General features: G+C 36.2%; 5 protein-coding genes and 2 long non-coding RNA genes across 11 annotated transcripts; 4 read left to right on the top strand and 3 right to left on the bottom strand.

Moving 5' to 3' along the window:
• The first annotated feature begins 73,622 nt into the window (after positions 1 to 73,622).
• Positions 73,623 to 147,823, top strand: lactbl1b (lactamase, beta-like 1b). 3 transcript variants are annotated; one of them, XM_030134444.1, is made up of 8 exons: positions 73,623 to 73,807; positions 90,031 to 90,113; positions 95,343 to 95,514; positions 99,698 to 99,804; positions 116,805 to 116,962; positions 126,876 to 127,123; positions 140,560 to 140,665; positions 146,478 to 147,823. In XM_030134444.1, the coding sequence occupies exons 2-8, from the start codon at positions 90,054 to 90,056 to the stop codon at positions 147,454 to 147,456; spliced, it is 1,830 nt and encodes a 609-aa protein (XP_029990304.1). In that variant the 5' UTR covers positions 73,623 to 73,807; positions 90,031 to 90,053; the 3' UTR covers positions 147,457 to 147,823. The 3 variants fall into 3 exon arrangements, with proteins under 3 accessions (XP_029990304.1, XP_029990303.1, XP_029990305.1); XM_030134443.1 differs by having other exon boundaries at positions 73,623 to 73,808; positions 90,038 to 90,113; XM_030134445.1 differs by lacking the exons at positions 73,623 to 73,807; positions 90,031 to 90,113 and adding an exon at positions 94,606 to 95,171.
• A 4,596-nt stretch (positions 147,824 to 152,419) lies between these two features.
• LOC115419574 (uncharacterized) lies at positions 152,420 to 155,680 on the top strand. The gene is made up of 3 exons (XR_003935441.1): positions 152,420 to 152,921; positions 153,100 to 154,478; positions 155,592 to 155,680. It is a non-coding gene; the product is annotated as an uncharacterized LOC115419574 (long non-coding RNA).
• nmur3 (neuromedin U receptor 3) lies at positions 153,816 to 173,627 on the bottom strand. Its single transcript, XM_030134446.1, has 3 exons — positions 173,472 to 173,627; positions 171,336 to 172,266; positions 153,816 to 154,408 (listed from the first exon to the last, which is right to left on the bottom strand). Exons 2-3 carry the CDS (start codon positions 172,219 to 172,221, stop codon positions 153,981 to 153,983), a joined length of 1,314 nt encoding a protein of 437 aa, XP_029990306.1. The 5' UTR covers positions 172,222 to 172,266; positions 173,472 to 173,627; the 3' UTR covers positions 153,816 to 153,980.
• On the bottom strand, positions 165,242 to 166,946 carry LOC115419575 (uncharacterized). The gene is made up of 2 exons (XR_003935442.1): positions 166,894 to 166,946; positions 165,242 to 165,355 (listed from the first exon to the last, which is right to left on the bottom strand). It is a non-coding gene; the product is annotated as an uncharacterized LOC115419575 (long non-coding RNA).
• Positions 173,628 to 242,477: 68,850 nt separating the features above from the next.
• LOC115420001 (guanylin-like) lies at positions 242,478 to 243,105 on the top strand. The gene is made up of 3 exons (XM_030135102.1): positions 242,478 to 242,552; positions 242,743 to 242,935; positions 243,047 to 243,105. The coding sequence occupies exons 1-3, from the start codon at positions 242,478 to 242,480 to the stop codon at positions 243,103 to 243,105; spliced, it is 327 nt and encodes a 108-aa protein (XP_029990962.1).
• Positions 243,106 to 263,333: 20,228 nt separating this feature from the next.
• On the top strand, positions 263,334 to 269,286 carry LOC115419799 (guanylin-like). 2 transcript variants are annotated; one of them, XM_030134821.1, is made up of 3 exons: positions 263,334 to 263,441; positions 267,213 to 267,399; positions 268,925 to 269,286. In XM_030134821.1, exons 1-3 carry the CDS (start codon positions 263,370 to 263,372, stop codon positions 268,993 to 268,995), a joined length of 330 nt encoding a protein of 109 aa, XP_029990681.1. In that variant the 5' UTR covers positions 263,334 to 263,369; the 3' UTR covers positions 268,996 to 269,286. The 2 variants fall into 2 exon arrangements, with proteins under 2 accessions (XP_029990681.1, XP_029990682.1); XM_030134822.1 differs by having other exon boundaries at positions 263,337 to 263,438; positions 267,210 to 267,399.
• Positions 269,287 to 279,607: 10,321 nt separating this feature from the next.
• Positions 279,608 to 284,805, bottom strand: LOC115420028 (guanylin-like). 2 transcript variants are annotated; one of them, XM_030135175.1, is made up of 3 exons: positions 284,698 to 284,805; positions 281,493 to 281,679; positions 279,608 to 279,973 (listed from the first exon to the last, which is right to left on the bottom strand). In XM_030135175.1, the coding sequence occupies exons 1-3, from the start codon at positions 284,767 to 284,769 to the stop codon at positions 279,903 to 279,905; spliced, it is 330 nt and encodes a 109-aa protein (XP_029991035.1). In that variant the 5' UTR covers positions 284,770 to 284,805; the 3' UTR covers positions 279,608 to 279,902. The 2 variants fall into 2 exon arrangements, with proteins under 2 accessions (XP_029991035.1, XP_029991036.1); XM_030135176.1 differs by having other exon boundaries at positions 281,493 to 281,682; positions 284,701 to 284,802.
• Positions 284,806 to 288,358: the final 3,553 nt, after the last annotated feature.

Raw genomic sequence — 288,358 nt, 5'->3', positions numbered from 1 at the left:
TCAATGGGACAGTCATAGTCACGGTGGGGGGGAAGAGAGGAAGCCCGAGACTTACTAAACACTTCCCTCAAGTGGTGATAGTGGGCAGGTACATTAGGTAAATCTGAACTCTCGGATTTCCCCTGATTCTGTGTGGTCATGGGTCTCTGGGAAAAGGAGGCAGTGGCTACATTGTGTTTGCTGCTGACGCAGTTATCCTTACAGTCTTTTCCCCAGGCCTCGATCCTGCCTGTGGCCCAGTCTATGGAGGGAGAATGTCTTTTAAGCCAGGGAAAGCCTAGCACAATGGGGTGAGCGAGTGATCTTACAATTTGAAAATCCACCAGTTCATTGTGGTCATCTATGTTCATCTGCAGGGGTTCTGTGTGATGAGAGACCTGAAAAAGTTCCACCCCAGTAATACCCCGAGCCGTGACCTTAGAAGGAAGCTCACACACCTTTAAATTCAAGCTTTTCACTAGAGCTTCGTCCATCAGGTTCTCATCTGCCCCTGAATCTATGAAAGCCCTCAACTCTACCCTGCTATTACGTAAAGTAAAAGTCACTGGAGTCAGAATGCGTCTGGGTGAGCTAGGAAGGGGATGTATGGTTGTGAGTTCTTGAAGTTCTGGAGAGAAACGAGGTTTTCTTACCCGACAGGCAGCCCTCAGATGTCCCTGCTGTCCGCAGTAAAAACAGCTCCCCTCCTGTCGACGGCGCTGCCGTTCTGCTGGGGATATGTGTGTGCGACCCAACTGCATGGGTTCCTCCTCTCCAGCAGGGGGCACCGAAGGAACGTAGGGTCTTGACGCAGATGTGGTTGAGTGTGGAGGAGCTGATTGGAACGAGCGCCTGCTGTCCTCGAAGCGTCGCTCCTGGTCTCTCTCCCGATTTCGGATGTCCAGGCGGGTTGCCATGGTGATCAAGGTATCCAGGTCTGGAGGCTCCTCCAGCGGCGCAAGTTGATCCTTTAGGACTCCCGACAGCCCCCGGCGGAATGCGTCCTTCAAAGCCGCATCGTTCCAATCAGTGTTGTCTGCTGCTGAGCGGAAACGGATGGAATATTCTCCCACACTGAGGTTCCCCTGCCGTAGGTTCTCGAGCCTCCGGACCGCTTCACGAGTTGGAGCGACGTGGTCGAATACCCGCCGGAGAGCAGCGAAGAATGCCTCAGCAGACTGGCAGGAGGCGGCTCCCCGGTCCCACTCGCTGGTAGCCCACTCCGCTGCCCGTCCGGTGAGGTGGGATATGATGAACGCCAGCTTGGTATACTCAGATTCATAGATTACGGGAAACAGTTTAAAGTGTAGGTCACATTGAAAAATAAATGTTCTGCAGTCACCTGATTGTCCTGAGAATTTGTCGGGAGGGGCGAGCTGTGGCGAGGACCGGGGAGAATATATAAGGGAGGCAGGGATCACAAACAGGTGTGGACAATTATGAGGAGACAGCAGGTGCAGGCAATGATGGGACAGGGAAGACAAAGACAAGACTGACAGAGTGCAGACAGAACAGGAAGGAAACCACCATCACCAAAATAAAACAGGAAAAGACAAAAACCCAAAACTAAATCAACATAAACGTCGACGCATGACATTCAAGGCTCGTTCACAGAGGTAACGCCAGCGCTACGGCTTCTTTTAGATCGCATTTGTAAGTGACGTGCATCAGAAAAGTCCGATAAAGCAGGGGTGTCAAACTCATTTTAGTTCAGGGGCCATATTCGGCTAAATTTGATCTAAAAAGGGCCGGACCAGAAAAATAATAACATAATAACCTATAAAGAAGATTTTTTTTTTTTGCAGAATTTGACTTTTTTTTTTTAGCTTAATTGAAGATTTTTTTACTTAATTGAAGATTTATTTTGGCTTAATTGAAGGTTGTTGTTTTTTTACTTAATTGAAGGGTTTTTTTTTTTTTTGCTTAATTCAAGACTTTTTTTTACTTAATTCAAGATTTTTTTGGCTTAATTCAAGATTTTTTTTTTTTAACTTATTGGAAGATTTTTTTGCTTAATTGAAGATTTTTTGCAAAATTTGACTTTTTTTTTTTTAGCTTAATTGAAGATTGTTTTACTTAGTTGCAGATTTATTTTGGCTTAATTGAAGTTTTTTTTACTTAATTGAAGATTTTTTTTTGGCTTAATTCAAGATTTTTTTCTTAATTCAATTCAAGACTGTGGAATTTTTGCACTTGGCAAAAACATCCCAGGGGCCGAACTGGAACCTTTGGCCGCATTTGGCCCCCGGGCCGCATGTTTGACACCACTGCTGTACATCAACTTTCCTTCAAGCATGCTCAAGGGAAAAACTACAACCACCTTCAAGGCTCGTTCACAGAGGTAACGCCAGCGCTACGGCTTCTTTTAGTTCGCATTTGTAAGTGACGTGCATCAGAAAAGTCCGATAAAGCAGGGGTGTCAAACTCATTTTAGTTCAGGGGCCATATTCGGCTAAATTTGATCTGAAAAGAGCCGGACCAGAAAAATAATAACATAATAACCTATAAAGAAGATTTTTTTTTGCAGAATTTGACTCTTTTTTTTAGCTTAATTGAAGATTTTTTTTACTTAATTGAAGATTTATTTTGGCTTAATTGAAGTTTTTTTTTTTTTTTACTTAATTGAAGGTTTTTTTTTTTTTTTTGCTTAATTCAAGACTTTTTTTTACTTAATTCAAGATTTTTTGTCTTAATTTAAGATTTTTTTTTTTTTTAACTTATTGGAAGATTTTTTTGCTTAATTGAAGATTTTTTGCAAAATTTGACTTTTTTTTTTTTTAGCTTAATTGAAGATTGTTTTACTTAGTTGAAGATTTATTTTGTCTTAATTGAAGTTTTTTTTACTTCATTGAAGATTTTTTTTGGCTTAATTCAAGATTTTTTTCTTAATTCAATTCAAGACTGTGGAATTTTTGCACTTGGCAAAAACATCCCAGGGGCCGAACTGAAACCTTTGGCCGCATTTGGCCCCCGGGCCGCATGTTTGACACCGCTGCTGTACATCAACTTTCCTTCAAGCATGCTCAAGGGAAAAACTACAACCACCTTCAAGGCTCGTTCACAGAGGTAACGCCAGCGCTACGGCTTCTTTTAGATCGCATTTGTAAGTGACGTGCATCAGAAAAGTCCGATAAAGCAGGGGTGTCAAACTCATTTTAGTTCAGGGGCCATATTCGGCTAAATTTGATCTGAAAAGAGCCGGACCAGAAAAATAATAACATAATAACCTATAAAGAAGATTTTTTTTTTTTGCAGAATTTGACTTTTTTTTTAGCTTAATTGAAGATTTTTTTACTTAATTGAAGATTTATTTTGGCTTAATTGAAGTTTTTTTTTACTTAATTGAAGGTTTTTTTTTTTGCTTAATTCAAGACTTTTTTTTACTTAATTCAAGATTTTTTTGGCATAATTCAAGATTTTTTTTTTAACTTATTGGAAGATTTTTTTGCTTAATTGAAGATTTTTTGCAAAATTTGACTTTTTTTTTTTTAGCTTAATTGAAGATTGTTTTACTTAGTTGAAGATTTATTTTGTCTTAATTGAAGTTTTTTTTACTTAATTGAAGATTTTTTTTGGCTAAATTCAAGATTTTTTTCTTAATTCAATTCAAGACTGTGGAATTTTTGCACTTGGCAAAAACATCCCAGGGGCCGAACTGGAACCTTTGGCCGCATTTGGCCCCCGGGCCGCATGTTTGACACCGCTGCTGTACATCAACTTTCCTTCAAGCATGCTCAAGGGAAAAACTACAACCACCTTCAAGGCTCGTTCACAGAGGTAACGCCAGCGCTACGGCTTCTTTTAGATCGCATTTGTAAGTGACGTGCATCAGAAAAGTCCGATAAAGCAGGGGTGTCAAACTCATTTTAGTTCAGGGGCCATATTCAGCTAAATTTGATCTGAAAAGAGCCGGACCAGAAAAATAATAACATACTAACCTATAAAGAAGATTTTTTTTTGCAGAATTTGACTTTTTTTTTAGCTTAATTGAAGATTTTTTTTACTTAATTGAAGATTTATTTTGGCCTAATTGAAGTTTGTTTTTTTTTCACTTAATTGAAGGTTTTTTTTTTTTTTGCTTAATTCAAGACTTTTTTTTTACTTAATTCAAGATTTTTTTGTCTTAATTCAAGATTTTTTTTTTTTTTTACTTATTGGAAGAATTTTTTGCTTAATTGAAGATTTTTTGCAAAATTTGACTTTTTTTTTTTTAGCTTAATTGAAGATTGTTTTACTTAGTTGAAGATTTATTTTGGCTTAATTGAAATTTTTTTTACTTCATTGAAGATTTTTTTTGGCTTAATTCAAGATTTTTTTCTTAATTCAATTCAAGACTGTGGAATTTTTGCACTTAAATAATGACAATTCCAAATTTTTGTCTTTGTTTTAGTGTAAAAAACCCCCATTAAATTATGAAAATACTTACTTTTATAAACTATCCGAAAAAAGAAAAAAAAAAAACCCTGAAAAAACTGAAATTTATATTAAAAAACATAAGAAATTTTAGTGCAATTTTAACAATATTGTCCCTCAACTTCTCATTTGTCCATTTGCCTTATGGATCACATCTACAAAGACACTAAATACTGAGGAACAGGCAAAAAATAAGTTCAAATTGTGCTGAATTTTCTTTAGACATTTCAGGTTGTTCATATTCGTTCAGGTTATTCACATTTTATTGTTAAAGGATAGTTTGTAAATGTAAATGTTTTCATAATTTGATGTAATTTTTTGCACTAAAACAAAGAAAAAAAATTAAGTTGTTAATCCAAGATTTTTTTTTGGCTTAATTCAGTTTTTTCTTTTACTTAATTGGAGATTTTTTTTTGTGTGTGTGCTTAATTTAAGATTTTTTTGTAAAATTTGACTTTTTTTTTTTAGCTTAACTGAAGATTTTTTTAACTTAATTGAATATTTATTTTGGCTTAATTGAAGATTTTTTTTTACTTAATTGAAGATTTTTTTTTTTTTTTTTGGCTTAATTGAAGATTTTTTTCTTAATTCAAGCTAATTTTTTTTTTCTTAATTCAATTCAAGACTGTGGAGTTTCTGCACTTGGCAAAGACATCCTAGGGGCTGAACTGAAACCAGGCCGCATTTGGCCCCTGGGCCACATGTTTGACACCGCTGCTGTACATCAACTTTCCTTCAAGCATGCTCAAGGGAAAAACTACAACCACCTTCAAGGCTTGTTCACAGAGGTAACGCCAGCGCTACGGCTTCTTTTAGTTCGCATTTGTAAGTGACGTGCATCAGAAAAGTCCGATAAAGCAGGGGTGTCAAACTCATTTTAGTTCAGGGGCCATATTCAGCTAAATTTGATCTGAAAAGGGCTGGACCTGAAAAATAATAACATAACAACCCATAAATAATGACAATTCCAAATTTTTGTCTTTTAGTGTAAAAAACCCCCATTAAATTATGAAAATACTTACTTTTATAAACTATCTGAAAAAAAAAAAACCTGAAAAAACTGAAATTTATATTAAAAAACATAAGAAAATTTCGTGCAATTTTAACAATATTGTCCCTCAACTTATCATTTGTCCATGTGTATTATGGATCAGATCTACAAAGACACTAAACACTGAGGAACAGGCAGAAAAATAGTTCAAATTGGGCTGAATTTTCTTTAGACATTTCAGGTTGTTCATATTTGTTCAGGTTATTCACATTTTATTGTTACAGGATAGTTTGTAAATGTAAATATTTTCATAATTTGATGTTATTTTTTGCACTAAAACAAAGAAAAAAAATTAAGTCGCTAATTTTAGATTTTTTTTGGCTTAATTGAATTTTTTTTTTACTTAATTGAATTTTTTTTTTGGCTTAATTCAAGATTTTTTTTTAACTTAATTGAAGATTTTTTTTGGCTTGATTGAAGATTTTTTTTACTGAATTGAAGATTTTTTTTGGCTTAATTCAACTGCCATCAAAGAAGCGCTGGGTCTTTATAGGTTAAATATTAATCACATTTTATTTCCTTGCCTTTATATTCACTCATGCAGATATTATGCAGGTACTGTTACAGAAGTTTAGGTTAAATTACATTGTAGAATAGCTGTCCACTGTAGTGACCACTATGCAGGAAAGGGTTAAATAAAGGTTATGAATGAATGAATGAATGAATGAATGAAAGTCTAATAACATTAATAATGGCTATAATTCATTACAATGTGTTGCAGTAAAACAGGAAACTGGTTCACATTCACTTATATCCAATGGTATTTATGGTCCTTTTCTGCACAAGGACATGTGAATATGCTTGTGTTGAAGACAAGACAAAGAAAGAAGCATTTGTGCATCACTAATCCAATCTCCAGTTTAGAAAAAAAAAAAAAAAAAAAAATGTAGCTCTGATTTTGGCTGTTCACTCCAATCAACCGAAATGTGAAAACAAAGCTTTTTTTTTGTGCCCACTGGGTTGAGTGTTTCATTCCTCCAAACAAAAACAATCCATGCTGTTTGTTCGATCTCAGCATATTTAGTAGATCAGACATGTACAGGATTAGTTTGCAAAGTTCAGATGATTCAAAAAACTACATAAAATGTCATTTTCCTGCAACTTCAACCTCCTGTTCAGCCTACAGGTGAGAATTTAGTTGGAAAAATATAGTTCTATATAACACCAAATCAACAGTTTTGTAGAAACTTAAATGCTTGTACATGCTGGAGGGGTTGAGGGGACACAGAGGTAAACCACATCCACATTTTTGATCCTGTATAAAAATTACAACTCGTCGGAAAGATGTTGGAATAAAAATAGAACAGATATTTGGGTTTTAAATGACAGCAACCCACTTTGTTACTATTGTTAGGAGATCTTCCTGATAATTTGTCAGTAAGTGACAAATACCTTCTACAAATCTATGGTACTAATTAACCCGATTTGAAATTATATGGGGAAAACTGATAGATAGATAGATAGATAGATAGATAGATAGATAGATAGATAGATAGATAGATAGATAGATAGATAGATAGATAGATAGATAGACAGACAGACACACAGACACACAGACAGACAGACAGACAGACAGACAGACAGACAGATAGATAGATAGATAGATAGATAGATAGATAGATAGATAGATAGATAGATAGATAGATGTTTTTTATTGATCCCAAAGGAAATTCTGTGAGCTCCGTTCCTCTCATACATACATACATGACACAGTGAACAAACATATGTACAATAGCGCAAATCAGAATAGAACAGTAGTGCAAAAAAAAAAAAAAGTAATAAGAATAATAAGAATAAGAATAAAAGTGACATAGCCTATAATAAAAAGCCACAAACAGAAAAATAAATAGCTAGCCTATACAATAAAAAGCACACAATAAAAATACGATAAAAACACGGCACTAAAGTAAATGTAAAAGGAAAAGAAGTCCAAGTATGAGGATGTGGAGGATGAGCAAGTTTGTGGGTGAGGGTTAATTTGTGTTGTGTGTATGTGTGTGTGTGTATATATATATATATATATATATATATATATATAAAATAATGAAAGAGTTGCAGCATCTGAAACTGACCACAATGAACATTTGACAGATAAACAGAACCACAGTGCTTCAGTTTCAGCTTCACTGTGAGAATACATCTACTGATGCCTCTGGACACATCTTCAGTGATGTTCCTGGAATCACTGGGTGTTTCGGGTCTTTCAACATCATACACCCTCATCCAGGTGACCCAGCCAGGGCTGATCAGACCCCGGCTTGTGTCCAGATGGCAACTAGCTACCATGGCTCCATGGTTTTCCTCTCTTGAGCCACAGCCATCTTGAGGCTCTCTCTGCCGCTTCGGTGGCATTGCGGATGGCTCTCCTCCTACTTTCTCCCTCGATGCCCAGGTTACTGAAGGCTCTGGCCAAGGATTGAGCCGCAAAACCCCTGCATCCCACCTCCACTGGGAAGCACCTTGCCTTCCAACCAGCCTGTTGACAGTCGCTGATCAGTCCTGTGTACTTCGAGAGCTTCCTCTCAAAGGCTTCTTCTATCTGATCTTCCCACGGGACTGTCAGCTCCAGCAGCACGGCTTGCTTAGTGGTCTCTGATAGAAGGACGATGTTCATGTCATGTCTTTTATTGATTGGGATTGTCTCTCTCAACTCACCATCCATCCATCCATCCATCCATCCATCCATCCATTTTCCTCCGTTTATCCGGGGCCGGGTCACGGGGGCAACAGTCTTAGCAGGGATGCCCAGACTTCCCTCTCCCCAGACACCATATATTTTTTTATTAGTAAGTTGTTTTTTTTTTTTTTTTATCAGTTACTAAATATTCCAGTGGACCCCTCGTGGGGTCCTGACCCCAAGGCTGAAAAACACTGCCATAGCTATTGATGTGAGAACTGAAGTAATTTTGGTTATTATCAAGAAAACATGGAAAATAGATAGATATCAGCTCTGAAATTAAATTATTATGAGCTATTTTTGTTGTTATCATTATATTTGTCCAAACAAATGTACCTTTAGTTGTACCAGGCATTAAAATGAAGAAGAAACTGAAGAAAACAAGGGGTGGTCTAATAATTTTTTCCGCGACTGTAAAGGAAATGGATTTCATTACACAGAGGACCAAGAGAACATCCTGTAAAATGTAACAAGGTTGACAGCACCTAGAAATCTGCGAGTCAGAAATGCAAATAAAAATAGATAAACGTGATAAAGACAAATATATTTTTCCAAACGTGGAAGTCCAAATGACTGCATGTAAGCGTCTAAACCTCGGGGTGGTCCAGGCTTCATGTAGTGTTAAACACAGCTGAATGAGCAGCCTGTTGGGTTACAGATACGTCTGTTTTAAACGGAACATTGACATGTTTCCTCCTGTGTCTTGGGATCTGTGCAACTCTTAATAATACATGAGTTTATCTGAGTGTGTGTTTTTGTGGGTTTGTGAGGCTACAGGAACAGATGCTGCTCCAGGTTTGGATCCCACTGAGAACCCAGCGGTGAAAAACATCACCCTCTTGTCACTGTGTTACTCCTTTTACAGACACTTTTAATCTACCAGTGATGCTTCCACTCTGTATGTTGGTGTTTTTTAAACCGTAAAGACCAAAACAACAGCCGGTGACCAAAAGCATCTACTGGTCTAGAACATTTAATAACTTGTGAACCATTAATCCTGTTAATATATGTAAATATTTCAGATTAAATGCAGTTTGTCGTCTTTTCATGGTCATCACATATGATCTATTTGGACGTTCAGACCTCGGTAAGTGAACATGAAAACACTGTTGTCTTCACCAGTAAAACCCATGGAGTTTAACAAAAGACAACGGTTGTTTTTATGTTCAACTAATGATATAATTTGCAGAAAAAGTCCCATTTTCATCAGTTTTCTCTGTTTTGATATAATAACCTGAGCTTTTATGAACATCTACCTGATCAGTGAATTAAATACATCAAAATAAATGATTTACACTGAAAAATGCAAAATAGAAAATTATAATATTACAATAAATGGTGATAGATCACTTACATAAGGTTAAATGTAAAGAAAAATGTATATTATCAGTGCTTATGGGTTAAAGGTGTTGGGATGTGAGGTCTGAATGAATCCTCCAACAGACAGGATTATTTCAGTATTAGACCTGGACTTGCTTCTGTCTTGGTATCACACACTCATATCAATTTTTCATGTGAATCCTTGACATACATGTGTGTTCATGTATAAATAAATACAAATGCCCTGTGCTTTGTGGAATATTTTACAGTCTTCCTCAGATGTCGACTGCTATCTCACAACATTCTCTATGGATCTTCTGTATTGACGACGTTCCCTCAATCAATACTGACTGAAATACATTACACTATGTCTGTGGAGGAATCAACACTGTCACTGCAATCTACATTTAAAACAAAAACCACAGCTCTAATCAGTAAAGACTTATGGATGTCACTGTAATGCATATCAACTGGTCGAATTCAATAATATTTTGATCACTCAGTCCTCACTATTGACTACATCATTGTGTGTTTTTTTAAAAATTATTATTATTTTTTATATCTAATGCAATAATACACTACGTTAGTGTTTTTCAACCTTGGGATTGAGACTCCACGTGGGGTCGCCTGGAATTCAAATGGGGTCGCCTGAAATTTCTAATAAATGATAAAAATTTAAAAAAAAAACAACAATTTACCAATAAAAAATATACGGTGAGTTGAGAGAGACAATCCCAATACATAAAAGACATGACAAACTATGAAGCTGAAACTGAAGCACTGTGGTTCTGTTTATCTGTCAAATGTTCATTGTGGTCGGTTTCAGATGCTGCAGCTCTTTCATAATTAATATTTTGAATTATTTTTTGTTCAGTATTAATTGTCAGCCTTGTAAATCCAAGCTGGACGGACTGTACATATCCTGACCAAGGAAAATTAAATTCTCAATTTGTGCAGTAATGTACACCTGGCTATACTGCCTCCGTCCATAATAATATACATTATATAGACGAAATATCGTCTAAAATTAACGTTTATTTGCAACATAGTATAGCAAACTATTAAATGATCAAAAACTAATTAATTTTAGCAAAAAAAGTCTGTTTTAAATGTCTGGGGTCACCAGAAATGTGTGATGTTTAAATGGGGTCACGAGCCAAAAAAGGCTGGAAGCCACTGAGCTATAGCATTGTACTGACAAAAACAATGCTTTTAGATGTTCCATGTTTTCTTTTCTGTCTGTTTTAGTCACATGATCCACACAGGAGTTAGTACTTGATTGCATGACCATTGTTTTTGATGACTTTTGATGCTCTAATAATTTTTTCCACGACTCTATAGGATATACTATTCTAGAATGGTACAAATATTTATACTGGTGATGTGCACATCAATACTAAAATATTGATATCTCTGATACCAGATCTTTACACTCTAAAATCAATTCACAAATCAAAATATCGATACTTTTGATACTTCAGTCATTTGAGGTAATGTACATCAAGAACACAGTGGAGAGCAGCTCAACAACTGGGATCTTATCCAAATGATGCGCAACTGGTGGGAACTACTTCTTCTTCCGCCTGGGTAAGTGTGTACTGCGTCACACTTCTCAGTCAGTCAACTCTGACTCATGACTCAGGAATCATGTGTGGAGCTATTTTAGCTCCACAAACAGCCAAGAAGGTGATTAGTATGAAAGTTTTCATTTTTATGATAGTTCTTAATCAAACAATAATTACTGTCATGTCTCAAGGTGCAAGGTTCAAGGTGACTTTATTAATACCTGTAGGTGACTTTATTAATACTTGTAGGTGACTCTAATAATACCTGTAGGTGACTTTATCAATACCTGTAGGTGACTTTATTAATACCCGTAGGTGACTTTATTAATACCCGTAGGTGACTTTAATAATACTTGTAGGTGACTTTATTAATACTTGTAGGTGACTTTATTAATACCCGTAGTTGACTTTATTAATACCCGTAGGTGACTCTAATAATACCTGTAGGTGACTTTATTAATACTTGTAGGTGACTTTAATAATACCCGTGGGTGACTTTATTAATACTTGTAGGTGACTCTAATAATACCTGTAGGTGACTTTATTAATACTTGTAGGTGACTTTATTAATACCCGTAGTTGACTTTATTAATACCCGTAGGTGACTTTATTAATACTTGTAGGTGACTCTAATAATACCTGTAGGTGACTTTATTAATACTTGTAGGTGACTTTAACAATACCCGTGGGTGACTTTATTAATACCGGTAGGTAGATTTGTTCTGCAGCCTGGAGAGGGAATCTCAAACATTACACAACAAATATCAAAACCACAGGACATGTACAGGGGACAAAAGACAGACGAAAGACATGGACACGTACTCCCAGCAGCTCGATGATCATGGTTAAAACAGACTAGAAACTAGAAAAGCCCTCAGAGAGCGCAGACCACCACCCAGGCAGACCAGTGTGTGCATCATGGCCCCCCGCCCCCATCACCACCAAAATTTAATTATTTGTTCCTTGTGTCAGTATCAACATTTCTGAAAATTTCATCAAAATCCTTCCATAACTTTCTGAGTTATCTTGCTAACAGACAGACAAACAAACAAAACAAACAAACCCTGATGAAAACATTACCTCATTGGCGGAGGTAATAAACAGATAAAAAACAGACTAAAATAAATGAAAGTCATCAGATATCACTAAAAATGTTAATATAAAATCTATAAAAAAGCATGATAAAAACATCATAATATGATGATATCATACAAGGGACAATAAATGAATAAATAAACAAATAAATAAATGATAAATAAGTTAAGATCACGTTAAAATAAGCCAGAACCCACGGGTTATGTATGTGGGTATGTCTTGCATTCTTTATGAAGTTCGACATCGGTATCAGATCGGTATCGCCGATACCAGCCTGAATTTTACTCGGCATCGGATCGGAAAGGAAATCTGTGGTATCAAACATGACTAACACTGGGTTACAAAAAAAATGTTTTTTGCAAGTTGTCTAGGTTTTTTCAACTGAATTTTGCACCGCTAAATCCAAAAATGACATCTGTTTTTCTCAATCAGGTCAGGGTTTTTTTGCTAATTTGATTTTGAAAAATTTGATCTTCTCACAAAATATAATAATTAATACCAGAATAAGATTGGTAAGCACACTTTATGAAACTTGTGACTTGATTCCTGTTAGGTACAATGGTGTATTCATCGCAAATGTAGCAGAATACGTCAGGCTTATTTTTGCAAGATCTTCTAGTCGAAGCCATTTCATTCACCTGTAATATTAAAAAAAAAACATTAATCATAAATTGGCAAAAGTAAAATCTTCAGAACTCGTTTATTGTTAGAAATATGAAAGAATTTTGTATCATATGATGTGAAAATGCCCATAAATGTTAGCAAAAATGTTAAAAAGCCAATATGTAGCATAGTTCAGAAAGTTGACCTGATTGAGCAAAATTAATGTGATTTTTGGATTCAGCACACCAAAATTATCCTAAATCAGCTCAAAAAACTTAAACAATAAATTTGTTGTTGACCAGTGTAATTTATACCAAAAAGTTATGTGCATGCACGAAGGGTAATTTAGTAGTTTTATCATGGGCAGAAAATAACCTTTGCAATATTAACAAAGTTGACTTGTATACTCACATGCAAACCAATACACTGTACTTTTATCATTAATACAAATGCAATGAAGTGATGTTTTATTTATTTATTTTACAGCTGTCTTCATTTGAATGCATGCAAGTTGTTCAATAAAAGCATATTCCAAATGCGTTTCATGTCTTTATTCCATGGGGTATATTCAGAACTGGGGCTCTGTGTTATCAGATCTAATGAAACACAAGGACATGATCTGATTTTTAATTGCCATGTTAATATTAGTGCGAGACAATTGTCCATGGTGTAAATGACTTTAATAGCATTCATGCATTAGAATAATGTGGGAGATGAAATCAGCAGTATGATGTAATTTGGGGTTAATGCAATAAATCTTAAGTGATGATTAAGATCAAGATTATTAGAGGTCAGAACCATTAATTTAAGACGATATACGATCAGTCAGAAGAGTGAGTAAAGTGGAAGAAATGTTTGACAGTCGCTGTGGCTGCTTTCATTCCATTCCATGCTGTGATAATAAGGTCTGTACCATCTCTGAGTATACTTTCTGCAGCAGCGAAAACACCCTGTGATCATGGTTTGTCATGGTTTGATGCTTCTGAATTGACCAGTGTATGAAAATGATACCGTAGAGCTTGTAATTAAGTAAAGAGAAGGAGAGTCAGCTGAGTTCAACCCTCACATCTAGAAACGATTAGGAATAGGAAAGTCTGACCTGTTTGGAGGGTGTTATTTCAGCCCCATTTTATATCAACCAATAAAATAACAGCCTATAAATAATGACAACGTCACTTTGTTTTAGTGCAAAATAGTAACTTATAAATTATGCAAATATTTACATTTACTTTTCCTTTCACAAAATAAATGAAAAATTACCTGGAAAAACTGAAATTTCTTTTTTTTTTTTTTTTTTTTTTAAAGTGCAATTTTAACAATTTTATGCCTTAACTTATCATTTATACATGTGCGTTACGGATCAGATCTACGAAGGCACAAAACATTTAGTAACAGGTAAAATTTTGTTAAAATTACACTTCATTTTCTTTACATTTCAGTTTGTTCGTATTTGTTCAGGTTATTCACATTTTATTGCTAAAGAATAGTTTGTAAATGTGAATATTTACATAAAGTAATATAAGTAAGTAAGTAATATGATATAAGTAGGATTTGGAGTTGTCATTATTTATAGGTTATTATAATATTATTGTACTTGAGGTTATATTGAATATCTGGGTTCAACACTCTTGATTGTTAATATCTTCAGTGTAGTTTTTGTAAATAAAAAAACCCTAACCCTAACCCTGGCCCCCTGCACTAACACCTTGTCTCTAACAGGCTCAGAAAACGTTATAAATATGTTAATTCCATCCACTTAAAGTGAGTCTGATCAGCAGTCGATGGGCTGATAGGGTAAGTGGAGACAAACATCTGTCCTGATAAAGGTCCTTGACTTCTCAGCTCAGATTAGAGCTTTTCTCTCTTCACTAAGTGGCTCCGAGCCTGTGATTCCTCACAGATGATGTCTTTTTCTTCCTGAAGACGTGTTGTGAAGCTGCTGACATTGGAATCGATCGCTGTCAACATGCTGCCATTCCCCGTACCACAGGGGAGGCTGACGAGTGAGCGGTGTGAAGACCATGTGCACCACAACACAGGTCTGTGGTGTTATGGAGGACACTGTAAGAGAATTTCAGGTCTTTATGGATTAAACTGTCACTTCACGGACCGAGGTGGTTCCTGATGTGACTTATATGGACGCAGATGCTTTTAACACGGTGACAGAAACTGGAAAAGCTAAACAAACATATTTAATGTGTGTAGAAAATACAAATACTTCTCACTTTTCTGCTGAAATATATGGTTTTCAATAAATATTTTTTGTTTGTTCATGTCATTTATTTTTTCTTCTTTTACATTTACATTTATGCATTTGGCAGATGCTTTTTTCCAGGGGAAGATTAACAAGTAAGCTCTCTCTCTCTACTTTTTTTGTAAAGCACTTTAAAATGACCACAGTGGACCAAAGTGCTGTACAGAAGAATAGATAAAAACCAAAATAAAAGAATAAAATACAATATATATATATATATATATATATATATATATATATATATATATATATATACACACACTACCAGGCAAAAGTTTGGACTCACCTTCTTATTTAAATGGCATAAGATGGACCACAGATGGCCAACAAGTGCTCAGCATCATTTGGAACTCCTTCCAGACTTTTGGAAAACATTTCAGGTGACTACCTCATGAAGCTCATCGACAGAATGCCAAGAATGCACAAAGCAGTAATAAAAGCAAAATGTTGCTATTTTGAAGAATCTAAAATATAAAACATGCTTTGAGTTTTGTCACATCTTTTTAAACTACATAATTCCATATGTGTTCATTCATAGTTTTGATGCCTTCAGTGACAATCTACAATGGAAATAGTCATGAAAATAAAGAAAAACCAGGTGAGTCCAAACTTTTGCCTGGTAGTGTAGTTCAAAAATGAAGTGATCATTTCTGATTCTTTACATATTTGCTAGGGTTTGGGGTTCAATAATGAATACTTCCTGTGTTTGTTACTGTTGGATTCTGTTAGGTTTCTGTAAATTGGCTTAGAGTCTGATTTGGACCAACTCTAGATGTAAAGTGTCATGAGGTAACTTTTGTTATGATTTGGCGCTATATAAATAAAATTTGATTTGATTTGTTTGTCAGTCTTTTAACTCTCAGGGGTCTGAGCCTAGTATGGCCGCTTTTGAGTACTTTTGATTTTGTAAAATTAGCCTTCTCTTAATAAGTAATGGTTCATTAGTAACACTGAAGATTTATTAATAAGTAAATAGATGAACATATTTCTATTAATAATTAACTTTGTATTACTCACTTTTTATGAGTAATTTGTTGTGTAATTGGTGGAGTTCACCTCATTTCTTTTAGTGTGTTATAGCCATTAAATTTAGCTACATTTTATTCCAGATATGGGGTAAAATCTACTCAGCAAAAATGAATGCAAATTGTAACCTGACTTTTATTGAGTAGATTTGAAAGGTTTGTTTTTACAGTGTACACCTACATATAAATAGAATAGAGTAGAGTAGAGTAGAGTAGAATAGAATAGAATAGAATAGAATAGAATAGAATAGAATAGAACTAAAAGGTTTTCATTCATTTATTTATTGTGTTATCCTGATACACAAATGAAAGAAACTCCAGCTGGCACATATCCAAATAAATAAATTAAAAAAAAAAAAAAACACAGTATTTCTCTATCCTGGCAGGTGTTTAAGCCAAGTGTGTGTGCATCTTTGTGAGTGTTGATGTGTTTCTAAGACATGTTGACAGCCTCCTCTGCAGAGCTTGTGCTTCTTCAGCTCCCAGCCTCACCATAAGCCATGGCTGGCTGAATCAGGAGTGTCACTCAGAGGTCACAGGGAGCTTGGTCCTCTGAACCGGCGGGTGTTAGCTAAAGCATCAATGCTCCCACCCCGCGAGGCTCCGCTGCCTGCTGAATCTGTGTCAAACTGCATGAACCCAATATATATCCTCTGAGGTGCAAATGAACAGAGACATCAGCTGACTGCCTGTGTTGGCCGGGGCTAATCAATGGGCCTCACACAGCTATTAAGCAGTGTAAATGACAATCGATACACATCGAGTGACCTCCTTATTGTCTGATCTGACCTTTAAGCTGCTCTTGTGTGCCCCACAGTACTTTATAATGTGACGTTAAATCATCGTTATGTGGTCAAACCTTCATATCAGCTCTGAGTCAAATGGAAGTGTAAGCTCCCAGGTCAGAGACGATCTGCAGGAAATTAGCAGAACTAAGACCCTGTACTGCAAGAAAAAGAATTGATTCCATGCTTTAGCAGAGCTGAACTGAACACAACTGAAATACTAAAACACAGAAATGTGTCCTTGGCTTGGATAGATAATATAAAAAGAAACACATTACAGACAAACTCCTAATATTAAAAAAAGAACGTATCAGAAGCATAATTAAAATACCTGCATTTAAGTAAAAGTAGAAATACTACAGTGCACAAATATTCCACTGAAGGAAAAAAAATAGTATTATAAGTACTGGCGGCATTGTACCCGTGGTGCCATTGTACGATAGCATGAGAGGTTAAAATCGCCTAGCATACCTCACAACATTTGAATACGGACATAAAATTGTGCCTAGTAGATACTCAGGTAATGTTTCTATTCATTTGGGGAGTTTGGTGGCAATCAGGCCTGTGGAGGCTGAGGAAAATCTGTACAAACGCCCTCATGTGCTGCAACATCGATCGATCGGACGGATAATGTGCATTAAGTAGTAGGATAGGATTATTGCAAAATACTACAGGAGAGGATTAGGGCCAATGGAAAAAAATATATAAAAATTTAAGGTCTAATATATTTTTTAAAATTATTATTCTGAGAAAAATGTCAGAATTCTGAGAAAAATGTCAGAATTCCGAGATTAAAGACAGAATTTTGAGATTAAAGACAGAATTCTGAGATTAAAGACAGAATTCTGAGATTAAAGTCAGAATTCTAAGTTTTTTCTGAGTATTGTATCTTTGCATGTACTTTTTTGCAAAGACTGATAAGTGCATTTGTGTGGTAATAAATTTACTAAAAAACACAAGCTAAGACCTGGTAGCTGAAGGCTGGAACTGTCCACAGTACGGAGTATGAATCAGCATGAACTGGAAATGCAGAAACATACTGTATTCCTTTATTTTATGGATTCTGTTAAATACTGATTCAGTTTACTGTGCTGCAGTATGTGGAAGGTTCTCATTCTGCTGTTATAAACCAGTTTGAAACAACAGGCGGAGAAAAGTAAGTATTTAAGAAAAAACACAAATACACATCTGTCAACAGCTGATGGATGATGATTGGAAGTTTAATGATTTTACATGTAAATTATCATTATGTTCAGTTTTGTTCTCCATTCATACTTTCATTACACTGGTCTACAAGTAAATACCTCTAGAATAAAAAGTAGTGAAGTCTGAGTTTAAGTTTGAGTCACTAATAAAGAAAAATTAGGTCACAAATGCTGATTGGCTGTAGTTTCCGAGAAAATAATGTGAAATTCTGAGAATTTTACTCCAAAGGAACATTTGCCTCAGAGTTACCAGATCTACTTTAATACACTGTCTGCACATTACAATACATTCATTTTACTGGTTCAGTTCATCTTATTTAAGTCTGGAAGATTTAGTTATTTTAACCTCGGAGGCAAATAATGTGTAAAAAGTTGTAGTGGAGTGTTATCCTCTGCTTTAACCCTTTAATGTTGGTCCTATTTTCAATATATACAGGAACAGAAAGGCAGTGGAGCAGGTCATTTATAAGAATTATACACTGTAAAAAAAAATAAATTAAAAAAAAAAAAAAAATATATATATATAATTATAATTATTATTATAATACAGAAAATAACCATCTCACAAAAATACGGTAATTTTCCATTACTAAAATAAATATTTTTGCCCTAACTTTACGTGAGATTTTGCATATTTTTTAACTTTTTAATGTTTAATAAAGAATATTTTCATGTTTTAAAACAATCAAATTACACACACACACACACACACACATATATATATATATATATATACACACACACACATACATACATATATATATATATATATATATATATATATATATATATATATATATATATATATATATATATATATATATATATATATATGTATATAATTTTCAATGAGACTAAGTTGTACAATCCACTGATAAAAACTGTATTTGGACAGTTCATCAGTGCTTATACATGTTATACATTCACAAAAACACATTTATTCAACATTTTTGTTGTGAAACCTCCTGTAATTACACAAGATATTTGTCAATTAACAAACAAGTCTTGTTAAACTTACAGAACAAATACTTCTTTTACAGTTAATTGTCGGTAATGTTAGCTAGTTTTATCTTTTTTTTTTTTTTTTTTTACAGTATTAAACTTTAAATTAACAGTTTAATCTCATAAGAAATATTTGTGAAATTACGATACATTTGCAAATGTATTTTAACTGTATTTTTCTGTGAAAAAAGAAAAAAATTCTTTTAAAAAATGGAAATTTTATGGTTATTCACAGTTACAATTTTTTCGTGTTATTTTACATTTGACATGTATAATCACAATCTATTTTTGTCATTTCATTGATATTTTCCTGTATCTTAAAAATACAGAAAGAATCTGTAAAATAAACGGTAAAAATTCTGTTAAATTACAGATTTTTTTTTTTTACAGTGTAAGGAAACATGGACTCAGCTTGTGTATTTGTGCCATACTGAGAACTAAACCCCACCTTCTTTTTCCTCATCATTAAAAGCTGAACAGGTTAAACTGATTTACATCGTCCGTTAATTGGAAGCAGATGTTTAAAAATAGGAGTTTTCCATGTTCTGACTTCAAGGAGCTCTGAAGTATAAACCAAAGGGCTTTAACGTAATATAAAAGGCTTTATTAGCATGAACATCATGTAACGCACATCAAAAACAAATAATTATTTAAACCAGATGAAGGGCCAAATAAGCATGAAGCATGAAAAGTGCAGGAATCGGATGGATTTTCCCTCCGTGCGGTGACGTCCCGTGAAATGCACATCAACCCTGCAATTAGTTAGTTACACTCCTGAACCACACACGTGCATCCTCGATCTGGTCATGGCTCTAAAGTGACACTGAGGGCCTTATGCTGACCTACATAGACTGCCATGTTTGAGTGGGAACGCTGTGTCCAGATGCCCTGAAGTCTGCTCCGGAGTGAAAAGAGGTCAGGGGTCAGGAGGAATCCATTGGGGGAAAAAAAGGGCGGTTTCACACAATCAGCCGCTGCCTCTGTGGATAAGAACAAAAAAGCAGACCTAGTTGTTTATACCATGTTTGCAGTGAGTTTGCACACACATGGGACACCGCAGGGGTGAACCGAGGGGTCCGGATCCATACGTGCAGGATGTTGTTGGCGCGAGTGTCCAACAGGGGTGACGGTGTTTGAGTGAATGGAACTGTTCATTAGGAAATAATGTGAAGACCTGACCCTGAGCACACTGCACATGTCTGATAACACTGGGTTACAAAAAAATGTTTTTTGCAAGTTGTCTAGGTTTTTTCAACTGAATTAGGACCATTTTGCACCGCTAAATCCAAAAATGACATCTGTTTTTCTCAATCAGGTCAGGTTTTTTGGCTAATTTGATTTTGAAAAATTTGATCTTGTCACAAAATTGATTACATTTTTGTGACTGTATCAGTTGATTTTTTATATAGTTCTCACCCAAAATAGGTTTTAAGAGAAAAAAAATCATTTTCTAACAGGATTCCTGTTAGGTACAATGGTGTATTCACCGCAGATGTAGCAGAATACGTCAGGCTTATTTTTGCAAGATCTTCTAGTCGAAGCCATTTCATTCACCTGTAATATTAAAAAAAACATTAATCATAAATTGGCAAAAGTAAAATGTTCAGAACTCGTTTATTGCAAGAAATATGAAAGGATTTTGTATCATATGATGTGAAAATGCCCATAAATGTAAGCAAAAATGTTAAAAAGCCAATATGTAGCATAGTTCAGAAAGTTGACCTGATTGAGCAAAATTAATGTGATTTTTGGATTCAGCACACCAAAATTATCCTAAATCAGCTCAAAAAACTTAATAAATTTATTGTTGACCAGTGTAATACACTTTAACATGAAGCCCAGTTAACGGTAGAAACATCACTATCACAACATGCACTTTAGTTTGTCTTCAGACTTTTTTTTTTTTTTTACATTCTCAGCTAAAATGTTGCAATGCTTTGTCATTTTCTTAATTACCCCGCCCCCCGAAGGGAAGACAAAGGGTATTGTTTTTGGTTTGGTTTCTTTGTTTGTTTGTTTGGTAACCCTCTAACAGCAAAACTATTGGCTGAATTCATACCGAATTTGGTTTATAGATTGCCAGTGACCCAAAATAGATCTCATTAGGAACAATAGGTCAAAGTTAAACTTTTTTATGAGTTTTTTAAATCTTTTTTTCCTCCCATATACTTATAATGGGGAAATTTTCAAATGTCTGTAGCAGCAAAACTACTGCTTGAATTCATACCAAATTGGGTTTACATATTGTCAGTGACCTGGAATAGATGCCATTACTTTTTTGGAAAAGTAGGTCAAAGTTTCAATTTTTTTAATGATTTTTTTAAATATATTTTTTCCCCCATTTACTTACAATGGGCAAAAATTCACATGTCCGTAGCAACAAAACTATTGGCTGAATTCATACCAAATTTGGGTTATGGATTGCCAGTGACCCAGAATAGATTTGATTACATTTTAGGACAAGTTGGTCAAAGTTAAAATTTTTTATCATATTTTTAAATATTTTTTTTTTCCCCATTTACTTACAACGGGCCAGGATTCACATGTCCATAGCAACAAAACTATTGGTTGAATTCACCAAATTAGGTTTATACATTGCCAGTGATCCAGAATAGATGCCGTTACATTTTGGGAAATGTAGGTCAAAATTTTAATTTTTTACGTTTGTTTTTTTTTTTTTTTATATATATGAATTATTTTCCCCCCATTTACTTATAATGGGCAAAGTCTCACATGTCCATAGCAACAAAAATATTGGTTGAAGTCATACCAAATTGGGGTTATACATTGCCAGTGATCCAGAATAGATGCCATTACCTTTTGGGAAATGTAGGTCAAAGTTTCAATTTTTTATGATTTTTTTAATATATTTTTTTCCCCATTTACTTATACTGGGCAAAGTTTCACATGTCTGTAGCAACAAAACTATTGGTTGAATTCATGCCAAATTTGGGTTATAGATTGCCAGTGACCAAGAATAGATTTGATTACATTTTGGGAAAAGCTGGTCAAAGTTCCAATATTTTACGAATTTTTAAAATCTTTTTCTTCTCCTATGTATTTATAATGGGCGGAATTCCTAATTTCTATAAAAACAACCATTTTGTTTCAATTTACTTTGAACTTGGCACAACTACAGAGGCAATTGATATGCTGACATCAGCACATGTATAGATATAATAAGCTACATTACGTCCAAGGGGCGGGGTTTGTTGTGTGTGGCACCACTTGTTTTTATTTAGCATATTTTGACATTGTACGCAATCATTTTAATCTTCTGCCTCTAATGAAGAAGAGCTTGCACTAATTCTATCAACACATGTAAATAATTGGTGTAAAATGCAGTTTGATAAGACCCAGATAAGTCCCGTTTGGACGTTCAGAGGCTCCGTAGTTACCGTGGAAACACCGTTATCTTCTACAACACTGATTCTCCAGTAAAACCCATGGAGTTTGGCAAGTGACAGTGAATGGACACACTTGTTTTTACATTCAGTTAATGATATAATTTAATGAGAAGGTCACTGTTTCATAAGTTTTCTGTTTTTGATATAATAACCCTCAAATGTAATCTTACCATGATGATTAAAATACACGATTATTAAATTACATAAAGGAAACTACCTGATTTTCACAGAGAAAATGGAAAATACACAGGATAATATTATGATAAATGGAACTAAAGGGGCTATGGGGCTTATTGTTAATTGCTGGGCTGTTCCATCCTTGGCTCTTTCTTTTCTTTGTTGGTATGTGCTTGTTGTTGGTACATAATTATTGTTGAAATATATTGTATTATAAATTATGCAGACTATCATTTAGATAGCTCCTCTGTGCAATATACACCAGTTTTCCTAATGTGTTTACTATTGGTTATTTACATTATTAGGACTCTAAACAGATGTAACTTTATCATTAAGGAAGCAGAAGTAATGTGCTATGTTGTATAAATATAAGATGGGGGTGGGATTTAATAAGTTTTCTTCTTCCCACTTCTTTTTGAGCAGTACATATTGAATTTATTTCGTTACTACTAGTGTACATGGCAATTGCTATATTGTCTTGATCACCTTCATATATTAACCCATAAAGACCCAGTGCTACTTTTGCAGCAGTTCCCAAATGAATTTTACGCTCTATTTAACCTTTCTTAAGTGATTTATCACCATTTATTATAATATTATCCCTTGTCTTTTGCGTTTCTTCAACAAAAATCTGGTATTTTCCCATATTTAATTCACTGATCATGTAGAGGTTTATAAAAGCTCAGATTAAAGTTAATTGTCATAATATGAGAAACAGACAAAAATGAAGAAAATGTGACTTTTTCATCAAAATCTATCATTAACTGAACATAAACCAAGTGTGTCCATCCACTGTCATTGATCCAACTCCATGGGTTTTACTGGTGAATTAATGTTGTAGAAGATGACAGTGTTTCCATGGTAACTACAAAGCCTCTGAACGTCCAAATGGGTCATATCTGATGACCATGAAAAGATGACAAACTGTATTTTACACCAATTATTTACATGTATTGATAGGATAAATGGATCAGTAGTTATTAAACAGTTTAGATCAGTCGATGATTTTGGTGACTAATGGGTGTTTGGGTCGTTATGGGTTAATGCAGGGGTGTCAAACTCATTTTAGTTCTGGGGCCACATACAGCCTAATATGATATAAAGTGGGCCGGACCAGTAAAATAATATAAATAACAGGATAAGAACTTATAAATAATGTCAACTCCAAAGTTTTCTCTATGTTTTTGAGTGAAAAAAGTAAAATTCCATTATGGAAGTATTTACACCTACGAACCGTACTTGAACATAACATGAACAAATATGAACAACCTGAAAATTCTTAAGAAAAAAAGTGCAATGTTAACAATAATAGGGCTAAGTTGATCATTTATACATATACATCACAACTTACAGATCCCAGTGGATCTACAAATACACAAAACATTTAGTAAGAGGCAGAATATTGGTAAAATTCCACGTTTCTCTTAAGAAATTTCAGGTTATTCACATTTTTTGTAAAAGGCTAGTTTGTAAATGTAAATATTTTTGTGTAATTTTACTCTTCTTACACTACAACAAAGAGAAAAATTTGTAGTTTTCAGTATTTATAAGTTATTCTGATAGTACTTTAACTGGTTCTGACCCACTTGAGATTGAATTGACCTAAAATGATTCTAACATCCTTGATTGTTAATATCATCAGTGTAATTTTTGCATTTTTGCATCTGGTTTTGGCCGCTGGGCTGCATGTTTGACACCTGTGGTGTAAAAGCACTGGGGGTTGGATTAAATAAGTTTACACTTCTTCCTACTCCTTTTCGACCATGCAAAATTCCGACTTGTATGTGCTTGAAGATTCTTCTGTCCATTTAAATGTTTTATTTTGTTTTGTTTTATTTTGTTTCTTTGCATGTTCAAAATAAATAAATAAATCAAAATCAAATCAATATATTAGTTCCTTGTAAGCATAAAATGTTTAGTTTTTTTTTTTTTTGCTTCTGCTCAAAACAAATAAATCAACGGAATACAGAGAGAAAAACTGATTTGGGGACTGACACAAAAGTAGCTCTGGGTCTTTATGGGTTAAGCTGGGGTGTTCTGGTCTAAATAAAACTATTATAAAAGTGGTCGTCTGTGGCGGATTCTTCTGCGTCTGTCTGCTGAACATTTGTCCAAAAACATCCATGCTCTATTTTTACGTTTTTCAGATGTTTCAGTGAGAATCTCCCCCCCCCCAGCCTTTAATAACAGCCTTGCAACACTCTGTAATTGTTCTATTATACTATCTGACCTTCAGCGGATAGTTTACATAGTTTATGCGATTCTAAAAAAAGCCAAGAACTAAAACTCTGAGGATCTGTATGATACGGTAATTTAGTGTCACATGTCTGCACATTTGTGGGAATGTTCTTCATGCTAAACCGTCCTCGCAGTCGCTCCCAATGCATCTCAATCACGTGAATGTTCTGGCAGTTGGCACCGGTTAATTTTCCACTTTCTCCTCTCCAAAGCCCCTGGCCTGACGTGCTGGCAGCCTGCACAGCCGTTGGTAACCATCCACAGAATATTACAAACTGAGATGCTGCACCCTGGCTTCCCCCTGGGGACCTAACTTGATTGCAATTTTCTATCAGCGATGGAAAAGTCTTGTGGGTTTTTGTGTTGGTGGCAAATATTGGCCAGACTGCAGAGACTTGGCACAGAAATATCAAATAAAAAAAATGGGTTGGAGGCCAAGATGCAACACAAGCCACCAGTGTTATTTATTTTAATGGTGTTTTCCTCTGTGCTGGAAAACAGATGACAGCTAACGGTACACAATGGGAGATTACCGGCATATTTTTCAAACAGTCTCAACATAATTTATTTGTTACTGTCACACAGTTTTTTTTTCATATCTTCTTGACCAAAAGGATGGTGATTTCAGCACATCTGAGGAATCTGGTCTGTGAAAACTCCTCAGACATGAACTGTGCTTCATCTGAGTCCCATTAAAGAAAACTAACCCAGATACTGTCAGTACCTGAATGCAGCACTACTGCCATCTACTGGCATATAGAGGCATACAATATGACATCAAGAGAAGAGAGGAACAAGATTTGACTCATTTTTATTAACCCATAAAGACCCAAATATCCACCGATGAGCAAAAACATCTACTGATCTAAACTGTTGATCCACTAATCCTATCAATACATGTAAATAATTGGTGCAAAATATAGTTTGTCGTCTTTTCATGGTCATCAGATACGACCCATTTGGACGTTCAGAGGCTCCATAGTTACCGTGGCAACACCTTTGTCTTCTACAACATTGATTTACCAGTAAAACCCATAGATTTTGATCAGTGACAGAGGATGGACACTGGGTTTGCAGGGTAGGGAAGCAAAATTTACAATGAACATTTAGTTGTTTTTTCTCAGCAGGCACTACATCAATTGTTTTGAAACCAAACATATATTGATGTCATAATCATACCTAACACTATTATCCATACCTTTTCAGAAACTTTTGCCCATATGAGTAATCAGGAAAGCAAACGTCAAAGAGTGTGTGGTTTTCTGAATGCACTCGTCACACCAAAGGAGATTTCAAAAATAGTTGGAGTGTCCATAAAGACTGTTTATAATGGAAAGAAGAGAATGACTATGAGCAAAACTATTACGACAAAGTCTGGAAGATACTATTAAAGAAGAATGGGAGAAGTTGTCACCCCAATATTTGAGGAACATTTGCGCAAGTTTCAGGAAGCGTGTGAAGGCAGTTATTGAGAAAGAAGGAGGACACATAGAATAAAAACATTTTCTATTATGTCAATTTTCTTGTGGCAAATAAATTCTCATGACTTTCAATAAACTAATTGGTCATACACTGTCTTTCAATCCCTGCCTCAAAATATTGTAAATTTTGCTTCCCCACTCTGTATGTTCAGTTAATGATAAATTTCATTTTAAAAAGTCATGTTTTCTTCAGATTTCTCTGTTTCTGATATAGTAAACCTCAACATTAATATGAGCTTTTATGGATATTTACATGATCAGTAAAATAAAAGGAAAATACCTGATTTATACTTTTAAATGTCAAAAGACAGAGAATAATATTAGAATAAATGGTGATAAATCAGTTAAGGATGGACAAACTTGTTTTAACATTCAGTTATTGATACAGTATATTTGCTGGAAAAGTCACTTTTTCTTCAGTTTTCTCTGTTTCTGATATAATAACCCATAACTTTATACTGGTCTATTTATGAAAATCTACAATAAATTAATTAAATATAGAAAAATACATGATTTTCACCAAACACACAAAAAAACAAACACAAAATACAGAGGATAATATCATAATGAATGATGATAAATCACTTAAGAAAAGTTACATATAGAGAAAAATACATTTGGGAACTACACAAAAGTAGGACTGGGTTTTTATGGATTAAATGTTTTGCAAAAAAATATGTTATTTGAGGCTTTTTCTGGGCTGACTTTCTAAAATTCGTCAACAGTGGTGCTACATTGGTACAGGAAAAGTCACTCTAAAAGCAAACAAATGGGAGAATTATAGCACTGAAAACATAACTTATATATATAGATAAAGCAAAAGGGCAAAAAGGGACTGTAAAACTGTAACTGTAACTACTGCTATTCAAAAGGCAAAGCAGAAAGAAAAGTGAATAAAGAAAATATGGAATATGGAAATTTAAAATGTATGTATTTGTATATTTTAGTCCCAGTTTTTTCTTTTATTTGTAAGTGAAAATGGTAAATTAATCTTTATCATCATCTGTTTTATTCTCTTTATACTGTTTTAGAACAGATTTTATTCGTTATATCTGTGTGTGTGTCTGTCCTCATAGCCCTGTACTACCTTATCATACTTTGAGATCTTATGTCTTATCATTTTTTATATTTTATCTGATAATTCAAAGGTGCAGGAATTCATTTTTTGCAGTCAAAGCCAAGGTAGTCTGGAATGATCTGCAGAAGGAACTGAGCAAGTCATCTCCATTAACTCCCCTTTTAAAACATACTTCTATCACACAGCTTCCACTTAGATCTGAGGTCTTTTATCTCATATCATCGAATATTTAATGTGTTGCCTTTGTGAAGTACTGGATCTTGAAAATGGGCTCTGTAGATAAAGATTATTATCATTGAAAAGATGAACAGAAGTCCAATCCAATTCTGAACTTTTTTCCTTTTTAATCAGTTTTCTTTTACAACCTGAGCATGTTGTGACTTGTGCATTTATATAAAAGTAAAAGGCTTTATTAGCAATGAACATCAAATTATACATATCAATGATAAATAATGAGTAAATAAAGCTAAAAATCATTGGTAACCTTATTCAACTCTAGTTTTCAACTTTGTTGCTCTATTAACCCTTTCATGTATAGTGGTCACTACAGTGGACAGTTATTCTACAGCTTTACTCTTGTATATTCATGGCTTTTGATGTTTTAGTTCCATATCAACCAACACAGTGGACACTTATGCATCATCTCATAAACTGCAATTCATACCATTATTGTAACTTTGCTGTTCTTGATTGGTTCTTGAGTGGAAATCAGTTGTTAATATTAATTTTTTGCATATTATCTCCATGAAGTGAGTAATAACTAGTATTAGAATGTTAAAATGTGAGAAAACATCAGATTAGCTGCATTAAATATAGTTTCATTTCACTGTTTTCATATCACTTGATGATATTGGGTTTTAAATACATGTTTCTTTGCTTCAAGAATAAAATTCATGGTGTAGCTGAGTTTTGTCATGCCTAAAGAGGAATAAAAACACTCAGGAAAAAAAAAATCTTGATCAAGGTTCTCATAATCATGCATGAAAGGGTTAAATCCCACATAAACATGTTTGTGGATCCTTGCTCTGTTTACGGTTTTCACTGACACTAGGGGCTGTTTTCTGACCCACATAGACACGTAGACATGTTGGAGAATAAACGCGGCATCCAAATGCCCTGTCCTAGAGAGGTCAAAGGTCAGAAAAAACAGGAAGCACAACAAATATGACTGAAAAACTGTAAGGCCTAAAGCACAGGTGTCAAACATGCGGCCCGGGGGCCAAATCTGGCTCGCCAAAGGGTCTAGTCCGGCCCTTGGGATAAATTTGTGAAATGCAAAAAGAAGACTAAAATAATAACAATCCTTTTAGTTCAGGTTCCACATTCAGAACAATTCAATCTAAAGTGGGCAGGACCAGTCAAATACTATTACAATAACATATAAATAATGACAACGTCAAATGTTTCTCTTTGTAAATGTCAATATTTTCATGTATTTACACTAAAATAAAGCATAATTTTGCAAAAAAAAATGTGAATAACCTGAAATGTCTTAAGAGAAGTAAGTACGATTATAACAATATTCTGCCTGTTACTCAATGACTGAATCATTGGCGTATTTTAATTTACAAGTCTATTCTAGGTCTGCTCCCATCCTACCGTCAGACCTACATCAGTCGGAGAACCAAAGGTGCTTATAATCTGCGTTCTCAGGATCTTTTCTTGTTGTCTGTTCCTAAAGTTAGAACTGAACGGGGGAAAAAGGCCTTCAGGTATGCGGCCCCATTCACCTGGAATGAACTACAAAAAGACCTGAAACTGAAGGATCTGGTTTCGTTGGACACTTTTAAGAGGATGCTGTGTGACTTAGAGAGGGAGACATCTGGCTGCAGATGTTTTACCTGACGCACTTTTGTCTACATTTCATGAGCACTTATTGAGTAGACTTTGGAAGGTTTGACTTGTCTATGTGCTTTTTATGTATTCGTTTTATGTACGGAAGTCTGTCTGTAACTATTTAATGTACTGCTGCCCGTCTTGGCCAGGACACTCTTGAAAAAGAGATTCTTAATCTCAATGAGGTTTTCCTGGTTAAATAAAAGGTAAAATAAATAAATAAAATAAAAAAATAAAAAAAAACGTTTTGTGTTTGTAGATCCACTGTGATCCATAAGTTATAATGAACATATGTAAATGATAAACTGAGGCAGAATATTGTTAAAATTATACTTATTTTTTCAGTTTGTTCATGTTATCACATCTGTTGAAAGGATAGTTTGTAGATGTAAACATTTTCATAATATAAATCTATTTTTTTCCCTCTAAAACATAGAGAAAAGTTTGGAGTTACCATTATTTCTATATTATTATGTTATTATTTTACTGGTTCGGCCCACTGCAGATTAAATTTAGCTGAATGTGGCCCGTGAACTAAAATGACTTCGACACCCCTGGCCTAAAGAAAAAGTGTCACATATTGACTGCAGCTTAGTGACTTTAAAGGTTCACTATGTTATATTCACATGTTTGTGTGATTGCATGTAGTTTGTTGGTTAATTTCTTGATCTTAGCTGAGCTCTGACGACAGACTGATGAACTTAGGACGGAGGATTTTAGCAAAAACAATCTGAATTTTCTACATGGAAATCAGCTTATGGGCTGTTATTATAGATGCTGGCAAATGAGACAGTGTTTGAAAATGGAGTTAGCTCATTGATCCTTTAAGTAAAATATTCAAGTTTCTAGTTTTGATTTTCAACACTAGGCTTACAGATACAAATACAAATCCACCATGAGCATGTCAGAACACAACAGAGCTCCCAGTTTGGGATGGTGGTGGACAATAGCAACTACAGGGTGACCCAAAAAAACGGGAACTTTTTAACAATCCAATAAAACCAAGAGTGATGGAAGAAAAATATTTTATTCATAGTAATTGAAACCTTAAAACATTCCATTTAAGGAACAATGATGGAATTTTCATTTTTTTAAAATTACAGGGTGACCCAAAAAAACGGGAATTTTTAAGTGCGTATTGGCAGACATGAGCAAGTGGCAGCACTGCGAGACAGTGACCTTGAGCAAGTAAACACACCCCCATTTTAGTAACCATCGGCGGCTGTGCGAGAATTGTTCGGTAACCGTGTGATCTCAAGATTTGGTAACGTTCCCTGGCCCCCCTAGATCGCCAGATTTGTCCGTTTGTGATTTTTTCTTGTGGGGCTATCTCAAGAGTAAAGTGTACACGACTCGACCGAGAACTCTGGATGAGTTAAAACAGAGAATTCAGGATGAAATTCACAGTATCCCAGCTGAGATGTTGCAGCGGTCAATGAGGAATCTCAACAGCAGATTTCAAGAATGCATTCGTACAGGAGGACGCCATCTACAGGAAGTAATTTTTAAAAAATGAAAATTACATCATTGTTTCGTAAATGGCATGTTTTAAGGTTTCAATTACTATGAATAAAATATTTTTCTTCCATCACTCTTTGTTCTATTGGATTGTTAAAAAGTTCCCATTTTTTTGTGTCACCCTGTACTAGTAACTTCTTTTTTTTCCTCAAAAAGGACCTGGTGACAAATTTATCTACTTCTAAAATTGGTTTGGAAACTTTGAGCAACTTTTGAAAAGTGACTGAAACATTAAAACATATGAATTTTCCCTCTAAATGACATAAAATTATCATCTGTCATACAGTCAGAAAAAGACACGGTCGGTCTGCTGAGCTGCAAAAGTCAGCGTTAACAATTTAGCCACTTTGTTGGTATTTTTAGTGATTTTTCAGACCCCTCTAGTGACTATTAACACTTTCATGCATGAATTGTGAGAACCTTAGTCAAGATTTTTTTCATCAGTGTTTTTATTCCTCCTTAGGCATGAAAAAAATACAATGCAATCCAGTTTTTTTTTTCCTGTGGAGTTACAAAAATATCCATGCATTTAATTTTTGAAGTAAAGAAACATATGTTTAAAACCCAATATCAGAAAGTGATATGAAAACAATGAAATAAAAACATTTTTAATGCTGCTAATCTGATGTCCTCTCACATTTTAACATATTCTAATGCTAGTAATTACTCACTTCATGGAGATAATATGCAAAAAAAAACCTTCTCATCTAACAAATAATAATTGATTTACACTCAAACATGTTAGTGCAGATCAAGTTTATCAAGAACAGCAAAGTTACAGTACTGGTCTGAATGTCAGTGTATGGGATGGTGCGTAAGTGTCCACTGTGTTGGCTGATATGGAACTAAAACATCAAAACCCATGAATATACAAGAGAACAGCTGGAGAAGAACTGTCCACTGGAGTGACCACTATGCATGAAAGGGTTAAAGAACCTTGCGACAAATCAATCAACTTTTTCTGGTGTCTTCAGAGACTTTTGGAGACTGATATGAAAGCACATGTTCTTTGTCTAAAACAAATCACTGCACTGAATATAAGTCACTGCCATTGTCATTAACAGTTTTCTCTAATTGGCTCTTTTTGGTCAATTTAACCCTTTCATGCACAGATTATGAGAACCTTAATCAAATTTTTTTTTCCTGAGTGTTTATATTCCTATTTAGGCATGAAAAAAAAAAACACAATGCGATTGAAAATTTTCTTCTGAAAAATAAAAAAAATAAAAAAATAAATAAAATGAGAATAATTAAAAAAAAATAATAATGAAAAAAATTCTTATGAGTGTATTTTTCATGAAGTTGCAAAAATGTCCACCCAGCTGGACACCACACGTTTAATTTTTGACACATAGAACCATGTATTTACTGATAAATTGTGTGAAAACTATGGGGAGGGCTTGTGATTCTGGGGGTTTATGCTCAGGAGAGATCTACATAATGTTACCAATTAATGCCAGAAAAGATATGTAGTGTCTTAAAACTTTAATAAAGATATGTGTAAAAAAAAAAAAGAAAAAAGAAAAAAAAAAGAACAACAAAATCCATGAATATACAAGAGAACAGCTGTAGAATAGCTGTCCACTGGAGTGACCACTATGCATGAAAGGGTTAAATAGTTAATGCAGACTGAAAATGAAAAATATTCATGTTTTACTGTGACATCTTCTAGGCTCCTAAGTGGACCGTAAGGTTAAAAACTAAACCAAACTGAAGAAAATGAAGTTAAAAACTCAACAAATGCATACATAACCTAAGTAACTCCTCCAGAGTGTCTCTTTAGGGTCACTTTAGCCCAAATAAAGGAGGAGGTTTAGAAATGTGACATTAAAATAAACAAAATTTGACAAGAGTGTATTTCATTTGTAATTCTACACAAATTTAGGGTGTTTTTAAACTCACTCTTTGTCTCTCCAACAATGTTATTCCTCTCTCCTACATCATTCATTACAATTATAAGCATATTTCTAATTACGCAAATTAGGTGATGAGATCATTTAGCAACTTTTAGTGAGTTTTAGGACAAACAACAGCTGCTTTCCTTACTGAGGAGTTGGCAACACTGATTCTCACACAGCAAAAATCTTACCAAGTGTGTTTTTCTCATTTCTAGTCCAAATATCTCATCACACATAAAATAAGACATAATTACTGAAAGAATAACTTTCCAGTGGGATATAAGAACTTATTTTTAGACAACAGATCTGGAAAATCTTATTTCAAGAAATCGTAAGATAATTTTCACTTGTTCCGTTGGCAGATTTTTTTTGCTTAATTCAAGGTGGAGATATACAGTCATGGAAAAAATGATTAAAACACACCTCGTTTTCTTCAGTTTCTTGTTCATTTTAATGCCTGGTACAACTGAAGGTACATTTGTTTGGACAAATATAATGAGAACAACATAAATAGCTCATAGTAGTTTAATTTCAGAGCTGATATCTATCCATTTTCCATGTTTTCTTGATAAAAACCAAAATCACTTCAGTTCTTACATCAATATCTGTGGCATTGTACTGACAAAAACAGTGCTTTTAGACATTCCATGTTTTCTTTTCTGTCTGTTTTAGTCACATGATACACACAGGAGTTAGTACTGGATTGCATAACCATTGTTTTTGATGACTTTTGATGGTCTAATAATTTTTTCTGCGACTGTAGATACTAGGGTTTAAAAAGACTTCTGTAGAAGTTGAAGTATCAGCTCAAGGTTTTTACTCCAGTAAAAGTGTAAAAGTACTGGTTTCAAAACTACTTAAAGTATAAAAGTAAATGTAAGGGGGAAAAATGCCATTAGGATAAAAGCTTAGGCTGTGCCATACTAGGAATGGTACATGTTTATACTTATATATACACATATATATGTATACACACACACTTGCTGACTGGTCCTGTAAATTACTGTATGTTGTAACCGTATAATGTAACTGTATGTTGTAACTATGTGTTGTGCTGCCTCTTGGCCAGGACTCCCTTGGAAAAGAGGTTCTTAATCTCAATGGGATTTTCTTCCTGGTTAAATAAAGGTTAAATAAAATAGAATACAAATAAAATATATGTGTTTATACTTCTCATCCAACCACAATCAAATTCACTCTATCCGGATAGTACGATTTATCTGCATAGTTTTTTTTATTTGAGCGATGACAAGCCGGAATGAAATAGGAGTAACAAGGCTATTTTTAAAATGTAAGGAGTAGAAGTAAAAAGTTGGCTGAAAAATAATTACTCCAGTAAATTATAGATAACCAAAATTTCTACTTAAGTAAGGTAACAAAGTATTTGTAATAACTGCGTAGTAGCTTACTGGGTAAAATTCTGAGATAAAATTTCCTGACAAAGACAACAAAGTAAGTTATCCTTTTTACCTTTAACTATTTTTCTACTTAGTGGACGTCCTAGCGTACCAAACATTACCGGATGAACATAAACAGTGGAAACACAGAATCATTTAAGCAGACCAATGACATTCAACATTTATATTCATATTCAATGCACTACATTCACTGTCACTACTGTGCCTTGAAATGATGTTTTTATACTGAATAAACACTAAACTGGATTCCTGTCAAATACTCCCTCTGATGGTAATAATCTGTGTCTGAATAGTGCACAGACAGCAAAACATAAAGTCAAGTCAAATGGCTCAATTTGTGCAAGGCATGCTCGCTTTCACACAGATTATAGTTCTCTGCTTCTGACATTTACTTTGAAGTTCATCAAAGAAACCAGCGGCTCATTAACCCCCCCCCCCCCCCCCCTTCCCCCCTCTGTCTGCCGTTTTAACACTTTAGGACCTGAAATTAAAATGAATCACGAGATATGAGACCACGCTGTCGTCCACATTAGTCAACATTGTACTGCTGACCCTTTTCCACACAGCAAGTCTCACCTTTAATTATGAGGAGACCTTTGCTTCTTTGATCTCAGGTTCCTCTTAGTGTCTTTGGTGCATGTAGTACTGCACATTGTCCGCTAGAGAGCAGCAGACTGACAGTTTAAAAACAGTGATGGAGTAAGGCAGTGGTGCTCAACCTTTTTTGGCTCGTGACCCCATTTTAACAGATTTCTGGTGACCTCAGACATTTTTTTTTTTTTTTGCTAAAATTAATTTGTTTTTGATTGTGTAATAGTTTGCTATACTATGTTGCAAATGAACGTTAATTTTAGAGGACATTTAGTCTACAGGGTGGGGAAGCAAAATTTACAATGAACATTTAGTTGTTTTTTCTCAGCAGGCACTACGTCAATTGTTTTGAAACCAAACATATATTGATGTCATAATCATACCTAACACTATTATCCATACCTTTTCAGAAACTTTTGCCCATATGAGTAATCAGGAAAGCAAACGTCAAAGAGTGTGTGATTTGCTGAATGCACTCGTCACACCAAAGGAGATTTCAAAAATAGTTGGAGTGTCCATAAAGACTGTTTATAATGGAAAGAAGAGAATGACTATGAGCAAAACTATTATGAGAAAGTCTGGAAGTGGAGGAAGCAACAAAAAACGTACCAAATCTTTTATTAAAGCTCTCAAATCCAAAATCCTAAAGGATCCAACCAAATCCATGAGAAAAATTGCAATTGAACTTGAGGTAGACAACAAGACCGTTAGAAATGCAGTAAAATATGATTTGAAGTTAAAATCTTACACAAGAACACCAAAACACTTGTTGACAACAGCAACAAATCCAACTTTAGCAATTTTTGGGAATCATGTTTATGTCCGCCTTCTAGCCCAGATCTAAACCCTCTGGATTCTGCTATTTGGGACGTTTTAGAACATGCTACCAATAGAACATCACACAGCAATGTCGACTTTCTTAAAGATACTATTAAAGAAGAATGGGAGAAGTTGTCACCCGAATATTTGAGGAACACTTGCGCAAGTTTCAGGAAGCGTGTGAAGGCAGTTATTGAGAAAGAAGGAGGACACATAGAATAAAAACATTTTCTATTATGTCAATTTTCTTGTGGCAAATAAATTCTCATGACTTTCAATAAACTAATTGGTCATACACTGTCTTTCAATCCCTGCCTCAAAATATTGTAAATTTTGCTTCCCCACCCTGTATATAATGTATATTATTATGAACGGAGGCAGAAAAACCAGGTGTAAATTACAGCACAAAGTGAGAATTTGATTTTCCTTAGTCAGGATATGTACAGTCAGTCCAGCTTGGATTTACAAGGCTGAGAATTAATACTGAACAAACAAGAACTCAAACTATGAATTATGAAAGAGCTGCAGCATCTGAAACTGACCACAATGAACATTTGACAGATAAACAGAACCACAGTGCGGCAGTTTCAGCTTCACAGTTTGTCTTTTATGTATTATGACTGTCTTTCTCAACTCAACATACATTTTTCATCAGTAAGTTTTTTGTCAAGGGAGGGTTGTAGTTGAATATTCCAGTCCCCACCACAGATGATAGTGCCATGGTTCTCTTCAGCTATTATATTAAATATTTTTTTGAGGAATGTCTTATCATTACCTGGGGGTCTATATATATTTAACAACGTAACTGGTTTATGATCAATGTGTCCTGTTACCAAAATGTATCGCCCCTCTGTATCGCTCATGTTTGGAGAACTGGAACATTATGTTATTTGAGATTAAAATCGCTACATGTCTTGCTTGTCTGTGACTGTATGATGAATAATAGGTATTTTTAAAGCCAAATATCTTCAACTTTTCGTACTCTTTATCATTTAGATGAGTCTCCTGCCAAAAAATGATTTGCTTTTTTTCCCATTTCATTTTACTAATTAATTTCTTTCTTTTGATGGGATTTTGCAGTCCATTTACATTTAAAGTAATAACTTTATAAACCTGGTTTTGCATCTTATCTTTTTGGTTTGGTGTTTAGTTTATGATACTTCACTGACCTGAACATATAACTCAAAGGTGTCTGTGCAAAACAGTGAAATGAACAAACATACATGACCTCCAAAAGGGAAGTATGAAAATAACTTCTGAACAACGATGGGAAGCCTCCCACTGAAGGGCCCCTCCAGATAAGTCATTTCTCCTTTAACAAATTACTTGAGTTCTATTACCAGGTTAACACAGTTGTCGTCAACATTAGTAAATTTTTTATTGATTGATTGATTGATGTATTTATTTCGAACATGAATGTCAAACAGAAGAAAATAAATAAACAAGACACTTAAACATAAGACATATAATACATATTCGAAAAGGAGTGAGAAGAACTACAACTTATAAACTCCCACCCCTTCTCCTTATATAATTAACAACAATAATAACCTTCCTCGTCTAATCATATCTATACACTATGCCATAATATGACTGATACTTAATAGTAAATAATTAGGTTTCTGGCTTTATACTATTATGAACAAATATAATATGATTTACATAAACACATAATACAATAACAAATATGTCAATACATATTCATACACAGATCTATACACACATATACACCTACATATATACACACACATATATATATATATATATATACACACTTGCCACATACTTGTACATCTTTAGAACACCTAGTGATCCCCAAGCCCTCCCTCCTCCCTGTACCTCTGAAAAATTGTGTCTTTACCTCTTTTTAAATTCTTTCATGCTTGGACGTTGCTTTAACTCTATATTAAATCTGTTCCACAGTCTCACCCCGCTGACAGAAACACAAAAACCCTTCCTAGTCGTGCACATTAAGGGAATTTTAAAGTTAATTTACCCCCTTAAATCATAAACCCCCCCATGAATACTGAATAATTTCTGTATATTTGTTGGTAAAAGATTATTTTTAGCTTTGTACATTATTTGAGCTGTTTGATAGTCCACAATGTCTATGAACTTGAGTAATTTTGACTGTAAGAATGAGTTTGTGTGTTCCTGATAGCCAACATTATGAATGATCCAAATCGCTCTTTTTTGAATAATAGTTAGTGGCTGTAGTGAGGTCTTGTAGTTGTTGCCCCAGATCTCAGCACAGTACTGTAATTATGGTGAAACTAGGGAACACTATATTATTTATTATACAGTATATTATTATTATTTTTTTTTTTTTATCAGTTACTAAAAATTTCAGGCGACCCCATTTGAATTCCAGGCGACCCCACGTGGGGTCCCGACCCCAAGGCTGAAAAACACTAGATTAAGAAAATCCCTGTAGAAAGCACAACATAGTAACGCAGAAAAACCTGAACTTCAACTCATATAAATCATGGTTGATAAATTAAAGGAAAAACTGACTTTATGAAAGGACAAATACAACCTGCTGTATTTGCAGGACTGTGAAAAAGTTCTTGGCCAATATTAGGTTTAAAGATTTCCTTTTCTTTTTTGTCAGACAGACAGAAAATTATTTTTACCTTGACATGTTTCAATTACAACCTGTAGTCTTCCTCAGAATGTTACTGTGACATGTCATTATCAGCTGTTTTATCCAAGTTTACCAGACAACAAGGGATGATTATGCCCCCTGCTGTCCGGCATCCCATGGAGGACAGTATCCCAGGTGTGGGATCAGGTGTAGGACCCCTCATCCCTGTTCATATTCAGGCAGCAGGGGACATAATCATCTCCTGTTTGTCTGGTAAACCTGGATAAAACAGCTGATAATGACACAGTAACATCCTGAGGAAGGCTACAGGTTGTAATTGAAACATGTCAAGGTAAAAATCTAATTTTCTGTCTGTCTGACAAAAAAAGAGAAGGAAATCTTTATATTTTCAGTAGACAGCATGAAACTAATCAGACAACATTCAGTTTGTTGGTTTATTAAAGTTATAACAAACACACATAATATGTGTTTCTCAGTCTCTGCATTAAAATATAATCTGAACATATGTGAAGTTTGTACAGGATTAAAATCAAAAGTTTCAAAATATGGGAGCCTCTTTTACGCTGCGTGAATATGTTATCTGGCTGTTATGACCCTGGGTCATAATTTGCCTATTTATATGTATATATGTTTCTGTTTAGTGTGTGTGTTCTCCCCCGTCCTGTAGGTGTGCTGTGCCCTTTTTGTGTCTGTTTGTGTTAGAGGAAGCTGGTTGGTAGAGCATGATTGCCCGGCCCCTTTAAAAATGGCCCTAGATCTTCAGTTCGTCCTCTCTCTTGCCTCCTGCCAGCTTCCAACCGTGTGTTCGTCAGTCGTTGTGTGTGCTCGTGTGAAACTTCGTTTGTATATAATTGTAAATAGTGTTTTTGTAAATTTGACCCTTTTTCTGGTAGGGGAGGTCAGCTCTTTTTTTTCCCCATTTTCTCCTGTTTTTTGGTTAGGGAGTTTAGGTGAGTTTTCTTTTTTTCTTTTTTTTTTTTTAATTTCTTCCATTTATTTTGAGTAGGTTATTTAGTTTGAACTAGAAGATATTCTGTTTGTTGTTTTAGCCGTACCCTCCCCTAACCCTTCTTTAGTTGATTTAAAAATAAACACTGTGAACTTTAGGTTTTCTTGACTGACGTGTGTGCTTGGGAGCTGGGAGGGGAAAAAAATGAGCAAAATTATGTTCGCCCTGGTAAACCCCTAGGCCACTGGCCTGGAACTGTAAATATATTTTAGTTGTTTATATTATTGTTATTGACCTGTTTTGTTTATTTATTTATTTTCTTTCCTGAAATGTACCAGAATGCACTGTCTTGTTATGTGTGTTCTGTTTGTATTATCTTTTTTTCTTTTTCCTCCATGGGTTCTGTTTGTTTATCATGTCCGGTGTCAATCTCTGTATTATGAGCACATTACCTGAAATCGTAAATGTTATATTTGTTCAATGAAAAGTTCTATAAATGTTGAAAAGTTCTATAAATAAAGTGTAAGTGCAGTTTCTTAAAACTCTGTTTTGTGTCCAGTTCTTGAGCTAGAGTCATTGATGCAAAACTTCTTTGAAAGTTTGAACTATTTACTTAAGAAAACTGTAAAAAACTATGAAGGCTGATATTGAAGGGCTGATTTGTGTTGGAATAATTAAAACCTCTGCATTGGAATACGGTCAGATATGAAAACTGGTCAGGGATTCCGTTTAAGGCTTTTATTTTCTCTTCAGGCAGATTATTTACAGGTGAAATAGTTCAGGTGACGACATGGATAGGATGATTTGAATCTTAAACAAAGGCAAACAATAACTCTATTACTAAAACAATTCCAAACATATTCAACTAACAGTAACACAAATATAACTCACTCAGGTATGCATCCATCCAGTCTGTGCATTTAAGTCTTTGCTGCTTCTCAGGCCGTATGCTCCATGTCAAACAAAGGGGAAAGAAGATGGACTGGGCCTGGTCCTTCCTCTTAAAGGGTTGGGTGTGGCCTGATACGTGAGGGTTAGGTCCTGACCCTCCCCACCAGGAAGTGGAGTTTTTAACAAAACGATTCACATTACAACAAAAACATTACAAAAAATAAAGAATCTTTCATCCATTACAGGAGATCAATCAAGCCATGTAGTCATGGTCAAAGACTGTTACGCTCTGACCCCCAACTGGCTGATGCAGCTTACTGTTTTAACAAGTAATACAATACAGATGTTCATAACCAAGCATATTAAACAAAATTAACGCTACAAATTACATTTACGTTTATGCATTTGGCAGACGCTTTTTTCCAAAGCAACTTACAGGGCAAAACCAATCAAATCAATCAATCAATCAAATTTTATTTACAGTACAGGCCAAAAGTTTGGACACACCTTCTCATTCTTTGCATTTTCTTTATTTTCATGACTATTTACATTGTAGATTCTCACTGAAGGCATCAAAACTATGAATGAACACATGTGGAATTATGTACTTAACAAAAAAGTGTGAAATAACTGAAAACATCTCTTATATTCTAGTTTCTTCAAAGTAGCCACCCTTAGCTCTGATGACTGTTTTGCACACTCTTGGCATTCTCTTGATGAGCTTCCAGAGGTAGTCACCTGAAATGGTTTCCTAACAGTCTTGAAGAAGTTCCCAGAGATGCTTAGCATTTGTTGGTCCTTTTGCCTTCACTCTGCGGTCCAGCTCACCCCAAACCATCTCGATTGGGTTCAGGTCCAGTGACTGTGGAGGCCAGGTCATCTGGCACAGCACTCCATCACTCTCCTTCTTGGTCAAATATCCCTCACACAGCCTGGAGGTGTGTTTGGGGTCATTGTCCTGTTGAAACATAAATGATGGTCCAACTAAACGCAGACCGGATGGAATGGCATGTCACTTCAGGATGCTGTGGTAGCCATGCTGATTCAGGTTGCCTTCAATCTTGAATAAATCCCCAACAGCTTCACCAGCAAAGCACCCCCACACCATCACACCTCCCCCTCCATGCTTCACGGTGGGAACCAGGCATGTAGCATCCATCCGTTCACCTTTTCTGCGTCGCACAAAGACACGGCGGTTGGATCCAAAGATCTCAAATTTGGACTCATCAGACCAAAGCACAGATTTCCAGTGGTCTAATGTCCATTCCTTGGGTTTCTTGGCCCAAATAAATCTCTTGTGTTTGTTGCCTCTCCTGAGCAGTGGTTTCCTAGCAGCTGTTTGACCATGAAGGCCTGATTCACGCAGTCTCCTCTTAACAGTTGTTGTAGAGATGTGTCTGCTGCTAGAGCTCTGTGTGGTATTCATCTGGTCTCTAATCTGAGCTGCTGTTAATTTGCGATTTCTGAGGCTGGTGACCCAGATGAACTTATCTTCAGCATCAGAGGTGACTCTTGGTCTTCCTTTCCTGGGGCGGTCCTCATGTGAGCCAGTTTCGTTGGAGCGCTTGATGGTTTTTGCGACTGCACTTGGGGACACATTCAAAGTTTTTGAAATTTTCTAGACTGACTGACCTTCATTTCTTAAAGTAATGATGGCCACTCGTTTGTCTTTACTTAGCTGATTGGTTCTCACCATAATATGCATTCTAACAGTTGTCCAATAGGGCTGTCAGCTGTGCATCAACCTGACTTCTGCACAACACAACTGATGGTCCCAACCCCATCAATAAGGCAAGAAATTCCACTAAGTAACCCTGACAAGGCACAGCTATGAAGTGGAAACCATTTCAGGTGACTACCTCTGGAAGCTCATCAAGAGAATGCCAAGGGTGTGCAAGGCAGTCATCAGAGCTAAGGATGGCTACTTTGAAGAAACTAGAATATAAGAGATGTTTTCAGTTATTTCACACTTTTTTGTTAAGTACATAATTCCACATGTGTTCATTCATAGTTTTGATGCCTTCAGTGAGAATCTACAATGTAAATAGTCATGAAAATAAAGAAAATGTGAAGAATGAGAAGGTGTGTCCAAACTTTTGGCCTGTACTGTATATAGCGCCAAATCACAACAAAAGTTATCTCATGACACTTTACATATAGAGTTGGTCAAAACCAGACTCTAAGCCAAATTACAGAAACCCAACAGAATCCTAGGTACCACTTATTTCTTTTCAACATTCAACTTAAACATTGTACCTTACAAATTTAAATTATTTCACACTAATTTGTATTATGGCTCTAACATAAAGTAAAAAAAAAAAGACAAAAACAAAAGTTTCAGGGAAAAAGCAGTTTCTATAAACCACAGTGGTAGTATTTAATGTGACCTTCCTTTGCACTTAGCATGTTTAACCCTTAAAGGCGTTTATTTCATTCATTTTCTGGTGTTTTAGACCAGGTTTCATTCAGCACATGTCAGATGTATGGAACTGTTTGTACTGTTTCTTGTCATGAGGTCAGTGGTCACAATAAATAGTGACTTTAACCTTTAGAACCCACTTAGTTCTGTTTTTTTTTTTTTTTTATGTGTGTGTTTTTATATAGGAATAGGAACAATGATTACACTGGCGTTTAGATCTATGGGAAAGTGAAAAAGAAGGATAAAGTCAATAAAGATGGAAATTGTGCCCATCCAATGACAGCACTATAGTCCAATACGTAAGGAAAAAAAGAATAACTCTGTCTCAGCTCAGGGGATGTTATACAGTAAAGATCTCACTACAAACATGAATAAATATATGAGAGTTCACTGATGTGTTGTGGGAAATAATGGTGACATTATGTTTGTTCATGAGGAAGATCTAGATCAGCCATGGGAGACCTTTGGTGATATGGGGCAGGTGTCGTTTTGTTTTTAAAGGAGTGATATTTAGCTTTTTTTAAATGGAATTATGCATTTCAAAGCATTTCCCTGTGATCTGCATAAACTGTAAATGCTCTGCTTGGCTCTGAATTCTTCATTAATTCAACTCCACAGGTCCATCTTCGACAGTATTTCTGAGTAATGACACCAGAAAGGTGCTTTGGAGCGCTGGCCCTTTAAATGCTCATGACTCCACCCCCTTCAGGTTGTCAGCTGTGCGTTCATTAATACAACCAACAACTGAACATTTTAGGTAATCGGCTCGACGTTTGGACATATTTTCAGTTTTTACTACAACCACTGCTGCTGATAAACGGTTATGTCGTACTCGGAGAAATGTTTTTCGGAAGTCTTGACCTTATATGTGCAAATGTTGTGATGTAACTAGTCATAAAATGCAACAAATTAAGAAGGAATTAAAACGGGTTGTAGAAATCCACTCCATGTTTGAATGAATATAAAGATAGCTTTGCAGCACCTGGAGGGTTCAAATTCAAACTGCATGAACGGTTAGGGTCCAAATACACAAATAAATGAACCAAAGACTAATAAAAGTGGGTTTAGCACAACCTTTAAAGTACAGGGTTGCCACAATCATGTCAAGAACTTACTCCCATGTGATGAGACAATGTCCTCATCGAGGTGTCGCTGCTCGGTCTGATGAGTGTGAAAATGTCATGAACTGTACACCGAGGCTGACACCATCACCACACCTCATGTCTCTCAAGTCAAGTCTACCATTTCAAGTTGAGTTTAAGTATTTCTGTGTTCAGTCCTATTTAAACTTATGCCCACGTGTGTAGATGTATTGATTGTCTGTCATTGGTTCGCACTTTAAAGTTTGCATTTCAACTGCCACATAAAAGCAGATTTAACCTTTGAAGACCCAGAGCTACTTGTGTGTCAGTTCCCCAAGGACTTTTTCTCTAGATTTAACCTTTCTTAAGTAATTTATTACCATTTATTTTAATATTATCCTCTGTAGTTTGCATGTTTCAGTGAAAATCATGTATTTTTCATATATAATGCACTAATTATGTTGATGTTCATAAAATCTCAGATTAAAATTATTATTATTCTCAGTTGTATTATTATTATTATTATTATTATTATTATTATTATTATTATTATTATTATTATATCAAAAACAGAGAAAACTGAATTAAAAGGGATTTTTTCAGCCAAGATATCATTGACCGAAAATAAACCTTATTTCTCCATCCACTGTCATTGATCTAACTTCATGGGTTTTACTGGTGAATCAATGTTGTAGAAGATGACGGTGTTTCCACGGTAACTACTGAGCCTCTGAATGTCCAAATGGGTAGACTGATCTCATGAAATCGTGTTGAATGTCACGCCAGTCGTTGGCATGCTACACATACGCATTTTCATCCTTTCACGTATTATTGAACGCCATTTGATCGTGTGTCAATGTACGCTAAGATCTCTGGTTTACATATCCGTAACCGCTAACCCTAAACCAAGAGTGCCCAACCCTGGTCCTTGAGAGCTACTACCCTGCATGTTTTAGATGTTTCCCTCTTCCAACACACCTGACAGTCATTTTCAGGCTTCTGCAGCGCTTGATGATAGGCTTATCATTTGAATCAGGTGTGTTGGAAGAGGGATACATCTAAAACATCCAGGATAGTAGATCTCGAGGACCAGGATTGGGCGCCCCTGCCCTAAACCTAACCGCTAACCCTAACCCTAACTTTAACCCTAAACCTAACCGCTAACCCTAACCCTAACCGCTAACCCTAAACCTAACTTTAACCCTAAACCTAACCCTAACTCTAACCCGAAACCTAACCCTAACTCTAACCCTAAACTTAACCCTAACCCTAACCCTAACTCTTACCCTAAACCTAACCCTAACCGCTAACCCTAACTCTAACCCTAAACTTAACCCTAACCCTAACTCTAAACCTAACCCTAACTCTTACCCTAAACCTAACCCTAACTGCTAACCCTAACCCTAAACCTAACCGCTAACCCTAAACCTAATTTTAATCCTAAACCTAACCCTAACTCTAACCCGAAACCTAACCCTAATCACTAACCCTAAACCTAACTCTAACCCTAAACTTAACCCTAACTCTAAACCTAACCCTAACCCTAACCCTAACCCTAACCCTAAACCTAACCCTAACTCTAAACCTAATCTAACCCTAAACCTAACCCTATCCCTATCAGTAACCCTAACCCTTAAACCTACCCCTGTCCGCTAATCGCGTGGTATTTGACGCGGCGTGAACATACACACAGAAAGATTACAATGCGTATAGATAACACACCCATTAAAAGTGCTGTGTTATCTGTAAGCAGTTCATGATATAACGTCCAAATGGGTCATATCTGATGACCATAAAAAGATGACAAAGTGTATTTTACACCAACTATTTACATGTATTGATAGGAATAGTGGATCAACAGGTATTAAACATATTAGATCGGTAGATGAGAGTAGTGATTTTGATTGTCAGTGACTATGTGGGTCTTTATGGGGTCACTTTCCAGGCCCTTCATAACCCATCTTATACCTTCTTGAGCTCCTTCAGATTCACATACCTTCCCATTAGCCTCTTCCTTCCTGTCCACCACCACATCTGCTGCTTAACTTCTACAAAGTTTAGAGCCTTCAGCTGTTCTGACCCTTGACCCTCAGTATTCTCTCCTACATGATATTCCTGACATTTACTCTGTTTCCACCTTTAGTCGTGCCATCCACCCAGGCCGTCTGCAACAGAAAATGAATACACCAGAAAAGCCCTGAGCAGCTTCTACCGCTCACATCCACCTCACCCTTCAACCCTGTGGTAGGAGTTACAGGAGAATGTGTGCTGCTTCCACCAAACTGTGCAACAGCTTTATCCCTCAGGCTGAGAAACTCTCCAACAAACAACATCTTACATGTATTTGGTACAAACTGCCACTTCATTCTGTACCACTGATGAACTCCACTGAGCCTGTGCTATGGTTACAATGGACTGAATTTGTAGATTTTAAGCAGGGAGTGCAGCTGCTTATATTTGGTAGAACTCCTTGACATATGAAATGGACTCAAATGCACAACTCACATAAATGTAAGATTTCAACAAAAGTATTTTAACAATAAAAAAGTGATTCACAAAAAGTGCTCACAAGGAAGATATAAAAAACTACAATAAATCTCTATGAAAAACTCTTAACTAGTGATGTTGTGGGATGTGCCGAGGCTTCGAAGTGCGTGTCGAGTAATGGAGGGTGTGTTTCCGCGAAGCGCGTATCGAGGCTTGCTTCATTTAGGGGCGGAGCTCAAAATTATGACGTCCGAATATGGGGCCATTATTGTAGCAATATTATTTGCAAATGCGCGTGGAGAGTTGAGTGTCCGTATTTCAATCTGTCTGTGCGCAGTCGGATTTGCAAATGTGTAAATGAATCTGTAAATGCATGATGAGATTTGTGTGTCCGCATTTCAATCTGTGTGTGTGGAGTGTTGTGTGTCCGCATCTCAATCTGTCTGTGCGCAGTCGGATTTGCAAATGTGTAAATGTATCTGTAAATGCGTGATGAGATTTGTGTGTCTGTTCAACAATCTGCAAATGTGTAAAACAACTTGTGTGTGTGTAATCAGATTTGAAAAGTCAAAGTATTTTCACCACAAGACCCAGAAATACGGACAAATCATTGGTTACAAGTCAAGCGGCTTCTCGATTGGCTCTCTTTACACACATGAATTTTGCTACACTTCTGCTGTGAGAAATCCACAAATGCGCAGCGGGATTTGTCTGTAAAACCAGGGTTTGTGTGCCTGGGCTCAGGCTGCCCTGGGCTCAGGCTCACAGGCTCCCTCATTCCGGCTGCGTTCGGCTTTGCTCGTTCTTGTACCTGACGTGAGTTTACGCAAGTTGTGCTTGCAAGGTTCACCAACTGCCACTAAAAATCGAAGAAGAAGAAGCATTTACACGCATTTACAGGTTCATTTGCAAATCTGACTGTGCACAGACAGATTGAAATACGGACACTCAACTCTCCACACGCATTTGCAAATAATATTGCAACAATAATGGCCCCATATCCGAAGCCTCGCTGCCTGGCTGTACCACGTGACTGCTTCACACAGTGGTTCTGAGGTGGTTCTATGTGATTCAGGTTTGACAGCAGTACAAACCCCTCAGGCTCTGTTCCAAATATGGGTTTTTGATTGAGGGTTACGGTCAGTGCAGAGTTTGAACAGAGTTTGGATACTAGAGTTTGGATAGCATTTATATAGTTTGGAGATAGTTTGAAGAGTTTAGAGAGAGAGATCATTTGAAGATTTAGGAGAGTGAGAAGAGAAGAATGAGTAAGAGGATGGAGCCAGTGAAGAAGAGGAGGATTTCCCCTATGTGGGAATATTTTAGTTTGATAACTCCTAATAAGGTAAACTAAATCTAACATTATTTCAGACACATAAGGTTTGCTTGTCTGGAGTACTGGGAGGGACAAAAAATGACTGTACCCAAATTTATATAATGTTTCTCTTGCGTTTTCGTGCATGCCAACATCTTCTGTACCATGTGACAGGGTGTTTTCAAACGCTGAAGAGGTTGTGTCAAAAAAAAAAAAAAAAAGAATCACTTCAAACCAAAAACTGTTGAGAAACTGTTATTCCTGAATAAAAATAAATAAAATCTCCACTGTTCTGTACATCATTGTTCAAGTTCCACAAGCATGTTCAGCGCCCTCTTTCTAGTTTCACAAGCACTTTCACTGTCTTCTGCCTGTTTAAGTCATGACATTATCCTAAAGTGACAAAAAAAAAAAAAAAAAACAAAACAAAACATGACACAACCTCCCACATATGATACCACCACCATTTGGGGGAGATTTACACACAGAGAATATGCTAAACTAGAAGCACTCGGAGAGCGCAGACCTCCGCCAAGGCTGATCAGTGGCCCCCCCCGTGGGCCCCCCCACCCCCGATCACCACCAAAATTTAATCATTTCTTCCTTATCCCATTTCCAACAAACCCTGAAAATTTCATCCAAATCTGTCCATAACTTTTTGAGTTATGTTGCACACTAACGGACAGACAAACAAACAAACAGACAAACAAACAAACAAACCCTGGCAAAAACATAACCTCCTTGGCGGAGGTAAAAATTCAATGCATCACACATTTTGAGGTTCAGATACAACTGCCTGTAATTATACACATGGCCAGTAGGTGGTTTCGTGCACACATGAAGCTTCGAGAAATGAACCCTTTCTCGAACCAATTGACTCAAGCGGTTCGATGCCTCATGAGGCTTCATCTCACCATCACTACTCTCAACAGAAAAACTTGAAACATGAAACTTGACAAACATGGAAAAACCTGGTAGACAGCTTGACTTGAAACACCATGACAGAATCAGATGAACTGGCACAAGACAAAGGGAGACAGGACTATTTATACATGAGGTAGGGGGAACACAGGTGACAACAATCAGGGGTGGGGTTAATGATCACACTGGCGGGAAAACACACAAAGGGAGAAAGTCAGAGTCTGAAACAAGAGGGAAGAGATTTGCACAAAATAAAACAGGAAATGCAAGACAGGACCAAATGTGAATGACTCTAATTTAACATAAAGTGATAAACCAAACAAAGACAAAACACTGAAGACCAAAGACGAGACATGAAACACTAAACATTAACATAATTAACAAATCTGACGAAACATGACAATATTAACATTTTTAGAATCTTTTACATCTAGTGTAATTTTAAGTATTTATATATTGGTGTTATTCTTTTAACACTTGGTATTCTTTTATTGCAGTATTTCTCATGTGGTGTTTTCTTTTTGTATGGTCTCCAGTAAAACACAAGTATGTGTACGTGCACATACTTAAATACATTAAAGTTATACCTGACTTACATCCCATTTCAAAATCCATGTTTTCTTATTAGTATATCAAGTCTTATTTTAGTTCTTTTCCACCCTCTCTATAGTAATTACCTATTAATTATCATTAGACTGTTAAAAATAAAGGGTTCTGAAGTCCTGCCAGTGATGCCAATGTATTGGATAATAGAAATGTGCTCTGAATATATTAATACTGACAGCCGGGCAGTTTTATGTGACCACTAGAGGGAGTAGTGAGTCACTCTGCTGGTCTCCCATGAAGAGGAAAACTAACACCACTGGGCCTTTGACCAAAGTGTCAGAAAGAAAGGCTGACAAACAACTTTAAATGTCAAAGAAAGTGTCAAAGTGATAAAACATAAAGTTCTGTTGTTTTCACCCTGGACACAACTCTAAATGAGAAGAATGGTGTTTGATGATGAAATCACAGTGTTTGTTTGAACAAGTGAGTTTGATTTTGAGGCTTAAGAGGGTGTAAAAGTGGCTACTGACACAGAACTGTGGCACAAAATATCGGTTTATCTATAATGTCACAGAGCCAATCAGCACCCTCGTTAAATCATGTGTAGACTGGTAAACTGTCACCCTGCTGCCACAGTACTGTGGACACAAAGCCGGCAATCAGATAGCAAATAGATTGGATCTAGAAACAGCTGAGAACAAGCTCAGTAGGTAATGCTTTGGACTGCATCGCAGCAGACTGGGGCTCAATTCCCCATCAAAGCAACAGTTTTTTCTGCAGATTTTCAAAGGGGGGGGGGGGGGGGGGGGGGGGGGGGGCAGTAGGTAAATCCATCATTGATATAAATCAGCCACTGGGACAATGTCCAGAGTGCAGAATTCGGAGCACAGCACTGAATACACTGAACTGACACTGAACTGAGAAGTAACATGACACACTGCTGTTCTAACATGTAGCTCCGCCCACCTTCTCCAGCCTCACTGACTGAACAGAGCAAAGAACACCATAAAACAACAACATATAGAGCTTTTACAACATTAATCCCCATTCTGTACTATATACTATCACTAATTTGTTGTTTCTTCCATCAATTGCCACAGTAGTGTGGTAGAAAAATGCACAAAAGAATGAATTGAAGTTTACACCATATATCACCACAGTAAAGAGGTTAATGAGTTCATGGAACAGTATCCAGGATTGGTTCTAGTACAAATGCTGACATTTGATTGGCTCTGTGGCAACAGACAAACCCATATTTTGTGCCACAGTACTGTGGCAGTAGACAATGCCATACAATTTTTAAGTGATGTTATTACGTTTACTAAGTACATTGTTTGTTGATTTACATCTGTAGTCCCTAGGCAGGTCTAAAATGACAAGATTCAATCCCATTCGTACCAATCAACACAAATGCATCTGAAGAATACACATTGCACAACGTCTCTTGTTAAAAGTGATCACTGTGTGTTTAAGGCATTGTTTGACATTGGTTATAGAAGTGGGGGTGTAAAGTGGAGGATTTTTCCAATATTTACTGACACCACAGTTTGTCCAACCCCCCCGGGTGTATCTATTAACCCACTATTTAATGAGGTTGTTTAGAGGGGGTGGGACAAACCCACGCTACTTGCAGTTTATGCATATATTTTTCATTCTTAAAGCTCTGTGAATTATGTTTTTTCAAAATGTACAGTAAGGAAATGAGAGTGTTTTCTATCAAAAGTGTTGATGGTTTTCTCAAAAGGTGACCCCATTGAAGTAAATGATCAGCTCCTAAAAGGCAGTCAGCACTTTTCAGTGTAGACACTTTGGGTTATTAAAAGCAGGAAAAGCACAGGTGTTTGTGAAATGATGAACTATAGCTCTATTCCATTTTAGTGGCACAGAAAAGAGTTCCTTACAGCCCAACAGCTCATGCATGTAAAAATAGGATGCAGTCATTTTTAATGATACCAACTACATGTCTGTTTTCAGCCTTAAAAAGTCAAAATGTCTGCTGTGAAAAGGGCACGTTAACTGTTTTTAGCCACACTAGTTCACTCTCGGACAAAACTTTCAGGCACCAAGATGTAGAGTTAAAGCTGCACTGCTTTAAGTAGATGATTACAAATTAAAATCCTATAACCATACGACAATATTCAAAGAATACAAAAGACTAGCATAACCATTATAATGTTTCTTCAAACCACACAGGCAGCAAACATGACAAAGTAACAAATGTTGTCATTAGGATAAAAGATTATATAAACCCAGAACTAAACAGCTGTCTTTAAAAGTCTGTGTAGACTAACATGTGCACATTGTTTGTTGTGTTGTGACATTTCATAACTGCAGCAGAAGTACTTTGCTCAGTTCATTCACCAGCTCTGCATGAAAATGTATATCCATTACTGCCACCCAGTCACAAATGTATTTTCTTGCAGTTGCAATGGATTGTGGGTTACGCCCTAATACCTAGAGTCAATCTCACCATCTTCACTCCAGTTTTTCAGATTGGAACAAACCTACACCAGCGGTGGAGATTCCCTTGTAAGTGACGATGTAAACTTAAACCACCATTGGACTACAGAAGACATGTGAAAAGAATGTAGAGAACAGTTATGAGAAGTGACACTCTAATAATAATAACAATAATAATAATAATAATAATAATGGATTAGATTTCTATCGTCGAAAAGTGACCACCCCTTCTCCATCAGGGCCCCTCGACTTTGGAACAGCCTGTCCAAGGAGATAAGGCTGCGGAATCAGTAAGATCTTTTAAATCACTTCTTAAAACACATTTTTATAGAATTGCCTTTATGTGATGTTGTCTCTTTTTCATGTTGAATATTGAATTTTACCCTGTTTTGGTTATTCATTTCTATTGACATACATGAGGTTTCATTCCATTCCTTCATTTTTGCATTGATTTGACAGCATCATGTTATTTCTGCCCTCTCTACTTCGATACACTCCAATTTATTCAGAGTGTCATGTTTTCGTGTTTGCTGTACATATCTTTTATTGTGTTGTGTTGGTTTCAATGTTTTAGTGTCTGTGCTTGCATCTTGTTTATTTCAATTGTATTCTGCTGTTGTGCCCTTCTGCTTTGTCTGTCAAAGCACTTTGTAAATTCAGTTTTTAAAGGTGCTATAGAAATAAAATTATTATTATTATTACCTCTGCCAAGTGAAACGGCAGAGGTTATGTTTTCATCGGGGCTTGTCTGTCTTTTTGTCTGTCTGTCTGTTAGCAAGATAACTCAAAAAGTTATGGATGGATTTTCATGAAATTTTCAGGAAATGTTGATACTGGAACAAGGAACAAATGATGAAATTTTGGTGGTGATCGGGCAGGGGGTGGGGGGGTGGTCTGCCTTGACGGAGGTCTATTATTATTATCATTATAGCACTTTTCAAAGTACTCACAGCGCTTTACATTATTGATCCATTATTCATTCACTCTCATGTGGTGGTAAACGGCCAGTGGTGGCTGCTCATCTTTCAGAGAGGAGAAGCTCATTGTCAGTTTACATCAAAAAAATTATCAAGTTATTTAAACATAAATTCGACCCTCCATTCCTTTTTAAGAAAACGGTCAGTGACCTTATCGTACCAGTAGGCGTCTTTTCCAGGGACCTGATAGCTAGTTCACTCCGACCTAGCCAACAGTATGATTGATTTTATTATCTACAAAACGATATTAAACTCGAACAAGAAATGATTAAATTACATAACTGAAACAAGAAAACGTTGATATTATGTTACATTGAAACAAGGAAGTACAATGAGTGTGATTTATTTACAGTGCAAGAAATGAACAAGTAATTTCGTTGTAGTTTCTCTCTCGATATCACAGCAGAATGTGTGACGGTATTAAACTGAACTGTGTCAGTGAAGGAGGAGATCTCAAAATAGCTGTCAATCAAATGGGATTCAGCCTTTTGACTGATCCTCCAATCAGCACATGGAAGCCAAGCATCCAGCCCGGTCAAGCTCCGCCCACAGCTCCATTCACTGCCAGAGATGCCTAGTGTCTGGGGGCGGGACAACATTGTGGCATTTATCCAATTACTGTCCAGTTTTGAGGCAATGAAAAAAACTGTTCCACTCAGTCCCATTGAAGTGCATGGACGCTGAGCGTCTACGGACAAATGCACTGAGCAGAGATCGAATGAGAAAACAGAGACACGAGAATGGAGGAGAAGTGAACAACATTGAGTCTGTTGATTTGTGATAAAGCTGATTCTGAACGAACTCGTCTGTGAGATGAACGTGTTCTAACACATTTGGAGTCAATGAAATGTCAACAAAACCGTACATATTTAACCATTTAATTTTTGTAATTTTAGGGGAAGCTGAGCTTCCCTTGCCTCTCTAAACTACGTTTGTATCCACAGCTGCCCTGGGGCCGGCTGACGGAAGCGTGGCAGCCAATGCACGGCAAAGGGCCAGTCCAACCACCACCAAACATTCATACGCATTCATACACCAGTGTGAGGGACACTGGAGACAAGGAGGGTGAAGCGACTTACCCAAGGACACAACAGCACAACTAGGACAGAGCGGGATTTGAACCGCCAACCCTTTGGTTATTGGTCGACCCGCTCTACCTCCTGAGCCAAATTTTGCATGTTTTAACAAATTTTTTAAAGATTAATGTAGAGTTAATTCAGCTCCTTTAAAATGTCAAACTCCTTCTTTCCCATTAGACCACAGGTGTCAAACATGTGGCCCAGGGGCCAAATCTGGCCTGTAGGATGAATTTGTGAAATGCAAAAATTACACTGAAGATATTAACAATCAGTGGTGTAAAAATCCTTTTAATTCAGTTTCCACATACAGAACAATTACATCTCAATTGGGTCAGACCAGTAACATATTGTCACAATAACCTATTTATACAAACTGCAGATTTGATCTTTGTTTCAGTGTAAAAAAAAAAAAAAGTACAGTTACATGAAAATGTTTATATCAACAAACTATCCTCTTACAAGAAATGTGAATAATCTGAACAAATATGAACAACTTGTAATGTCTTAAGAGAAATAAATGCAATTTTACCAACATTTTGCCTGTTACTAAATGTTTTGTGTATTTGTAATTGTAATGTAATTTTTAATGCACATGTGTAAATGATAAACTGAGGCAGAATATTGTTAAAATTGCACTTTAGACATTTAAAGTTGTTCATGTTATTCAGATTTTTAAGGAAACGTTGTAGATGTAAACATTATCATAATGCAATTTTACTTTTTTCACTGTTATTTTATTGGCCCGGCCCATTTGAGATCATATTGGGCTGAATGTGGAACTGAACTAAAATGAGTTTGACACCCCTGCATTAGACAGTTTTACACAGTCAAACAGACAGATGAATTAGTCAGTGCATGTGTTTGACAGTACTCTGGCATTATCAGACTACTGCAGAACACATAGTGTCACTGTTCACAGCCCGCCAACTGTGAATGTAGTCAACAGTAGGAGGATCCAATGCAATTGAACTGCCCTGTCAGGAGAGACAGAAGCCTCTGTAATTTAGAATCAGCGTTGAAGATAAGCTTCAGGCACAAATCTGAGGATAAAACGACAGAAGGTGATCCTGCAGCTCTCTCCTCTCCACCCAAATCAGAAGGCTGAATGTAAAGAGACATGATGGCATTTGATCCTGCAGTGGAAAAATGAAGCCTAAATATCACCTATCACATTTACAGAAGTTGGCACAAAGGAGAGCAGAGTCAGAGTTGGCAGAATTTTCACAGCGGTCCATAATCAAAGCTGAAAACCCACAGGAATAGCTGTAATATTCAGACAGTTCTGCAGACTTTCTACAGCTAGAGGAGTTTCATTTTCTTTACAGCCCCTGGAAAAACATTATGCTAAAAGGCAGGTATTGGTGATAGAAGGAAGGACATTGTTTCCCATAAAGTTGGAATAATTTTGTTTTCAGACACATTTCCTCTTTTTATTCCTATATATACACACACATCAATTATCACCTTTGACCTGGTGTGACGATTACAAACTGAGTTCCAATTACACTTTATCAAGAATTAACCCATAAGGACCCAGTGTTACTTTTCTGGCAGTTCCCAAATTAATTTTTTCTCTATCTGAGGGGAACGTTAACGAGCCGGGTAACAGTAAGAACCTGACTCTCACCTTGTTAGTGGTAAGTGTGTGATCACAGCTGGACCCAGTTCTCCTGTCATGTCCTGGTGGTTCCATTGGTCTGGATCCAGGAACAGGAGCATATTGTTTTGTTTTGTTTTTTCTCGCAAATTTTTTTTTTCTCGCAATTTTTCACACTACACCACCAGCATCTTGGAATTTTTGGAAAGCCAATCAGTGAAAACCTTGTACCATGACCGTCAGCTTCAGCACCCTTTGTCGATTGTATGCGGACAGCATTGTGTTTTTTATCTCTGTTATAAGGCTTGCGGATTGTCTTATTGAGACATTATCTCTGTACTACAATGATGTATTAAAAAATGATTGTATGGCAACTCATTATGTAAATAATTATCAGCGGTGCATTGCTCAACATTGCGGTCACAAATTTCATCAAGGTGCATGTTCTTTACAGATAATGAAAGATGCGTTTGAAAAACTTGTGTAAGAAATGAATCAATGAACAATAAAGGTTTTTGTCAAAAGTTTTATTTATTTTCCTGTGTGTTTGTGTGTATATATATGTTTGTTTGTGTGAGTGTGTGTATGTGTGTGAATAAAAACATGAGGGAGTAAAACATAATAATAATAAAAATAAAAATGAATACGTCGTCCAACTCAGGGATAAGATTACTTTCTTTTTCTTGGATTGCGACGGCAGCAGCGTCCAACTCGGTGACATGATTATTTTCCTCATATGTTTGCTGGGTGTTTTTTCCTCAAATTCCTCTTCATTTTCATCTTCAACCAATTTGAGACTACAATTTGAGTATTGATCAGGTGCAAAGCGGTTTGTCACCAAAGAAAATGGAATGTTAACTTTGGCCAGACTATTTAAAAAACTTATCCAACCTTTCGGTGGAGTCAGTGATAAGTTTTTAAATAAATCCATGATGTGAGAACGTTTAGTTACATTTCTGTGCTAAACAAATTCATCCCTTGTGGTCCAGTCCCTGTCGTTTCTGATAATTTCTACATAATGTAACGGATGTTTTTTATGGGAGCGCGGGGGTAAGTTTTTTACTATTTCGCTCACCACATCTCGCGATGATTCTGATATGGGTTCGGACACCTGGGTAGACACAGGCACAGACGTGGCCTGTTCAGATGCGGTTGTAGATTCAGGAGGCGGACGCTGTCGTTCATCATTCTGACCTTGTTTTATGAGGGTGAGATATCTGGGCAGCAAAGCTTCGTATCTCTTCACTCTTTCATAGGAACTCAAAGTCTTCTCGCTGAGAGTCTCTCGCATTCTTTCCTCTAAATCAGGGGTGTCAAACTCAGATCCTCGAGGGCCGGTATCCTGCATGTTTTAGATGTCTCCCTCTTCCATCACACCTGGAAGCCATTACATCATTATCAGGCTTCTGCAGAGCATGATGATGAGCTGATCATTAATTGAACCAGGTGTGGCTGGAAGAGGGAAACATCTAAAACATGCAGGATACCGGCCCTCGAGGACCGGAGTTTGACACCTGTGCTCTAAATCATCTTCAGCCGTCTGTCTGATAGGACTCAGCTCGAGTTAGCTTGTTCATCTCACTGGGTGTAATGAGAGACATTTTGTTCATCTTGGCCATGTTTTCCGTCTACCTGCTCGGAACCAAATTTCCTAAAAGATTTCCGATGAGAGGTGCTGCTGCTGCCAGCAGAGGCAAAAGAAAAGCCCCGGTTTGTTTTTCCAAAACTACGTTTCAAACTAGTCTTCTTATTGGCCAGCAGTCTGATGGTCTTTTTTTGACACGTCAGTTTTGTATTGCAAGGTAGTTAGAGGAATGTTTCCCTTAAAAAGATTTAGAACTATTTTACACAGCGCATGCAGAAAGTCTGGTGAGGATATCTTTACATTTCCGAGGTGTGGCGCGGTACAGAGCTTTTTATAAGATGGCATTCCTCTTTATACGCTTGATATTTTTTTTTAAACATACTTGGCTTTAGGGACATAGATGATGTGGCGCTGAACAGGAAGTAATCTGCTCCTCAATCTGTATCTTTCTGGACACGATGGTGTGAGACCCAGTATTAAATACCTGTAAGGGTCTTTTACAGCATCTTCAAAACTTTCCAAGAAAAACGTTTTATGTGAGGGACAAGTCTGACCGGCTAAAATATTCATCTGTAATCTGTCTCTGGGGTTTTTAAACAACACCATATAATTGCTGTTTAAACTGATTGTACGGCTATATTTACCCTGATGAAATATATTCTGCGTCAACATCACAACCGACATATTTTTATGATGTCTGTATTGTGTGAAAATTTTAACCACCTCAGGAGGATGCGATGCTTGAAAGATGACATCGTCCAGGATGATCAGCGTATTCTCAAAATCTTCAAAAGAATCAGGCAGCCTGTCGATAAATGTAATCTTTTTAGTTATTTTCTTCAGCTCATCATACATAGGCTGATATGATGTGTAAATCCAAACAATATTTTCAGGTACAACATCCATCACACTTTCACAGTTTTCCAATAATGATTTAACAAAAACAGTTTTATTACGCCCACTGGGTCCGACTATTAAACACGAAAAGGCAGTTTTCAGTCTAGGGTCAAATGAATCTCCTCCATCATAGCAAGGTGTGACATTTTTGTGTGAATGTTGCAGAAAATCTAATAACCAAAAGGTAGAGTTGTGCCATCAGCGAAAAGGCGTCTTTTGTCAAACACCACTCAAAACTTTTTCTGAAATGAAGTGTTTTTCAACACAAGCCCTCTTTTAATAATATTATTCTGAGGGGTCACAAGAGACGTCTTCTTCATACCGTCAAGGTACCCCTCTACCAGTCCTTTCATGCTGTCAAGTTAATTTTTTTCACAACACTCACGGGTTTGAGTAATGTCCTTCATTTTTAGTACTGTTTTTTTCTGCAACTTTGTCTGGTATGTGTAACTCTTTGGACCCGCAGCAGCAAATTCTTGTATGCTATCACTGTCCAACTCGTCCGTCAAGTCCCCTAAATAATTTCCCAATTCCAGAGGGGTCTCTCCATGTTTGAGGATGTAAATGAGGCCGTCTGTGTCTGTGTAAAGAACACTGTGCTGCAACTTGTCTAAATACTTGTACAGCTTTAGACGTCCGTAGGCTGTGGTAAATGCAGCTACAAAGATATTATCAGACCTAGCAGGGGGAACTAAGGCGCGCTCGTTATAACTCCACTGAATCGGAGCCGTATTGTCAGGTTTTTTGGTCAGCAGGAAAGAAATGTTTTTCAGATTGTACTGGTCTGAAAACACAAAGTTAAAAAACTGGTTAGGGCTAGTGACTAGGCTAGTTTGTTTCTGATTTGTTCGCTGCGCACACTTACCCCAGAAACTGTTGAGACATAGTTTAGACACCTGTCTCTTGGCCGGATTCACCAGTATGTTTTTTGGATCTAATCAGATGCCCTGATGCTTCTCATACTCCTCTATGTACCGGGTTTTCCTCCCCTCATCGTACCCTATGTCAGAAGGATATCCCGACGCTTCCTGTTTACCTTTTAGAAATGTGTATATGTAGTCGGTAAACACGTGGCCGCTACGATGCTCAAAATACCGGACTTCTGTGATTTTACCTACCCAGTAGCCCAGCTCTAAGGCTTTGTTTAACTCTTCTGTCACCCACACGCCTGTCAGAGCTCTGGCCCCATCGTCATGAGGGCAAGAACCGCTCTGATGATTAATTTCTGCGCAGGTGCGGCAGAGAGTAAACAATGTAGAGGAAGTTACATGTATTCTATATATATATTTGCATGCATTCTATTTGTCACATAGGCTTTTACATCTATTCCCTTTGTCTTCGCATAGACCACATAAGAGTGGATGACTTTCTTTGTAGTTTATGACACCTGTAAATTCTTAACCTTACGACCTTACTTATCTGTTGTGTTTAGGCCACAGACCAGTGTGACACTTGGGGGGGGGGGGGGTAAAATTGAGATCTCACAGACTCTCAGAGAGGCCTTATCTCTGAGTTCTGGGTCTCTCTGGCTCTGGTATAAGACACAGAAACGCAGATGATTCTTGGGACTTTTCAGACAGACAGCCTCAGCCTCTTTCTGATCTGTACCCCTTTACTGGAGCTCCAATAAAGTTTCTTCCTTGAAGACACTGATCGCTTGAACTGACCCTTCTTTATTTTAGACGAATTAGTAGAGTATTATTTTTTCCATAACAACAATAATTTACCTTGAGCCGTTTTAAATGGTAAAATGGGGAAAAACAGCCCGTGAGGTGGATACACCGTGGTTCTAATCAATCTTTCGCGGGTCATCAAAGTCCTTGCGGGTGATGATGGGGTGCTGTAATGGATAAGAGCGATGAGCATCAACGTACAGATAAAGGGAAGTGACATCTATGTAATAGACTTTTTCATCGGCAGGGGTACTATATCGCAACCTCACAGCCGATGTCCTACCTCCATAAAGTGCATAGCAAAGGGAGAGAGGTACGGGAGAAACCTACCAATTTAAGAATGTGTTTGCCTCCTCGTTTGATTTCTTACATGGCTGTCCAATCGTGCTCCCTCATTACTATCGTTCGGACATTGTAAACGTTCTGTAACTCCTGCAATCTCCTCTCGCTAGCAGCGTGCATCTCCCTGTAGGGAGCATGCTTCAGAGGACAGACATCATCGTACCTGAAGCATGTGGGACAGCCGTGAAAAAAGCACCCCTGAAACTCCCACACATACTGCTGGTTATCAATTACGGCATACCCGTCTACAAAGTAAGGTCCTGTCTGAGTTTCTCCCTCATTTAACGCATGAGCGATGCAAAGTTTATGGTAAAAATACATCCTCTGATGAGCAGTGGCGGCTGCTCGTCTTTCAGACAGGGGAAGCTCATTGTCGGCTTACATCAAAAAAAAAAAAAAAGTCAAGTTATTTAAACATACATTCGGCCCTCCGTTCCTTTTTAAGAAATGGTCAGTAACCTTATCGTACCAAGTAGGCGTCTTTTCCAGGGACTGGACTAGTGTCCTCTCTGCTTAGATTGCCTTGGCCCAGTGTGTTGTGGGTGTCAGACTTCAGCCTTTTTAAACTACAGATGCTCCTTTCACTCCGGCCTAGCCGACAGTTTGATTGATTTAACCATCTACAAAATGATATTAAACTCGAACAGGAAATGATTAAATTATGTAACTGAAACAAGAAAACAGTGAAATTATGTTAAATTGAAACAAGGAAGTACAATGAGTGTGTTTTATTTACAGTGCAAGAAATGAACGAGTAATTTTGTAGTAGTTTCTCTCTTGATTTCACAGCAGAATGTGCGACGGTATTGGAGTGAAGGAGTAGATCTGAAAACAGCTGTCAATCAAACGGGATTCAGCCTTTCGACTGATCCTCCAATCAGCACGTGGGATTCTGGTGTCCAGCCCGGCCGAGTTCCGCCCACAGCTCCATTCACCCCCAGAGACGCCCGGCGTCTGGGGGCGGGACAACATCGTGGCATTTATCCAATTACCGTCCAGTTTTGAGGCAATGAAAAAAACTGTTCCACTCAGTCCCATTGAAGCCCAGAGACGCCCGCAGTCTACGGACAAATGCACTGAGCAGAGATGGAGGAGAAAACAGCACAACGGAAATGAATGAGAAGTGAACAACATCGCGTCCGTTGATTTGTGATAAAGCTGATTCTGAACGAACTCATCTTTAAGATGAACGTGTTCTAACACATTTGTAGTCAATAAAATGTCAACACAACCGAACAAATTTAACCATTTAATTTTCGTAATTTTAGGGGAAGCCGGGCTTCCCTTGCAGTCAATGAGAAATCGCCACTGCTGATGAGCCTTTTTACGTACAGCATCCACCTGAGACTCAAAAGTTAGCCTGTGGTCCAGCACCATTCCAAGATATTTCTACTACTGAACCACCTCAACAGCCTGGCCATTAATGATGACAGGAGAGAAGACTGTAGGATTCTTCCTAAAATCTACAATCATCTCTTTGTTTTTGGACACATTCACATTTAAAAAGGACGTGCTACACCAGTCCGTGAATTCAGACACTACAGGGCCATGATCAGGGTCATCATCCCTAAGACGAGACACAATCACTGAGTTGTCTGCAAACTTGAGGACATACTGCCCCCGGTACTGAGTTTGGCACTCATTGATGAACAACACAAATAAAAGAGGGAAGAGGACGCACCCCTGTGGCGACCCAGTGGAAGATAAAAGAACATTCGATAAAACACTGTTTACTCTCACACGTTGCGACCTCGCAGATAAAAAGTTCATCAACCAAGATATGAGGCCGGGCTCGATGTTGTGGATGCTCTTCAGTCTTTCTGCTAAAAAATATGGTTGGATGCAATTAAAAGCTGAGGAGAAGTCAATAAAAACTAGGTGCACAAAAGTCTTTGCACCTTCCAGATGTGTCAGGATCAGATGACGCATGGTACCTGTGGAATCATCAACCCCCCTGCCAGACCTATAAGCAAACTGAAATGGATCCAGATTGGCCTGAACAGCATTCAAAAGCTCCCCCTTCACAATTTTCTCAAATGTTTTCATCACCAAAGAAGTGAGAGCCACAGGTCTGTAATCATTAAGAGCTTTAGGACAGTTCATTTTTGGCACAGGAACAATAATAGAATCCTTCCAAACACAAGGAACCTTTTTAAGTTGGAGAGACAACCTGGAAATAAAAGTGAAAATACAAACAAGACACGCATAAAGACAGTCAAGACAGCGCATTCTGGTACCATTAACCCTCTGGTGTCCCGTCCACTAAGGCCCTTACTAAGCACCAAGTGTGCCTTTTTGGCACACTTGTGGAATAATGTCAAAAAAAATTTCATACAATTTGTTTTTAATTCTTTTACACTTTTTTCTGTTTCCTCAACTTGAGCCGTAAACAAAAATACCAAATACTCAATAATTGTCACATTTTTTAACCCTTTAAATGCTGTGTTTGTAATGTAAACAAACCTTTTTTTTTTGGATGCAAAAAACACAAATTAATTTTTTCCAATAGACTACATAAAAAGTGGATCACATATTATTTGATTTTTGCAGCCTGGCATATGTCAGTGATTAACAGCAACATCGGTTAATTTGCATTATTATTTTTGGCGCTAGGTCAAATGTTCAAAAATACTAGCATCTATCACCAAGTGTGCGTAAAATGCACACCTATAAACACTGGTCTACAATTTTTTAGAAATGATTTGCTTCAGACGTTAAATGTGCTAAATGTTATGTATTTTAATAAGATTAATTGGAAAATAAATGACAAAAGTGCCGGTTTGCTGATGTTCTCAAGGTATATGATAGTGTTATTACACATATATATTGGTTTATGTACATTTATATAATAGTTTTATAAATCTTCCACTAAATAGAACCTGTAAAGTGAATGTATTCTAATGTGCAGACTGTGTTTTGAAGTAGATCTTGTAGCTCTGAGACAAATATTCCTTTTGAGTCAAACCCATTCTCTCGTTAATTCCTGAATTTCACATTTTGACCCAAGGCTGTATCTTAGAAAGTTCAGCCAACCAGCATTTTTGACTTGACTTTTCTTTATCAGTGACTCTCATGTGGTAAAATTTCATTACTTTTATTCTAGAAGCATTTTCCTTTTAGACCAGTGAAATCAAAATATTAAATATTATATATTGATTTCTTTTTCTGCTCTAATTTGATTTTATTTTTGTAAATCAAAGTCAGCCCTAATCATACATATCAAATGGAAGAATTAGTGCATTTTAGGCACACTTGGCAGACAGATGCTAGTCTTGTAATTTTCTTTTGTTTACAATGTGCAAATTTTAGTTGGTGGCCAGAATTTTAAAGATCATGCAAAAATGAGCAACTTTTGAATTCTAACCTTATTTAAATTGTGAAAAAAAATTTCAAGTTTTTTAACATGAAGCGCAAAGTGTGCCTAAAAGGCACACCTGGATACCGGAGGGTTAAAGGAGGAAATAAAATAAATAAATAAACAAAACAGGTCAATAACAATATAAACACCTAAAATGCTTTTAAAGTTCCAGGCCAGGCAACATATTCACGCATTAAAAAAGAGGCTCCAATATTTAGTAAAATTTATTGATAGTTAGTTAGGATGCACCTAAGTTTTTCTAACTTTATGTTAAGCATGATGTCTCTAATCCATTGATCGTGTGTTGGAGGTGATGAGTCCTTCCATTTGAAGAGAATAGTACGCTTTGCTAGTAAAGATGCAAAGGACACAACTTTTAGTCAGTTAACTGAAGGAACTGAGTCATCCGTGCATGAAATGAGACCAAAAACAGCAGTAAGGGGACATGGCTGAATACAGCACCCATATGTCTTGGAAATGAAATCAACAAAAGAGTTCCAGAAGGGGATAAGTTTGGAGCAGGACCATAGCATGTGGTATATTGAATGCAACAGTTTTTTAACCTCCAGATTTATTAATTAATTAATTTATTTAATTGAATGTCCTTCACAGCGTACAGCACACTTGGTTCCCTCATTCTACTCATATCCTCCTGAGATCCAGGAAAGTAAAAGTTTACGCTTTTTTACTCTAAATAATTGTCTTGATTGGAAACAGCATAATTCAACAGTTTTTTCAGATACATTTTTAATGAATATAGTTTGTGTACTGGTAATGAGTTGAATTTGTGCTAAGAATGAAACGCTCTTGCTTCAGCCTACTCCATTTCAAACAGACTACAGAAATTATAGGAATGTTTTTCTATTTGTGTTGCTCTACATGTTCAAAATAAAGATTCATTCATTCACACATTATTCAACATGACTGGACTTGATGAAGTTCATGTCTTTTAACGTTGTTTCACATCCTCCTCAAAGAACAAGGTCAAATGTCACACAAAAACAGGTACTATGTTACTATATTTATAACAAACTGCAACTCTCTCAACTCATAAAACATCAATGATGATACAGTTCCAAAGGGTCATCTCACCTCAAACCACTGATCATTCCTTCCTCATATCCTTTATTTATTTATTTTATGAAATTATTCTTGTTATTTTATTGCACCCATTTTATGTACAGCACTTTGTGATGTTTACCTGTGAAAAGTGCCTTATAAATAAACTTTACTTATTTACTTTCTTTCTTTATTTTTTTCTTATGTTACTTCAGTGCTTTAAGTTGATTGTTCCTTTTAGGCACAGGTGTCAAACATGTGGCCCAGGGGCCAAATCCGGCCCACCAAAGGATCCAGTCTGGCCCTTGGGATGAATTTGTGAAATGCGAAAATTACACTAACGATATTAACAATCATTTTAGTTCAGGTTCCACATTCAGACCAATTCAATCTCATAATAACCTATAAACACAACTCCAAATTTTTCTCTTTGTAAATGTATTTACACTAAAACAAACTATAATTTTGCAAAAAATCCAAATAACCTAAACATATATGAACAACCTGAAATGTCTTAAGAGAAGTGCAATTTTAATAATATTCTACATGTTACTAAATATTTTGTGTATCTGTAGATCCACTGTGATCTGGAAGTTATAATGTACTTATAAACTAAAGCGTAATAGTGTTAAAATTAAAAAAAAAAAAAAAAAATCAGTTTGTTCATGTTATTCACACTAGTCGCTTTTCCTGAAACTGGAGCCTTTATTAATCCTTCTGAACAACCACAATCAAATATCAATTCCCATGTATGAGTTTCAATTTTGTATCATATTTGATACATCAGGTCTCAATGCTCAAATATAATTATTTTTGAACAAATAAAAGCCTATTATAACACAAACATGTCTAACAAATTGGTAATTCCTTTTCAAAATTGTCTCTTTCAAAAGTTCTTCCTCCTTCCTCGTCACTTTTCCATTGGACATCTGCGCAAAACTTTAGCAATATTTACTAAATGTGGAAAAAACAGAAGTGCATAATGTCGGTTTTTCCATTAAATCACAAATGTGATGCTTTTTTTATTTATTATCGTGAGATGACATGAGAAGTCATTCTATAAACATGGTGATGAACGTAAATATGGTGTTGATTTACAGATATGTTCATTATTATTATTATTATTATTATTATTATTATTATTATTATTAAATATTACCCCTCCATCTCGTACTAAATTAAAAAATGATTTGATTTCCTGATGTGTCCACACATAACACAACATGTTTCTTCTTCTTCGCTTGTTGTAATGTACATCAACATCCAGTTTTTTAATTCACCTGACTTGAAAAAAGGTCTTTCCATTGCAGTTTTGCGTGATATACCATTTGCGTGTGCTACGCCCGAAAAACCGCCTCTTGCCAGCGCAAAAACTTTTAATCAAAAAATGAGACTTTTGGCGAAATTGTCATGTTTCCATTAGGTACATTTTTATGCTCAAGTTATATTTGCGCAATTTGAGGGTCAATGGGAAAGGGACTGCTGTTTGAAATGATAGTTTGTAGATGTAAACATTTTCATAATGTAATTTTACTTTTTTTTAAAACTGTAAAACATAAAGAAAAGTTTGGAGTTGACATTATTTATATATTATTATGTTATTCTTTTACTGGTCTGGCCCACTTCAGATCAAATTTAGCTGAATGTGGCCCCTGAACTAAAATGAGTTTGACACCCCAGCTTTAAGGACATGTTCTGGTCCCCTATCTGTTTTGCCCACTTTGGATTTATTTTATAAATAGGTGTGTCTGGCTCAGTAAATGCGTAACTATGTGTAGAAAATAATTTTGGACAATGTTCAGTGATGCATCACTCAGTTGCTGAAACAAAACAGTAACATCAAGCATCTCCAAAATGGATCCCTTTTATCCTGATAATGTTTGTAATACTAAGAAATAAGACCATGTATGAGAACAAAAAGAAGATGTTACATTTATTATGCAAAAAACCTTTTTTTTTTTTTTCATATTTCTCTAAGGCATGTTTAGGTGATCAGTCAGGATGGAATGTATAATTTTTTTTAACCTTCTTAGTTTGCCTTATAATTGAACATCTTGCCCTCCTCATAGATTCTAAAGCTTGATATATTTTATGTATAAATGTAGTGTGTTTAACATATTTCAAGCAATAGAATCTACAAGGTGGGCAAGAATGTTATTTTAGATTTTAAAAGTCAAACCTAATGAATTTGCTGTATTTTCCAACATGACATTGAAATGAGTTCAGGTCAAAGGTCATGTTTGGTCATTATATGAAGCTGGATACACATTAAAGGCATTATTTAAATATTATATACATGAATGATATAGAAGTTAATAAAATTACATAAGAGCTTTTATGTGATTTTCAGGAAATATTGCTGGTGCAAGATCATTTTTAAACCTTCTTAGTTTGCCTTATAATTGAACATCTTGCCCTCCTTGTAGATTCTAAAGCTTGATATATTTTATGTATAAATGTAGTGTGTTTAACATATTCCGAGCAATAGAATCTACAAGGTGGGCAAGAATGTTATTTTAGATTTTAAAAGTCAAACCTAATGAATTTGCTGTATTTTCCAACATGACATTGAAATGATTTCAGGTCAAAGGTCATGTTTGGTCATTATATGAAGCTGGATACACATTAAATGCACTATTTAAATGTTATATGCATGAATTATATAGAAGTTAATAAAATTGCATAAGAGCTTTGATGTGATTTTCAGGAAATATTGCTGGTGCAAGGTGATGGTAAATGGGGGCGAGTTCAGCTGCATCTGGAGGCTTAGATAGTTGGAGAATATCAATATATGGCATTATAAGATGGATCCTTCCAGGAATGAAAAATTAAACTATTTCTGAGTAAGTCTATGAAAGTGGGCCAGGTAGGTACAGAGAGGAGACAAACCCTTTGTCCCGTCGGATTCTTTAGTAACAGGAGACAGTTTGAGTAACAGTAGCTTGGTTTGATCTGAAAATGAGACTTAAAGGAGTGATATTTAGCTTTTTGCAATGGAATTATGCATTTTAAAAGAAGTTTTTTGGTGGTTTCTGACACTGGATTGGTATCATACAAAGTGCTTGTTCAAAAAAAAAAAAAAAAATCACATATTAATATAGTTTATAAACCTCAAAGGAGTGATATTTTGCTTTTTTAAATGGAATTATGAATTTTCAAACATTTCCCTGTGGTCTGCATAAACTGTAAATGCTCTGCTTGGGTCTGAATTCTTCATTAATTCAACTCCACAGGTCCATCTTCAACCCTATTTCTGACTAATGACACCAGAAAGGTGGTTTTGAGCACTGGCCCTTTAAATGCACATGAGCCACTTGATGCCCCGCCCCCTCCAGGTTGTTGATCGTACCGCTTTATCCTGTTCAATCACTTGTGTTTGTTAGTACAACCAACAACTGAACATTTTAGGTAATCACCTTGATGTTTGGACATATTTCAGTATGGACTACAACCGCTGCTGCCGACAAACAGTTATGTCGTACTGGAGAAATGTTTGTCGGATGTCTGGACCTTATATGTGCAAATGTCGTGACATAACTGGTAGGCCTGTAACAGTATACAAAATTTTCGATTTGGTACGTTTTCGGTTTTGAAAGCCACGGTTGTTTTTTTTCAGTTCGGGACGGGAAGAAAGAAAACCCCTCAAAATGTCTTTAATGCATTTATGAATTTTTGAACATTTTTTCCCCAATTTTTGGAGACAACAGAATGTACAAAAACAGGAATAATATAATTCTGCTGCTATAAATCAAATAGAAAATAAAATAAATAAAATATTACTAAATGTATTTAAACATTAGTATTGCACTTTTCCCTGACAGGTAGTTTTGAACAAACAACAAAATCAAATCACAGTTTTGTCGGTTCACATTCTGCATTAGAATAACAAAAAAAATTCCACATGAAGTGCAACATTAAGAAGAGGGTAAACTCGTATTGTCTTTTAACAAACTGAAGACCAAAATTGACTGTAATGGTCTGAGTACAGAAACTGAACCCAATTGCAACACCCGGATACAGATGTAAAAGTTCACTGTGTTTATTAAACACAATAATAAAAGACAATTCACAGGCAATATTGATGAGCAGATCCTTGAAGACGATGTGTCTTCGCAGGATCCAGAGACAGGACCGAAGATTGGGCTTCACAGCCCGGACCGGTAACACGCGTCGGTAACCCGACTAGGGAAAAGCAGTGAATAGTCAGAGTCCAAACCAGGTCATACATTGGAAAGCAAGCAGATGGGCAGCAGGATATTAGGAACAGGCAGGCTCACCTACCAGTTAATCAGGCAGAAGGTCGAAGGTGTACAGGTGTAGCAAATCAGGGTGGGGAAAGGTAATCACACAGGTGGGAGTAATGGGAACAGGAAGCAAAGACACCAGACATGACACATGAGGAGGACTTAACAAAATAAAACAGGAAATGACAGACAAACCAGACAAAACCAGACTAGTGTCTGGAGGCTGATGTGACATTGACAACAAAATTAACCAAATTATTTATTTTGGGACAGAGAACAAATTGTTTAGGCCACTTTGTGTATTTGTGTGTGTGTGTGTGTGCAGGGTGCGATTTGTCAAAAACACAGAGGAGGGGGTGATTTATTTACTTTTTTTGGCGGGGGGGGGGGGGGGGGGTTCAGTTACACACTACTGGTCAAAGTTTTAGAACACCCCAATTTTTCCAGTTTTGTATTGAAATTCAAGCAGCTCATGTCCAATGAACAGCTTGAAATGGTACAAAGGTAAGCGGTGAACTGCCAGAGGTAAAAAAAAAAAAAAAAGCTAAGGTTAAACAAAACTGAAAAATAATGTAAATATTATATAAAAAGGCGAATGAGAAATTGGTAAACAACTTAAAGCAGTTCTGCAGCAATGGAGGTTGATCAAGCCTCAAAAGTTGGTGCTACCAATTCCTCCAGGTGTCCCAACGTTTGTGAATTCCTTCCAACCCCCTCTGTCTGCATGAAAGTAGTGTTGGAACACACTTTGGTACCATATCGTTGTGAGCATTATTTGAACAGTATTGTTCGCCTTTTTGTATAATTCTGAAATGTACATTATTTTTCAGTTTTGTTTAACCTTACCTTTTTTTTTTTTTTTTTTTTTTACCTCTGGCAATTCACTGCTTACCTTTGTACCATTTCACACTGTTCATTGGACTGGAACTGCTTGAATTTCAATACAAAACTGGAAAAAATTGGGGTGTTCTAAAACTTTTGACCAGTAGTGTATATATGCGGGGGTGCAGTCCATAATTAACGTAACTAATGCTGGTGTGAAATGAAAGTGAAACTACATACTACGTCCAACTCCTGGGTTCTATTACTCTATTATACAGTGTGTGTGTGTGTGTGTGTGTGTGTGTGTGTGTGAGAGAGAGAGACAGGCAGACAGAGCTGGTGTTAGTGTTTTAGAACTACCGTAGTTCATAGGTGGCAAACCACATTCATCTTATCTTGTCTCTTTCCTCATTGTCTTTCACCTGAATCCACTCGATTTTTACCCAGATGAATATAAAGATAGCTTTGCAGCACCTGGAAGGTTCAAATTCAAACTTTTTTTTTCAGCCTAAATCAACTGCTATTTGTGTTATTCATCTTATTTTCATGTTATTTTCAGTCATGCAATCACCTGCACTTCTTCAAAAGCAGTACTCCATTTACAAACACAAATCACTACCAAAAGCCTTTAATCCACGTGTATGTGCTGATATCCTAAATGATCCGTCTGTGACCTAAACCCACTGCTACATCTATATAATCAAAAGGCTAATACATGAACTGAGGAGCTAAAATGGTTTCATATCAGTTCCTTACCATGACTCTAAGATAAAAAGTAACTTCCGCAGTCTGTATAGCTGTAACCGTTGGTCAAACATGTTTTAGTTCGTATGTTACATAAGTCAAATCCAGCATCAACTGTCCCTGACTGTTGATGGAAAACAAAGGATTGCATTTTCCATTTGTAGCTTTAGTCTTAATGCTGGTGTCTGAGGATTACTGATGTCAAAGGCACTGGATGGTAATCATATTTTATATATAGGCTGACATTTAATGAATATACAATTAATTAAATGGAGTACAGAGCAGAGGTCGGGGGAAATGTTTTAGCAAATAATGCACGAAAAGAGAAACGGGTTATATATGGCATTTTGCCTGATAGGTCAATTATTTTCTAAAATCAATTAATAAAAAAAAAAAAAATAGAAAGTCCTTTTTTTTTTTATTAAATTCTTATGGAGTTAAAGGTGGGGTAGGAGATCCTGGAAAAACAGTTCAAGCAAGCTACATTTTAAAAATACACAATTCAAAAGTCCAAACCCTTTTCTTCAGACTTCCCTCCGAAGCCACGCCTCCAGAGTACAGAAACGTGCAATGCTTGTTCCCGAGGGTTCATGACAGGGACGTGCACAGAATTATAGAGGGGCAGGGGCTCAAAGTCACAAAAGGGCAGTATGTGTGTGCCAAATTTTTTTCAGGCCTTAATAACACAATATGTGGCTTAATGTAAAATTAATAAAGTAACCATAGATAACAACAACAACATAGCTGTGTATATTGTGTAGCTGTGGGTGATGCAACTGCTGTTTCTCTTGTGTCATCAAATTATTGTCAAAATGTATCATAATACTGAGGTTTGGAGGACACGCGATTCAGCTGCAGTTCTAAAAAGCAATAAAACATTGGCTTATTATCAGGCTATGTATTGTTGAAGATAAAGATTGTAACACATGAACGTTCAACTGTGAAACATTGAACATTGACTAAAATATAGAAATAAATACTAGAAAAACAGTCCTGTTTAGTCCGTAGAGAAAGCCTGCATGCCTACAGGACTGCAGTCAACATGTTGATCTCAGTGATTTGTTGTCTGACAGTCTGAGACCTGAGATTAGCTAAACAATAAACTAGAACAATTTCCCGACTCCCCAAAATCGAGTCATAACTTCCAAACTGATGAGCTAAGGCTAATATATTTTTTCCCAAGGTGCACATTAACGCAGCTTTCATTTAAAAAAAAAAAAAAAAAGTCCAGGCTCCACATAAACCAGTCCCACTGTGACTGCTGTTGGAGTTTCCTGTTCCTACTGTAGAAACATTCACAGTAGCAAAGGCACAATAAAGTCAATATCTGGAAACAAATGTAAATTGTCAGTAAAATCAAGCGGAGTGAAGGATTCCTTCTGTTTCCGCTGTGATTCAATACATTCAAGTAATGTTGGTGGGGGGAGGATGGCTGATAGGCCACAAAGGTTGAAGTCAATCCACTGTCACGTCTCATCTGTACAGTAAGTACACAGTGGAGATGTGACCACGGCTTATACTTCTCTCTCTCTGTGCATGCATGTGAGCGTGCAGCATGGGGAAGCCCCGTCTCTCAGTGACAGACAGCGGACAGAGAAGCGCATCAGACTCAACACACGTGTTATGATCTGAGTACGAGGACTGAACCCAAATGCAAGACCCAGAAGCAGACATAAAAGTTTACAGAGTTTATTAAACAAAGGTTTAACTGACAAGTCTTGGATAGTGAAAGAATACAGATTCTTGAGGTCACAGAGTTCAGGGTTCTTCACCAGGTTTGTGAGGCGGACCGGAGACGGACCTTCACAGCCCGGACCGAAAACACACGTCGGGTACCCGACTAGGGGAGCGCATAGGGATGTCAGTAAACAGACCAGGTCATACATGGTGAGGCAAACGGATAGGCAACAGTACATTGGGAACAGACTAGCTCACGTACCAGAAAAACAGGCAAAAGGTCGAACACACGTTGAAGCAACAGCAGCTGAGGTACAGACAGGGGTCGGGCGAAAGGCAGAGGTCCAGAAAAACAATCCAGGTCAAAAACAGGCAGACAGACAAACAGGATACAAAAAACGCTGGTAAGTAACACACTAGGCAATATGAACTGGCACAGGACAGGGGAAAACACAGGGCTTAAATACACAAGAGGGAGGGAAGACAATGAGACACAGGTGGAGCAAATCAGGGCGGGGACAGGTAATCACACACAGGTGGAACTGATTAGGGAAAGGAAGCAAAGACACCAGACATGACACATGAGGAGAACTTAACAAAATAAAACCGGAAGTGACAGACAAAACACACAAGACAGACAAAACCAGACTAATGTCCGGTGGCAGATGTGACAACATGTACAATACCATGACACGCTATTACAAGGAAATGCGTACGGTAGATAACCGTGGTGTTTTTATACAGCCATTTTCTTTTAAAAGTAAAAAGGGCACTTTTTCTGTGAGGAAAAAAGGGCAGGGGCTCAAGCCCCCTTTGGGCCCTATGTGTGCACATGTCTGGTTCATGAGTTTGGTGGCGATCGGGCCTGTGAAGGCAGAGGAAAATCCGTACAAACGCCCTCCTGTGCTGCAACATCGATGGGACACAGAACGTGTGTTATAGAGTAGGATACATATGTATAATCAATCTAATGTGACAGTGATGATACTTTTGTATGAAATGTGTGGTGTGGTGGTGCTGTGCCACGACAAAACCTTACCAGCGAAAACGTTGATTTCACTATTATGTTCGTCGGCAGAACAGCCCCTATTCATACCTATCTGACTAACGTTTCTTTCCTAGTGATTTATGTTAGGGACAAAACAGTTTGCATGTTTGTGAACTTTCCATCCTAATATAGCTAATATAGCCAAGCCCTGGCTCTGGCTTCGTTTCCTGGACAAGTGCTCCAAGCCTCTGAGAACGCACGATTCATGCATGGAGAGGGGAACGCACAGAGGGGGGAGGGACAAATGGCAGTTGAATTTGATTGACATATCAACATTCAATCATTTCGATGGGTCGGTTAAAATGATTGGATGGTGTTTTTTCAGTCCTATCCGTTTCACAGGTGACTAAATTTTTTTATTTTTGTTTTAGAGCATTTAATTAATTGGTTTTAATCGGGGTGTGAAGGGGATTTTATGCAATATAGTAAAAAATGCTGAAGGAAAACATCTCCTACCCCACCTTTAATCTTTACATGTAACTAATATGACATCTATCTGAAACATGAGGTATTAACATGACACAGATACAGTACATGTGAACATTTATGGGTCAGATTTTCTTCCATTACAGGTAATCTTCTATGATATTCGTTCCCGACACTTCTGCACCAACAGCTTAAGCTCTTCATTCCTAAATGTACAAATCCAAAGTGTAATGCTCGGTTACAGCTGACAGTAAGAGAGCAGCTCTATAGCATGTTACCCACCGACTTTGGGCATCGCTGTTGTCATGGACGACAGGGTCGGTCTGAGCCCTTATCTGTGTTCTTCAGTTTATATTAAAATGCATCTGACCTACTGCTTCCATGTTTCTATTCAACATGAAATGAGAACATTGCAGATAATTAGGTTGGACATCCTCTCTAAATCCAAAACAGAGTCAGAGTCAGGGGGAAAGAGGTCTAGTTTTTGGCATATTTAAATGGTTTCAATGTAAAGGGTTGGATCAAAAAGTCTCTTATATGTAATTACATGATAGTTCTATGAAAGCAGGGATATGTCCTGACTGTGAGGTCTGAGCATCTGTCGACTAAAAGCTACATGATTAAGCCAAAAGTTCTTTTTTTTTTTTTTTTTTTTTTGCAGTTTGACACTATCCATTTCATTCCGTTCTATTACGGGATGTCCTCCGTAGAACACCATCAACCTCAAGACCTCATTAATAGACTGTGTAATCTTCCCCTGTCACTCAAAACCTATTTTCGGCTCAGCAGTCCAGACAGTTGGCTTTTTTGTTTTGCGCAGTGAACTTGTCTGTGTCGTCAAAAAAAAAAAAAAAAAAAAAAACAAACACACACAGACACCAGGCAAACACAAAAATGCCCCAAAACACACAAAACCACACAGCACGCACACTGAAAGAGCGCCTATTTTTGTGCCATGGCAGATGTGAGCGTTGGCTGCGATGGTTAATCCAGAATGCTGGGTTTGATGCAAGTGGGATTTAGACATAACCATGATACTAACATCTGTCAGGATCCTGTTTGGAGCTTCTAAACACAGGCAGACTAAAAGCGGAATATTTCTATAGATTTTTTTGTTGGATTTTCATCAACAGGAGGAAAAACAAGGTGTTAATACATTCACAACCTGAGGTAAGTGTACGTGGAATTAATCAGTGTATGTTGTTTCATGGCCTAGAAAAGCGGTGCTCGACTCATCACTGCTTATGTAACATGTTTTTCTACAGTCTGGATCTGAGATGCACTGTGCATGTGGTGCGCGACTTTATTTACAATTGGTTTGCATTTGTAATGAAATTAGAAACATAATCATCAGGCTGAAACAATAGCAAAACCTGTGTGTGGAGGATTTTATTGGTTTTTATCGTCATGCATGCACCTATAATGTGCATTACAACAGTTAATGATAGTGTTTAATTGGAAACACTAATGTTAAAATCAAGAAATAGTCAAAAAAAATATGTTGATTAATGCTTACCTTAATGCGTTTACTTAAAATTAGCATAAGGTTATTTGGGGTGATGGGCTAATTATTTAAATTAGACCCGAAATATGATTTACCTTGTCATTTTTTATCATGTTAACAATCGTTGCTCTGGAAATCTGCTTTTATGGCATAGTTGAGGCATTAAAACAGTCAAAATTTAAGGATGTACCTATAAGTTTTTCAGTACCTGGCAACCTGTTCTGAATCACATAAAAAAGGTAGATCACTCGCTCATTCCACAATAGTCTTATTAAGTCTGTGACTAATATCTGTATTCCTTATTTATTTATAATTTTTATTGTCAATTATCCTTGTTTTTTTTTTTTTTTTTTTTTTTTTTTTTTGGTGCAACAGGGTGGGAATGTTCATGGGTTTGGGTTTAAAAAAAAAAACGAACAATGACTATTATATTTTTTCAGTGACTTGATATGTAATAAAAAACACTTTGAACAAAACAGTCAAAATTAATCCAGATAAACTGCAAATGTTTATCACATTTGATAGTGAGATGTTTTTTTTTTAATCTCAGATAGAGCTGTATAAAATGATCACCTTGAAATTCCGTCAAATTAACATTCTTCACCTGTAACACAACATTACGTGCAGTACGTATTGTCTCAGAACAGGATGGAGGATTAAGTGGATAAATAAAACAAGGAGGGAAAAATCACTGAGGGTTGTTAAAAAGTGTAATTTCATGGTTTGAGAAAGAAAATTAAGAGTGCAAACAGAATTAATGGTGAGAAGAAAGAAGCAATTAGGCATTTTATAATTGCAGCACAATGCAAACAAGTTGTAATATATATGCACAATGTCCAACCATAATTCATGTTGCGTGACAATTGTAATAACAAAGCAGGTAAATGTTCCAGCGACTAATGATACTCATGCATAAGTAAATAAATACATGACACTGCATGTATAAACTTTGAGAAATAATACATTCACTTATTCAACCTAACACTTTCACAGCTTATATGTTCAAATGAATGTTAATCTTTTAATAATAAATGATGCATCAAGGAAAGCTGACTGTGTGAATATCTCTCCTCTAAAGCCTTTTGTTATAAAGATTACTTAGCTTAACCCTTTCATACATGAATTATGAGAATCTTAGTCAATATATTTTTCTTGAGTGTTTTTATTCCTCTTTAGGCACAGAAAAAAAACCCAATGTGATCAAGTTTTGTTTTTTTTTTCTTTTAAGGGGTTACAAAAATGTGCAGTCAGCCGGACACCATGCATTTAATTTTTGAACCAAAAAAAAAAACATGTACAGGGTGTGGAAGCAAAATTTGCAATGAACATTTAGTTGTTTTTTCTCAGCAGGCACTACGTCAATTGTTTTGAAACCAAACATATATTGATGTCATAATCATACCTAACACTATTATCCATACCTTTTCAGAAACTTTTGCCCATATGAGTAATCAGGAAAGCAAACGTCAAAGAGTGTGTGATTTGCTGAATGCACTCGTCACACCAAAGGAGATTTCAAAAATAGTTGGAGTGTCCATAAAGACTGTTTATAATGGAAAGAAGAGAATGACTATGAGCAAAACTATTACGACAAAGTCTGGAAGATACTATTAAAGAAGAATGGGAGAAGTTGTCACCCGAATATTTGAGGAACACTTGCGCAAGTTTCAGGAAGCGTGTGAAGGCAGTTATTGAGAAAGAAGGAGGACACATAGAATAAAAACATTTTCTATTATGTACATTTTCTTGTGGCAAATAAATTCTCATGACTTTCAATAAACTAATTGGTCATACACTGTCTTTTAATCCCTGCCTCAAAATATTGTAAATTTTGCTTCCCCACCCTGTATTTAAAACCTAATATCAGAAAGTCATATGGAAAACTATGCAATAAAAACATTTTTAATGCTGCTATGCTACTCAGATGTTTCCCCACATTTTAACATACTCTAATATGAGTTATTATTCACTTCATGGAGATAATATGCCAAAAAAAAACCCTGCTTTGTTTGTTGATTTACACTAAAACATATTAATGCAGATCACGTTTATCAAGAATAGCACAGGTACAGTAACGGTATGAAGTGCAGTGTATGGGATGATGCATAAGTGTCCACTGTGTTCGCTGACATGGAACTAAAACAACAAAACCCATGAATATATAAGACAGTGGTTCCCCATGTTTTTTGGCTTGTGACCCCATTTTAACATCAAAAATTTCTGGCGACCCCAGACATTCAAAACGGAGACTTTTTTTTTGCTAAAATTCATTTGTTTTTGATCATGTAATAGTTTGCTCTACTATGTTGCAAATATACATTATTTTAGATGACATTTAGTCTATATAATGTATATAATTAAAGACGGAGGCAGAAAAGCCAGGTGTAGATTACTGCACAAAGGGAGAATTTTATTTTCCTTGGTCAGGATATGTACAGTCAGTCCAGCTTGGATTTACAAGGCTGACAATTAATACTGAACAAACAAGACCTCAAACTATGAATTATGAAAGAGCTGCAGCATCTGAAACTGACCACAATGAACATTTGACAGATAAACAGAACCACAGTGCTTCAGTTTCAGCTTCACAGTTTGTCATGTCTTTTATGGATTGTGATTGCCTCTGTCAACTCACCATATACAGGGTGTCCCAAAAAAATGTAAACACACTTTCAGTCATTGTGAAGTAGGTGTTTATTAATATTCATTTAATTTTCAAAATGTAATAGAATTTACAAACATCATTTTATTGTTTGTCACTGCCTGTTCTCAAACTGATGTCCGTTTTGGTTCAGACGCTGCTGATGACGCCAAGCAATGGAATCGCACAAAGTAAAATTACTCTGTGGCTAAAATTTGCTTAGAGGTCTTATTTCTGTCTTTGTGCATAAGAAATCAATCTAAGTGAATCCCCAAAGGAACTTTGTGTTGGTAAATGCAAGTTATACAAATTTACAGGATTTCAATTCTGTTGCAACATGTTGATGCTCATATGAACTATGTTTTCAGCTCAAAAATGTCCAATTTCATCACAATTCATGCTATATTTTCATGTCACAAATGGCCAAGTTATATTTGAACTGAATTTACCTGAAAAACAAATATTCTATTCTTTTAGATTCCCCAATTTTTCTTATAAGATTATATCCTACATATCACATGTTTTATTTTTACAGGTTGCAATATGGAGTATAGTGCTGATCCATCCTGCTTATGTTACACCGATACATACATGAAGAATGTCACATGTCACTTTTTAAATCAACAGTTTTCTAATAATAAGCATTTTTATAAAGAAATAACAATTCTATATTGTTATTTCCTCTTTAGTCTGATGATAAACTATACAATAGATAATTCTGATCCTAGTTTTTGCACAGGGATCATTAGTGTAAACGCTGACATGGCTGCAGAGCATCAGTATGATGGGATCCACAACAACCATGTCACATCCGTCCACTGACACATTTAGTGTTTTTGTGTCAGCTGTTATTGTTTTAGATCCACAATACTAACATTTATGAATAAGAGGAGAATTAGCAATAGTAAGTCTATAAGTTTATTACTAATAAAGTACTGGTACTGACCAGAGCATCATGGGTAATGTCACATCCGTCCACCAGCAAAAGTTTTCACATACACGTGCTATTCAAAATCCAATATTTCTGAAGATAGAGCTTCCACTGTCAAATAATATCAGTAGTCTGTGCACAAATGGATTAGCATTATTTCAACACAGTTCTATGCATTTCTTACAATTTTTTTTTGACAAAAATGGCCACTCATTTCACCCCCTAAGTAAATTTTAGCCATCTGAAATTGTCTCTGCACTTCAACTGCATTTTCATTCTTCCAGTAGCATTTTAGAATGAATTTACTTTATTCAAAGTTTAGTCTGGCTGCTGTCATTAATTCCACTGGGTTTAATCTGCAAAGGAAAAACAAACAATTGAGTTATCAGCTGCCAAAGTGTGTATACATTTTTTTTGGGACACCCTGTATTTTTATTAACAATTTTTTTTTTTTTTTTTAATCTTTATCAATTACTATTTCAGGTGACCCCATTTGAATTCCAGGCGACCCCACATGGGGTCCCGACCCCAAGGTTGAAAAACACTGGTATAAGAGAACAGCTGTAGAATAACTGTATACTGTGGTGACCACTATGCATGAAAGGGTTAAAAAGAGGCTTCACTCTGTACTATAGGATAGATGAAACATGAACGTGAATCCGTCACAGGAATTTACACACAATAACTTCTCATGTCGTGTGAATCATCAGCCTACATTTGACAAACTTCACATTTCCAGCTGCTGTAACAACACAAACTAATGTTGGAGCTGAAATGATGGATCCCTGGCGTTTCAGAAGCTGCTCTGTAAGCAATGGATAATTTCAGCTCATTACCCCTGGCGTGCTGAATAAGTACCGAAATGCCAGGTCAGGTTTTAGCCCGGTGCTGAGTATCGGATGGAATTTTAATACATTCAAGGCCAAGAAATGTAGGGCACACGATGTAATGCTTGTTTTTTTGTTTTTCATTGGAGTTAAATATAAATATAAATACATATGATCCACTGAAGCAGTTTGTTTGGTCTGTAACAAGGAATGCAAATTATCGTTTAATCCATTAATCCATTAATCATTAGGTGGTTGACCTTGTCGATTGATTAACGATTAATTGATAAGTGGTGATTTTCCTGTGAACCTAAATTTTTCCTTCAATATGGTCTATAACAGGGGTCGGCAACCTTTAACACTCAAAGAGCCATTTCGACCCGGTTTCCACGGAAAAGACAACACTGGGAGCCGCAAACACTTTTTGACATCTGAAATGAAGATGTTAGCCTATATATACCGTAAATTCCAGACTATAAGCCGCTTCTTTTTTCCCACACTTTAAACACTGCGGTTTATACTCCGATACGGCTTATACAACGATTTTACTGGCACCACGGATTGGTGCCGCCGTGGCGCACCTCGGTGGTGCCGCCGCGGCGCACCTCGGGGCCAACGCTAGGTGCCGGTGCACCGCCGTACCATGGCTCGGTGCCAGGTGCCGTGGCACCACGGTGGTCCCTCAGCTCAAGGTGCCGGTGGTGCCGCGGCACCGGTGGCGCCCAGTTGTGGCACCGCGGTGCCATGGCACCTGACACCAAGCAGTGGCACTGCGGTGCAACGGCACCCGGCACCGAGCCCTGGTACCGCGGTGCCATGGCACCAGGCACTGAGCTGTAGTACTGCAGTGCCACGGCACCTAGCGTTGGCCCCGAGGTGCCGCGGCACCTTGGTCGTGCCATGGCACCTGGCATCATTAAATGTTCTATTTTCTTCAGATATTTTTCTTTTCTTAGATTTCTCCATACTTTGCCTACCTGGGGTTGAAAGTCCCGATAAATGTACGGCGTTTTGGCGGGCTGTCGGAGACTGTGACGCATATTTTGAGCGACGAAAAATAATACTATCTATCTATCTATCTATCTATCTATCTATCTATCTATCTATCTATATAAAATTTTATTTTAATATTTCGAGATCACAATAATCTTACAATTTACAACTACAATTAAACAAACGAACAAACACAAATAAAATACTTTGTTCAGATATTGTGCAGTTTTGGTGTCGCAGGGCATTCACATACCAGAGCAAACTTATGACTACCAAAACCACCAGCAAATTAGCATGATGAACCCACAGACTGTATCACTCACTGAATAGAGTATAAAACTCATTGTTTACACCGGTGGTTCCAACCTTTTTTGGCTCGTGACCCCATTTTAACATCACAAATTTCTGGAGACCCAAGACATTCAAAACAGAGACATTAATTTGCTTTTGATCATGTAATAGTTTGCTATACTATGTTGCAAATAAACATTAATTTTAGATGACATTTAGTCTATATAATGTATATTATTATGGATAGAGGCAGAAAAGGCAGGTGTAGATTACTGCACAAAGTGAGACATTTTTTGCTAAAATTATTATTTTTTGATCATGTAATAGTTTTCTATACTATGTTGCAAATAAACGTTAATTTTAGACGACATTTAGGCTATATAATCTAACAACATAATACACGTTCTGTGTCCCATCGATGCTGCAGCACAGGAGGGCATTTGTGTGGCTTTTCCTCAGCCTTCACAGGCCGGATCGCTGCCAAACTCTCCAAATGAATAGAAACATTACCCGGCACAAATTTATGTCTGTATTCAAATGTTGTGAGGTATGCTGGGCGATTTTAGTCTCTCTCTACTTTGAATTCTTCATCCCTGCCGCCATACTCCATTTTCAGAAGTGGTTATGCTGCCTTTCGTGAAATTTCTACTGCTAGCAGACGATGTGAAGGCTGCAGTTCACTACCGCTGTATGAATTTAATCATGCTTGACAGACCAAACTAATACATGCTCTTCCCTTCATGCCTCACATGTTGGCTCAAATTATTACCTGCACAATGCAGAATTAAATGGTAGTTTACAAATGGATAATGGTGACAGACAAGTTCTGCTTATCATGCTATTGTACAATGGCACCACGGGTACAATGCCGCTAGTGTATATAATGCACCTTTTTGGTGTCTGCTTCTCAGTTTCTCGTGCGAAGAAACCTTTCCATTCACTATTTTCTGACTGCGACTGTGTCCAGGCAGGTTGAAGCGTAGTAACGAATGTGGTCACATGATCAGGTCAATCAAGATATGCCCTCTCAGATATTACATCCTGCATTTTATTTGAACTTGATTTTTATTAGGAAGAGAGTGTGGTGTTTTAATAATAATGAAATATGTAATGAATCATTAAAAGATATTTTTATTAGTCTTTCTTTTTTTTTTTTTTATCAATTACTAGAAATTCCAGGCGACACCACGTGGGGTTGTGATCCCAAGGTTGAAAAACACTGGTTTACACACATCCGTATAATGTATCATCAGGTTTTCTTCTTCAAACTAAAAATTACATCTGTATATTTGGATTGTCTGTCAAAATAACACTGTCTTATAATTTTCACATGCCGCATGAGCTGATAGTTTACATTATAGCTGTATTAGTTTAGCTCTTTTGGCTTAGCTCCGTTTTTAGACAGAAAACAGCCACAGTAAAACCACTAATCACCTCTGTTTTCTGTACAGTTTGTGTTGTCAGTAGCTGAACTATAGATTTGTTAGGCACCATTCAAACAAGGTCAGAACTGTTACAGTTTAGTCTGGATCAACAAACAGTGAACTTAGCAAAGATTAAAACATCATATAATATCTTTATACCTTCATAATCCTCAAAATAAACTCACTTGTGTAAAATAAATACAATTATATCATTATCAAACTCCATTCTTTTCACTTATATCTGTGTCCAGTGGTGAAAACAATAACAGTGCTTCTATCTTTTATCACTTTGTCACATTCTTTGTTTGTAAAAGTTGTCTCTTAGTGGTTCTCATTCTGTCTTGTCACTTTCTGAGGCTGTGCTCAAAGGCCCAGTGGTGTTAGTTTTGATCACCATGGGAGTCCAGCAGAGTGACTCAATACTCCCTCTAGTGGTCACATAATGTTTAAACAGAAACTACTACATTCCATAGTTGACTGTTGCACGTGTTGACTCCCCTTCTGCTCTCTCCCCATACATTCTAGTTGTTATTTGTTGTTTTGGGTTTTTTTGACACATTTTTTATTAGTCTTTTTACCTTTTTTTTCCTCAAAACAAACACAAAACAAACAACATTTGGCAGTAAGTAATTGTTACAATTCAAAAGCAAAATTACCAGTTGGCACAGTCATTCAGCATCAAATTAAGCTGTACAAATTCAATCTGAGCAGCAGGTCTCTTTGTGTGACCAGCCTCACATTAATTGTCTTTAAAAAAAAAAACAATCCATTTATTCCACCTTTTCATGTAGAGCTCTGCTTGCAGCCTCAACATACATGTAAATCTCTCCACTTTGTGGATCTCGTCCACTATATTCGTCCAGTCCTCCAACGCCAGTGGCTCAGGCTGAAGCCATCTTCGAGTGATTGCTTTCTTTGCTGCAGCACAAAAAATCTTTTCTAATCATACATAGGGATGCACCGATACCACTTTTTTCCAGACGGAGTATGAGTACAAGTATGAGTACTTACATTTGAGTACTTGCCGATACCGAGTACCAATACAAGTACTTAATAATCCCATTCCAGTTGTTAGTTCCTTTTGTAAATGTGCTTTATTGTCGTTGTCATTAGTCTGACTGGAACAAAGTGCTGCTACCGACATTTAATGTGTTGGAATGAGCGTTTCTCAATTAATCCACCAGGGGGCGCCGCTCTGAATTAACCATACTGGACAAATACCACGAAGAAGGGTAAAGTTTTTTGAGAAGAAGAAGAAGAAAGTCAGTAATAACAAACATGGAGACGACAGAGGCAACACTAATGTGATACTAATATTGCAGCATTTTCACCGGTAAGATTTAAAAGTTTAGCTTCAGCAGGAAGAGAAAAGAGAAATGAGCCATAAGTTTTGTTTTCACTTCCGCTGGCGGCGGTCTGCACCGCTCCGTACCCCCGGCCGAGCCCCGTGTAGTTGTCATAAATCTGTCAGTAGTTTTTCTCTAACTCACACAATCGCTCTTTGAACAGATCCTCTACCTCCACGGTTCCTGCTGGTATTCTCCGTCTGGGTACACATCTGCCAGCACCTGGAAAACAGATGGAATGTACGCAGAGGACGGACAGAACGCTGCATCTGTATCTGTCTGTGTCTGTAACGTTACTTGCAGTCAGCGTTACTTTTATCACCGTCATTTATTTTGTTAAATCTCCACACTCTTCACACTCCACACACATTATTCCTCCTCCTTGCACCTGCTGCACTGAACTGGGAATGTCACACTGCTGTAAGTGTTATCGGTGCATTTGTATCGGATATCTTATACGAGTACAAGTACACACGCTGAGTACCGGAGCCGATGCCCGATACATGCATCGGAATCGGTGCATCCCTAACCATAAGTGTACTGTATTTAACTCTAGGTTTCTGTCCCTTCCAAATAAAATGAGATATTTGTTTGTCCCACTCACGGAATTGAGAATGAGGGATTGTAACAGGCAGTGACATAAACAGATATAGTAACCTAGGCTAAACAGACATTTTAATGACGTCAATTCTTGCAATTTTCTTGCAATATTTAATATTTATGGTGTTTTTAACTTCATAGTCTCTTCACCATTGGTTGCGAGTGTTATGTGCCAGGAAGGTCTAGGGCCGACACGTAACAACAAAACTAAAAGAAGGAAAAAAAAAAAAGAAGGTCCGGGAGACCGTAAAGGAAAAAAAACACGTGGAGTATGTCGGTGGTAACAAAAAAGGTGTCGAGTTTATTATATAAAAAAAAAAACACAAGGTGAGGCAGGCGAGCATACAAAAAACAAACAAAATGGCGGCGCTGGCTCCACGTCTCTGGCTCAGGCTTTTATAGGCAGCACTCAGGTGTCTCCAGTCGGGCCTAAATTGGGGGTGGAGACAAGGAAAAAAAAAAAAAAAAAACAACCAACGGCCCCAGCTGTAACAGTGAGTCTTAGATTCATCTGTACTGTTTCCTTTTATCTGTTTTTCTTTTGTTTTGTCTTTGTTTTAGTTTTTGCTTTTGTCTGTTGGGGCCTCTTGCCAGGTCATCATTGTAAATTAGAAGCTGTTCTCAATTGTTGTTACCTGGTAAAATAGAGTACTACTAATAATCATAAATCAGTCACATTAGTGGCGATAATAAACTAAGGTCTGACATCTTTGGTACAACTTCAGAGATCTTTATTCTAAACATTCTTTAACCCTCCGGTATCCCGTCCAGCAAGGCCCTTACTAAGCACCAAGTGTGCCTTTTTCGCACACTTGTGGAATAATGTCAAAAAAATTTCATACAGTTTGTTTTTAATTCTTTTACACTTTTTTCTATTTCATCAACTTGAGCTGTAAATAAAAATACCAAATACTCAATAATTGTCGCATTTTTAACCCTTTTAAATGCTGTGTTTGTAATGTCAACAAACAATTTTTTTGGATGCAAAAAACACAAAAAAATATTTTTTCAATATACTACATAAAAAGTGGATCACATATTATTTGATTTTTGCAGCCTGGCATATGTCAATGATTAACTCCAACATTGGTTAATTTTCATTATTATTTTTGGCACTAGGTCAAATGTTCAAAAAATACTAGCATCTGTCACCAAGTGTACCAAAACGGCACAGCTATAAATCAAACAATTAGATATTATATATTGATTAATTTTTCTGCTCTAATTTGATTTTATTTTTTTAAATCAAGGTCAGCCCTAATCGTACATATCAAATGGAAGAAATAGTGCGTTTTTGGCACACTTAGGAGACAGATGCTAGTCTTGTAATTTTCTTTTGTTTACAATGTGCACATTTTACTTGGTGGCCAGAATTTTAAAGATCATGCAAAAATTAACAACTGTTGAATTCTAACCTTATTTAAATTGTGAAAAATAATATGAGGTTTTTTAACACGAGGTGCAAAGTGTGCCTAAAAGGCGCACCCAGATACCGGAGGGTTAATAAAAAGTAAAAAGAGCCAAAAATACATATGGGTCCCTTTAAGGACTGTGAGGTACAGCTGTAGTGTTTCCTTCATGAGCAGATGGTGCGACGTCGTCTTAAAAGTCATGTAAGAATCTAAAGTCTCTAACTTTAAAGAAAATAATTAAAGACTATGCTGACCCTGAAACTTGGGCACAGTGTGAGAATCTAACTTTAAAGACGATACAGTGTGACTTAAACACTGAACAGCTGCTGACTGAACGTGCTTTCACAACTATATTAACTTAGGAAGTTTTCTACTTTTTCAGCTAATGAGTTCACTTTGGGGAAAAAAAACTGTGGAATGACATGTTTGAGGCAGAAAGAACACGTTTGTAGTTACACAGCTAAATGTTTTATGTGTAGGCAGCGTATCTATTACTGAAGTACTTTAATTAACTTAAGACAAAGCGCGAAAAAGTCTCAGTTTCTATCATCAGTTAACAGTATACAGAAAAAAAACAGAGCTCCCTCTTAAAAACAGACCCGCCTGAAGTCTGCATACATTTCTTTTGCTTTGATTAAAGAAGCCAAGATACCCAAAGATACTTAAAGAAAATTCAGCTATTCCCAGTAACCATAACACCCAAAAACTACTGAGAGGTGTTACTAGACTTTGTTATAAGAGCGCATCAAAGTGGTCCTTCAGGCCAGTGAAATCAGACGGATTATCATTCAGTTTTGTCCTCATGAGACTCCTCTGGTTTCATGTAACTGAAACACTGCATTTGTAAGAGTTGTTAATGTATAAAAAAAAAAAAAAAAAAAATCAATTCCTCATAATTCACAGGCTATACAAACACATCTGCCTGTCCTTGATTATTATGCTTACACTCTACCTACCTCTAGTCCAGGGGTGTCAAACTCATTTTCTTTCAGGGGCCATATTCAGCGCAATTTGATCTCCAGTGGGTCGGACCATTAAAATAATAGCATAATAACCTATAAATAACAACAACTCCAAATTTTTCAGTGCCAAAAATAACATTTAATTATGAATTTTTTTTTACATTTTACAAACTATCAAAAACAAAAAATGTGAATAATCTACAAACAAACAAACAAAAAATTTTCTGAAGAAAAATAAGCACAATTTTATCAATATTATTCCTCAACTTATGATTTATACATGTGCATTACAGATCAGATCTACCAAGGCACAAAACAGGCAGAATATTTTTAAAGTTGCACTTATTTTTCTTTAGATATTTCAGGTTGTTCATATTTGTTCAGGTTATTGACGTTTAATTGTTAATGGATATCAGAATTTAATGTTCTTTGCAATAAATCAAAGAGAAAAAACTGGTGTTGCCATTATGTACAGGCATGATGTCATTTTATTTTTTATTTTTTTCACTTTAAACCAAGAAGAAAATTTGGAGTAATTTTTTATAGGTTATTATGCTATTATTTTTGAGTTTGATGCCCTTGACTGTTAATATTTTCAGAGCAATTTTTGCACTTTGTAAATTCATCCAGCGGGCCGGATTGGAAGTTTTGGCGGGATGGTTTTGGCCCCTGGGCCGCATGTTTGACACCTGTGCTCTAGTCCGTTAAAGTTTGAGTTCTGCACATACTGGTACTTTGTCAGGGAAACACTGACAGCCAATGCTCCCTCTGCTGTTTTTATCTGTACTCTAACAGTATATCAAACCTGTCATATACAAGCAAAACAACATCCATTTAAATAAGGATAGGTGACAAATTAAAGGAAAAAAAGCCAACCCTGTTTTTCTCCATAGCGTTTTCCCACTCACCTGCATGCTCTCCATCTCCACCCTCATGGACTTAGCCCCAGTAGGACATATTTACCTGCTCTCATTCATCAGTGTTGCATCCTTTTTTTGCCTGGACCTGAGCCTCCTGAACAGCTTCAGACTCTCTTAGTACTGATTCTAAAAGTCTGTAAAGTCTACTAGAAGGACAAACCCCCATATCTGATAGTGTGAGGGGATTGTCCACTGCACTGGTCCAAAATCATCCAAATAGCAGCTGTTCAACTTCTGACTTCAGTCGTCTGATTTGCTTACTCATTCCACCATTCAGTGACCCCATGTGCCCTTTAAATGGGAGCAGTGTCATCCTGGAAGACACCAGGAAGGTTTTTCCAGTCATTTGTCATCCATCTGTATTTATTCACGTTCTTACTGCCTTTATTAGCATGAGAAACAACCTAATCACCACAAAAGACTCATTTCTCTTCATTATGCAAATCATGGGTGCATAATAAGAACTCCTTGATGCAATAATTTGTCATTGAAGGGTCTTTTGGTGTGATTTTAATATTTCCTTGAGAGCCTTTTTTTTGGGCAACGGCTACTGCCACAGTACTGTGGCACAAAATATCGGTCTGTCTGTTGCCATGGAGCCAATCAAATGTCAGCATTTGTACTGTGACAATAAGCAGTAACAACATTTTGTTGCCACAGAGACAATCATTGATACCCGTCCATGAACTCATTGTCCTCCTGTTGCCACAGTACTGTGATGATATACGGTGTACACACCACAATCAAATTGTGTCCATATGCAAAAGTTTAATATCGTTTTGGCCTTTCGTCGGTGTTGGTGCCCTGAAACAGTATTTCTGGAGAACGGGTTCCAGAACAGAAAAATCTCCCAACTCTACCCTGGCGTTGGCGTATGGATAGGCACAACACCACTTTATGGAAATGATGATACCATAGCACCACATGACCAGAGGAAGAAAACCCCAGACATAACCTCATGCACATGCTCAGTGCATTCTTCTGTGATTTCAGTGTATCCTGCAGCTCTGTGTGTGTTTGTGTACAGCGCCACATATAGGTGTGGCATACCCATTTAGTGGCATACCAGTTTTAACTCAGTTTTCCTGTTTCCACCTGGAAGCAGATGTTTCTTAAAATGATTCGTGTATGAACGCAAAACTTTTAGAATCTGCAAAAGAAAAATACCACAAGCATTGTCGTCTGGACGTAGCCTCAGTATCTGGTCCCCTGGCCTTTTCCTGGACCTGGATAGGCCCATGGCATGTGTGATGCTTCAGTCCACAGTCCTGTGTCAGCTGGGTGACAGGTTACCAGTCTACACAGGACAGAACCAGGACGCTGACTGGCTCTGTGGTAACAGACAAATAAGAAAGTTAGTCCCACAGTACTGTGGACATAGACACATGTTTGTTTGTTTTTTTCCACATCTTTGCACACTTTTTCTTTGTAAAACCAAGCCTTGATATTTTCCCTTAAACGCTGCCTCAGCATTACCAGAAAAAATACTAAATACATTAAATCACATCTGGAGACACACTGGTCAAAGGCCATGGGTCATGGTTAATGCTAATATTCATTTCTCCCTCCTTCAGAAAACAGATGTAGGTAATGTTGACGTCATGAAAATAATGAAGAAATGCAAAATGTTTTTTAGTCTTTGAAAGTCTCTTAAGCTAATACCAGGTAACAGACACGACTCAACATAGTAGTATAGCAGCATATGCATTAAATAAATAAATAAAGTGTCTGACAAGATTTCATAGTACCCAAGTAAAAATATATAGATATACAGTATATATAGAAATTCTTTATATTTATTGTATTTGGAGGGAAGGGTGCAATATATGAACTAGGTGTAATACATATTTGTGATTATGATGACTTCAAGATTTTGTGACTGAATTATTTTGTGATTGTATGTGTCTGAATGTGAGTGTCACAATAAGGTTCGTAATATTTTTTCCATCTATAGTTGCACTAATATTTGATTATTGATTGATATTTGATTATTGTATCAAGTTTTCATCACATCCCAAATTAGAGTCTGGACTTTATGGAGGCTAATCCATGTGTGTAAATCATGTCTTATTCTCCCTGAATCATTCTGTCACAAACCTGATGATCCTGATCAATCCTGGCATTGTCCAATGTTTTTGACGTTAAAGACATGAGAGGACACTTTCTGCATCAGATAGAGTTAAATAACTTGTTTCAGCTGAAACATGATTAACCACAGCAGTACTGACCCATGGACGGATCTGAACTATTCGCTCAGTTAAATCCAGACAGTTACTTTTTTTTTGACCAGACTGTTTATTTAACTCTAATATAATTTTTTATTATATAATTCTAAAATAATGACTTTATAAATCCCAAAATACATTTAACCCCCCGGTATCCAGGTGCGCCTTTTAGGCACACCTTGCAGGGAGCTCCCCACTTGGCACTTCGTTTTAAAAAACTTCATATTATTTTTCACAATTTAAATAAGGTTAGAATTTAAAAGCTGTTCATTTTTGCATGACATTTAAAATTGTGGCCACCAGCTAAAATTTGCACATTGTAAACAAAAGAAAATTACAAGACTAGCATCTGTCTCCCAAGTGTGCCTAAAACGCACTATTTCTTCCATTTGATATGTATGATTAGGGCTGACCTTGATTTACAAAAATAAAATCAAATTAGAGCAGAAAAATAAATCAGTATATAATATTTAATAGTTTGATTTATAGGTGTGCCTTTTTTGGCACACTTGGTGACAGATACTAGTATTGTTGAACTTTTGACCTAGCGCCAAAAATAATAATGCAAATTAACCAAAGTTGGAGTTGATCATTGACATATGCCAGGCTGCAAAAATCAAATAATATGTGATCCACTTTTTATGTAGTATATTGAAAAAAAATATTTTTTGTGTTTTTTGCATCCAAAAAAAAAAAGTTTGTTTACATTACAAACACGGCATTTAAAGGGTTAAAAAATTTGACAATTATTGAGTATTTGGTATTTTTATTTACGGCTCAAGTTGATGAAATAGAAAAAAAAGTGTAAAAAAAAAAAAATTAAAACAAACTGTATGAAAATTTTTCTGACATTATTCCACAAGTGTACCAAAAAGGCACACTTGGTGCTTAGTAAGGGCCTTGCTGGACGGGATACCGGAGGGTTAATAAACTTAATCCCCCCAAAAAACTGTCTGACACTCACAGCATCCTTTTTAAGAGATGTGGTTACAAAGAGTCACATGAGAGTAATATTTGCAGATATACTAATATATCATCATGTTTTTAGTTCAAGAAAAAAAAAAAAACATTGACATCTATGTGGAAATTCCTCTTCAGGTTGTAAGTTCAGTTTGGATTTCAGTGAGCTCTAATATTTCCCTATTATTCAAGAACTGCAGGCAGTGTCATAAACAGAGATTGGTGTAATTCAACATCTGTGTATTTCAACATCACAGAAGGCTTTTATTGCCTTAAAAATGATGTTTTGCAGTGATAAAGAGACACAGAGATGATACAGTTTGTCCAAAATTCTAACTATTTAATGTTTCTTTCACGGTGCAGCTGGGGCAGTACCATCATGGGCAAGGCGGGGAGTAAAGTCCTCAGAGAGGCCTCAGTGGACGGGGTTCAAGCACAGGTAAGAGCAGCCAGACTCCAAGCACAGCCTCTGCAGGATTTAGACACAGACACATGCAAATATACATAAATGTGATTGAGCTCGTGACATTAATACAAATGAATAATGAAGTAGAAAGTGTTGTGGTTGGAGCAGGTGGTTAGGGAGTGTGTGTCTGCCGCTGTGTGCGTGTAAGAGTGTTTACACATGTGCAGTGTGTCTTAGTGCTCTTGTGTGTCAGCTGGTGAAATGGGCCAGCTGCTGTGCTCCGCAGCCATCACAGGTTACGCAACCAGGATCATCTGCAGCTTGATTTCACACTTCGTTTTTCCTCATCACATCATCGTACCTACAATCATCGGAATACATTACTGAGCACTGGGGGGGAAAAAAAACAACCATTAATATCTTGTGATTAAACAGAATTAAGGGGCGAAAATCACTAGATGTTCCCAGCGATGGATAGAAAATCTATTAATTGCCAAGATACTGAAGTTGTCGTTTCTTAAGCTGCTTGACGTGGATGAGGTGGATGACGTCTTTGGACATTTGAATAAAATTCTATGGCCACTTTTATTGTAGGTTTGTGATGAAATTACTGAGAGACTATTTATAAATGGAGTTCTGCTAAGTCTTACTTTTGCACACCTCCTAAAATGTCATTAGATAAGATAACTTTATAATGTGATTTTTGGATATTAACTGCCATTGTCACAGAAGACTAGACATTGCAGTATATATCTATATATCTATATCACAGGTGTCAAACATACGGCCCAGGGGCCAAATCCGGCCCACCAAAGGGTCCAATCTGGCCCTAGGGATGAATTTGTGAAATGCAAAAATTACACTAAGATATTAACAATCCTTTTAGTTCAGGTTCCACTTTCGGAACAATTCAACCTCCAGTGGGTCAAATCGGTAAAATACTATCATAATAACATATAAATAATGACAACTCCAAATTTTTCTGTTTGTAATTGTAAATATTTTCATGTATTTATACTAAAACAAAGTATAATTCTGCAAAAAATGTGAATAACCTGAACAAATATGAACCTGAAATGTCTTAATGTCTCATTATCAGCTTACATCCCAGGTGTCAAACATGCGGCCCGGGGGCCAAATCTGGCCCGCCAAATGGTCCAGTCCGGCCCTTGAGATGAATTTGTGAAATGCAAAAATAAGATATTAACAATCCTTTTAGTTCAGGTTCCACATTCAGACCAATTCAATCTCCAGTGGGTCAAACCAGTAAAATACTATCATAATAACATAGAAATGATGACAACTCCAAATTTTTCTCTTTGTAAATGTAAATATTTTCATGTTTTTACACTAAAATAAAGTATAATTTTGCAAAAACTGTGAATAACCTGAACTAATATGAACAACCTGAAATGTCTTAAGAGAAGCAAGTACAATTTTAACAATATTCTGCCTATTACTAAATATTTTGTGTATTTGTAGATCCACTGTGATCTGTACATGTGGAAATGATAAACTGAGGCAGAATATTGTTAAAATTACACTTATTTTTTCAGTTTGTTCATATTATTCACATCGTTTGAAAGGATAATTTGTAGATATAAACCTTTTCATAATGTAACTTTACTTTTTTTGCTCTGAAACACAGAGAAAAGTTTGGAGTTGACATTATTTATGTATTATTGTGTTATTATTTTACTGGTTCGGCCCACTTCAGATCAAATTTAGCTGAATGTGGCCCCTGAACTATGATTATAAATGAGTTTGACACCCCTGATCTATATTATAAAAGTGAAGTGGACTCTGTGTGTGTGTCTCGAGAAAACTGCAAGTTGATAGACCAACATTTTGGGAGATATTAGAAATTTTGGAGTACAATAGCCTTACAATTACGTTGGTATGCCCAGAATAATACAATCATCACTGAGGTGGGTTACCTAGCAACAGAAAAACAATAGAGCCATGTTGCCATGATGTCAAATTTAATGTGCAGAAACAGACAGGCCAGCTGAGAGGTCAGCATGATGGATGGATGGATGGATGGATGGATGGATGGATGGATGGATGGATGGATGGATGGATGGATGGATGGATGGATGGATGGATAGATAGATAGATAGATAGATAGATAGATAGATAGATAGATAGATAGATAGATAGATAGATTTGCTCAAAGTGTTTGTTATTATTGTGGGGCTCTTAACCCTTTCATGCATGAATTATGAGAGCCTTAATCATGATTTTTTTTTTTTTTTTTCCTGAGTGTTGTTTTTTTTCCTCTTTAGGATGAAAAACAAACAAACAATGTGATTGAATTTTTTTAGTGGACCTAATTTTCATGGAGTTACAAAAATGTCCACTCAGCTGGACACCATATGTTTCATTTTAGAAACAAAGAAAGATGTATTTACTGACATACTGTGTGAAAACTATGAAATAGAAACATTTTTAATGCAGCTAATCTGATGTTTTCTCACATTTTAACTTATTATAATACTAGTTATTACTCATTTCATGGAGATAAGATGCAAAAAACAACTTTTTGTTTAAAACAACAAAAAAAAAGCCTGTTAAGTACAGTGTAATAATAATTAACAATTTTTTTTTTTACAGTCCAACATGATAGCAGATCAGCTTTATCTAGAACAGCAAAGTTACAGTATTGGTATGAATTACAGTGAATGGGATGATGCATAAGCGTCCACTTTGTTGGCTGATATGGAACTAAAACAACAAAATCCATGTTATATACAAGAGCAGCTTGAACAGCTTGTCCACTGTAGTGACCACTATGCATGAAAGGGTTAAACATTAATTCATCATTAGATTATTACATGTTATTATACATTATTAACATTGGGCCACTACAACCACATGGTGACCAAACTGGATATCAAAAAATAGTTAATAGAGCTAAACTGATCACCAACTACATACAGGTTTAACCCTCCGGTATCTGGATGTGCCTTTTAGGCACACTTTGCACTTCGTCTTAAAAAACTTCATATTATTTTTCACAATTTAAATATGTCTAGAATTCAAAAGTTGTTCATTTTTGCACGATCTTTAAAATTCTGGCCACCAACTAAAATTTGCACATTGTAAACAAAAGAAAATTACAAGACTAGCATCTGTCTCCCAAGTGTGCCTAAAATGCACTATTTCTTCCATTTGATATGTATGATTAAGGCTGACCTTGATTTACAAAAATAAAATCAAATTAGAGCAGAAAAATAAATCAATATATAATATTTAATAGTTTGATTTACAGGTGTGCATTTTACAAACACTTGCAGATGACAGATGCTAGTATTTTTGAACATTTGACCTAGCACCAAAAATAATCATGCAAATTAACCAATGTTGCTGTTAATCAATGACATATACCAGGCTGCAAAAATCAAATAATACTTAATCCACTTTTTTTGTAGTATATTGAAAAAAAAAAACGTTTTTGTGTTTTTTTGTATCCAAAAAAATGGTTTGTTTACATTACAAACACAGTATTTAAAGGGTTAAAAAATGTGACAATTATTGAGTATTTGGTATTTTTATTTACTGCTCAAGTTGATGAAATAGAAATAAGTGTAAAAGAATTAAAAACAAACTGATTTTTTTTTTTTTATATTACTCCACAAGTGTGTGAAAAAGGCACACTTGGTGCTCAGTAAGTGCCTTGCTGGACGGGATACTGGAGGGTTAAGCATACTAAATATACACAGTAGTAAGTCCATTAATAACAAAAACAGTCCACCTTAAAGTAAGAAGATAAAACACCTTTAAATATAGTAACTGATAACATATCAGCAGGTCAGTTATTCCACTGGGGTTTTATATTTGACAGCTCTTTTACCAATAGTTCTCTTAACCCTTTCATGCATGAATGATGAGAACCTTAATCAAACCTTAATGATTTTTACCCCCTATTTTATTCCTCTTTAGGAATGGAAAACAAAAAAAAAACAAAACAAAACCAAAAAAAAAAAACAATGCGATTGACAGCTTTTTATGAACCTATTTTTCATGGAGTTGCAAAAATGTCCACTCAAATGGATAAAATGCGTTTAATTTTTAAAGTCAAGAAATGTGTATTTACTGATATACAGTGAAAACTATGAAATATAAACACTTTTAATGCTGTTAATCTGATGTTTTCTCAAATTTAAACCTACTCTAATACTAGTTATTACTCACTTCATGGGGATAATATGCAAAAAAAAAACATTTTGTTAAAGAAAAAATGATAATTACAGTCTAATAACAAATGATTTACACTCAAACATGTTACTGCAGATCAGGTTTATCCAGAACAGCAAAGTGACATGGTGCATATGTGTCCACTGTGTTGGCTGATATGGAACTAAAACAACAAAACCCATGTTATATAAAAGAGAACAGCTGTAGAATAGCTGTCCACTGTAGTGACCACTATGTATGAAAGGGTTAATATAAGAAGAATAACTGACCTCATGATGTGATATAAAAATACAAGATATTGTATATAAGAAGGATAAGAGAAGTGGATGATGTTTAGGGTTAAACATTTCCCCTCCGCCTTCCAACTCGTCTGTGATCCAGATTCACTGCACCTCAGCGATAGTATTTTCCAGCCTTGTGTCCAGGCAAAAAGGCACACCCTATCACCCCATCTCAACTTGTGTTGGGTGGCATCTCGGTCAGCTTGTGTGATTTAGCGGTGTGCTCGACAAGGCCGCGTTAGTCTGAAGGGAATTCATTCACAGGGATTAGGGATTAAGATTTCCCTGGTCGCTTTGGTGGAGTAAATCTGAGGGATTATGATGTCAACAGCCTGTGGCTGCAGGAGAAGGAAATTGAATTGTGAGGGACAGAGTGCTGATGGACCAGGATTACAGCACAGTCAGTGAGAAGTCAGAGATGGGAGTCCATGTCTTTGCCTTTCTCCTGCTCTGGAAAACCTCCATGGGAGACAGTTGGCTGCCCTTTGGGAGTAGTATTTGCTTACAAAGTAGAACCAGTGTGGAATAAATGTTGAGGATATTGACTGAGTGTTAAGAAGATAACTCAGTGGTAATCCCGTCCGCCCCTCTTTGGTCTAGGAATCATCAGGTGGTGAGTAGTACCGCTATGCACAAGGATCACGAGCCGTAATGCCAACAAGAACTTATGCACTGAGAAACCACATATAAGCCAAACTTTAGAAGTAAACTCTGACTTTTACTCACCTGCTGCTAACCTACTGTGCCTTGCTGTGAACGTGCTGCCTCTCTTTCTATATTCCAGCCAACTCCTGCTGCGGCTGCACCTGCTGCGACTGTTAAATTTGAAGGGTTTGCTAAAACTAAGAAGATGAAGGTGAAATGGACCCAGCTGGGCTTGGTCTTCTTCCTGGTCTTATCAATGGTGATGACAGGATGCTTCTTCTGGCAGTATCAGCTGCCAAAACTCCTGCCAGGTAAGTCCAGCCCACTGGGAAGCAGGAAATAGCTCATGTGTGATGTTGTTTACATCAGACTGATATGGCATATGCTCCATAGTATAATGAATTGTTTATTATCTGCAGTGTTATGGAAAAAAAAAAATCAACAATCCTTTTTTTAGACAGCCTTTGACCAACCACTGGTATGGAGGAAAGAAGCACTGAGGTCACATTTCCATGCATTTGTGGCCACGAGATACAGTTTTATTTTACTGTTTATTGTTTTTGGTTTGGTTTGTTTGTTTGTTAACACTTTAGCAGTTAAGCTATTGGTTGAATTCATACTAAATTGGATTTGTAGATTGCCAGTGACCCAGAATAGATGTCATTACATTTTGGGAAAGGTAGGTCAAAGTCAAATTTTTTTATGATTTTTAAAAATCTTTCCATTCATTTATAATGGGTGAAATACATGCGAAGGGTGGGGTTTGTTGTGCCTGGCACTATTTGTTTTATTTTATTTTATTTTATTTTATTTATCCCTTTCATGCATGAATTACAAGAACCTTAATCAAGATTTTTTTCTATCCTGACTGTTTTTATTCCTCTTTAGGCATTAAAAAAACAATGTGATTGAAAAAATAAAAATAAAAAAAATAACCTATTTTTCATGGATTTGCCAAAATGTCCACTCAGCTGGACCCCATAGATTTAATTTTTGAAGCAAAGAAACATGTATTTACAAATATACTGCATGAAAACCATGAAATAAGAACATTTTTAATGCTGCTAATCTGATGTTTTCTTACATTTTAAGATACTATAATACTAGTCACTATTCATTTCATGGAGATAATATGCAAAAAACAAAAAACAAAACTTTTTGTTGTTAATTACAATCTAATAAATATAACAAGCAATTGATTTACACTCAAACATGTCACTGCAGATCAGGATACTTGTAATGGTATCAATTGCAGTGTATGGGATGATGCATGAGCTTCCACTGTGTTGGCTGAAATGGAACTAAAATAACAAAACCCATGAATATAGAAGAGAACAGCTGGAGGATAACTGTCCACTGGAGTGACCACTATGCATGAAAGGGTTATTTTATTTTATTTTATTTTAATTTTATTTATTTATTTATTTATTTATTTATTTATTTATTTAATTTAATTTAATTTAATTTAATTTAATTTAATTTAATTTTATTTTATTTTATTTTATTATTTTATTTTATTTTATTCAACATTTTCAGCCTCTGCTACAGACAGTTACATGGAGACACATTCGCCCAGGTCCAAGGACATTTAGATGAAAACAGGCTGTTGTTCACTGTATGTCATACTACTGGTGTGTTTTAACATTTACATGTGAGTTATTGATATGAGAAGTGTAAATCTGAGTGTCTTTCCAAAATTTAAGGCAGATGCTGTGTTTTAGTCTACTGATCCCTGTATGTTCACTTATCTCGCTTTCACAAATTCTTCATACCATTGCTACAAATTAATAAAACGTGAATTCATTGTATTTCAGGGCCCCAAGTTAGTCAGAATGTATCCTTGATACATGTTATTTTTCTTTTCACGGCCTTGAAGAGTGTTTTCAAAGTCAGAGCTTAAAACTGAATCAAGACTTGTTTTCAACTTTTTCTAAAAGAGTTTAAACATCTCAGACGAAGTTGAAATGAAGACGTCTGGCCTCACAGCGCTGGCCTTGTTTGCACTCAGGCGTCACAGCCATGTCACTGAATTTGATAAGCAGAGCTGAACAGTGTATTTCACAGTTATTGTGTGTTCCTTCTTATTTACACCACACACTGAATTATAGCTATTGGACCGCAGCTAAAACTCCAGGCGTTACCTTATCTGACTGTCACAACTTGCAACAACCCATTTCCCACTGCTGAGATACAATCAACATATAATTTTCGTCTAACTATGAGATTAGAATCATAATTAGGAGACAGACTGATCTCTTATTTGTGCGATCTTATAATAAATATTATCCTACAGTTACTGTGCTCACTGAGTTCTACAGAAAATCTAGTAAAAATGGCATCAATTTAAAGTGAAAAGCATTAATATAAACCCTCACAATATGTTAAAAGATGTATTTTTTAAGACTGATGCCTGTAATTTATTAAAGGTTTAAAGTGGCACTGTTAAACCTATGATCAGTGTCTTTCCAGCTGCAAAAGTGCTGCAGAAATCAGGTTCTTTGGTGTCATTTCATCAAGTGGAGCACACTCTATAAATGTTTTATTCTGCAAAAATTGGCAAAGAACAGAAGATTAGGTCATATTACTATTAACAGATATAACGTACAGCTCCACATGTTCTTATTCAGATTCCCACAATGCAAAAATGTGCCTAATTGGATAAATGCCATGATGTTGTCCCGCCCCCGGACGCTCGGCATCTCTGGGGGTGAATGGAGCTGTGGGCGGAGCTCGGCCGGGCTGGACGCCAAGATTCCACGTGCTGATTGGAGGATCAGTTGAAAAGGCTGAATCCCATTTAATTGACAGCTATTTTAAGATATAGTCCTTCACTTGACAGAGTTCAGTTTAATACCGTCGCGCATTCTGCTTGTGAAATCGAGAGAGAAACCACTGCGAAATTACTTGTTCATTTCTTGCACTGTAAATAAAACACACTCATTGTACTTCCTTGTTTCAGTTTAACATAATTTCTTGTTTACTTGGTACGATAAGGTCACTGACCATTTTCTTAAAAAGGAACGGACGGACGAATTTATGTTTTAATAACTTGACAGTTTTTTTGATGTAAGCCAGGGGTGACAAACTCATTTTAGTTCAGGGGCCACTTTCAGCTAAATTTGATCTGAAGTGGGCCGAACCAGTAAAATAATAACAAAACAATATATAAATAATGTCAACTCCAAACTTTTGTCTATGTTTTAGAGCGAAAAAAGTAAATTTACATTATGAAAAGGTTTACATCTACAAACTATCCCTTCAAAAGATGTGAATAACATGAAAAAACTGAAAAAATAAGTGTAATTTTAACAACATTCTGCCTCAGTTTATCATTTACACCCGTACATTATAATAAAAAAAATACACAAAACATTTAGTAACAGGCGGAATCTTGTTAAAATTGTACTTACTTCTCTTAAGACATTTCAGGTTGTTCATATTTGTTCAAGTTATTCACATTTTTTGCAAAATTATACTTTATTTTAGTGTAAAAACATGAAAATATTTACATTTACAAACAGAAAAAACTGGAGTTGTCATTATTTATATGTTATTATGATAATATTTTACTGGTCCTGCCCACTTGAGATGGAATTGGTCTGAATGTCGAACCTGAACTAAAAGGATTGTTAATATCTTATTTTTTTCATTTCACAAATTCATCCCAAGGGCCGGACTGGACCCTTTGGCGGGCCGGATTTGGCCCCCGGGCCACATGTTTGACACCTGCGATGTAAGCCGATAATGAGCATCCCCTCTCTGAAAGATGAGCAGCCGCCACTGATAGATAGATAGATAGATAGATAGATAGATAGATAGATAGATAGATAGATAGATAGATAGATAGATAGATAGATAGATAGATAGACAGACAGACAGACAGACAGACAGACAGACAGACAGATAGATAGATAGATGCATTAATATAAAACCTTCACAATATGTTAAAAGATGTATTTTTCAAGACTGATGCCTGTAATTTATTAAAGGTTTAAAGTGGCACTGTTAAACCTATGATCAGTGTCTTTCCAGGTGCAAAAGTGTTGCGGAGGTCAGGTTCTTTGGTGTCATTTCATCAAGCGGAACACACTCTATAAATGTTTTATTCTGCAAAAATTGGCAAAGAACAGAAGATTAGGTCATATTACTATTAACAGATATAATGTACAGCTCCACATGTTCTTATTCAGATTCTCACAATGCAAAAATATGCCTTTTTATGTTGTGGAAAATTCATTTGTTATGTATAGACGTTCTCTAAATTGAAGTACATTGAAGTCCTTGCTCATCACAGTCAGATCTGTTTGGATCAGCTGGTTGTATAGGATAAATCCTGTCACCTGATGTGCTTTTATATCAATGACGTTCATCAGAAAGCAGAGAGAATTAATGACCCCCCCCCAAGCCAGATCTTTATATTATACTCCACGCCTTGTGCCACAGGACAATGGTCTGTCCTCCTGTGCGTCCTCACTTTCTCTGTTCTACTTCCAGATGAAGGGATGGGCCGCAACGCCAACTCAGAGATGATGTGTCCACGTTTCCCCGAGCCCCTCCCTCTGGAACACCCGATCCCCAGCCTGAAAGAGGCCCTGGAAAAGGTGAGAGAAGCCGGCCTGTCTCGCAGCTTCTATTTAAATCTCACATTTCCATCATGCCCTCTCAAACCCGAGGAAATTTACAAGCTGAACCTCGGTAATCCTTCACACCAAATGCCATTTCATTTGACAGAAGGAGATTAAAGTTTATGGCGAATGAAAAACTGTCAGAGAAAAAGGTTCTACGTCTACTCTGTATGCAACGAGTACCAGTAGTCCCGTGTAATTATCCACATGTAATGAAATATCATCACCCGTACAACAGTCTGAGCATAAGGAGTAATTGGTGCGTAGCTACTATATAAATATGGATGAGTAAAGAGTAATTATTTTTTTTCGTTCAGTAATTAAAGGCTGACGCATGAAGTTCGGTTTGTACTCAAAAGTCGTCTTTCATGTCTGCACTCATGGAAAGCCAAACTGAATATCAATGCGAGGCCCGGAGCCTGTTTGATGTTTATAATGACAGCTTGACTTCTGTTGACAGGAGGGGGGTCTCATGACATTTGAGCGATGAGGTACATGAAGGGAGGGGGTCCGGCTCAATGTACAGATCAGCAAATCACTGACATTAACATAAAACTCTGCACTTTATCTCCTTTTTAAATTGAAAGCAAACCATGACACTGTGGTAACCATAACAACATGTATGTAACCATGATTGCAAAGAAACCTGCCCATGCACCATCTGTTATCCACACTGTCCTTGATAGAAAACACTGACAAAAACCTGCAAGTAACCAGCTGATCCCACACATCCACACACTGGCTGACTAATAGAGTACATCCATAGATGGGGTGGACATATGGATAAGTGACTCTAACGCCAACCTTCTACCATGCTAGCAGAAAGGCTGGGAGAATATCCATACTAGGTCGGCAAACTTAACCCGTTATCGGGCAAGTGACTATTTTTGGTCATTTCCACAAGCGTTACAAGTAGGGATGGGAATCGAGAACTGGTTCTCAAAAAAGAACCGGTTCCCAGTAGCTCGATTCCTTGGAATCGTTTGCCTGCCTGCTTAACGATTCTACTTATCAATTCCACCTTCGTTGTGCATGCGCGATGACGTCACACGTACGCTGCATTGTTTTGGTCAGAACGTGGCCAACATGGCGTTGAGGCAGAAACGGTCTAAAAAGACGACACCAGGTCCACTTACTTGGAACACTGTCAAAGCTTCCATGTCTTCAAAAGGGTGGAATCCCTCCAGTATCCTCAAACATTTGTCCACAGCATGTGAATCATTTACAGGAATGTCACGTATTTGATACTCTACCTAGCGGCGCCTGTGAATGTAGCGGCAGAGTGAACACCGGGCTGGTTCCGGTTCCAGTGTGGGCAACAAACGTCGTAACTCCTCAAATACAAGTTTCTGAAGGTAAGAAGGGAAAGGAAATGAGGTGCACAACAACGGGAGACAAGCCGAGCCGAGTCGAACTGGTTCCACGTAGTAGAAATGCGGCAATAGAGGAATTAGTAAAGCGTCTTTAGTTTCACTTTCACTGCCCCCCCACCCACAACCAGGCCCGGCGTCATCTGTTATTATTATTTCTGCATACTGTACAGGGTGGGGAAGCAAAATTTACAATGAACATTTAGTTGTTTTTTCTCAGCAGGCACTACGTCAATTGTTTTGAAACCAAATATATATTGATGTCATAATCATACCTAACACTATTATCCATACCTTTTCAGAAACTTTTGACCATATGAGTAATCAGGAAAGCAAGAAGTTTCAGGAAGTGTGTGAAGGCAGTTATTGAGAAAGAGGGAGGACACAGAATAAAAACATTTTCTATGATGTAAATGTTCTTGTGGCAAATAAATTCTCCTGACTTTCAATAAACTAATTGGTCATACACTGTCTTTCCCCGCCTCAAAATATTGTAAATTTTGCTTCCCCACCCTGTATATGTTATATCTTCTGTGCAGATGGAAATATAAAAGACAGTTAATGCAAACACACCCGTTTGTACTCTTTTATTCCCTCACCCAATGAGAATCGATAAGAGAATCGGATCGAAAAGCGATATCGATAATGGAATCGGAATCGTTAAATTCTTAACGATTCCCATCCCTAATTACAAGACACTAGCCACTTTTACACAGAGATCCCAGAAAAATGGTGAGATGGTGATTTCACAGTTTTTTCATCTTTGACCGATTTGCACAGCCAAGACAAAGTAATAACAGAGGTAAGACAGGCTGGACTTTTTCACAGCAGACCTGCGTTCCAGAATCAAAGTATCCAGTCTCAAGTATATTTTAACTTTTGCAGGTGGCTGCAGATGTGGTTTGTCTGCTGAGGTTATTCTGACTTGTCGCCCTTTGACCATCCAACCAAATGATGTGAAAATGCAGACATTATTGGACATTATTATAGACATTATTGGACTCCCGGTAAATCTGATACAAATTTGTGATGGGGGCAACCTGTAGGAGTGTGTGTGTGTGTGTGTGTGTGTGTGTGTGTGTGTGTGTGTGGGGGGGGGGGGTTGTATAATGTTGTAATGTGCAACAGTGACTAACTTTAACGTCCTTGACACAAAACTGGTGGACTCAAATGCACGACTCACAAAAATGAAGATTTAACAAAAATATTTTAATAGTCCAAATGTAACTAGAAAAGGGCGACACGGTGGTGCAGTGGTTAACACTCGTGCCTCACAACAAGAACGTCCTGGGTTCGATTCCAACACCAGTCGATGGGGGTGGGACCTTTCTGTGTGGAGTTTGCATGTTCTCCCTGTGTCTGCGTGGGTTCTCTCCGGGTACTCTGGCTTCCTCCCACCATCCAAAGACATGCACTGATAGGTTAATTGGTTAATTTAAATTGCCCATAGGTGTGAATGTGAGAGTGACTGTTGGTCTCTATATGTTCAGCCCTGTGATGAACTGGCGACTTGTCCAGGGTGTACCCCGCCTTCGCCCCTATGTAGCTGGGATAGGCTCCAAGCGACCTCTGTGACCCTAGTGAGGATAAAGCGGGTTCAGATAATGAATGAATGAATGAGTAACTAGAAAAGCACTCGGAGAGCGCAGACCTCCCCCAGTCACCACCAAAATGTAATCATTTGTTCCTTATGTCAGTATCAACATTTCCTGAAAATTTCGTTAAAATCCTTCCATAACTTTTTGACTTATCTTGCCAACGGACCGACAAACAAACAAAAAATCCGAAACAGCAAACATCAATGACAATAACACAATGATTTTTTTTTTTTTTTTTTTTAAATTTCACCTTTATTTAACTAGGAAGAAAATCCCATTGAGATTAAGAACCTCTTTTCCAAGGGAGTCCTGGCCAAGAGGCAGCACAGCACATAGTTACAACTAGGGATGCACCGATACCGATACGAGTTTGGCATCGGCTCCGATACTCAGTGTGTGTACTCGTACTCGTACTCGTAAAAGATATCCGATACAAATGCACTGATACCACTTACGGCTGTTTGACATTCCCAGTTCAGTGCAGCAGGTACGAGGAGGAGGAATAATGTGTGTGGAGTGTGAAGAGTGTGGAGATTTAACCAAATAAATGATGGTGATAAAAGTAACGCTGACTGCAAGTAACGTTAAAGACACAGACAGATACGGACGCAGCGTTCTGTCCATCCTCTGCGTACATTCCATCTGTTTTCCAGGTGCTCACGGATGCGCAAACAGAATGAGAATACCAGCGGGTGTATGGAGCGGTGCGGACCGTGCTGCCAACAGAAGTGAAAACAAAACTTCTCGCTCATTTCTCTTTTCTCTTCCTGCTGACACTAAACTTTTAAACCTTATCAGTGAAAAAGCTGCAATATTAGTATCACATTAGTGTTGCCTCTGTCGTCTCCATGTTTGTTATTACTGACTTTCCTCCTCTTCTTCTCAAAAAACTTTACCCTTCTTCGTGGTATTTGTCCAGTATGGTTAAGTCAGAGCGGTGCCCCCGGTGGATTAATTGAGAAATGCTCATTTCAACACATTAAATGCCAGTAGCAGCACTTTGTTCCAGTCAGACTAATGACAACGACAATAAAGCACATTTACAAAAGGAACTAACAACTGGAATGGGATTATCAAGTACTCGTATCAATACCCGGTATCGGCAAGTACTCAAATGTAAGTACTCATACTCATACTCGGTCTGGAAAAAAGTGGTATCGGTGCATCCCTAAGTTACAACATACAGTTACATCATATAGGTACAACATACAATAATTTACAGGAGCAGTCAACCTATGTAAAACACGTGCAAGTCACTGAGTTATTCAAACACAAGACGGCAATCACATAAAAACTGGTGGTGTGATAAAAACACATACTTTAATGAAATGTAAACTAATGCTAATGCTACCTGTGCTGAACAGATTTGAGAATAGAGACAGCTAACAGTACGAAGGAGAAGTTATATCTATTGGTTTTGTCTGAGACATGATCCAGAAGGCAGGAACTTAAATTCCGAGTGCAGAGGGTGAGTACTGTCGGACATGATTGATTTTTCCTTCTTTGACGCCTGATAATTGTATAGTTGTGAAAACGATTTTTGTTGAGTACCAATGCTTTTACTGCTGACTTTAATTATCCTAGTTAATGAGTTTTTTGTTTCAGACGGAGAGATGCAAATCAGCAAATGAAAGAAAATGAGACTCAGTAAATGATTTATAAAACAAAGTCATCAGGGACCTGTCAACCTGGAACTTAGATAGTTTCCTCAGGTCAAACAGACACTGCTGATTTCTTTTGATCAACATGTCAGTGTTGTTATTAAATGAAATTTTTGTCTTTAATTATAGTGTCCAAATACTTAGAAAACTCTACAATTTCAACAGCCTTGTCATTGATTTTGGGATTTGCAGGTTCAGGGTGGTGTTGTCTAAAATAAATGCACATGTCCTTGGTTTTAGTGACATTTAAGTGTAAAAAGGCTTCAGTGCACCATTTTAACCCATAAAGACTCAAACATCCACTGTCAACCAAAGTCTTTCACTTATATAAAGGCCCTGTCACAGCTTGACGATTTAAGCAGCGCATGCCAACATATTAAAATTTCTCTGAAACGCTGACATAAGTTGAACTATCAGTGTTTTTTTATTTTTTTTATTTTGAGCATATATGTAACTTAGAACATTTTGATAACTTTTGAATAACTTCTACCAACCAAAAGCTTGTCGTGTTGTCCATGTCGTAGTCAATAAAAAAGCTGTCGAATTCGAATCATAACTACACTACACATTGCAGTATCAGCACCGTCAGAGAACAGATAGTAGGTATACTCGTGCTGGATCCTCCAAGTCTCTGCCCACCATGGCAACTTGAAGAGTACTGAAGGGTTCCTCCTGTCAACCCGACTTTTATAGTTCCACAGCACAGGGGTCGAACATGCCAAATCTGGCACGCCAAAGGGTCCAATCCGGCCCGCAGGATGAATTTGTGAAATGCAAAAATGACATTGAAGATATTAACAATCAAGGATGTTAAAATCATTTTAGGTCATTTCAACCTAAAAATGGCCAGACCAGTAAAATACTATCATAATAACCTATAAATTATGAAAACTGCTAATTTTTCTCTTTGTTTTAGTGTAAAAAAGTTACATTACACAAGAATATTTACATTTACAGACTAGCCTTTTATGAAAAAAATGTGAATATCTGAAGTCTCTTAAGAGAAGTATGTGGAATTGTTAATAACATTCTCCTTGTTATTAACTGTTTTGTGTATTTATAGATCCACTGTGATCTCTAAGTTGGGATTCACATGTATAAATGATAAACAAACGTGTAATATTGTTAACATTGTACGTATTTTTCTTAATATTTACAGGTTGTTCATATTTGTTCATGTTACATTTGAGTACAATTTGTAGATGTAAATTATCATCATGGAATTTTATTTTTTTCACTCAAAAGTTCTTATCTTATTGTTTATATTATTTTACTGGTTCGGCCCACTTTATATCATATTAGGCTGAATGTGGCACCTGAACTAAAATGAGTAATAGTCTACAGAGTTTTTGGTTAAACTAGTTCTGACTGGACTAGACACTTGTTTTAACCATAAAGACCCAGTGATACTTCTGTGGCAGTTCCCAAATAGATTTTTCTCTATATTTATCACCATTTATTCTAATATTATCCTCTTCAGTTAGAGTTTTTTTCAGTGAAGATCATGTATTTTCCTATATTTAATTCACTGATCATGTAGATCACAGGTGTCAAACATGCGGCCCGGGGGCCAAATCCAGCCCGTCAAAGGGTCCAATCCGGCCCCTGGGATGAATTTGTGAAATGCAAATCATTTTAATTCAGGCTCCACATACAGACACATACAGTCCAAATAGATTTCAAGCCTGTCAGACCAGTAAAATGTTATTAAAATAACCTATAAATAATGACAACCCCAAATTTTCTTTTTGGGTTTTTGGTGTAAAAAAGGAAAATTACATGAAAATATTTACATTACCAAACTATACTTTTACAAAAAAACGTGAGTAACCTGAACAAATGGAAATGTCTTAAGAAAAGTAAATGCTATTTTACTAATATTCTGCTTGTTACTGAATGTTTTGTGCGATTGTAACGAACATGTGAAAATGATAAACTGATAAACAGAGGCAGAATATTGTTAAAATTGCATTTGTTTTTCTTAAGACAATTCAAGTTGTTCGTGTTATTCAGATTTTTAAGGAAACTTTGTAGATGTAAACCTGACCATAATACAATTTTACTTTTTCACTGTTATTATTTTACTGGTCCGGCCCACTGGAGATCAAATTGGGCTGAATGTGGCCCCTGAACTAAAATGAGTTTGACACCCCTGTTCTACAGCATTGATTCACCTATAAAACCCATGGAGTTGGATCAATGACAGTGGATGGAGACACTTATCTTATGTTCAGTCAATGATGTATTTTGCCGAAAAAATAATCTTTTTCTGCAGTTTTCTCTGTTTTAGATATAATAACCCTCAACTTTAATGTGAGCTTTCATAAACATCTACATAATCAATGCATTACATACAGGAAAACGCCTGATTTTCACTTATATATGCAAAATACAGAGGTTAATATTAGAGTAAATGGTGGTAAATCACTTAAGAAAGGTTAAACATAGAGAAAAAGTCATTTGGGAACTGACACAAAAGAAGCACTGGGTCTTTATGGGTTAAAATAATATATAAAACAGGACGGGGAAAGTTTCAGTGTCTGTTATCAAGCTCATAATAACTGTGTCATCTGTAAATCTGACAATCTGACAGTCATTTGTGTACATGATGTGAAGGGGTGATAGATAGATAGATAGATAGATAGATAGATAGATAGATAGATAGATAGATAGATAGATAGATAGATAGATAGATAGATAGATAGATAGATAGATAGATAGATAGATAGATAGATTTACAAATGGCGAAAGTATGATACTGTGCAAACATTTTGAGCATGTGTCTCTATTTCTGAGCAGAAATATACAGGAAATATATACAAAGTGCTGAAACACATGCACACATTTTTTCCACAGTACTGTATATAACACTGGTCAACAACAAATTTATTGTTTGAGTTTTTGAGCTGATTTAGGATCATTTTGGTGTGCTGAATCCAAAAATCACATTCATTTTGCTCAATCAGGTCAACTTTCTGAACTACGCTTCATATTGGCTTTTTAACATTTTTGCTTACATTTATGAGTATTTTCACATCATATGATACAAAATTCTTTCATATTTCTTGCAATAAACGAGTTCTGAAGATTTTACTTTTGCCAATTTAGGATTAATGTTTTTTTTAATATTACAGGTGAATGAAATGGCTTCGACTAGAAGATCTTGCAAAAATAAGCCTGACGTATTCTGCTACATCTGCGGTGAATACACCATTGTACCTAAAAGGGATCAAGTCACAACTTTCATAAAGTGTGCTTACCAATCTTATTTTGGTATTAATTATTATATTTTGTGAGAAGATCAAATTTTTCAAAATCAAATTAGCAAAAAAACACCTGACCTGATTGAGAAAAACAGATGTCATTTTTGGATTTAGCGGTGCAAAATGGTCCTAATTCAGTTGAAAAAACCTAGACAACTTGCAAAAAACGTTTTTTGTAACCCAGTGTCATAAAAAAGATGGTTTATATAGATTCATGTCTATTGAACTAACTGTACCAATTTGTCAAAGGTGGAAGGGAAATGTAACAGGAAGTGAATATTTATTCTGAGTTTCTCATCCTAATATGGGATAAATCAGCATAGCATTAGCATAGCATTAGCATAAATGTAGTCATCTTTGAGTGTCCAAAGAAGCCCTATGTAAGTGTGATATATTATTATTATTATTATTATTATTATTATTATTATTATTGTTGTTGTTGTTGTTATTGTTATTATTTATTTATTTATTTTGCACTATTATAAATTAGCCTGGAGCCGTATATTCATATCCTCAAGTCATCTGCAGATACGCTATTGTATATCCAGTATGTGCATGTATAGGACTGGTTGCTCCCTTATATTCATTCATGATTCCTATCATTTCAAAGAAGCCGGTAATGTATGTCCTGATGGCCCCAGTGAAGGACACAAACTCAAACGTATTGGTCCAACGATAGAGAGCAGTAATGTTCTTCTGTATAAGTGCTGATAGAGGTCATGACCTCATGCAGGTTCTTTCTTCTCCACCCACATTGGAAATACAAATGAAATCATGTTAGAACCCCCTACTTAGACTCGGTGGAAAATCACTAAAAAGGATCATTATGTTAATGATTCGGGAGGCCTAGGACTACAATGAGCTGTGCTGCAATTTAACTGGATTCCAACCGAGTCATCTCAACTTAAATTGGACTTCCTAAGTGGATACGCCTCAAGTTTACCTTAAGTGGTCGGTTAGAAATGTTAGCAGAATCAGGATTATAATAAACCCTTCGAAAAAAAGACCGTCGGTCTAAATATTGTCCATTTTACCAGTATGATTTGTCTCAAGTGACTGTTAAGGCAGTACATTTGATATGCCTTTAGTATCGGTGTGTTCAAGGAATAAAACATCACAATGGATTTGTTGCTGGTATTATTTGGGCCATCGTTATTGATATTCTGTTCATGTTTTCTTTTCTTATATTTCTCATTTAATAGGTCTTACTTATTTTATTTTATTTTATCTTAATTTTTTTTCTCTCTCTTCATCTTTCTGCCCAGTTTACTCAGTTCTGGTTCTAGTTATTGTTACCATTATAATTATCACCATGGTTGGTATTGTTGGTATTGCTGATATTTTCTTGTGAGGGTCTTCGCCACCTTCTTCTTCCTTTTTTTCCCCCTTCACTCTTTCCTTTCTCTTCTCCCCCTTTCTTCTCCTCCCACCTGTTCCTTCATGTCAGGTCCAGCATCGAAATGTGGTTCAACAAAACTCATAATAAAGACAGTAGAGCAGTGTTTTTCAACATTGGGGTCAGGACTCCTCATGGGGTCGCCTGGAATTCAAATGGGGTCGCCTGAAATTTCTAGCAATTGATAAGAAAAAAAAACCCAACAACTTACTAATAAAAAAATATATGGTGAGTTGACAGAGACAATCACAATATATAAAAGACACGACAAACTCTGAAGCTGAAACTGAAGCACTGTGGTTCTGTTTATATTTACATTTACATTTATCCATTTGGCAGATGCTTTTTTCCAAAGCGACTTACAGGGGAAAAACCAAAAAATGAAAGAAAATTAGATTAAAATATAGATTAAAAACATGAAACAGCTGTACCTGTTGCAAACCCTGTTGTACAGAAGAATAAAAAGCAAAATGACAGACTAAAAATACAAGAATAAATTAAAAGACACATAAAAGCAGCTGTACACTTAAAAACAGTGAAATAAAAATACCAAGTAAAAACAACAGAATAGACATGAAAATACATTTAAAACAGAATGCTTGAAAGTGCTAGGACAACAGTTGCTCTCTATGGGTTATCTGTCAAATGTTCATTGTGGTCAGTTTCAGATGCTGCAGCTCTTTCATAATTCATAGTTTGAGTTATTGTTTGTTCAGTATTAATTGTCAGCCTTGTAAATCCAAGCTGGACTGATTGTACATATCCTGACCAAGGAAATTAAAATTCTCACTTTGCGCAGTAATCTACACCTGGCTTTTCTGCCTCCGTCCATAATAAAATACATGATATAGACTAAATGTCGTCTAAAATTAATGTTTATTTGCAACATAGTATGGCAAACTATTACATGATCAAAAACAAATTAATTTTAGCAAAAAAAAAAAAAAAAAAAGTCTCTGTTTTGAATGTCTGAAATGCCAGAAATTTGTGATGTTAAAATGGGGTCACTAGCCAGAAAAGGTTGGAAACCGCTGCAGTAGAATATTAAGGGTAGCCTCGTATACTTTATGAAGTTTCCCTTGGCGAAGCAAATTTGTTCAGCACTAAAAGGCATCCAGACTACCATTCTGCTGTTATGATGCTGGTCAAGACAAGTTAAAAAAAAAAAAGAAAAGAAAAAAAAAAAAAAAAGACTAAAACATCACAAGACACTTTTCAACCAAGTACACAAACTATACCCCAAACTTGTCATTGCAAGATGTAGAAGAAAAAGCTCTTTGCACTAAACAGCCAGACTGAACACTCATACAAAACAGAACAAGTTTTTCTCTGAAAAGTAACTGGTGAAACACTGTCCATGTGTTCCATCACTGCGACTTGGAAATACATACAGAAAAAAGCTAAAAAGACAAAACATAAATTAAGGAAAAAATCTCACAATTCTCACAACAAATATAGAAAAAGTTGTGGGAAACAAAAAGTAGAGATGACAATGTGTGAACCATCTGATGCTGCATAAACAGCCAGAAAGAACATACGAAAAAGATCTGAGCTGACATGGTTAGAAAAAATAAAAATAAAAGTACTGTACAACAAGTTTATCCCACCTCATCACGTTTTTTCCAATATTCTCTGTGCACCAGCTTTATACACTTAGGTGTTTTCTTAATTTTTACTGACCTCCCTCCTTGTAGTATCTCCAGTTTTATTCATTTATTCATATTCATTCATTTAGACAAACTAAACAACATTAAGATAAAGGATAACTCATTTTGATAGAATGATAGTATTTTATTACTGAAGAACTTGGGAAATTTACAATATTATATCACCAAAAAGGAAGAATAGTATTAATAGTAAAACAAAATCATAATAATAAAAAAAAAAGCAAAGACATTAGAGCAGCAAAATATAAAAAAAAAAAAAAAGAAAAAAAAAAAAGAAAATGTAAGACAAGAGCAATAAGTATAAGGAAATTAAACCATAAACACTTGGGAAAAAGCTCTTTTGTAGAAACCAGGGCACTTACACAACATATACAGCACAGCAGTGTACCTAAAAAGCAGACAATAAAAAGAACCTGTTGAATATGGAGAGAAGGAAGAGCCTGTGCAGACGTTCCTTCACACAGAGCAGTCAAAATATTCACTTCCTGTTACATTTCCTTTCCACATTTTTTTGATAAATTGGTACAGTTAGTTCAAGAAACATGACTCTATATAAACCATCTTTTTCATTATATACAGTGCTATGCAAAAAATGTGTGCACGTGTTTCAATACTTTCTATATCCTCCTGAGACCCAGGAAAGTGAAAATGTTAGCTTTTTTTTTTACATTAACCTGTTTAACCCTGACCATATTTTCAGGGGAAAAACGCCTAAACAGACATACCCAAAGTAAATGAAGAATTACTTCACAATAATAAGGTTCATATGGATGTTCTTGGTGTCTATGGACATTTAGAGACCTCACAGAATCTATTCCCATTGTCTAAAATATTGTATGTATTACTATGCCTGAGTAAACTGTAACAAACTTAAAGAGAAATTAGAATTTTTTATCCTCGCCTGTTTTTTTGACGGCTGAATTGACGATGATATGCATAAATTAATTGTTTGTATCGGAGATTTTTAATAGCGTATATTTCACCCCACAAAGATTAAAAATCATGTTTGAACATTAAAGTTTGCACTAAAATACACTTTTGATGTACTTTTATTAACATTAGGGTCTAAACTTTGAGCAAAAGTTGAAAAAAACTTTCATTGTCTTGATTTATTATATTTTTTATAGTAGATGAATATTAATATAATTTTTTCGGCCCACGGGCGGGCTGATAGGGCTAAAGGGGTTAGTTAAAGAGTTGTCTTGATTGGAATCGATCAAACAAATCTGATTCATGGAGGCCCCATATTAGAACATATAGGACTTCAACAGTTTGTGACTGATGTCCTGGTCCCGAATACCTCCATCAAAGGTTTTATGGTTTTCAAAACTGTTTTGACACTATTAGGCAGGCGGTAATGTTATGTTCCCACAAAGGGCTGACAGGGTTGAGATCTGTCCTTAAAAAAATACGTTCCCATGACTGAGTTGTGTTTAATGTGGTGGAAATCATCACTGGAACTCAAGCCCCTTTCTGGTTGCAAGAAAAGAAAACTTCAATAAAGACGGTGTGATTTTTCTTGAACACCGGAAACTGATTCAATTTAATTATCAGTGTGGCACAAAGTGGAGTGACAGGTTTAAATGACATGAAATAAATGTAACCGTATTTTCAGATGTGAGAATTATTCTGAGGTCGATGACCACCCACCTTTAAATGACATGTTCAGAAAAGCTGCCATTGACTCTGTCATACAATAGTTCTATGTGTTTCCAGAACTACTTACTGGAGTGTAGTATTGTATTTGGATGTATTTGAGTGACTTATCCATTATTCAAGTGCCCTATGGCTATGATGTGAGAAAACACAGAGGATAAGATGGTGATAAATCACTTTAACTCTATAACGCCAAACGTATGGCATTGGATATATGAGTTTTGAAGCCCTCTGCACGATCAGTGTGATATTTTTTTTCTTGAAAAACCTGATGTATACAATTAGATACATGCAATACACAGATAATCCACTAAGGGGGAATTTGTTCATCAGAGGCCTTTCCAGTGACACTACAAGATTGTCATTAGTCGCTTTTCCATTGACCCTCAAACTGCGCAAATATAACTTGTGCATAAAAATTTACCTAATGGAAAAATGACAATTTCGCCAAAACTCTCATTTTTTGTTTAAAAGTTTTTGCGCTGGCAAGAGGTGGTTTTTCGGGTGTAGCATAAATGGTATGTCACTCAAAACTGCAATGGAAAGACCTTTTTCGCAACTAGAGTCAGGTGAATTAAAAACCGGATGTTGACGTACATTTCAACAAGTGAAGAAGAAGAAGAAACAAATCATATGTGGACACAACAGTACGGAGCCCGGGAAGGGACATGAAGAGAAAAAAATTTATTACGTTCTAACGCAATAGTTCAAAAGTATTGCGTTATAATGCAATAGTTTTTGCGTTATAACGCAAAGCTATTGCGTTATAACGCAAAAGTATTGCGTTATAATGCAATAGTTTTTGCGTTATAATGCAAAAGTATTGCGTTTAAACGCAAAAGTATTGCGTTATAACGCAATAGTTTTTACATTGGGATCTGCATTCGGGATCGGACAGGTCGTCAGGTCAGACACACCTGTACCTGCAGTCCTGTGCCCTATGCATGTGTAGTTCAGATGACCGTAACTCTGTCATTATTTGTCCGATCAGAAAAATTCCAACGGTTTCTGAAACCTGAGACTCTGTGCTTTATGGACATTCTCGGGTCAGTGCGAAAATTTCACGGGCACCTGTCCTAGAAGACGCAAAATAAGCCATTCGGTGACTGGGGACGCACACAGCAGAGCGGATTCACGGAGCGAAGAACCGGAGCGCACAACTTAGTGGATAACGGATTAGATCTAGTTTTGGAAAATGTAGGCAAGACAGATATCCCAAGTCCCATGACCCCCCTGGAGGTTTACGGATGGATTTGTGACCGAAGGAGCGACTGATGGAGCAACATCTGAAGAAGAAAGGTAAAGTTCACCCAGTTCCATTTAGTGGATTTTCTACATGACTGAAGCACTGTCTGGTTTTTTCTATGGAGTTTTTACTTGTTTCACTTTAGTATATGTGTAAACTGACGCTTATACTACATCGTGGTTTTATAGAATAAAGTACGAACCGTGTAGAGTATGTGTTAGTTTGGAGTATGTTGGACTTTCTGTGCGTAAAAGTGCGCATGACGCTCTCCAAAATAAGAGCGCATACGCTGATGTTCGGTGACTTTTTTTCTTCAATAGTACAATTTGACCTTGTTTTGTTTGTCTAATACATTGTTCTATGTGTGTTATTTTTCCATGTGTCCACCGGTAGTTACATTCAAGGATGAAGAGAGAGAAGTCACGGTGATGCGCAAAGGCTCTGGTGATGAGAGCAGAGACTGAAGACAGTCCACACACAGATGAAGGACGGAGGAAGAGCCTGATGATGATCAGTCCAAAAACCACAGACATTCAACACATCCACAGGAGGACGGACTTTTGGTTTCAACAGACTATTTTCCATGTGCAGACTGTGCCATAGGAGCACTGCCTGGATCAGAGCTGTGAACTGACACAACTGTTTCTGCAGAACCACGAACATGAAGGAACTCTGCAGCCACAGAACGGACAAATGCCCTGTGTGTGTGTGTGTGTGTGTGTGTGTGTGTGTGTGTGTGTGTGTGTGTGTGTGTGGTGTGTGGTGTGTGTGTGTGTGTGGGGGGGGGGACACACCTGTAGAGTTTGGATTTTTACCCTGTTTTTGCACAATAAAAGGAAAATACTCACACAGCTTGTTTTAAACACTTTTTATACTTTTAAAGTTCATATTTAACTTTCAAATGTTGTATCCATGTCTAATTTCAGTGTTTTTCTGCTAAAACTAAAAAAAAAAAAAAAATAATTCCGTTCTTGTGTTTTATGTCATTTTAAATTGTTATTACAGTATTAAAACAAATAGTCATTGCAATATTGAACGTTCGAAGTGGTCTGCAAAAATTGACAAAACGACTCAAAGCATATTTTCCGACCTTTTTATGATCAAAATAAGAAAACCAGTCCAGGTGGACCATCTGAGGCTCAGGAGTATAAAGGATTTTAATACAATGCGCACATCCTCCTTCTCATGCGCAGATCATTCACACTTGGCGCACATCCATCTGTATCCATGAAGCTGCACACAGACGTGAAGCTGGGCAAATAGGAATTTAATTCAAAAACCGTTGGAATTTTTCCGATCGGACTAATAATGAAAGAGTTATGGTCATACTACACAGGACAGGGGGGCGTGTCAGACCTGGCACGGTCGAACCCGAACTGGATTACAATGTATTATGTACGGACCTCAATCAAGAGAGAGCATATATGATTGCGTTATAACGCAAAACTATTGCGTTATAACGCAATACTTTTGCGTTATATCGCAATAGTTTTTGCGTTATAACGCAATAGTTTTTGCGTTATAACGCAATACTTTTGCGTTATAACGCAATAATTTTTATTTTTTGCATGTCCCCTCCCGGGCTCCGTACAACAGGAACCCCAATCATTTTTTAATTTAGTACGAGATAGAGGGGTAATATATAATAATAATAATAATAATAATAATAATAATAATAATAATAATGATAATAATAATAATAATAATAATGAATATATCTGTAAATTAACACCATATCTACGTTTGTCACCATGTTTATGGAATGACTTCTTGTATCATCTCGTGATAATAAATAAACAAATCATCGCATTTGTTATTTAATGGAAAAAACAACATTATGCACTTCTGTTTTTTTTGACATTTAGTAAATATTGGTAAAGTTTTGGGCATATGTCCAATGGAAAAGCGACTTGTTATGATGGAGGAAGAACTTTGCCTAAATTATGCTTTTGTTTGTTCAAAATAATTATATTTGAGCACTGAGACCTGACGTATCAAATATGATACAAAATTGAAACTCATACATGGAAATGGATTTTTTCTTTTTTTTTTGGTTGTTCAGAAGGACCAATAAAGGCTCCAGTTTCAAAGAACTGGGATTTTCTGTCAGTGATTTAATGGTTCAGGCTTTACAGGGTTAAGAACGATTAGATTGAGAGAAAAAAATCCTTTTGAGGTCCACATGAAAGTAGTTCTTGGTCTTTAAGGTTCAATTATAGATGACCATTATTTCTAATATATTATTATTTCTCAATGGTCCATAGGGGCTAATGGTTCATAAATTATAGAGGTTGTAAAATATGGCATAAATACAGTGCTGGAAAAAGTTCTTAAATCTTTTTTCTTTACCTAATGCAGCCGTATTTGTCACAGATTATTTGTAGGTTGTACTTGTGTGACTGTTTTTTCTGCTTATTTTTTAGTAGACCTTGTTTTGGGTTAAAATCTGTTTTCATTTCCTGTTCTGTTTTGTGAGGAGATAAACTGAACAGTGATAAGGAAGTAACAGAATGTTAAGGTTTTTATTTTATCATATCACCTGTGGGCATCAATACCCTTGCTGTAAAAAGAGATAATGCACGCATAGGTGAAAAGTAAAACTGGCCACTGACGTAACACTTGACCTTTCATCTTATTGGCCCGGTGTCTTTGTAAAATGCTTAATGCTTGTGGTCTGTTGTCTCAGTGTCTTTCCACATGTAAAAATATACTTGCGTCAACCCCAATTAAGTGACTTCTTTGTTTTCACCCAAATTGTGTCCAGAATGCTAGAAACCTTCTGATAATAGACACCAAGCATGGATATAAAACAGATAAATATCATAAAGCACGCACACCTCTGACACTTTTTGTCAGGTTTGCATTACACAAGTGCTCACACTGCAAAAATCCAAATCTTACCAAGTGTATTTTTCTCATTTCTAGTCAAAATATCGCATCACACTTAAAATAAGACATGAAGAGTAACTTTTCAGTGAGATATAAGAACTTATTTTTAGACCAGAAATGAGAAAAATACACTTGGTACGACTTTGTTTTTTGCAGTGTAGTGCTTTTCTTTAAAATGGTCTGCACATAAATCCATCTATTCTTGACTTCCTGCCTCTTTTGTTTGCCAGGTGGACGTTTTGCTTCGGCAGAGTATCAACCCCATTAGCCTTCCTGCTCTTTCAGCCATTGTGGTGTTAAATGACACTGTTTTGTGGACTGGAAACTTTGGAAAGAGGAACGGCAGTGACCCACTCTCAGGACCCCCCAATGAGTACACAATTTATAGGTGAGTGCCACACTAATGCATCTATTTCACTGACTTTTTTTTTTTTTTTTTTAACTTTTGATGCTGTGTCTGGAAATTTACATCCTTCCCATGTCTGAGATACAGCCCCCATCCCCCTCTCAACATCAAGCCAAACCTCTTGTACATACCATCTATTGGCACAATGGACAGTTTAACATCATGTCACTTGTTTCATGATTCATTCTTAGTTGATGGATTTATTTAAAAGGTCATAGTGTTAACATCAGCTGTGTTTCCTTTGCCACATCAATGGCAGCAGTCATTACTGCTCATTATCAGTTTTCCCCATCTTCATTTCTGTTGCAGCAGCTGCAAATATACAAAATGTCCAGAAGGTCAAACTTTTCCCAATACAGAATGGACATTTTTTAAAGAACACATACACTCTGGATATAAATATAATCTACTGCAGGTAAAGCAGCACATCTACAGTTCCTGACAGTGCTCCTTTTGCCCCTCAGTTCTCAATAATTACTGTTAAAAAATCTAAGTACCATCTGCAGAAAGAGGCAGAGTGTTTAAGACAAAAGTCATAAAAGGAGTCATAACCTTTCACCTATAGGTTGGGTAAAGCTCAACACAAAGGATAAAATACAGCCATTGTACATGTGTGCTAACAATATTAAAATAATTGTAATTGGTTGTTTAAAAAAAAACTAGTTTTTTTTTTTTTTTTTTGCTTTTTTTTCAATAGGGAAGAGGTGGTTGGGGTGAATAATTGCTCAGCAAACAAGAAAAGCACTCGGAGAGCGCAGACCTCCACCAAGACAGATCTGCCTCCCCTGATCACCACCAAAATTTAATAATTTCTTCCTTGTGCCAGTATTAACATTTCCTGAAAATTTCCTGAAAATCCATCCTTAACTTTTTGCGTTATCTTGCTAACAAACAAACAAACAAACACACAAAGCAAAGTGATGACAATACCTCCTGGTGGAGGTAATAAAATGTATTAGCTAGGTTAGGGAGGAAAAAAATCATGGCTGTGTTGAAATATTAAATTACACTTAACATTAAAATACTAACTTACTTTTCAGTAATAAATTAAGCCCTGTTATTTTTTTCAAGAACATTAGATGTGACTTCTTGTTTTAAGATATTTTAGAATTAAAACTCCACAAAACAACAGGCTTGCATATCAAAATAATGAAAAAAGGAAAACGATATGCACATCCAAAATTAGAGGTGTGCAGGATCCCAAAAAGTTAAACATGAAAAAATAAAGGAAGGTCCTTTATTAGGTTGTGCGGACCTTCCTTTATTTTTTCTTGCATATCAAAATGTAATGCTGACTTCTAACTTCAAGATGAATTTTTCTTTAAGGGAGTTATCACAATTTATTATCATATTATCCTCAGCATTTTGCATTTGTCTGTGAAAATCAGTTCTTTTCCTGTATTTAATTTACTGATCATGCACATGGTGATTAAAATCTCATTAGAATCTCACTAAATTCAAAGGTCATTATTTTAAAAAATGAGAAAATTTAAGAAAAAGTGAATTAATAAGCAAAATATATTATTAAGTGAACATAAAATTACATGGGTTCTGCTGTTGCATCAGTGTTGCAGTAAATGACAGAGTTTCCACGCTCACTGCGGAGTCTCTGAACGTCCAGATGGATCATATCTGAGGCCCCTGAAAAGCTGAGAAACGGCATTTTATCTGAATTATTTAGACGTATTAACAGGATTAGTGGTTGAAAAGTTATATCAGTAGATTGTTGTTTAGGTCTTTGAGGGTTAAAGATGTAAGAATCAGTAATTGATCATTACAGTGAGTAGTAAACAGCTAATATGATTTTTTTTTTTTTTTTTTTTTAATAAATTATTCAAGGATTGCTACCACTATATGTACGTACTATGATATCGGACCAGAAAACATCTGCAGCATAACAGCACATAACAGCATTCAGTCGACAGCTGATGGAAACTCCATTTCATAGTAATGACAGGCTCCTGGTCTCTGCACACTGTGGAACACATTGAACTAGGATGTAACATTATATATACATAAAGCCTGATTGAACTCTTTCACATGTACTGTAATTGCTCTGACACATTTTGCTGAAAGGACGGGGCTCCATCTATGTAATACCTCTAAAATATCGTTCCATACAAGCACACATCGTCACTATACTGAGCTTTCAACAGGAGCACTGTTTTTTTTTTTTAATCACCCTCTTCTTGCTCTCCGGGCTCCATCTGTAACATCGTAAGTCAAAGATGGCTTGAAAACCCTGCAAGAAATAACACTTGAACACTATCCATCTGCTAGCATTGCTGCACTTGAGGGACAAAGTGAAAGGACAAGGAGCGTTGGATCGGGATTGCATTCATGGACTGCTGCTTCTTCATCGCACTGAAGTTTGGATCATATGTGACGTCTTGTCAAAGTGCTTCACAGACCGCTGAAAAGATGGCACAAATAACTGCGCTTATCATGCAATATTCATTTTGTTTCATTAATTATTGAAAAAATAATGCAGATTCATCATGCTCTGTGATGCCCCTGAACCTCAAGACATGTTCCATCCACAGAAGCTTTGGAAACATGATGGAGGTAGATGACACTGGGAGGGACCTCAGCTCTAAAAGGAGGCCAATATGACAAATGTTATAGTTGTAACACCGCTGATAGCCACTAATAATAATAATAATAATAATAATAATAATAATAATAATAATAATAATAATACTAGCTTTATTTATATAGCACCTTTAAAAACAAAGTTTACAAAGCTCTTTGACAGGAAAAGCAAAAGGGCACAACAGCAGGATACAAGATGCAAGTAAAGACACCAAAACAGAAGCAACACAATAAAAGAGATATGTACACTGTTAAAAACAAAACAAAACATAAAAGTACTCTTAAATAACAAAAAATAACCATCTCATAAAAATACGGTAATTTTCCTTAATTAAAATACAGTTTTTTGCCCTACCTTTACATGAAATGTTGCTTCTTTTTTTTTTTTTTTACTTTGTAATGTTTTATAAAGAATATTTACATGTATTAAAACAATAAAATTACCTATAAATATATGTACATAAATAATTTTCAATGAGACTAAGTTGTACAATCCACTGATAAAACCTGTATTTGGACAGTTTATCAGTGCTTATACATGTTATACATTCACAAAAATATATTTATTCAACATTTTTGTTGTGAAACCTCCTGTAATTACACAAGATATTTGTCAATTAAAAAACAAGTCTTGTTAAACTTACAGAACAAATACTTCTTTTACGGTTAATTGTCAGTAATTTTATCTCATTTTATTATTATTATTATTATTTTTTTTTTTTACAGTATTAAACTTTAAATTAACAATTTAATCTCATAAATAGAAAAGACATATTCGTGAAATTACAATACATTTGCAAATGTATTTTAACTGTGTTTTTCTGTGAAAAAAGAAAAAAACGTCTTTTAAAAAATGGAAATTTTCTGTTTATTCACAGTTACAGTTTTTTCGTGTTATTTTACATTTGACATGTAAAATCAGTCTATTTTTGTCATTTCATTGATATTTTCTTGTATTTTAAAAATACATGAAAAATCTGTAAAATAAACGGTGAAAATTCTGTTAAATTACAGCTTTTTACAGTGTGCCTCCCAAGGGCCGGACTGGACCCTTTGGCGGGCCGGGTTTGGCCCCCGGGCCGCATGTTTGACACCTGTGCTCTAGTCTGTACATCTACAGCGGAGTGTACGATTCCTGGTCTGTTAACTGTTCAGATGGGGTTATTGGCATTTCACCCACTACCAAAATCATATAATCCTCAGTGTTAAAGGACGTCAGTCACCTGTGGCTCTCTGCACTGTCATGTGTTAATAGTTATAACAGATGCACACTCTATTCATCATTCAGTGAGATAGCATAGTGTGCATTAATACAGTGTTTCCCAACCTTTTTGAGCCACGGCACATATTTTACATTAGAAAAATCACAAGGCACACCATCAAACAAAAATGTCACAAAAAGTATATTTATTGAAATATAATGCAAATCTAGTGTCCATTTACTTACTCAGTGCTAAACCTGGAGCTGTTTAGTTGAACACAAAGCTGATATTCTTGCAGGAATCGAAGAAAAACACGCACAAATCTTCCTCAACAGCTCTGAGGGTACGTTTACACGGCAATACTAGGATCTAATTCCGAAAAGATTTCTCCTTTGCGTTATAAAATCATTCCGCGTTAAGACGAAGCCGCTATGATAACGATCTGTGTTAACATGAGTCCACGAGGACAGCAGAATACGCTTTAGTGGCCATGCCAGACCAGTAGCTGGCGATCTCCTAACTGTCCTTCTTCGATGGTACGTTAGGGATTGACTCAGGCATTGGCGAATATAAGAAATGCATCTCCGCTGGTAAGAGTGTAGACGCAGTAAGTCTAACTTTTGGTGGAGAAGCAACAGCAAACTGAGCACAGTTAGCAGCACGTATGTTGTTCTGAAACCGACCATTGTTGTTGTGGTTGTTCCTTCTTTTTCTGCAGCTTTATTGTGTCATAGAGGCTGGCAAACCAGCTTGGAGGTGCATTACCGCCACCAACTGGCCTGGAGTGGGTTAACTGGCGGTTCTTGGCTGCGCGTGCATGCGGTGACGTCATATTTTACCCCGAAACACTCCGATTCGCGTAAACAATGAAATGCGGAGCGTATCGATAACATTCCACCCTGGGCCCTGGTATCAAAAGTTTCCGGATTCAGGCACTCTAGGCACCGTTTCCATGTTAACAGAAGGCTAATCCGCGATGAAATCTTCCCGGAGTCGACTGAATCCTACGCCATGTAAACGGCCCCTGAGTGTCTCTCTGTTTTCGAGGGGGTGAGTGAGGGGGTGAGTGGGGGGGCACATTGGGAACAAGAATGATGAGAGGGGTATCTCAGCGACCCCTCAGATAGACCCCGGATTGAGGTCTGTTGTATAATAGTATGGGAGGCATATACCCCCCCCATCCCAACCAAGGTTATTATCATTAACGAAAACTAACGAAATGAGGAAAACTAGAATTGAAAAAATATTTTTGTTAACTGAAAAAAAAATAAAAAACTATAATTAAAAGAAAAAAAACATAACTAACTGAAACTGCATTGTGTACTTATAAAACTAACTAAACGTATAAAAATTATGGATAAAATTCCCTTCGTTTTCATTTTTGTCAATGTCGGATTGGTATGAAATTAATTTATTTCACTCCAACAATTTTAGCTGTTGGCGCCATACAGCACTTACCGGTCCGTCAGTTGGTTTAGAGTCGTCTTCTGGTCACCACTCTACCTGGAAACATGGAGACTAAAGCAGCAGAGTCCTGTATGGGATTTATGTGAATACAAGGAAGAGAAAAGATATGAAAAAACTAAAACTAATACTAAAACTAAACTAAAATTAAGCATTTAGAAAAAAAACAAAAACTAATAAAAACTTGCAAACCTGCTCTAAAAACAAATTAAAACTAACTGAATTAGAGAAAAAAAAAAAGTCAAAACTAAATAAAACAAGTGCTCAGAAAATGCAAACCTCCGTCAAGCACCCCGAACAGCGTGCATGTGTGGATTGACTATTTCTTTTTAAATTAAACAGTTTCAAGGTTGTTCCATACAGCAGAAAAAGTTGAAGCTTGGTACCAGTCATGTGTATGTCAAATTATATTAGATTCCAATCAATATTTGTTGAGTTATAATGAAAAATGTGTTGTAAATGGGATTTTCAATGTTAAATGTAAATGTCCACAGAGTCCACATTCCACAGTGGATGTGGATGATTTTGGGCCAGATACAAGATATTGTTCTAAGCTACAGGTGGATCAAATTGGAGGCTAATCAGAGTCGTTTTGAATTTTTTATGAATTTTCAAAAATTGCTCAATGATGAGAGATAGGAAAATAGTAGATTTTGTGACCTTGCTGTGACCTTGAACTTTGGCCTACTTGGACCAAAATTTAAAGGGTTGGTCCCAGGGCCGAGGCCTATCTGTGGGTAAAATTTGGTAAAGATGGTTGGAATAGTTTTCCCGTAAAGTTGCTAACAAACAAACAAACAAACATGCAAACAAACAAACACAAAGCAAAGTGATCACAATACCTCCTGGCAGAGGTAACTAAACTATAATGAAAAAGTCCAAAACTATTATATCCTTGACCCCAACCCAATACCTGGGGTTCGTGGGTAACCTGCTAATCTGTGCATCACTAATGAGGGGGGCTTTATCAACAGAACGCACCGCCAGTTCACTTTCACTTTTATTTTGTGAATGGAAACAGCAGACTGTTGTTGTAGAGTGGATCATTGGTGCGTGCAGTCGTATGTATCTATAATCATTCTGCTCACTTACACCAATCAGGTGAAACTGGATAATTTTCCACGGCACACCTGATGACTTCTCACGGCACACTTATGTGCTGGTTGGAAAACACTGTACTAATGTATGAAGTAGGGGTTTAGTGATCGCGTCCCTCCTCGAGTATTATGTGCTTAATTTCACATTCTCAAGTGGAGCAGGACACATACTTTGTCACCATCTTTGACACTATTACTTTGTGAAAGAGAAATGATAAGTGAAGTCATTTTGTAACCTTGTATCTTGTGGCATAACTGTTCCTCATCATCATATTCTGAGTGTTCTCCTCCAAGATTCCATTCATGAGGCACAGGTGTTGAACTGTTTGACAAATATGAAAATGACGTGAATCAAGTGCTACGGCCTTCGCAGTTTGCAGAGCGCAATCAATTTTTTTTTGTTTGTTTTTAAAAGAAAAACACACTTCAGTTAGAGTAAGGTTGAGTTAGTACATTCACCAACACAGCCTCTGGATTATCAAATCTACTGCTGCTCTGAGCATGATGGCTCTCTGGTAGTCGATCAATGGATGTGACTGAACGTATGGACTGAACCGGGGGTGAGATTGAACCTGGTTCAATGGGCGTCACTGAAACCAAGGTGGTTCTGCAGCGAGCACCCTCTCAAACTCTGGAACTCCTTGCCACCGGAGCTCAGAAATACCACTTCACTCCCTCTCTTCAAATCCAAACTCAGAACCCATCTGTTTAGGACTGTTTTCTCTTTGTGAACACAATACCACTGTGCAATTTTTAACCTGCCTTTTGCTTTTTAGTCTGTTTTATTGCTTGTTTTATACTCTCCTGTTTTACTGTACGATGTCCTTGAGTGCCATGAAAGGCACCTATAAATAAAATGTATTATTATTATTATTATTATTATTATTATTATTATTATTATTGTTGTTGTTGTTGTTGTTGTTGTTGTTGTTGTTGTTGTTATAAAACAGACTTCTAAGGGAAAAAACAAAGAAACATGTCACTGCCTTAGGTGGAAAAGTGAATAAGTCAACCAATCAGATGTGTAGCATCTTATGACACCTGATTGTTTTTATAAATAGTTGGATATAGTTTTCTGAGTTGGAAAATGGGTTCATTTAACATATTTGTGGCATCATATTGTAACAGCAGATATGTTTTATAAATAGCTGTATATAGTTTTCCTAAAAATTGCCTGTATTTAGAATAGAATATATCTTTATTGTCATTGTGCATTGTACAACGAAATGAACCCTTTCATGCATAGTGGACACTACAGTGAACAGTTATTCAAAGCTTCTTGTATATTCATGGATTTTGTTGTTTTAGTTCCATATCAGCCAACACAGCGGACACTAATGCATCATCCCATACACTGGGATTCATACCATTTCTGTAACTTTGCTGTTACCGAGAAACCTGATCTGCAGTAACATGTTTAGTGTAAATCAAATGGTAATTTTTAGACTGTAATTAATATTTTTTTTGTTGTTGTTTGTTTTTTTGTTTGTTTTTTTAAACAAAAAGGGTTTTTTTGTATATTATCTCCGTAAAGTCAGTAATAGCTAGTATTAAAATACGTTAAACGTGAGAAAACATCCGATTAGCAGCTTTAAAAATGTTTTCATGTCATTGTTTTAATATACCTTTCTGATATTGAGTTTTAAATACATGTTTTTTTGCTTCAAAATTTAAATGCACGGTGTAGCTGAGTGGACATTTTTGTAACTCCATGAAAAAAAAAAAACCTCAATCGCATTATTTTTTTCAGGAGGAATAAAAACACTCAAGAAAAAAATTTGACTAAAGGTTCACATAATTCATGCATGAAAGGGTTAAAAAGTGCGATCCTAAAAGGAACATTCATCTGACATAAAAAAAAAAAAAAAAAACACAGACACAAAACCACACTCACATAATAAATAGATTAAGAAATAAAAACACACAGACACAATCACATTCTATTGCATCTTTTAGCAGCATTAAGTGCATTTACTGCAACTATTTACATGTAAATAGTTGAATATAACGCTGTTGTTTGCTAAATTTGTAATTTTTTTTTTTATGTTTCAATTGATATTCATTCTGTTTATATTTATATCATGCTTCAAGTGATAAGAATGGTCAGCTCTGCGATGAACTGGTGACATGTCCAGGGTGTATCCCGCCTTTGCCCACAAGTAGCTGGGACAGGCTCCAGTGACCCCCGTGACCCTAATGAGGATGAAGTGGGTTCAGAAAATGAATGAATGAAATGAATGAAGTTCTAAGAATGGTTCCTTCAACATGTTTTTGGTGAAAAACAGTACAGAATCTAACTTTTTCCTACTCGGGTTTCATGTTTTTTTGTCTGATTTTAGCTTCAGTGCGTTAATACAGCATATCAAATGAAAAAAAATAACTATAAAGTCACACAGGTGAGGTTGTGCTGAAGAAAAGACACCAAAAAAAGGCAAGGTAAACAGGTTTTTAAATGAGAACTATAAAGGCAGAATCAAAAGTATTCAAAAACAGCCAGAATACACTCCAACTTCCTGAGTTGCTTTCATATGTATTCATTGATTTTCTGGCATAATTATCTGAATCACAGGGTTTACTGCGTTCCCACTGAGCATTGACTTCAGTCTGTATTTTTTCTCCCTCCATTGTCTATTAGTGTGTTACCATTTTCACAGTTCCTCCATTTAGATAAAAGAATAACAGCATACCTCCAAGCTGCAACTATACGCTGCTTTTCAGGTGGAATTTTAATACCGCAACTCATTTTTCCACAAGCAAGTGTTCCACTAACACATATTTTAACCCTCACACACCTCCAGCTCAGACACAGCATCGAAAAACTACTGATCTACCAAAAACCATTACTGAAATATTTTCAGAGACAGGAATTTAAAAAAGCTGCGTCATAAATATTTATGTGACCTGAGGGACTATGTGGAGTAAGGGACTGATTTCTTTAACCCAGCAGCTCAGACCTGCTCTTTAAAGATTTTACAAACAGACCACAGGCCAAGCTTCATTTAGATTTAGATCCAGAATGATTCATGACTATTGTTGCTTGAGTTATAGGTAACTTTGTGAACTTTTGTCTGCATGTCTTCAACTTCTCTGACATCTAGACACTTTTAGAAGAGAGGGGTAGTGATAATAATCCCACCAACTTCAGCAAAACTCTCCCACCTGCTGTGTCCTAATGATGTGAATGTCCTTTACAGTCAAGATAGATGTGCCTTAGTGATACAGAAAAAACGTCAAAATAAGGATTTGGTACTACTTCTACACAAATGAGGTGAATAAATGATGGAATTAAAGAGGATTTACACATTTTTGCATCTGTTTAATTGTAAATAAATGTGATAATGATGCAGAAACAAGTAATGTTTCAGCAAGAGTCACAGAAAGGCAGCCAAAAAAATACAAAAAATAAAATAAAAAACTCAGAGATAAAACAAACGCAGAGCTGGAGTTTGCAGTAAACACATAGACTGTGCCAACATAAGAAAATACATTTTCTATCAGATTAAAAAAAACAAATACATTGCTCTTTTATCTCTCTGTCAGGATTGCCAGCCTATCTAAAATCTTTCCGACTCTGATGCTGTACAAGCTGTGGGAAGAAGGGAAAATAGCGTCCTTAGATGACCCTCTGGAGAAATATGTGGAGAACTTCACCATCAAAAACCCTCTGGGAAGGACAAGAGACTCCGAGCTGAAATATGTGACAGACGGCCTCATATTTCTGGACAGCGGGGAGGTGCAGATCCGCTCCACTTCAGTCACTCTGCGAAGGATGGCCAGCCAGCTCTCAGGTACATACATACATGTCTGTCTGAAAAACTTAGTGTAAACTGTCGCTGACGGCCACAAAGCTCCACATCCGACCACAGAGACACCTGTGAATACCATCCACATAATGAAAACTGCATTCAACAGATAGATAGATAGATAGATAGATAGATAGATAGATAGATAGATAGATAGATAGATAGATAGATAGATAGATAGATAGATAGACAGACAGACAGACAGACAGACAGACAGACAGACAGAAACTTTATTGTCATCATATTAGCACTAGTACGGAAGCACATTGCATTCACACGAAAAAATAAATTCGGCTCTGTTTTTCTAAATTAACGAGATAATTATCTTATAATTACGAGAAAAAAGAAGTAAAACAAGAAAAGCACTTGGAGAGCGCAGACCTCCGCCAAGGCAGATCAGTGGGCCCCCATGGCCCCCCACCCCACCCCCAATCACCACCAAAATTTAATCATGTCTTCCTTGTGCCAGTATCAACATTTCCTGAAAATTTCATGAAAATCCGTCCATAACTTTTTGAGTTATCTTGCTAACAAACAAACAAAACACGCACGTATGCATACACGCACTCACGCAAACACACAAAGCGATCACAATACCTCCTGGCGGAAGTAAAAAAATTTGGCTCTGTTTTTCCAAATTAATGAGATAGTGTTTTCTGAAAAAATTTAAATTCAGCTCTGTTTTTCTGAATCAATGAGATATAAACAGAGCCAAATTTAAGTTTTTTCAGAAAACAGTATCTTGTTAATTCGGAAAAACAGAGCCAATTTTTTATTTATTTTTCTTTAACTTATGTGATACTGTTGTATGAAAAAATAAAAATTCGGGTCTGATTTCCTCAGTTGATGGGCCAGTAGTGCCTGATCCAGATGGGTTTTCAGCAGCACAGGTAGAAGGAGCTCCTGCCTGGATCAGGCACTACTGGCCGAAAATCAGAGCCGAATTTTTTTTTTTTTTCATAAAACAGTATAAAATAACTTTAAAAAAAAAAATTGGCTCTGTTTTTCTGAATTACCAATACTGTTTTCTGAAAAAATTTAAATTCGGCTGTTTTTCCAAATTAACGAGATACTGTTTCTGAAAAAATTTAAATTCGGCTCTGTTTTTACAAGATAATTATCTCGTTAATTCAGAAAAACAGAGCCGAATTTAAATTTTTCAGAAAACAGCATCTCGTTAATTCAGAAAAACAGAGCCGAATTTTTTAAAACTTATTTGTTCTCATAATTACGAGAAAATTATCTTGTTAATTTGGAAAAACAGAGCCGAATTTATTTTTTTTGTGTGAATGCAATACGCTTCCGTACACAAGACGTCAGTATGATGAAATTTAAGGTGCTCTTCAGAACAGTGCAATCAGGCTTGACAAAAAAAAAACAAAAAAAAAACAAACATATACGAAAGCCAAAATAGAGGTAGCTAAAAAACAATTAAAAGCAGCTAAAACTACACATTGAGTGGATTAATGGGGAAGTGTAATGTGGTATGGCATCCTTTTATTTCTTACGTAGAACAGCTGACAATGCACCTTGACTCTGGATAATGTGTGCTGTGTACAAAGTGATTGGGTAATTACATAGTGGAACCCTTTAATTTTAAATTTTTTAAATTTTAAATTTTAAATTTTAAATTTTATTTTATTTATTTATTTTTTGTGGCGTCTTATACCTCTGCTATATGTCTCAGTGTTTGTCGTACTTTTTATATGTTTGAAAGACTTAAAAAATCCATTGATCAAAAAAAAGCAGCTAAAACTAAGCTAAAAACAAGTAAAAGCAGTTAAGACAATCAAAGTATCTAGACAAAATAAAAGTGGTTAGACATAAAAACACACACCTAATGACACTTAACAATATTAACGATATATAATGATATATACCGTGACCTTTTAGTAACTCAACCTATGTCAAAAGATTCCCAAATCCTTTTCAGTTTTACACCAATAGAGAAATATAATGTCTCCCAAAAACCCAAACTTACAAAAAAACATGTTCAGAATCAGAATACTCTATTAATCCCAGAGAGAAATTAATGTGTGTTACAGTTGCTCCATTCAGGTATAATAACACATAGCAGGAAAGAAAATATCAATGGTAAAAAAAAAGAAAGAAAAAAATACATATATATAAACCTCTAAATTTACAAACATACATAAAACTCTGAATATATACATATCAAATATACATGTTAAAACACCCCATTCAGACACAAAATCATTATTACTATTATTATTATCCCACCCCCTGAAGGGAAGGCACGGGGTATTGTTTTTGGTTCGATTTGTTTGTTTGTTTGCTTGTTAACACTCTAGCAGCAAAACTATTGGTTAAATTCATACCAAATTTGGTTTATAGATTGCCAGTGACCCACAAAAGATGTCATTACATTTTGGGAAAAGTAGGTCAAAGTTTTAATTTTTTATGAATTTTTTAAATTTTTTTTTTTTTTTTTTTTTTAAATTTCAAATGCCTATAAAAACATCAATTTTGTTTCAGTATTGTGTAATGATTCCAAAACATGTGGTTGCAAAGAAATTCTCAACTAATCTACATATTTATGGAATAGTTTGTTCACAGTTTAATCCTTGAAGTTGAAGTTTTTCCAGAATTTAATCACTGATTCATGACATTCACCACAGTGGACAGTTCCGGTTTACACTGAAATAATATGTTTTCTTAAATCAGCGATATATTCTCTTTGTGGGTAGAGCTTTATGAGTGTGTTTATGCTTAAAAGAATTCATACCTTTACATGTTAAACTGTTGATGCAGGGAACTGAATGGCTGGGAATTATGATAAAAGAAATAAGATAATGAAGACATGTGATTGAATAGGTTTTATGGCAAAAATACAATTAGTATTAAAAAGTTCATGCAGGAAAAGGTTAAAGTCAGTCTGCTTTCAGCTGATTCTATTTCTTACGGGATCTAATGCTATACACATGGATGTATTATTATTATTAGAACTGCATTCTCTCTTTTCATTTTTAATATTCTGCTTCAAAATGGGAAGCCTAATCTCATACAGCCAGACCTATTTTCACACTTTTGGAGTACTTTGTCAGTTCTATAGATAGATCTGACATCCTCCACTATCATTCTGGACTAGAGGTTCACATGAGCAAGTGGGTCATGCTATTGAAATGACTAAATGTCCAATACAAAAAGGAAATGGACATACAAAGAAGCGTGTCTTCGTCAAAACTTGCCATTTACAAGCAAGAACAGACAGATATCAAAAGAGCCAGAAGACTGTCTGATTTTTCTGTTATGTGCCCTATTACACATATGAACTCCAGCCACCATGCATACACATGGGTCATTCCATAGCAATTCAACCAATGGTCCCCACATGACCCCCTCTAAAAATTCTGAAAAAATTCACACTTGTTCACCTACCACATAAACAAACACATCTAAAATTTTAATGTCATATCTGTAATAGTTTAGGAGATACAGCCCTTTGAAAATGAATGTTTTTTCTTTAAATTTTGCAAATTTGCTTTTCGGCCAACTTTGAGGAGCTACAGTCTACTCTCGTTAAACCGCCCGCTGTTATACCGCCATTTTCGCTCACCGCCGACCAAAACCATTGCACAAAAATCCCCAATGCATTATTCCATTAGCTACCGCCATTTCCGCCTATCGCCATCCGCCAGCCCAGTTCCACGCACAAACAACACTTATACCATTGATTTCCCGACCGTTATACCGCCAGCGTGATTGCCATCGAGTACACATAAATTTTAACAATGCACTGAAACAAACGCGCCAGACGCTGATCGCGACAAGCTACGAGTAGGTCTACGGAACGGCCACCGTTCATTTATCGCAGAACACTCAGTAGGTCAGGATGTCGGGAAGAGGACGTGGGATTAAGCCAAAGCCTCAAGATGATGGGGTGTCATTTCCCGACACGGTATAATAATGCTTAAAATGTTTCCCCACTTTAAATGATCCCTTACAACATAACAGAATCAAGATTTATTTAGAAACGCAATTAGAACGGGTTAACGGAGGCAGCATAGACATCATATAGTAAAGACATGCACATTATGGACGCAACCCGTTGTAATACCATTTTCGCTATACCGCCAATTTGGCCGTCAATGGAAGTTGGCGGTATAACGAGAGTAGACTGTATATCTCTTAGGGTATTCAACCCACACTGCTGAAACTTACTGTCTGGGCTGAAATCCCCCTGAAAAGACCATATTTTGCATCAAAATAATTGTAGGTGCCTTCATGTTTGGTCCATGAGGCCTTGAAATCAGGCCAAAAGGCTAATTCTTCCAAATGTCCTCTCTCTTCAGGCTTGTACTGTGCCATAATGGGTGAATGTAGAGACCTATGGTTTTTTTTTTTTTTGCATGGATTCTTATGGTCAAGATGTAACAATATACTGCAAAAAGATTACATTTCAATGAAAAGTGTTGCTGTAGGGCAAAGAATAAAATGGGTTGATTTCAATTTTTCGCAAAAATACAGATATGACATTAAAATTGAGGATGTGTTCGTTTAGCTGGTAGGTGAATTTTTTCAGAATTTTCTGAGGGGGTCATGCGGGGCACTTTCTGAAATCTGGTTGATTTGGGACGGAATGTCCCACATGCACTGTACCCATCAAGGTTATAATAGTTTTGGATTTTTCATTAAAGTTTACTTTTATTTAGGTTCCCATTCTATTTTTTTTTTCTCTAATTCAGTTAGTTTTGATTAGTTTTTAGAGCAGGTTTGCTAGTTTTTATTAGTTTTCGTTATTTTCTAAATGCTTAGTTTTAGTTTAGTTTTACTTTTTTCATATCTTTTATCCTCATCGAATTCAAATAAATCCCAGACAGGACTCTGCTGCTTTCTCCAAACTTTCCAGGTAGAATGGGGATGAGAAGACGACTCTAAATGACAAGTGACAAGAAGTGATGGACCGTTAAATATCATATGGTGCCAGCAGCTAAAATTGCTTGAGGGAAATAAATCGATTTCATATCAATCTGACATTTACAAAGACAAAAACGAAGGGAATTTTATCCATAATTTTTATACGTTTTGGTTAGTTTTGTAAGCACACAATACAGTTTCAGTTAGTTGTCGTTTTTTTCTTTTAATTATAGTTTTTATTTATTTCAGTTAACGAAAATGTTTTTACAATTCTAGTTTTTGTCATTTCGTTAGTTTTCGTTAACGATAATAACCTTGGTACCCACTGCATGCACCTGCACCATCTTGCATGAACCAATGGGCCCTCAAGTTATGACATACAATGTTATCCAAGCAGAAAAACACTACATAACAGCTGGAATTCTTGAAAAATTGATCCAGACACTAAGTTTAGGAGGGGCAGTTTTAAGCCATAAAGACCCAAACAGTCACTGACAACAAAACCCACTCCTGATCTAAACTGTTTAATACCTGTTGATCCACTAATCCGATCAATACATGTAAATAATTGATGTAAAATGCAGTGTGTCATCTTTTCATGGTCATCAGATATGACCCATTTGGACATTCCATAGGCTCTGTAGTTACCGTGGAAACACCGTCATCTTCTACAACATTGATTCACCAGTAAAACCCATGGAGTTGGATCAATGACAGTGGATGGACACACTGGATTTATGTTCAGTTAATGATAGATTTTACTGAAAAAGTCACTATTTCTTCGGTTTTCACTGTTTTGATATAATAACCTTTGAAATTACTCTGACTTTTAATGAACAGCTACATCAGGGGTGTCAAACTCATTTTAGTTCAGTTCCACATTCAGCCCAATTTGATCTCCAGTGGGCCAGACCAGTAAAATAATAACAGTGAAAAAAGTAAAATTATATTGTGATCAGGTTTATATCTACAAAGTTTCCTTAAAAATCTGGATAACATGAACAAATTGAATTGTCTTAAGAAAAACAAGTGCAATTTTAATAATATTATGCCTCGGTTTATCAGTTTATCATTTACACATGTGCATTACAATCACACAAAAGATTTAGTAACAGACAGAATATTGGTAAAATTGAAAAAAAAAGTACTTTTCTTAAGACATTTCCATTTGTTCATATTTGTTCAGGTTATTCATGTTTTTTGTAAAAGTATAGTTTGGTGATGTAAATATTTTCATGTAATTTTACTTTTTTACACCTAAAAAACAAAGAGAGAATTTGGGGTTGTCATAATTTATAGGTTATTATGATAATAGTTTACTGGTCTGACCCACTTAAAATCTAATTGGACTGTATGTGTCTGTATGTAGAACCTGAATTAAATGATTTGCCTTTCACAAATTCATCCCAGGGGCCAGATTGGACCCTTTGGCAGGCTGGATTTGGCCCCCGGGCCACATGTTTTACACCTGTGATCTATATGATCAGTGAATTAACCCTTTCATACATAGTGGTCACTACAGTGGACAGCTGTTGAAAGGGGTTCTCTTATATATTTATGGATTTTGTTGTTTTAGTTCCATATCAGCCAACACATTAGACGCTTATGCATCATCCCATACACTGTAATTCATACCATTACTGTAAATTTGCTGTTCTAGATAAATCTGATCTGCACTAACATGTTTGACTATATATATATATATATATATATATATATATATATATATATATATATATATATATATATATATAAAAGCTAATTGTTATTAAACTGTAATTAACAGTTTTGTTTCGTTTTTTTCCATATTATCTATATGCAGGTATTGTTAAAATGTGAGAAAACATCAAATTAGCAGCATTAAAAATGTTTTTACCTCATAGAATATCAGTAAATACATGTTTCTTTGCTTCTAAAATTAAATGCATGATGTCCAGCTGAGTGGACATTTTTGTAATTCCATGAAAAATAGGTTCATTAAAAAAATTCAATCACATTGTTTTTTTTTTTGTTTTTTTTTCATGGCTATAGAGGAATAAAAGCACTCAAGAAAAAAATCTTGACTGAGGTTCTCATAATTCGTGCATGAAAGGGTTAAATACAGTGAAATACATGATCTTAACTGAAAAAACTCTAACTAAAGAGGATAATATTAGAATAAATGGTGATAAATATAGAGAAAAATCTGTTTGGGAACTGCCACATAAGTATCACTGGGTCTTTATGGGTGAAAACAACTGTCTAGTCCAGTCCAGTCAGAACTAGTTCAACCAAAAACTCTGCAGACTATTACTGAAGCTGCACCAGGTTTCCTTGATTATCTATGTTTCCAAGCATTTGTCCCAAGCCCTGGTAAACACCAGTAGAGTCCCATCTTTCTGAATCTAAACAGCGATTATCACTGACCCTGCTCTTTTTACCCACTGCTGTCATGTCTGTTCAGTTTTGCTGCTTAGAATATCAGTCTATGACATTTCAGTGTTGGCCCAGACACATTCCAAAGGACAACTGGACAATTCTTCTGTGATGACCTTCATGAAATAGAAGATACATAAAGAGACTTTATCCTTAAAGTTGGAATAATGTTGTTTTCAGACACATTCCTCTTTTTATTCCTATTTATACATATCAGTAATAACCTTTGGTGTAAGGATTATACTGAGTCCCAGTTACACTTAATTTATCAAGAAGAAAATGCATTGTCATAATCATTTCATGAGAATTCGTAAAGCTATTTTCTTCCAACTTTATGAGCAACAGTGTATTTTGACACCTTTATTCCCCTGAACTGTTGGTGCAGATCCCCTCAGGTTATAATATTTATAATTCCATCTAATACATAGTGTTACAGATCAACTTTGTCTTTCCCACAGAGGAAATAGTTTTCTCCATGAGCTTCAGAAAATAAATAAATCCAAACAAAAACCTGATTCAACATCATTATATTAGAACTTAATGGCTTTTCAGTTAATTACCTCCGCCAAGGAGGTTATGCTTTTGCCAGGGTTTGTTTGTTTGTTTGTCTGTCTGTCTGTTTGTCTGTCCGTTAGTGTGCAACATAACTCAAAAAGTTATGGACAGAGTTTGATGAAATTTTCAGGGTTTGTTGGAAATGGGATAAGGAAGAAATGATTAAATTTTGGTGGTGATCGGGGGTGGGGGGGCCCACGGGGAGGCCCATTTCCAACAAACCCTGAAAATTTCATCAAAATCTGTCCATAACTTTTTGAGTTATGTTGCACACTAACGGACAGACAAACAGACAAACAAACCCTGGCAAAAACATAACCTCCTTGGCGTGGGGGGGGGGGGGGGGCGCGGGGGGGGCCACTGATCAGCCTTGGCGGAGGTCTGCGCTCTCCAAGTGCTTCTAGTTTTTAATAAATCCGGTGAATTTTTCCTCATTGGTTCACAAATGGAGATAAGATTATAACTAACTTTGGTCTGTGTAGCACACAGTTGTTAGGACTCTTAGAATTGTTTTATTTTTAACCTTTAAATTTGTTTTAAGTTAAGTCAACTTTAACTTTAACTTAAGAATGGTTGCAGATACATTTTTCGTTGATTAGTAATAACTGTGCTAAGCTAGCTAGCCAACATTAGCTAGTGTCTCACCTTAAAGCAACTTATTTCTTTATTTTTTATTTCATTAAGACCATATTATGAACATAGCTAAACATGCTAAATACATATATAACGTGAGGGTTTGTTGGTGGTTATTATTGGTAATTACCTCCGCCAAGGAGGTTATGTTTTTGCCAGGATTTGTTTGTTTGTCTGTCTGTCTGTTTCTCTGTCCGTTAGTGTGCAACATAACTCAAAAAGTTATGGACAGATTTTGATGAAATTTTCAGGGTTTGTTGGAAATGGGATAAGGAAGAAATGATTAAATTTTGGTGGTGATCGGGGGTGGGGGGGGCCCCACGGGGGGGGCACTGATCAGCCTTGGCGGAGGTCTGCGCTCTCCGAGTGCTTCTAGTTACAGCAATTTGATATTATTTCATTAAAACTACCTGATATATTAGCCTAAATCTGACTATCATTTAGCTACTTTCACATCATAAACTGATGACAAAATCCCTTCACCAGTTCTCAGACATCCTCAAAATACACAGCTTATCTATATTATAAGAGGGAAGTGGACTCTATCTGTGTGTCTTGGGCATCACACAAAATCTGGAAAGAGCTGACTTCTGCAGTTTGGCATACTTATGTATTTTTGGTCAAGGAAGAGACTAGTGAAAACAGTAAGTTGATAGGACCAATATTTTCAAAGATATTAGTAATTTTGGAATACAATGAGATCCCAGTGGCCAATCACGTTGCTATGTCCAGAATCATAGAATCATCATTGAAGTGGCTTACCTAGCCACAGATAAACAATAGGGCCACATTGCCATGGTGTCAAATTTCATGTGCAGAAACAGACATGCCAGCTGAGAGGTTATTCAACTGAAAAATCCAACGGAATTTACCAAGAAAGTAAAGAAAGTAAAGGAATGAACTGGATCAGAGGATCTAGAACCGAGCCCTCACGTCAGCGCATTGTTTACTTTTATTCTGTCCATGGGCACTAATGTCAGTCTGTATGTAAGTGTAGAAGTAAAGTGGTTCCAGAGGTGAGTGGCCTTCAGCTTCACAGATGACAAATCTCCTCTAAACTCTAAAACTATCTACTAAACAAGTGTTCAGAGAACACAAACCTCCGCCAAGCACCCCGAACGGTGTGCATGTGTGGATCGACTATTTCTTTTTAAATTAAACAGTTTCAAGGTTGTTCCATACAGCAGAAAAAGTTGAAGCTTAGTACCAGTCATGTGTATGTCAAATTATATTAAATTCCAATCAATATTTGTTGAGTTATAATGAAAAATGTGTCGTAAATGGGATTTTCAGTGATAAATGTAAATGTCCACAGAGTCCACATTCCACAATGGATGTGGACAATTTTGTGCCAGATACAAGATATTGTTATAAGCTACGGGTGGATCAAATTGGAGCTTAATGTGAGTCGTTCTGAATTTTTTATGAATTTTCGAAAATTGCTCAATGATGAGAGATAGGAAAATTGTAGATTTTGTGACCTTGCTGTGACCTTGAACTTTGGCCTACTTGGCCCAAAATTTAATGGGTTGGTCCCAGGGCCGAGGCCTATCTGTGGGTACAATTTGGTAAAGATGGTTGGAATGGTTTTCCTGTAAAGTTGCTAACAAACAAACAAACAAACACGCAAACAAACAAACACAAAGTGATTACAATACCTCCTGGCGGAGGTAATAAATGCATCAATCAGCCTCTGAGGTTAGAATGACTGTGGTTGAAAAATGCATTCAGTAATCTCTGGTACACTGTGGCCGATGTAAGACTGACTGTAGACACTTTTGTGAGGGTCGATTGCAGCAGTAAATCATGTCTTTAACCCGTGTATCTGTCTGAAAATACCTATGATCAGCCAAATCTACACTGTCATGTCCACAGAAGGGGGTAGGATTGTTGAAGCCCAAAAAAGGATGTTTTTCATCAAGTGAGGATTTCTTTTTCGATCCCTCTCTGTGGTAACACACAGGGTGAGAAAAGAAAATATCTCACATCTTTTTCACAAAGTAACACTGACATAGAACTGACTATAAAGGATAGGTTCATATTTTTTGTGCACCTACAGTAATGTGTATTTTCCAAGGGAGAACTAACATAACGAGTATTAACAAAGATGATTAAGGACAAGAAAGTTTATTATTATATTGCTACAAAATATGAAAACTGGACATATTTCACAAACCATACATCTTCTGAGCGTACTGATATTAAAATGAAAATTCTCAGACTCATAGATCAGTAGACAAATGGACTTTGTTTGAAGCCCATCTCTGTCTCAGCAGCCATGATAAGGATGATAAAATAGTTGAAAGAAAACTGGTATTAGTGCATAATTATCTTATTTAGACCTTGCAGAAGCCAATAATGTAATAACGACCCATAACGTAATAATGACCCGTACGTTATGGGTCGTTATTACATTATTAGCTTCTACAGACTTTATTAAATGCTACTGAGCATGCCCACTTAGGAAACAGCAAATCAACTCTTTCACAGCGCATCATCTGTGTTTACAGAGGATCTTTGGTATAAGTAAGAAAGTAAATTTTATATATAGAGCACTTTTCACAGACAGGGAGTCACAAAGTGCTTTACAATGCAAGACAAATAAAATACAGTTTAAAATGCAATTAACCTTTTCATGCATAGTGGTCAGTACAGTGGACAGTTATTCTACAGCTGTTCTCTTGTATATTCATGGGTTTTGTTGTTTTAGTTGCATATTACCCAACACAGTGGACGCTTATGCACCATCCCATACGCTGTAATTCATACCATTACTGTAACTTTGCTGTTCTTGATAAACCTGATCTGCAATAACATGTTTGAGTGTAAATCAATTGCTAATTTTTATTCGACTGTAACTAATGTAATTAATTTTTTTGCACAGTGTCTCCATGAAGTGAGTAATAACTAGTATTGTAAAAGTATGTATGATAAAATGTGAGATAACAGATTAGCTGCATCAAAAATGTTTTTATTTCATACACTGTAAAAAAAAAAATCCTGTTGTTTTTACGGAAAAAAAACTGGCAGCTGTGGTTTCCAGAACAATACTGTAAAAAACACATCCAACTGTAAACATATTTACGGAGTAACATGTAGATTTAACATTTTAAACATGTAGATTTAACATTGGATTTAAATGGTAACTGGACTGCACTTGTTTAGCACATTTTCTACACCTTCATGGTGTCCAAAGCAGTTTCCAAAACCACCAGGTCCAACTGGGAGCAATTCAGGGTTCAGTGTCTTCCATGGACACTTGGACATATGGACAGTCAGAGCCAGGATTCGAACCACCAACCCTTTGGTTATTGGACAAGCCGCTCTACCAACTCTACCAACCCATTATTTACAAGTTTAAAATGTTAAATTGTTAAATGTTTACTTTTTTATAACTTTTTTATAAAAAAAAAAAAAAAAAAAGCAAATGTGCTGTTATTTCAACATTATGGTCTTTGCAATTTAAACGGCACCACATTGTTTTTCAATTTACAGTTTTATTTTCTAAAATCAATAGAAATACATCATTTCTACATACAAATCTGGTTTTGTTCACATATTCTTCCTGTAAAAACTACAGCTGTATTTGATTTAATCATTGACACAAAAGTCTTTTCAAATAAACAACTTTGCATTGTATTGTCACTTACAGTTTTTTTATGTTACAATTTTACAACTTTTTGGTGTTAATTCTACAGTCATTTTTTACAGTGTAGTTTTCACACAGTATATCACTTCCTGATATTGTGTTTTAAATTAATGTTTCTTTGCTTCAAAAATTAAACACATAAGGTCCAGATAAGTGGACATTTTTGTAACTCCATGAAAAAGAGGTTCATTAAAAAAAATTCAATCGCATTGTTTTTTTCATGCCTAAAGAGGAATAAAAACACTCAGGAAAAAATCTTGACTAAGGTTTTCATAACTCATTAGTCAAAGGGTTAAAAAAACTGTTAAAATACAGTTTAAATGCAATAAATACATTAAGTCAGTCAGTTTGTAGCAGTTCTGAGTCAGTTTGGATTTAAAATGCCTGCTTAAACAAGAGTAACTTTGTTGCGCTCTCCGCCCGGACGTTCGAGGGAGATGGCTGCGTTGTATGTCTTATTGAAATGACAACGGATTCGCTACGTGTCCAGACACGTGTGTGATTTATTCAACAGCCGCCATTACAACAATAATCTCAACGACGCACATGCGCTCAACTTCTTCCTTCTAGACAGCATGAATCAATCAGACATTAAACATCGAACAAAATAGTGTATCACTTGTTTAAAATAAAACCTTTGTAAATGCATTAGATTTTTAAACAAAATATGTAATCATTTTAATAACAACAATTTCAAATGTAATATTAAATTTATATAAACCCATATTTTCCCTCATTAATTAAACATAAATGTAACCCTACTGCACCTGTGCACTTCAGTACCAACACATACAAATCTATAATAATACCTGAGAACAACCAGATGTCTTAATAACCCATTAAGGACATCTCAAAGAAATAATGCGCTTTTTAAGTGACAAAAAAATATGGCATTTTAACCTGTCACATCTTAAGATGTTGTTTAAAAGTCTCAACAGAGTCCATGGACCGAAGGGACAGAGGGAAATCGTTCCGTAGACATGGAGCCACAGCTTTAAAAGATCAATAAAAGGCAAAAACTAAGTCAATAAAACAGCGAGAGTCAAAGTTTTCAGTGTCCTTGCAGAATCAGGGATGATATTCATATTCAAGGAAATACATGAGACTAAAGAAGAGCTGCGACAAGTGAAGTGGTCAGAAGCAACAGACTGAAATAAAAACTCAAGAGATTTTGGAGTCTTAAATTGAAACGAAGCCAGTGAGCTGAACATCTAATGCATACAAATACACTTCATTTGTTGCTTTTTTTCCTCGTTTTTATTGAATACTGTCTCCTTGTGGGTCAATCCAGGCCTGCCCAGAAGACTCCGAGCTACAAATTTGCTTTGGAAAGGAAAAACACAATCTGCAATCAATCTGCTGCAAGATGATGTCCTCGTGGCAGATCCAGGAACCAAGTAAGATTTATGACTATTTCTGTTTCAGTGTCCTAACACCGATTAGTATTAATGAAGCTTAACTGTTAAGAACACACTCATTAGAAAGTTATCTTATCTTATCTTATCTTATCTTATCTTATCTTATCTCATTTCACCTTACCTTATCTTACCTAATCTTATCTTTTCTTTTCATTTCTTATTTTATCTTTTCTTTTCTTATCTTACCTTACCTAATCTTACCTTACCTAATCTTATCTTTTCTTCTTACATCTTATTTTATCTTTTCTTTTCTTATGTCATCTTACCTAATCTTATCTTTTGTTTTCATATCTTATCTTTTCTCATCTTATCTGACCTGACCTGACCTTACCTTATCCTATCTTATCTTATTTTATCTTATCTTACCTTACCTTATATGACCTGACCTTATCTTATCTTATCTTATCTTATCTTATCTTATCTTATCTTATCTTATCTTATCTTTTCTTTTCCTATCTTATTTAATCTTATCTAATCTTATTTAATCTTATCTTCATCTTACCTTATCTTATCTTGTCTTCATCTTATTTTATTTTATTTTATTTTATTTTATCTTATCTGATCTTATTTTATCTTTTCTTTTCCTATCTTATTTTATCTTATCTAATCTTATTTAATCTAATCTTACCTTACCTTACCTTATATGTCCTGACCTTATCTTATCTTTTCTCATCTTATTTTATCTTTTCTTTTCCTATCTTATTTTATCTTATTTAATCTTATCTTCATCTTATCTTATTTTGTCTTCATCTTATTTTATTTTATTTTATCTTATCTTGCCTTATCTTTTCCTATCTTATTTTATCTTATCTAATCTTATTTAATCTTATCTTCTCTTCATCTTCTCTTCATCTTCTCTTCTCTTCTCTTCTCTTCTCTTCTCTTCTCTTCTCTTCTCTTCTCTTCTCTTCTCTTCTCTTCTCTTCTCTTCTCTTCTCTTCTCTTCTCTTATATGAACTGACCTTATCTTTTCTCATCTTATTTTATCTTTTCTTTTCCTATCTTATTTTATCTTATCAAATCTTATTTAATCTTATCAAATTTTATCTTGTCTTCATCCTATCTTATCTTATCTTATCTTATCTTATCTTATCTTATCTTATCTTATCTTATCTTATCTTATCTTATCTTATCTTATCTTATCTTATCTTACATAACATGCACTGACATTACTGTCTCCATCAGGTATTTTTTGTCATACTCTACGTGTATATTACTAACATCTTTAAACTCTATACAAACTCATCCTCTCTCAGTTCATGCCATGGATTTTCTTGAGTAAACCTATGTCCATAATCTTGGAAAATCCTCAATGTTTGCCCTAAATACCTCTGTAATTTAGAGTAAATGTGTATTCCAAGCCTCTCCATTTGGTTATTTTTCACTGTATTGAGTTTAACCCATAAAGACCTAGTGCAACATTTATGGCAGCTCCTACATGGATTTTTCTCTCTTTTTAACCTTTCTTAAATGATTTATCACCATTTATTATGGTATTATCTTATGTATTTTGCATGATTCAGTGTAAATAATGTATTTTTCTCTATATTTAATTAACTGATCATGGAGACGCTCATGAAAACTCAGAGTAGATTCAATGGTTATAATATAAAAACAGAGAAAACTGAAGAAAAAGTGACTTTTTCAGCAAAATACATCATTAACTGAACATAAAAACAAACCTCAAAAAACAGTCATTTGTCAAACTCCATGGGTTTTACTGGCGAATCAGTGTTGTAGAAGATGACAGTGTTTCCACGTTCAGTACAGAGCCTCTGAACATCCAAATGGGTCATATCTGATGACTATGAAAAGATGACAAACTGCATTTTACGTCAATTATTTACATGTATTGATAGGATTAGTGGATCAACAGTTATTAAACATGAAAAATGAGTGGATGCTTTTGGTCCCAGGTGGCTCTTTATGGGTTAACTTTGCACTAAATATCCAAGAAACCCTATGACAGGGGTCTCATACTAATTTTCTTTCAGGGGCCACATTCAGCAGATTTGATCTCCAGTAAAATAATATCAGAATAACCTTTAAATAATGACAACTCCAAAATTTTGCCTTTCTTTTAGTGCAAAAACCCCCCCACAAAATTATGAAAATACTTACTTTTATAAACTATCCAAACAAAAAAGATGTGAGTAACCTGAAAAAACTTACATTTCTTATGAAAAATAAGTGCAAGTTTAACAATATTATGCCTCACCTTATCATTTCTACATGTGCATTATGGATCAGATCTACAAAGACTGATTTTAAACTGAGTAACAGGTAGAAAATTGTCAAAATTTGCTTAATTTTCTTTAGACATTTCAGGTTGTTCATATTTGTTCAGGTTATTCATGTTTTATTGTTACAAGATAGTTTGTATATGTAAATACTATTTTTATAATTTAATGTTATTTTTTGCACTAAAACAAAGACAAATATTTGAAGTTGTCATTATTTATAAGCATAATGTAATATTTTTTTCACATCAAACTACGAACAAAATATGGAGTCATTATTTTTTGTAGGTTCTTCTGCTGTTATTATTTGACTGTAGATCATATTGGTCTGTATGTGGAACCTGAACTAAAATGAGTTCAGCAGCCTTGACTGTGGAATGTTTGCACTTTGCAAATTCATCCCACGGACCAGATTGGAACCTTTGGCGGCCTGCATTTGGCCCCTGGGCCACATGTTTGAGACCCCTGATCTATGATAATTTGCTCAAATCAAAATATCATTGGCAGTTGGTATTTTATTTTGGATGAAACAACTCATAAATATAGAACTATACTGATGCACAACCAACATGTGGTTTCAAAAGAGTAGAAACTATTCATTACTATATTAATTTCTGAAAGTGAAAGACTCTTTGCTCAGGAAACAAATATTTATTTTATTTTAGCAACAGATATTTACATGAATATGTTATAGATGTGGTTCCATATTTAGAAACAGTTTGACAGAATGTGGTAAAGTTTGCACAAACCTTCACTTTGACTCGCTGTACTTTACATTAAATGAAAATATATTGGTAGTCAAAGGTCACTGTTAAGTCAAAAATATGTTTATAGCCATAGCTCAATGATACATTCTCTAATAATGCTAAAGTTTCAGACAAATGTGTAAAGAGGATAAAATAATCAAGAGACATTTTATATCTAGAGTTTCTTCTGTCTGTTATAAACAAAACATGTCAGTTTCCTCCTCCTCATTCTTCTGTACTGGATGGTATTTTCTCATACAATACATTTTTACATGATGACAATGTTGTAAGAAATTAATTATATCACATTGTTCACTAAATGGCAGCTTTGTTACCAGTTGTTTCACAGAACTGCATGAACAGACTCCTGATGCAAGATACTATGATTTCTTGTTACATTATCCTCAGGGTTTCTTGTAAAGAGCAAATTTCAGCCCAATCCCCTGAGAGACGCAGTTAATGAGGCTTAGAATATATTTGTTAATGGCATTCAGCTCAAAGGGCTCCACTTCAAAAAGTCAGAACTAAACAGGATGTGGAGCAGAGCTTTAGGGGGTGTCAACGTCCAATGGATTTAGAGGTTTTTACATGAATGTTTTTTAAAAAATCATTACCTGTGCGGTTAATGTGGAAGGACCCACATTATTCATTGTGTAAGTACGTGTCAAGTCTAACTGTTGCAGTGTCCCACACGCCACAGTCATTAAAGTCATTTGTTTTTCAGCAGCTGGCTTTTGGCATTGTGCTCCGCCATTAAGGATTCAGAATTTTTGGACTCGATGTGCTTAAATAACTGTATGTATCAGCAAGGGAGTAGGTTTGATTTTGACATTAGTAGGGACACAAAAGTGCTTGAAGGCAGCACTCCTGAAAGTTGATGTGTTTTGCATTTCGTAATTCATGTCATGTAGAGCTGATCAAACAAGCAAACAATCATAGTCAGAAAAAAAATTCAGTAATTGTCATGTTTATAATGCATATCTGAATATCTAAAGACAATACAAGAATTGAATGCATTCTGCAAAGTTATTCTCATGATTAACATATCCAACATTATTTAACCTCACCTGTGAATTTCCAGCCTCTCCTCCTCTACCTCCTCCTCCTCTCTACTGTTTGTCACCTGACATAAATATGTTGATACATGACATATGAACAGATTAGGGATACAATGATCATACAGTTTGATGGTACAGTTATTGCCTGAGCAAAAAAGGCTTTTACTTTTAATTATTACATGTAATTTATTCCCCAAAAATACGGATAAAATCACATTTAGAATCACATTTACAGTCTGAGGTTTTATTGTATTTTCCCCACAAATTTTCTTTATTTGTGTTTTCAAACAGTTGCTTTCTTCCATAGCAATACATGAAAATAATAAGTAAAATGACTTTTAAAAAGTGTTTCTGTTTGGCATTAAATAGTGTCTTTTATTCAATATCTGTGTTGAGCCTCTACAGTTCTAGACCCTTAAACTAACTTACAGTTTGACTCCTAAAGAAGTGTCTTCTGTCCAGTGTTCTTTTCTTTGACATTCTTCAAAACCTAATTACTGAGCACACACGTACGGGCGCGTGCGCACACGCAAACAAACACATGTACAAATGTACGTGTAAATGACAACACTGATATTCAAATCCATCTAGCTAACGTGACTCAGACAGAACAAATGTAAACATATTGAAAACTTACATTAGCGGTCCAACTAGCAGGTTCCTTTTACAAGTAGATGGAGTGACAGCAGGGACGGCCAATCACATGTATGTTAGCAAAACCAAAGAGCCAATCGGAGAGTGATATTTACATCAGAGGCGGGGACTTCTAGCAGAGATCAACTGTTAACCCTTTGTGTGCCAGAATCATTGACTAAACACTACGGACAGAGGTTGGATTAATAGTGACTACTAGGGATGTAACGATTACTGGTATAACGATAAACCACGGTAAAATTGCAGACGGTTAGTATTACCATTTAAATTCTAATTCTCATGATAACCGTGTTTGATTACCGCACTTTAGGGGAAAAAAACCCTGTGTAAAGATCTGCTTTTATGTCAAATATTTGAGTATAGTTTTAATTTATTACAATTTTAATTTTCTATACCTAATATTTGGAACCGATATCCACTTTTAAAGTCTTTGAAAAGGTTTGTTAAGCATCTGTGTGTTATTTATGCAATAAATTATATACATTTTTCAAATCGGATTTTATATATTTTTTGTGTTTTCTGTCCTTTTGTTTTTTATAGTAGGTTAAAGTGAGAAAAAATAATAGACAGATGATATAGATGAAATTGTGCTGAAAAAAAAAAAGATACCAAACATGGGTATAGTAAACATTTGTTTATATAGTATATAAAGGCAAAATCAAAAGGACTGAAAAATGGCCAAAATAGGCTCAGACCACTAAGGGTTAGTATTTGAATGTTTCTGCAACAGAAGGTACATTGTGCCAATTATTTTATTTGGCTCTTTTGTTGTTGTTGTTGTTGGTTTTTTTTGTCAAAATACAGCTTGGTTAAATTATTTCAGTGTGTGTATAAGTACTTTTTGAACATTTTGAGCACAATTTCAATAATACCGCGATAATAATGTTAACCGTGATAATTTTGGTCACAATAACCGTGATGTGAAATTTTCATATCATTACATCCCTAGTGACTACACAGTAGTGGTTGGATATTGGTAGAGACATGTCCCTAGTGTCCCTACACAATTCCACGCCCCTGTGTATCAGGGGAGGGTACATTTTCTCTTCATTGTCTTCAAAAACAAACCTGAATCTCTTCCATTCGCCTGCAGATGTCACTACAGTAACCTCGCCTTCTCCCTCCTCGCTCATGTGATGGCCGAACGAGTGGTCGGCGTGGACTACCAGAAGTGGGTCGCAGACAACATCCTGGACCGACTCGGGATGGAGGACACCGGCTTTGACGTGACTCCGGGACTTCAGGGTCAGATGGCTGTGGGCGTGTACTCCAACGGAAAACCAGCACCGCTCTACGATCTAGGCTGGTACCGGCCTTCGGGTCAGATGTTTTCCACTGCTGCAGACTTGGCCAAGCTCGCCATGATGCTACTGGGCGCTTATCACCGCAAAGTCCTGGAACCAGACTCGCTGAAGATCATGCTGGCCCCACTCTTCAGGTGCGACAAGGATTACTTTGCCAACCGCACCGGGACGCCATGGGAAGTCAACGAGCTGATGGGCTACGAGGTTCTGCGTAAAGACGGCGACCTGGACGGGTACTCGGCCACCTTCTCCCTGGTGCCCCGGCTGAAGCTGGGCTTGGTGGTGCTCATGGCGGGCAGCCGGTCTCAGAAGCAGGACGTGGTCACCAAATCCTACAATCACATAATCCCAGCTATAGAGAAAGCCTTCAGGGAGGCCAAGAAGGTGCTTTCTGCTCCACCCAACCCAGATCCTTACGTCGGCTTTTTCACCTACAGTAACATCACCTTTTATGAGATCAAAGCTGGACCGGATGGAGTTCTAATCATGCAGCAGTTTGGGCCACAGATCGAGGAGCTGATTCCAGAAAAATACAGAACAATAAAACTCAACTTCCTGGTGGAACGAGTGTTTAGAGTAGTGTTTGATAAAGAGTACCCTTGTGTTTTGCGGGTTGGCTCGGCTTCCGTGTCCCTGGAAGCCCAGGACGGACAGTTATTTAACTTCTACACGTTTGACAAACGGGGTGTTTCGCCAGGTTTTGATGCGCCAGGACTGAACACGTATAATGTGGTAAGGATAGCTCGCAGACCATCCTTCTCCAGCTGAACTGTGGGAACACTGTCCAGCCTAAAGACAAATAACTGTGCCACGGGGGTACAGTCTGTGTGGATTGTACACAAAGAGGAGGCTGAATGCTGAAAAGGAAGAAGATGGGAGCTGTTTTGCACATCAATTACACGCATCTGAGAAAGACCCAGAAACTAAGCTGTATAATGTGTCGCACCAAAAATAATGAATTTGCTGAATGATTTATATGACTGTCTGTATCATGAGTCCTTCAGCACACCTGACACAGTAGTGGTGATACAGTATTTGTGTTTTCCCTGCTTTCATTAACATTCCTTCAACATTATCTTGGCTTGTCTGTCCTTGAGTGTTCATATAAAAAAATGTAAAAAAAAAAGAAAAAAAAGTAACACTTTAATAAGTACACACTATGAAGCATTAGTTTAGCATTAACAAATACTGAATTCATCATTTATAAAGCATATTTCTGACATGAATACTCATTAGTATATGGTATATAAGCACAGTTATAAATGTTTTACTAAACCTTCATAATCATTCATCATTCAATCATGCAGTTTGTTTGATAATCCCCTGTACTGTGTCTTTCCTTTGTTCAGAATAACTCAGACTTTTGTGAGCCTTTAGGTCACAGGTCTCAAACATGCAGCCTGGGGGCCAAATCCGGACCACCAAAGGGTCCAATCTGGCCCGCAGGATGAACCTGTGAAATGCAAAAATAACACTCAAGATATTAACAGTTTTACTTTAGGGGCCATAAAAAAGCCCTACTTTAGTCTCAAGTGGGTCAGATCAAAGTAAAATAAAAATACTACAATAAAAACCTACAAATAATGACAATTCCAAATTTTTCCTCTGTTTTAGTGTAAAAAAAAAAGTGAAATTACGTGAAAATGTGTAAATTTACAAACTAGCCTTTCACAAAAAATATGAAAAACTAGAAATGTCCAAAGAGAAGTATGTGCAGTTTTACTAATATTCTGCCACTTAGTAAAATATTTTGTGTATTTTCAGATCCATTGTGATCTGTAAGTTGTAATGCACATTTACAAATGATAAGCAGAGGCAAAATATAGTTAAAATTTCACTTATTTCTCTTAATAAATTTCAGTTTTTTCATGGTTGTTCATGTTATTCACATTTTTAAAAGGACAGTTTATAGATGTAAATGTTTCCATAATGTAATTTTACTTTTTTCACCATAAAACACAATGAAATGTTTGGAGTTGACATTATTTATATATTATTATGTTATTAATTCACTGGTCCGGCCCACTTCAGATCATACTGGGAGGATGTGGTCCCTGAAAGAAAAGGGGTTTGACACCCCCGCTTTAGGTATTGCCAACCTTTAAATCTCATTTGTAAATGCTTTATATGGCATAGATAGTCCACACTTTAGATGAGCTCACACCATATACTTAATTAATGAGTAGTAAGTGCTTTATAACTACCTGAAATAATGAATTCCTGTAACCTCTTTAGCCCTATCAGCCCGCCCGCGGGCCGAAAAAATTATATTAATATTCATCTACGATAAAAATATAATAAATCAGGACAATGAATGTTTTTTTCAACTTTTGCTCAAAGTTTAGACCCTAATGTTAATAAAAGTACATCAAAAGTGTATTTTAGTGCAAACTTTAATGTTCAAACATGATTTTTAATCTTTGTGGGGTGAAATATACGCTATTAAAAATCTCCGACACGAACAATTACTTTATGCATATCATTGTCAATCCAGCCGAAAAAAAACAGGCGGGGATAAAAAATTCTAATTTCTCTTTTAGTTTGTTACAGTTTACTGAGGCATAGTAATAGATACAATATTTTAGACAATAGGAATAGATTCTGTGAGGTCTCTAAATGTCCATAAACACCAAGAACATCTATATGAACCTTATTATTGTGAAGTAATTCTTCATTTACTTTGGGTATGTCTTTTTAGGTGTTTTTCCCCTGAAAATATGGTCAGGGTTAAACAGGTTAATAGCTGTTTATAGCACATCTATTCGAAAATAAATGTGTGAGTTAGTATAAAATACCCACTAACATATATTAGTACATGTCTGAATAGTGTATGTGCAAGCATAAATGCACATCATAACTGGTTTGTAAGTGATGCAATACTGAATTTTTAAATGCTGAATCCATAATTTATGAAGTATGAACATACAATCATTAAGCTCAACGTAGATGAGCTTATTAATGATGAGTAAAACCATTATAACTGTGCTTATAAACCATATATTAATGAGTATTCATGTCAGAAATATGCTTTGTAAATGATGAATTCAGTATTTGTTAATGCTTCATAGTATGTACTTATTATAATAAGTGTTACCAAAAAAAAGCCCTGTTCATGGATATTTCCATATTTTTCATTTTCACTCATTTCATTTGCTCATACATATGTATCTCAGGTCATGAACTGATATTTGTGATGAAAGTCAGGATAACTGTATGCCCAGAAGGAACAGACCCAGTTCGCATTACTTGTATTCAAATAGAAGCGGTTATAATTGCGCACTTTGATGCAGAATATTTCTTTCCAAGCAGAGGAGATTAAGGACAGGAAGGCTTTTGACGCCAGTGTGACTCTTTGCTGTGTAATCCCTAAAAATTGACTCCAATTCATCCAGACCCCTCTCACCAATGTGAATAATACACTGCCCTCAATTCTGCACATTCTTCAGTGTGGCAGCGCTGTCGGCCTGTGCGAACAAGCGATGGAAATGTCACAAGTATTGAAAATGCTGATTTGTTTTGGAGTATCAGGTGCAACACAGAATGAGATAGAAGACCTGTGAAAGCAATGAGATCTAAACTAATAAATGCATTGTTTCTTCTTCACTCTGGTATGAATGAAATCAAACAGGCAGTCAAATATGCAACGCCATGTTGTTATATCCTGCAGATGAAATTTTATCCTGATGAATGGCCCTGTCATTCACTGGAACAAAAGTGTAGCATCTTATGAAATTTTACTTGGCTTTGAATCTCTGTTATTGTTCAAGATGTTCCTTTTTGTTTTTTTAGATGTCTCATTAAGCTTCTTGACATCAACTATGCAGCTGTTGTGTCTGATTGAACTCTTTTTTCTTTTTGCACATTTCAATCATATAATCAGGAAAACAGTGGCATGCAACAACAGTCAATAAGAAAACAGCTTTATTTGTGTAGCATTGAAATTAGACACTGAACGATAACCATAATCAGTTCTGAACGTTGCAATCACAGTGAACAAGAGCTTTACCAATCAATCAAATCATGTACATGGCGGGTCAGCCACGCAACAATAGACAATGCAAGAGCGGCAAAAAACTCACAGATATACATTCTTTCCACTGAAGCACGGAGAAGTGCCTCTTTTTACTGAACAACAACAACATTGATTTTCAATATAAGAGCAAAAACAACCAGGTCCAATATCTTATTATTCAGTTTAGATTTGATTGCACACATTTTTTTTGTTCCTACAGGATTTCTTTCAAAGGCATGTACAGCAAGTGCAGTATAAGACAGCAGGTAGATTATGCAGGCACTGTTGAACAATATCATCAATAAAACAAACTGAGTTTATTTACAAGTTCTTTCATGACACGTAGGTTTAAAGAAAGAATTTTGCATTTATCGAAATATGCAAATTCACTGTTCATTAAGGTGTATCAGAAGATATCGCTGGTATGTTTGTTAAAAGTGAAGTCCAGGCAAAAAGAGAGTGAAACAAGGGAGAAAGGTAAGCCAGGGTATGTACAAGAGTTAAAAAGCATCAATACAGCTCACAAACTTAAGCTGGCACACATTTAACAACTGTCAGGCGGATTCTGGATGTGAGCCCAGTCTGTTACAGTCATGCTCACTCACTGTTTGCTATGGATGATAAATTCAAGTAGTGTGCGGTGTGTAAAGACTGTGGTCTTATGTCTCAAGATCCGCATACTGCCAGTAATTCTCCATAGATTTATTTCCAACATATTTGATATTTAGGAATGATGCTGGTAATTGATGAAGTTACAACCATATGAGAAGAACAGCAAACACAAGACGAAGAAACACCAGCAAAAAGTTTTGAGATGGGAAGTGAATTTGCGAAAACACATCACACCAGCACATGTACGTCAGCCTTCAATGCTGCTAATAAACACTTCAAGCTGTCGACATCTGTCATGACAGGTAACAGACGTGTTCGTTCACTGACAGAATTTTCAGGTTTTAAGTGAGTTTCGGTTGTGCCCTTCTCCAGCTGCTGACTTTGATATCTGCCTGAGTTCAGACCTTCCACTTTGATCTGAGCCAAATATGCAGGTGTGAAACCCCCCTCAGACCACAGCAGTCGCTTTTTATTGGACATATGCGCAAAACTTTACCAATATTAACTAAATGTACAAAAAACCCAGAAGTAAGTAATCGTTTTTTCCATTAAATCACAAATGCAATGATTTGTTTATTTGCGTGAGATGACACAAGAAGTCAATCTATAAACATGTCAACGAACGTAAATATGGTGTTGATTTACAGATATATTCATTATTATTATATATTACCCCTCTATCCCGTACTAAATTAAAAATGACTGGGTGTCCTGGTGTGTCCACAAATGCAGCACTATGTTTCTTTTAAAACTCTTCTCTTCTTCACTTGTTGTAACGTCCGTTAACATCTGTTTTTTTTTTTATATTCCCATGACAGTTTTGTGTGATATGGGGCAACTGTAGCCTAGATAGCTGCAGAGTCAGCTTGTGACCGAAGGGTCGCCAGTTCAATTCCCTGGCGGAGAGTTGTTGGCAGATGCCCCCTTGAGCAAGGCACTTAACCCCCCATTTGCTCCCTGGGGACCTGACATGGCGAGCCCACTGCTCCTAGCACGCATTTGTGTGATGCATGATCAAATGACTACTACTGACAAAATAAAGATTCTATTCTATATACTCTACGCTGGAAAAACCACCTCTTGTCAGCACAAAAACTTTTAATCAAAAAACAAGAGTTTTGGTGAAATTGTCATTTTTCCAGGTAATTTTTTGTGCACAAGTTATATTCACACAATTTGAGGGTCAATGGAAAAGTGAGTATTGTGGATCAGGCACCTCTTCTAGTCTTTGGTCTGACCAGAAGAGGAGGTCTCAGGAGGTTCAGATCAAATCGAACCTCATCTACATTTTGAAAACACTTTTTAATTCTTACTTTTATACTGATTACAGGATGCCAAACAATAGAACAAAAGAAGAAGAAAGAGAAATTAAAGATAGAACATCATCTGTAAAGGTGGACACAGCCCATGTACCGGACCAAATGTGGAAATCCGGTCCAAAGTCTACCAAAAGATACTATAAAACTAAACTCTGCACTAGGTTTGAGTTGGTTAAAGCTCCAGTCATGGTCAAATGTTTTGTCAGTGACATAAATGGCTGAAGGCGGTGGCATGGTTGGAGCTAGGAGGCTCTGTGTTTGATTCCCAGGACTGTTCTGTGTTGACTTTTGTTTATTTGTTTCAATAATAATAATAATACATTTAATTGCCTTTCTTGGCACTCAAGGACACCGTACGGTAAAACAGGACAGTATAAAACAAGCAATAAAACAGAGTCAAAAATAATAGGCAGGTTAAAAAATTGGACAATGCAATTGTGTTCAAAAAGAGAAAGCGGTCCTAAACAGATGGTTTCTGGGTTACCTTCAGTTTTCCATTCCATCAAAGAGGTTAATAGGTTAATTCTCTTGTCAGTGCCCTTGACCACAGTACTGGAGTTGGTCTCCATGGACCTTTAATGGTAGCTCACTGCTGCTAATCTTCTAATTACTGATGCTAATGCTAGGTACTGTGGGTAATAGGATGGATAAAATACAGAAACTGCAGTGAAGCGAGTTAACCTTTAAATTTTACTTTTGCAAATGTTGCTGATTCAATTCCTTTCGATTCATAGTGAATTATTTATTATTTAAAAGACTTATATTGGCAAATAGATATATAACATTTAGGCAAGTAGTCATATTTTTGTTACTGCAAAACTCTTTGGCCACAACTGCAGTCTTTAGGTTTCCCCTGTTTGTTGTGCTACAGTTTATTTTCTACAATATAATTTGTAAGGGTACAGTAATTTTAGAGTTACAACAATGAATCAATCAGTTTTAGAATTAATAAATTTTTTTAGGTATTTTCAAGCAAATATGCCAATGGTTTGACAGCAGCCTATCAATCTTCTCAGCTCTGTTAGAAAAGGCAATAAGGCATTTATTTAGGCATTTTCCAGGACATCAAACTGCTCCTTTATTACCCTGTGTGCCAATGAAGCATGTTATTATTTTCACTCATGGCTGTCTGTGTGTGGGATGGGGCCACTATAACACAAATGCATTTTAAACTTGTTTTTTGAACCAAGTGACTATAAAAAAATTGATTTTTGTGCATGTAGGTTATGAATGAACAAAAAGGGGCCCACAGTTCTTTTTTCCTCATGCAGTGTTTGCATCCGCAGTCAGATGTGGATCATGGTGGTTTTGCGTCAGCTGCTCATTAACTGATCCAAATGAAGTCTGGTTTAGAACACAGAGGTCTTGCAGGCGGTCTCTTTACATGCACAGGTCAGGAGTTCGGTGTCCATGCTCAGCGACATGTTATGACGCAACAAAGGGAAAGCGTTGGAGTCCTTACCCTCGGCCCGGACTCTGGAACCTGAGATGGATGAATCCAGTAAAATCTTAGAGAACGGCGGTGAGTCTCTCACTGAGCTGTTGTCCTCCGTGCGCGAACAGACCAGTTCTCGGAAACTCTCTCTGAAGCGTGTGGAGAGCAGGCTGTAGATGATTGGGTTGACTGCAGAGCTGAGGTAGAAGAGGACGCCTGACAAAATGTGGACGTACTGATAAATGTTGTGCATCAAGTCGGTCCACTGACTGATGGAACTCCACAGGAGTCGCTCGATGTGGAAAGGCGCCCAGCAGAGTCCAAATACGGCCACCACGATCGCTGGAGGATCAGACAGAGAAGCTGATTAACAAGGTTTTATCTGATTCATAGTGGGATTTTTGTTAGTTTTGTGTGTGTATAGATAGATAGATAGATAGATAGATAGATAGATAGATAGATAGATAGATAGATAGATGCTGAAATTATGATACTGTGCAAACTAGGGATGCAACGATTACCGGTATAACGATAAACCGTGGTAATTATCATGATAACCGTGTTTGATTACCGCACTTTAAGGGGAAAAAATGCCTATGTAAAGATCTGCTTTTATGCCAAATATTTGAGTATAGTTTTAATTTATTACAATTTTGACTTTATATACCTAATATTTGGAACCAGTATTCACTTATAAAAGTCTTTGAAAAGGTTCATTAAGCATCTTTGTGTTATTTATGCAATAAAGTATATATATTTTTCAAATCGGATTTTATGTATTTGTTTTTGTGTTTTCTGACCTTTTATGTTTTTCTAGTAGGTTAAAGTGAAAAAATAATAGGCAGATGATATAGATGAAGTTGTGCTGAAATAAGAGATACCAAATATGGGTATAGTAAACATTTGTTTATATAGTATATAAAGGCAAAATCAAAAGGACTGAAAAACGGACAAAATAGACTCAGACCGCTAAGAGTTAATATTTAAATGTTTCTGCCAACAGAAAGTGCAGTGTTCCTATTATTTTATTTATTTATTTATTTATTTATTTATTTTTCAAAATACATCTTTATTAAATTATTTCAGTGTGTGTATAAGTACTTTTTGAACATTTTGAGCACAATTTCAACAATACCGCAATAATAATGATAACCGTGATAATTTTGGTCACAATGACCATGATAAGAAATTTTCATATCATTACATCCCTAGTGCAAACGTTTTGAGCACGCATCTCTATTTCTGACCAGAAATATACAAAAAACATATACAAAGTATTGAAACACATGCACACATTTTTTGCACACTGTATATAATGAAATGAATGGTTTATATAGAGTCATGTTTATTGAACTAACTGTACCAATTTTAAATATGTGAAAAGGAAATGTAACAGGAAGTGAATATTTTGAGATAGATAGATAGATAGATAGATAGATAGATAGATAGATAGATAGATAGATAGATAGATAGATAGATAGATAGATAGATAGATAGATAGATAGATAGATAGATAGATAGATAGATAGATAGATAGATAGATAGATAGACTTTATTTCTCCCAAACTGGAAAATTACAGGGAAGACTGAATGATAAAAGGACATCACATACACAACTTCTTTCTTGTATTTCCTACCTTCACATACAGATATACCTGGTACATTTTGAAAGAAACAATAAAAAACACCCTTTTTCAATCAAAACCGAGCCTGTATTCATTTCAACTGTATTTGTCTTCATCTACAAAGCAGCACGATGCTACCAGCTTTGTTTAATACATTTCTGATCTACTTCATTGATTTCCACTCACTGAATGTGCTTAATAAAAGTGCTTTTGTTAAATTCAGGAAATTGAACTCACTATACTGCTATTCCATTACAAGAAAAGTAGAGCATTTTAACACAGGCCATAAAAGTGTGGTCTGTGCATGATATAATCACTGCTTTCTGGAAAAATGTTTCATGCTCATTTCACTGATAGGAACTCGAAAACTGTTTTTAAGTATAATAATATTTATAAACATTACAGTTGATTTTATCACATGAGGCACTTTCCACAATGTAGACATTTATAGAGTAGTAGTAGTAGCTGCTTGTCACTTGTTTTTTTCATTGTCCTTAACAGATTGTCCTTATTATTAGTAGTAGTAGCAGTAGTAGTGTTGTTGTTTCTTTGTTTCACTTAACAAACTGTATCGGCTAAAATTTGCTTAGAGGTCTTATTTATGTCTTTGTGCGTCAGAAATCAATATAAGTGAATCCCCAAAGGAACTTTGTGTTGGTAAATGCAAGTTATGCAAATTGACAGGATTTCAGTTCTGTTGCAACATGTTAATGGTCATATGAACTATGTTTTCAGCTCAAAAATGTCCAATTTCATCACAATTAATGCTATATTTTCATGTCACAAATGGCCAAGTTATATTTGAACTGAATTTACCTGAAAAACAAATATTCTATTCTTTTAGATTCCCCAATTTTTCTTACCAGATTCTATCCTACATATCACATGTTTTATTTTTACAGGTTGCAATCTGGAGTATGGTGCTGATCCATCCTGTTTATGTTCCGCCAATACAAACATGAAGAATGTCAGACGTCACTTTTTAAATCAACAGTTTTCTAATAATAAGCATTTTTATAAAGACATAACAATTCTATATTGTTATTTCCTCTTTAGTATGATGATAAACTATACAATAAATAATTCTGATCCTAGTTTTTGCACAGAAATCATTAGTGTAAACGGTGACATGGCTGCAGAGCATCAGTATGATGGGATCTGTAACAACCATGTCACATCCGTCCACTGCCACATGTTGTGTTTTTGTGTCAGCTGTTATTGTTTTAGATCCACAGTACTAACACTTATGAATAAGAGGATGATTAGCAATAGTAAGTATATAAGTTTATCACTAATAAAATACTGGTACTGACCAGAGCATCATGGGTAATGTCATGTCCGTCCACCAGCAAAAGTTTTCACATACACATGCTATTCAAAATCCAATATTTCTGAAAATAGAGCTTCCACTGTCAAATAATATCAGTAGTCTGTGCACAAATATATTAGCATTATTTCAACACAGTTCTATGCATTTCTTACAACTTTCTTTTTCTTTTTGACAAAAATGACCACTCATTTGACCCCCTAAGTAAATTTTAGCTGGTATATATTCAACACTATTTGACTAATTATATAAAACTACTGCACTAATTGTTCTGAGACTTGGTGGAAGGATTGACCATGATCTGCTCATCCAGTTTTCTCAATTAGTTTTGGCTTAATCTCTGACCTTTGGAAACCAAAATCCTTTCAGTTCGTCCTTGAGTCCAAGTGTTTTTGTCAGTTTTCAAAACACTTTGTCGAGCCATTCCAGAGATATCGATTTATACATTACAGGGGATCGACTGAAGGAGATGCCCGGATAAGGCTAATAACTGACCAGCTAAAAAAAGCAAAGGACCAAATAGAAAGAACACAAAAAATACTTTGTTTTCTAATAATCATCGCCTTGGCAGGGGTCAGCGCTTCTGGTGCGTCGCATCAGGACAATATGTTCAGTCTGAATTGAGGAAAGGACATTTCTCTCCTAAAAATCCATGCATCATGCAGTGAAGGTGCTCTCACAAGAAAATGGAGCAGCAGGAAGCGATGGCTGATTGTGAAGTTGTACATACTGGGTTTGGAATCAGACTCCCTGATCCCACTGTGATGGCATTATCACCTCTTTGTGTTCTCATGAAAGTCGGTGAAAGGGTAAGGGCAAAGTAAGAAACCAGTACAGTTTTCATATGCCTGAGTCTGTGCTGTTTTACTGTTACTTACACCTATCCCACTGGGACATCAGCGTTTTATACAGCAGTGGAGATCACAGGATATATGTTTTTTTCCTCTAGTCCGTAAACAGTATTTGAATAAAACATGTATCCTGTGTGACTGTCTTCACTCACATCATTAAATATTCAAACTCATAAATCCATGTTTTTCATGACACATAAGATGTTTTCTTCAAACAGGATTATTTAGTTCAACATTTTATACCACATTCTGTTTATAGCCTTCATGATCACTATCTTTGACTGCTCTGGCTTTATAATTCACAAACTGTGAGTTTACATTTGCATTTACAACATGAGTTTAAACTAAAAACAGCTGCTTTATCTGTAGCATTCAACACTCAGATCAGACTGGCTTTATACCAGAAAGGCAATTATATTCTAATTTACACCGACTCTTCAATATCCTGCATAGTAATCACTCAAGGGAGGCAATCATCATCTCTCTCTAGACCAGGGGTCTCAAACATGCGGCCCGGGGGCCAAATGCGGCCCGCCAAAGGTTCCAATGCAGCCCATGGGATGAATTGTCAAAGTGCAAAAAGTCCACAGTCAAGGCTGTTGAACTCATTTTAATTTAGGTTCCACATACAGACCAAAATGATGTACAGTCAAATAATAACAGCAGAATAACCTACAAAAAAAGAATGACTCCATATTTTCTTCTCAGTTTGATGTGGAAAAAAAAAAACATTATACCTATAAATAATGACAACTTCAAATTTTTGTCTTTGTTTTAGTGCAAAAAATTACATTAAATTATGAAAATAGTTCCATTTACAAACTATCCTGTGACAAAAAAATGTGAATAACCTGAGCAAATATGAACAACCTGAAATATCTAAAGAAAATTAAACACAATTTTAACAATTCTCTGCCTGTTACTAAGTGTTTAGTGTCTTTGTAGATCTGATCCATAATGCACACGTAGAAATGATAAATTGAGGCGTAATGTTAAAATTTCACTTATTTTTCTTAAGAAATTTCAGGGTTTTTTAGGTTAATCACATCTTTTTTGTTTGGATAGTTTCCAAAAGTAAGTATTTTCATAATTTAATGTGGATTTTTTTTTGCACTAAAACAAAGACCAAAATTTGGAGTTGTCATTATTTATAGATTATTATGCTATTATTTTACTGGTCCAGCCCACATGAGATCAAATCGGACTGAATGTGGCCCCTGAAAAAAAATCAGTTTGAGACCCCTGCTCTAGACACACAGGTGGAGCGGCCTTATATGTATGTGGCCTTGAAACAGTTCAGATTTGGGCCCTCCTTTAGGAAATAGATGAAGATAATATATTCACAACCCATGGCTTCAGTTATTACCAACCAAAATGTGTCTCTGCCCTTTAGTATTTTTAGGGGAACCCCTCAGGGCTCCCCCCTCTCCCCATTCCTTTTGCCATTCTTATAGAACCGCTTGTCTTGAAAATCAGGCAAACTACCGATATAGCCCCTATAGAGGTTAATGGAACCACACACCAGGGCTGCACAATTAATCATTACAAGATCACGATCTCGATTCACACATGTATGCGATCTCATTTCTAAACATGGACGATTTTCAAACATTTTATTTTATGGGCTGCATTACAAACAAATGCCCACAAACGCAGAACCGCCGCCGTCTCTTCCCTCAACCAATGGTAAAGCGTCTTAACAACACATGAGCCTGCTGCTGTCGGCTGCAGTTGAGTGAAGAAAGAGTGAATTACATCTGCGATAAAGACAGTGAAATGGATGAAAACCCCAGTGGTAGTGGGAGAGTCACCCACCTGAACTCATGCCCAATTAAGTTTCACATTCGGTGGTGTTAATCTCATGTCGGTCTTGTTTTCTGTCGTCCAGATCCAACTGTGTTTTCATTTTCACTTCTCTGACTTCTGCGCTGCTGTTTTTATTCTCCTTTTCTTTTCTTTGCCGGTGAGGATAACTTGCCCTTTAACCAAGAATCAAAAGTCTCACCCTTTCAAAAAATTTTATATTAAAAATATTCCATTGTGCTGGCTGGGAAGTTTCTTTGCACTGCAAACTTTCACAGATCAGCTGACGTCGCTTAGCAACCATCACCATAAATGCAGCGTTTCCACTGGTAAGGTTTATCCATGCCGCCACACCAAACATTTCATCCAAAAAAAAAATCATCACAGTTGTGTATTATACATATGTATAATATATAATAGGCCAGAACAGGAGGGGAGGGAAAAGGGAAATGAACAGAAAGTTTCACTTTCACTTCTGCAGGGGCACAGACCGCACCACCCCCCTACCCCCATTGTATAAGTAGGACGGAAACCGACGCACACGCGGGTAACCGGCTGAAATGCACACGCGTGCACCCCCTGCCGAACCATGTGCAACCCCCCCCACATTACACACAGCCACACCAACAGATCAATTCCACAGCAAACACTGCATAAGTGACTGGACTATTTGCAGAGTGATATGAAAGATCTGAATCAGAGGTAAAATAACCCTTTTTTCTTTCACAGCAGTGCAATAAACATTTTGTGAAAAAAAAAATCATGCCAGAGAATTGTGTTCTCAATTCTAAGCAAAAGAATCGTGATTCGCATTTTTGCCAGAATCGTGCAGCCCTACCACACACCATGTGTCCATGTATGCTGATGATGGCATGCTCTTGTTCATCTCCAGTCCACAGACATCGATTCCAGCCCTTTTAACATTAACTGAGAGGTCTGGATATCTTTCTGGAATCACTATAAATGTGGAGAAAAGTGAAGTTATGCCTATCTCAAAAACATACAGTATAACAAACAATTTTTTCAAAGTATACCCTTCACGAAAGCTTATGATTCCTTTACACACTTTGGAATAACTAAACAAAAACCCAGATGATCTGTTAAAGGTAAACTGGCAAAAATGGATTTATAAACTCAAGAAAAACAGAGATTTCTGGAGGACCCTACCAATCTCTTTGGTTAAGAGGATTAATGCAGTCAAAATGGTAGTACTACCATAATTCCTTTTTCTTTTCCAGGGTATTCCGTACTTCATTCTTTAGTTGTTTTTTAGTCAGTTAGAGGCAATAATTATCCTGTTGTTATGGAATTACAAAACAGTGTGCATAGTAAAAAGCATTTATGTAAACCAAAGCTGTTTGGGGGTTTTAGCCTCCCATTTTTTTAACTTTACCATTGGATGAACTGTAATAGGTGAGGGGTTTTGGGAACAGTGTCCTGTCAATAGAAATGACTGCTCAGTTAACACCAGACATAACCTTATACAGTTTAGAGGTGTCTTTAGGTGTCTTTAGATGTGTCAGTGTCTCACTCTCACTCTCTCAAATGTCACTCAGTACACACAAGTAACGCACAGGCCATTTGGCTGCAGGCGCCCATGTTAATACCGATAGGTCGGAACTGCGGGAGTAAATGCAGCATTCCTGTTTTTAACCTCATTTCCCATCATGCAGCATGGTACTGCACTTCTGTGATTGTAAGATGATTGTAAGGCTAATGTATTCCAAAATGACTACACTACCAGTCAAAAGTTTGGACTCACCTGGTTTTTCTTTATTTTCATGACTACATACATTGTAGATTCTCACTGAAGGCATCAAAACTATGAATGAAAACATGTGGAATTATGTAGTTTAAAAAAAGTGTGACATAACTCAAAGCATGTTTCATATTTTAGATTCTTCAAAATAGCCACATGTTGCTTTTATTACTACTTTGCACATTCTTCACCTTCTCTCGATGATCTTCATGAGGTCGTCACCTGAAATCTTTTCCAACAGTGTTGTAAGAGTTCCCAGTGATACTGAGCACTTGTTGGCTATCTGTGGTCCATCTCATGTCATTTAAATGAGAAGGTGAGACCAAACTTTTGACTGGTAGTGTATTATCTTCAAAAATCTTGGTCCTATCAACTTGCCGAGAAATTAAATACATTTACATTTACATTACATTTATGCATTTGGCAGACGCTTTTTTCCAAATGACTTACAGGGGAAAAACCAAAAAATGAAAGAAAAATACAAGAATAGATTAAAAACATAAAACAGTTGTACAATTAAAACCCTGTCGTACAGGAGAATAAAAGCAAAATAATAGACTAAAATACAAGAATAAATTAAAAGAGACATAAACGCAGCTGTACACTTAAAAACTGAAATACAAAATACCAAGTAAAAAAAACAGAATAGGTGATAATACATTTAAAATGGAATATTTGAAAGTGCTAGGACAACAGGTGCTCTCTGAAGAGCTGGGTCTTCAAGGTAGGTACCAAATTGGCCAAGTAAAAATGTCTACATTTGTCAGAATTGTGCTAAGACACACAAACACACACACACACACACACGCTCTGAGACCTCCCAGTATTATGATATAGATCAGGGGTCGGCAACCTTTAACACTCAAAGAGCCATTTCGACCCGGTTTCCACGGAAAAGACAACACTGGGAGCCGCAAACACTTTTTGACATCTGAAATGAAGATGTTAGCCTATATATACCGTAAATTCCGGACTATAAGCCGCTACTTTTTTCCCACACTTTAAACACTGCAGCTTATACTCCGACGCGGCTTATCCAACGATTTGACCGGTACCACGGCTTGGTGCCGCGGCGCGCCTCGGTGGTGCCGCGACGCGCCTCGGTGGTGCCGCGGCGCGCGGCGCACCTCGGGGCCAACGCTAGGTGCCGTTGCACCGCTGTACCATGGCTCGGTGCCAGGTTCCGTGGCACCGCGGTGGTGCCTCGGCACGAGGTGCCGGTGGTGCTGCGGCACCGGTGGCACCCAGTTGTGGCACCGCGGTGCCATGGCACCTGGCACTGAGCCGTAGTACTGCAGTGCCACGGCACCTAGCGTTGGCCCCAAGGTGCCGCGGCACCTTGGTCGTGCCATGGCACCTGGCATCATTAAATGTTCTATTTTCTTCAGATATTTTTCTTTTCTTAGATTTCTCCATACTTGGCCTACCTGGGGTTGAAAGTCTCGATAAATGTATGGCGTTTTGGCGGGCTGTCGGAGACTGTGATGCATATTTTGAGCGACGAAAAATAATACTATATATATATATAATTTTATTTTAATATTTCGAGATCACAATAATCTTACAATTTACAACTACAATTAAACAAACACAAATAAAATACTTTGTTCAGATATTGTGCAGTTTTGGTGTCACAGGGCATTCCGCGCATGCCGGCTGCCGGCTGACACGTCAAGTGCTGGCAAACGTCTCTGAAGAAGGCGAATGCTGATCATCGAAATTGCACAAGGTCTGAAGAAAGAAGTTAAAAACTTTGACTTAATAAGAAGACATGATACACGTTTTTGAGACAAATAACATACACTTCAATCGGACACTTATAATTTATTTCCCCAAGCCACGCAGAGCCGCAACATAAGGATGAAAGAGCCGCATGCGGCTCCGGAGCCGCGGGTTGCCGACCCCTGATATAGATTATGCTATTATTTTACCTGAGATCATATTGATCTGTATGTGGCAGCTGAACTACAATTACTTTGACACCCTTGACTGTTAATATCTTCAGTGTAATTTTTGCACTTTGCAAGTTTATCCTGCAGGCTGGATTGGAACCTTTGGTGGGCCGCTTTAGCCCACGGGCCGCATGTTTCAGGCCTCTGTGTCATGTCTCGTCAGATTTGTTAATTATGTTAATGTTTAGTGTTTCATGTCTTGTCTTTGGTTTTCAGTGTTTTGTCTTTGTTTGATTCGTCACTTTATGTTAAGTTAGTCATTCACATTTGGTCCTGTCTTGCACTTCCTGTTTTATTTTGTACACATCTCTTCCCTCTCATTTCAGACCCTGACTTCCTCCCTCTGTGTGTTTTCCCGCCAGTGTGATTGTTAGCCCCACCCCTGATTGTTGTTACCTGTGTTCCCCTACCTCATGTATAAATAGTCCTGTCTCCCTTTGTCTTGTGCCAGTTCGTCTGACTCTGTCATTGTGTTCTTGTCAAGCAGCCAACCAGGTGTTTTCCATGTTTGTCAAGTTTTTGTTTCAAATTTTTCTGAAAGAGTTTTTATTCATCATAGAGATTGTTTTCAGTTTGATATATCCTCCTTGAGAGCGCTTTTTGTTCATCACTTTTTCATGATTAAAATACTTTTGTTAAAATCTTCAATTTTTGTGGGTCGTGCATTTGAGTCCACCTTTTCGTAAGTCAAAGAGTTCTAACTCTGTGATAAAGCATCTGAAAACTGTTGGGTCAAATTCTAATATTTCATAAATTATCAGTTATAGCCTAATGACTTAAATATTATTTTAATTTAGATAGTTGAATTCTTAAGTTTAATCACATATTAGTCAGTATTAGTTAGGATTCCTTTGTGTCACTAGATTTCTTTGTTTGACTGGTTAGTGGTAAGGTTCTTAGGATAGGTCACATCTTGGTCAACATACTAAACTGACAGATTTATGGACACAGGTTTTATTTTAGGCACACTTTTAAATACACATGCCTACATAGGATCATACATTACAGGAGATAAGAGGTAAATACACTGTCAGTATGGGGTTTTACACAGAGTTGAGGTATCACATCTGCTTGACTTTAGAGTCAGATGACACCAGTCCATTTTCTGTGATCCAACCCACCTAGCACGAGGAGTTCAGCCCATAGTTTGAAGATCAGTTCACAAGGATGATAAACGTGATGTGCATTGGAATGTCTGGATCCATTTCCCTGGTTGGAGTGTGGATCCTTAGCTGCGTTATATTTTGTTTGTGGTCAGATCAAGTCAACAATAAATGTATAAAATGAGACCTAAAAGAATCCGGATTTATTCTTGGAGCTTCCAACAAAAGAACACATTAACATGATAATGGCATTGTCAGAAATAAATGCTGCATAAGACTGTTTTAAGAGACGGTAATGAAGGATCCCTCACTTGATGATGATCTAGAATACAGTTGTTCCACTAAAACAGGGGTGTCAAACTCATTTTAGTTCAGGGGCCACATTCAGCCATATTTGATCTCCAGTGGGCCGGACCAGTAAAATAATAACAGAGAAAAAAGTAAAATTATATTGTGATCAGGTTTACATCTACAAAGTTTCCTTAAAAATCTCAATAACATGAACAACTTGAATTGTCTTAAGAAAAACAAGTGCAATTTTAACAATATTATGCCTCGGTTTATCAGTTTATCATTTACACATGTGCGTTACAATCGCACAAAAGATTTAGTAACAGGCAGAATATTGGTAAAATTGCATTTACTTTTCTTAAGACATTTCTGTTTGTTCATATTTGTTTAGGTTATTCATGTTTGTTGTAAAAGTATAGTTTGGTAATGAAGACATTTTCATGTAATTTTACTTTTTTACACCTAAAAACCAAAGAGAGAATTGGGGGTTGTCATAATTTCTACGTTATAATGATAGTATTTTACTGGTTCTGACCCACTTAAAATCTAATTAGACTGTATGTGTCTGTATGTGGAACCTGAATTAAAATTCTTTTACACCATTGATATCTTCAGTGTAATTTTTGTATTTCACAAATTCATCCCATGGGCCGGATTGGACCCTTTGGTGGGCCGGATTTGGCCCTCAGGCCGCATGTTTGACACCTGTGCACTAAAACCATTGTCTAAAGTCAGAAAAAGTATGACAAAAGTCAGTCTCAAAATCTACATGACTCTGTTTCCTCTATAATTGTGTATGAAAGTTGATCAGATTTGATTTGAAAAGTGAAAACAAACGTTTGGTTTCAATATTTTCCATCATTTTTCCATCTGAACCATCTATCTCAGGGGTGTCAAACTCATTTTAGTTCAGGGGCCACATTAAGCCAAATTTGATCTGCTGTGGGCCAATTCAGTAAAATAATAACATAATAATATATAAATAATGTCATCTCCAAACTTTCCATTATGTTTTAGAGCAAAAAAAGTAAAATTATGTGATGAAAATGTTTACATCTGCCAACCATACTTTAAAACAATGTGAATAACATGAACAAACTGAAATTTCTTAAGAAAACTAAGGGCAATTTTAACAATACTATGTCTCAGTTTATCATTTAAACATGTAAATTACAACTTACAGATCACAGTGGATCAACAAACACACAAAAGATTTAATAACAGGCAGAATATTGTTAAAATGACACTTCAGACATTTTAAAATGTTCATATTTGTTCAGGTTATTCGTGTTTTTGTGAAATGTTAGTTTGTTTTAGTGTAAATACAGTAAAATTTCATGAAAATGTTTATACTTACAAGGACACAAAGTTGTAGTTGTGATCATTTATAGATTATTATGATAGTATTTTACTGATCCGACCCACTTGAGATTAAATTGGTCTGTATGTGGAACCTGAACAAAAATGATTAATATCTTCAGTGTAATTTTTGCATTTCACAAATTCATTCCAGGGGCCAGACTGGACTCTTTGGCGGGCCGGATTTGGCCCCTGGGCCGCATGTTTGACACCTGTGATCTATCTCATTCCCATATATGTTTTCAACATGATTCCTTACTGCAGGGGTGTCAAACTCATTTTAGTTCAGGGGCCACATTCAACCCAATTTGATCTCCAGTGGGCCAGACCAGTAAAATAATAACAGTGAAGAAAGTAAAATTCTCTTATAATCAGGTTTACATTTGCAAAGTTACCTTAAAAATCTGAATAACATGAACAATATTATTTTAACAATATTATGCCTTGGTTTATCAGTTTATCATTTGCACATGTGCGTTACAATCGCACAAAACATTTAGTAACAGGCAGAATATTGGTAAAATTGCATTTACTTTTCTTAAGACATTTCAATTTGTTCATATTTGTTCAGGTTATTCAATTTTTTTGAAAAAGTATAGTTTGGTAATGAAGACATTTTATGTAATTTTACTTTGTTACACCAAAATAACAAAGAGAAAATGTGGGGTTGTCGTTATGTCTAGGTAATTATGATAACATTTTACTGGTTCTGACCCACTTGAAATCTAATTAGACTGTACGTGTCTGTATGTGAAACCTGAATTAAAATGAGTTTGACACCATTGATTGTTTATATCTTCAGTGTAATTTTTGCATTTTACAAATCCATCCTGTGGGCCGGATTGGACCCTTTGGCGGGCCGGATTTGGCCCCCGGGCCACATGTTTGACATCTGTGCCTTACTGTAATAGTTATATTATCACTGTGTTTTATGTGGTTATTAGGTGTGAGCCTCTCAAAGGACACACTTGGTGATTATTCATGGCCTTTTTAATGGTTCAGTGTGTGATATTTAGTTGCAGAGTGCAGACAGAAACCAGCTGAATACCAAAGTAGACACACAAAAGACCCACTGTGGATGGATCATTGTGTGATTTTCTGTCTGAGATGAAAGAAGAGACAACATAGCAGTACCTTTGGTCTTTGTAAAATAACACTAGTCCATAGGTTCAAGCATGTCAACTACCACGGTCATGTGGATAAAGACCGACTGGAACACAATACTGACGTGTTCACAAATATATTCTAACCATCTGACATCTGACAGTGTGACTGCTGCTACGAGGCACCATGAAAACACACACTGATCAGTATGACAGGTGTGTTTATCATCGCTTAAACTACTACCCTCCAGCTTTATTCACAAAACTGTCCTCCCACATTGCTTTCTTTCCTCAAATCACGATTTCACACTCCTCCCTCTCAACTCTAAATGTTGCTTTTTCTGCTCACATAAATACTACTATTGTAACAAAGTGATAAATAGTGCAGCTTCATTGTCTACAGCACAGGAGTCAAACATGCGGCCCGGGGGCCAAATCCAGCCCACCAAAGGGTTCAATCCGGCCTGTGGGATGAATTTGTAAAGCGCAGAAGTTATTAACAGTCAAGGGCATCCAACTCAAAAATAACAGCATAATAATCTAAAAACTAGAAGCACTCGGAGAGCGCAGACCTCCGCCAAGGCTGATCAGTAGCCCCCCCCCCCCCCCCCCCCCCCCCCCCCCCCCCCCCGTGGGCCCCCCCCCCCCCCGATCACCACCAAAATTAATCATTTCTTCCTTATCCCATTTCCAACAAACCCTGAAAATTTCATCAAAATCTGTCCATAACTTTTTGAGTTATGTTGCACACTAACGGACAGACAAACAAACAGACAGACAGACATACAAACAAACCCTGGCAAAAACATAACCTCCTTGGCGGAGGTAATAATGACTCCAAATGTTCCTCTTGGTTTAATGTGAAAAAAAATATTATGACATCATGCCTCTAAATAATGGCAACACCAATTTTTTCTCTTGGATTTATTGCAAAGAACATTAAATTTTGATATCCTTTAGTAATAAAATGTCAATAACCTGAACAAATATGAACAACCTGGAATGTCTAAAGAAAAATAAGTGTGGTTTAACAATAATCTCCCTGTTTTGTGCCTTAGTAGATCTGATCTGTAATTCACATGTATAAATCATTAGTTGAGGTATAATATTGATCAAATTTTTGTTATTATTTCTTCTTTTTGTTCTTCAGAAATTTCAGTTTTTTCATGTTATTCACATCTTTTTTGTTTGGATAGTTTGGAAAATGTAAATGATTTAATAATTTAATGTTATTTTTTGCTTATAAAAAATTTGGAGTTGGCATTATTTATAGGCTATTATGCTATTATTTTACTGGTCCGGCCCACAGGAGATCAAACTGGGCTGAATGTGGACCCTGAAAGAAAATGAGTTTGACACCCCTGGTCTACAGCTATATCATGCAGACAGACGATACGTACTGATGACAGTCGATTTTATCATTGTACAGCATATGTAATGCACCAAACATCCTTTCCACACAGTGTAGCTGCTAATAAAATTTTAGCACTGTGGAAGTAACACAGTCCTTAAGAGCTTTTAAGGGTTCAATCTGGCCCCTGGGATGAATTTGTGAAATGCAAAAATGACATTGAAGATATTAACAATTAAGGATGTTAAAATCATTTTAGGTCATTTCAGTCTAAAAATGGCCAGACCAGTAAAATGCTATCATAATAACCTATAAATTATGAAAACCGCTGATTTTTCTCTGTTTTAGTGTAAAAAAGTTACATTACACAAGAATATTTACATTTACAGACTAGCCTTTTATGAAAAAAAGTGAATATCTGAAATCTCTTAAGAGAAGTATGTAGAATTTTAATAATATTCTCCCTGTTATTAACTGTTTTGTGTATTTTTAGATCCACTGTGATCTCTAAGTTGGGATTCACATGTATAAATGATAAACTAATGCGTAACATTATTAACATTGCACTTATTTTTCTTAATATTTACAGGTTGCTCATATTTGTTCATGTTATGTTTGAGTACAATTTGTAGATGTCAATTTTCATTATGGAATTTTACTTTTTTCACTCAAAAGTTATTATCCTATTATTTGTATTATTTTACTGGTCCAGCCCACTTTATATCATATTAGGCTGAATGTGGCCCCTGAACTAAAACGAGTTTGACAGCCCTGGTCTACAGCTATTGTGGTGCAGACAGACGATATGTACTGATGACAGTTGATTTTATCATTGTACAGGATAGTGTTGCACCAAACATCCCTTCCACACTGATAAAATTATAACACTGTGGAAGTAACACAGTCCTCAAGAGCTTTTAAGTGTTTTAATTAAGATTACAATAACACTAGTGTAGAAAGATAGTCAATTCAACCCCTGTGTAAGATATAAACAAGTCATTTTGGAGCACAAAAACATGATATTGATGTTTTCAGGTCCTTAAACACCCGTGAAAATGTAATTAGGAACATTGTATTTCACTTCTGCAATTAGATCCTCTAAATCAGGGGTGTCAAACTCATTTTGGTTCAGGGGCCATATTTAGCCCAATTTGATCTGAAGCAGGCCAGAGCAGTAAAATAATGACTTAATAATCTATAAATAATGACAAATCCAAGTTTTTCTTTTTGTTTTAGTACAAAAAACCCCTAATTAAATTATGAAAATATTTACATTTTACAAAAAAGATGTGAATAACCTGAAAAAACAGAAATTTCATTTGAAAAATTAGTAGAATTTGAACAATATTATGCCTCTACTTATTATTTATACATGTACATTTACACACAGTGTTACATAAACATTTGGTAACAGGCAGAATAGTGTTAAAATTTTGGAGTTTGGAACTAAAATTTGAAATATTACTACAATATTCCATCTTTTATTATTAACACAACTCCAGATCACAGTGGATCCATAAAGGCACAAAACATTTAGTAAGAGGCAGAATATTGTTCAAATTGCACATTTCGGGTTGTTAATCTTTGTTTTTATTTATATATTTATTTGCATTTACACAGTGTAATGTTATTTTTTTCACTTAAATTTTTTCCACATAATTTTTCACAAAGAAAATTTGTCGTTGTCATTATTTATGGGTTAATGTGTTGTTATTTTTACTGGAGATCACATTGGTCTGTATGTGGAACCTGAACTAAAATGATTTGGACAACCTTGACTGTTAGGGGTGTTAGAAAATATCGGTTCTGCAAAATATTGCAATATTTCATTTCACAATACTGTATTGATATTAAAAACTACTGTATTGATATTTTTAGGTATTTATTCAAATGCAGATATGGTGGATTGTCATTTTTGTTTTTTATTTTTCTTTATTGTTTATATCTTATTTATTATTATTTAACCCTGTTTTATTAAATAATGGTTATTTGAAGCATCCTAAAAGCACTTTTTACTGTTTTGACTGAGAGTGGCAGATGTTCGTTCCTTTGGAAACTAGGAGGATTAGAAAAATTTTGTGATATAACATTAAATCCTGTTCTGATCAAATAAAAATGTGTTTAGTATTTGTGCATATTTCTGGTGTAATTCAAATTCTTCCAGGAAATAATCTTAAAAAAAAAAAACAAACAAAACATTGCCTTTTTAACAGTATCATGATATATCGTATCATGATCCTAGTATTGTGATTCGTATCATATCGCCAGATTCTTGCTGATACACAGCCCTATTGACTGTTCAGGTTCATTTTTGCACTTTCATCCCACGGGCTGGAATGGAAACTTTGGCGGGCCAGATTTGGCCCCCGGGCCACATGTTTGACACCTGTGATCTAAATCTTACACACTGAAGCTTGAGAGGAGGATTGTTAGAAAGACTCTCTGAGCACAAATCAATAATCTTCTATTTTACAGTGAATGGGGGTCACTACGACATAGAAGAGCTACCGGTGTTTATGAAATCTCAAATGAAAGCCTAAAAGCTTATAGAATGATCCCAAGGCGTCTCCCAATACAAATAATCTACACAAAGAATCGAAAATGCTGTCATCATTTGGTCTGTGTTTTCCACACGTTTTGCCTTTTGGTCATGTCTTGGCATTGATATTACAGATTAGAGGGGATACATTTTCACATCATCAGCCTTTCGGTGCTATTCACAACCCAGACTGGATTAACACTTACAGAGCATTTTGATGACTTGTCTCCTGCGCCCGTTCTCCACGCTGATTTTCATTCTCGTGTGGCTGCTGCAGTTTTTACCCAGCTTCCCGCTGGTCTGCCGCCTTTCTCTGCCTAAATGAAGGCCCATGACCAGGTAAAGTATGCTAATTATCATCATGGGCACAAAGTAGAAGCACACCGTAGTTATCTGCATGACCATGTTGTAGATCCAAAGGGGCTTTTGCACTGTGCATATAGCCGACTCCTCCATTCTCTCAGGCAGATAGTAGATGCCATGTAGCAAGGTGTTAGGGATGGCACAGATCATAGACGCCGCCCACACAACCGTGATGACCCGCTTGGCATGCTGGTTAGTTGACAGATAGCGAGTTTTGAGTGGGTGCACCACGGCGATGTACCTCTCCACACTCAAAGCTGTGACATTGAGGATGGAGGCGAAGCAGACAGTCTCGAAGAGGAACGTCTTGAAGTAGCAGCCGCCTTCGCCAAAGGGGAAAGGGTAGTTCTGCCACAGGTCATAAATCTCCAGAGGCATCCCGAACAAAAGCACAAGGAGATCAGATACAGCCAGGCTGACCAGGTAAAGGTTTGTGGGGTTACGCATCTTTTTGTGTTTGGCAATGACTGCACATGTGAGTACATTTCCAGATAAGCCAATGACAAAGATAAGAATGTAAACAGTGGTTACAGGAAGGAAAAAAGGGGAGCGCTTTGGGCCCAGGATGTCAGAAAGGTTGACTTCAGTCAATTGCTCACTGCTGTTTTTTCCAGTACTATTTAGTGTCATGCTAACATTGAGGACTTCTTTGGAATCATTTGAAAAGAAACCCTGCAAAGAACGCTCCATATCGGAGAGAAAATCTGAAGAAGTGACCGGAGATGTCATCACATCCTGCCTTGATTTCGACCGCTGCTCAACAATCAGGCCCAGCTATAAAAAGAAACACAGAAAGGAAAAAGGATTAAGGTAAAGGATTTTTACCAAGAAAGACAGTATTTCAAGATTATATAATTGCTCTACTGGAACCTACTTTTTTCAGAAATGATTCATCCTTTCCACTGAAACTTGTTGATCCACATAATCCCAAAACTTGGGACCTCATTAGTTTCACAAATTGTTCTTTTTTTTTTTTTTTTTTTACAGTAGCAGACTTGGAAGTTATCTTTCTTATTCAGTGAGACAGTTAAATAAGTATTGCCAACTATGCTTCGAATGTACATTTGCTCCCTAAATGCATTCAAAGCAGCAGATGCCTCATCTTTTCAGAGGGATAAACATCAGCAGACAATATGGGAACCGAGTACTTTCAAGGTATAAACATGTTAAGCTGTTAAAACCAGGACCACCTGCCGCAGAAATCCATGCATCAGTTTTCAGACTACTCACATCACATTTTAATGGGTTAATTAAGGTATGTGGTGTGAATATAATCATTTGGAATTGTAGCTCTGAAATATAATATAATATTATAATCTGTAATATATTATTTTCCTTTATGGTTATGCATACAGCTTATATGAACTCCAAGTTCAGCAGGGAACAGATGAGAGCAATTAAATAAGTGATTAATATGAAAAGAAATGTTAGGAGCTTTAAGGAATAATTAAGTGAAAGAAAAAAAAACACACACTGTTGATTTGAAAAGGTAAGTGCACCCTGCGGCTTGAATAATATTGCTTTTATTGCCTGAGTGATGCTGTTGAAACCAGTGTCATTTGCTGCTAACTGCTGCGATTAATTGACATTACACAGTGTGCACTGATTCACACTAATGACCTCATCTGCAGGGTTAATTATGTTGCCACTTCTCATGCATCGAAGTGGAAACCCAAGGTTATGTGACTAATACTAGCCAGCTACAGTAGTGGAATACCTAACAGAACATTTAAATAATACCCTCTTATAGAGGCCCCTATTATTATTAACCTGCGCGTTATATAAGTGAAACCGAATGGGCTGGAATCTTAATATATGGCATTTTAATTTAAGTCTTCTGTTTCTGGACAGTTTTAGGGCATAGTTTAAAGTGGCATCGTGTTTGCTTAGTCAAAGTCAAATGTGCTACTTTAACTACTTCTATTCAGCCACATATAATATTATTAAGTACATGGATGTATTTAGAGAAAAAGTCTTACCTGGATGGAGCTGGATTGCGCGCCTGCCCTCACCGCGCGCTCTCATGGTTAAAGGATGATGAAGAAGAGAAAGAGAGAGAGACAGAGAGGGGGTGAAATCAGCGCAAAGAAGGCGGAATCAAACTATGAGTCAATGTTTAAGTTAGTGGATGAGCTTTTCTGCGCTGCGATGAAAGAAAAAAAAAACAAAAACAAAAAAAAACCCAGAGATGGATGAACGGTCCGCGCAAGAGCAGGAGTGTACGCCGATCCACTGACGCCATCAGATAGAGATGGAACTGGAGAGAGAGAGATGTACAGGAGAGAGAGAGAGAGAGGAGGGGGGGTGGGTGATCATGCCCTTGCATTTATTTATCAGTGAGTGGTCGAAACTGAGGTGCATGCATAAAAACCAAATATTGAGGCTTGGACTGAATTCTGTCAGAAATCCAAAGTGTTGCAGAAGCAGTTGAACTCAGTCTGTTGGAAATGCCTGTTGTCTCTGTCTGTGAACTAAGAGCAAAATACTGTGATGAACAATGCATTTAAAACATAAGAAAACAACACTGTAAAAGAAAAAAAATCCTGTTGTTTTTACGGAAAAAAACTGGCAGCTGTGGTTTCCAGAACAATACTGTAAAAAACACATCCAGCTGTAAACATATTTACAGAATAACATGTAGATTTAACTGGTAAATGGACTGCACTTATTCAGTGCATTTTATACACCTTTATGGTATCCAAAAGCACCAGGTCAATTTGGGGTTCAGTGTCTTCCATGGACACTTGGACATATGGACAGTCTGAGCCAGGATTCGAACCATCAACCCTTTGGTTATTGGAAGAGGTGCTCTACCAACTCTACCAACCCATTAATTTACAAGTTTAAAGTGTTAAATTGTTAATTGTTTACTTTTTTTATAACTTTATTATTAAAAAAAAAAAAGAAAAGCAAATATGCTGTTATTTCAACATTATGGTCTTTGCAATTTAAACGGCACCACATTGTTTTTCAATTTACAGTTTTATTTTCTAAAAACAATAGAAATACATCATTTCTACATACAAATCTGGTTTTGTTCACATACTCTTCCTGTAAAAACTACAGCTATATTTGATTCAATCGTTAACACAAAAATCTTTTCAAATAAACAACTTTGCATTGTATTGTCACTTACAGTTTTTTTTATGTTACAATTTTACAACTTTTTGGTGTTAATTCTACAGTTATTTTTTACAGTGAAGTGTTCAGAGAACGCAAACCTCCGCCAAGCACCCCGAACAGTGTGCGTGTGTGGATCGACTATTTCTTTTTAAATTAAACAGTTTCAAGGTTGTTCCATGCAGCAGAAAAAGTTGGAGCTTGGTACCAGTCATGTGTATGTCCAATTATATTAAATTCCAATCAATATTTGTTGAGTTATAATGAAAAATGTGTCATAAATGGGATTTTCAATGTTAAATTGAAATGTCCACAGAGTCCACATTCCACAGTGGATGTGGACAATTTTGTGGCAGATACAAGATCTTGTTATAAGCTACGGGTGGATCAAATTGGAGGCTAATCGGAGTTGTTTTGAAATTTTTATGAATTTTCGAAAATTGCTCAATGATGAGAGATAGGAAAATTGTAGATTTTGTGACCTTGCTGTGACCTTGAACGTTGGCCTACTTGGCCCAAAATTTAAGGGGTTGGTCCCAGGGCCTAGGCCTATCTGTGGGTACAATTTCGTAAAGATGGTTGTAACAGTTTTCCCGTAAAGTTGCTAACAAACAAACAAACACACAAAGCAAAGTGATCACAATACCTCCTGGCGGAGGTAAAAAACAAAAACATGAAACTGATCCAAAGTAATAAAAACTATAGCGTCAGAGATTTTAAACTCTGGACCCCTTATATGATAATCATTGCTCCACTGTGTTGAATAATTCCACTATGTTTTGTTCTGAATGCACTGAAAGAAACATGTTTAATGAATCAGTTCCTTGACAATTCAGTCACAGGCTCATGATTCAGTTTCAATTCATCAGTTGTTACTTAGGATGGAGCAACAGTACTGCTATAATCAGACAGACTTTACCTGAAAAAAGAATGAAAAATTATTAAAAATACAAAATCTGGGGTTACTACTTAGAAAACAGAGAAACAGCATCCAACATGAAACATTTAAGGAAGGATGGACTCAGCTCTGGATCAACTTAAAGAACATACAGTCTTGCATTGGGTGGGATTTTTTTTTTCCCTTAGGATGAATTTCTTTTATCTCAGAAAATCCCACAAAAATAAAAATAAATAAATAAATAAAAAAAATAAAAAAAAACTGAAGGATTTCTTGAATGACTGATTCTTTTACCACTTGAATTCTAGAAGAGCTAGAATCTGAATTCTAAAAGAATATGATCAACATCATGAGCAGCTATACTGAAAATATGTAAATAATAAAATGTATGTATATACAGAACAGTCTTCTGCACTTTATTTTCTGTATTTTGTTGCTGTAAACACTGCAATTTCCCCACAGTGGAATCAGTAACATCTTATCTTATCTTATCTTATCTTATCTTATCTTATCTTATCTTATCTTATCTATCTTTTCTTTTCTTTTCCTATACTCTCTTGTCTTATTTTATTTTATCTTGTCTTGTCTTATGATTCCAGAAGATCTAGAATCCAGATGAAGAGATTCAGAAGCTAGAATCTTTTCAAAAGCTTTTTCCATTTCTTTTTTTTTTTTTTTTTTTTTTTTTAATTTTTGTGACTTTCTCAGAAGTAAAGGAAATTAATCCTCTGAAGAAGAAAAAAAATCACACAAATGCTGCATACAATATCTGGTTTCCAGAATCTGGATCCAGATTGTAAGAGAAGGAAAGATTCTTCTCCTCTTCTTCTGTAAAAAAAATAAAAATAAATAAAATAAAATAAAATCTTCAAGTCATATGTGCTGTTGTTTTTGAGTTCCAGATGCAGACAGACAGACACACAGACAGACAGACAGACAGACAGACACACAGACAGACAGGTCTTATTACACTACATTTGCAAGGACAGGTGAAAAAAAGGTTCATGAATGATAAGAAACACTGACATATGGATACAATTAAACAACCTGGACGTCAAATAGATACATTCACTCATACATAAGTTATGGATTTACATTATTTATGTACGAAGCACAGTGTATAGAGAGGAAGGAGAAAAACCACAGGAATGGCAATGACCAGAAGAACACAATCATCCATGATTAAACACATGACAAGTCCAATAGTTGATGGATTTTTCTTGAGTTGTTTAACAGAATCATCCAATCGTCTTTGAGGCTGATATATTATAAAATAAATCAAAGTACCACTGACTTTTCTGACTTTTTTTTTATTATATCATCCTTCATCTCCGCTTTCTGATTCATCGGGTGAATTTATCCTTGACTTGCTTTGTGCGTGTGCTTCGTCCATTTCTCAGCTTTTCTCAGTGACACTATTATGTGCTTTGAAGGTACGGGTACAGGTCAGTCTTTTCCAGGAACACCTTAAAAAATGCTGTCATCCATGGGTTTTTCCTGTCACTGTTTCATCTACACAGGTGCCGTACCTTCTTAATCATCACATTAAATATGAACCGTTTCTTGTCCTTGGACTCTTTAAACTGGTGTCTGCTTAAGTGCTCCCTTTTCCCTCAGCTTTCATCCATAGTCACATTCGAATTCACATGAGAAAAATTAAAACATTCTGTGTCTGTCATCTTCATGTCTGTCAGCAGCTGTTGCCTTCACATTCATCTATCCTGATTTCTTCCCAAAAAATACCCACTAAACTAAAGGCACACATAAAAAAAAAAAAAAAAGAAAGAAAGAAAAACAATGATTGCAACCATTATAACCATCGCCTTTGAGGTGATTAAAGTCTCCCATGAGAGCTGCTCCATTATTTTCATTTATTTGAGCTGTAAAACTGCAGGAGGCAGAAAAAAAGGGAAAGTCACATCCACATCTAACCCCTCTACCTCATGAAAACAACATGGACAGTCTTACATCATGGAGCACATTTCCTCACATAAAAGTCATGTGCAGGTGTTGAAGACATCGTCTAAAAAAACTATTGCACACAAAGTCTTTATAAGACAACTGTAAAACATTACCGTCACTGTTTTGTGCTGCTAACCCTATAGAAATATTCAAGGAATGCTGTGTGTTATGTGGAATTTGTTTTGTGCTGTGTTTGTCATTGTCACTTGTTTATATGTCACACCATTTATTAACTGGCACAAACACAAAGGAACAAAAAGGTTAAATAAATAAATAAATAAATAAATAAATAAATAAATAAGGTGGTTTTTATTTTTTATTTTTTTTTGTCCTCTAGCCATGTGAAATGGCAAAGAAGTTTGCTGGGAAATATGTCAGTGAACAGGTAGAGGGGTGGAATAATACCCAGGAGTAGCATTAAAAATTGAAACCATTGATTGTTAATAACCCCATTTTCTTTTGGCAGGTTTTGTAAAAGTCTGCACTCCACTGTAAAAAAAAAAAAAAAAAAACATTAAAAAAAAAAGGTAATATTCTGGCAGCAGGGGCGCTGAAAAAATACTATTAAATAACAGAAAATAACCATCTCATAAAAATATGGTAATTTTCCATAATTAAAATACAGTATTTTGCCCTAAATTTACATGAGATTTTGCTTCTTCTTTTTTTTATGTTTAATAAAGAATATTTACATGTATTAAAACAATCAAATTACCTATAAATATCTATCTATCTATCTATCTATCTATCTATCTATCTATCTATCTATCTATCTATCTATCTATCTATCTATCTATCTATCTATCTATCTATCTATCTATCTATCTATCTATCTATCTAATTTTCAGTGAGACTAAGTTGTACAATCCACTGATAAAAACTGTATTTGGACAGTTTATCAGTGCTTATACATGTTATACATTCACAAAAATACATTTATTCAACATTTTAGCTGTGAAACCTCCCATAATTATTACACAAGATATTTGTCAATTAACAAACAAGTCTTGTTAAACTTGCAGAACAAATACTTCTTTTACGGTTAATTGTCAGTAATTTTATTTCATTTTATTTTTATTTTTCACAGTATTAAACTTTAAATTAACAGTTTAATCTCATAAATAGAAAAGAAGTATTTGAGAAATGAAGATGTATTTGCAAGTGTATTTTAACTGTATTTTTCTGTGAAAATAAATAAATAAATAAATAAATAAAATAATGAAATTTTTTTGGTTATTCACAGTTACAGTTTTTTGTGTTATTATACATTTGACATGTAAGATCACAGTCTATTTTTGTCAGATCTTTGATATTTTCCAGTATCTTAAAAATACAGGAAAAATCTGTAAAATAAACAGTAAAAATTCTGTTAAATAACAGATTTTTATTTTTATTTTTTTTTTTTACAGTGTATTGTGAATTGAGGCCTACGGTGTGATGTTATAAAAAACCAGAGAACAATGTTAGGCCATCTTTCATGCACCACATTCAGTCAAGCTGCTCAAAAATAAAGAAAATAACTTATTTCAGTCACATGGTAAACACAGTTTACCAACAGTGTAAAAAATGCTGTAAAATTGCAGCAACATCTCAAGGAAGAGTATGTAAAACACTGTACAGTGTCGCCCCACAGTCTGAAAACATCATGTGTTTCTCTCAATGGTTGGAAGTGAGTGTGTCTAGTATACGTCTGTTTTTTGTAACTTCAGTCATATCCACCAATGGGTAAATCTGGCCTCTCATCTCGTACGTCGTTTATCCTTTTAAAGCCTTAAAATGTCTGCCTGCAATTTTTTTTTGTTGCTTAAATTGATCATGAAAAGGTAAGAAAGTGTGCTGTGAGTACATGATTTTACCTATTTTCCCTGAGAATACTTGGAACTGTCAATATCTGGCAGTTATTTACAATTTACTGCATGTTGTAAGAGTGTAACAGCGGTTTAAAATGAAGGAAAAACACGGAAATGGAAGTTGAAATGAAAGTTGATGTATTCACTTGTACCAAATTGGCTATTTCCTTCAAACTTCCATAATGATACCATATTGCCTACAAAACTCAACATTTCAGCTTTCAGAAAACGTTGGAACTTTTCCAGCAGAACAAATTGTGACAGAATTACAGTAATCTGAAGTACAGTCATACTAATGTGTCATCAACGCCTCACTCGGTTTTAAAAGCCAGTGTACTTGTTCTACATCCCCTACAAATAACTAAACTAAATATAAACGTATTTCTTGTGGTACACTTATGAAATGTAAGTCCAGCTGTTTTGGAATTGAAGACTTCATCTCACACCTCTGGGAAATTAGAATCATGCTGTTATGAAACTGACTCCAACAGTGCAGTACATTTGTGAATCTACATGCCTGCTTCCGTCCATTTGTGCCATCACAGAGATGTCAGAATGTCTATAATTACCTATAATTGAAAAGTTGAAGTTTTATCGCAGCAAAAGTTGTTCTGTAACCCTACTCCTATTCTTACATGACTGATGGAAAGTAACAAGTAACTTTGAAACTTTTTAATTTGGGCTTATCAACCTCTAGTTCTTTATATTTCCGGCGTTTCATCCAACCAGCTGACAGAATGACCCTTTGTCTGAATTTGTATACAGGTATATAAAAAAAAAAATTGTGTTTTTGCTTTGAAGCAAGTAGATAAAAATTGACTGTGCACATAAAATAGATAGACATGTAGGTGTGATGCAAATTTGTGACAAAAGGCATCATGGTCAACAGTTGGCCTGATCACAGTCAAGGGTACCAGAAAGGGTGCACATATAGATAAAAAATACTAATGCTCTATCAAAAAATCAGACAGGCCATTTTATTTGTCTGATATTTCCCTGTTAAAGTCCAAAATATTTTTGTATTATGGTGTCTACTAAAAATTTCGCAGGCTTGTACCCCTGTCAAATCAGAAATTATCGGGTGTACGGACACTCCAGCCTAATAGCCTCCATATTTAATGCCTACAAAAATATACAAATGTTTCAGCACTCAGGATAACCATGCATTGTTTATTCTATAGATGTCGTGTCCAAAGCATGCGTGCTGAAAAATTCCATATATTGACAGAAACAATAAAATTAGACCCACATATTTTGATATGGTGTACGGACACTACTTGGTGTACGGACTCTACCAGATTGGAATGGAAATCTGGTTTACCACATGGTCGCATCTCTGTCAGATCTGTAACTAAGTCTTCCTGGGACAGGAGTAAATAAACATTTGTGAACAAGTTATAATAATATATCTATAAGGCACATACGCCTTATTATTGATGGAAGTATATTGGTGTACGGACACTAGTACATGAGTTTTGGTGAACAACGCACCATTGAAAACATGCGGTTGGACGTAAACATCCATTTGCCACATTGTTACCAAATTTTCTGCAGCCAGGGAGCAGACCAAAATCTGTCTAGTTGTGCATATTTAGTCATAATAATACTTAAATAACAGGTTCCCATTCTATTATTACAATTAAAGGGCTGTAAAAGAAGGGTTTTCAGAACAAAATGGTTGATTGTCTTAATACTGAAAATAAGAATTGATAATCAAACAGCTGTTCAACAAAAATGATTAATAAATGAAAAGCAATGTGAGGTGTGTATTTTGTAATAAAAAAAGACACAGGAGTTGAGTAATAATTATTTATTGTGTTACAAAACATTATGCACAATAATTTTGCTCTCTTATAACAATAAAATTGTGCACATGTTTTCACGCTCACTGGGTCACCATTTTATCAGTTTTTATCCGATTTTCTTCAAATTTGGAGGATTGCGAGATCTAGTAATAAGATGGCCAAAGAAACATTTTGGGAATGGTTTTGGGGGTATCTTTTTGCAATACTGATTAATAACTGATGCAAATATACTTGTGCACCTTGATTGTGATCAGGCTGAGTAATGGAAAACTAATAAAATACATTTTCTCATCTCAGGAGATGGTGATGGTTTTATTGATGCCAAACAATTCTCTTCTGTGTCCTGACTAGGTACGTATCGAATATGCCCAAACTGGCATTGGGGGAATACATACGCTGTCATGGCTGATTCTGTCATAGAACTGGTTTGATGCTAATTTGTGACAGCTGACATAAGGGCAATGGCAGATTTACCTTTACCTTTAATTTATGCGCCCCAACGCTCTCCTATCAGTTGTATTGTGGGGATCTACTGTGCACATGCCATTTATGACAAGGGTCTATATCAGGGGCGTCAAACTCATTTTGGTTCAGGGGCCATATTTAGCCCAATTTGATCTCAAGCGGGCCAGACCAGTAAAATAATGACTTAATAACCTATAAATAATGACAAATCTAAGTTTTTCTTTTTGTTTTAATACAAAAAAAACAATTAAATTATGAAAATATTTACATTTTACAAAAAAGATGTAAATAACCTGAAAAAAAAAAACAGAAATTTCATTTGAAAAATTAGTGCAATTTGAACAATATTATGCCTCGACTTATTATTTGTACATGTGCATTACACACAATGTTACATAAATATTTGGTAACAGGCAGAATATTGTTAAAATTTTGGAGTTTGGAACTAAACTTTGAACAATTTCTACAATATTCCATCTGTTATTATTAACACAACTACAGTTCACAGTGGATCCGTAAATGCACAAAACATTTAGTAACAGGTAGAATATTGTTCAAATTGCACATTCGGGGTTGTTCATCTTTGTTTTTATCCATATATTTATTTTCATTTTATTGTGAAAGAATAGTTTTGTAAATGTAAGTATTTTCACAGTGTAATGTTTTTTTTTTTTTAACTTAAATTTTTTCCACATAATTTTTCACAAAAAAAAATTTGTTCTCATTATTTATGGGTTATTGTGTTGTTATTTTTACTGTAGATCACATTGGTCTGTATGTGGAACCTGAACCAAAATGATTTGGACAACCTGGACTGTTCAGGTTAATTTTTGCACTTTCATCCTGCGGGCCGGAATGGAACTTTATGCGGGCCAGATTTGGCCCCCGGGCTGCATGTTTGACACCTGTGGTCTATATGGTAAAGGGAGTTAAATCTAAACTAAAGTCTAACCAAGAAGAGACAACTGTCTATTCAAGTAGCTTTCGGAAAAAGCATCCACAGAAGGTATGTAATGTATTATATACCTATTACTGCATGGTTTGAATATTAAATATCTCTGAGTCAATGACTGAGTCAGTCACATAAAGTTGTCAAACGTTGGCCTATACTGTACCTCCACGGTATCTTGTTTCTAATTTTAAATTATTTGGAATGCAATAGAATTCAATGCCATAACTGAGGCCAATTTTATTCAAACCAGCTCTGTGCTTTGGTTCCGAAAGTGGTCACATTATTGAGGTTAAACTCTATTCATTTCATTAGTGTATGATAATTAAAAAAAAAAAAAAAAAAAACGGTTTTATGTGATTTGAAGCATTTATAATGTTCATTTTGCTTTGCCCCCTTGAACCCCCACAAGGGGCTCTGACCCTGGACCCCACCATGCTCCTTACATTACTGATATACATGTACCTATATACTGATGAAACTTTTTTTTTGGGGGGGGGGTTAAGAAATACAGAGATTGCATGTATCCATGATTTACAGAAAGGTACAATAGCACTATTTTAGTCTGGAAATAACATGAAATGACTAATGCACAGGTGACAAACATGCGGCCCGGGGGCCAAATCCAGCCGCCAAAGGGTCCAGTCCAGCTCTTGGGATGAATTTGTCAAATGCAAAAATTACACTAAAATATGAACAATCCTTTTAGTTCAGGTTCCACATTCAGACCAATTCAATCTCAAGTGGGCAGGACCAGTAAAATACTATGATAATAACATTTAAATAATGACAACATCAAATTTTTTACTTTGTAAACGTAAATATTTTCATGTATTTACACTAAAACAAAGTTTAATTTTGCAAAAAATGTAAATAACCTGAACAAATATGAACAACCTGAAATGTCTTAAGAGAAGTAAGTACAATTTTAACAAGATTCTGCCTGTTACTAAATGTTTTGTGTTTGTAGATTCACTGTGATCTGTACGTTAGAATGTACATGTGGAAATGATAAACTGAGGCAGAATATTGTAAAAATTACACTTATTTTTTTCAGTTTGTTCATGTTATTCACATTGTTTGAAAGGATTGTTTGTAGATGTAAACCTTTTCATAATGTAAATTTACTTTATCACTCTAAAACAGAGAGAAAAGTTTGGAGTTGACATTATTTTTATATTATTATGTTATTATTTTACTGGTTCAGCCCATTTCAGATCAAATTGAGCTGAATGTGGCCCCTGAACGAAAATGAGTTTGACACCCCTGGATTAATGTATTATAATAATACTAAACCTGTCATGTCATTTGAGACAATTCTGCATGTTTTTTATATTCATACTAATGTTCTGACGCTGGTGGAGGATTAGAGGGACGACTAAGCAGTTTTCCAGTAAATGCAACCATACAGTATTTTCAGTTAAGTATCACATTTGTACAGGGTGGGGAAGCAAAATTTACAATGAACATTTAGTTGTATTTTTTCAGCAGGCACTACGTTAGTTGTTTTGAAACCAAACATATATTGATGTCATAATCATACCTAACACTATTATCCATACCTTTTCAGAAACTTTTGCCCATATGAGTAATCAGGAAAGCAAACGTCAAAGAGTGTGTGATTTGCTGAATGCACTCGTCACACCAAAGGAGATTTCAAAAATAGTTGGAGTGTCCATAAAGACTGTTTATAATGGAAAGAAGAGAATGACTATGAGCAAAACTATTAGGAGAAAGTCTGGAAGATACTATTAAAGAAGAATGGGAGAAGTTGTCACCCGAATATTTGAGGAACACTTGCGCAAGTTTCAGGAAGCGTGTGAAGGCAGTTATTGAGAAAGAAGGAGGACACATAGAATAAAAACATTTTCTATTATGTACATTTTCTTGTGGCAAATAAATTCTCATGACTTTCAATAAACTAATTGGTCATACACTGTCTTTCAATCCCTGCCTCAAAATATTGTAAATTTTGCTTCCCCACCCTGTAGATAAACAGTATTAGTGAACATCACCCTCTACCCAAAACCACCCAGTCTCACAGTGCAGCTGAAACTCACTGACATTTAACCCTTGGCTGGTACAGACGGACAGATCGTCTGTCACCTTCTCTGACAGACGAGGTTACATGAGCTCACACCACCAATACAAATACATCTATTCATGCATAATACACTGAACTGCTCATCACTCCAGCGGCAACAGCAATCTGCTGTGTCAACATTTCAGTTTCCACTTTGAACAGATTGATTGCTGCCTTTGTCAATGGTATCTGCCTAATTACTCAGTGTTGTTCCCCTGTGAACAGAGAATGGCCTACTTACTTCAAACCCATTTTCTCCCTTTTTTAAATCAGGGCATTTTGATACTTATTAGGATTCACTGCTTGTGTAGCTCTCTGCATTTTGATTGTTGAATGAATAATTCCCCTCTTATCCACAGCCTGTTTCTGTTTCACTCCATAAAGCACTTTTTCCCACTTCACCTCATACTTCATAACAGTTAAAACGCTGCTGTGGAGATACTGCACACTCAGTGATCCCCCAACAAACAACAGGGAGGTCTGGCATTTTCACCATATGCTGTAATGTGCTGGTATAAGACACTGAACAGCTTTCAAAACAATGCAGAATATATAGTACTAGAGTATTGACCCATGACGAACCACGGGTCATATTATCCCTGTCATGCATAAATTATAAGAACCTTAGTCAAGATTTTTTCCGGAGTGTTTTTATTCCTCTTCAGGCATGAAAAAAACAATGCGATTGAATATATTTTATTGATAATGAGTTACAAAAATGCCCACTCAGCTGGACACCATGTGTTTACTTTTTGAAGCAAAGAAACATGAATTTAATACGATATCAGAATGTGAAATACTGTGTGAAAACTATGAAATAAAAACATTTTTAATGCAGCTAATCTGATGTTTTCTCACATTTTATCATACTCTAATACTAGTTATTATTCACTTCATGGAGAGAAAATAAAAAAGACCTTTTTGTTTAAGAAAACTGTTAATTACAGTCTAATAACAACTAGTATTTGGTTTATACTCAGTCATGTTACTGCAGATCAGTTTTATCAAGAACAGCATAGTTACAGTAATGGTATGAATTGCAATCAATCAATCAATCAATCAAATTTTATTTATATAGCGCCAAATCATAACAAAAGTTATCTCATGACACTTTACATATCAAGTTGGTCGGAAACAGACTCTAAGGTAATTTACAGAATCCCAACTGAATCAGTGTATGAGATGATGCATGTGTCCACTGTGTTGGCTGATATGGAACTAAAACAACAAAACCCATGAATATACAAGAGAACAGCTGGAGAACAGCTGTCCACTGGAGTGACCACTATGCATGAAAGGGTTAATACTATGAGGATAAAAAGACAAAGATTTGAAGTTGTCACTATTTAGAGGCATAGTTTAATATTATTTTTTTCACATCAAACCGAGAAGATAATATGGAGTCATTATTTTTTGTCGGTTATTACCTCCACCAGGAGGTATTGTGATCACTTTGCTTTGTGTGTTTGCGTGTGTGCGTGTTTGTTTGTTAGCAAGATAACTCAAAAAGTTACAGACGGATTTTCATGAAATTTTCAGGAAATGTTGATACTGGCACAAGGAAGAAATGATAAAATTTTGGTGGTGATCGGGGGGGGGGGGGGGGGGGGGGTGTCTGTCTTGGTGGAGGTCTGTGCTCTCTGAGTGCTTTTCTTGTTATGCTATTGTTTTACTTTAGATCATATCGGTCTGTATGTGGAACTGGAACTAAAATGAGTTCGACAGCCTTGACTGTGGAATTTTTGCACATTGCAGATTCATCCCACGAGCCGCATTGGAATCTTTGGCGGGCCGCATTTGGCCCCTGGGCCACATGTTTGAGACCCCTGATCTAGATGTTGGACATGCTGGAATTCAAGGAAGCTTTCATTTACAGCCTCATTGTAATAATATTGAAGTACTAATAACAGCTGCTCCTTTTTTTTTTGCAGATCTTTGCTTTCATCAGCAATGATGCAGAGTACCTCATTCTCTGTCACCTCTTTCACAATGGAATCCACCATACTTGCTAATCCCTGCAGATTTTCATTTTGTATGGTATTGCTTGCTTAATTTGCATTGCCTTTAGCTTTTTTTTTTTTTTTTTTTTTTTTTTTTGCTATCACAGGATTGTGTTTAGCAGTCAATTCTAGAATTTATAAGAAATTCCCTTTGTTGTCTGATGCTCTGACTCACAGTGCCCTCTTTGTGTCATATTTCATGTGGCTGTTAAAAGCAGTACATCTGCCACTGTTATAATGTAACTGTGATTCTCTGCATGTTTGAGTGCAGCCCTCTTGTGTTCGCTCCAAGCCAACATGGCAGTAATGTGAGAATCTGCTTTCTCATGCAACTTAAAGTATCTTTGTACATTGCCGTTTTCCAGTGTGAAAAGCCATTTTCTGAAGTGAAAACAGATTCTGACGTACCAGGTAGGGAGAAGTGTCTGCATGCGTAGCAGTAAGCAGAGTCTTTAATATGGGAGTACTCCAGCCATGTAAGTTTGTTGTACCATGATGGATTGAATGACCTCTTCCCCTCTTGTGTGGTTTTGGGTAATTCTTAAGAATACAACAGAATACCCTTCATTGTCGTCATACTGAATTTACAACGAGATCGGAGAGCTTCTCCTTTTTCAGTGCAAACAGGTAATTACAGATAAAAAAAAAAAAAGGTGCAAAATATAAACAAGATAAAGTCCTACAAGCAGATGTTGCACTAGACATTTTTATTGTGTGTCATTTTGATGGACAGGGTCATAAAAATTCTGTCCTAACACATTATTATCTGTCATTTCAGATACAGCTTTTCAATGGCCGGCTGGGGCTCAGTTGGTAGAGCGGGTCGTCCAATGACCAAAGGGCTGGCGGTTCGAATCCTGGCTCTGACTGCTCACAAGTCAAAGTGTCCTTGGGCAAGACACTGACACTGAACCCTAAATTGCTCCCAGTAGGGGTTGACAGCAGCCGCCTACTGATGTATGAATGTGTGTGTGAATGGGTGAATGTGAGGCTGTGTAAAGCGCTTTGGGCACCGTGAAGGTGTAGAAAATGGGCTATAACAGTTTGGTCCATTTAAGTGATAATGAGACATGTTTAGTAGTTAATGTTCAAAAACATCTCAATGATGGTGATATTCACATCTCTCAACCAACGTGATATTATGACTCGCGTAAATATACATGCCACTTTTAATTGGCGTGTTATCTGTACGCACTATGAGCTTTCCATGTGTATGTTCACACCGTGGCAAACACAACGCACTGAGGGTTACGGTTAGGGTTATGTGAACCAGAGATCTTGGCGTAAATTGACACACCATCAAATACCACTGAAGACCACACGAAAGGTAGAAAATGAGTATATACACTCAACAAAAATATAAACGCACCACTTTTGTTTTTGCTCCCATTTTTCATGAGCTGAACTCAAAGATCTAAAACTTTTTCTGTGTACACACAAGGTTTATTTCTCTCAAATATTGTTCACAAATCTGTCTAAATTTGTGTTAGTGAACACTTCTTCTTTGCTGAGATAATCCATCCACCTCACAGGTGTGGCATATCAAGATGCTGATTAGACAGCATGATTTTTGCACAGGTGTGCCTTAGGCTGGCCACAATAAAAGGCCACTCCAAAATGTGCAGTTTTATCACACAGCACAATACCACAGATGTCACAAGTTTTGAGGGAATATGCAATGGTCATGCTGACTTCAGGAATCTCCACCAGAGCTTTTGCCTGTGAACTGAATGTTCATTTCTCCACCATAAGCCATCTCCAAAGCTGTTTCAGAGAATTCATGAAGAAGACTGTGCGAGGAAAATGGTGGTCACACCAAATACTGACTGGTTTTCTGACCCCCCTGGACCACCCAATACAGTAAAACTGCACATTTTAGAGTGGCCTTTTATTGTGGCCAGCCTAAGTCACACCTGTGCAATAATCCTGCTGTCTAATCAGCATCTTGATATGCCACACCTGTGAGGTGGATGGATTATCTCAGCAAAGGACAAAGGAGAAGTGCTCACTAACACAGATTTAGACAAATTTATGAACAATATTTGAGAGAAATAGGCCTTTTGTGTTCATAGAAAAAGTTTTAGATCTTTGAGTTCAGCTCATGACAAATGGGAGCAAAAACAAAAGTGGTGCGTTTATATTTTTGTTGAGTGTATATTGTTGCGCTCTCTGCCCGAACGTTGGAGGGAGATGGCTGAGTTGTATATGTTGTTGAAAGGACCACGAACTCACTACATGTCCTCACTCGTCCATGGTTAATTCGACAGCCGCCATTACAACAATCATCTCAACAATGCACATGCATGCGCACAACAACTTTCTCCTAGACAGCATCAATCGACCAGACATGAAACATTGAACGAAACAGTGTATCACTTGTTTAACATAAAACATTTGTAAATGCATTCGATTTTTAAACAAAATATGTAACAATTTTAATAACGACAATTTTAAATGTAATATAAAATGTATATTAACCCATATTTTCCCTCATTAACTAAACATAAATGTAACCATACTGCACCCGTGCACTTCAGTACCAAAACATACAAATCTATAATAATACCTGAGAACAACCAGATGTCTTAATAACCCATTAAGAACATCTCAAAGAATTACGTGCTTTTTAAGTTACAAAAAAATAAGGCATTTTAACATATCACAATAGCACACCAAATGCCATAAGAACTGGCGTATTACTTGCTTGTCCTCCATCCTCCACCACATCAGTCCCTCTTTTTTCACAGTGTTTATCGATGCCAATATAATATCAATATAAAGGAGACTTGGCTTTCTTGACATTTTGCACTAGCAAAGTAGCATATTATTTTGGCTAAAGTCAGCAAAACAGTGAGACAAGACTCGACACTGATTGATTAATATGCACACTTGCCACCAACTGGACAGGGGTCTACTACAGGTGGACTAACGGTGAGTCATTTGAAAGAAGTAACAGTGTTGTATTCAGCGTAGTTGTGAACGGTGGTGCTGTGGGGTTCTATACAGATAGGATATTGTAATGGACTGTTTGATGCCTTGTTAAAAGACAGACAGACCAGCGATCCTGTGAGCAGGTTCTGTTCACAGTGTTATGTGGAAACTTTCTTTGGTAGATTACCCTCAGTATTTTAATCTGTCCAAATGACAGACGGCCTTCAGAATTTTCTGTCATCTTTAAAAAAAAAAATCTGTCAATGATGGAATATTAAAGCAACCTGTGCTAGTGAACATCAGTGGTATTACACAAAGATGCTTCCACATTGGCTTCAGTTTTAAGTTCCCAACATTTTCAATGAGGAGAAAGGGCTTATTGCTAGTTATCTGATCAGAGGGCCCTGGGGAACCCTTGATATTTCCCACAGCAGAGTTTGTTTTTCACCAGAGGTGGGCCGTCATCATCAGAAACCCTGACCTACATTTGCAACCTAAATTCTAATATTTGTTCCATGAAATTGTATTAATTTATTCCCAATAGACTACTCTCTTCATTTCTCAGTGTTTCTCTTGGCTGCACTGCTTCCAGCACGAGGATGTGGATGTAAAATATTTTGAAGTGGCTACTGACACAGTACTGTGGCACAAAATATCAGTTTGTCTATTATCACAGAGCCAATCAGCACTCTTGTTATACAGCCCAAAAAATACCAAGGCAATCAGATAGCAGATAGACACCAAAAAACCACATATAGAGCATTTAGAACAATAATTCCTATTCTATACTATGTACTATCACTAATTTGTCTTTTCTTCCACCAATTGCCACAGTACTGTGGTAGCAAAATGTACTGAAGTATACACCATATATAACCACAGTACTGTGGCAACAAGAGGATAATGAGTTCATGGAACTGCATCCATGATTGGCTCTAGTACAAATGCTAATATTCGATTGGCTCTGTGGCAAAAGACAAACCCATATTTCGTGCCACAGTACTGTGGCAGTAGCCATTGCCAGTATGTTTTGTCCAATCAGATTTCAGTCTCTGTGTTACCAGGGTTAATATAATCTGCCCTGGGCCTTCAACATCAGTAGTGAAGGCTAACGTAATTTAAACTCTATAGCATCAGGACTGTTTCTTTAATCAGTCAGATTCCAGTTTCACATCACAGTGCCAGTTACATGTCCCCAATGTCGTCAGCATTTAACCCAGTGTCCTTCAACCTTGGCGTCGGGACCCTATGTGGGGTCGCCTGAAATTTCTAGTAATTGATAAAAAAAACAAAACAAAACTTACTAATAAAAAAATATATGATGAGTTGAGAGAGACAATCACAAGCATAAAAGACATGACAAACTGTGAGTCTGAAACTGAAGCACTGTGGTTCTGTTTATCTGTCAAATGTTCATTGTGGTCAGTTTCAGATGCTGCAGCTCTTTCATAATTCATAGTTTGAGTTCTTGTTTGTTCAGTATTAATTGTCAGCCTTGTAAATCACAGCTGGACTGACTGTACATATCCTGACCAAGGAAAATAAAATTCTCCCTTTGTGCAGTAATCTACACCTGGCTTTTCTGCCTCCGTCCATAATAATATACATTAAATAGACTAAATGTCATCTAAAATTAACATTTATTTGCAACATAGTATAGCAAACTGTTACATGATCAAAAACAAATTAATTAATTTTAGCAAAAAACAAGTCTCAGTTTTGAATGTCTGGGTTCGCCAGAAATTTGTGATCTTTAAATGGGGTCACGAGCAAAAAATAGTTGGGAACCACTGTCTTATCCTTTGTCTGATTGGATGGTGAGAGCAAAACTTATTGGATGCAGCTGTGGCAATATTCTTATTGATTCATGCAAATAAAGCTCATTTAATTGAGTTGAATTTAACTTTTAATAGATTTGAGGTAGTTATTTTTACAACCATAATGGCTGACAAAAGAGAGGAAAATGATTTGGTCTCGGAAACACTAAAAAATTCCATTTTCAAGGTGGACGAGTCCAGAAAAGCTGGACATTGTGAAGACAGGTTGACCAACCCCAATCCTAACTAGCTGATTGAGAATCGACATTCTCTGCCCTCAAGAGAATAGAAACTTATGTCAGCAATACGACTGGACAGAGGACACTCTCAGCTTTGGCCTCCATTGACATAAACAGGACTTACTGATGGAACTGAAACGCAAGTCATTGAAGCTTTCCTGGTCAAAGAAAGGAGGTTGGATTTTGTATGTAAGTAATGAGCATCTTTGGTGAGTAGGCTCTGATGTTTTTTATTTAAATTTTGTATTTTTTTGTTGTGTTAGTCAGTACATTTTGATTCTGATCTGCTCTAGATGATGTACCTGGCACAATTGTGGTTGTAGTGTAGAGGTTTGGAGCAAGGTTATTATCGTTAATGAAAACTAACAAAATGACGGAAACTAGAATTGTAAAAACATTTTCGTTAACTGAAATGAATAAAAACTATAACTGAAAGAAAAAAACGATAACTAACTGAAACTGTATTGTGTGTTTACAAAACGAACTAAAACGTATAAAAATTATGGATAAAATTCCCGTCGTTTTCGTCTTTGTCAATGTCAGATTGATATGAAATCGATTTATTTCCCTCAAGCAACTTTATCTGCTGGCACCATATGATATTTAACGGTCTGTCACTTGTGGTTTCCAGTCGTCTTCTGGTCTCCACTCTACCTGGAAACATGGAGACTGAAGTTGGGAGAAAGCAGCAGAGTCCTGTTTGGGATTTATTTGAATACGACACAGAAGAAGAGAAAAGATAAAGAAACTAAAACTAAACTAAAACTAAGCATTTAGAAAATAACAAAAACTAATAAAAACCAGCAAACCTGCTCTAAAAACGAATTAAAACTAACTGAATTAGAGGGAAAAAAGTCAAAACTAAATGAAACTAAACTATAATGAAAAACACAAAACTAGTAGAACCTTGGTTTGGAGTTGTCTTAACTGGGTTTCTGGCTGTAGTAATAATGGTATTCACCCTCAATACAGCAAATGTTTTGTATATTATTGATGATTTATATAATTGTGACATCATAGTGGTGGTATTAAGAGGTGGATGAAGTCAAGTAAGTCCCCACTGAAGGCCCAGGTACCAAATTCACAGCCTGCCACTGTATTTTTTATGATATTTAAGTCAGTGGTAATCGTGAAAAAGTAATATAACGTTCATGGACAAAAGCGCAGTCAGTCTAATGTAGGCTACAGTTCTAAAACAGTGTTCGCGCAGGTTTGTGCTGTGAGTTTATGTTATTTTTCTGTTTTTGACTCACCTCTTCTGGTTTTAAGTTGACCCATTGCATACTTTTTTTTTTTTTTATTTCTACCTTTGTTTAAACTGAATTTGTGGATTTTCTAGTAAAAAGATGCAACAAGCACCCTGTCCCCCTCCTCTACTGAAGTGAAATCTTCTTTCATATAACTGCTCCTGTCTCAGAAGGTAAATTATTCATGGTTCACTATACGGCCTCTAGGCTCCATTAATGCAAATATAATAGGTTGGATTTAGTGTTGTGATGCCATCACCCACAGCTGGCTGGCCCAGTAGGCAAATGCTAAGGGCGCCATGGCCTCCAGGGGGCGCCACAAAATGGGGAAAGAAATACACCCTCAATATAATTATATTAAATATTAATTTTTAAAATTTATTAAAACCAGTGATTATTATTCATACGATTATTATTATAATACTATTAAAAGCGCAGTATGTAGGAATTATGCTCTAAGTAATTATAAAATGGCCTTGACTGTCACCAGACATTAAAAAATCATGTTCATTTCAAATACTGGTATCACTGACAGTAGTAGTCCAGCCAGAATATTTGCATTTGAAAAGCTAAATGTCAGCCCCGAAATGATGTTTATGTTGTCATTGTGTGTTTTGGTCTGAGGCTCCGCCCATCACCTGTCTGCCAATCACAGAGTCAGTAGCCTTTGTTCATCCAGGTTGCCAGTTCCCACTGAGCTGCAGCTGGAACATTTCTGATCACAAATGTCTGACGTTAATAAACCTAAAAGGCCTCTTATTATTCCCAAATACGTCGTGACAGAGTGAGAAACAAAACAAGGATATGTATAGACGATGCGATAGCGATGTAGCGATCCGTCCTGCTTGGACTTCGCGGAAGTAAAACTGAAATGTAAGGCTCGTTTACCTTTTCTCTTTCACCTGAATCTTCACAAACTTTCATTTGAGTGGGGAGGATGTTTGTCCTGTTCTATTATATATTATACTTATGTAGAATAAGTCTGGTGATGATTTTTTTGTAAGAAATTTATGGTGTGGTGGCAAGGATTAGTGGAAACGCTAGTAGCAGACGCTCATGCTGGATCTGGCAACCCCTAGTCTGGGGGGACAAGGAGAGGATACCACGTTCTACAGTATTTTGAATGTGATTGCAGTACCAGTTTTGGCCACAATCCTACATATGGCACCTTTAACTCTTAAAATGGAAAGCAATGCCCAACTAATATTACTACAAATGGCAATATCAAATAATTCATACTTTCATGCATCATATTAATTGGAATGAGCATTTCTCAATCAGTCCACCAGAGGGTGCCGCTCTTAATTACCATACTGGCCATGAATACCATGAAGAAGAGTAAAGTTTTTTGAGAAGAATAAGAAGACAGTCATCAATAACAAACATGGTGATGACAGAGGAGGTTTTACTAATGTGGATACAAACGTTAACCCTTTCATGCATAGTGGTCATTACAGTGGACAGTTCTTCTCCAGCTGTTCTCTTGTACATTCATGGATTTTGCTGTTTTAGTTCCATATCAGTCAACACAGTGGACGCTTATGCATCATTTCATACACTGTAATTCATACCATTACTGTAATTTTGCTGTTCTTGATAAACCTGATCTGCACTAACGTGTTTGAGAGTAAATCAATTGTTAATTGTTAGACTGTAATTACCTGTTTTGGGGGGTTTTTTTAACAAAAAGGGTTGTTTTTGCATATTACCTCCATGAAGTGAGTAATAACTAGTATTAGAATATGTTAGAATGTGAGAAAACATCAGATTAGCAGCATTAAAAATGTTTTAATTTCATTGTTTTCATATCAGTTTCTGCTATTGGGTCAAAACACGTTTTGGAAATTTCTCTGATGGGACATTTTAGAGATAATTTGACAGATTAGTGATGGCAAATGACCCACATTTTTACTTTTAAAATAATTTTTGCTTTAGTTGGACCATAAGGGATTATCCAAAACAAAGACCTACTTTATATTGAAATAAATGTTGGAATGGCAATCAATTAAAGTTCGCTCTCTGACGGGACATTACTGTGTTTGGACCCTATTGGGTTTTAAATACATGCTTCTTTGCTGCAAAAATTAAACGCATGGTGTATCTGAGTGGACTTTATTATAGCTACATGAAAAATAAAAACAAAAAACAAACTCGATCACATTGTTTTTTTCATGCCTAAGGAGGAATAAAAACACTAGACAAAAAATCTTGATGAATGTTCTCATAATTCATGCATGAAAGGGTTAATATTGAGAAGGGTAGTTGGAAGTCAAAGGGCTGCGCTCCACATCCAGCTCCAGCCAATGACAGTAGAATTCCGTCTTGCAAAGCTCTAATATAAACGCAAGTTGTTAGGAAATTTAATTTGAAAATGACAAATGAGCCGTACCGCAGTACATGCTCGTACCACACTATAAGGGGTGCACCATTCAGTATGACGTGTCCTGTTGGACCCCTAGTAGACAGCATGTATCTATTAGGTTTTTCATTTTTGTCTTGGAATCATCATTTTCATATAATGGCTATAACACTCCTCTTCTCTCTTCAGACACATTTTTGAGATATTTAATTCCAGCGTCTGCAAATGTTGGACCATCAAGGGATATCACAGTGTCACGCAGCCTCAAGCACCCCTTCTGTCCCCTGCACCTCAGAAGAGCCCAGTGGTGTAGAATCAGGACCAAAGGCTGCACCATTGGACTGACTGGCCATCTTCTCTAACTGATCAAGTAGGAAAGGAGTTAGTTCACAGAGGTCCATTTCAAATTCAAAACAGCCTCACATTTCCAAAACAAAAGGACGGACGAAGGTGTCAACATGAATATTTTTGTGGTAATACTATTGTGGTAAGGGTATTTATATTTTATTACAGACTTCTTGGTAATTATTTGTTAAGCTTTTAAACTGGGTGCCATGTTATCTTAAAAATTAAAGACAATGGTAAAAACTAAGGATGCACCGATCCAATACCAGTATCGGGCATTGGCTCCAATACTCAGTGTGTGTACTCGTATTCGTACTCGTAAAAGTAATCCGATACAAATGCACCGATACCACTTACGGCTGTGTGACATTCACAGTTCAGTGCAGCAGGTACACGGCGGTGGAATAATGTGTGGGGAGTGTGAAGAGTGTGGAGATTTTTCAAAATAAATGACGGTGATAAAAGTAACGCTGACTGCAAGTAACGTTAAAGACACCGACAGATATGGACACAACGTTCTGTCCGTCCTCTGCGCACATTCCATCCGTTTTCCAGGTGCTGGCGAATGCGTACCCAGACAGAGAATACCAGCGGAACCGTGGAGGTAGAGGATCTGTTCAAAGAGCGACTGTGTGAGTTAGAGAAAAACTACTGACACATTTAGGACAACGACCCAGGGCTGGGCTGGGGGTACGGAGCGGTGCAGACCACTGCCAGCGGAAGTGAAAATGAAACTTATCGCTCATTTCTCTTTTCTCTACCTGCTGAAGTTTCGCTTTTAAACCTTACCAGTGAAAACGCCGCAATATTAGTATCACATTAGTGTTACCTCTGTCTTCTCCATGTTTGTTATTACTGACTTTCTTCTTCTTCTTCTTCTCAAAAAACTTTACTCTTCTTCATGGTGTTTGTCCAGTATGGTTGATTAAGAGCATCGCCCCCTGGTGGATTAATTGAGAAGCGCTCATTCCAACACATTAAATGTCAGTAGCAGCACTTTGTTCCAGTCAGACTAATGACAACGACAATAAAGCACATTTACAAAAGGAACTAAGAATTGGAATGGGATTATTAAGTACTCATATCAGTACTCGGTATTGGCAAGTACTCAAATGTAAGTACTCGTACTCGGTCTGGAAAAAAGTGGTATCGGTGCATCCCTAGTAAAACAATGTTATTTGATTTCTTTTGTAACCGTATGTAAATTGCCAGTGGAGGGGGGCACCATATACAATCTTCCCTAGGGTGCCACATTGGGTAGGGCCGGCTCTGCCTCACCTACAGGTTGCTGGTGTAGGATGTTTTGGTACGATAACAAAATAAATCAACAGGTTTAAGCTCCACTGGCAAAACCGGAAAAGGAAAGTACAACATAGAGGCCCAAGACCACTAAGAAGACAGAAGCAAGGATGAAATGGTAAATATACACAATTAAATCCCCAAAAAATTAAACTATGCTTATTGTGTTTATTTATTTATGCATTAATTATGTTTGCTTTTACCTAATTTGACACCATTATCTTGAAGGGAAACTCACAGAGGTCCATTGTTTTATTTAAAGTGCCATTTATTTATGCACACAGTAGCTCTTTTTTTTTTTTTTATTTGTGTTTTTTTTTTCCTGTGGGAGCAGGTTAATAAGTCACACAGCAGAGCGCTGAAGCAGTCAGATAAGGAGATGGATGGCCTTGAGGACTCAAACTGAAGGGAGAAATTTCATAAACAAATCACAGTTGAAGCTGATCTGACAACTAGTAGTCACCACTAACTAATTATGCAGTACATGCTTACAGCTGTCATGTAGACCGTATTGAACAGGAATTGTCTTCCTCAGTTTGATGGATGATCATTTAAAATCCATCACACAGGAGGAGGAAATGTCATATTTAAACAGAACAAGGCAATTGGAACCGAAATGTTATGACAGTCCAATCGATGTGACATGAAAACAATACTTAAATAGGCTTTTTTTTTAATTATAGACTTAAGATTTCGGTGACGCTATTGTTATATAAATAAAAGAATCAGAAACATCAATATTATGGTAAGACCTCACCATGAGCGCTGAAGAGTCACGTTGACTGACATGCACAGTCCATGTACACCGACAGCATATACCAATAACACATACATTTTAATGCAAAATCAGTTCTGTGTACAGACAACAGTATGTTTTTCAATGCTCTATGTCACAGGTGTCAAACATGCGGCCCGGGGGTCAAATCCGGCCCACCAAAGGGTCCAGTCTGGCCCCCGGGATGAATTTGTAAAATGCAAAAATTACACTGAAGATATCACTGGGTTACAAAAAAATGTTTTTCGCAAGTTGTCTAGGTTTTTTCAACTGAATTAGGACCATTTTGCACCGCTAAATCCAAAAATGACATCTGTTTTTCTCAATCAGGTCAGGTTTTTTTTGCTAATTTGATTTTGAAAAATTTGATCTTCTCACAAAATATAACAATTAATACCAAAATAAGATTGGTAAGCACACTTTATGAAAGTTGTGACTTGATTCCTGTTAGGTACAATGGTGTATTCACCGCAGATGTAGCAGAATACGTCAGGCTTATGTTTGCAAGATCTTCTAGTCGAAGCCATTTCATTGACCTGTAATATTAAAAAAAAAAACATTAATCATAAATTGGCAAAAGTAAAATCTTCAGAACTCGTTTATTGTAAGAAATATGAAAGAATTTTGTATCATATGATGTGAAAATGCCCATAAATGTAAGCAAAAATGTTAAAAACCCAACATGTAGCATAGTTCAGAAAGTTGACCTGACTGAGCAAAATTAATGTGATTTTTGGATTCAGCACACCAAAGTTATCCTAAATCAGCTCAAAAAACTTAAACAATAAATTTGTTGTTGACCAGTGTATTAATCATTTTAGCTCAGGTTCCACATACAGACCAATTTAATTTCAAGTGAGTCAGATCAGTAAAATACTATCATAATAACCCATAAATACTCCCAACTCCAAATTTTTCTCTCTGTAAATGTAAAAATTTTCGTGTCATTTTACTGTATTTACACTAAAACAAACTAACATTTCACAAAAACATGAACAACCTCAACAAATATAAACATTTTGAAATATCTGAAGTGAAATTTTAACAACATTCTGCCTGTTATTAAATGTTTTGTGTATTTGTGGATCCACTGTGATCTGTAAGTTGTAATTTACATGTTTGAATGATAAACTGAGACATAATACTGTTAAAATTGCACTTAGTTTTCTTAAGAAATTTCAGTTTGTTCATGTTATTCACATTGTTTTAAAGGATAGTTGGTAGATGTAAACATTTTCATTGCATAATTATACTTTTTTTGCTCTAAAACATAGAAAAAAGTTTGGAGTTGACATTGTTTATATATTATTATGTTATTATTTTATTGGTCCGGCCCACTTCAGATCAAATTTGGCTTAATGTGGCCCCTGAATGAAAATGAGTTTGACACCCCTACTCTATGTTGTACCAAATGAAGAATCATGACAGTTTCAGTTGTCCAGCAGTAAAGTAAAGACCTGACCTGCATTTATCCATGTCATCAAATGGACTCCAGTTAAACATGTTGACTTTTGTTCTTGACACCAACAGAGGGCACAGTAAGTTCAGGTAATGTGACTGTAACTGACCCCATAATGAAGACAAAGTATATCTTTGTGTATATTTGTGACATGTCTTACTGTATTTAAGGCAATGGTTCCCAACCTTTTTTGGTTCGTGACCCCATTTTATCATCACAAAGTTCTGGTGACCCCAGACATTCAAAACAGAGAAATTTTTGGCTAAAATTAATTTGTTTTGATCATGTAATAGTTTACTATACTATGTTGCAAACAAATGTTAATTTTAGACAACGTTTAGACTATACAATGTAAATTTTTATTAGCAAGTTTTAATTTTTAATTTTTTTAAAATAAATTATTAGAAATTTCAGCTGACCCCAGACATTCAAAATGGAGACATTTTATTTGCTAAAATTAATTTGTTTTTGATCATGTAATAGTTTGCTATAATATCTTGCAAATAAACATTAATTTTAGACAACATTTAGGCTATATAACGTAAATTTTTATTAGTAAGCTTTAATTTTTTATGAATTACTAGAAATTTCAGGCAACTCCATTTGAATTCCAGGTGACCCCACGTGAGGTCCAGACCCCAAGGTTGAAAAACACTGGTTTAAGGGTTTATTTCAGTGTTTTTCAACTTTGGGGTTGCCTGAAACTTTTAGTAATTGGTAAAAAAAAAAAAAAAAAAAAAAAAAAAAAACCAACTTGCTATTAAAAAATATATGGTGAGTTGACAGAGACAACCACAAACATAAAAGACATGACAAACTGTGAAGCTGAAACTGAAGCACTGTGGTTCTGTTTATCTGTCAAATGTTCATTGTGGTCAGTTTCAGATGCTGCAGCTCTTTCATAATTCATAGTTTGAGTTCTTGTTTGTTCAGTGTTTATTTGCAGACTTATAAATCCAAGCAACATATCCTGACCAAGGAAAATAAAATTCTCACTTTGTGCAGTAATCTGCACCTGGCTTTTCTGCCTCCGTCCATAATAATAGACATTATATAGACTAAATGTCATCTAAAATTAACGTTTATGTGCAACATAGTATAGCAAACTATTACATGATCAAAAACAAATTAATTTTAGCAAAAAAATGTCTCTATTTTGAATGTCTAGGGTTGCCAGAAATTTGTGATGTTATAATGGGGTCACGAGCCAAAAAAGGTTGGAAACCAGTAGTTTATTTTGACAAGTTCACAGTGACCACATTAAACATAATGAGTAAAAAACTGTCAGAGAAGTCTCCAGATTAAACGTACAGGATCTGAAATGCCTGTTAAGTACACACTAAATGTTTCCACACACACACTCTTATACTGGAGTGATATGAGCTAGCGTCGCTTAATGAGTTATTGTTAAACTACTAATGCACGAGTGCTTTTATTACAGTCATAATAAGTCTGATTGCTGCCATATAATTCTCTGTGTTTTGCATTAAACGCCTGGCAGCTGTTTTTTTTATATACACAATGTGGAGGCCTCGTTCTTAAAGAACACATTGTCACTTTGGCTAATACACTTTGTGCTTTATTGCAGGAAATCAGATGAGGTAGGTTAAAGAGAGGCTACCTGTTGTTTAGTGACTGTTTAGCTGAAATCCTGCACTGTAAAAAAAAAAAAAAAATCTGTAATTTAACAGAATTTTCACTGTTTCTTTTACAGATTTTTCCTATATTTTTAAGATACAGGAAAATATCAATGAAATGACAAAAATAGACTGTGATTTTACATGTCAAATGTAAAATAACACGAAAAAAACTGTAACTGTGAATAAGCATAAAATTTCAATTTTTTTAAGTTTTTTTTTTTTTACAGAAAAATACAGTTAAAATACATTTGCAAATGTATCGTAATTTCACAAATATTTCTTTTCTATTTATGAGATTAAACTGTTAAAGTTTTTTATACTGTAAAAAAAAAAAAATAAACAAATAAAACAAGATAAAATTACTAACAATTAAACGTAAAAGAAGAATTTGTTCTGTAAGTTTAACAAGACTTGTTTGTTAATTGACAAATATTTTGTGTAATTACAGGAGGTTTCACAACAAAAATCTTAATTAAATGTATTTTTGTGAATGTATAACATGTATAAGCGCTGAAAAACTGTCAAAATACAGTTTTTATCAGTGGATTGTACAACTTAGTCTCATTGAAAATTATTACCTCCGCCAACAAACAGCAGATGTTATGTTTTCAACTGGGTTTGTTTGTTTGTTGGTTAGTTAGCAAGATAACTCAAAAAGTTAGGGACGGATTTTGATGAAATTTTCAGGAAATGTTGATCCTGGCACAAGGAATAAATGATTTTAGTGGAGATGGGGGAGGGGGGGCTGATCTGTCTTGGTGGAGGTCTGTGCTCTCCGAGTGCTTTTCCAGTCTATATATATATACATATTTATAGGTAATTTGATTGTTTTAATACATGTAAATATTCTTTATTACCTCCGCCAAGGAGGTTATGTTTTTGCCAGGGTTTGTTTGTTTGTTTGTTTGTTTGTTTGTTTGTTTGTTTGTCTGTCTGTCCGTTAGTGTGCAACATAACTCAAAAAGTTATGGACAGATTTGGATGAAATTTTCAGGGTTTGTTGGAAATGGGATAAGGAAGAAATGATAAAATTTTGGTGGTGATCGGGGGTGGGGGGGCCCACGGGGGGGGGGGGGGCACTGATCAGCCTTGGCGGAGGTCTGCTTCTAGTCAAACATTAAAATTAAAAAAAAAAAAAAAAAAAAGAAAATCTCATGTAAAGTTAGGGCAAAAAACTATATTTTAATTTTCAAAAATTACTGTATTTTTATGAGAAGCTTATTTTTCATTATTATACAGTATTTTTTCGGCACCCCAGCTGCCGGAATATTAATGTTTTTTTTTACTTCTTTTTTTTTTTTTTTACAGTGTGCAGAGGGGGAAATGCAATATCATCCTCTAACAGAGAACGTTTAATAGATTTTTAATAGATATTTATGTTTTTTTCTCTTTATATCTGTTGTTCCACAAGTGTATATTTCCTGCTTTCTGTCTTCCCTGCTCTTTATTTTTGTATGTGTGTGGGGTGTGTGTGTGTGTGGGTGTGTTAGGGGGAGGGGAGGGGGGTGGTTGTGTTTGCTGCTTTTAAATGAGATATTTCCCCATGGTGGGATCAATAAAGTCTTATCTTATCTTGCATTGTCTTATCTTATCTTGTCTTATCTTGTTTTTTTTAAATCCACATGAAAATGGAAGGGTAACACACTGAGGTTTTATGTGTCCATTATTTTATTGATGAACATTTTATTGTTTGCCTTATAACCTCACAACTAAAGTCACTTTACACAAATGTTCACGTACAGTTGAAACCTACCAGATATAATGTGTTGACAGATATTTTGATTTTACATTGGGAATGAGCCATGTTATCTGTTCACTTGTGTTGCTTGTGCCTCTAGTTTTGAGACCTAAACATCCACCAGCGACAAAAGCATCTACTAATCTATTACTATCTACTTGAACCACTCATCATATCAATACATTTAAGTAAGTAATTTGTGAAATTCAGCTTTTCTTCAGCAACAGATGTGTCTTATTTGTGCAGCTCCACAGTAAATATAGAAACTGTAAAACCCATGGAGTCGGACCAATGACAATGGTTGTAGACCTAGATGGGTCATTCCATCCCAAATCAACCAGATTTCACAAAGTGCCCCACGTGACCCCCTCAGAAAATTCTGAAAAAATTCACACTTGTTCACCTACCAGATAAACGAGCACATCCAAAATTTTAATGTCATATCTGTCATAGTTTAGGAGATACAGCCCTTTGAAAATTAATGTTTTTTTTTTCTTTTAATTTTGCATATTTGCTTTTCGGCCAACTTTGAGGAGCTATATCTCCTTAGGTATTCAAGCCACACTGCTGAAACTTACTGTCTGGGGTGAGCCTAATTTTGGGAATTCTATTCATAATCCTGAACAAACTTATTCGTCATAGAAGAAAAATGTGTTGTTGGATTGATCTGAATTAGGCTGGCCAGCATCATAACAATTCTGGGAAATCTTAGCTACATTTATGTTTACCCTGGTGAAACTGGGTCAACTGACCAGCTCCATCCAATTTCTGAGAAGTCTCTACTACAGGCATCAACCTGAGCCAGTTCTGGGAAATCTATAATTATTCTATCTGAACCATCATGCAGTTCCACACCCTAGTTCAAATATCTCAAGTATTATCATAACTCGTGCAATAATCAATGCCATTATACAGTTAAAAATGCCGTTTACACCTACGTTTGTATACAATTTGAAGAAAATATAGTCATGCAGTAAAAAAAAATATTAAAAATAGAACCAGTTCTATCCCAAAGCTAAAATTTTGTGCACAACATCTTGAAACATATATGAAGTCATGGTAAAAATTTAAAAATTTTCATGAACTGGCCACATTTAATTTGGGTGCTCAAATAAAGAGTATTTTTGTGAAAAATTGAAGTCAACCCATTTTTTTCATTACTTCACAGCAACACTTTTCATTGAAATGTCGTCTTTTTGCAGTATATTGTTGCATCTTGACCATAAGAATCCGTGCAAAAAAAAATTAGGTCTCTACGTTCATCCATTCTGGCACAGTGCAAGCCTGAAGACAGAGGACATTTGGAAGAATTAGCCTTTTCGCCTGATTTCAAGGCCTCATGGACAAAACATGAAGGCACCTACAATTATTTTGATGCAAAATATGGTCTTTTCAGGGGGATTTCACCCCAGACAGTAAGTTTCAGCAGTGTGGCTTGAATACCTGAGGAGATGTAGCTCCTCAAAGTTGGCCGAAAAGCAAATTTGCAAAAAAAAAAAAAAAAAAAAAAAAAACATTAATTTAATTAATTTTAATTAAGTGCTGTATCTCCTAAACTATTACAGATATGACGTTAAAATTTTTGGATGTGTTCGTTTATCTGGTAGGTGAACAAGTGTGATTTTTTTTCAGAATTTTCTGCGGGGGTCATGTGGGGACCACTGGTTGAATTGCCATTGAATGACCCAGATAACCTTTTCTTCACTTTTCTCAGTTTAATATAATAGCCTTTGAATTAACTCTTAGCTTTTATGAACATCTTCATTGTCAGTGAACTAAATATAAGATAATTGCTGATTTTCACAGAAAATTGCAAAAGGCAGAGGATAATAATGTGACCTAAAGACCTAGAGGTACTTCTGTGGCATCCTCCAAATGAAATCTTCTCTGCATTTAACCTTTCTTAAGGGTTAAGTACCAGCCTAAGTGTCTACTTTGCAAGAATGTGAACAAGCATATTTCCCATTTATTTAACCTTTCTTTGAGGACAATGTTTTGCAATTGGCATGGTGAGCATATTATGCAATCAAGTCGCCAGATATTAACCCATAAAGACCCAAACATACATCAGTGACCAAAATCTTCTACTGATCTAAAATGTTTGATGACTGTTGAACCACAAATCCTATCACTGCATATAAATAATTGGTGTAGACTGCAGTTTATCATCTTTTCATGGTCATCAGATATGACCCATTTGGATGTTCAGAGGCTCCGTAGCTACCACGGAAACACCGTCATCTTCTACAACATTGATTCACCAGTAAAACCCATAGAGTTGGATCAATGACAGCGGATGGAGACACTTGTTTTATGTTCATTTAATGATATATTTTGATGAAATATTAGTTTTATGCAGTTTTCTCAGTTTTTGACTTAATTGTCATATTTAATCTGAGCTTTTATGAACATCTACATGATCAGACCATTAAATATTGGAAAATACCCAATTTTTACTGAAAAAAATGCTAAATACAGAGGATAATTTTATGATAAATGGTGACAAATCACTTAAGAAAGGCTAAATATAGAAAAAATAATAATTTGGGAACTACCACAAAAGTAGCGCTGGGTCTTTATGGGTTAAATGTTGCCGTTGTAAGCTTCTGCAAGTTATACATACATATAATCTCAACATGATAAATCACTGAAGAATCAGAAAGAATTCACAACGTGCTTCACAGTAAAATCAGTTAAAAAAGGAAAATATGTAATATAAAACAAAGAAACATACAACCACATGAATGAAGGAATAAATAAATGAATGATTTTTTAAAATTTTGGTTTGGTTTGTACATCAGTTATTGCATTTAGTACAATAATTATAATAAACATAAAAACCAAAGAAGAAATAGGCTAGAAGCAAAAGCTTATTTTTTGGCCTATCCTTTTCACCTGATACACTGCTTACATTAACCCTTTCATGCATACTGGTCACTACAGTGGACAGCTATTCTACAGCTGTTCTCTTGTATATTCATGGATTTTGTTGTTCTTTTCGTTTGTTTGTTTGGGTTTTTTTTTTTTTTACACATATCTTTATTAAAATTTTAAGACACTACATATCTTTTCTGACATGAATTGGTAACATTATGTAGATCTCTTCTGAGCATAAACCCCCAGAATCACAAGCCCTCCCCATAGTTTTCACACAATTTATCAGTAAATAAATGTTTCTGTGCATCAAAAATTAAACGCAAGGTGTCCAGTTGAGTGGACGTTTTTGCAACTTCATGAAAAATTGGTTCATAAGATTTTTTTTTTTTCATTATTATTTTTTTAATGTTTTTTTTTTTTTTAATTAAATAATTTTATTTTATTATTATTTTTTACATTTATTTTTCAGAAGAAAATTTTCAATCACACTGGGTTTTTTTTCATGCCTAAAGAGGAATAAAAACACTCAGGAAAAAATTTTGATTAAGGTTCTTATAATTCATGCATGAAAGGGTTAAATTAAATTTGTACAGCATTCACACCATAAACAGAAAAAAGTCAACAACAAAAACATATCTACCATCTCAACCTCATGCACAAACATGTATGCATACGAACAACTTGTTATAAAAATCCACACTTAACTAAAAACTAGGGATGTCCGATAATACCGGCCCACCGATATTATCGGCCTGATACTGGCATAAAAATGTAATATCGGTGAATATCGGTATCGGGTTTTTTTGCCTATCATTAAAACCGATAAAATAATGCCTTGATTTCACCGACATTTACCGACGCGTAAATGAAGCATTGTTTGTAGCCGAAAGAAATGTGCAGTTTTCAAAATTGTACAGTAGAGTTGCCACACTGTAATAGACTCATGGAGGGAGGGAGAGAAAAGAAATAAATATGGCATTTTTTCCGCAACTTAACTCTTTCCCAGCCAATGACGAGATTTTCCGTCAGTCCGTGTTTTCACTGTTATGCTGTAGTTGAAGCTGTTGCGGATCATGTGAATTACTGTCCTTAGTCCAAAAACAAACAATTAAGCAGCTTTTTCGGAAAAATGAAGGACCGGGTTTAATGTTTTTGCACTGGAGTCTCCGTATCCCATGGCAACGCATCCAGCGGCAGTCACTAAATGAGGAAATGCAGACTCTGCAGGAACCACACGCAGTTTCAAAAGCCTTAAAGATGATTATGGAGACAGAGTCCGACAATTCAATATATGATGGAGCTACAGAAGAACCATTTAGAGACAGGAACGGAGAAACAGAAGGTGAGGGAGACGGACACGGAACACAGGAAACAAGGAGCGGCTCAGGTCCGACACAGAGATGGGATGGGGGGGGGGGGGCAGGGGCACGGAGCGACACGGAGAAAATGACAGACAGGAGGAAGAGAGAAGAGACATTTCTAGAGGACATTCAAGGAGAAGACAGACACACAGACATGGGACAAGACAAAGGACAGCTGGTGTTCATCTGTTAGAGTGAGTTCAGATTCAGACTGAGGACACAGAACATATTCAGCTGTAGAATGTCAGCAGGGACACAGGTAAGACACTGTTGGATTTGGCTTTAGTATGAAATAAATAAATACATACATAAATTCGTACATAGATAAATAACTAGATGTCCATATAATTATTTACAGATCAAACACAGCAGGTGGTCCAACAGGAGGATGTGGTATAGCCAATGAAAGGCCAGAAATCTACAGTATTTAGTGAATTTGTTCCTTTTTTTTCTTGAAAATGAGGAATATTGAAGTGTTTATATCAAAAAACTAAACTACTATGTGGAAGACTTATAACTGATGTATGTAAATGTGATAAGTTTAGAAGGAACCTGGTGCTTTAGAAGATGTTTGGTCTAAAGTTTGGTGTGGATTCCTCAAATATTTTGTGGAATGATGGGATATCTTAGAGCTGTTTGTTATTATTATTGTTGTTATTATTATTTTATTTTGTGATTTGGAATACAGTGTTACTGTTGGTAAATGAGAAAGAGTCAAACATGTAAATAGGAAATCAATTTTATCTTGAAAATCAATATCTTTGGAAAAAAATGCCGTTTTCTCAGTTTTTTGCTCAAAATTCAGTTTTTTCCTGAAAATGACCAATATTCAAATGTTCATATCTCACGAACGAATGAAGATAGAATAAAATCGTTTCTTGTGTTTAAAAGTTGAAGTTCTGTTCTTTCTTTTGATGTATTCAGTGTTCACATACTCCTAACACAACATTTTCAGTCAGCCTCCAAAGATTAGTGAAAATGACCAAAAAGGCTGGCGCTGGCTACCAACTCACTGGAAAATGCTCTGGCGGAGAAAGAGTTAAGTTGAAGCATGTATTCTTTGCACAGACAGTGTTCACATTTTGAAAGCCTTGTTGCATTTGAGAATGCATCCAATGGGGCATCACAATAAAATTAGGCATGATGTGTTAATTCCATGACAGGAGATATGTGATGTTACCTAAAATTAGTTTAATATCCCACATATATCGGCAGCGATATCGGTAGATATCGGAATCGGAAATTAAGCATTGGACAATATCGGCATATCGGTTTTTGGCAAAAAAGCCAATATCGGACATCCCTACTAAAAACCTGAACAACAGAGTCTTCTGCTGCTTTTTAAAAGACTCAACAGAATGTAAATGCAGTGTTTCCCTTGAAGGTAAAGCATTTTTAATCCACTCCTCAATAAGTAAACCCAATGAATTTCAATCAGTTTTCAAAACCAATAACAAAAGCCCAAGCAGAGAGCAAGACATTACTTGTTTTTCTTCTCTTCCCAAACTAAACTCATCCATCTCATATTAAACATGCTGCTTCACTGCCCTCAAAATCATTCAGACTAATTCTATTTTATTTTATACTCCTTTTAGGCTATAGATTCTTCTATGCCCCCCTTCATTTAGGAACCACAGTTGTAATGCACGGTTTTCACTGCCATTAAATCTTGGGTGTTGTTTAAGGTCTTTAGATATTTTTAATATATATATATATGTATATATTTTTATATTGCATGTTTCTAACCTTGTGCTACCCTTAGGGGTTAACATCTGTCCAGGGACTGCAGATGAAAAATAGCCATTAGGTAAACTATGGTGTATGTATTTACAGTAATGTGAATTATTATACAATGTCCCTGTTAAATAAACCAATAAAATGAAAAATGAATCAATTAATAAATTAAATAAACTGAAGCATGGTTACACTACCAAATATTCATCAGTGCCTATTAAGTGACATATTCATAAATGTCAGTTTAATTGATGTAGTTTCATTTCTGCCAACACTTTCCACTTAGAAATTAGGAATCTGAAAGTTTTGCATCAAATGACGTCTGTGAAATTAAAAATAAATTTGCCAATGCACAAGTAATTTGGTGATGTGTAGTTGTCATCCTGTCTTTAGAAAAGAATAGAATGTCTTTATTGTCATTGTACAGGCACAACGAAATTAAAAAGTGCAATCGTCCTAGGTGCCACAAAAAGTATAAATAATGTATGTAAAGGAATATAAAAACTTAAATATAAAAGAAAAACCCTGACGGCATAAATATCTAACAAAAGCAGCATAAGAAGTGTCACTAAAAGTATAAAAGACACATAAAACATCATCACATACCCTGGACAACATTCAGCATTCCACACTTACATTACTGTCCTGCAGTGTTCAGTGCAGTTATGGCCCTGGGATAAAACTGTTTTTTTTAGAAAGTTTGTTCTGGCCTTTAGTGTCCAGAAATGTCTGCCAGAGGGTAAAAGTTCAAAAAGTGGAAAACCAGGGTGGGTACATCCCTGATAATATTCTTTGCCCTCCAGAGACAGTGGAAACTGTAGAGTTCCTGCAGGGAAGGAAGGGGGCAGCCGGTGGTCCTATGGGCCATGGTGATGACCCTCCCTGTTCACTGGCGCATAGCTCCAAAACCACACACAGATGCAGTTTGTCAGGAGGCTTTCTATGACGCATCGGTTAAAAGACACAAGCAGTTTCAGGGGGAGATGGTTGCTCCTGAGAGTTCTAAGAAAACAAGTGTTCAGAGAATGCAAACCTCCGCCAAGCACCCCGAACGGTGTGTAATTTAACATTGATAAACTGAAATATCCACAGAGTCCACATTCCACAGTGAATGTGGACAATTTTGTGCCAGATACAAGATATAAGATACAAGATCCTGTACATATCCACTCACTATATAAATACTTCAATTTGCACTTTCTGTGCATACTACAATGTAAGACCCACTGTAAATAATATATACATATACATATATTTTTAATAGACCGGACCCACTCACCCACTCACTGTAGAAAAACTCCAAGTTGCCCTCTGTACATATTATATTGTAAACCCACTGTAAATCTCAGCCTATTGTTGTCTCTGTCTCTAGTGGACTGTTTGTCTATATTGTGTCTAGGTTCACATGTTGTCTGGGTTCATGTTGAAACTGTATGTCGTGAGCAATGTAAAAAGGGAAGCCAAATTCCTTGTATGTGTTCACATACTTGGCCAATAAAGCTGATTCTAATTCTGATATTGTTATAAGCTAGGATGTATCAAATTGGAGACTAATCGGAGTCATTTGAAATTTTTTTTAATGAATTTTCAAAAATTGCTCAATGATGAGAGGTAGGAAAATTGGAGATTTTGTGACCTTGCTGTGACCTTCAACTTTGGCCTACTTGGCCCAAAATTTAATGGGTTGGTCCCAGGGCCTGGGCCTATCTGTGGGTTAAATTTGGTAAAGATGGTTCTAATAGTTTTCCCATAAAGTCGATAACAAACAAACAAACAAACACACAAACAAACAAACACACAAACAAACACACAAAGCAAAATGATCACAATACCTCCTGGCGGGGGTAATAAAGTCTCTGCTGTGCCTTTTTAAAGATAGCTCTGCATGGTGTTTACATAAAATACTCTTACAAGATCAAAAATATAATGTAATATTTAAAGGCACAATTAATGGAGACAAAGACATTGTAGTATGACAACATTAGTGAAAATGCTGCTGTTGGAAATTAAATGAGAAAGAAGGAGAATTCTGTCATTATCATTTCTGGTAGTGGACACTTTGTAGTGGTACTATATTTTCTAGAATGCCCTCAGTATTTTACCTCCGCCAAGGAGGTTATGTTTTCATTGGGGTGTGTCTGTCTGTCTGTCTGTCTGTTAATTTGCCTGTTTGTTTATTTGTATGTTTGTTTGTCTGTCTGTCTGTCTGTCTGTCTGTCTGTCTGTCTGTTAGCAAGATAACTCAAAAAGTTATGGATGGATTTTGATGAAATTTTCAGGAAATGTTGATACTGGCACAAGGAACAAATGATTAAATTTTGGTGGTGATGGGGTGGAGGTCTGTGCTCTCAGAGTGCTTTTCTAGTTTTACTGATGCATTGAGATAGGCTGGATTCTGTGAGCATTTACTGAATGTGGCTCACAAGAAAAATTCCCATGAGACTAGATTTACAGAAACGATCCTGCTGATTTTATATTTGAACACTTATATAATGCCTGATGTATTTAGTTGCTCAGCGAGGGCTGTAGAAGAAGCACACAGTACATTTGGATAGTTTGTGACATTTAGAATTTAAATTTAGACAAAGAGGGTGTAATAAATGTGACTCTCTGTAGCACTGAAAAGACAGCAGGTTGTTCATCTTGCATAATGTATCTTTCCTAGATCCTCTTCCAGTCCCTCTTATCTTTATCATACGGACGTGTTTGGCCTTTCACTGCATGTTTCCACAGGTGTCCTTGGAAATGCTCTGAAATGAACGCTGGAGACATAAATCAAAAAGCCTGTGCTCTTTACTCTCAGGTGATGATTTACAGAGAAAAAAATTAAAACCGTCATCTTAGAAAAAAAAAAAAAAGCAGGTGCAGAACCACATAAAGTATATAGTATTATTTGCTCCCTCGGTCATATACAGGTAAGTGTGTCATTTCAATTTTAACCCTTTCATGCATAGTGGTCACTCCAGTGGATATCTATTCTCCAGCTGTTCTCTTGTATATTCATGGGTTTTGTTGTTTTAGTTTCATATCAGCCAACACAGTGGACGCTTATGCACCATCCCATACAATGACATTCAGACCAGTACTGTCACTTTTCAATTCTTGATAAACCTGATCTGCATTAACATGTTTGAGTGTAAATCAACTACTTGTTATTGCTATTAGACTGTAATTTATAGTTTTTTTTTTTAAACAGAAAGGTTTTTTTTTTTTTTTGCATATTATCTCCATGAAGTGAGTAATGACTATTAGTATATGTTAAAATGTGAGAAAACATCAGATTAGCAGCATTAAAAATGTTTTTATTTCATAGATTTCAAACAGTATATCAGTAAATACATGTTTCTTTGCTTCAGAAATTAAATGTATGATGTCCAGCTGAATGGACATTTTTGCAACCCCATGAAAAATAGGTTAATAAAAAAAAAAAAAAACAATTTTAGAGTTTTTTTTCAGTGTTTTAAGAGGAATAAAAACACTCTTAAGGCTGTCATAATTCATGCATGAAAGGGTTAAAGGCCAACCTTTGCTATTACAGTCATGATTGTGGTGTTATTTTGTCGTGTGCTTTCAGTAACCAGGGCAACGGTGGACACACGCCAAAACCATCACTGACCGAGACCATTCATGCCTTCACCAATCCTTTTAATTATTGATCCACGAAACAAATGAGATATTTCTATTATTCATATTATAACCCATATTACAAGTTCTGGCTCCATTTTTGGATACGTTTCAACCAGATGTACATGAATGATTACTGAGATGCAAAAGGAACAGAATAAATTAGAATAGTTAATGAGATCTGATCAGTTAGTTGAGGCTAACTATAAATGGAACAGTACACATTGGCAAGTATGTGAGAGTAAATAACTCTGCACTTCACTTGTTAAAGAAATTATTAGCAAATGTCAAAACAAGAGCTGGCTTTAGACACTTTAATTATGTTTTCAGCCTAATTATTTGGAGTTTTCAGATCTTGTTAACCTTATTCTAACATATTCAAATACAAATAATGTCCACATCCTGAATCCAGCTCTCATTTTCACGGTCATATACTTTACAGCCTTGGCCTGAAAATGAAATTGACAACTATGACTATATTATCATGTTGTTATTGCTCGGTGTTTTATGACTTGTTTTCAGCAACATTAGTTGGCTTCTGTAGCAGCTGCCAGTAAAGTGCAGAAGCTGGCAGTAAACACTAGAAAATAAAATGGAAAGTAAAGGATCACGGAAGTGATCTGATTTAGAGTCGCATATAAACAATTATAACCACATCCTCCTCCTCCACCTCCATTTATTTGTCTTGATAAGTTGGAAACATCAGTATGAAGAAGAAAACTCAAAACACAACCTGTCTTATGAATAAAAATATGGAAATTTGTCTCATATGTAATTTCCCTGCTGATTCTAAGGATGGTTTCATTCTTAACATAATCAAACCAGCATATGTTTGCACATGTACATCATCCAAGCATCATTATCCCAAACGTATCATATTTGATGCATGAGTTTTGAAGCCCTCTACATGATCAGTGTGAGATTTTTTTTTCTTGAAAAACCTGATGTGTACAATTAGATACATGCAATACACGGATAATCTACCAGAGGGGAGGAATTCATTCACTAGAGGCCTTTCCAGTGACACTACAAGACTGTCATTAAAGGTGTGTGCAAGATGTTTTCCTCGAGCATTTTTTACTATATTGCTTAAAATCCTCTTCACACCCCGATTATAACCAATTAATTAAATGCGCTAACACAGGAGTTGGCAACCTTTACAAGCTAAAGAGCCATTTTTGTCTCAAAAGAAAGAAAGAAATCTGACTGGAGCCATGAAAAACATATTTAACCTCCTAAGACTCAGGAAGTGTCACCAAAGTACAAGCTTTTTTGTTTTTTATGAAATAGATGCCTATATTGGAAACATCATGATGCAACAGTTTTTAATTTTTTATAAAATGGCCTTTGTGGTGGACAGTTTTCTTTTCTTTTTCTTTTTTTTTTTTTTTTTGTATAAAGTTGTGAAACTCTTGTCCACAAATGTGGACAGTGGGTCTTAGAAGGTTAAACCCATCCACATTTTACCATGAGGTGGCTGCTCTGCTGCAGCCTATTTGGGATTAGTTTACAATTTAACTTTGTATTTCCATTACAGTAAATCCAATGTCTGGTGCATTTATGAAATTATACAACTACAAGAAAGAAAACATACAAGATTTATACCATTTTTTTTTTAAATGATGGACACTATTTCCAAAACATAATAACGTTGTGTAATGGAGAAAAAGCACAACTTTCATGTACAGTGGCTTACTTACCAACTATGAACAAATGCAAATTGAGCATCTTGTATTGAATTTGGCAAGAAAATAATCCATTTTGGTGTAAAGCCTGTGCATTTCTGCAGATGGATGAATTTAGACAAGATTTAGGCCTATAACAATGTTAAAAAGTAATGACTCATTTGGTTCATTACCTCCGCCAGGAGGTATTGTGATCACTTTGCTTTGTGTGTTTGTGTGTTTGCGTGCGTGTTTGCGTGCGTGTTTGCGTACATGTTTGCATGAGTGTTTGTTTGTTAGCAAGATAACTCAAAAAGGTATGGATGGATTTTCATGAAATTTTCAGGAAATGTTGATACTGGCACAAGAAAGAAATTATTACATTTTGGTGGTGATCGGGGGTGGGCGGGCAGATCTGTCTTGGCGGAGGTCTGCGTTCTCTGAGTGCTTTTCTTGTTTCAAAATGTTCCGTGTGTTTTTTGACCAGAGGAGCCATAGAGAGATGCTAAAGAGCCATATGTGGCCCCGGAGCCACAGGTTGCAGACCCCTGCTCTAACACAAAAATAAAAAAAAAAAAATTAGTCACCTGTGGAACGGACGGGACTGAAAAAACACTATCCAATCATTTTGAGCACCCAGTCGAAATGATTGAACAGTGATATGTCTGTCAAACTCATCTGCCATTTGTCCCTCCCCCCTCTGTGTGTACCCCTCTTTGTGCATGAATTGTGCATTCTCAGAGGTTTGGAGCACTTGTACAGGAAGCTGGAGCCAGAGCTTGGCTATATTAGTTATATTAGGATGGAAAGTTCACCAGCAAACCCTTTTGTCACTAACATAAATCACTAGGAAATGTAACATTAGCCAGATAGGTATGAACTGGGGCTGTTCTGTAAGAGCGGGGGTGTTGGAGGAGACTGAATGAGGTATGCATGGATCAGGGTCAGAGCCTGAGCCGGGGAATTGTTGTTGTGCAGTGCTCATGAACCCTTGAGAACAAGCATTGCATGTGCCAGTACTCTGGAGGCGTGACTTTGGAAGGATGCCTGAAGAAAGGGGTTTGGACTTTTGAATTGAGTATTTTCAAAATGCAGCTTGCTCGAGCCGTTTCTCTAAGATCTCATACCCCACCTTTAATGAGGAAGGAGGTAAAACTTTGCCAATTTTAAAAAGGAATTACCAATTTGTTAGACATGTTTGTGTTATGTTTTTGTTTGTTCAAAAATAATATTTTAGCATTGTGACCTGATGTATCAAATATGATACAAATTTGAGGCTCATACACGGAAATTGATATTTGAAAAAAAAGGACCAATAAAGGCTCCAGTTTCAAAGAACTGGAATTTTCTGTCAGTGATTTAATGGTTCAGGCTTTACAGGGTTAAATGTATAAATAAAGAACAACTCATTAACTGCACCTGAGCTGAACACTTGGACTCGATGCAGTTAGATAATAAGTTACTTCAATCAGATAAACACTATTTTAATTGTTTTGTGCTTGGAATAAACTGGTACAAAACCCTTTTAATTCCTGTGACAGATAAGATAGCACTGGCTTCAAAACGCAACCGGATTTGGCAACATGTTGACATGACGCTGATATTGCAAGAGAAAGAAATGGTAGAAAATAAAATGTCTTTTCATGTGTTGTGTGTCTTTGTGTTGTGCTTTCAGGTTCAGTTCAACAGCAGAATCACAAGTTATAACTTTGAAGCTATCGCAGTGTGCCTAGGGGTTGGTTATGTTTGAAAGGCAAACTGGGAAAATAAATATTTACTGGGGGTTCTGAGAGTTCACCCCCAGAAAAAAAAGTCATTTTTACAGCTGTGTTTTTAAAGCCCTTTATCTTTTGGACTAGTTTGATCGAAGGTGATATGAAAACTGAGACCTTATCAAGAACATACAGATATAGCAGATCAAGAAAGTGAATTATATGTATGTAATCATAACTCAAATGTGGAACAATGCACTTCAAATATTCAGAGATGTATCTACTTCAAGGTACAAATCTGTTTTTTCAAGCTTTATCAAAGAATTAAGTTATTTCCCCAGCATTTTTAATTCACAGAGGATGTTTTAATTCTACCTTAGGTAAATTTATCTCAACTCAATAATGTCAAGTGACCCTCTCTGATTTTCCTCGTACTTTCAGAAAATAGTGTTATTACTCGTAGTTAACACCATAAAAGAATTCATGCTTATCTGGGTGCTTCTATGAAACTGGTCCCTAAAAACAGGACATGGGGGCTAAAAATTCAAACCAGATTTAGACTAATGTTATGAGGCAAGTTTGGAAGCACTTAAGGTCTATTTTAAAAATAAATACTTACTGAGATAAAAGAGAAACTATTTTTCAGATAAAACACATTTTTATGTTTTTTATATTTCTTTTTATACAAAAATCCACATGTAACGCAGTCAAAAGGACACAAAAATTACATGCTACTATTTTTTTAATATCTTGTTTTCTTACAGGTACATTTTGGCAATCAAACTTATCATGCAAGGCAGAGTGTTTCACAAAAACGACCGCTGTTGCAAAATCATTTGCAATTTATATGCATTTAACTGGGCAGGTTCTGCATGTAACAAGAGTTACATACAAAACCTGAAATGAGACTGAGTTTCATGAAAAACCCACGTCTGGATTTAAAAAAACATGAGGATCATCAAATTTAACACAGTGTCTTTATTTATAGCGCTATATATGCTTTCAAGATCAAATGCACTGACACCTAGGTAGATATTCATGTCCCAATTTGGGCCCTATTTTTGGCCCCAATATTTTATTAAAAATTCATTAATTTTGGGATGGCTCAGAGCCAGATTATATATTTTTTTGCATTGATCAGAGGTCATCATTAGGTACATCCTGGGGGCAAATATGTCTAAATTTCTCTTTTATTATTGGGTCTAAAAAGCTGGAAAAGTGCCAGGTACCAAAATAAACCCAGTTTCATAGAAGCACCCATATTTTCATTAGTTTTTGAGGCTTTGAAAACAGGGTGTAGTGCTGATTTTGTAAAAACAAATGGTACCAAAACAACGCCAAGTTCAGTTACTCTAAAGCAGGGGTCACCAACCCTGGTCCTCAACACAACCAAGCACATGCAAACACATACTGGTAAAACAGGGGTGTCCAATCCTGGTCCTCAAAAGCTATTATCCTGCATGTTTTAGATGTTTCCCTCTTCCAGCACACCTGATGGGTCATTATCAGGCTTCTGCAGAGCTTGATGATGGGCTTATCATTTGAATCAGGTGTGTTGGAAGAGGGATACATCTAAAACATACAGGATAGTGGCTCTCGAGGACCATGGTTGGTAACTAATGCTCTAAAGCATAAGCATACTATTGGTTTTGTTCTGACCCACAGGTATGTATTTGCCAAATTATACTCTGTAGAAAATTGTTTAGAAAGAAAACAAAGAGAGAGAGAAATTGTGCTCAACAACAAGGCTGGAATTTTATATTATGTTTACTGGGACTAATAACATTATTTTCTAAAACTCTGAAGCAAATTAGAGATGGTCAGTCAGGACGCCTCCAGGGATTTCACACAAACTGACCCATAAGTATTTTGTTGTATGTAATGTGTAATGAAATATGTCATTTTCTTTGACCCATAAAGACCCAAACAGCCACCAGTGACCAAAACCAACTGATCTAAAATGTTTAATACCTGTTGATCCACCAGTCCTATTAATCCATGTAAATAATTGGTGTAAAATGCAGTTTGTCATCTTTTCATGGTCATCAGATATGACGCATTTGGATGTTGAGAGGCTCCGTAGTTACCATGGAAACACCGTCATTTTCCACAACATTGATTCACCAGTAAAATCCATGGAGTTGGATCAATGACAGTGGATGGACACACTTGGTTTATGTTCAATTATTAATATCTTTGCCTAAAAAAAAAAAAGCCAATTTTTTCAGTTTTGTCTCTTTCAGACATGATAACCCTGAACTTTAACCTAAGCTTTTATGAATGTCTACATGATCAGTGAATTAAATATAGGAAAATACCAGATTTTCACTGAAAAACTAGAGAGGATAATATTATAATAAATGGTGATAAATCACTTAAGAAAGGTTAAATAGAGAGAACATTTTATTAGAGAACTGCCACAAAGGTAGCACTGGGTCTTTATGGGTTTTGTTTGGATTGTTGGAGTCCCTGGACCACATGTCCAAATCACATAACAGATTTAAGATGTCACAGCAGCAAGACGAAGCCTCGCTGAGTCTTCCTTTCAACTTTTGTGGAAAGTGCAGATGGCAAAGAAATACTGTGAAGTCAATTGTGTTGAAAGGCCCATTAAAACTAGACTTATGATACACAAAACATAATTTTATAGGAAATACAGGCTTTTACAGGAAGTACTTAGAAGCAGAAAGTGGATATATGAAAAAACATGTCACCGCATTTGGTGGAAAAGTGAACATCAACCAATCAGATGTGTGACATCATGTGACACCTAATTGTTTTGTACATAGTTGTATATAGTTTTCCTTAAAAAAAAAAAACCTTGAAGTATTGCCTGCATTTTAATATAAACAGTTGTATATATTTGTTTTGTTTTATATTGCTTTGTTATTTGCTGAATTTGTTTTTGTTTAGTTTTTTTTTTTTACATTTTCAATTTAGATGTCCATTCTAAGTTGTAAAAATGGTTCCTTCAACATGTTTTTGTGAAAAACAGCAAAGAATTGAACTTTTTCCAATACAGATATCATGTTTTTTGTGCTATTTTAGGTTCAGTGTATTAATACAGAATGTCAAATAAAAAAAATAACTGTAAAGTCACACAGGTTCAGTTGTGATGAAAAAAATATACCAAACAAGGCAAGGTAAATAGTATTTTGGGGTGTTTTCACACCTGGATCGATTGGAGCCGTTGTTCCGGAACAAGTCTTCAGCTCAGTTTGATCGGGCATATGTGAAAGCGGTAATTGCGCTCCATTCTAGAACAAACCAAATGAGCTGACACCACTTGGAAGACGTGGTCTTGGTTGCAATCGCTCCACAGAACAGTTCGTTTACAGTATGAACATGACCACAGTGATAGAAATACACAATTATGGTTTTCTATACCACTGTGAGTGTGATATGCTGCAATGTCGCAAAATATTACTGATAAGCACCTCAGTTGTGTCGAATAAGTGCCGCTGCCAGACGTAAACAGACAGTAGCTAATGAGCTTAATGAGCTTCACACCTTCCATCAGCTGCAAGTGGAGAAAATGGGTCAGGGAGCCATTTTGGACGGAGGAAGAGATAGAATGCCTCATTTGCATTTGGGAAGATGAGCATAAATTCAAAATGTTCAATAACACGCACAAAAACTCCAATTCAATATTTATTCTTAATATTCATTCAATATTTATTATTTATTTAATATTTAGTATTCAAGATTTTTCCTGATGAAGGAACGTGGCTTCCACCTGTTTACATGGCTGTGCTATTGGGGGCATGGAACACCCTTAGGGTATTTTCACACCTGAATTTCGTTCTGATTCAGGGTGTAATGTATTACAATGTGTTACAGTGTTGCCATCTTCTTGTTTCGGTTCGTGTTCACACTGCTCCATGTCCCCAACACCACCCCCATGTGAACAGGTGGAAGCATAGATGAAAGCCTACTGTCTGTTTACGTCTGGCACTTTTTCGACAGAGCTGCTCTGTTTTATGGTAATATTTGCGACATTGCAGCATATCATACACAGAGTCAGGCCCAGTTGTAGGCAACGCCCCCTCAAATTAAAGTTTCCGAAGGTAGGGAAAAAGAAAACGAGCTGCACAACACAGACTTACAGGAATTAGTAAAGTGTCTTAAGTTTCATTTTCACTTTTTCCGGTCGTATGATCTGTGCGTGCACATTGTGAGGTAGGTACAGTATGGAACGCACCCCCGTATATAACCCCCCAAGCGGTATGTGCACCCTTCACATTCCTGATTCCTGATTGCCACCTCATATATGACTACCTGGAACCGGCCCCGCTCACAGTGGTAGAGAAAACTGTAGTCCTCTTGTTCTATCACTGTGGTCATGTTCACACTGTAAATGACCTGCTGTACGGAGCAATTGCAACCGAGCTAAGACCACCTCTTCCAGGTGGTCTCAGCTCAGTTGTTTTGTTCCGGAACAGAGTGAGATTACTGCTTTCACATATGCCCAATCAAACCGAGCCAAAGACCTGTTCCGGAACAACAGCTCCAGTCGATCCAGATGTGAAAACACCCCTAACCTCCTAAGACCCACTGTTCACATTTGTGGACAAGAGTTTCACAACTTTATACAAAAAAAAAGAAAACTGTCCACCACAAAGGACATTCCATAAAAAATTTTAAAAAGCTTGTACTTTGCTGACATTTCCTGGGTCTTAGGAGGTTAAAGAGAAATATAAAACAAAATACCCCTGTATGACTTGTGTGATGATATATTTATTTTCAAGTATGGTGGTAAAACTGTATCTTTGCCCTTCCTATCTGATCAACAGCGAATCTATTCCTCTCAACTGTACAAATATGTTAAAATACCAAAGCTTTTAGATCAAATGCTTCACATTATAATGGATGAACTGAGGTGAAAACAAACCAAGCAACCTGTTGACAGTTTACAGTTCACCTCAGTTCTCCAGAGGTAAAGTGTTGGGAACATTACCATCAGGTACACCTCCTACCGCTACGACATCCTGGCTGTAGTGATATACTACAGCACTGATTCATGAGCCAGGGTGAAATCAGCTCAGCAGAAATATGACACTACTGATAAATCTCCGTGAGTTAAGTCAGTTTATGGCTGTGTAGTAATGCCGTCACCGCTGACGATCATCTAATAAAAAGTGATGATGAACATTATGAATCTCTATTACACAATATCCTCATGTCAACTTCAAGAATATATAGTTCATGAAGGTTTGGAAATTGAACCTGTGGACAAGAACAAATGAGCAACACACTATGAGGTTCTTTTCTCATCACAAAGTCTTGTATTTGCTTTATCTTTCTTTTTGTATCTTGTAATATCTGTAACATATGCAGACTATCAAAAAGAAGCTGATAAACACTATTCATATTGGTCTTTCAATATTAAAAGCTATAAATAGGCTTCCATTTACTACAAGGAGATAAGGAAGGAAGCAATAACAGAAGGAAACCCTGGCCACTCATGAATATTTAATATTCTATTAATGTTTGGTCTGTTGCTGAACTGGGTCTGTTGGGTTTTTCTCGTCCATTTGGTCTATTGACACAAACACGTCTGTTCACTTGACATTTTCACATCTTTCTCTTTAATCTTTCTATCTTCTGTTAATATTTCAATCTTTCTAATTGGTTTTTCAAATGCTTTGACATTTCAGTGAGAACTGTATTCTTTGTTGGTGCAAAGCTATGACATAACCTGTTACAAAGAGATGATTTACGCAGGGATGGTTTATCGCTGTGGACACGACAGTAAAAAACGGCTTTACAAACCTGAAGACTTAGATAAGAAGAGGTTACTTATGACAAAATGATGATATCTACACAACTTCATATATTTTAGTTTTATGTGCCTGACATTTAGTTTTACTGGCATTTATTATTCAGTTTATGAAATTTCTCTCTTTTTTTTTTTTCTATAGAAAGGTTTTTGTCTGTTGGTCTGTTCTGCATCTACTCATGCACAGTCTAACATTTCTACAAGTAGTCGTCCTATTGATTGATTGATTGATTGATGTATTTATTTTGAATATGAATGTCAAAACAGAAGAAAAATAAACAAACAAAACATTTAAGCATAAGACAAAAGACATATAATACATAGTCGAAAAAGAGTGAGAAGAAGCATAACTTATAAATTCCCACCCCTTCTCCTTAAATGACTGATAACGATAAAAATGCTTCCTGGTCTAAACATATTTATACTTTAACCTCCTAAGACCCAGGAAATGTCAGTAAAGTACAAGTGTTTTTTGTTTTTTAATAAATAAGTGCCTATATTGGAAACATCACAATGCAACAGTTTTTTCAGATGCATTTTTTAAAATTTTTATGGAATGTCCTTTGTGGTGGACAGTTTTCTTTTCTTTTTTTTGTATAAAGTTGTGAAACTCTTGTCCACAAATGTGGACAGAAAACCCACAGCCAGGTCTTAGGAGGTTAATATTTCTATACTATAATGTTCCTGATACTAAAAAACAAAGGTGTGTTTTAGGTACATTTTACTTATGTGTCTGATTTTTTTTTTTTTTTTTTTTTTTTTTTTTTTTTTTTTAGATATTACACTTCTTTTCCCCTATTTTTTTTCTTATCTTATTACTAGGACCTGAGTGCACATTTTGTTCTTCATGTGCTACATTAAATGAATGATAATAAATAAACCTTGAACCTTGATGTGGGAACAACAGGATCCCACCAATCTGTCAGGATATTTGAACTCATATCTGCGGTGATCTTCCATCATTTTTGTTCCCATTTTTGTAAGCGCAAACCACACACAGGAAATTTGCCCAATTAAACTGTACTCAAAATGAAGAACATTTTGGTCTACTCAGATAACATTTGGTCCCTGTCTAAAAAGAGTAAAAGTTACTCTTGGGGTAAAGCTCTCCAAACTTAATATAAAGCCAAATGTACTCTTTCTGATGAAATTGCTTTTGACTCTGGGAGAAATGCTCAGTAATTGTTCTTGTGTAGACTTGCTATCATGCGAAATCTCTGTGGAACATTGATGTAAATTTGAGTTTCCAACAAAAATGTGTTCATGACGCACATGTAATTCACATCTGTGTCCTGGCAATGAAACGAGTGTTATTATTGGCCAAGGTTATTATCGTTAACAAAAACTAACGAAATGATGAAAACTAGAAGTGAAAAAACATTTTCGTTAACTGAAATAAATAAAAACTCTAATTAAAAGAAAAAAAAAACATTAACTAACTGAAACTGTATTGTGTGTTTACAAAACTAACTAAAAGGTATAAAAATTATGGATAAAATTCCCTTAGTTTTCACCTTTGCCAATGTCGGATTGATATGAAATTGATTTATTTCGCTCTAGCAATTTTAGCTGCTGGCACCAAATGATATTTAAAGGTCCGTCACTTCTCGTCACTTGTTGTTTAGAGTCGTCTTCTGGTCCCCGCTCTACCTGGAAACATAGAGACTAAAGTTGGAAGAAAGCAGCAGAGTCCTGTATGGGATTTATTTGAATCAATGCTGAGGAAGATATATATATATATATATATATATATATATATATATATATATATATATATATATATATATATATATATACATACATATATATATATATACACACATATATATATACATATATATACATATGTATGTATGTATACACATACATACATATACGTATATATGTGTGTGTGTGTGTGTGTGTATATATATATATATATATGTATATATATATATATATATAAATATATATGTATATATATATATATATATATATATATATATATATATATATATATATATATATAAAAACCAAAAACTAAACTAAAACTAAGCATTTAGAAAATAACGAAAACTAATAAAAACTAGTAAACCTGCTTTAAAAACTAATTAAAACTAACTGAATTAGAGAAAAAAAAGTCAAAACTAAATAAAACTAAACTGTAATGAAAAATCCAAAACTATTATAATCTTGTTATTGGCATGATTAGCGTTGTATATTATTACTAAACAACAATAATTATTAAGGGTTAACAGTTACTGTATTGCACTCCAACTGCTATTGTAGATATGATGTACGTATACCTTTTATATTCTATTATAGTTTATTCGTTACACCGCTTATTTATTCTTACTAGCGGCATTGTATCCGTGGTGCTATTGTACGATAGCATGAGAGGCTAAAATTGTCCAGAATACCTCACAACATTTGAATACGGACGTAAAATTGTGCCTAGTGGATAGTCAGGTAATGTTAGTATTCATTTGGCGAGTTTGGCGGCGATCGGGCCTGTGAAAGCTGAGGAAAACCCGTACAAATGCCCTCCTGTGTTGTAACATCGATCGGACACAGGATGGACACAGAACGGACACAGAACGTGCATTATAATAGGATTTTTTTTTTCCTAAGTTACAAAAGAAACAAAAAAAACCAATGGCATTTAATAACAAGGTGAGAAACAGTGTCTCTATTCAACCCAATCTTGTATAAAAATGTGAAATAGCTACGTTTGTCCACAGTACAAAACGTATCAATCTTACAATTCGGGCCTGAAAATTGTAAAATGTCTGATCATGAAACCAAGAGCTTTACTAAGAAGTAACGTTAGCCAAAACAATATGTAATTTAAGGTATGATTTGAGCCAAAAATACAGCATAAATTAATGCTACCTGACACCAAACGGGATCCACAGATCTAGGGTTGGTTTCCTGGATTTGTGGATCCATCTACTTCTCTTTTCTTTGTCTTTCGGTGTCTGTAAAATGATAGCTCTGACTGCTTTTCAAACCTGTTCATACAACAGCTCTTCCCCATTTTTTATTAAATATTGTTCTTCAGTTTAGACAGTATTGAAGCCAACGCTGCTACCCTACTCCCTCTTTCTGCCACTCAGTGGGTGGAATCGCGATGACTTCCGGTAGCGGTGATGCCACGTGCATACCCTCTATAGAGGAGTTTTTAGAATAAAGAGTTCTCATTTTATCAAAGATGTTATATTGCAGGGATATGAAGTGAATTTATCCACAGCCATGGGTCGATGTGACACTGAAGATGAATTGAGGCTGAGTAAGAAAAAACTTTGACAACATCGCTATTGTTTTCACAAATGGATATAACTCTAAGATGTGTTTGATGCTGAAATCCCAATGATTCTCTTTCATTTTTGAGTACACTCAGCACAGCTTTTTTGGTGTGTCCAAATACGCTCAGTTATTATTTCTAGGGTCGCCTTCAAAGGGCTTTCGTACGTGCCAAAGTGGTTGTAATCACGTTGTAAAATCATGCAGATGACAAAATGGACAAAAGGACCAGAATCACGGCCATGCCAGTACGTATGTGTGTCATCGTGTCATGTGGCAGAACTCCAAGCTAGCAGGAAAGTTCCAAAAACCTCAGAGTATAATTTCCATTCGATTCTCTCTCAACAAAACTGAAGGAAAAGCAATTATTTTCTCACCAGGAGGAAATTTTAATGCATTTTCCATTTCAGAAATTGTACAAATGCAAGTGTTAATTTCGATCCTGTTTCATTGTTGCTTCTTACTTATGGCTGCAGTCACACTGAAATCCTGCTGTTTCCATTGACTGACAATTATCCCTGAAGTGGAAATGTAACGTGTGCTAGAGGCCGAACAGAGCCAAGCCATGTTATATGAAGCTAATACTGGCTTTTCGGAAACATTTAAGTAAAAAGTCAGGAAAATATATTACACACAGTTATATCTAGGTATTTTTATGATGAAGTGTTATATATTTAAGCTACAACTATAAGATAATGTGTAGGTCTACAAATGAGGGAACTTTTCTTTCTTTCTTATTCTTTTTTCTTTACTTATTTCAAACATGCAAAGGAACAAAATAAAACATTTAAATGGATAGAATCTATCTCCAAGCACATAAAGCACATAAAGCACATAAAGCACAAGTCTGAATTTTGCACAGTCAAAAAGGAGTAGGAAGAAGTATAAACTTATTTAATCCTGAAACCAGGAACAGAACTACAGCACAGACTGGCCTTCAGTAGAAATAAAAACAAAGAGGGGTTGTTGTTTTGTTTAAAGGAAGTATAACTGTAAAAAACAAAAAAAAAACAAAGACAAGAAGTCAATGGATGGACGTCAGAGGGTGTATTTATTGTTTCCACGTCAGTCCCGCCCACATAAGTTGATAAGTGTTTATCTGTTTTTATCTCTCTGAGAATTGTTACTGGCTTTGTTATAAAGAGTGCATGACGCACGTTGCTTTTGAAATTATTTCCTTTGTATCTCATGTCTGTTCAATGGATCATTGATTTTCACAGATAAGTTGGAGATTGGTTCAAACATTTTATATGTAATAATATATATATATATATATATATTTTTTTTTTTTAAAGGCCTGAATAGACATGCTAACATTCACATATACCTTCTGTTAATGGAAAAGAAGAAGAAAAGGCAAGAATGTCAACATGACAGATATTTTTTAATTAGCGTGTTTGGATAATATTTTATCAACACAATTTACAATTTAACAAAAAAAAAAAAAAAGATTTGAATGGACACTTCTCCATTAACAGTGATTAATAAAAGTATTCATGCATTTTCCTGATAATTCTTTCCACAAAACATTAAGCTAAGAAATTGACAATGTGGACATTTCAACATAGTAATTCCAGATGAAAATGAGTTTTAAGTTTTTCAAATCTTTAGAAAACCTGATCATAGTCCATGTTGAATGTTGTGTTTACTGACCCACTTGACTGTAAGAAATCTGAGTGTTTAGATAAATACTGGAGGTATTCCCTCCATGCTCGGGCTGATGATTTACTCTCCTTCAGCATAACCTGTCATCATCAGTCTTCCCTGTTTCAATAACTCCCTTTTCCCATGGGTCAAGTCTCAAGCTTTTTTTTCCTTTTTTAACAAAAACACTAAATCACATTTGTCAAACATGCGGCCCGAGGGCCAAAACCGGCCCGTCAGAGGGTCCAATCCAGCCCCTCGGATGAATTTGTGAAATGCAAAAAGTATAATGAAGATATTAACAATCAAGTGTGAAAATCATTTTAGGTCAGTTCAACCTGAAGTGGGTCAGATCAGTAAAATAAAATCATAACAACCTATAAATACTGAAAAATGCTAATTTTTGTCTTTGTTTTAGTGTAAAAAAAAATGAAAATTACCCAAAAATGTTTATATTTACAGACTATCCTTTTACAAAAAATGTAAATAACCTGAACAAATATGAACAATATGAAATGTCTTAAGAGACGTATGTAGAATTGTACCAATATTCTGCCTGTTACTAAATATTTTGTGTATTTGTAAATCCACTGTGATCTGGAAGTTGTGATGCACATGTGTAAATGATAAAGTAAGGCATAATATTGTTAAAATTGCACTTATTTTTCTTAAGAATTTTCAGGTTGTTCATATTTGTTCATGTTATGTTCAAGTACAGTTCATACACTGTGAAAAAAAAAAAAAAAAAAACTTAAAAAAACAGTATTATTCCTGCGCAGGGGTGCCGAAAAAATACTGTTAAATAACGGAAAATAACCATCTCATAAAAACATGGTAATTTTCCATAATTTAAATACTGTTTTTTGCCCTAACTTTACATGAGATTTATTTGACAGTTTATCAGTGCTTATACATGTTATACATTCACAAAAATACATTTATTCAACATTTTTGTTGTGAAACCTCCCATAATTACACAACATATTTGTCAATTAACAAACAAGTCTTGTTAAACCTACAGAACAAATACTTCTTTTACAGTTAATTGTCAGTAATTTTTATCTCATTTTATTTATTTTATTTTTTTTACAGTATTAAACTTTAAATTAACAGTCTATTCTCATAAATAGAATATAAATATTTGTGAGACTACAATACATTTGCAAATGTATTTTAACTGCATTTTTCTGTGAAAAAAAAATATTTTAAAAAATAGAAATTTTATGTTTATTCACAGTTACAGTTTTTTCGTGTTATTTTACATTTGACATGTAAAATCACAGTCTATTTTTGTCATTTCATTGATATTTTCCTGTCTTTTAAAAATACAGGAAAAATCTGTAAAATAACTGGTAGAAATTCTGTTAAATTACAGATTTTTTTTTTTACAGTGTAGATGTAAACATTTTCATACAGAATTTTACTTTTTTCACTCAAAAACATAGAGAAATTTTTGATGTTGACATTATTTACCAGTTCTTAACCTATTATTTACATTATTTTACTGGTCCGGCCCACTTTAGATCATATTCGACTGAATGTGGCCCCTGAACTGAAATGAGTTTGACACCCCTGCACTAAATCAGTCACAGTCTTAATTTATGGATTCAATGATCTTCAACAGGTGACCTTTAGCAGGTGACAGCTGAAGTGAACAGAGGTTACAGTGGAATACCAGAATATCTGACCTGTAGGCCCAAACCCATCTCCACTTCATATGAGGCCATGAACATATTACATTTTCAATTTTTCAACTTATCAACACGGACCTTAAATTTATTCGTATCAGCTGTGTGTCACACCATTTCACCAACATGTTTCGCCGTTTCCTTCTCAGAGCTGTTGGCCTCATTTCAAAACATGAGCTTATGGAGTAAATCCTTAGTTAATGTTTAGTAATGCAATCTGTCATGTCATATACCACTCCCACCTGTCTGTCTGGACTGAATGAAGCACACAGTAGGCCTACAATGAATGCCAACTTGGAAAGATAACACTGGTAGTATTTCATCCTTTATTATTCATATATGCAGTCTCTTCCATATGTTTGTTTTTCCGGGGCAGGGCTACAGGGGCATGAAATAAGGCATCTATTTAAAAAGTCATCATTTCTTCATTCATTTCTTCATTCTGTTTTCATTCTAACTCATTATATACTGTATACTGACTCAGGTATACATTTTTAATGTGTCCAGATAAAGGAAAAACAAAACAATAGACGTAAATTGTTAAAATAAGAAAACCTTCAGAATAATATGGTGCACTGTAAAAAAAAAATCTGTAATATAACAGAATTTTCACTGTTTATTTTACAGATTTTTCCTGTATTTTTAAGATACAGCAAACTATCAACGAAATGACAAAAATAGACTGTGATTTTACACGTCAAATGTAAAATAACATGAAAAAACTAACTGTGAATAACCAAAAAATTTCAATTTTTCAAAGAATTTTTTTCTTTTTTCACAGAAAAATACAGTTAAAATAAATTTGCAAATGTATCATAATTTCACAAATATTTATTTTCTATTTATGAGATTAAACTGTTAATTTAAAGTTTAATACTGTAAAAAAAAAATAATAATAAAACGAAATAAAATTACTGACAATTAAGCATAAAAGAAGTATTTGTTCTGTAAGTTTAACAAGACTTGTTTGTTAATTGACAAATATTGTGTGTAATTACGGGAGGTTTCACAACAAAAATGTTGAATAAATGTATTTTTGTGAATGTATAACATGTATAAGCACTGATAAACTGTCCAAATACAGTTTTTATCAGTGGATTGTACAACTTAGTCTCACTATATCTATATATATTTATAGGTAATTTGATTGTTTAAATACATGTAAATATTCTTTATTAAATGTTAAAGTTAAAAAAAAAAACGCAAAATCTCATGTAAAGTAAGGGCAAAAAACTGTATTTTAATTATGGAAAATTACCGCATTTTTATGAGATGTTATTTTCCATTATTTAAAAGTATTTTTTCGGCACCCCTGCTGCCAGAATATTACTGTTTTTTTCACTTTTTTTTTTTTTTTACACTTTGACTGAAATGCAAAACTAATGAATCAGCAAAAGCTACAAGTAAAATATGAGCTCATCAAAACCTGAAATGCCCTGAATGAAGTGAGTTTGCATAATTGTACAGTTTGTTCCATGTGGCAGGTGCATAGTAAATATAATTTCATTTTCCAGCCTTTGTAAAATCATTACCTGAGCTCACATCAAACTTCACAGTGCTGATTTTCATAACCATGTTTATTCATTTCGTATTTATGTTAAGTATCCTATGTAATCACGAAACACTGCAGCGTGTGCAGGTGTTGGGTTGGTTTATCAGCACTTCAACGTATGCTGAGTGACGAGTCAAGTACATAACTAATTGCTGTTGTACTTGAGGGCTCTTTGCACCATTTTAGCACAACTGTAATATGGAACACAACACCATATTCATAAAACAGGACTGAAAACAAGCTCTGTTTTTCAAGAATGGTGCAACTGAATTGGTCAGACTCTCCGTAGTCCTTGAACACAACACAAAATGAACCAACGTCTGTGATAAATATTTGCATCTAAACAATTAATTAATGATTGATTGTGTTTCTGAGGTTCAAGACAGCATCATAGAATCTCAAAGCAGATCTCTTCCAAGGCCAAGAGTCAACTTTACCTTTTGTTCCACAGTATGAATAAACCACAAATCATAACCTCTGTTACCATGACAACGCTGGTGCGAAGCCGTGATGACTGCCATGGCCGATGACAAATGGAACTTGGACGCGTCACAGCTGATCGGGCCCAGGTGGACCGAGTCTGGCACAGTGTGTGTTCTCAGTTCGCTGTGTTTTCTGGGACAGTTTTTGTTCTCATAATGTTTGTCTGTGGTACCGGTGCTGTTCGGTGCTGCATTAGACAAAGTAAAGACACAGAGGAAGAGAAGTGGTGAGTGAAAAAGCTTGTGGAGTAAAAGTTCACTGACGATTCATGGAAATGGGATGATTGACTGGAGAGGCATTTCCTGTGTCGCTGTATTGTGGGTAATCCAGGTTATAATTGGATTCAGATTCAGAAAACTTTATTTATCCCATGTGGGCAATTCATTTGCAGCTTACCACAGACATCAGCCCTCATCCAAAGTATAATGTGACAAACATAAATAAATCAGTGCACGAATAAAGGATCAGTGAAAGCAACTACGAATAAATGCACTTAAATAATCAACAATAAATAACACTGGTCAACAACAAATTTATTGTTTAAGTTTTTTGAGCTGATTTAGGATAATTTTGGTGTGCTGAATCCAAAAATCACATTAATTTTGCTCAATCAGGTCAACTTTCTGAACTATGCTACATATTGGCTTTTTAACAGTTTTGCTTACATTTATGGGCATTTTCACATCATATGATACAAAATTTTTTCATATTTCTTGCAATAAACGAGTTCTGAAGATTTTACTTTTGCCAGTTTATAATTAATGTTTTTTTAATATTACAGGTGAATGAAATGGCTTCGACTAGAAGATCTTGCAAAAATAAGCCTGACGTATTCTGCTACATCTGCAGTGAATACACCGCAGATGATTTTTGATGATTTTTTTTCTCTTAAAACCTATTTTGGGTGAGAACTATATAAAAAAATCAACTGATAAAGTCACAAAAATGTAATCAATTTTGTGAGAAGATCAAATTTTTCAACATCAAATTAGCAAAAAAACCTGACCTGATTGAGAAAAACAGATGTCATTTTTGGATTTAGCGGTGCAAAATGGTCCTAATTCAGTTGAAAAACCCTAGACAACTTGCAAAAAACATTTTTTTGTAACCCAGTGTAATCAATAAATACCAGTGCAGACTAAAAGACTAAAAGACCCTAGTGGTTCCGCTAACATAAAAAAAAAGAATAAAAAATCTCATATTAAATGACTAAAATTACTAAAATGGCTGCTGTCAGAGTTTTAAAGTGTGAATTGGGTCCATTTTTTTGCAAGCCACAAATCTTCTGAACTGACTCTTCTGACTTTAAAATGACATTTCTCAGACACAAAGATGAGGAGAAAATACTTTTGAGGCTTGTCTGTATCTCAGCAACAAACTCTTCTAAGTCTAACTCTTCTCACAAAACAGATCTCACCTGTAGGAGGTAAAAACAAATGGGAGAAAAGCAAATGATAATTATGATTTTTTTTTTTTTAAGTTAGTTAACTGTAGAAAAAAAAAAAGAAGCTATCAGTCTGGTATAAGTTTTGTGTGTTGCCAGCTTTCAACTAGTCACTAAATTGGGGAATTTTACGCATGACCCAGAAACAGTTTGAAACTATTGAGTTTGAGTGCCGCTTCTTCCGGTTTACTTGTCAACAGCGGCTGAGGCGACATCGAAGTGCCACTGCTCTGTGCCCCAATGCACATCGACTAAACACAGACAACCAGAGTCCTGCACAGGTCCACTTTTCCAAACCAGCCCCTACACGTACCCGCAAAGCTGAGTACCACAACCCGACCCACAACCCGCATTTTTTTTTCATGTCCAATCCGTACCCACCTGTACCCGTGTACATTAGACCTGCACCCCGACCCGACCCATGATTAAACACATTGTCTACACAGTAACTCACTTTAAAGGGCTTTATTTTTGGCTAAAATGTGCACAATCAATAAATCTTTAATACAGTGTTTTTCAACCTTGGGGTCAGGACCTCATGTGGGGTCGCCTGGAATTCAAATGGGGTCTCCTGAAATTTCTAGTAACTGATATAAAAGGGAAAATAAAATCTTACTAATAATAAATATATGGTGAGTTGAGGGAGACAGTCACAATACATAAAAGACATGACAAACAGTGAAGCTGAAACTGAAGCACTGTGGTTCTGTTTATCTGTCAAATGTTCATTGTGGTCAGTTTCAGATGCTGCAGCTCTTTCATAATTCATTGTTTGAGTTCTTGTTTGTTCAGTATTAATTGTCAGCCTTGTAAATCCAAGCTGGACTGACTGTACATATCCTGACCAAGGAAAATCAAATTCTCACTTTGTGCAGTAATCTACACCTGGCTTTTCTGCCTCCGTCCATAATAATATACATTATACAGACTAAATGTCGTCTAAAATTAACGTTTATGTGCAACATAGTATAACAAACTATTACATGATCAAAAACAAATTAGTTTTAGCAAAAAAAAAAAAAGTCACAGTTTTGAATGTCTGGGGTCGCCAGAAATTTGTCATGTTAAAATGGGGTCACGAGCCAAAAAAGGTTGGGAACCACTGATCTAATATGTGCTGCTCAATGACGTCTTTGGCTGGATGTAAACAGAGGTGAAGCTCACGTCACAATAAAACAAACTGACTGTGGCTCAACCACGGTCAAATTAGATGATCATCATCGCTAAATGTCCAGCAAAATATTTTCATCCATGAATCTTTGTTTATTTTTTACACATCCTTGCCCACTACCTGCCCGCATTTTATTTAATTTTGCCCATGCCCGTACCCGCAATTTTTTTTTTTTTTTTTTTTTTTTTTTTTACCCATCATTCGTGAAATTCCCCTGTTGGTGTTCTTTTTTTTTTTTTGGTTTTGTTTTGTTTTTCACCTAATTTAACTGTTAACATTGGCAGGTTCTATGTTAACCCATTATTAAAAAGAAAGTAAAAAACAGTTCAGCCAATGCCCTCTTCTATGGATTTGCTCCAAAATTTAGATTCAGTGTGGAATACTATATCAAGTGGTGAAATTACACACAACCAATGTCCCCTCAGCCCGCTCTACGGTGGCCATACAACTGTTAAAGGTCCCGGCTAGAGGCAGTATTTAATTGGTTTGTACTGGGATTTTTAGTGAAGGGAATAATAACTCTGGTCCTGTCCAAACATGGCTGGTGAAAAAATCATAGACTTACACAGAGTTGAAGAAGAGAAAGGGATGAAACTGGGACATTCTGTAAACCCCATCCACATCCACTAACAGTGTAATAATAAAGTCATTTCCGCTACTTAATGAATGTTAACACATACAGCTGTGTTTAAAAACTAATGCCCAAGATGTGAAATGCATAAACACACTAATTACAGCTACCTGAGCTAATTAGCAGGCTAGCAGGCAGACTATTTAATTCAACACAAATTAATGCTAACATCAGCTAATGCAGCTGATTTATGCCACATATTGCAATTAATTACTGGTAAACTTTATGATATAAACAAAACTATAACAGAGCTGCCAGTGAGGGAGAAAATATGTTTTATTTAAGTTAAGAGAAAAATAAAAAAAAATAGGACCAATGGCCCTGTAGCTTACCGGCACTTCCTATCTCTTATAATGGGGAAATTTTTCAAAGTCGCACCAAATCCAGAATCAGAGCCAGATGCAAATAATTTCACTGACTTTTGTTGACATCATCATAAAGAAGCTGTATATCAAGTTTGAAGTCAATCGGAATCGTGGTTTCGGAGAAGAAGACGATTGAAAGTTTTGTAACGGACGACAGACGATGACGACAGACGATGACGCTGGAGGCTGCATGACGACAATAGCTTACAGCCTATTGGCCGGTAAGCTAAAAAAAATGAGCCAAGAATGGTTAAGTTGGTAGCTGAGCTGATGCTGGTAAAGCACAAACAGTATGGTGGCCACTTTCTTAATTATAAAAGGTTCAAAGTTACCTAGGTTTTTTCTTTTAGCCCTGTAGGAAAATTGGGTCTCTGCATATTACTATCCTAATACACACAGTACCTAGCATTAGTATTACCAATTAGCATGAGCACAGTCTTACCCTGTACTGTATAATACGTATTATACAGTACTTAGCGTTAGCACTGGCAATTTAGCGCAGGAATGGAGTGGGCCCATTTTTCAGCCTGGGAGTTTCATGCCCAAACCGGCCCACTTTTTCTATGGACGAGGAATTTGAATAAATGAAACTGCAGCTAGCTCTTACAATGCCTTTTTATTGGTTATTAGTTCAGGTATTGTTGGTTTAACAATATGTTGAATTAAAATTTAAATCAGATAAAGATTTATGAGGTAAAAAATATGATAAAGATTAAAACATATTTGCCTTTGTACAGGAGCAATAAGTTGAAATTAAAATAATTCAAAATTTCATTTTTCTTCCCAACAGAGAGGTGCTCTATTGTTAGGTAGTGGCAGATCCAGAAAAAATGAAAGTGTGTGTGTGTGTGTGGGGGGGGGGGGGGGGGGGGGGGTATATATACATATATATGTGATATCCTTCTCTGAATTGTCATATTCCTGTTTGCTTTGTTTACAGAACATACTGTGCACTACGGTCATATTTCACAACGCAGTATACACATCAATCTTAATTAACACTGAAGCTTAAATATAAACGTCAGTGCTCCGAGGGTTAATCTGCCAGGTTTACACTAAACTCTTCAGAGGGTTCATTTTCTTTAATCTGGCCTTTTTGGCTCCACCTGGCCTCTACCTGCCACCCATCACCACTGACTGACTTCGCTCCAGAAAAGACTCATGGGCCAAACCAACATAAACATTTGGGAGGGAAGAAGTCCCTCAGATTGTAGAACCCATCGAATCTACTGCGATGTAGGGGCTGCACTGTCAGATGAATGGAGAATGAATGCAGGAAGAAGATTAGAGAAGTGACAGATATGTGTCAAAATTATTTTTCCCATCCAACCGGCCCAAAGTCCATATTGACATGAGCCAGCAGATCTTCATCAGCACTGAGGTCAATGTTACTGACAGGACAGTACTAAAGGTTTCGTGCAAAGCTGACAAAAACAGAATGATTCTTATTATTTCAGGTTGTACTATTGGATATTCATTAATGTTATATTTAGTGCTGGGCAGCGATTAAAATTTTTAATCACAATTAATCGCGTGGATTTCTGCGATTAATCGCGATTAATCACATAGTTATATTATCAGTGATATTTCAGACTTTAAGTACTCCGGTGATAAAAATAATTCCACATGTCAGTGCTTCCAAACAACTTTGTCCTTCTCACCCCCACCATCTGAAGACATTTAAAATGAAAATGTCCACGTAAAAGACCGGTACTTTTCTCCATGTTTATGCCCCCACCAGTTTATTTCTGCTTGTGAGTGATTGACAGGAGTCTTAAGCCCACTAATAAGTACTAATACTAATAAGACCAAGAATATGAGATGTTCAGTTGTTCAAAGCAAGCAAAGGGGGCCCTCTAGTGGTCGGAATAAGTGTCACTAACGTATGTTTTGTCCTTTCGGTGTTACCATAGTCAGTTCAGACATAAGAAGGAACTAACAGACACATTTCTTTCACTCTATTTGTATGGCCCCAAAAACGTTTGCCTGTGAGTATTTTATGTTCAGTTGTTGTAAGAATGAATAGTATAAAATATCTCTGATGTGAACCTTTGTTGCTGGATAAAAAGACATTGTAAATCTTAAATTAATCTGTAAATGCTAATCGTTAGTGTGTCCATGGATTTTCCCATTCAAGATGGCATGGAGCTAATCACATCGTAAATAAGTAAAGGTTAGGTCAAAGGCTGGCATATTATACCTAAACACAACCAATGAATTTACAGAAACTTAGCATGAGCCTGCATAAAGAATTAGCAACCCATCTCCGACTGCTAGCATAAACCAATTAGCTTAAACATGTTAATAACACACTGTAATAAACACATCCAAAATAACATCATAAACATGTTCCTAACGGCACGTTTGCACGTGAAATTATTTAGCAAACAACAGAATGATTGATACATACAGGCGTTGAACTGCAGGAGTTAAAGTTTGATTCAGCATTACTCGGAAAGTTCGCTGGTTTTCTCCTCTCAGCTACACCGGCACCGGCGTTTGGTTTTTAAGCGCGTGTGGAGCGCCAAAATAAAAGCATGAGTTTCAAAATAAGAGTCTGTATGTATAAATGAACTAAGCCTTGCTTGAAAGGCAGAACGGCATTAACGGGAGATTTAAAAAATTGTCGGCATTATTTAATGAATGCATTAACACGGTAATAACGCGTTAACTTGCCCAGCCCTAGTTATATTCCATTTCTCCCTAAATGCAATACTCTGAATCTTTAATATTCAAATTTATCAACATTTTCTTTTACCTTAACTGTAAACTCACTCAGAAGTAAATGACTATTAGGCAGATGTTACCTAACTGCTGAGGGGAATGACCTGCTCAATAGTTCAATAAAGTTATAAATGTAAACCACCTTACATAAATGACACCAGGTGTTGTCTGTGTCTGTGTCTTCAGGGTAATTGCTGGTAATTAAAAATAGATAAAGTCACCACTTTTATCCTTCAGTGTCTGAATTCACCTCCATCAATTCATCAATAGGCATTAATAATTCAATCATAGTAACAAAGACACAATAATTGTCATTCAATTGTTTTTTTTCCCTCAGAAGAAATCTTTATTTCCATCTGAGACATTATTGGTGAGATGACCACCACTCTGCTCTGTGTGAAGAATTGTGTTTAATAAGCTCATTAAAAAGCTCATTAACCACGCCTGCCACAGACTCGCATGGATGTGGGTTCTGCCACTCCGAAGCGAAATCAATTGATTTTGCCACAGCCTCCTGCTTTCCATGAGAAGCATAGCAATTAGACAGTTGGGTCATTGCTAAAAGGTCACAAGTCTGATTCCTGCAAAGGCTGAGGCGACAGCGAGCTGCTGCATGCTGACCTCACCACTACAAGAAAATTAACCCTTTATAAGCTGTTTCACCTTTGAGTCACAGGACGTGTGCCTACTTTTCAAAGGTTTCTTTCTAATATGCATTCAAATCAGAATGAGGTTCTTCTCTAAGAGTTTATGCATTTGCTGGAATTTGTGTTTTTCAGTGCAGAAGAGGCAGAACGAGCTGTCATGACGTTGACTGTGTTTTCTGTAAATGCCATTGTATTAGTGCGAATCAAAAGCTGAAGTACAGATGTTTACATTATTTATGGTCTGACTTAGCGTAATAGGAAACATTTCAGTATATGTTAAAAATGTGACGAAAACAATAGTGAAATATATTATTACATTACAAGACTTTCATGTGTTTAATATGTACATATGTATTCTGCTCCTTTATCTATTTTAACCTGAGACTCAGTAAGTGAAGGTTTTGGTTTTTTTACATTAAATAAGGCCTTGATTGGAAACAGCATGATGGAACAGTTTTTTGTACATACATACATATTTACATCAACATTATAAAAGGGAAGTGAAAACTGTTTGTGTGAGTGCGTGTGTGTCTCTGGCATCACACAAAATCCGTTCAGAGCTGACTTTTGCAGTTTCACAAACTTATGTATTTTTGGTCAAGGAAGAGACTAGCAAAAATGGCAAGTTGATAGAACCAATATTTTAGGATATATTAGTAATTTTGGAATACAATAGCTTTACAATCATGTTGCTATGGCCATGTGAACACTTTGGCGGTGACTGCTGGACAAATGCGGTACAGCATGCATGAATACACAGCAAATATCCGTGCTGGGGGACCGGGGTGTTGCCCCTCAGGGTCAGGATGTGGATTTTAAAAACATCCCCCCTTTTCACATCCCACCCTCAGTATTGACAGTGATGATGTCCAGGATGTAGAACCTGTCTTTCCCCACGGGTCAACACACTAGTACATATTTTATTTATTTATTTAGGGTTAGGTCCTTTGCAGTGTACAATGTTTTTGCTAAAGCTGTGAGACTGTTGTCCACTACTAGGGAGAACTGGTTCTTTTTGAGAACCAGATCCCAGTAGCTCGATTCCTTTGAATCGTTTGCCTGCCTGCTTAATGATTCTGCTTATCGATTCCACCATGCGCGATGACATCACGCGTACGTTGCATTGTTTTGGTCAGAACGTAGCCAACATGGTGTTGAGGCAGAAACGGTCTAAAAAGACGACACCAGGTCCACTGGAACACTGTCAGAGCTTCCATGTTTTCAAAAGGGTGGAATCCCTCCAATATGTTCAAACATTTGTCCACAGCATGTGATTCATTCAATACGCTACTTAGGGGCTTGTGAAACTAGCACCAGGCTGTCATCCAGGCCCAGTTCCGGTTCCGGTGCGGGCAACAAACATTGTACCCAATCAAATACAAGTTTCCGAAGGTAAGGGAAAGGAAATGAGGTGCACAACAACGGGGGACAAGTAGAGTCGAACCGGTTCCACATAGCAGAAATGCGGCAATAGAGGAATTAGTAAAGCGTCTTTAGTTTCACTTTCACTGCACACACACACACACACACACACACCCCCCCCTCCAAACCGGGTCTGGCATCATCTGTTCTTACAGGGTGGGGAAGCAAAATTTACAATGAACATTTAGTTGTTTTTTCTCAGCAGGCACTACATCAGTTGTTTTGAAACCAAACATATATTGATGTCATAATCATACCTAACACTATTATCCATACCTTTTCAGAAACTTTTGCCCATATGAGTAATCAGGAAAGCAAACGTCAAAGAGTGTGTGATTTGCTGAATGCACTCGTCACACCAAAGGAGATTTCAAAAATAGTTGGAGTGTCCATAAAGACTGTTTATAATGGAAAGAAGAGAATGACTATGAGCAAAACTATTACGACAAAGTCTGGAAGATACTATTAAAGAAGAATGGGAGAAGTTGTCACCCGAATATTTGAGGAACACTTGCGCAAGTTTCAGGAAGCGTGTGAAGGCAGTTATTGAGAAAGAAGGAGGACACATAGAATAAAAACATCTTCTTTTATGTCAATTTTCTTGTGGCAAATAAATTCTCATGACTTTCAATAAACTAATTGGTCATACACTGTCTTTCAATCCCTGCCTCAAAATATTGTAAATTTTGCTTCCCCACCCTGTATTATTTGTACATACTCTATATGTTATAGTTTCTGTGTAGAGATGGAAATATAAAAGACCGTTAATGCAAACATACCCGTTTGTACTCTTTTATTCCCTCACCCAATGAGAATCGATAAGGAATCAGATCGATAAGCAAAATCAATAACGGACTCGGAATCGTTAAATTCTTATCGATTCCCATCCCTGTCCACTACAAAGAGCAAAAATGCATTGATTAGTCACAGGAGGTTCAAAAATAAATAAAGGAGTTAATAATTGAATTTACTTCAGTCTGGTGTTTGATTTATAGAACCTGCAACAACTAACATCTGTCATTAGGAAAGGCTGTGTAAAATTAAAACGTATCCTACATCAACAACCTGTGCTAACAGCGCCTCAGTGATAAATCATCTTGTTTTGCATTAGTGATGCTTAACACGTCAGCATGATGAACACTGAATTATGTTTGTTATTAACAGATAAACATTCTAAAGCGTCTGACGAGCAAGGTCACAGTAGAAGGATGAGGCGGTAGATGCATACAAGAGCTACATGTTCTTTTGGTTTAGTGTTTTCATGGTGACAAGGGGAGGACACATGGTCGACTTGGTCTCAGAGAAAACTAAATGATGCGAACAGGAAAAATTCAGTCCAAAACTGTTCAGTGGGAGCCCTGTGGGTGCTGTGCCAGTGCTGGAGGTATTTCCACTTTGGCTGCTTCTACTTCTCATTACTGACAGTTGTCAAACAAGCGTATGGGTTCATTAACTCCATCAAGGGGACTGGACTGGACTGTCATTCACAGTCGCAGTTCTTCCTCTCTGTGGAAATCAAGGGCTTAGTTTTTTGTTCCAGTTTTTGTCTAGTGGTTGCCTTCAGACTAGTTGGAAATGTTTTTACTGATCCAGTGAAAGTCAACCAATTGAGAAAAACACAAAACAAAACATTACATAGAAGAAAATTATAGATTTCTTTAAACTTGAAATACTTTATACACTGCAAAAATCTAAATCTTACTAGGTGTGTTTTTTTCATTTCTAGTCAAAATATCTCATCACACTTAAAATAGTTGTGTTTTCTAATCCAGACATGCAAATTTTTCGTGAATCGGCAGGCTCATTCCAGGTTTCATGTGCAACCCATTGTGTCCACTCGTGTTACATGCAGAACCATTTAAATACAAATAAACCACAAGTGATTTTGCAACAGTAGTCATTTTTGTGAAACACTCTGCCTTGCATAATTACTTCAATTCCCAAAATGTACCTTTGAGAGAATAAAAAGATATTCGAAAAAAAACAGTAGTGTGTAATTTTCGTGTCCTTTTTACTGTTACCTGTGGAATTTTGTATAAAAATAACAGAAAACTGTGTTCTATCTGAAACATAGTTTCTTATGTCTCAGTAAATATTTATTTTTAAATAGACCTAAAGTGCTTCCAAGCTTGCTTCATACACTGCAAAAATCATAGTCTTACCCAGTGTATTTTTCTCATTTCTAGTCAAAATATTTCATCACACTTCAAATAAGACATAATCACCTAAAGAGTAACTTTTCAGTGAGATATAAGAACTTATTTTGTAGACAATAGATCTTGAAACTTTAATTTCATGAAATCTTACCAAGATAATTTTCACTTGTTCCATTGGCAGATTTTTTTTCTTTGCTTAATTCAAGCAAAAAAAATCTGCCAATGGAACGAGTAAAAATTATCTTGGTAAGATTTCTTAATTCAAAATTTTCCAGATCTATTGTCTAAAAATAAGTTCTTATATCTCACTGAAAAGTTACTCTTTAGGTGATTATGTCTCATTTTAAGTGTGATGAAATATTTTAACTAGAAATGAGAAAAATACATTGGGTAAGATTTTTATTTTTTTCCAGTGTGTAATATAAATTTGCAGTGCAACAAAGTATTTAGTTCTAGTTATTCAACTGTTTGGCTAAATATTATTATTTTAATGGATAAAACTGTTTCCCATAAATTATGAGAATAAAATAGATTTACTTCTACTCATGAATGAGTGATTTATTCTTGATAGATAAAGTGTAACTGGGGCTCAGTATGTGATCATTGTGTGTGGTCAAAGGTGATTACTGAATAAAAAGAGGAAAGTGTCTGAAAACAAAATTATTCCAACTTCATGAGAAACAGTGTATGAAAAAATAAAACTGACTTAATGTTTCAGTACACTGTAAAAAAAAAATAAATAAATAAAAAAATACTGTTGTTTTTACAGAAAAAAACTAGCAGCTTTGGTTTCCAGAACAATACTGTAAAAAACACATCCAACTGTAAACATATTTATGGAGTAACATGTAGATTTAACATTTTAAACATGTAGGTTTAAGATTGGATTTAAATGGTAAATGGACTGCACTTATTTAGCACATTTTCTCCACCTTCATGGTGTCCAAATCCACCAGGTCCAACTGGGACCAGTTTAGGGTTCAGTGTCTTCCATGGACACTTTGACATATGGACAGTTGGAGCCAGGATTTGAACCACCAACCCTTTGGTTATTGGACAAGCCGCTCTACCAACTCTACCAACCCATTCATTTACAAGTTTAAAATGTTACATTGTAAATATTTACATTTTTTAATAACTTTTTTATTTACTAAGAAAAAAAAAAAAAAAAGGCAAATACGCCGTTATCTCAACATTATGGTCTTTGCAATTTAAACGGCATCACATTGTTTTTGAATTTACAGTTAATTTTCTAAAAACAATAGAAATACATCATTTCTACATACAAATCTGGTTTTGTTCGCATACTCTTCCTGTAAAAACTACAGCTATATTTGATTTAATTGTTAACACAAAAATCTTTTCAAATAAACAATTTTGCATTGTATTGTCACTTACAGTTTTTTTATGCTGCAATTTTACAACTTTTTGGTGTTAATTCTAGTCATTTTTTACGATGTACTCTGTTCATGGATGTGACTAAAATTATTGCCTTAAGGTCAATAAAGTCTGAAAAAACTAGGTACTTTTTATGTTAAAAAATAGTCCATGTACTTACATATTTTACAATAAAATATTTCTATATTTGCTTTCATAGACATATGACTCATCCAGGTCTGTCAGACATTTCAGCATCAAACACAAAGTTCAATAGTTTGGTGTGACTAACAGACTACTCAAGCTGAAGTGGTGAACCTTCATCGTCATAGTAACTCTTTAACTCATCAATGGTGTGATAAATTCTACGAGACAGGGCGGGTCATGAGCCAGGGGATCCATAAACATAATCAGACAGGTGATGAGGTTAATGGATGATTTATGAATTTTCCCTTTACAACCAGGGAAAACGCTGGGACTACTCATTAACCCGTGAGAAAAACTTCACTCCAATTTGTAGTATCTGCGGTCACATGACCTCAGGAGTGCCGGGCTGAAGCGTTTATAAAGATGTTTGTGGAAGGAGGTAAAGCAGACTCTGAGCTGAGCAGCTGCTGAGAACATCCAGAAGAAGAGGGAAAACACCCTGAAACCACCTACTGTCACCATGAAGACCACACTGGCCGCCATCGCTCTCGTTGTCCTGGCTCTTGGCTGGACCTCTGAGGCTGTCCAAGTCGAGGTACGTTCTGTATTCACGGTGGGACTGTTGTGTTTAGACAATGCCGCTGACACTGTTGATTCATGTAGCACAGAGGAAACACAACACTGTACACTTTCTATGAATAACAAATATATTCTTACATTGGTATGAACCAGCTCGCTCCAGTAAGTAAGACTTCTTAAATACTAACATCTGTCTTCTCTTCAAGGAGGGTGGACTGTCTTTCTCTCTGGAGGCTGTGAAGAGACTCCAGGAGCTGACAGGCAACAGCTTTCAAACGGCAAAACAAAACTCACGCCTCAGGATGAGCACGGTGTCCGTCTGCGCCGACCCCATGCTCCCACAGGAGTTCCTTCCACTCTGCAGACAGCAAGGAGCATCTGCATCTCTTGCCAGACTCGGTGAGGCTGATACATATTGAAAAGGTTCAGGGTACTTCAATATTCAAGCCATGAATATTGAAGTGTAGGTGATCGAACAGTGTTGCTGATTTCCGTGTCTTGTTTCTGTAGCGATGGTTCCCATGGACGTCTGTGAGATCTGCGCCTTCGCCGCCTGCTCTGGCTGCTAAACAAACCCAGGAAGCCGTAAACAATCTTGCCCAGCTTAAGACTTTATGATTAATTTCATCCCTCCTAAATAATATTTCAGGGAATTTCAAAAATCATGTCCTGAAATAACGAGCAGTAAAATTGTATTCCCTGAATGCAGAGACTCTTATTTACACTAGTGGAGTGTAATTTTATTTTTAAGTCAGAGACAAAAATGGCCGAAAAAGGAAAAAAAAAAGTCTAACAAAGCAAGTTTTGTTTTGTTTTTTTCTCAAACTGTTACTTTGTAGCATATTTACAACTTATGTTTCTGCTGACAGTTTATCACATATTGGGATATAAAATGTTTGTTACATATTCTATCTTACCAAGCTTTGTATATTTAAAGATGTCTCTTTTTGCATGTTTCTTCTTTTTTATTTACATGGTTTTGAATAAAAGCGTTCACTAATAGACAACATGTGTCTTTTCGTCAAATACTCTCGATTATTCATGTTGGAAAAAAGGATGAAAAGTTTATGAGAAAAGGTTGTTTTTCAGTGAATAAAACCCCACTATTGAAAAGACAAACATCAGAATTATTAGACAGGGTTATGACATTAACCCATAAAGACCCAAACAGCCACTGACGACCAAAAGCATTGACTGAACTAAACTGTTTAATCCCTGTTGATCCACTAATCCTATCAATACATGTAAATAATTGGTGTAAAATACAGTTGGTCATCTTTTCATGCTCATCACATATGACCCATTTGGACGTTCAGAGGCTCCATAGCGAACGTGGAAACACTGTCATCTTCTACAATATTGATTCACCAGTAAAACCCACGGAGTTGGATCAATGACAGTGGATGGACACACTTGGTTTATGTTCAGTTAATGATAGATTTTACTGAAAAAGTCACTTTTTCTGCAGTTTTCTCTGACTGTGATATAATAACCCTCAACTTTAATCTGAGCTTTTATGAACCGCTGCGTGATTAGTAAATTAAATGTAGGAAAATACCTGATTTATACTGATAAAATGCAAAATACAGAAGATACTATTATAATAAATGGTGATAAATCTCTAAAGAAAGGTTAGATATAGAGAAAATTTCATTTGGGGAGTGACACAAAAGTAGCACTGGGTCTTTATGGGTTAACATGCCTTATGTATTAGCACAAAGTTGTATTTATACTGTTGAAATGGACATATGCGTTCACTGCAATGAGACTTTGTACTTAGATTTTAGCTCTGTTTTGGTCATTTTTGTTGTAAGTTTAGCATAGGGTTGAAAAAATCTTAAAGGTTCAGTGTATAATATTTAGTGACACTTAGTGGTGAAGTTGCAGAATACACTCTCTTGCCTCCACCTTATTGAGTGTTTGGTAGAGTTTGTTCTATTCCTTCTGGGATTCTTAGCCCATGTTGACAAAAAATATTGTAGAGCTTGGTGCCACCTGCTTTACAGAAGAAAAAAGGATTAGAGGAAGTCAGTTTTGAGTTGGTGGCGCCGCATGGTTGACTCCATAAACGAAACCCCTCCTTTGTAGGTTTAACCTGGTCATTCTAAGGTAATGAAAATACATTTCATGTCTTTATGTGATTATCCACTAACTAAAACATGATTCTAAATATTAGATTCCATTTAACAAAAAGACCCAGAACAATTTTTTATGGTGACATCCAAATGAATTTCTCTCTACTTTTAATCATTATCAATTGATTTATCTGTGTGTAATAATATTATCCTCTGCATTTTGGATTTTTTCAGTGAAAATCAGATATTTTTATACATTTAATTTAGTGATCATGCTGCTGTTCATTAAATCTCAGATTAATTTAACCCTTTCATGCATAGTGGTCACTACAGTGAACAGTTATTCTCCAGCTGTTCTCTTGTATATTCATGGATTTGGTTGTTTTAGTTCCATATCAGCCAACACAGTGGGCGTTTATGCATCATCTCATACACTGACATTCATACCATTACTATAATTTTAGTGTTCTTGATAAACCTGATCTAGAGTAACATGTTTAAGTGTAAATCAATTGCTTTTATTGTTATTAGTCTGTAATTAACAGTTTTTTTAAACAAAAGTTGTTGGGTTTTTTGCATTATATCCTCATGAATTGAGTAATGACTGGTATTAGAGTGTTAAAATGTGAGAAAACATTAGATTAGCAGCATTAAAAATATCTGGTAAAGGTTCATTCTGTCGTCCACATATAATTATCGTAGGTAATTCATTTATCAGACAAACTAGTAAAGCATGTAAACGAACAACTACAAACAACTGTCTGAGAAATGAATTACCTACAATAAGCATTAAATATGTTTTTATTTCATAGTTTTCACACAATATATCAGTAAATACATGTTTCTTTGTATCAAAAATTAAACGCATGGTGTCCAGCTGAGCGGACATTTTTGCGGCTCCATGAAAAATAGGTTCAGAAGAAAATTTTCTTTAGGCATGTTTTTTTCATGCCTAAAGAGGAATAAAAACACTCAGGAAAAAAAATCTTGATTAAGGGTCTCATAATTCATGCATGAAAGGGTTAAAGGTTATCATATCAAAACAGAGAAAATTAAAGAAAACATGACTTTTCAGCAAAAGTGAACATGAATACAAGTGTCTCCATCAGGGCTGGAGTGGGCTCCTTTTTCAGCCCAGGAGTTTCATGCCCAAACCAGCCCACTTTTTCCATGGAGGAGGAATTTGCAGCTAGCAAATAGGTCAGCCTTTGGCCAACAGAGATGTAGCTTCAGACTGCAACGTGGAAGACCAGGGATTGGGTCCTGGTCAGAGCAGCAATTTTTTACAAGCGCCCTCGGCACGGTGAAGCCAGGTTTACATTAAACTTTTCAGCAGCTTCACTTTTCTTTCACCTGGCCTTTGGGGCTCCACCTGGCCTCTTCCTGCCCTCCATCACCACCAACTGATGCTTTGCGCTATTCTGTTGCTGCATTTATTTTTACCGCTCCAGAAAAGACAACTCGTGGGCACCAACCACCTTAAACATTTTGAAGGGAAGAATTCCTTCAGATGGTAGAACCCATTGGATCTATTGTGATGTAAGGGCTGCGCTGTCAGATGAATGGAGAATGAATGGAAGAAGAAGATTAGATAAATGACAGATAAGTGTCACAATTATTTTTCTCGTCCAACTGGCCCAAACTGGAGACTGACATGAGCTGGCCCTTCGAAAATCCTCCCGAATCTCATGATTAGCCACTCTGCCCTTGGTCTCCATCCACTGAATCCATGTTGTAGAAGATGACAGTCTTTCCATGTTCTCTACAGAGCCTCTGAACGTCCACATGGGTCATATCTGATGACCATGAAAAGATGACAAACTGTATTTTACCTCAAATATTTACATGTACTGATAGGATCTGTGGATCAACAGTTATTAAACATTTTAGATCAGTAGGTGCTTTTGGATCTTTAATGGTTAAGAAACCAGAGCCCATAAAGCTTACACACTGGACCTTTAAATTCATAAAATGTATTGCCACTGCTCACACATATAAACAAATCCACAGAATAAAATGAATTAACAAATGCAAACACCTATAGTTAGATCTTAATTAACTGAAATTTCAACAGAGTCCAGGATTCTCAGGCCCTGGTTTTTACATAAGTGTTTCTAAATTCGATTACAAGTGGATAGCGACACCTGTTCAACACCTGGAATTAGAATGCATCTCCGCATGCATCTAGATTAAAACACAGCACAGGTCTTCATTTCCTGCAGACGATGCAGACACACAATGGGCTGTCGGCAGGCTGGCATCATGTACACACAATGCAAATAGAGAAAGTGAACTGAAAAAAATAACTGAATGATGAATAAATGCATCACTCTTCTTCACAAAGCAACTTCAGCTTCCTCTTAGTATTCCATTTGGTTGTGGTACATGACATTTGCTTTAGTTACTATTAAACCCTACTGTGCTTGTAACATCCTGTTCACATATTCTAAAAGTGTCTGAGCGTTGTTCTGGAACGCTCAGACGACAACACAGGCAGAACTTGTAATACATCTCTGTCAGCTTGTTGGAAATGTCATCTTTCAAGCGTTTTACTGACTTTCACTTAGATAAAGGTAGCAGTCTGTCAGTGTAGCCCAGGACATGTTCACATTCATGCTGCTAAAAGCCCCGACCAAGGACATCATAAGGACTTGAAAATATCTGGGGCTTAAAAAATTTGTCAATGGGGGGGTGAATAGTACATAACCCCGGGGGGGGGGGGAGCATAATGGGAGGCTACTGTGACACAGACTGCTTTAGGATGATGGAGAGCAGTTACTGTACGTCTTAAGGCCCTTTTCCACTACAGGAACTTTTACCATTACCCAGAACTTTGAAAAACCCTGGTGCATTTCCACTTGCGTAAAAATCTTTCCCTCTCTCCCAAACTTTCCCTGAAGAAGTTCCTGGTAGGGAGGTAGTGCTTTTCATTTTACCAGGAATTCATGGGGGGCCGGGCTGTGTGCTGGAGAACGCTGATCAGTGGACTACACTTGCAGCGTTCTGCATTCTGTTCACCCGCCATTAAGCCACTGTGCAGCAGCAAACTTTATTTTCTTCAATTCATTTCCTCAAACTCCATTAATTCTTTGGGGCTGGAGTTAAAAATGATACATGTTAAAAGCGACACACATTGGTGACAAAGAATTAATCTACAGGCCCGCATGAAAAAAAGGCTTTTTACAATTTCTAATTTTTCCAACCAAATGAGTGCCTGGATTTTTGGCTTGTAAAATCTGTGTGGTTTTTTTTTTTAACATTTTCTCTTCAGGCATTTGCAAATGTCTTTGCAAATAATGTGTATCATCTTTCCCATTCAGATCGCATGGTTTTATTCGTGATGGCGTAAAACATGAGGAACAACAGAACAACTTGGGCATCCTCCATCCTGGGCGTATTGTGTTACATCAACAATGATGTGTGCTTGTGTAACATAGTTATTATAATAGTTTTAAATCCCGATAAGTTGGGAGGTAGCGCCACCTTGTGGAGATATTTACAAACTATAAGTTCATTAATTTGAATACTAATGTTATTTTTGTAATTATTCTTGATTGTTCTCTTAAATTAGTTGTTACCTGGCATTGTTTTAGTTGTAGTCATGTGTTTTGTTTGGACCTCCACCCTCTTCTTCGCTGATTTATGTCAAGTATATGCCAGTATAAAGCCGGGTTCCTCCCCTTCCTCTTCCCTTTTCGAATGTCTCGTAATGGGAAGAAATAGGCCATCCGTTGTTATCCATTGTCACTGTACATTATTAAGTGATTTTATGTTCCTTTTTGGCATCTAATTTTATCTGTATTGTTGTCTACATAGTAATCGAGTAGGTTGAGTGTCAACACTAATTGATTGCACATATGTTTGACGGGTAAAAGGAGTGCATATGTGAGAGCATGCTAACCGATGTTTTTTTCATTATAGTTTAGGGCTGGACCATAGTCAGGACTGATTGTGTTTTGATTTGCATGTGGCCAGAATAAACGGAGTGCGAGTGCTGTTTCCTCCTCCAATCACAGCATTGTGTCCTGCAGGTCCATTCTTCATCACACCACTAAGAAACACAACGCAGAGACGATACCACCGGTCACACTTGTCGGTTGTCGTTAATAGCGTCATTGTGCTTTTTTGGGCCTTCAGCTTCTTCTTCTTCCCACCACCTACTGGACTGGAGGTGTAGTGCAGTTTCTTTAACCACTCCCCCATACGTCATCAGCCTGATTTGAATAAATTACCTGGAACTTTGGAGTGCAGTGGAAACGTAAAGCACACAGATTACCAGTAATTCTTTTACCTAGGTAAATAAGTTTCTGGTAATAAAAGTTCCTGGTATTTTGGAGGAAAAGGGCTTACAGTAGTGTTTTTCAACCTTCGGGTCAGGACCCCACATGGGGTCACCTGGAATTCAAATGGGGTCGCCTGAAATTTCTAGTAATTGATAAAAATAAAAATTTACTAATAAAAAATCTCTGTCGAGTTGACAGAGACAATCCCAATCCATACCAGACAAACTGTGAAGCTGAAACTGAACCACTGTGGTTCTGTTTATCTTTCAAATGTTCATTGTGGTCGGTTTCAGATGCTGCAGCTCTTTCATAATTCATAGTTTGAGTTCTTGTTTGTTCAGTATTAATTGTCAGCCTTGTAAATCCAATCTGGACTAAATGTAAATATCCTGACCAAGGAAAATAAAATTCTTACTTTGTGCAGTAATCTACACCTGGCTTTTCTGCCTCCGTCCGTAATAATATAAATTATACAGACTAATTGTCGTCTAAAATTAACCTTTATTTGCAACATCGTATAGTAAACTATTACAGGATCAAATACAAATTAATTTTAGCAAAAACAAAAAAAAGTCTCCGTTTGGAATCTCTGGGGTCGACAGAAATTTGGGGTCACGAGCCAAAAAAAAGGTTGGAACCCACTGGCTTACAGTCTCCAAAACACCATTAAAGTCACCAGTAGCACCAGAAAAAGTCACCTGATTTGTCACTAGTCACTTTTGATAAGTTGCCCCCACCCTGTTCTCTGTCTCATACATCTCTCTCGCTCTCTCTCTCTCTCAAATTTCCCTCACTATACATGAGGTGCGCACAGGTACGGCTGCAGGCACCAGTGATGAAGGGGACATGTATTTACTCATATGCTTATTTTAAAAAAAAAAAAAAAAAAATGGTGTGCTCAGAGATCCAGGGCTACTGCCAAAACTACTGCCAGGTCTAACAAAACCCACGGCCCAGACCACCTGCCATTTCAACATATCACCAAAAATGTAAGTTAATGACAGGTCTGAACAGAGGCTCAGATCTTCCAATTGGCCACCGAAATTTATTAACCCTTTAACCCCTTACGTGTCTGTGGTGTTCATTCTGAATGCATGATTTATTGTAAATATTCTTAAAAATTCAGCCATTTGCCCAATATGAAAAAATTCAAAACATGCTGATGGAGTAGACCTTGTGCTTCCCATACACATCTGAGCATGCTCAGTGGACCCCCAGCCGGCTGTTTAATGGGGGGCAAAACACAGCAGTCAGTGAGACCAACTCGCTATAAATATGTGTTTTGGGGTTTTTTTTTGTTTTTTTGTTGTTGTTTTTTTTTTTTTACATCATTTTCCTAGTCGTTTTTTGTTTTTATTGTTTGCAGTGTTGTGGTGATTTTCTTTTTTTTTTTTTTTTTTTTTTTTACTGTGTTTTTACAGATTTTTGACTGTGTAACTTCTTTTTAGAGTTCAACCAGGTGCCAAAAAGCAGCTGGACTGATTTAGAACAAAAGCCCTAAACAAAAACTACTGGGCCCAAATTCAAGTCCTTGTTGTTGTTCAGTGTGTTCCAGTTCACAGTTCATGTTCAACATCTTAAATCTCTTATTGATGTACATTCTGAGTACCTGATTTAGTAAAAACCTGTAAAACTTAAATTTCTCTCTTTGTCTTTTTCTGTTATTCCACCCTGTTTTGACCCTAAAACACACAGTAAAGCAAAACCACTGAAGAAAAGGAACAAAAGGACATACTCACAGCAGCTTTTATGACACTTCTACTGATGCAAATTCACAGCAGCACCTTACACTGGAATAATGTCTCAGGGGTTAAAGGGTTCACCCTCTAAAACCATTTGTATCATATTTGCTACACCAGGTTCAGAGACCTTTATCTTATCAGCGAGATCAATACTTTTCTTAAAGGTGCTAGAGATTTTCATGACCAGTTTTTCATCAAATCTGTAAAACCTCAGTCAAAGCCTAAGTATCACAAATCTGTAGGTCTTTCTGTGACTACTCACCTGAATCTCTTGCATTACAGTGGACAATTTCGAAGTGTCATCCATCATAAACAAACTGTGTGTTTACAAACTGACCCGGGACGTCACTCGGGCATCTTCAGAATTTTGTCGCAACGTGCATTGTGGGAAACGGAGGTTCACACAGCCACCTGACAGCAGCAGTGGCAGCGCGACCATATGGTATTATATGGATGAAATGAACACGTGAAAACGTGGAAACGGCTGGAGGAATATGCATAGAAGGAAGAGAGTTCCTGCTGTTTCCGATCGTGTCTGTTCGAGCTGCCACTGTCAGGTGGCTGCACAAGCCTTCGCTTCCCACAATGCATGTTGCGACAAAATTCCGAAGACGCCTGAGTTACCTCCCAGCTCATTTGTAAACAAATGGATTCTTTATGGTGGATGGCACTTCGAAATTGTTAACTGTAATGCAAGAAATTCAGGTGAGTAATCACAGAAAGACTTACAGATTCATGATACTTAGGCTGTGACTGAGGTTTTACAGATTTTTTTTTTAATTTCATTTATTTCGTTCATGGTTGTGCATTTCATCAGTAAACATTCAATAATCATCGAGTAAACAAACATGTACACACCCATGCTCGAAAAGGAGCAGGATGAAGAAAATCTTATATTTCCTGCCCCCTTCTAAAGATTTCATGAAAAATTGGTCACAAAGGTCTCCAGCACCTTTAAAAACCAGTTGTATGTGACCCAATACATGTTTTCTGCCTCCTGGTGGATTATCATCCTACTGCAGTCAGTGGAAGGTTGTTTTTTTTTTTTGCCTTTTTCAATATGGTCGCTATCATTGAATCATCCACACAATCTTTGCAAGAAAGTCTTTGATCATTTTCAAGAAGTTACATTAAGAAGAACATTTATATTGTTATTAATTTTTTAAAAATACGTACTTCATGTACTGAAACAATGCATGGTTACTCAATAATTGATTTTTTTTATAATACAATTAAATTGGTTAAAAAACGTATGTATCAAATTTGATACTGCAAGTCTATAAGGTACTTTATAAAACACCCAATGTATCACATGTGATACAAAACTATATCATAAACAACATTATATGGTAAAATGTGGAGAAAAATATTTTTTCACAGGAAAAGATTTTGCATTCAGGTGATGAATTATTATTATTATCTTTTTTTTTTATCAATTAAATCAGCTAGTTGAATGAATACATGATGCAAATTATCCTTAGGGTTTCTTGGAATTTCACCACAAATTTTAACCCAGTCCAGTGAACAATATGCAAGCAATTAGGGTTTGAATATATTTATCATGATAACATTTATAATATAGCTCTAGGTGCAGAACTGCAAACCAAACCAACCCAACAGTTTTGAAAAAAAAAAAGAATTTGGAGTGGAGGTTTAGGATTGTGCATGGGACTGTGGACATAACAGACACATTCATATTTTATAAGGAAGTCCATGACATGGTCTGGGAGGGTCAGGTAAATTGGCATGCAATGACATTCATTTACCTTTTAAAGCAAAAACACATCATATGTCCTTGTCTTAATGATGTTCCTATTGACACATGCCGTACCAGTAAATGTATAAAATGCATACATGTATATTACTTCTGCCGATGTACGAGCTCAGTAATTAGGTCCCATCAGGCATGAAGACTGTGAGAACAGCACGTTGCAGGTTTCAGGGCAGGTAAAAGTCCAGTGGTACTGTAGGTTAATGGTGAATCTAATGAGGTAGATATGCCACATCAGGGGAATTCATTCATTTTTTATTTTGTAAATGTAAATAATTAAAAAATATATTGGGTAAGGACCATACACTTCTGAGGCTGACATGAAGACAGACAACTCATAAGTCAGTCAAACAAATCATCAAAATGCAAACAGGTATTTGTGTTAAGTTTGAGTCATGATGGTTAAAAGGAGTGAATTTTAGCATCTTTTTTTTTTTTTCAATGGAATTATACATTTTAAAACATTTCCCTGTGATCTACATAAACTGTAAATGCTCTGCTTGGGTCTGAATTCTTCATTAATTAAACTCCACAGGTCCATCTTCAACCCTATTTCTGACTAATGACACAAGAAAGGTCATTTTGAGCGCTGGCCCTTTAAATGCAAATGAACTACTTCAAGCCACACCCCTTCCTGGTTGTTGGCTGTGCTGCTCTGTCCCGTTCAGCCATTTGTGTTCGTTAACACAACCAACAACTGAACTTTTTAGGTAATCGGCTCGAAGTTTGGACAAATTTTCAGTTTTTACTACAACCGCTGCTGCTGACGAACACTTATGTCGTACTCGGAGAAATGTTCATCGGAAGTCTTGACCTTATATGTGTAAATGTCGTGATGCAACTAGTTTTAAGACAAAGTAAGAAGGAACTGAAACAGGTTGTAGAAATCCACTCGATTTTTGCCAAAATAAATATAAAGATAGCTTTGCAGCACCTGGAGGGTTCAAATTCAAACTTTTTTAACTATTAGGTTCCAAATACACATATAAATGAACCAAAAACTAATAAAAGTGGATTTAGCAAAATATGACCCCTTTAACAACGGCAATCTCTCTGGCACAACATTTTGCACTTTATAGCATTCAGATGACTGTAACTCCTGAACTGTTTGTGCTATCTACAAAATCCAAAAGGCATTGGAAAGGTAAGATCCAATCAAGCTACAGCATCAAACCTCTATCAGATGTTTCTCCAGTGGACCTCCTTGCTCTCCATCTTTCCATGGAGCTCAACATGGTCTTGGTGATAAAACAGATCTCTATGAGTGGCTGGAGGCCCATGTTGGTGATCTTCGTAGGAAACTGAAGCTTTCTGCTAAGAAGTCATCATCATCATCTTTCTTTGCAGACTTGGGAGTCCAGTTAAAAGCAGACAAACAAGCAATCAACAGACAGAATACATTTAAAAACACAGGTTAAAAACACAGACAAAACATCATCTATATTATAAAATACAACTGTACCAGTGTTGCCACAGGGATGACTGGTATTGCACCGAACTATGACTGGGATTGTTCTAACGGACAACACTTTCCACATTGTCCACCCTTCTTGTTGAGAATCGTAAAGCCATAAAGTTTTTCCATCTAGGTCAATGGTCCCCAACCCCTGGTCCCCGGACCAGTACTGGTCCATGCATCATTTGGTACAGGGCTGCAAAGAAAAAAAAAAAAAAATGTGGTTAATATTAAAGCAATTTTTCCATTAGTCTTGTGGAGATTTTATTTTGAAAAGTGACCGTTTCCGCCCTCGCCTCGACCGCTCTGGACTCTGGTGCACCATTTCCTGAATCAGTAGTAACACAAGCTAAAGAAATGAGCCAAAAACAAAATTCACTGGAGAACTTTTTCAGGAAGAAACGAGGAAACGATGGGTCTGCAGAAGGATCCCAGACTGCCTGCAAACAGAAAGCTGCATTTGTAAGGAAATATCAGGATTCCTGCCTCAGTTACAGGTTCATCGCAATAGGTGACACACAAGCGCCTCCAAACTGCTTCAGCACATCAATCCATGTTTGAGACAACTTCAAACCTCTGTGCATTCTGGTTTCAAGTCAAAGCAGAATATGCGGATATCGCCACAAAAGCCCTGAAAGTCCTTCTTCCATTTCCAACCTCATATATTTGTGTAACATGAGGGTTCGTTGGCGGTTAATAGTTCATTCTTCATAAAATGAGACTGCAGGATGGAGATGGATTTCTGCTTACAACAGTGCTTTACTGTACACGTACTGTAACAGCAACCACAACACTTCCTGAAACCACATCTCACCAGGACCGGCCAATCAGGAACTACCAGTACCTAGATCGGTAAATGTTAAGTGATTTAGAAAGGCACATTCAACAAGTTATTTTAGCTGCTTATAGACAACAAATTAAAATAATTAAATGTGTATAAGCGTAAATAATTATTCTACAACATAAATATAAATAGTTATTTGTGTAAACACTGTCAATATGTTTTTTTTAACAAATACCTGAATTAACTTATTCCCTGTAATTTACTCCATTGTTAAACCTTACATTCCTTCAGTATAATTTTAACTTCTGAGCCTTACATTTGTGTGGTGTTATGACCTGGCTCAGAGGCCACAACAAAGAAGGGGAACACAACATAAATGAAGTTTAACACAGGAATACTTTATTAAATCAAAGTAAGCCAAATTAAGCCAAATTAAACCAAATTAGGAAAAAACAAACTAAAGTATTTTACAGAATGTAAATGAGTCATCAGTAATGTCAGTAGTGTAGGTGTGCATGAGTGGACGTGTGCTGATGTGAGTGTTGAAAAGTGCAGAACAAAACAGAATATTAAAGCAACATAACCAACCCAAGAGCTGACAAACCAAGGACCTATGAGGGCAGCAAGCAGAGAGCGAGAGAGCTACAGGCAGACTATTTGAAGACAGGAACTCTGGGTGCCACAGGTGTTCCTGATCTCCCCATCAGGTGCCTGTTAAAAGACAAGAGCTGGAAACATACATAGCTCCCCCAAGAGGACCCCAGGGGCCGTAACAGTGGCTGGGTTCTCTGCGATGACATTTACGTTAGTTAAGTAGTAGACTGGACATACGGAACACAACTGGAGTGTGTGTCTCCCATCACCCCCAGATGGGACCGTCTAGTTGCAGGGAAAAGAGTCCAGGGTTCCGACTGATTCTGCATTAGGGTGAGTTTATATTCTGCTGTAGAATCATTGGAATTGCCTGATATACAGTGTAAGTGTTTCAGATCACATGCTCTGAAGTGACAAAGGTTTTTGTTATTGGAACCCCCGCACCTCTACCCGGTCCGCAGAAAATTTTCATGCATGAAAGATAAGATAAGATAAGATAAGATAAGATAAGATTTTCCTTTATTGATCCCACAATGTGGAAATTCACAGTGTTGTCAGCAGCAAAATATACACATAAACATAAACATACACATACACGTAAAACAAAACAGTCATATGAATTTGAGTAAAAAAGTGTTTAAAAGGAGAGTGCAAATACGGTTTGATATGAATGTAGTGCAAATGGTTATAAATATAAAAAATATATAAATACCGATTTGAATATATACAGATTTGGACAGGTGTGGTTTTAGATATATAAATATGGTGCCTATAGACACTGATGCATATGGACAGTGATGGACAACATAAATGGAACGGAGGGAGGGTTGTTATTACACCACATATGTAGACCACATATGTGGTGATCTACTGGGAGCGGGACTGATTGTGTGAAACCGGTCCGTAGTACAAAAAAAGTTGGGGACCACTGATCTAGGTCACCATCAGTTCCTTCACTCTCTTTCCTGCAGGTCTTAAATTCTAGCTTAGGTCAGGGAAAGTCTACTTTGGAAGTGCTATCCTTCCTGTCTGGATTTGATGATCCTGATGATCTCTTTATCCTCTGGTTTGATCATTTCCATCTCGCTGCCATCACAGACCTGAGCATTTGTACTCTACACAGCCATGGTCTTCTTGGCCTGCTCTTCTCCTGTTTGTAGATGATTACATTGTGAGCTATGGTATGTTATTACGACAAGACCGATCTGAGAGAGGCACTGCACCAAGCTGAGATATTAGATCAGGGAGAAAAACACCACAAATGGATAATACAGCTTTCCTTTTGAAGCTCTCGTCTTTGTAAAAAACATCGGATCTCACCTAAATCAGGCGTGCTCATTATAAATCTAAAAGTCTGAACATCTGAAGATAATATGTACTACACTAGTCAAATTACACATGGAAAAGAACATCAACCCCAATGAAGAATCAGCATATGTAGCACAGCCCATCAGCTTGGCTCTAAATTATTAAAAATGTTAGACAGATATTAGACACTCGTGTCCCTTATTGGTAGTGACGGATTCCTGCTGTAGGAAGCAGCAGTCATAGCCCACAATGTTTGAGTTGAAGTGTCCTTAGTACCTGGTTTTTCATTTCAAAACCATCTGGATGGAACTGTTTATCATTTACGTCACTCAACTGGATGGAAATAATCAAGGTGTTAGCATTCTGAAACCCATCTGTTCATATACTTTTCTCAACTTTCTCAACTAGTTGATCACAATTTGGGGCTCTGTCATTGCCCAGAAAATGCTGCACCACTTGCACAAATAAATCCCAAGCTGTTAATTTTAGAGAGTTTTACAATATCAGGTCTAATGAAGAGTTCAGCATGGCACCAAATTTTTCTTTCAGGTGTGGACAGCCATAGGAATTTTGATCACTTAGAATTTATAGAACTAAAACACTGATGTAGTGAGATGCCAAAGGCTATATATTGACATGTATGTAACTCAAAATTCTGACATGCTTTGGAAAGTCTCATTTCTGAGTTGGAATCAGCAAATTGGATTTAGATACAATCTGTATTTAATGGATGGATGGATGGATGGATCATTTCTTGTTGATCCTGTGTCTTGTGCCTCATTCATAAGCGTGCTCATGTTCACATATGTTTTTAGGATTCTTTCACAGGACTAAGTGCCCTTGTGCAAGGCAGTTAACCCACTTCTTGTTCTCCATGGCTCCTAGTGTGTGGTACCATCCATGTTCTAAATCAGGAGTGTCATTTTGGTTCAGGGGCCATATTTAGCCCAATTTGATCTCAAGCGGGCCAGACTAGTAAAATAATGACTTAATAACCTATAAATAATGACAAATCCAAGTTTTTCATTTTGTTTTAGTACAAAAAAACCCAATTAAATTATGAAAATATTTACATTTTACAAAAAAGATGTGAATAACCTGAAAAAACACGAATTTCATTTGAAAAGTTATTGCAATTTTAACAATATTATGCCTCGACTTATTATTTATACACATGCATTACACACAATGTTACATAAACATTTGGTAACAGACAGAATATTGTTAAAATTTTGGAGTTTGGAACTAAAATTTGAACAATTTCTACAATATTCCATCTCTTATTATTAACACAACTACAGATCACAGTGGATCCATAAATGCACAAACATTTAGGAACAGGCAGAATATTGTTAAAATTGCACATTTCGGGTTATTCATCCTCTTTTTTTATTTATGTATTTATTTGCATTTTATTGTGAATGAATAGTTTTGTAAATGTAAATATTTTCACAGTGTAATGTGGGGTTTTTTTTCACTTAAATTTTTTCCACATAATTTTTCACAAAGAAAGTTTGTCGTTGTCATTATTTATGGGTTATTGTGTTGTTATTTTTACTGGAGATCACATTGGTCTGTATGTGGAACCTGAACCAAAATGATTTGGACAGCCTGGACTGTTCAGGTTCATTTTTGCACTCTCATCCCGCGGGCCGGAATGGAACCTTTGGCGTGCCAGATTTGGCCCCCAGGCCGCATGTTTGACAGCTGTGATCTAAATGGTTAAACGCAGATCCATATTTGTGATGGATGATTCACGAATTAATAAATTCAGCAGCACAAATAGCACTAATATTTTGTTTACTGTCACATAAATTTGTCAGAATCGCTCATTAAGTCGGAGGTGGATGTGCTGTGTGATGCACTGTGTAGCAAGTAGTCTCCACGGCAAGATCTTTGATTGTATTGGGAGACTAGTTGCCTGCGACAGATGGACCAAACGGTAGTGAACCGCTGAATGAAAGAGCAGCCGAGTAGAGCCAAGTACACTGGAAAAAATCTAAATCTTTTTGCTTGAGTTAAGCAAAAAAAAAAAAAAAAATCTGCCAATGGAACAAGTGAAAAGGATTTTGGTGCGATTTCTTAATTCAAGCATTTCAAGCTCTGTTGTCTAACAATAACTTATCATATCTCACTTACAAATGACTCTTTAGGTGATGATGTCTTTTTTAAGTGTGATGAGATATTTTGACTAGAAATGAGAAAAATACACTTGGTAAGATTTTGATTTTTGCAGTGTAGGGCCGAGTCGCTGAACTGATTCTGAATCGTTCATGAATCGCTGAATCGTTCTCGAATCATTGACTTGCTGAGTCGCTTTGTGAATTGCTGAGTCTATTGAACCACTAAATGAGGCTATATACACCAGTGGTGGCTGCTCGTCTTTCAGAGAGGGGAAGCTCATTGTCGGCTTACATCAAAAAAAGTCAAGTTATTTAAACATAAATTCGTCCCTCCGTTCCTTTTTGAGAAAATGGTCCGTGACCTTATCGTACCAACTAAACAAGAAAACGCTGAAATTATGTTAAATTGAAACAAGGAAGAACAATGAGTGTGTTTTATTTACAGTGCAAGAAATGAACAAGTCATTTTGCAGTGGTTTCTCTCTCGATTTCACAGCAGAATAGCGCAACGGTATTAAACTGAACTGTGTCAAGTGAAGGAGTATGTCTCAATATAGCTGTCAATCAAATGGGATTCAGCCTTTCGACTGATCCTCCAATCAGCACGTGGAAGTGCAGCGTCCAGCCCAGCCAAGCTCCGCCCACAGCTCCATTCACCCCCAGAGACGCCAAGCATCTGGGGGCGGGACAACATCGTGGCATTTATCCAATTACTGTCCAGTTTTGAGGCAATGAAAAAAACTGTTCCACTCAGTCCCTTTGAAGTGCATGGACGCTGAGCGTCTACGGGCAAATGCACTGCTTTTAGAAACATGAAGTAGATAGATAGATAGATAGATAGATAGATAGATAGATAGATAGATAGATAGATAGATAGATAGATAGATAGATAGATAGATAGATAGATAGATAGATAGATAGATAGATCATTTCATTAGTCCAAGACAGATTGTTTCTCTTTCATCTCTCTCTTTCTCCTTCTCCTCTGTCCTCTTCGTCTTTTTCTTCTGTCTTATTGTTTGTTTAAGATGTACTCTGCAAGACTCTGAAGAATGACAGGTCAGAAGGGATGAGAAAATGAACAAAGAGGAGAAATGAGCAGAAAAAAAAACAAAAAAGACATCTGAGCTGTCTGGAATGAATGAGTGGAACATGTGTGACAGCTGTGGATGTGTGCAGGAGTGGACACAGGAATGAAAGAAACACCAAGGGTGAAAGAATATAAGAAAGAACAACAAAATAAACAAAGCAGAATGTGTTCATTATATAGATATACAGTCAACAATATCACAACACACATTTAATGCACTTCCTTATCAATGAATTGAATTATATAAATATAAAAACAATGGCATGCCATTTAGGAAATTATTATATTTGTAATATGAAAGTCTGAATATATGGAATGGTTTTTGAATTATTTTTATTTTTTTTAATTATACTATTCATTTATTATTTAGACTTCATTCAATATATTCAGACTTTCATATTATATTAATTTCATAGATAGATAGATAGATAGATAGATAGATAGATAGATAGATAGATAGATAGATAGATAGATAGATAGATAGATAGATAGATAGATAGATAGATAGATAGATAGATAGATAGATAGATAGATAGATAGATAATTTGTTGTTGATCCTGTCTCGTGCCTCATTCACAAGCATTCTCATGTGCGTATTTTTAGGATTCTTTCACAGTTTTGTGTGAAAGTCACATTTCATGGCTTAAAGGAGGATGGGATGTCCAGTTGTACATGTGTGAGCTGCATTTAACTAATTATGGATCTATTCTAGCCCACATATTATTCTCACTCTTGTCTAATAATTCACCAGATGTCAGCTCAGTTTCTGTCATGTCACCATCGTATTTCCTTCAGGTCATGTCTTTTATAATTTCTTTTCCTAGTTTTTTTTTTTTTTTTTTTTTCCCTGTGATTAAAGTATGATTATCCTGACAGGATGTATAATCATAATCCTGGGTGATGGAGCCACTTGTAGCTACAGTTGTGATTTAGCCATTTCCAAGTTTCATTTTACCAGCTTTAGTATTTATACAATTCAAGAATACATAAAAATTGAATTCCCAACAAGATTTAACGCAAGTGTTTTTGTCATTTTGAATATTCTAGTGATAGTGTACAAATGCACAGCACATCCTCAAAACTTTAATCACGTCTTGAGTAATGCAAACTGAGACAAAACCACCACTCAATGAAAGTAAATAATCCAAATTGATTTTCCCCAACAATAGTGTTTACATTATAGTTTTTTATTAACAGCTTCCTCTGCTTTGTCTCTTTCTGTGTGTACAAGGTTATTGAAAACATGTACATTGTATTGTATCTGGAGATTTTGTATAATATTAGATGCAGATTTATTCGACATGCTCATTTATATTTGGGTCACTGTGTTTTGTTGTTTGATTGGGGTTTTTTTTGTTTGTTTGGTTTTTTTTGTTTTTTTGTTACTGCTGTTGTAAACACATAATTTCCTGCAAAGGAAATAATATCAATAAAGTATCTATCTATCTATCTATCTATCTATCTATCTATCTATCTATCTATCTATCTATCTAAATTGCTTTCTGTCCTGGTTTATTTACACAGTTGTGGGCATTTCGGCTCAGAATATAATGTCCGTACAATCCGATAACTGAAAACATTCTCTGTTAAAAAATAAAATACGTAAACTTTGTGACGCTGATAAAACTTATGAAGCAATGTCTCTCCCACTCAGATAATCATTAATCATTGATGGGTGAGCTCCAGGGTGTGTAATAATGACATCACTGATTTGGCCTTCATCTTTTGGAGAATGTCTTCATCAAACCTTTTTGTACTTATGCAATTTTCTTCTTATATGATTCTATCATTTTAATCACAAAGACAAAAATGTGCTGGAATTTGCTTCATAGAAGAATATTGGGTTTGTGATTAATATCAGAGCAATTTTTAACACAACACAAAGTGAAAGAAGTGAAGTGGTTTTGAAATGTAATTATGATGTAAAAATGGATTTCACATTATTTCCTTAGTTGAGGACATTTTAAAAGGTCTTATTATAGAGAATAAAGATTTATTCAGTTGTATTAGTAGGAACAACTTTCCTTACATCAACATTACAATACACATCAGTACTCACCCTTAACCTTTTGACCTTTAAAGTACAATGTCCAGTAATACTTTATCTATCAAGAATAAGTCATATTTTCACAATAATTTCATGGGAGGAGGTAACATTATTTTATTTCAACTTAATGGACAATGGTGTACAATTTGATATGCACGATAAGGACAGAAGTTTTGTGACACTTTGAATTCAGGTGTTTAATTTCTAACAGAGAGCTGGACTGCAGATCAATAATGATAAATGTCATAATATAATTAATGTTGTAAAAAATAGCTGAGCAATAAACACCTTATTTCTGACATGAACATTTTTATTCTGATAATATTTTAAACCAACAAACTGCAATCCTTTGACTATAATTGTTCACACACAATTAAAGGAATAGATGGGAGAAGATTCTGGGATACATGAAATTGATGAATAGAATTAAATGAACTTGCATGGAGCAGTTAAACTAGTGTTAAAGTGTATTTAAGTTGTTTGTTACTATGTTGTGTGCATCACCAGGTCGACCCCAAGGACAATTTTTATTTCATTTCCATCCTGCTCTCACTGTCAGAAGCTTCAAGGCTGTACTTTCAAAGATTATTTCCATGGTTTCTGAATTGAGAAAACTGTTTATGTAAGGTATTGGTTCATAAACCACTGAGATGACTCGTGATATTCTCCTCTGAGCTTCAATAAAAATAGAGAATAATGGTTGATGTCATGCTGTCTCTGTCTGATGACCAGTCTGATCTGTTTAGTGGCGCACTGAGGAGGGGAGTATGATAGAATGGGGTTGAACTGCATTGAAATGAAGTGATGTGGCAGCATGGGAACTTTTAACTATGGAATCAACAAAATAAAAAAAAGTGACCATTTACTTCTGATATCATCATCATTTGCAAATACTGCATCGTGGCTGTTTAAACAACGTACCCATGTGGCTGTGCTGCTTACGTACGGTCTCATCCTTATCTGACAGGTCTGTGACAAACGCCTGTGGGAGAAAGCCCCGGGATGAGATTTATTAGATGACACCAAGGCAGTGGGTGTGTTAGTCTAAAACCTAAAGTCAACAGTGAAGCATTGTAGTGACGGAAGGAACAACAGAGACAGACAGAGGTTATAAACAAATTAAGACAATAGTGGGTTATAAACCAAAAAAAGAGGATCTAAAGCACTTATTCTTTGTTTATCTTCACCTTCTCCCACTTTAAGTCCCCTCATCCTGTCAGTTGGATTTAACAGTAAATCATTCACTAAACCAGTGGTTTCCAAACCTGATGATATAGGAGTATTGTAAAACTATTAAAACTTTAAAAAGTGTATTTGTTATGGTTTTATTTTATAATTTTTACCCGGCATGTGTTTGCATGTGCGTGTTTTTGTGGGGTGGTACCTCAGCTGTACCCCCCCACCCCACCCCTCTCCTGTGCTTCCACTGTGCCCACCCTCCTAGGGGCTGGGTGGGTGCACTAACCTGTCCAGATACCCTATAAAAGGCAGAGCTGATATGCAGCCGTCACAAACGAAGCAGTCAACTCAAAACTGAGAGACTTCAAACATCATCTGAAGATGAAAGTGTGCGGTGTTCTCCTGGTTGTGGTTCTCTGTGTGTGCAGTGGAGCTCAAGGGGTGTACGTCAGGGTGAGTTTTGGCTCTTTCCACTTTATTCTACTTCTTTTTCAATGTATCTTTAATTTCTATGTTTATATCCCATCTCCACTGTTGTTTGGTTTAATATCTAACAGCATTTTGTGGCGAAAACACAAGATTATGTGCAGTCTTTGTATGTGTGTGTCTACTAAACACAGTCTGGTTTTGACCGTAAACATGCAACAACAAATAACTCCAACCTGCACCAAGTTCTCACAGTAGTTTCAGGAGGTGTCTGCTACAGAGGGAACCCTCAAAATGGTCAGATTTACACATGAGTAGTGTTGGAAAGACTGGTCAGAGTGCAGGTGTGTTGTACTATCATGGGCTGTGCAGTCTGCAAGGCCACATCTAGGCCCCTTTTCCAGGAAGAGCTGCAGCTAAAGTGACCCTTTAGGTAACTCCATATCACACTGTAAGCCTGGAATTTGTATTTACTAAAATGCTTTAATTACAATGCACTTAAATGATTTAAGTTTTATGATGTTACTATAAAATGTTAAGTATATTCTACTAATTTGTAGACATAGTTGAAAGTACGAAAAAGTTGAAGTTGAATGGATTTAAATCACTCAGTTTTAGTCATGACCACACCTTTTTGTCTTCGCATTGCATTGTGGGTATTGGGCATGTTGATGAAAATGTGTTATTTTTCTGTGCAGGGGTTCAGTGGGGTTGTGGTGTTAGTGTTAATTTGGATTTAATGTATGTATGGCAGTGTTTATTGGCCTTTTTGTGTTTGTTTTTGTATTTTTGTAGAGCTGCACCATGAGTCAGAGCCAGAGGAAGAACAATGGGTTTCCTGTTCATCTAAACATATTATTCTTCAATTGGACTTTTGATGCCATTTTGTTGTTATACTAAAAGCAATTCCTGAATGGGCAAATGACAATGAGCTAGTTTCTATTTATGCTGCAATATATCAAGCTGCATAATTTTGTAACTATTGTGGGTGGGAATGGGATTTTGAGTTTGATAAACTTAAAAAAAAGTTGTTTAATCAATGAAAAATTAATCTGGCTGCAATTGAGAAAATTAGTCAGTGTAACCTAAAATGCTGAGTTGAATGGTTGGATAGTGGGGTTGATTTTACAACAGATTTAAAATACAAATAACTTGTCTTTTAGTGTTTTCTACTTAATAGTTTAAGTTCAATACTTTTAGCATTAAAGTTGAACCTACTTAAACCAACTGATTAGTCGATCATTACTCAAGTCATTTAAGTGCAATCACTTGCCTCAAATTTTTTGAGTAAATTCTACTTATCCGGGCTTACAGTGCATTAGCCCCATGGTATAACTGTGGAAGTCATATTTTTTTCAGGTCATAGTCAATGATGCAAAAGGAAGCAGCAGGGTTAAGAAGTAAAGTTACACAGATATCACAATTTGCCCAAAAATATGACTTATGATATAGCAATTTACAATGTTAGAACCAAGGGTTTGAGGTGGCACTAAGGGAAATATATAGTCTGCATGTTCAGGATAATGTTTTGGATAAATGGGTTAAACAGGAAATCAGATTTCATGTCCTAAAGATAACCACAGACTTATTATATTAACTTTAGGCATCAAAATACTTGATACCATTTAGGCCTTACAGACCTTCAACTGTTTGTGGTGACTTTCAGGTGAATTGTCCTCCACATCTAATCTTTCCCAAATGAGTTATCACTAATTATTTTATCCTCTGCATTCTTCAGTGAAAAGCAAGTGTCTTACTGACAACGTAGATTCTCATTAAATTTTAAAGTATCTTCAAAACTTAGTCTCAGAATAGACAAAACTGAAGCAAACAATCAACAAAATATGTCATTAACTGAATGTAAAAAAAAAAAAAAAAGTGTGTGCAACGACTGCCATTTATCCATCTACAGAGGTTTTATTGTTGAATCAATCCTGCTGAACATAATGGTGTTTCCACATTTTGGTAAATCAATGCTGCTGAGTGGTGTTTCCACACTGACTACAGAGCCTCTGAACATCTAAATGGGTCATATCCGAGGTCACTAAAAAGCTGGCAAACTGAATTTTACATGAATTAAATGTATTGATGAGATGAGTGGTACAAACGTTGGACATTTTAGATCAGTAGATGTTTCTGATCCCCTATGGCTGTTTATGTCTTTGAGGGTTGAAGTAAATTATTCTTTATGGTACCCAAGAGGATTTTTTCTTTGCAAATTCTGCTGGATTTCATTAAATAAACATCACAGTATTATGACGATATTTACATTTACACTAGCAGCAATCAATCTACAGTCATAAAACATGCATCAACAACAAAACACATACGACTGACAAATCAAATACAAGTGCATGAATCGCACATCACTCTGCTACAAGAAACTTGCAGAATTCAGTAAGCCTCTGGATTCAATAGCTTGAAGGAGGGCAGAGCAAACAAACAGCCTCAAAGCAATTTGCACTTTGACACTGAGTCTTCAAAAAAAACAAAAGAGGTTGACTGGTCAACCTAAATCGCATGTAGGTCTGAATGTGAGTGAGTGATTGTTCATCTGTACATTTGTATGAAGTGGTGATGCATCCAGAGTGTACCCTGCCTTCACCCATTGGTAGCTGGGATAGGCTCCAGCACCCCCATGACCCTCACAAGGACTAAGCAGTTGGGAAAATGAATGGAGGAAAGAAAAAAAAATGAATGCTTTTTACCTGTGCTTTCACTAAAATAGTCATCAAACTATGCTTTTAAAGAAACCTTTCAAATAGACCTGGAAGAAAGCCACAAGGGCAAGCTGTGCCCATGTGCACTGTGAGTTTGCCATTCAGTTCAAGTTTGAGACCACACACTGATCATTGCTTCCCATGAATTTGTCTTTTCAACACATTGCAGTGTAGTCACTTCAAAACCCCTGCATCAGAAGATCTGAATTGTTCCTGTTTGGCCTTTTCTTCTAAAGCACAGGTGTCAAACATGTGGCCCAGGGGCCAAATCTGGCCCGCCAAAGGTTCCATTTTGGCCTGCAGGATGAAAGTGCAAAAATGAACCAGAACAGTCCAGGTTGTCCAAATCATTTTGGTTCAGGTTCCACATACAGACCAATGTGATCTCCAGTAAAAATAAAAACACAATAACTAAACCCATAAATAATGACAATGACAAATTTTCTTTGTGAAAAATTATGTGGAAAAAATTTAAGTGAAAAAAATAACATTACACAGTGAAAATATTTACATTTACAAAACTATTCATTCACAATAAAATGCAAATAAATACATAAATAAAAGCAAAGATAAACCCCAAATGTGCAATTTGAACAATATTCTGCCTGTTACTAAATGTTTTGTGCGTTTATGGATCCTCTGTGATCTGTAGTTGTGTTAAAAATAATAGGAGATGGAATATTGTAGAAATTGTTAAAATTTTAGTTCCAAACTCTAAAATTTTAACAATATTCTGCCTGTCACCAAATGTTTATGTAACACTGTGTGTAATGTACGTCTATAAATAATAAGTCAAAGCATAATATTGTTAAGATTGCACTAATTTTTCAAATGAAATTTGGTTTTTTCAGGTTATTCACATCTTTTTTGTAAAATGGAAATATTTTCATAATTTAATCGGGTTTTTTTTTTTTTTTTACTAAAACAAAAAGAAAAACTTGGATTTGTCATTATTTATAGGTTATTAAGTCATTATTTTACTGGTCTGGCCCGCTTGAGATCAAATTGGGCTAAATATGGCCCCTGAACCAAAATGAGTTTGACACCCCTCTTCTAAAGTCTGTCTTGCTGTTTTCAGGTCGGAGACAGAAGCTTCCCCTTAGAAGCAGTGAAACAGCTGAAGGAGCTCATGAACATGGACGACCACATCAGTCCTCACCTGGCTGAGACCAGAGCTGCATCTGTTTGTGCCAATCCACTCCTGCCACTGGTTTTCCGTCCAGTCTGCCAAGGAAGGGAGAGAGATCAGGTTCTCTACAAACTAGGTAAGGCTGAATAATATGGAAGCACCTGGTGAAGTCTATTTACTTGGTATAATATTACAATGTTCCTCTTGAAAGTCTCCTTTATGTGTAAATGGGGAAGTGCTACATGTGTCCAAATAGATCACCACACAGGGGGCTGCATGAATGGAGTCATGCAATGAAACATTAATTCAATGCACCTTTTACCTTTCATTTTGGTAGAAGAATACAGTGTGAGATGAGACAAATGTACATGCAGTAAACACATCCATAAAACTGACTGAAACCAACAATAATTCTCAGTATTTTCAGATTATGGTTGTCAGACACAAGACCAGTAAGACCCACTGAAGATGTAAATGAATCCTAAATGTGCAGCTAGATTGTTGCAGAATGCCTAATTAATTTTCCAAGTCATCCTCCCGATGTTTACACTCAAACAGGAAAGGTGTGTTCAGACCTATATTCAGTTATTTTAGTGCTCTACCAACTGTTTTAAACAGTAACGCTACATCACCAAAGCCCACCCCATGAGGCTAATCTATCTAATTTAACTGCTGTTGGACACAGGACATGGAAGTCCTTGGTAAAGCAATAGCTGTTTGTAAAATAAAGTTGGTTTTGGTGTTTAAAGACTTTCTTCATTTCCTGCATCATTATGAGATATTATGCATGCAGCTCATCCGAAAATAGATTTGGCAGATGTTCCCTTTGTTATGGAAAAGACTTGAAGGGAAATGCTTAAGAGAAGTTCTGGAGTTTGGATGCACAACAAGGAACAAACCTATTTAGTGAGCAGTAATGGCTCTGCTTTCAGAAGTAGTACAAAAAATGATCTCGTTAAAATATGAATGCAAAATATTAATTAAACAAACAATGCAACACAAGTGAAAATGAAACTGAAGGTACAGTCAGCTTAATTAATGTGCTCATTTTGAAAGAAAACTGTTCTTCATATATATCATATTTGACAGGAATTCCTTTATACTCTTTCAGCTTCTGTAAATTAAGTCTCAATGGCTGAAAAACTAACATTAAAACTAAATAAAAAGTGCAGTTTCACTAGTCAAATCCTCAAAATAAACATAAAAATATTTCTGCATGTGTACAAAAAAACTGAAATTCAGCCTATAGTAACTGTTCATCCAGTTAACAACAATCCTATCTATGTCCTCAGAGGCGTCTGCTAATCTACATGTTCATTACTTCCTGCTTCACTGAACAGGCTCAGGTGTCGTTCAGTTTGCTCCTGTGAGTTCCTAGACTTCACTGTTTATCTACTGTATTTAACACATCCTGCAGTGGCGGCACCATAAAGAGGCTCTGGGATATTAACGCCCGACAAGAGACTTATAAAAGCTAATCAAATCATCTCTGGGGACCTTTAAACTCATTAGAGATAGACCACACACTTGTCGCTCTACTGATACGGAGCCCATTATCATTAACAGTATTTTACAGAACTGAAAAGCAGGCCCTGGGGTGGCAAACGTAACATTTTAGGTCAGATGAATATTTATGTTTCCTGTTTTCTTGCACTTTCCAGTTGTTGCCATCTCGCCTGTGGATCCTTGTGAAATATGCGCCAACCCTGCCTGCTTTGGGTGTATGAACTGAGGCTACCATCTGCTATCAACACAAATAAACATTGTGTGAATTTCAGGCACCTTCCTCCATAGTTCTCACATTTCAACGTATTCCACATCCATGGACATCGATGAAACATGTCTCACCACCTGGCAAAGCAGCATCAAGGATCTCAGGATTTTTCTTCACTGTTCACAAAGTGTCAAAGCAGCTGTTCTGCACTATTTTAACATTACTTTGTCTTTTGCTTGCGCATGTTTTGACCATGTAAGTTATTGTGTTTGATAATAAAAGTGACTGCTTTGCATCCTCAAAAACTTGTCAAGTTTTTTTTAAGTTTCAAGAAGAAGCAGACACTAGTCACTTTTCCATTGACCCTACACAGTAAAATCACCAGTGTTTATATAACACTTAAAGAGTTAATTTTAACACAACCTCAGTGAACATATGGTCCCTATCTACAAAGTGTAAAATGTACACTGAATATAGAGTTACATTTCCAGAGTCAACTTTACTCTAGTAAGAGTTAATATTTTACACTACACTAGTTACTGTCAATCAAGTTTTACACTATGTGAGAAATAACACCCATAGTGTTATTCACATTCAACACTGAAGAGTTAAGTGTTAAGAAATAACTTTTCCAGTGTTAAACCTACACAGTAAAATCGCTAGTGTTTATATAACACTTAAAGAGTTAATTTTAACAGTACCTCAGTGAACATATGGTCCCTATCTACAAAGTGTAAAATTTACACTGAACATAGAGTTACAGTTCCCGAGTCAACTTTACTCTAATAAGAGTTAATATTTTACACTACACTACACTAATTACTGTCAGTCGAGTTTTACACTATGTGAGAAGTAACACCCATAGTGTTATTCACATTCAACACTGAAGAGTTAAGTGTTAAGAAATAACTTTTCCATTGTTAAACCTACTTAATGCTACATGTTGATAATAAATGACTCCACAGAGTGTTGATTTTTAACTGCCTCCTAACAGTGTTACATATGATGTACTATAGTCCCAGTGTCTGCAGGGGCCAAAAAAAGACACAGTTATTTCTGTTCCCAATTTATTCCAAATATAAATGAAATATTACAATTAAAAGTAAACATAAAATGACATGTACCGCCCACCCGGTATCACGTTATCCATTTGAAATTCGGTATTTGAAAACACATACCCAGCAGTGACAATGATGATGTAACTTTAGTCTTGCACACAAATTCTGCTTGGATGAAATAACAAAAGCAAGAGTTTATTTGCACAAACTTACAAACGCAGTTTTTCAATGCGAGGAAGATGGTGACGCCAGAGTCCAACTTCTCACTCAGTTTGAGCACGGAGGTAGGTGGGCGGAGCTTTTCAGAGTCATTATTTTTGAACACTGAATGCTCTCTTGCTCTAATGGGTGTTGAATTAACTTTGAGAGAGTCAATTTACTTTTACACTGAATATATGACACTGACAGTGTAAAACCTCTGTTGACTCCAATTATTTTCACTAACACTGAAAGTTATCTTGTTAAATTTTACTCTGTCCATTGTTGGAATAACTCCAAAAGAATTAAAATACTTTGACACTGCATTTTTTACACTGGCAAATTTACTGTGTATAATTGCCCAAATATAACTTGCACATAAAATTTTATGACAATTTCGCCAAGTCTCATTTTTCGATTAAAAGTCTTCGCGCTGGCAAGAGGTGGCTTTTCAGATGTAGCGCAAATAGTATGTCATGCAAAACTACTACTTTGTATTTTGCTTGCACATGTTTTGACCATGTAATTTATTGTGTTTCATAATAAAAGTGTGACTGTTTTTGCATCTTCAAAAACTTGCGGTTTAGTTTTCTTTTTTTTTTTTCTTTTTTTAGTTTGAAGAATAAGCTGTTCTAACAGCAGAAAAACCTGTGCACACAAAACATCAGGCTGTGCTGAATATGAATGAATGGGATGGGATAGTGAAAGCTGACACCAGAGATTGTCAATTTGTTTGATGAGTTACTCAGTTAAAAGAAAAAAAACCATTCACATTCTGAGCTGAAAACTGACTATTTTATCTAGTTGTCTTAAATAAGACCTTTTTGCATGCTTTAAACACATACTGCTGCAACATAAAACTGAAATTATAGCCAAAAATTACTTTATATGGAACCAGGTGACTTTTGTGTTGCAATAGAAGCTGCATTTGTTTAAACAAGAATAAGATAATCAGACATACAAATGAAATGCATAACAATAGAAGGAAAGAATATACTTTAAGCAGTTTTAATGAGTAAAATAGATATAGACAGTGGTGGCTCAGACTTTGTCTTCTTCAGCAGGGATTGGAAACCGGAAGCGTGAAGGAGTGAACCTCTTTCTGCTTAAATCATCTGTTTTATCCCCACAGACCGTCTAGGTAAAGCTTCTTCTTTAGCTGCAGGATGACCTCTGGTGGCTATTCAGTGACTAACAACTCGTCATTATTCAAGTAATGGACATTTTCTGACGTCTTAGACCAGGGGTGTCAAACTCATGTTAGTTCGGGGCCACATACAACCCAATATGACCTGCAGTGGGCCCGATGATAAAAATAATAACACAATAATACAAAAATAATATCAATTCCAAAATTTGTATGTCTAATTTCTATGTTTTAGAGTGAAAAAAGGAAAATTATACTATCAAAATTTTTACATCCTTTAAAAAAATGTGGAAAAACATGAACAACCATGACCACATGAAATTTACTAAGAAAAAAAGTGCAATTTTAACAATTTATGCCATTATTTGGCCTCATCTTCTCATTTTATGTTTATGTTTATGCATTTGGCAGACGCTTTTTTCCAAAGTGACTTGCAGGGGAAAACCAATCAAATCACTCAATCAATCAAATTTTATTTATATAGCGCCAGATTGGAACAAAAAAGTTATCTCATGACACTTTATATATAGAGTTGGTCAAAACCAGACTCTAAGCCAGTTTACAGAAACCCAACAGAATTCACATGTTCATTACAACAAACAGATCACAGTGGATCTACAAATACACAAAACATTTAATAACAGACAGAATATTGGTACAATTACTGTTAATTCTCTTAAGACATTTCAGGTTGTTCATATTTGTTCAGGTTTTTCACATTTTTTGTAAAAGGCTAGTCTGTAAATGTTAACATTTTTGTGTAATTTTACTCTTTTTTTTTTACACTAAAACAAAGAGAAACATTTGTGGTTTTCATTATTTATAGGTTATTATGATAGTATTTTATTGGTCTGACCCACTTTAGATGGAACTGACCTAAAATTATTTTGACATCCTTGATTGTTAATATCTTCAGTGTAATTTTTGTGTTTCACTAATTCATCCCGTGGGCCGGACTGGACCCATTGGTGGGCCGGTTTTGATCCCCGGGCCGCATGTTTGACACCCCTGTCTTAGATTGAAAGCTCAGTTAACCACAGGGTCGTTTTTAGTAGCCTGAGTAAACGATGTGAATGCTAACTTCCGGTTGCATGCTTGCATTATGCTAATTTGGTGTTAGCTAACTAATTTATTTCAGTGTTAATTTCCTTAATACTGATAACAGTGTACCTGAGAGGTAAGGAGACAGGTGGTTAGGCCTACAGTGGATATAAAAAGTCTACACACCCCTTTTCAAATACCTGGTTTTGTGATGTAAAAAAAAAAAAAAGAGAGAGAGAGACCGAGATGAATCATTTCAAAACTTTTTCCACCATTAATGTGACTGATAACCTGTACAATTCAATTCAAAAACAAACTGAAATCTTTTATGGAGGGGTAGAAAAAATAAACAACTGATTATGTGGTTGGAAAAGTGTGCACACCCTCTTATAACTGTGACTGTGTTCAGAATTAACCAGTCACATTAAACTCAGGCATTTAAGTCATTGTTATGGCTGCTACCGCCGCCACAATAATACTAGCAAATTAGGCTACTAGTATTATTATTATGTATTTTTGTATTATTACAACAATTATTTCCTTTCATTCACACCCCCCTCCTCCCCTTTTCCCTATCGCCCCTAACCAAGCTATATTGTTTAGCTGCTCTTCACATTTATGATCTTTTTCATTGTAATATTGTTATAATTGTTATATTGTTGTAATATTGTTGTTGTTGTCATTACTCAGTCATTGTTGTTGTTGTTTTTGGTTTGTTTGTTTGTTTGTTTATTTGTTTGATTTTCCCTTTGTTTATGTGTTGTTGTTTTTCTGTTCACAATGTCTTGTTAACTATCACTGAAAAAAAAAAGAAAAAAAAAAGAAACTCAGGCAGAGGGGAGACATGATCCAAGCTGAAGTCAGACACCTGGAGGAGGAAGGGAGAAGGGCAAAGGCTGTTGAACTTGGATCAAGGAACCTGGACAAAGTGGAACCTGCCAAAGCAAAAGGTCACGTGGTCTGAACTACTTAGACTGGAACCTTTTCGCATCTCTTTCATGCTCTGGTCAATGTACGATACCCTTCCAACACCAACTAGCCTGCACCGATGGGGGCTGAGGGAGGACCTACTGTGCAGGTTATGTGTGGAAAGAGGAACAATGGTGCACATACTGGCAGGCCAAGATTCAGGACTGAATGAACTGATAAAGGACAGAAGTCTGAGTCTCTTATTTTTCATACACAAACAGACTTTCAAGGACTCACCACATACAAGCATTAACCCCCCCCCCCATCTCCGTCTGCCTCACAACATTCTTCTTCTCTTCCTGTCCCCCTCCCACAACCAAATCCATTGAAAAAGTTCCATCACGTGACCACATGTACTGTGTTTATAATGTCGTATGTCTTATGTATGTGATGTATGTGCTTGCATTATCTCCACTGTAATTCTTTTTTCGAAGAAAAGGGTTTGTGGCAGCACTCTAGTAGGAGCAGCGGCCCAATGTTCCTAATCATCGAACTCACTTTCGTTTGATGTACTTTGTACTGTCATATGACAATAAAGGCAATTCTATTCTATTCTATTCTAGGGTGTAAGACAGCCCTTAGCCAGGGGAGATACCACTGGCTCCGTGACAAGGTCCTCAGTGCACTAGTGGACATCTTGGGGCATGAGAGACAGAAAAAGCAACAACCCCATGTGAGACCAATACCTGCCATTCAGTTCATCAGAGAGGGGGAGAAACCAGTATCCTCCAAGAAGCCCAGGAAAGACCTCCTGCAGACAACACCATCATGGGAGATGAGGGTGGACCTGGGGAAGAGACGCCGCTATCCTCAGGTTGTCAAAACATCCCTGAGGCCCGATCTGGTCTTGTGGTCAGAGGAGGCCAAGAAGATCATCCTGATTGAACTGATGGTCCTATGGGAGGACAGATGCAAGAGGCCTCAGAGAGGAAAACTACCAAGTGCCAGGATCTGGTCCAACAATGTAGGGACAAAGGCTGGCAGGCCTGGCTGTTGCAGTAGTGGTCGGATGCAGGGGCTTCCCGGCACAGTCTGTGTGTGAACATGCTCACAGCGCTGGGAGTAACCAGAAGAGGGAGGAAGTCGGCAGCCTGCAGGTTAGTGGAGGTAGCACAGAGCCTCTTGTTGGCTTTGGAGGAGGAGGGAGGAGGTGAGCTGGGGGCCAGAAGAAGACAGACAGTGACTGGCCATCACTGCCGACCCGCCAATTGCACTGTAAGCCCAGACTTTGAATTTATTAAAATGTTTTAATTACAATGTATTTAAATGATATAAGTTTTCTTACATTACTATAAAATATTAAGTATATTCTACTAATTTGTAGACATAGTCGAAAGTACGAAAAAGTTAAAGTTGAATGGATTTAAATCACTAAGTTTTAGTCATGACCACACCTTTTTATCTCTGCATCGCATTGTGGGTATTGGGCATGTTGTTGAAAATGTGTTATTTTTCTGTGCAGGGGTTCAGCAGGGTTGTGGTGTTAGTATTAATTTTGACTTAGAGTGTGTATGGCAATGTTTATGGGCTTTTTTGTGTTTGTTTTTGTATTTTTGTAGAGCTGCACCATGACTGAGAGCCATAGGATGAACAATGTTATTGTTCATCTATGATTATCCATTTTCTATATAAGTTTCTATGCCTCACCAATTAAAAATCATTTACTGTTTGGCAAATTCCATTGAGCTGTCTTCCTATGTGATATCTACCCATGTCACAGTATATTAAGTTGAATAATTTCATAAAGCAATTAATGTTACAAAAGATTAAAATTAAAATCAACTTGGAAATGAGTACAATGAACTGATGATATTAGGTCTAATGATTATACAAAGCAATTGACATTGCAACAAAATTTAAGTTAAATTAACTTGGCATTTAGTGTGTTGTACTTAAACTAGCAATTCCATTCAAATCAAGCATTTAAGTTTAATACACAAGTTTTTATTACTCATTACTTAATTTTTTTAAGGCAACTGGTTTCCTCAAATTTTTAAAGTAAACTCTGTTTACCCGGTCTTACAGTGTGGAGGGCATTGTGGTTCAGGGTCGAAACGCCCAATGAATGTTGGTCACCACCTGACGACATCTTCTCCTGGCTCACAGCTAAACTTAGATTTTCACGTTATGATCCATGTTCACGTTATTTCTTGACTGTATCTAAAAACATCAAAGATATTTTAAATTTAAATGAAGATATGAAATAATACAATATAAAATACAATGACTTAAATTATATTATTGTATATGTAACCGGTGGTGTCGGACTCTGCGTTGTGTTCTTTTTCTCTTAATGACGAGACCCGCACGTATATTCTTGGAGGCAGTCTCCGTTTATTATTCTGACGAAATGATAAAACATAAAGACCTCCGGTCAGTACCCCACGTAAAGCGCACTCCTCTCCCACAGAAAACCGGAACAAAAGGGTACAAAATGCATTGAATTATTAAAAGAAAATACAACATACCTGATGAAATGATAAAACATAAAGACCTCCGGTGTGGGAAAAAATACGGACCTTGTAAAATTTGGACCTTTTTGGAATTTGCGCGAGCGCAGCCTTACCGGATGTCAGGTTCAGCGACCCCTAACCCCTAACCCTAACCCTAACCCCTAACCCTAACCCTAACCCCTAATCCTAATCCTAATCCTAACCCTAACCCAAAAGCACACAATTCTACTCGCAAGGTACTTATTTCATAAGCCTCGCTGAACCTGACATCCGGTAAGGCTGCGCTCGCGCATGCGCAAATTCCAAATAGGTCCATATTTTACAAGGTCTGTATTTTATGCCACACCGGTCAGTACCCCACGTAAAGCGCACTCCTGCACAAACTAAATAATAAAGAAATATGTTTAAATACATTATAAGTGCCTAATACAGCCTAAACTAGTTGGTTCATGTAAAAAAAATTAAATTAACAGAAGTTAAACCAAAAATTTTCACAAACTACATGGCAGCTTACCTCTCCCACAGAAAACTGGAACAAAAGGGAGGAGGCAAAGGCGCGAAAACTCAAGTTATAGTGCGCAGCGTTACACTGTAAATGGTTCCATGGGGAACAGACCAAAACAAAAACTTCCACACACACTGATCCGGAGGCCCACAATGTCAGGTACTAAACCAAAAGAAGTTAAAATAAAATGAACAGATTTTGTGTAATTATAACAATACACAATACAATATACATACCCACAGTGCTGCTAAATAATTGACCCTGTTACATATATACTAGGTCATCAAATCAGTGTCAGTTGAGTCTGTCAACTAGGTTGCCTGTAAGGATTTTGAAGGTCCAGCAGGTGTCAGTATTTAGTGACACAATATTGACACAGTATCAATACAATTTGGCAATGAGTCGAAACACTTCATGACCCCTCATCTACCCATTGCTACGAGTAACTCAACATGGGTCTGTGGACTCACTCTGTCACTGCCTCCAACAGATCACTGTGTGGATGCAAAACAGCTTTCTTCAACTAAACTCAGACAAGACTGAAGTCATTGTCTTTGGCCCACAAAAACCCAGAGAAAGTGTCAGCAGTCATCTGGGATCTCTTACTCTAAAAGCTAAAAATCAGGTTAGAAATCTTGGGGTAACAATGGACTCAGACCTGAACTTAAACAGCCAAATTAAATCAATAACATCATCAGCCTTTTACCATCTCAAAAACATTGCCTGAATCAAAGGTTTACTGTCTAAGCCAGACTTAGACAGACTTACCCATGCATTTATCTCTAGCAGATTAGACAACTGTAACGGCCTTCTCACTGGACTCTCTAAACGAGCTGTAAAACAGCTGCAGCACATCCAGAACGCTGCTGCTTAGATCCTGACTAGAACCAGGAAGTACGACCATATTATTATTATTATTATTTTTATTTTTTTATTTTTTTTACATTTTACCAGGGAGTATCTCACACTACTTTTTTTTTTTTTTCTACTTGTCTTGTCCAGCATCCTAACAGCAGAATGGTAGTCTGGTTCCTTCTGGTGCTGAACAAATTTGCTTTGCCAAGGGGAACTTCATAAAGTATATGAAGCGCCCTTTGATATTCTACTGTGTTTATTATGAGTTTTGTTGAACTACATTTCGATGCCGGACCTGACATAGGGGGTGGGGGGTGGGGGTAGAAGAAGGGGAGAGAACAAGAGAAAAGAAGGTGGCGAAGACCCTCACAAGAAAGTATCAACAATACAAACAGTAACAACTATGGAGACAATTATAATGGTAACAATAACTACAACCAGAACTGAGTAAACTGGGCAGAAGAGAGAGAAAAAAAACAAAACTACAAAAAAAAAACAAAAAAACAACAACAACAATGAAATATGTAAGACCTATGAAATGATGAATATAAGAAAAGAAATCATGAACAAAATATCATATACCACGTTCGCACAAATAATACCTATACATACTTATACTACTTACAAGTACGACCATATTATTCCTGTGTTCAGATCTGTGCACTGGCTTCCTATGGCTCAGAGAACAGACTTTAAAACAGCTCTGCTCATTTATAAGTCTCTCCACGGTCTAGCACCAAAGTACATCTGTGACATGTTGGTCCCATATGAACCATCTCGGACCCTGAGAACTTCAGGGACTGGTCTTCTGCTGGTGCCCAGAGTCAGGGCTAAACAGGGTGAAGCTGTGTTTCAGTTCTACGCAGCTAAACTCTGGAACAGTCTTCCTGATGATGTGAGACAGGCCTCTACTCTGACAATGTTTAAGTCCAGGCTGAAAACGGCTGAAAGGTTTCTATCTGACCTCTTTTCTTTTATTTAGTTTTAATTGATTATTTATTATGTTTTAATTGTAATTGTGTGTTTTAACCTGTCTCTTTTCCATTTTTGTAAAGCACTGTGAATTGTCCTGTGTATGAATTGTGCTATACAAATAAATCTGCCTTGCCATTGAATAAACTGACTAGTCGCTTTTCCATTGACCCTCAAATTGGGCAAATATAACTTGCGCATAAAAATTTACCTAATGGAAAAACGACAATTTCGCCAAAAGTCTCATTTGTCGATTAAAATTTTTTGCGTTGGCAAGAGGTGGTTTTTCCAGGTGTAGTGCAAATGGTATATCACGTCAAACTGCAATGAAAGACCCCTTTTTCGCAACTAGAGTCAGGTGAATTAAAAAAACAGATGTTGATGTACGTTACAACAAGCGAAGAAGAAGAAACATCTCACGTATGTGTGGACACACCAGGAAACCTAATCCTTTTTTAATTTAGTACGAGATAGAGGGGTGATATATAATAATAATAATAATAATAATAATAATAATAATAATAATAATAATAATAATAATAATGAATGTATCTGTAAATCAACACCATATTTACATTCATTGCCATGTTTATGGAATGACTTCTCGTGTCATCTTGCAATAATAAATAAATCACCACATTTGTGATTTAATGGAAAAAACGACATTACGCACTTCTGGTTTTTTTTTTGACATGTAGTAAATATTGGTAAAGTTTAGCGCAGATGTCCAATGAAAAAGTGACTAATCTCTGGTATCAGCTTTCACCATCCCAACCTATTCATTCATATTCAGCACAGACTAATGTTTTCCTGCTGTTAGAACAGTGTTTGAGTAGTTGCTTTTCCATTGGACATCTGCACAAAACTTCACCGATATTTATTAAATGTCGAAAAAACAGAAGTGTGTAATATCAGTTTTTCCATTAAATCACAAATGCGATGATTTATTTATTTATTTATTTATTATCATCACAAGATGACATGAGAAGTCATTCCATAAACATGGCAACGAACGTAAATACGGTGTCGATTTACAGTTTTATTCATTACTATTATATATTACCCCTTTATATCATACTAAATTAAAAAATGATTGGGTTTCCTGGTGTGTCCACACATACTGCAACATGTTTCCTCTTTGCTTGTTGTAACGTCCGTCAACATCGGGTTTTTTTTTAATTCACCTGACTCTAGTTGTAAAAAAAGGCCTTTCCATTGCAGTTTGATGTGATAAACCATTTGCGCTACATCTGAAAAGCCACCTCTTGCCAGCGCAAAAACTTTTAATCAAAAAATGAGACTTTTGGCAGAATTGTCGTTTTACCATTAGGTAAAACTTTATGGGCAAGTTGTATTTGGGCAATTTGAGAGTCAGTGGAAAAGTGACTAGTGTCTGCTTCTTCTTGAAACTTAAAAAAAAAAACTAAACAAGTTTTTGAGGATGCAAAGCAGTCACTTTTATTATCAAACAATAAATTACATGGTCAAAACATGCACAAGCAAAAGACAAAGTAATGTTGAAACAGAACAGAACAGCTGCTTTGACACTTTGAACAGCATTTTAGACAAATCCAAGAAAAGTCCTGAGATCCTTGATGCTGCTTTGCCAGGTGGTGAGACATGTTTCATCGATGTCCATGGATGTGGAATATGTTGAAATGTGAGAACTATGCAGGAAGGTGCCCGAAACTTACAGTGTTCATTTGTGTCGATAGCTGATGGTAACCTCAGTTCATACACCCATAGCAGGCAGGGTTGATACAGATTTCACAACCACGCATAGGAGTGGCGGCAACAACTGGAAAGTGCAAGAAAACAGGAAACATAAATATTCATCTGACCTAAAATGTTAAGTTTGCCACCCCAGGGCCTGCTTTTCAGTTCTGTAAAATACTGTTAATGATAATGGGCTCCGTATCAGTAGAGCGACAAGTGTGTGGTCTATCTCTAATGAGTTTAAAGGTCCCCAGAGATGATTTGATTAGCTTTTATAAGTCTCTTGTCGGGCGTTAATATCCCAGAGCCTCTTTATGGTGCCGCCACTGCAGGATGTGTTAAATACAGTAGATAAACAGTGAAGTCTAGGAACTCACAGGAGCAAACTGAACGACACCTGAGCCTGTTCAGTGAAGCAGGAAGTAATGAACATGTAGATTAGCAGACGCCTCTGAGGACATAGATAGGATTGTTGTTAACTGGATGAACAGTTACTATAGGCTGAATTTCATTTTTTTTGTACACATGCAGAAATATTTTTATGTTCATTGGGAGGAATTGACTAGTGAAACTTTACTGTTAATTTAGTTTTAATGTTACTTTTTCAGCCATTGAGACTTAATTTATAGAAGCTGAAACAGTACAAAGGAATTCTCGACAAACATAATGTGCAGAACAGTTTTCTTTCAAAATGAGCACATTAATTAAGCTGACTGTACCTTCAGTTTCATTTTCACTTGTGTTGCATTGTTTGTTTTATTAATGAATTTTATTCAAATTTAATGAGATAATTTTTGTACTACTTCTGAAAGCAGAGCCATTACTGCTCACTAAATAGGTTTGTTCCTTGTTGTGCATCCAAACTCCAGAACTTCTCTTAAGCATTTCCCTTCAAGTCTTTTCCATAACAAAGGGAACATCTGCCAAATCTATTTTCGGATGAGCTGCATGCATAATATCTCATAATGATGCAGGAAATGAAGAAAGTCTTTAAACACCAAAACCAACTTTATTTTACAAACAGCTATTGCTTTACCAAGGACTTCCATGTCCTGTGTCCAACAGCAGTTAAATTAGATAGATTAGCCTCATGGGGTGGGCTTTGGTGATGTAGCGTTACTGTTTAAAACAGCTGGTAGAGCACTAAAATAACTGAATATAGGTCTGAAAACACCTTTCCTGCTTGAGTGTAAACATCGGGAAGATGATTTGGAAAATTAATTAGGCATTCTGCAACAATCTAGCTGCACATTTAGGATTCATTTACATCTTCAGTGGGTCTTACTGGTCTTGTGTCTGACAACCATAATCTGAAAATACTGAGAATTATTGTTGGTTTCAGTCAGTTTTATGGATGTGTTTACTGCATGTACATTTGTCTCATCTCACACTGTATTCTTCTACCAAAATGAAAGGTAAAAGGTGCATTGAATTAATGTTTCATTGCATGACTCCATTCATGCAGCCCCCTGTGTGGTGATCTATTTGGACACATGTAGCACTTCCCCATTTACACATAAAGGAGACTTTCAAGAGGAACATTGTAATATTATACCAAGTAAATAGACTTCACCAGGTGCTTCCATATTATTCAGCCTTACCTAGTTTGTAGAGAACCTGGTCTCTCTCCCTTCCTTGGCAGACTGGATGGAAAACCAGTGGCAGGAGTGGATTGGCACAAACGGATGCAGCTCTGGTCTCAGCCAGGTGAGGACTGATGTGGTCGTCCATGTTCATGAGCTCCTTCAGCTGTTTCACTGCTTCTAAGGGGAAGCTTCTGTCTCCGACCTGAAAACAGCAAGACAGACTTTAGAAGAAAAGGCCAAACAGGAACAACTCAAATCTTCTGATGCAGGGCTTTCGGAGTGACTACACTGCAATGTGCTGAAAAGACAACTTCATGGGAAGCAATAGTCAGTGTGTGGTCTCAAACTTGAACTGAACGACAAACTCACAGTGCACATGGGAACAGCTTGCCTTTGGGACTTTCTTCCAGATCTATTTAAAAATATGGTTTGGTGGCCAAATCAGCAGAAAAGATAAAAAGCATCCGGTTTCTTATTTCCTCCATTAATTTTCCAAACTGCTTAGTCCTATGAAGGTCATGGGGGTGGACGAATCACCAGTTAATCATCAAAATATATAGATGAACAACCACTCACACACTCAGACTCACATGAAATTTAGATTGACCAGTTAACATTTTTAAAAAAAATATATATAAAAAAAAAAAAAGAAATGTTTTTAGACAGAAGACTCAGTGTAAAAGTCCAAATTGTTTTGAGGCTGTTTGTTTGCTCTACCCTCCTTCAAGCTATTGCATCCAGAAGCTTACTGAATTCTGCAAGTTACATGCAGGAGGATGACGTGAGATTTATACATATGTATTTGATTTGTCAATCATTTGTGTTGATGCATGTTTTATGAATGTAAATTGATTTTTGCTAGGGCAAATGTAAATAGTCATAATAGTTTGATGTTTATTTAATAAAATTTAGAAGAATATGCGAGAAAAAAAATCCACGAGTACAGTAAAGAATAATTTACTTAATCCCTTAAAGACTTAAACAGTCATAGGTGATCAGAAACATCTACTGATCTAAAATGTCCAACTTTTGCACCACTCATCCCATCAATACATTTAATTCATGTAAAATTTAGTGTCTCAGCTTTTCAGTTACATCAGATAAGACCCATTTAGATGTTCAGATGCTCCGTAGTCAATATGGAAACAATCATCAGCATTGATTCACCAATATAAACTTTGTAGCTGGACAAAGGGCAGTGGTTGTACACACACTTGTTTCTACATTCAGATAATTATACATTTTGTTGATTGTTTCCTTCAGTTTTATCTGTTCTATATATTGAAAGTTTTGAAGTTAGTTTAAGTTTTAAGGAGCATCTACATCATTAGTAAAACATTTCCTTTTCACTGAAAAATACATAGAATAAAATAATTAGCAACAAATCAGAGGAAAGATTAAATGTGGAGGATAATTCACTCAAAAGTCACCACAAACAGTTGAAGGTGTGTAAGGCCTAAACGTATTAAACTGTACTGATACCTAAACTTACAATAAGTCTCCGGTTATTTTTTGGAAATGAAACCTGACTTCCTGTTTAACCCATTTATCCAAGACAGTATCCTGAACATACAGACTATATTTTTCATAGTGCCACCTTAAAGCCTTTGTTCTAACATTAAGCGTCAACAAGACCCACTTGTTTACTCTGTGTTATATGTCTTGATTTGTTTTTACTGTGTTAATGTTTTTAGTTTTTATGTTTTATTGTGATTGATTTTATATCTGTACAGCAATTTGATTGAAAATGATGAAAATGATGTTTTTGATTGATTTACAAATAAATTATTATTATTATTATTATTATTATTATTATTATTATTATTATTATTATTATTATTATTATTATTATTATTATTATTATTATTAACTGCCAAGGACATATTTTGGGCAAATTGTGATATCTGTAACTTTACTCTAACGCAGCTGCTTCATTTGCTACATCCTGAAAAAAATGACTTATGCAGTTATGCCATGGGGCTAATGATATGGAGTTACCTAAAGGGTCACTTTAGCTGCAGCTCTTCCTTGGAAAAAAAAAAAAAGGCGATCTAGATGTGGCCTTGCAGGCTACACAGCCCATGATAGTACAACACACCTCTACTCTTGCCACTCTTTCCAACTCTACCCATGTGCAAATCTGACCATTTTGACAGTTCCTTCTGTTGCAGACACCTCCTGAAACTACTGTGAGAACTTGCTGCAGGTTGCAGTTGTTTGTTGTTGCAAATGGCAGTTGTTCCACACACTTGTTTTTACATTCAGTTAATGACATATTTTGTTGATTGTTTGCTTCAGTTTTGTCTGTTCTGAGACTAAGTTTTGAAGATACTTTCAGCTTTAATGAGAATCTACATTGTCAGTAAGACACTTGCTTTTCACTGAAGAGTGCAGAGGATAAAATATTTAGTGATAACTCATTTGGGAAAGGTTAGTGGAGGACAATTCATTTGAAAGTCGCCACAAACAGTTGAAGGTCTGTAAGGCCTAACTGGTGTCAAGTATTTTGATGCCTAAAGTTAATATAATAAGTCTGTGGTTATCTTTAGGACATGAAATCTGACGTCCTGTTTAACCCATTTATCCAAAACATTATCCTGAACATGCAGACTATATATTTTTCTTAGTGCCACCTCAAACCCTTGGTTCTAACATTGTAAAATGCCATATCATAAGTCATATTTTTGAGCAAATTGTGATATCTGTGTAACTTTACTTTCTTAACCCTGCTGCTTCATTATGCATCACTGACTATGACCTGAAAAAAATATGACTTATGCAGTTATGCCATGGGGCTAATGATATGGAGTTACCTAAAGGGTCACTTTAGCTGCAGCTCTTCCTGGAAAAGGGGCCTAGATGTGGCCTTGCAGACTACACAGCCCATGATAGTACAACACACCTCCACTCTGACCAGTCTTTCCAACACTACTCATGTGTAAATCTGACCATTTTGAGGGTTCCCTCTGTAGCAGACACCTCCTGAAACTACTGTGAGAACTTGCTGCAGGTTGGAGTTGGTTGTTGTTGCATGTTTATGGTCAAAACCAGACTGTGCTCAATAGATACACACATACAAAGAATGCACGTAATCTTTTGTTTTCGCCACAAAATGCTGTTAGATATTAAACCAAACAAAGAGTGGAGATGGGATATAAACATAGAAATTAAAGATGCATTTAAAAAGAAGTAGAATAAAGAGGAAAGAGCCAAAACTCACCCTGACGTACACCCCTTGAGCTCCACTGCACACACAGAGAACCACAACCAGGAGAACACCGCACACTTTCATCTTCAGATGATGTTTGAAGTCTCTCAGTTTTGAGTTGACTGCTTCGTTTGTGACAGCTGCATATCAGCTCTGCCTTTTATAGGGTATCTGGACAGGTTAGTGCACCCACCCAGCCCCTAGGAGGGTGGGCACAGTGGAAGTACAGGAGGGGGGTGTGGTGGGTGGGTACAGGTGAGTTACCACCCCACACAAACAGGCACATGCAAACACATGCCGGGTAAAAATTATAAAATAAAACCACAACAAATACACTTTTAAAAGTTTTAATAGTTTTACAATACTCCTATATCATCAGGTTTGGAAACCACTGGTTTAGTGAATGATTTACTGTTAAATCCAACTGACAGGATGAGGGGACTTAAAGTGGGAGAAGGTGAAGATAAACAAAGAATAAGTGCTTTAGATCCTCTTTTTTTGGTTTATAACCCACTATTGTCTTAATTTGTTTATAACCTCTGTCTGTCTCTGTTGTTCCTTCCGTCACTACAATGCTTCACTGTTGACTTTAGGTTTTAGACTAACACACCCACTGCCTTGGTGTCATCTAATAAATCTCGTCCTGGGGCTTTCTCCCACAGGTATCCATCACAGACCTGTCAGATAAGGACAAGGCTGTACGTAAGCAGCAGAGAAACATGGGTACGTTGTTTAAACAGCCACGATGCAGTATTCGCAAATGATGATGATATCAGAATAAATGGCAACTTTTTAATTTTTTGATTCCATAGATAAAAGTTCCCATGCTGCCACAGCACCACACTGCCACATTTCAATGCAGTTCAACCCCATTCTATCATACTCCCCTCCTCAGTGCACCACTAAACAGATCAGACAGAGACAGCATGATGTAAACCATTATTCTCTATTTTTATTGAAGCTCAGAGGAGAATATCACAAGTTATCACAATGGTTTATGAACCAATACCTTACATAAATAGTTTTCTCAATTCAGAACCTGTGCAAATAATCCTTGAAAGTATAGCCTTGAAGCTTCTGACAGTGAGAGCAGGATGGAAATGACATAAAAATTGTTCTTGGAGTCGACCTGGTGATGCACACCACATATTAACAAACAACTTAAATACACTTTAACACCAGTTTAACTGCTCCATACAAGTTAATTTGATCCTATTAACTGATTTGACGTATCCCAGAATCCTCTCTCATCTATTCCTTTAATTGTGTGTGAACAATTATAGCCAAGGGATTGCAGTTTGTTGGTTTAAAATATTATCAGAATAAAAATGTTCATGTCAGAAATAATATGTTTTTTGCTCAGGTATTTTTTGCAACATAAAATTATTTTATGACATTTATCATTACTGACTTGTAGTTCAGCTCTCTGTGAGAAATGAAACACCTGAATTCAAAGTGTCACAAAACATTTGTCCTTATAGTGCATATCATATCTTACACCATTTTCCATTCAGTTGTAATAAAATGATTTTACCTCAGCATGACATAAACCATTATTCTCTATTTTTATTGAAGCTCAGAGGAGAGTACCATAAGTCATCCCAGTGGTTTATGAATCATTCTTTCCAATTCTACCCATGTGTAAAGCTGACCATTTTGAGGATTCCTTCTGTAGCAGACACCTCCTGAAACCACTGTGAGAACTTACAGCAGGTTGGAGTTGTTTACTGTGGTCAAGCCAGCTGCTAGTGTTTTTCATGTGCGCTATTTATTTGATAACTGAACCGAAAGGAGTGACTGTCCCTTCCAGGCAACAGAGGTAAGTTGACTAAAATGGTTTTAAGGCTATTTTGAACATGAAATAAAATCTTTTTCCTCCATAAGTACCTCATTAATCTTCACAGACCACTACCACAAACACTATGAACCACTTTTACTGTGTACTTTTTCAGTAATCATACTCCAAAAACCATTCCAGGCTACAAAAATGTTTTCATCTGAAATAGGGCTTAAGACTAAATTCAGTGATGAATAAAATTAATTTTTCCAATAAGTGCTTCATGAATCTGGCATATTTGGTAGTAGTACTTCATATACTATTAGCACAAACACTATGAACTACTTTTACGGTGCACTTTTGGAGTAATTATACTCCAAAATCCCTTCCAGGCAACAAAAGTGTGTTTTTTCACCTGAAATAGTGTAAAAGACTAAATTCAGTGATGAATAAAATTAATTTTTCCAATAAATACCTCATGAATCTGGCATATTTGGTAGTCATACTTCATATACTATTAGCATAAATACTATGAACTACTTTTACTATGTACTTTTGGAGTAATCGTGCTCCAAAAACCCTTCCAGGCTACGAAAGTGTGTTTTTTCACCTTAAACAGTGTAAAAGACTAAATTCAGTGATGAATAAAATTAATTTTTCCAATAAGTACCTCATGAATCTGGCATATTTGGTAGTCGTACTTCATATACTATTAGCACAAACACTATGACCTACTTTTACTGTGTACTTTTGGAGTAATTGTACCCCAAAATCCCTTCCAGGCTACAAAAGTGTGTTTTTTCACCTGAAATAGTCTAAAATACTAAATTCAGTGATGAATAAAATTAATTTTTCCAATAAATACCTCATGAATCTGGTACATTTGATAGTAGTACTTCATATACTATTAGCACAAACATTATGAACTACTTTTACAGTGTACTTTTGGAGTAATCGTGCTCCCAAAACCCTTCCAGATACAAAAGTGTTTTCATCTGAAATAGGGCTTAAGACTAAATTCACTGATAAAATATTTTTTTTCCAACAAGCACCTCATGAATCTGGTATATTTGGTATTAGTATTTCATGTATTATCAGCACTAACACTATGAACTACTTTTACTGTGTGCTTTAGGTGTAATCATACTCCCAAAAACCCTTCCAGGCTACAAAAGTGTTTTCATCTGAAACAGGGCTTAAGACTAAATTCACTAATGAATAAAATATTTTTTTCTAATAAGTACCTCATGAATTTGGCATATTTGGTTGTAGTACTTCATGTATTATCAGCACAAACACTATGAACTACTTTTACAGTGTGCTTTAGGTGTAATCATACTCCAAAAACCCTTCCAGGCCACAAGAAGCTACTTTTGGAGTATAATTACTCTAAAAGTAGTCAGTAAAAGTAGTTCATGATGTTTGTGCAGATAATATTTGAAGTACTAATCCCAAATGTACCAGATTCATGAGGTACTATTGGAAAAATTTATTTTATTCATCATTGAATTTAGTCTCAAACACTATTTCAGACGAAAGCACTTGTAACCTGGGTCACGCCTCACAAGCATACAGTTAATGGGCGGGCCCTCACCGCTCACTCACTCCTTACAGTACGTGTATGATAAGCCTACACAATGACATATTCCAAAAATGCCATGAAACTGATGTCTAAGTATTGTTTTTCACAATCACACACCCTGTATTATAAGATGACAGTTGACTTACAGTGATTCCTTCCATTTCTTCTGACCTGGTAGCAGACACAGTTTCATTGCTTGTTGTTGTCTCTGTGTTTGTTGCTGCTGTGGCTGCGTGGACTTCCCATTCCCACAATGCACTTGGTGACAAAATTTCCGAAAAGGCTTGAGTAACTTATGAGATCGGTATTAGTGA

Source organism: Sphaeramia orbicularis, chromosome 5 (genome assembly GCF_902148855.1).
Source record: "Sphaeramia orbicularis chromosome 5, fSphaOr1.1, whole genome shotgun sequence".
Lineage (NCBI taxonomy): Eukaryota > Metazoa > Chordata > Actinopteri > Kurtiformes > Apogonidae > Sphaeramia > Sphaeramia orbicularis.
This window is presented reverse-complemented; position numbering and strand designations above follow the sequence as displayed.

Bases quoted from the DNA above. Each gene is read 5' to 3' on its own strand.
- LOC115419799 (XM_030134821.1), top strand. From the start codon at position 263,370: ATGAAAGTGTGCGGTGTTCTCCTGGTTGTGGTTCTCTGTGTGTGCAGT. The intron at 263,442-267,212 runs GTGAGTTTTGGC...TGCTGTTTTCAG, and splicing joins CTCAAGGGGTGTACGTCAGG to GTCGGAGACAGAAGCTTCCC. The intron at 267,400-268,924 runs GTAAGGCTGAAT...TGCACTTTCCAG, and splicing joins TCAGGTTCTCTACAAACTAG to TTGTTGCCATCTCGCCTGTG.
- LOC115420028 (XM_030135175.1), bottom strand. From the start codon at position 284,769: ATGAAAGTGTGCGGTGTTCTCCTGGTTGTGGTTCTCTGTGTGTGCAGT. The intron at 281,680-284,697 runs GTGAGTTTTGGC...TGCTGTTTTCAG, and splicing joins CTCAAGGGGTGTACGTCAGG to GTCGGAGACAGAAGCTTCCC. The intron at 279,974-281,492 runs GTAAGGCTGAAT...TGCACTTTCCAG, and splicing joins CCAGGTTCTCTACAAACTAG to TTGTTGCCGCCACTCCTATG.
- LOC115420001 (XM_030135102.1), top strand. From the start codon at position 242,478: ATGAAGACCACACTGGCCGCCATCGCTCTCGTTGTCCTGGCTCTTGGC. The intron at 242,553-242,742 runs GTACGTTCTGTA...CTTCTCTTCAAG, and splicing joins CTGAGGCTGTCCAAGTCGAG to GAGGGTGGACTGTCTTTCTC. The intron at 242,936-243,046 runs GTGAGGCTGATA...TTGTTTCTGTAG, and splicing joins TGCATCTCTTGCCAGACTCG to CGATGGTTCCCATGGACGTC.
- nmur3 (XM_030134446.1), bottom strand. From the start codon at position 172,221: ATGACATCTCCGGTCACTTCTTCAGATTTTCTCTCCGATATGGAGCGT. The intron at 154,409-171,335 runs GTAAGTGTTAAT...CTGATCCTCCAG, and splicing joins ACAAGTCATCAAAATGCTCT to CGATCGTGGTGGCCGTATTT.
- lactbl1b (XM_030134444.1), top strand. From the start codon at position 90,054: ATGGGCAAGGCGGGGAGTAAAGTCCTCAGAGAGGCCTCAGTGGACGGG. The intron at 116,963-126,875 runs GTGAGTGCCACA...TCTCTCTGTCAG, and splicing joins AATGAGTACACAATTTATAG to GATTGCCAGCCTATCTAAAA. The intron at 140,666-146,477 runs GTAAGATTTATG...ATTCGCCTGCAG, and splicing joins GTGGCAGATCCAGGAACCAA to ATGTCACTACAGTAACCTCG.